The sequence below is a fragment of the Cyrtonyx montezumae genome, unplaced genomic scaffold (genome assembly GCF_038088225.1).
Source record: "Cyrtonyx montezumae isolate F1298 unplaced genomic scaffold, pur_monq_1.0 scaffold_10, whole genome shotgun sequence".
NCBI lineage: Eukaryota > Metazoa > Chordata > Aves > Galliformes > Odontophoridae > Cyrtonyx > Cyrtonyx montezumae.
Genome location: NW_027071826.1, coordinates 39,947,943 through 40,185,158, shown reverse-complemented (window position 1 = coordinate 40,185,158; position 237,216 = coordinate 39,947,943). Strand labels below are relative to the sequence as shown.

The window sequence follows — 237,216 nt, the reverse complement described above, 5'->3', positions numbered from 1 at the left end:
GATGGTTTCCTGCGATAGCTCTTCCTGGGCACCACTGCTTGCCGGGTACCAAAGCCATGCTTCTTTGTGCAGTGTGGTAGCCAGCAGTTTGGGCTGCTTGTTTCCACCATGCTTCCCCTTCATGCTCTGGTAACCCAGTTGCCTCTTTTCTTCCCCACTGTGAATGAAGGATAGTAGGATGTGCTGCTATTGCTGCAAGTCTTCACATTTTTTACCCTAAGAGTTTTGATCGTCCTCGTGTTCTTGTAGCTTTACAAGCCAAGTGAAATTTAGCATGAGACTACTTCTTGCTTGCTGCTGTAACGAAACATCATGGTCAGACAAAAGGCAATTCCCTCATTTAACATCAAAAAATGCTCTCTTCATAGCAACACAAGCCATTCCACACCAGTCTCTTCATACAAACCTGAGACTGACTGGAAGTGGGAGAGCTGTCTCTCTGCCACCAAGCATGATCATGATTAAAATATATCAAGGGGATGTTTGGACTCTGCAATAATATAAAATGCAACAGATTATAAAACTGCCTTTTATGATGTGCAACCCACACTTTGCCTTTCAAATGTCAGTGTCTGGGTTTCCTTGTCTGTTCTTCAGCCCTTTCTTCCACTTGCTTTTCCCAGGGCTCTAAGTTTGTGACAACTCTCCAACATGCTGGAATCAGGTCTGTAAGTACCGCTGCTGGGATTGAAGCAGAGCAATACCTGTGCTTTTGTTCCTTCAGATTCAGGAGTGGTACCTACTTCTTGCTGTGACTGAAGGAGGATCATCCAGTAGAAAGACACTGGTACAGTGTAGAAACTTTCCTGATACTTAACTACAAACATTTAGTGCTGCAAGTCTTGTGCTGACACTGAATTTCACATTAAATATTAGTCTTTCCTCCAAAGATTTTACACGTTGAAATAAAGTGTGAACATAGAATATACCTCCCCGTTTCTGCTTTGATAGTGCAAATCCAGTTGAGATTTTGATCTGTAGCCTGACTACATTTAAGACTCTCAGGTTGATTTTCAAGCCAGACCAGAGGGATGCAGAGGATTTTGCCAACAATGAGATCCTAAGAAGAATGATTCTGGTATGGATGACCTCCCTTAGGTGAAAACCAAACTATAGAAGCTCTGCAAAACCCTACACTAGTGAAACTCAATTGCAATTCTACTTGTATTCCAAACATCAGGCTCTGCCAACAGTAGGAGTAAATAAGATTACATCTACAAATAAATACTAGTAAATATAATGTCTTGTCTACTTTGTCAAGTATAATTCCTCTTCAGCTGAAAGTTATCCAGAAATTCTTAAATATTCTTTTGAATCATGAATATGCAACTGTGTTCCAAAGCCCCTCTTTATCACACTGCATTCTATAGTAGCAGTCATTACCTTCATTTTCTTCTTTCCTAGAAGGAAGCTTTGGAGCTGACTGTAGAAACACAGCCTGAGAGCTTCATCACTTTCAATTTCACTTCACTTGGATATGCAAGGCAAACCCAAGTCTATATTTCCCCTCAATGACTTTTAGCACTGAGGAATAAAATCTCCACCCCTATAACAAACTAAAGCTGCAAAGATGTGCAGGTGGATGGACTTATCAACTAACAAATACTATCTGGATGCTTTGCTGGTTCTGGAGTAGGTTTGTATCTTCCGATTCTTTCCTTTCTAAAAGAAATCACTGGCTAACATTTTCAAAATAACACAAAAATTGGAGAACAGAAAGAGAACATCTGACAGTTTTCTACCAAAATCAATATCGTCAGCCCATCTTGAGGAGATTGTGCTAGTATACGTGTTAAAATCTGCTATTTACTATGACTATTTCAGCTATAATAAGCTTTGAGGGGTTATCAAATTACTTTCCAGTCAGCTTAGGCAAAATTCACCCTTCACACCGTTCTAGTTTATACTCCTTAGCTTAGGAGTAACTGCTGCTATGCCTCTTGGGTAAGTAATAAAACCCATTGATCCACAGAAACACATTGTACATTCCTTACCCTACTGCTGTGCTTCTGCTATGACTTGAAGAGAAAACCTCACTTGGAAAGACTTCCAACACAGCTCTACTGCCAGTGGTCCCCCTGCTTAACAGGCCTGCAGACACCAGTAACAGAGCTTTGTCACCTGTCCAGAGGCTGATTCCACACTTTCAGAACTTCAAGCGTTTAATCATACTCTCAGTTGCACCGTAGCTAACTCAAATGTATAATCCCTTATATAAGTGCATATATATCATAAATTAAAGGAAAATTGTCGCTTTGTGCAAAAAAAACGTTTGGAAGTTTTATGTTTTTTTTTCCTCAGCTTGAACTGGAACACAAAGTCTAAATCTCAAGCAGCTTTTAAAAAAGTGTTAGGATGTTAGTAAGTAGTTTTTAGACATCTATTTTTAATCACAGCTTTTAAACTTTTTTTTTTTCCTATAAATATATTTCTGCTTAGAAAATAGGGAAATGAGATACTTCTTATGTTGTTTTTGAATAGGAAGTCCTGCTGGAGTAACTGTTACTAGCTGCTCCCAGAGGAGATACCAGTATCAATAGATACCATCAACATTTTTTATCTTAACTTTCTGTTGTTGGAGATGGCCCACGCCATAGCCTCGTGATCCACACTCCCCTTAAAACTCAAAGTTTTCACTCAAAGCTCATAGAAAACTGCATCCATGAGTTTTGTAAGAGCTCCTTGCTACTCTTTCTGCAAAGTAATTTACATTCACACACTAAGAAGAAGCCCCAGAAAACCTGAACTAATTAATCATTAAGGAGAGGTGTCTTCTTGTCATTCTCTGAAGACCTTCTCTAGTTCAATACACTTTATTAGACTTCTGTCTGGCCAATTTCTGTTTGCTACCATAACTAATTAAATTGCTGCTGAGCTGGGCAAAATTCATAATCCTGTAGCTATCCGACCAGTTCAATGTGCATTTTGCTTTTCTTGCCTGGATTTCTCGTTCCTATGGTATAAATATTACTGACAAACATAATCAGGTTTAATATTTCATCATCTTCTTTCTCTTAAGTCATTTTCACTTTTGTCTGTCTACCTCATGGCAAAAAAAAGCAACAAAAAAAATCTCAGTCCTGCTAGGCAGTATTCCAGCAAAGTAGATATCATTCTTCATGAAAATCTCATTTTTCTTACTTCTGAAGTTTTAATTTTGTTTGAGCTCAAATGATTGCACGGTTGATAGACAGATGGGTAGACATACACATGGCCAGAGGGAAGCTATTAGAGACAATCTCCTCTGAGCTATTTCTTCACTTGGTCAACATTTACCTGAGGCCTATCAGCTTTTGCCCATGTTGGCTTAGTGATGATATGGCTTGTATGTAAGCCAATTCATTACATGTTTGGGAGATTTTACATTTCTGGCAAGAATCATTAAGTTTGTACACACGCATTTCTAATATTTCTAAAGTATTTCATTCCCTTTCTCTGAAACTTTAGGTTTCTAACAAGCTGCTCATTTTGCTTTTAATTACATACCAAAATTTCCTTCCTTCAAAATCCATGCTGGACTCTTTTATCACCACGATATTTATTGCTAACTGACCCATGGAACCTATTCAGTATATAACGCTCCTTTTTTTTCCTTTGACCACAGTCCATTTCCCCCGTGTGCATGTGTTTCTCTCGCTCCCTCTATCTCATCCCATCCCATTAGCTCTCTGTGCTGAATAGCCTGTTCCAGGGCATCAAACTTTAATTTAAACAGAAGATGATCAATACGCTTAGCAAATTGCCCATGGCAACATCAGCAGTTTGAATCAAAGGGTTTTATAGGTAATTTAAAGGGCATTCTCATTTACTCCCACAATGTGGCATATACCTATTGCTTGCTTTGCCAATTACAGCTCAGCTGTCTGAACAAGAGCACTAAGAGCTTTTTCTCCACACCCAAACTGTGAAATGGTACACAGCAGCTACTCTAGGTAGATATGACAGTGTGCCCTGAAACCAAAACAGGCTGGGCATCTCAGGAAAAAAAAAATAATCAAGGACTTGCTTAACAAAAAAACCCAAACTCATCAGAGCTTAAAATCAATATCAAGACTAAAGAAACAGAGATATAAGAAGGAAATAAATACAATCCTCAGTCTAACCCCATTTTGCTGCTGCTGTTCCTTAGGATCATATAACCAAAGGGAAACTGTATTTTCTGCTGTTTCTGGAGCCTTGACAGTCTAACTTTTACTTACCTTAAGTAAATCTGCAGTTTATGTTAGAGTTCGCAGAAGAAAAAAACGTTTCTGTAAACCCAAATTTTAAGACAGTTTATTTGTTCCAAGTGTACACCAACCTGGATGGTCACCTTTTCTTTCAAGTTGCAAACACTTTTTTAATAAAATTCTCTGGACAATATGAAGAGCTGATCTGAACTTGAAGGCAATGAACTTTGGTGATGGCTGAAGAGAGCCAATGGCCATCTGACACACAGCTTTCTGTTCTGATGACTTTCTTCCCTCATCAGCTTTTGCACTAACAATAGATAAAGACTTAACCAGAGTATACTGCTTTTATAAATTTGAACTACCAGCTGTCATTGTTGGAAGAAGAAACCTGATACTGTGTACAGGAGAGAGTATAAGAGACGCTGTGAATACAAGTGTCAGCCAGAGGCCAGCCAGCCCAAAGAGGAATGCCAAAGGCTCCCAAGACGTCTTGCAGAATTCGTGAAATGTTTTGTTACAGAGCTGATAGTTTCAGTGACCTGAGTGGAAGCATAAAAACAGGATCCACAGAAAATGGCGGGCTTGGTGTATAAAAGTAGGAAGTTGTCAAGTGATGCAAGCAGTTTCATCAGCCATTTAATTGCCAAGAGGCTGTGCCTTCATTGCTGAAGCCCATGCCAAAGGAACCTGCTCTGGAGTAACTGCACTTTGACAGTCCAGAAAAAAAAAGATTGATTCCCTGTCAAATGTGGTGACAAACTTGAGCTCATTTCCCCACTTTTCCCACCACTTTGCCTCAATGAGACCTGTTGGGTGCCATAGCTGGCTGCGATGTCTGACAGGGTTTTGAGTGGAGGACAAAGCTGGGGAGATCTCCTGTGTACTGCTGCAAGGGTAGCCAACTAGAAAAGGGGTTCTTCAGGCAGAAGGCAGAAGACTTTCTACAGAAGTCTGTGACAAGGTGCAGGACTTGGATAATCCAGGTCTCCTGAGGGTTCCACAGAAACCGAGACAGCAGAAGCAGCCCGCTAAAACACTCACAGCAGAGGAAAATCCACATCAGACATACGCCAGGATGCATCTATCCCTAGTACTATTAAGGCAGGACTCTGGATCATGTTTCTGCTGCATAAACATAGTGTGTTATTATTTAGTAGCACATGGAGCCAGTAAGGTCCTTGTAAGAGGAGACACACATTTCTAAAGGCGCTTAGTGCCTAAGCTAGCTCTAGGTCGGAAATTACACAATGGATGTTGAAATATTGGCTTGTTGAAAAGTTGTCATTCAAGTAATGGATGTCTTATTTCCTGTTTTTGCTGAAAGCTAAAGAGAAACATAATTAGCAAGCGAGAAAGCAACCTTGGCAGCCGAACAAAAAAAGCACATTTTGGGCTCCTGAGCCAATTAAAATTGTTTATGTAGCCCATGAACAATATTTTTCTCCACATCATTATAACTGAATTCATCAAAACTTAGCCAGATTTGCTGGCAAACAACCTGATACCTTGTCACACCGTGGGCTATCAGCTCCCAGGGAAAAGCTGAGGACAACCTGTAAAGTCCAAGACGTGTGTAGGGAGCAAAAAGAAAAGCTGCCCTTCCTGAGATAGGAGGGACCAACTCTAGACTCTTAGTTCAAGATGGATCCCCAGCATTTAGGAATAACTCCTTCCCTCAGTCTGCTGCTATTTTTCTAGGGGGAAGTGTGGGAATTCAGAAAGCAATGGATGGAAGATTCCTGTCTTTTGAGGTGTCATTCTCAACATTTCAGTTGTTAATATTTATCCACCTTTCACCATTCATAATTGTGAACTGCATTCACAATTGAAATATACATTCATCTTAGATCACAGATCTCTTTTTTTGAGCCCCTCTTACATGCTACCGAAACTGAGTTCATTTCCTTTTTATTCTGGAAACTCACATTTGAATAAACCTCTATCACCTTCCTCAAACCCATATCCTGCCCAACTCTCGCATCGATGTTCAGAGACTGAGTTTCTCATCGTGTAAGGTCTGACTTCTTTTGTTTTTAACCATGTGAAGAAAGGATTTCTCAGAAAATCCAAATGGCTGGACAAATATTACTGCTTCTTATCACAGTGCTTATCTGCTCCTCTTGTAACAAGTTACTATACTTTTCATTTGTCTCTGAATTCTCATTTTTCATTCCTGGATGTGTAACCATTTTGTTTGTAATATTTTTAATGCATTCTTGTAAAGTGCCCTGTTTTAATATTTTGGTTGTTTCTGAAGCAAAGCTAAATCTAGTTGGGAAAATTATCACCACCTGATACATGCCCTGAAATGAGTAGAAGTGAATAGATCAATATAAAGGATAAACAGTTTTTCTATTATGTAGCCCATTGCCAGGCAATAAACATTAAGTGCATGGACGTGCAAAATGAATGCTGTCCGTGTTCTGACTTGCCCAAAGTTGTATTTGTCTGTAAATGCATTTTGCTTGTTGTTTCTCTCTGGCCATGTTCAGTGGTATGTTTGCCCATGTGTGTTTATGTTACCAAGCATAGCCTGTTTTGTTTAGAGACCTTCAGAAGGAAAAATGAATTGGGTGTGACTTGCTCTGGGAACATTCTCAAAACAAAAGTTTGGGTGGGCGTTCAGTCTGTTTCAACTTGCCCTGATACAGTCTAGAGAACAAATGGGGATAGGGAACTCATAGATGACAGCTATGAGAAGCAGAAATCCTGGATACAGGCACCAGTCTATGCCAGCAGAAAGAAAAGAAGACATACGAACATCTTGAAGGGAATTCCCCTGCTGAGTTTGTATTTTTCAGGTCCTTAATGTACATGCTTGATTCAATCACTTACATCAAAATTTCTGCACTGCCAAGGGATGGGTTGCGTATGACCATGGCAGATACAGGATGGAAGGCACAAAAAGCAGATAGGGAAAATGACACTGATCATAGTGCCAGGGAGACATGGGAAGAAGCTTCCACATTAGTGGTTCTTGTTATTGTCTTTTGGAGATAGGTACAGGTTTTGGCATTTGTTTAGCTTCAGCAGCTTCTATGTTAGTGTTGAAGCCACGCTCTGCTGGCACAATGGATCTTGCACCTGGTACACAGAAACTGAAAGCAACATGGCTGAATTTGCATAGGTCTGTAACTGTTCTCAGATAAGGAGAATTTTCTATCCTCATCCACGTTTACTTATAAAAATGAGAGAGACAGAAATGCAGGTAAGAGATTCCAATCCCCTTCATATAGCAATTCCCAAGCTTCTTTCTTTCATGATAAAGAAGCAAATATATAAATTACTACGCACATTAATAAGACCTGAAGGGCACAATGACAGGAGTGACACAGCCTATGCTTGACATAGTATGTAAAGCATAGATGATGTCTCCTTAGCATTCTTCTCCAGTTCTCTCATTTTTCACAGAAGTACACTCCTAGGTCCTGAAAAGAATATGCTTTTACTATGTTGGTGTATTGTATAGCAAAAAAAAAAAAAGCAGCTATTAGTACTTCTGTTAGCCAGTCTTAAAGAGCACGATATAGGTTCAATAGGTTCATAGGTTGGAAAGGACCTACAAGATCATCTAGTCCAACCATCCTCCTATCACTATCCCTACCCAACTACTAAATCAAATCCCTTAGCACCTCATCTAAACGCTTCTTGAACAGCGCTAGGGATGGTGCCTCAACCACCTCCCTAGGCAGGCCATTCCAGTGCCTGACCACTCTTTCAGAGAAAAAATGTTTCCTCAGGTCTAATCTAAATCTTCCCCGGCACAACTTGTGGCCATTCCCTCTCGTCCTGTCATTATTTATCAGGGAGAAGAGGCCCACCTCCTCCAGACAATAAGAAGTATTACTTGCTAATAGCATAGAGAGTATAAGATCAGTAATGAAGCACAATGCATAAATGCTTACCTGGCCAAACAAGGTACTTTTGTCTGTGAAATATATTGGCCCAGAGAGAGCTTAGGAGTTTTCTTTGATAAATGTATGCCACTGAAATAGTCTGCAATAGCACAGAGAAAGGAGCAGCCTGGAAAGACCATGGTAGCCTACAAAACATCTTGAATGAAACAATTGCTTGTCTAAAATCTAATGATTTGGTCAAACCATTGCTATTGTGAGGTTGTGGGTTTCCTATTACTGTCATTGTGGCATTAATTCACTGAGAAATTCAGATAGTTTATCAGTATCCATTAAGGAAGGGAAGGAAATAAGGACAAAAGCCTGTTGTTTATTCAAGGTTGTGTTTTATTTATCCTCTGGCTTTTAAAAGCCTCCTGTTTTATGTGCCTTCTGGGCACAGAGGTTTCAATTTAAGAACATCACCACTAAACCAAACAACCAAACTGACAAAAGTCATCTCAGGGAGAGCAGCTGAGATGTAAAAACAACTCTGCACACGCAATGCTTGTTGAAGTAAAAGCTAAGATCTGAAGGACGATGACCCCAAAATCAGACCAAATATGGAATATGTGACTCTGGTGAAGAGGATGTGCTTACTTTGACTCTGAGCTTTTATCTATGAACTCTCAGCAATCTAGGCTCCTAAGATGGAATCAAAGAGGGCATGGAAGGATGCAGGAAGGTGCGATGTGACTGCACCCCTTTGCTTACTGCCACCATGCAGTACTAGAGCACCATGAAGCACTAAGCATTTATATTTATAATATATTTGTAATACAAGTCAAGAATAAGCAGGAAAGGTAGAAATAAGATAACTCTATTTCTGTGGCCTGATAAATATAGAAATCTGTGAGCTTTCTCCCCAGTGCTATCTGAATTTCCAGGCTTTTCTCTTATTTCAAGGCTCAAACATTTTCCTTTTGTTAACTGAACTCAAATAAAAGCAAAACATTGTAACTTTCCAAAAAGGTCCATTCACCTACTATTATTATTATTTCCTTTTCTGATCTACCACTGTCAGAAGGTCTGCGCTGAGGACAGACTCACTTGAACAGAAACAGCTAACAAACCACTCCTCAGCAAGGCTCTGCTGCATTTGTGAGCACAGGCAGCTCATCCTTTACTTACCACCTCCCCCATACCTGGGCCCACCTGATCAGGTTGGGACCTAGAAAACCCCACCTCTGTTCTGGGGAGAGGGGAAATCCTTTTTGAATTGCTTGCCCTCAACCTCATTCTGTGCTCCCCTGTCCATAAGAACAGAAGCAGCTTACTTGTTATAAACAGTGGTAGAATTCTGCCTGTAGTGCTGAGAATTTGGGAGTCCTGCCAGTAGCATTTTGCAGGTCCAAGAGGCTCAGGCAGTACTGGGGTCCTATTCTAACAGGACAACAAACAAATAGAAGCTCACTCACTGACGTTAGTCCTGCCAAACTGTTAAGTCCTACCAAAAATGTTAAGGCATTAAGGAATCTCTCATTTGAGAAGATCTTGAATATTGCATCCAGCAGACACCAAGACTCTCAGTGGGGTTCCAATTGTTATTTGGTGTCTTCTATCAAACAGATATTTACAGGGTCCTGGTGCTGCAATAAGTTCTATTTGTTGCTTTGTCTACTTAAGTTAATATCCTGACATTTTCTCACACAAGTGGCCCTGAAGACCGATCTTTTTCTACCATTCTGTAAAGCTGTTTTTCCAGACCGCTGTGGGGTTGAGGCATCAGAGAGGTGTGAAAACCTCCCTTTTGTGGGTGACCTCTGTGTCACTTTGATGAGTGAGGAGTGACTATCCCTCTTCATCTGTGTCACAGTGGGAACACATGATGCATCTGCCATCAAATCAGACATTATCTATAGAGTCAGTGGTTTTTCAGGATTACTGGTATCTTCGACTCTCACAGGCTGGTTGGTATACATTACCAAAAGAACAAAATAATCAGATGAACTGAAGACATAGAAACTTGAATGAATGAACAGGAGACTGCATCTGCAAACCACTACAAATACCAAAATACACAGCCTGCAAATGCATAACAAATCAGAACTTCTGTAGAATTCAGCTTTAAAGAGAAGTTTTCCAGCCAGGTTCTGTACTATTAACAAAATCAGTGTTTCTGTATTTTTTTGTAGAACACACAGAGCGGGCTGGCTCTCACTACATAACACAAATGTAAGTATTTCACATGGTTCTATGGATGACTGTACATATGTAAGTGTGGGTGGCTCTATTTATATATGGATGAATGGGCATAATGTTCCTGGTCAGTTTACCAGTGTAAACTGGTGGAGCTCTTAGGGAAGAGATGGCACCAGTTTGCAAAATATCCTTCCTATGGAAGAGTCCTGCAAGCATGTCAAGTTACTTTTTAATGTTTTATTGAGGAAATACTGAAATGTTTGAAAAAGCCAAAGAGGAAAGCTAAGAGCAGATGGGACTCTTCTAAAATCCTTTTGCCACAAACAGAAGTCCTAAAACATTTTTCTGCACTTTGTCCTGTCCGTGAAAAGGGAGCAGCAGCCAATTGGATTTTAGCACTGCTGATTACTTATGATTTCCTTCCTGTGAGGACAGGCCCTGATGTGTTGTTTTTTGATAACACTGGCTCCTTTAAAGCAATAATGGTGGTAGAGCTTCCTGCCTAATCGTAGAGCAATTATTGTGCCTCAAAAGGGAAAACATTTAGAAAAACCCAGTTTTGGCTCAGAAGTGATAACAGTAACATTTTTGTGCAAATCTGTGGTTACGTTTGAGCTCATTCAAGCACCTTTCATGACAACACATGACAAAAATCAAAGAGAAGAGAGGCAAAAGGCTGTTCACATCTACCACAGTCCTTTATGATCAAGATTCCCTGTTGCTTGCACAGTTTGGGAGCTGAGATTTTGTTCATGCTCATCAGTTGTATGTGAATGTGGAATATTTCCCTTCCACATCTGTAATTAGAGGTGAACAGCACTTGCTCTTACTGATTTATTTTCAGTAATGTGTTATTGGAGCTAGTGACCTTGGCCACAGTGATCACTTCCAAAGGAGTAGGCTGTCCTTCAGTAGCTTGCAAAGATGTCGCTAGAGCTGCCCTTGCCTAGCTAGTAAATCCATGCCTAATTTCAAATGAATTAGATAAACTAGTGTCAGAACAAAATCAGAGCTTAAGGGTCTGGGAATATACAACCTTCTCAAATCAGTCTTACTAAGATAGGTCTGTACTGAGAAAGTAGAATGAGATTACACTGCGTTAGCCTGTCAAGTGCACCTTCCCGTGGGGCAGCAATTTCATTTACAAGTCCAGTGCAGATCACCAGTACTTTATAAATACACAACAGTGGTCTTGCAACTCTGGGTGAGAAAAAAAGTGCCAGTGTTTGAAGTTGGCCATCTCTTTCTGAAACTTGCACTTTGAATCGGTCTTACTTTAGCAGCACGCCATTTGGCCCAACATTTTCTCAATGACAGAACTACTTAATTTTACAGTGTCAATTTCCAATAGGCTCATTTCTTTAATCTTACCCTCACAAAAAGTTATTCCAGCAGAGTGATTTCACTAAAGACAGTACTAGTCTGTAGTTTTCAAAGTGTCCTGGCAACCAGAATATCCAGTGAAAAAGAAAAATAGATTCACTGTATTGCTAAATTCATATGGGATGCATTGAAATCTGTTGACTCCACTGTGGTCAGTATTTCCTCCCCAGTTCTGTTCTTAGCTTTGCTCCTTCTCCACAGTGTGAATCTGGGAAATACTATTATTTAAACCCTATTGACCTGGTTTGGTGCTTATTTGACTGCAGAAGGTGAAATCAGAACTGTGGCACAGCTTGCTTAGACTCATGGCACATTTCTGGCGCACCCAGGCATTTGCAGTCTCAGGTTGAAGCACGTGCTTCTGACCTCCTCACTGGAGAACTCTCTGGATACAAAGGGTGTGTGTCTGTGGTGAGAGAAGCCCTATCTCACTGAAGTAGAGCAGAGAAAGGAAATGACTCAGTCATCAAAAGGCCCTCCTTCCTCAGGGAACTATTCTTAATCAGTATTATCCCACTACAATAACAGTATTTCAGAAGGACTGTGAACCAGAGCACTGCGTAGCCATGTAAACTGCTTCCTGTATTTGCCAAACAAAACAGCTGCAATGCAAAAGCACCAGTGCTTCTGTATTAATGTTCACCAGCTTCATACAGAGGTACTTGCATTACTGGAGGCAGCCCATTGCTTGGCCTCCACCAAGTTCTCAGTAACAGTGTATCTGCTGGGATTACCCCCCAGCAGATACTTGGAGGAGCGGCCAGCTGGCAAGATATCCACCTACTCCTCTTACTACTGTGGTCATATATATCACAACAGGAGACAAAGCACCACGTATCAGAGTAAGCAAAGTCATTTACACAAAGTAAGGAGACTTGCTTACAGCTACAGAGCAGTTTCTCACAAGCAAGTTTCTTCTGCAGAAGTTACAGGCAACTTGTGTTCCTGAGATAACATGAACCCTTTCTCATGGGCTAACCACCCATTCATGATCTGTATTTTTCCCCACACAACAGCACTCGACAGCTAATAGAATTTACCTATTAGTCTTGCTATGATAAAACAACAAACATAGAGGTTAATCCCATCACCCATATTGATGCAATCCTTCCCTCAGCAAGAGTCCTTTTCAGTTTGGAGCTTCCTTACCCACTCTTCCATAGCCTTTCTTAACAGGAAAGAATAAACAAGTGCTTGCACTTTGCTTGGCTCAAAATGCCATAGATATGAAAATTGTCCTCGTTACCCTTGCAAGAGCTATTGCAAAGCTTCTTCCTGGGATGCCCTGATTAGTCATTGCTTTAGAATTAAGCTGGGGTACTTTATGTTGCTTGCCAGGAATCCTGTACTATCTCTACCTTTTGGTGCTTGATAATAGACGACTACAGAAATTGGCAGTGGAAGCTACAGAACAAAGCAATGGGTCCTTCAGAGCCTGGGGAGCAGGGAGCATTACAGAGACTCAGCTCTTCATAATTAACTCTGATTAGACACAGCCACAGATGTGCAGCATCTCAGCAACAAATGAACCATTTGTTCTTCTTTGATTTGATAGAGAAGAAGCTCATGATATGACAAGAAAATGCCACTTGTAGCTGCTTCTCCTCTCACCAATCTTTTTTACGGCTGTCAATCAGACATCTCTGAGGCTGAGCACAGAGGGTTTCCAGGCTGACTTCTAAATGCATCTGACAGTAAAAATCATACTCTGGATGGGGCAGAAAACTGTTCTTATAATCAGGTCTACTGTTTGCTGCATTTGAAGTTGTGGAAGGATCTAAAATCTCATGTAGGAACCAAGACTCTATTGTAGCTGGCCCTGTGTAACCACACGGCAAGAAGACTGACTTTGATTTGAAGAGTTTTCACAACAGTATCAGACAGGATGGAGCACATGAACACAAAACAAGACTGGATAAATGCTAAGTGACAGTGGTTACCTAGATTAAAGGTAACAAGCATGCTAAACACACACTGGATGAAAAGTATTCTTGTATATGTTAGCTTTGATGTATAAGCTTTCAAATATCCAAAGTAATCTCAAAATCTCAAACAAGATGTGAAAAAATTAGCTAGTAAAATTTGCAAGATTTTAAATCTTATATCCCAAAAATTGAATTTTGGATGTACAGGCAAATGATCTTTAAGTATATCAGTCAGATAATTATGTGTCCAAGAAAACATTCAGAATGCCCAACTACCCAGGATTATTCCATCAGTGGGCTTTGCTCCTGGGAATAAATTAGCTGATAACCAAACAGACTTAATATGGGCATTTTCAGTATGCTTTGTAAACACTGGCTTTGAAGTCTTTCTGAGCAGGCTTCATCAGCATACAGAAGTCTGACTGCCACAGAAGAGCTTTGACTGGGAGGTTTCAAAACAAAACCATAGCACCAATCTCAGGGTCTCAGTTTGGTTGTAGCATTTAGAGTTTTCTGCCAAATGTATTGGGCATTTCCAATGCAAGGACTAAAACAGAAATAGAACAGTGGAAAAGATCACGTGCCTCTACTTTTCTTGGAAATGCCTGTTACAAACTTCAGCTCCTATCTCAGCTGATTTCTGGTTACTGCCTCAGTGGGAATGATAAAAATGCAAAATCAATACGTTAGGATCTCCTCATCGCAAGAGGTGAAACTAATGGCCTAAATTTATGGCTGATATAATTTCATTGCAGTCACTGCAGATTCTCACCATATGCTCAGGCTATTTTACACATGATGAAGCTGAATGGTATTGATGGCTCTGTGACAGCTGTGATGTCTTATTTCAACTCCAAAAACCTGCCTGAAAACTTTCCACTTTGCAATAATCCTGAGGGGCTAAGTGTAGAAACAGTGTTGCATATCTGAAGCTCAAGGCTTTGTATTAGATTTGCAAGAATTGCATCAAAGAATTTGTCAAGAAAAAAAGACTTCCCTCCAAGTGCTATGTGTACAAATAAGATATCACCTGCGCAACAAAACCATGTCTCAAACCCACAGATTTTTAAAAGAGACGATGGCACCAATGAATTAAATGTGAGACATGGCTAATAAGGAGAAGTGGCAAAAATAAATCTCCTAATGCACTGATTGCCAGTGACCTGCTCCCAGTGACCTGCTTTGACTGAACTTCTAGGGGCCAGTTGACAAAAACAGAGGTCAGCATTCTTTTCTGTGCTGGACAAGGTCTTATCTTTCCTTTACCTGAGGAAATAAAACCAATAGGATTTTCTGCACTCGGTACTCTATAAAAAAAACACTAAAATTAAAGTGCTCCTTCCACTAGTTTTTGATTAGAAAATAATCTGATGAGATGAGGAAGGATGGTCTTTGAAGGACTCTGGTATTAATTCAGCTATTGGCTGCGCCAGAGTTTTCCAGGGTGATCTTGGGAAGACTGTCTCACCTACGTGTGGAAGTTTTCCATTTGCATAGGCAAATGATACACCTCTGCCTTTCTACCACCTTCCTCTAGTTTGCCCTTGGAAACTCTGGGTAGACTCCACCTCATATAGGAGTCTGTACAGTATCTGTCACACTAAAGTCCAAGCTGAGGTAAAATTATGAAGGTCACAAATGAAAGGAAAACATGGTTTGGTGGGAAGAACATCACTAAATATTATTTAAAAATACAACAAGCTGTTCAACTAGCAAAACATTAGAATATTTTATACAGCACTGCTACTCTTCATTTTAAATACCTGAGATGGATTGTTCTCACATTTTGCACTGGAGTTAAAAAGCAAGAAAATTTCTTTAAGGAACACTCTTAAAATACCATTGTTGAAATGTCCACCAGAATGCCAGCAATTTTGAATTTCTGGCTTCACAAAAATCAATTTTTCTTTTAGTATTTTTTAATAAAAGAAAAATTATTCACATTATGTTACAGTCTTGAAGGTGAAGAAGAAAACTGATTATATATTTTGGTTTGAATTTGAAATATGCAATACTTGTTTCATTTTCTAAAGGCAAAAGACAGGTTTTTTCCTGAAACCACTGCTGTAAACATGGAATGACACTTTCAAAACTTAAAAAAAGACTATGGCTGCAGCTCAAAGGAAAATCAGAGCCAAGATTTAATTCAAAAAGAAAATTAATTAGATGCTCAATGAAACAACAAAGAAACAAGAGTACCAAGAATATCAGAAGGGCTTTCCAGAACTTGTTTTGGCATTTAAATGGAAATTGTGCAAACAAAAAACCAAAGAAAAACCTAGATAATCTCATTCTTTTGCCATACTGCAACCATAGAAATTCAAACCATTAAAAAAAGTAGATAAAAAATGATAAATCCATCAGCTATCTCACTCAAACTCTCACTGACCTAGATTGTAGTCAGCATCTCTTGGAGGTTGCTCAGGGTTTTGGAAAGGTGAAAGGGGTGATTTTGAGTCTAACTAAACTCAAATATCCCACATATCATCCCTTTCTGATGAGTCTCCAAGTTGGAAAAAAATGCAAGTAATGCTCCACTGAGCTACTTCATATCACCATCACAGACAGAGAAGCCCAGACTGCACAACAAAACATGTCCTTATTTAGAATAAAAAAGCAGTAGCTGTAACTTCTTTCCACTGAGGTGCCCAAAGGATGGTTGTCTGGTACCTCTCTCCATCCTGCACATTAAATAGAGACAAGGTCACCTCCATCCCATCAGCAGCACTGTACTTGGCATCTGCAGGATCCAGAAATGCTTCCCACTTGCTATATTGCTGCCACATGTTACCCAAACAATCAAAATCTTTAACTTTCTCCAGACAGCTTTCTGTGAGATGAGCTAGTACTGAACAACAGCAGTACCACCAAGACTGAGAAGTTTTCCCTAACAAGCAGGCACATTTTAAATAAACAGTGAAACTTTCAGGGAACTATTTAAAGAGATTCTCCTTACTCATAAGAATATCAGAAATAACATTCGCATTTCAACATCTATCACCATTCCAATATACTCTGTTTCACCAACCTAATTTGTCTAGAACTTTTTTCCTCTAAATTTACTAGACATGCATCCCATAGACATCCTCATTCATAATAAATCATGAGCATTAGGATTTGAATGTGTTTAATGTCTATAATAAACCAAGGCAGATTTGCAAATGAAACCTTTGTTTATTATGGAAACTAATCAGGAAAATCTTCTTTCAGGATAATAACATTAACTCAGAAAAGGCAGAAGCACCACAAATCAAAGTCTTTGGTAATACAAAGGGGAAAAAAATTTGGCATACCTGTATAAAAGATACAAACCCAGGTGGGTAACCATTCAACTTAACGTAATACAAAGTCAGTCTTTTCCAGGCAAGAAAACAGAGTAAAAAGCCAATTTCAATAGGAAAAAAATAAACAGGGTCAGATCCATCTCGCCTTTGTTAAATCAAGTCCATAGAGACTTGTCTCGATACAACCAGATCTATCCAAAGCATAAGAAAATACAGTCAGTAATCAGTTGCAATGGATTCTTGTCAGGTTCTCCAAAATTACTTTGTAAATGTCTTTTCTTCAATGCTAGACTTGTCCCTGGCTATTAACCATCTGCCCAATTGTAGAACTACTTGGAAGACTGCTTAGTAATAAACCTCAAAACAAAATAAATGTTTTCTTAAACAGGCTAATAAGGGTATAAACATATGGTAAAATAGATCGCCTTCTGATGGTTATATAAAGACAGCAGGAAATACACCATGTGAATTTTTCAATGCCTAAATTGTGCACCAATGTTAAACTTAAGAGAGCTCCCTTAAGAATACAATATCTGTTGTAAGCAAAAGGGGAGAGATTTCTCTATGTCCAAGGTGATGTGAATGCTTCCTTACATGTTTCAGCTCCTTCCTTGTTCCCTGAACTTTTTAATCCATTATCATGTACCCCTATTACACCAGGCATGCCGCTTAGCAGTTGCTGGCCTGGAGTATTTGTAGATGAAAGCCTAGTCCTATAGAGATTCTTACAACATAGAAATATTCTGTCAGAACACCATAGGACCACACAAAAATTTCATAGTTAATTATGTGCTTAAGCGGTTCCAGACCAAGAGCACATGAGATACAGAACATCAGCTCTCTTCCCAGTATGCTTTAACCAGAACTAAAAAAAAGGGTGGGATGTATATAGAACCCTATGAGAAAGGTAGAATGTCCTCAACTGAAATAAGATCACCTATCTGATGAAAGTACAGTGACAACTGCAATGAGCGGGGAAGGCTCAGAAAGGATGGTTACAGAAAAGTGCTGTGTGTAGGGAAGGAGCTCCCAGTGATACCCAGACTTGCACAGAGGGCTAGGAGCCAGGTTACTGGGAATAGCAGGGTAACCACAACAGGCCTAGCTGCCTGCCAGCCCTCCTGAAGGCTGCAGGTACCCATGAGGGTGAGCTCCTGGGAGAGCAGCTTGTCATTCACATTGCGTAGGGAGCTGAGAGGAAAACAGCTCTAGGGATGGTATTCCTCCCTTCAGATTCTTCCTTTGAGGGTAAAAGGCTTAGAGGGAAGACTGGAGAATTCAAAGACAACAGATTGTTGGCACATCCTGACTGCTGAAAGACAGCTAGAAAGCAACCTGGTCTCCTGAAAGAGTAGTGACAGGTGCCATTCTGCTGGCACCTCACCTGACTAATCTTTCCCCAAAATTTTGGGCACATAGGACTGTAGGTTTGAGCTTTCCAAACACGCTCTAAGTGGACAGGCTCTGTTTTGCCAAAATGCAGCTGAAGGAGCTGATAAAGTTGCTTAACAATAGAGAAAGAAACGCAAGGTACAAACATGGGCAGAGAAGCTCAAGCACAAGTTACTGAGTGCTTTCTCTGCAAGGCGATGATAATGAGGACACAGCTATCCCTCCTCCCATACGTCCCAGCAACTCAGAAAGAGCGAGCTAAGACAGAGGAAAGGGAGAGGCTGTGTGGTCAGCGGGCGGGGTGAGCCCACCGCCCCGCACCATCCTTATCGGCGGTCACAGAGACCCAAACACGCCTTTCACAAGGGCGTGTAAAATAGTCTTCAAAGTGATAGCAACGGAACCAACTGAGAAAAGGACTCAGAAAAGGAATTAAAAACAAAAAACTTGTTTTTTTCTGCTCTTCCCCACCCCCCCTCACCCATCCTGAGCACAGTCTGCAGCCTTGCATACCAAAACATCCGCGTTCAGCAAGTCACCTCCAAGGACAGCTTTTTCTTATGGGAAATGCCCCCAACAGAACCTCTGTCAAATGCCACAGTGTGTGCCAGGGTACAGTAAGAAAAGGAAGCACATAAGATGTACTGAGCTCTGGAAAGCTCATGTGGGCAGATGGGGTGAGTAATAGGGAGTGAAAAGGTGCTTAATCATCTACCAGTTGGTTTTTAATCTTCAAGCCATTTCTTATTTACAAAGAGCTGTACATAAGTATGTTTTACACATCCCGAAAGATTCAATAGGCCAAATTCATCACTGGTTCTACACCATGGCTGCAGTGGAGCCACTAATCCAAAAACTATCTCAGGATTTGTTCTGCAAGTTGCCAAACCTCTTCACCTCTGCTGCAGTGGGAGCTGGAAGGACTCAAACTTCTAAGGTACAATGAATATCATAAACTGGGTCCAAAAGGGTACAAATAAACTGTATTCAGAGGAGGGAAATTATTTTTCATTACTCTTCTGGGCAGGGAAAGCAAGGAGAGAAAAATAAAAGGAGGTGAAGGGAGATAGCAAAGAAGGTAGAGAGGAAAGTAGAGGAATGAGATGCTGTACATGATTAAGGTCATGCTTGTAGCTGGATCACAGTGACAAGAAACCACAGGGTTTACTGTCATGGAAGCACTCAAGTGCATCCATTTATATAACAACCCACATTTATAGGAACTACACACAGAAGAGCTTTAAAATTCAAATGATAAATACTTAATGCTAATTTTTTTATTGCCTATAACAGAAATATGAATAACAATGAATAACAAAAAGTCACAGCAAAGTCAAAGTCACAGCCAACCTTACTGTCTCCTCAGAACAAAAAAGGGCACTTCATGATATTAAAGGCACTTTTTAAAAATAGCCAAAGATTTCATTTTCTACCCAACAAACAGTCAAACCATTGAAAGCACTGCTGTCATATTTAAAATCTACTCTACACAAGAACTCCAGGGCTGGATTTTCAGTTCTAGTACAAATAATGAAAGCATTCCCAAACAACTGGAAAAATAAAAACCAAGAGTCTTCTTAGCTCTTTGACTACTAACCAATAGAAACTAAAAGAGAAGTGTGTCCTGGTAGTGCTTTCTTTTTCCTCCCATCCCTCATTTCAGAGTTGGCCACTAAATTCCAACTTCACCTGTTGCCAAAGTCCTGTAATGGAAGAAAATGTTGATTTGACCTAAGAATCCCTCCATCACTTGTAGCAGGATGACACGTAAATTACTCTTTCCACTCAGATCTCTTCCTCCTTTGACTTCAGGAAATGAAGACATGGGGATGAAATCCAAACAGCTGACATAGCATGATCCATGCATTTAAAAAAAATTGTTCATAGCAACCAAAAAATTAAGAATTAAACCATACTCTCTGGTAGAGTGATCTTATCATATCTTGTATGTTAAGAAAAACAAGTAGCAACTTGAAAAATCCTGCTAATATTTGTTACTGTGAGTAACAGAAATTGGTTATACATGACACTAACAATAAAACACAGCACTGGCATCATGGACATGTTTCTGTATGAACAATTTAATGATGCTTTGCAAGAATAGGCATGTTAACTTGTAAGGTAGCACTGAATAAGTATTTAGCCAGGATCAGAAGAACAGACAGCACAGTGAATCAGTTAAAAATGAGAAAGGTTTTGGACTTTGTACAAAAATACAAACAGTTGTGGGGGTGAAAAAATACCAGGTGACTAGCTGAAGGCAATAGCTATACCAAACCCAGACAAAGGAGATCCTGCTGATCAAAATAATTATGGAGGTGTAAGCTTATTGTCAGTACTGAGAAAAATTCTGATGAAAGCAGTCAACAGATCAAAGCTAGCTCTAGAAGGAACACAGAAAAACTGCATGACTTCAGACCAGGGTGAAGTTGCACTAATCAGATATTCAGATTTTTACAGTTGATGGAAAAAAAAGAAAACGATGTTCAAAAGTGTTTTTCTATCTTCCTTGACACCACAAAGGCATTTCCCTTTAGTTCGGAAGGAGCTATTATAGAACACGAATGATGCAACACTCAGGTAAGCACATCAGTAGTATAAATACTGGGAACCCCTGCAGTGCTATAGGAAATTACAAAAAAGAAAAAAGCTATCGGTTCAAACCCAGCCTGGTATGAAACAAAAGGCCATGAATTCACCAATACTTTCAACATATACTTCTAATTGACATTAGGATAATAAATGAGTTCAAGTATGTGACAAAAGATCTAAATTTCACATTATGCAAATGATATTGCATAATTTTCAGATAAACGAGGCAAAGTTGATTACCTTTGCTAATTGACAAAATTGCTGTAGTCAACTTGGGTTTTTATAAAGTACTTCCCTTCTGAAAAAAGGAACAAAGACTTCTTAATATACTCTGAGTTAAACAACTACGAAGGAAAAGCAAGGAAAAAAATATGCTTAGGCAAACACTTAATAGTATTAAAGCACGTATGTAAGAAAGAGAGCATTAATAACCTATAGAACATCCATGGTGGCATTAAATAACAGCACATGTTATTCAGGTACCTGAATGCTGCTGATTTAGGAGCAACTCAAAAGAAAATGGGCATGATGCAAACTAGGAAACCAGAAGCAGAAAAGGATGTTAAGTCACAGTTTGGGTTCAGATACAGCAGAAAAACATGACAATGGGAAAGGATCCTAGAAAAGGGACACAAATGACAATGGCAAGGACATTCACAGATCCAGACCACCAAGGGCTGTGCAGAACATAAACGGGCCTTCGCCAAATGGCTGAACATTTCCTACAGGACAGCGATGGAATTGCATTTGACAGAGGCATAAGCTCTAGACAAGGATGTTATATTATCCCTGAGTCTGCACAAATGAGACAGAAAGGAAGACATATTGAAGTCCCTGTCTTGGCTAAATTCCAACTCAATTAATTACAATCTGCCTTTTAAAACTCCCTTGAAGTTTCAGCTAGATAATATGTTCTTCCCTGCATGTCCTGTGAGGTGAGAATTATCACAGCACACCGCTGAGCCATAGCAATTTCTGTGTGCAATTCTTATGTCAGGTCATGTTTCTGAAAGCCCTGGTACCCTTGAAAGTGGGAAGTGCTTGGTAGGCCAAAGATGATGAATCCATGGAAAAATAGCACTAGTCACCTTGCTATATATCTTTCCAGTGTGCAATTATTTCATGAACATGCTCATTAAACCTCTCTTCTGCCTTCTAGTGGATAAAATACTGAGGAGAATTGCAACAGAAAAGGAAGACAAGCTACTAAAAAAAAAAGTTTTGTATTCCACAAAATAATTACTAAGAAGACCTGAAGATCAGATTCAAGCAAAAATGTGTTGTTACTGATAGCAATAGCTCTTGCATTCAGCTCTCATTCTTACTTCCTTTGGCACTAAAGCTCATTATGACACTCCCATTGATGGCAACAGTGGGAAACTGAACTCTTCTCTTCTAAAATTGACTCAACCCTATGTGGAAGGTCAAGGATACTGAAACGCTCAGCACAAAACTGACTTTAATTACTACAGACAGGTTCTGCATCCATTCCTGGCCACATGATAAATAATTCTGACCCTTAGGTGGAAGACAAAAATTCTGCTCTGCCAAGAGGCTTTGCAAGAAGGCAGTTTTCAATCTAGCGTAAGTAGTAGCACATAGGAAATGCAGATTGCCACCTAATTTTTCTTCATGTAAGCAATCAATGCTCAGTTTGGTTTCTAAAGAAGTTCAGTACCTTCAGCTTACACCGATGTTCTGTAAATCTACAAATTAGTCTAACGATACATTAGCCTCAAAATCAATGAGTAGAAATGCAAAGACTCCTCTAAGCTTGACAAATGCATCCCCAGATCTATACATTTCTGCACACTAGAAATCACAAATAAACACAACTGTTTCTAGGTGAGAAAAGCATGTTACAACTTGCTAGAATAGTCTTCAAAAAGAAGGTTTCTGTTATCTTATATTCTGATACATATACTGGTTTTGTCATGTAGGAGAATAAAGAGTCAAACTAGCTGGGGAATAGCTCTGCTGAAAAAGACCTGAGTGGCTTAGTGAACATTGGCTCACAGTGCATCAGGCAGCAAAGAAGATCAGCAACATCCTGGGCTCTGTTAACAGGAACACAGATTGCCTAGAAAAGTTGTAGTGTCCAGCCTTGGAAGTTTGGGAGACTGGACTAGAGAACATCTAAGTTGCCTTCCAACCTGAGCTATTCTCTGATGCTCTGATTTGAGATATGAGAGCCTAAAAGTTATCTGGAGTCAAAGAGTTTGGGGGTGTTCTTCTGGAAGAGAAGTATTTCTGACTCTAATCTATCAACTCCTTAACTGATTCAAGCAGGCAAGATGAGTTTCAATGGCTTCAGGAAGAAGCATGTCTTCTTCACAACCAGAAACATTTTGACATCACTTAAAATGGGGCTGAAGCGAGGCCCTTACACTTGAATCCCCACCTAGGTTTGCCTTTTAAAGAGGATGTGATGGAATCCAAGTCTTGGCTTAGGGTTGGCCATTCCAACTCAGTGTTCTAACCTTGCCACTAATCCCTTTTAAAGCCCATAAAAACTCCAGTAATGCTGTAAAAAATAAAAAACAGCTTACAAATAATTCCAGTGGCCTATAATACTTAAGGGGCCAAATACATAAGAAGCACCTTAAAACAATGCATCTTAAAAAGACAGTCTACAGATTTGGTTCAGAAGTACATAATCTCTGGCACCATTAAGAAATGGGGTGGCAGAACTGTTTTCTAACACGCTTATCTGATTCCCTTCCACCTTACTTCTCTTATGCCTTCCCCTTCTCTGTAAGTTCTACAAGTTATATGGTAAATCACCTGCTGGGATCACTGTGAAAACACTGAAAAGCCAAGAACCACCTCCATTCCCTCTGCATATGCTGTACTGGCCTGCGCAGGTCAGACAAGCCGTTTCGTGCTCCCTTTTAGAATGAAGGGGTGACTATTGCGAACTCGAGCCCGTGACATTTCTCCCGGTCCACAGCGCAGAGCAGCCCCGCCACGATTACACAGCTGAAAATTATATTAAAGCAGTTCTTGAGCGCCCTCTAGTGGTTAAAACTCAGCTCTTTCAACGTCACCTATCACCTTTTCACCTCAATATAATTGACCCATCTCCTCTAATGACTCATGCATCTCCGAATAACAAAAAATTTTAAAACTGTATTTTTATAGTGAATAAAATGTTTTATTAAAATTAATGGGCACTCGTACAGGGCTTTTCACAAGTACAAGCACTGAACCAGGGTTGGACTAAACTAGGTAACCTTCAGAAGCACCTCCCAACACTATTGTTTAACTCTATGAAACTAATATATGGCAGTGTAACTAATATTTTTTATTTTTCTCTGGACAACTAGCAAACTGCCATTTTTATCCTATACTGTGTTCTCAAGGGTCGCTAATAGTGAAAATTCACATCCGCAGATGTGAATTCATTCCTTGAAACATATTTTACCACACATTTTAGATATCCTTACTAATATACTCCCTATATTACTAATACATTTCCTTTAACAGTCATTCAAGCTCCTCATAGAAAAATCTAAATATTCATCACAGAAAAGGCTAATTTTCATTTCACAGTAGAAAGCAAAGTTGAGAAAGAACTGGGTGACCCAGTTATGGAAATCTCAGCCCCAAGACCAAAGGACAGATAAAAGCAAGAAACATGCAGCAGACAGTAATGACAAAATGCTTGCATTGTTTTTGAATAACTAATAGCTTCCAAACCTGTGCCCAAATGAATGTTTGCATGAAACATTTACAAACCTTTTCAAATGTTAATTGCAACCAGTCTTGCAAAAACAAGCACACTGGTTCACAGACATGTTATTTGAATGTTTTGATTTCTTGCCTACACTCAGTTTATTTTAAAGCAGTGTCTCCTTGCTGGTCTGGCTTTCTAGTCACTGCTACTACCTTAAACATCATCCTTAAACTATCAGACTGCTTCTCCAGAAGTCTGAAGGAAACTGGAATGTTTCTCCAGCAATGATCCAACACAAAAATAGTGGGTCACAGTCCTGTGTGAGTTGCCTATCCCCAGTGCTTTTTCCAAACCACAAATTTTGCAGATTTATATTTTGATGCAGTATTTATTCAGTGCAATACAACTTCTCCATAATGTAAGAGCTGTAAGTCATAAGTGGCCAAATAATGGCACTTCTGCACACTTTGAGTTCTGGAGCTACTGAGCTGTGAAAGCAGACAACACATCCAGCATTTCACCAAATTACAACAGCCTCTTCTGACTCACTCACAGAAAACTGCACCATCCTTAATTTACTCAATGCTCATTTTTCTCCGGTCTCATCTTCCATCTTCTTTAAAGACTTTGTGCTTCCTTGGTAGCAAATTCTCCCATAGAGAGGATACTCCCCTGGCAACTACTCTGCCCCATAGCAGAAGATGTAGCTTGCTCTAGTTCCTCTGAGCCACAGTGCTGCATCTTGCTATGATTTTGGGTGTTCAGCACACTAGCAAATGGAGAAGGCAACCTAAATTGTTTTATTACTGAAAAGCTTTCTTTACCTTGCTGTTGGATTAAGGCTCTCCTGCTCTAGCAGCTGTCCTACTTACTACCAAACACAAGTCTCAGCTCCTCAGGTCTAGCTAGGCCTCCTGTCTCCACATGGCAGAAGTTATGCAGTGAACCTTGGTAGGCCTCTGAGACAAAATGCTGCAAGCACACCTCCAAACATCATGGTACTAAGAAAAACATCCTGTGTACCAAACTGCTCTCCCTGTTAATTCTTCATGACATTTCCCTGCTATTAATTAAAATGTGAAGTAATTATTTTTCTAATTAGATAATTGTTCTGCCTTTGCAGTTCTTAGAGAGCAATGTTATTATCACAATATGCTAGTTACTAATGTTAGTGAGTGAATCTTTTTCCAAACCTTAAGTCTTGTGTTGGTCCCCAGAGAATCTAGCATCGTGCTACAACTTCCTCATGAAAGCTATTCCTAAATTTATTATTTACTCAGTTCATCCAAAAAAAAAAAATCAAACCCTATGTCTAAGAGAGTTGTCCAGACACTTCTTGAACTCTGGCAGCCTGGAACCATGACAAACCTGTCCTGTGCCTGGCCACCCCTCTCAGAGAAGATCCTTCTGATACCCAACCTGAAGCCACATTCAGGAGGGCCTGCGCACAGGTCCAGGCTCAGCACCTTCCCCCAAAAAAACTGTTAAAGGGCAGGAAAAATGTAGCAATAGCCTGAATTTGTATAGGTGATCGCTTCACTTGCTTTAGCATGATTTTTTTAGTCTTTTTGTTTTGTTTGCTTGGTTAGTTTGGTTGATCAGTTGAGCAGAAGCATTTAGAATTCCTTAGTGGAAAAAACTGTTCATCAGCATACCTGGATCGCATATGGCTTTGAGGTACATACTTAAGTACACTTTCCATAACGTTGAGAAGTCAGATGGAAATGGCTTACAGTGCCAGTGGCACAGCTAGAGACAGTGCCTTCAAAAGGTAGCTGTAATACTGACATACTTGAAAATACTTGTTTAATGCAACTGTTATTTTTCCTCCAAGTACCTGTACTTTAACGGAAGGTTTGTAATGAGTCTTCCTCAAAGTAAAGGAACTGAGCCTCAAGAAATGACAACAGCTTGCTTAATTATCAATCTATTCTTGCTCCCTTCCGGACTGAAGCACTTTATACATATGTACTTTCTGCATTGTTGTCCTGGAAGCATTCATTGTAAGATTCAATTCTATCCAGTGTGAGGAAATTCGGTAATATCACTTCATAGACATTACAGCACCAGATAGAAAATATTAAATGACCAATATTCTGGGTACCATAAAACACAACTGAGTTCTGTGAGAACTGTAGTTCTCACAGGCTTTGAAAAAGTTTGGACATCTGTGCTTAAATATGATAGAAAAAGCATCATAAAGCATCCCTTTACTTCAGTTACATTCCTATGGTTTGTACAGTAACATAAAACCTGTATCTGTATTTGTTAACTGTAGTGACTTCAAATACTTTCTTACAGTAACTTCCAGTTATTTCAATCACACTAAGTACACTTGTCTTTTCCACATAAGCATATTTTGTGTAAGAGGTTTTAGTCAGAGAGAAACAGGAAATACCTATGTTGTTCTGAAACAGATACTACTAAAACAATCATAGCTATATGATGCAGCACGAGACAAGCAGGTCAGTATAACAAGTACACACAATAGAGGGGTATATTCTCACCTCAGTGAGAAGACTTACATGCCAGCTCTAATTACATGTATTTATTTAACTATGGGAGAATTTTGCCACTTGAAAGCCTGTAACATGTTTTTCAGCAGAAAATCAGAACTATAGAATCACTTGAGTTGGAAGAGGATCTTTACAAGTCATCTAGTCCAACTCCTGAAATAAAAGCAACAACTGGTCTAGCCACTTTCAGATAGAGCTGCATACTAGAACCTTCTAAATTAAGATAGAGATGTTATGCCGTTATTCATGAAACATCCAAAGTGACTAGAAATAAAGGAGACAAGAAACAGCCTACATAAGTTTGTCAAAACCAAGCTGTGTCAAGGTATTTAATTTCCCTCCATGAAGGAAACCACGAGGACAGATGAGAGGAGGCAACAACTTGAGTTCAGTAAGGCTTCTTCCTCACAGAGCTCATAAACAAGATAAAAATATGACAAATTAAGGTACTATAAAGTCAATGCAAAGCTGGTCTACTTAAAGAAAAATTGCTAGTAATTATCTGTCAAAATGAACAGAAGTATCAAACAAGGTATCTCTGGGATTTGTTCATGTTTTACTGCTATTAAATATATTCATTGTGACCTAGATAGTAGAACAGATATGAAAGCTGGAAAGAAGTATCAAAAACTTTGGAGACAAAACAAAGAAGTCACAAGAGATTTAACTCAATGTAGATAAGATGATTTAAGCAACAGTTAGTAACTTCATAAATTCACATTTGAGGTATTTCTGCAGATACGGAGACAATGGATTACAAGCCAAAGCTCAGCATACAGTTTGTTGCAAAAAAACAAACAGCATACATAGAGTCATGAACAATAACTTATCCTGTGAGGCACAAAATGTACCTGCACCGTGCCATCATCACTAATAAAGACTCCACTGAAGTAATGTATCTACTTCTAAACACTATGTTTGAAGGAATGTACAGACCCACAGGAGACAGGATTGAGAAAGGCATCAAGAATGACCAGATTAAAAAACATCACCAGTATGAAAAGATTGAGAGAACAGAGGTTGCTTGACCCAACAAAGAACACCACGAAGATAACTGTGTTATCATATTTTGTTAGAAGGATGGCTTCAAAGAAAGAGTTGGTATTATGCATGAGGAAAGTGGCTGGCAGGTGCAAGCAAATTGTGAATGGAAAATTGCTGTTTAGGAATGTATTTCAATTGGAGTTGCCACACCTGTCATAATCATCCCCAAAACATTCATTAACAGTAAGGAAATAAATATGAATTTACTCAAGATGTTTGGAAAAGTAGTAAATTAAAGGGAGGATAGGCATAAAATGACCAAGAAAACGGGTAAGCTTGGCCCATTCAAATGAGTTAATTGAGGCAAATAGAAAGCTCTAAGCAATTTTGATCTGCAGTTCAGTGCAGAGACTTTCTCTTTGGTATGTATGATCAACCTTCCTGGGTAGGCACTGCCTACTAAAAGGAATGCTTGAAGAATTTTGCCTGCAGTACACACAGCAAAGTACTGTCCCACCCTGGTTACTTACCTTTGGAAGCTGAAGGTTTCTCTAAACAATTTTTTTCATAAACAGGCCAAAGAACTGTGTGACATCAGCAGAAACAAGTATATTTTATAATTATATTTCATCACTCAGCTGCATATGGAATTGGATTGGAACTCTGCTAGTTTTGACTAAATTTACTATCAAACATTTAACTTCCTCTAAACTCTACTTCCTGAATTTTTCATTTATCTGGCTGCCACCACCAATGTTTGACATCCATTATACAAAATTTGTAATTTAATCTTATTCATATAAAAATATCTATTGAACTTTTAATCTTTATTCAAAGAGGTTTATTTTAACTGTATTTAATTTTTTTGGGGCAGCCTTTGGCATTAGATAGAACAGGAATTTCTTTGCATTGAGCAAATTCTTTTAGGAAAAGAAAGCCTAGATAAGAACAAAGCAATAACTTTCTAAAACTGCCTGATAAGTAGTAGGAATTGCAGTTTTTGAAATACACAGATTGGGCCCATCTTTAGACAGCAACACTCTGTGGTCTCACTCAGGAACTGATTGACAAATAGATCTATGATAGTATGCAAGAATAACTTCATTTTAGCCTTATGCATTCTATTTAGGGGGGAGAGAGGAAGTAGAATAAATAGACATTCAATACCTTGATTATTCAGAGCAATTCTGAGTTGTAACTAAGGCCTGCAAAATAAGATGCAGAGAACACAATGTGCTAGTTCAGAGCCCCTAATGCTGGGGAGGTAGCATACTTATGTACTGAGTGGAAATACTGGGAAGATAAAGTTTGGCTACTGTCTTAGAGAAGCAGTAAAAAGTTGGAAAGGCGCAGGTCTGAAGAGATGGCAATGCATCCCTACTTGGGTGCTTTTTTTGCCTGTGTAGAAACAAGAAAGAGCTGCAGGAATACACACAGCTCAGCTCTAGAGTTTGTAAGGAATTAATGCGAGAATTCTTGCTTGGCCCTCCAGGATGCTGAAGAAGAGATGACACAGTAAGCTTAGTTTTTATCTGGGGAAAGAACAGCAGGGCAGGGAACTGGTAGTACCTTCCCATAGAATTTTCCCAGGAGGGCAAGGCTCATCTCACTGGAAAGTTGCCAAGCCCTTTGGCCACATAAGGGAAACAGAACAGGATGGGCTGAGAAGGTGCGTCATAACTAAGAACTGATGTACTGAGAATGATGAGAGAAACACTGCCCAAGTCCTTGCTTCAGTGAGGAGGCTTAACATACCCACAGAATATTTACACAACTGAGCCTTGATTACAGGCACAGCAGCAACATTAAAGACACTATTTCTCCTCCAACTTTTTTTCTCCCCTCTGTAACAGGTTGGTTATGTTTAACCACACCTGTGTCTGTTTTTGCTTGTTTGCTCTTCTGAGGGCTGGAAACAAACAGAGAAGCTGTATTCAGACTTCCTAATAACAGCTGATGTAAAATAATGCTGAATAAAGCCTAGAGAGATCTAGCATGGGAGAAATCCCCCAACAATATGAAGAGCAAAGCTAAATATCTTCTGAGTCTGTCTCTGCACTAAAAGCCACCCCCTACCTTGAGCAATGCTGTGGTCTAAAGGTTCATGTCTATGGAAATGCTGCATGTGCTTTCACTCATTAAAGGGACTTTCAGTTTCCACAGTGACTAAACAGATGTGACTCCAGAAATCAGCAACTCCAGATCTGACTTTCATTGCCATAATAAAACAAACTCTGTGTCTTAGAATTAATTCTAAACCAAAATTATACAGAAGTGTAACTTTAACCAAATAACTAACCAGTGAAAAGATCTGAACCCTAATCCAGAAGAAATCATACTAAATGGTAAGCATAAAAGGGATTCATTATAACAGACTGGGTCACACTAGGTTTGCCAATTTATTCCAGATAACTCAGAGCTGGATCACTACTGCAGTGAATGACAACCAACTCATGCTTTGTGACCATTTATATAGCATTACCCTTCTGATTACGCAGGATTCAGAGTTTACAAAAGTTTCCATAGAGTTCAAGTTCTTAGACAGTTCTGTTCTCCAAAAAACACAGATTGCTCCATTTAAAGACTTCATAATAAGCAGCTTGTTAACTAAAAATTAGCTGTGTCTACTTCTTACACAAGCACACCTGTAAAAGCTAATTCTTCATCCTTTGTCAATCTGCCTTTCCGCTGATTAGCTTCACTGTGCTTTAAACCAGCCACGGAAGGGGCTACATAGAGGACAGAGCTGAGAACTTTTGCTTCAGCTCATTTAGCAGCAATACAAATCACAAAAGCATATGACTTAATTCAAAGAAGAAAATACTAATTCTCTTACAGTAAGCAAGGGGGGCACATATCTGTAACAAATGCAAAGGTTGAGACCTGTGTTCCAATGACATCTTTGTCATACTGAAAGTTACTAGGATAAGGCTTACTCCACAAGAATGCCTCTATAAAAGGATTGTTTCAACACTTCCCCTATCATGGTGGAGCAGAGCTCCTTGCCTCTCCTCCCATCCCTTTTCTACTAGGCCTCTTGCTGCAGTCCTTTTCCTTGGATTGAATACCAATCTTAGCATAAATTGGTGAAGACAGAGGACTAATGAGTGAAGATGTTTTAACATAAACTACAAGAAGCAATTCAGATCTGAGTGTTAATGCACCCCCTTATCACACTTGCCTCCTGCTTGTACTCCTGTTTCCTGGGAACAATAATCTCCAGACAGCCTCATACATCTGTACCTGGATCACAGTCCAAGGAGAACAGTTCAAAGATCGCAAACCCAGCAAGTTCTGGTGACTACAACTGATGACTAGAATGCTTTGCCACCCATAGGAGCTAGTCTGGATATCTGACAAAAGTCAGATATCTCATACCCTAGAAACAGTAATATAAACTGAGGCCCTTTACACTCTCTTGGATATCTGTGGGCTGTGACCAGCCTCTTCCCTGGGCTGAGCTATCTCTCAGGTTTACCAGATCCTCAAGGCTGTTTGCTGATGGCACCAGGACAAAGTCATCTTACTCAAGTCAGTTTCAATTATAGCCCACTAAAAAATGCTGATAAACAGCAAGTATTTGCTCTAAACTCAAGTAGTAGAAGATTCTTCGGTTAGTTTATCTATCTCCATCCACCTCCCTATCTACATATGCATTTTAACAATTTACGTTTGTTTCACTAGACTGAACATTCAGGTATGTTACAGGATTTACATAACTCTGTGTATTTATGCACATAATTGTGTCCCAAGCCCATGAACCATACACAGACAACACAGGGTTCACAAAGAACATCCTGCTTAACCAACCTGACCCCCTTCTATGATTGAATGACCCAACTGGTAGGTGAGGGAAAGGATGCTGCTGGAGATTACATAGAATTCAGAAAAGCCCTTAACACTATCTGCCATAGTATTTTCCTAAAAAAGCTGGCAGCCTGTAGTTTGTTGGTAGCCTATAGTCTGGCCACTCTTCAAAGGGTAAAGAATTGCCAGGCCCAGAAAGCAGTAGTTGTGACACAATAAAAAGTGCAGCAATGACAGCAGAGCAACAAGGTTCCAGACTGCAATAAGTGAGTGCTTGTTCAAATACAACAGCTACAGACACAAAGAAAATAATCTACTTACATTCCAAAGGCCTCAGGTAGACAGGGATCTCTAACAAAACACTATTACACCCACTGCCAACCCTTAAAAGAGTTTCGGGAAGGGATAGCTCCTGGCTCCGCCCCTTCCAGTCACTCAGGTGCATTACATGCACCTGAGCTTCCCAGGGTTGGCCCTGCCTTTCCACCAGGTGTTCAGGAACGTAGCATTTCTTCTACACTGATGAATGGAGTTACATTCGGCTGATGATGGGTCACAAGTTGTGTTCCCCAGGGGTTGGTATAGAGGCCTGTTCTCTTTAATGTCTTTGATAACCTTGATGAGGGGGTTGAGTGCACTCTCAGTAAGTTTGCAGGTGACACCAAAGTCAGACGAAGGGTTTATCCACCTGGTGCAGCTCCCCTCCTTCAGAGAGATCTGGACATGTTGAATTACTGGGCCAATAGGATGAAGCTCAATAAGACCAAGCGCTAGGTCCTGCACTTTGGCTACAATAACTCTAGGCAACGCTATAGCCTTAGTGCAGCGTAGCTGGAAGACTGTGTGGAAGAAAGACTTGGGGGTGCTGGTTGATGCTCTGGTAAACATGAGTCACCCATTTGCCCAAGTAACCAAGAAGGCCAATGGCATTCTAGCTTGTATCAGAAATAGCATTGCCAGGAGCAGGGAAGAGGTCGTTCCTCTGTACTCAGCTCTGTTAAGGCCACATCTTGAGTACTGTGTTCAGTTTTGGGGCCCTCATTACAAGAAAGACATTGAGGCCCTAGAGAGTGTCAAGAAGGGCAACGAAGCTGGTGAAAAGCAGTGTCTGGAGCACAAGTCTTACGAGGAGCAGCAGTGGAAACTGAGATTGTTCAGTCTGGAGAGCAGAAGGCTCAGGGGAGACCTTATCATTCTCTATAACTACCTGGAAAAAGGTTGTGGCGAGGTGGGGGTCTTTTCTCACACATAACTAGTGGACTAGGGGGAATGGCCTCGGGTTGCGCTAGGGGAGGTTCAGATTCGATATTAGGAAACATTTCTTCTCTGAAAGGCTGATCAGGCACTGGAACGGGCTGCCCAGGGAGGTGGTTGAGTCAGCATCCTTGGAGGTGTTCAAGAAATGTTTAGATGTTCTACTAAGGGACATGGTTTAATGGGGAAATATTGCTGGTAGGTGGATGGTTGAACGGGATGATCATGGAGGTCTTTTCCTTTGTGATTCTGTATGTATGTATTCTGCATCTACACATATGTATAAAATTTGATTCTGGATATCCCATTAGTTAGTTTGTGAATCTTGTCACCTCTGAATTTGTAATCAAGTTGCTATTTAATTATTGTATCTTTCCCTACACCACCTCATATATCTAAAAATTGGCTAATGATGATGTGCCATTAAAATTCATTTAACTTACCTCATATTACTAATATATCTTCAACTACTACTAAATATAACCGAGTTTAATTCATTTTCATTTCTGGTGATGACACCTAGGCTGAATTCACAAATGTCATTTTTTTAGTATGGCATTAATGTGCTTTGCAGTTCTGTATAAGATATGTACATAATGCTTTGTTTATGCTTTAGTATGTAAGCTCAGCAATAGAGCTCAATCTTTGGCTAACGAAAAGGCATCCACTGTGATTATGAAGGGCTTTGATGCAGTAACTGTCATATAATTATTGCTTGCGCAATTTATGTAATAACTGCTCTCAGGAGCAGTATTTTTAGCCTTTTTGTGAGACTAAAGACTTGCTATTTTCTTGTGACTTCCCACTAAGAATAACTATCTTTATTTATCTTTGTCTAAGGCAAAATCTTTATTTGAACTCAACATTTATTTTTTGTCACCAATCCTTCCATTAACTCTTTTTTTTTTATTTTTCTTGCAGATTTTTGTGTTCTTCAGAAATGCAGCCTTTGAGTATGAACTACATTAAGTTCTCTATGATTTGTCTGCTTTTCCTGAGCTGTTGAGTTGCCAGAGCTTATTCAGAATTGTGATGGCAATGTAATAACAAGAACTGAATAGCAATGAATGAAACAACTTCATATTTTCAGGTATTATATTTAATGGTCAAAATGCCTCAGTGTGCTTCAGTATTCGCGAAGAAAGTGAGTGGGGAAAAAAGTGATTTCAACTGCTGGGTATGGGCCTCGTAGAAATACATTACTGCATAAAAAGCAAACCTTATAGTGGTATGAACCAAAACTTCTCAGTGAGTTGTGAATATACATTGACTTTCAGGACTTGAAGACATTTATATTTAGTCAAGTGAAATACATGGCGTTGGTTGATTTATTGCAGTTGTCTTTAAAAACGGGAAAGCACTGAGCTGCCATTTAAGTCTTCGGAACAGTGTTTACAGATGCCACTAAGAAAAATCTGACTATTCAGGCACTGACTACTACAGCATGAAGTCAAAGAAAGCAGTTTCTTGCTGGAATTAGCTCACAGGCAGCAAGAACCTCTAACTGGGGCTGCGTGACTGTGCACGGGGGCCAGGTGGGGACAGAAAGGGGAAGGAGATCTCTCCTTTCTGATGTGGAGACCACAGCACAGTTGTTCAAGAAACAGCCCTCACTTGTGCTGATGCAAAAAAAAAAAACAACAAAAAAAAAAACAACCGGGGCATCCGTGATTAAACCAAATAAAGCTTAAAAAGTAGAAGCGAAGTCCTGAACTGGAATTACAACTGAAAATTTCACGTAAAGCGTGGAAATGGAGAAAATTGAGTACTCAGGCCTCATCTCCCAAGCCCTCCATCCACCAACTCCACAATGACCACAGGCTCACCCCGCCCCGCTATTGTGTCTGGAACTGAGGCGCCCGACGCGCGCCTGAAGGACCCTCGCGTGCAGAGAAATAGGGCAGCAGCGCGGCTGGAAGGCGCCTCCTCCGCCTGCGCGGCGGGCTCAGGCGTTCTCCGTGGGCACTCGCGGACGGCGAGGACCCCGCCCCGCTCGCTCCCGCGCCGCCCGCTTTACGCGCTCGCGTGCGCGCTCTCGCTCTCTCCCGTAGTAGCGCTGTGCGGAGGTGGAAGAAGCAGTGCGGGGCCGGAGTCGGCTGAGGCGGTCATTCCTCTAGCGAGAGCGCAGCGCACCGAATCCCCCCTCCCCCGGGCCACTCACGCACACGGTGAGGGGGGCGGCGAAGCCCTCCGGACACCGGCGGGGCGGGGAGGGACGGGACGGGGCGGGGGGGGGGTGGTAATGGCCGCGCACGGGGAATGACCGTTGGCTGGGTGAGCGCCGGCGCGGGTCTGCCCGTCACGTGACAGCTCTGCGCGTACCCGGGGCCGAGTCAGTGGGACGGGGGCGCGCGCGGTCGGCAGGTGCGGTTAGCGCGCGTCCGTCCTGGGCGTGGGGAAGCAGCCGAGTGCGCGCCCGCCCTCCCGCGTGTCCCCTCCGGCGGCCCGTTCCGCTCACGCGCGCTCTCTCCCGCGCAGAGATGCCCTCGGCTACCAACAGCACCATGGCGAGCAGCGGGAAGGCGGGCCCGGGCGGCAGCGAGCAGGCCCCGGCGGCGGCAGCGGCGACCCCGCAGACGTCGGGCGGCAGCATCACCTCGGTGCAGACTGAGGCGATGAAACAGATCTTGGGAGTGATCGACAAAAAGCTCCGCAACCTCGAGAAGAAAAAGGTGCTCCCTTCTCTCTTATCCCCACCCCGGCAACCTGGCTGCCCCCAGGGCAGGTCGCGGGCCCCTAGGGCTCTCCGCTGGGCCCCGGGCGGCTGCTGTGTACTGGCGGCCCCTGCCCCGCTGTCTCTGGGGTGCTGAAGCGGCCCGGTTCTGTCCCTTCCTTTAGCCGGGCCGCGTCCTCTCCCGTCCCCGCTCCGGGCCGGGGAGCCGCGGCCGCGCAGGTTGTTCCCGGCGTCGCCCCCAGGGGCCGCCCGCTGGAAGGTTCCAGAAGGGCGAGCCGCGCTCTCCCGGCCTTTCCCCTTCCTCTTAAGGGGGTCCCCTGAACCCCTCCGCAGGCCGTCCTCTCGCCAGGCCCCGCTCGGCCCCGAGGCGCGGGCACGGCGCTTCCCCGCAGGGCATTGGCCGAGGACGGGTGCCGAGGGGCGCCTCTCAGCTGCGGAGCGCGGCCCCCTCCCTGCAAGCCCCCCGCGGCGCGGCCCCCTCCCCCTTCCGCCTTTTGTTCGCTGCAGCGGGGCTCTGCCCGGCCGTGCTGCGGGCTGGACGCCGTTCCCGCGCCTCCCGCGGCCCCGTAGCCCTCCGGCAGCGTTCCCCCTGCCCGCCCCGCCGGGCAGAACCGCGGGGGGCCGGAGCGCCGCGTCCCCCCGAGCCGCGCACATGGAGGTGGGAGCTAACATGGCGGCGGCGAGGCCGCCTAAGCCTCCCCGGCGGAACTGCATTGTGCCAGCAGCGCGCACAAAGCCGGGCCGCCCCGCCCGCTGCTTTTCGCTTTGCTCCGCGCTCGCCCCTCGGGAGTCCCGGGTCAGCTGAGAGCGGCCTTTGGGTGGTTATTTATAGAAAGAGCCGCTGCTAAATCCGTGGTCCTGGGAGGGGTCGGGTTTGTGACAGAGAAGCAGATGCCATGGTTAGTGGGGATTAACCCGGCACGGTTCCTTGGTTAGTGTTGTGGGATGCAGGGAGACACAAAGGAGTTCCCAACCCGCAGAGCGTGAGAGGTCTGTCAGCAGGGCACCAACAGGTATGGAGCCTGCGGACGTACTTGGAAGCACAGCATCACCAAACTAAAATTTGGGAGCGCTCAGATAGAATTTCAGGTCTGTGCTGAGGCCCTAAATCTATTTTAGCTCTTAAGAGTTAATCAGCACAGTTATTTTTTTAACTAGCATTTTAGATTCTAGTAGTCTATATGAGTAGACTATAGAAAGCAAAAACATTAGCCCTTACAGGTGAGTGGTGAATGAAGCAAGCTGTGCTTTACTTTGCAACTGTAAATCTGTATGTGTAGTGGTTTCTCACTAAAAATAAATAAATAAGAAAAAAAACCATTGTATTTTCCTGCTGTTCAAAAAACAAAAAAGAAATGTGCTGGGAGCTTTCAGATAAGCTTTAGAGTTGAAGGATCACTTCTTGACCCATGTCTGAATGCTGTTGTGTATAGATGGGACAAAACGTCTTTCTTAAATGTGCTGATGCGTACAAATGTGTGCCTGCAGAAGAACACTGACCTTCATCTTGAGAAAGAATACGAGCCTTTCAGAACGTATCTTGAACGATTCTGATGAAATTCTTTGGAACGGTGGTGTCCAACATACACTGTGTAGTATGGTACTGAAAGATAGGAAGAAGATGGAAAAATAGTTTTGTATGATGTTGAAAGTGAGCATTTTTAAATCAGAAGGCCTTCTGATCTATTCTGTACGTTGAAGAAATGAAGAGGATGAGCATGCTCTTAACTGCTGTGCAAGTCAGCTTTCCTTTCCAGCAGCGTTTTTACTTACCTTTTAAAATAAATAATTCACACCTAATTTACACTTGTCTTGTCCATTCCTCTCTGTTTGAGTGGACCTTCTGGAGGGCTTCTATATTACCTTAAGTTAAAAGGATGTGTGAAAGGCTGTTATTTCATCAGAGTGGAGTGAAAATTAGTGTTATTGTTCTCATTAAAGCTGTAGGTTCTTATTTTTTGTGTCTGTAGCTGCTGTCGTCATGTTTTTATCATCTTGGTGTCATAGCAGCTGACTCCAGGGGAAGCACCTTTTTTTCTGGAAAGGTAATTCCATTAAAATTAGTTAGAGCAGCTCTTTGGGAGAATCAATGCTCTGCCTCCCCCTCCTTCCCTCCCGTATCGATCTTTATGTATTAAATTAGTAATACAGTTATTTAGTATTTAGATATTAATTAATTATTTAATTAATATTATTTTTATTTAATTGATATTATTTATTAATATTATTAATTAATTATTATGATTAGTTATTTAGAGTTAGTAATTTGTGGGCTTGAGCCTGCCCTTTAGTTGGGGAAATTAAGTTCTTTAGTAGATCAGCATTCTTTCAATGAAGAGAACATTAAATGTGTAACTTAACTGTCCACATGGGCTTCGGTATTTTTACTGAGTTACTCAGTAAGTTTACCAAATACAAAAATCAATTTTCCTTGAGATTTTTTTTTTAACCATGTAGTAAGTAAAATCACTGGATAGTCCAGTTGGGAATGAGTGGGAAAATGGTGTAGAGCACACAGAAAATTCCTGCTTAGCCAAACATGTAATTGTCTGCAGTCAACTACAAAGGCTGAGAGAGAGATTAGTTTGAGGGATCTATTCTTGACAACAGTTTACAAAATGATATTTGACTAAGACATACGTTTAGTGGATGAAGAGTAAGAAGTACTGTCTTAACTCTTAAATGGTATGTGCAGCTTTTAGTTAAATAAAGGTCATTCCTTATGGAAAAACTCAAAAGCTTGAAGTAAATTGTTGCCATGTTCCCTTTTAAGCTGTGAGCACAAAATCACAGGACCAGCAAAATACAGTATAGAATTTCAGATCATAATATTGCTGAGTTCTGCACTATTTTGAAGTTCTAAAATATTAGAAATAGTAAGGTGTTATTTACAATTTCATATTCTTCTCTTAAAAATGGTCTTTTTATTTAAAACATGTCTGGCTTGTGTTAAAGGGAATATAGAGAAATGGAGTTATTGTGCATAAATGTATGTCAAAACATGGCCTGAAAATGACTGTATTCTCTTCATCTCTTTGTATTTGGAAATTGTAGGAATACCACCCTGTTGTTTTTTTTTTCTTCTGTTTTTAGGTGAGTAGATCCTTTCCAAATTAAGCTGATTGAATGCAGATCAAACTTATGTCTTGTTACTGTGGGGAATGAAAAAACAGAGCCTTATGATTTCAGCTTATAAAGGCAATATTTAAAACCAAATATTCTCTGAAAGGGACAAAATGGCTCATTTGGTGACATGTTTTAAGATATGAGTTGATCACCAAGATGATTCTTGGGGAACGATGGATATGAAGTGTGTAAGCTTAAACAGCTTGATATGACCTGGCCTTGGTGTGTTTGATATGCAGTTGTAAAGATGGGGCATTTTAGCTGTAGTTGGTAACTTAAGATGCTGTTGCTTTATCAGCTTGTCTCTGAATTTCTGAATATGTGTAATGCCGACTGGGTTGAAAAATTAAGACTGCCTCTGTAACTATTATCCAGCTACTGTTGCCATGAAAATTCCTTGGTATTCAGGTTGTTCTGACCCAAGAGGCAGCTGTCTTCCCCATTCGGTCAAATGTTGGATTAACAGCTAACAACCTATAGCTGAGATCACTTTTCTATTCCTGTAGATGCAGCTAGTGATAGCAGGAGAGTGCCATGTTCCAGCGTGCCTGTCAGCATGCCTAAGTGCTTTCGAACCATTATGCGAGCATCTTGGATATTCGGGGACAACCCATGTCTCTGGAATTCCTCTCCTTGTGGAACTAGGTTCTGTCAATAGTTTACCCTGCAAGTGGGCTGTTTTGTTTTATGGCAACAAATCAGCCATAGGGCTCAGCTGGATTTGCAGCCTGTGTGGGTCCTGTCCTGTTAAGATGTACACAGTTGTGTCCCTGTTGCCAGCATGCTGCAAGTGTCTTCTCTCTGCAGTCTTCATAGCAGTGGAAAGATGCAGGATACATTGCTGATCACAGCACCTACTAGGGTCTGTCACCGTTGGACACTGTTCTCTAAAGAAGGAATTGTCACCTCCTCTTTCTCCTTTTCTTCACCCACACATGTAAGTTGATTCTTCTGGAATGCTGATCTAGAAGTTACTGAAAAACAAGTGCGGCTTCAGAAAGGTCCTGTTGCCATCTGTGCTGGATGAAGTATGGGGCTAGTTCAAATTTATCTTTGGAGATGGGACGTGATTCTGAAAGTGAGGGATTGTAGTACGGTTTGAAGCTGCATGTTGGGAGTCTGAAACTTACATTGAAACCTCTGAAGCAGCTTTTGGGAACTTCTGTTAGCTGTGTATATAAAATGTATGTTGTACCAAGACAGAGAACTATGGGTTGTTTTTTTTGAGAGAGATTTTGAATTTCCTTACTTGATTCCTTTTGGACCTTTTGCTTTTTCACCCTATTTTGTTGAGAAAATAGACTTTTTTAAAAAGAAGTTTTTGAACAGACTTTGCAGGGAAGTTAAAGGTGTATGACTGTAGAGATGATGGTGGAGGAGAAGTAAAGTATAATGTGCAAGTATAAAATGTTAATAAACTTGTATTTCAGAGCTTGGGCTATTTTAAACTGATTTAGATTGTCTTATTTCATTAATACATATTTAAAAAAACGTGTGGTGTTTGAGATTTCAGAAAACAGGTATGAAATAGTCCTCTCTATCTTTTCCTTGCTTGTAGTGAAGTGTGTGTTACAGAGTTTGCTTCTGTGGGTTGGAGTTTACCCTCTTCCCTTCTGCACTTCAGCTTTTCATATAGGGTTGTGCTGATATAACTAGCATGAGTGATATCGCTGAAAGTACCTGGTTAAATATAGTGCCTCCTTGCTCCTGGCCTCCACCCTTTTTAAGGGTTATTTTTAATCAGATCGTTCCAATGATCCAGTTGATAGCATAGCACTGGAAATGACTCTTCACAGCACAGCTGAGTGGTAGGGCATTTTTGAAACCAGTATTGATTTTGAAGCTAATGTCATGTAACTGTACATTTTTTCACTTCAGTCTGACATTCAGAGCAGGTAATGAGTGAATGAGTTTCCTCTCACCTGAATGTGAGTGGAAAGCATTTGTTGCCACAGTAAAGAAAATCGATTTTGGTTTCCTGTTAAAATAAGATGTAGGACATACTTAGGCAATCAAAACTACCATCTCCCTTTCCTCCCTCTGCCTGGACACGTGTCCTGTATGTAGTACTTTTCTCCTAGGGAAGTATAAAATGCTGCAGGAATCTCAGTGGAAAGAAGAACTGAAGAGTGGTGGCTTTCTGTCTGCAGAACAGGGGTCTTCTGACTCACGAGCTGTTTAATAGGCAATTTATATGCTCTCTTTGCCACTTAATGTTTTTTTCTGCTGGTTTAGCTTTTATACTTCAGAATGAGTGAAGGTGAAGTTGTGGAAGGGGAGTAAAGTTAAGTAAATCCTTGCTTCTTGCAGACACTGCAGTGGGTTGCTAAGTGGGAGTTTTACTGCAGTTATCTTACAGCCCTAATGCTGCTGTTAGATTGCTGTTAGTTCACAGTACAGATTGAAAGCATTGTGCTTCCTTAAGCCTCTGTAACGTAATGTTTTGATCACCCAGTTTCTTGGGAATGATGGAAAAATGCACATTATCACAAAGTTTTCAAGTGCCAAGTGGACAGATAAATACACACTTGCTTCTCCTCTGCATTGCAGCTGAAAGGACTTCTTTTGCTTTTACATTCTGATACAGATGCATTTAGGGTCGAAAAAGAGAAGTAAAACCCTTCAGTTCCTAGGAATAGATGTCTTACTCTTTGTTTTTTTATTTGATACAACCATGGAATGAAAACCATATAAACAGAGTACTTACATTAGCCTTAAAATATTTGACCATAGAGGAAAAACTTGCACAGTGTTTAATTAGGTTATTGCAGTGTTCTTAATCTGAAGGTAAGAGCCAGCTGATTAAAAAAATCTAACTTCCATATGACTTCTCTTTTAGGTTAAAGCTGTTCCCCTTGTCGTGTCACTACCAGACTGCATAAAAAGTCAGTCTCTCATGCTTACAAGCATGAGGAAGCATGGAAGCACTGGAAGGCTGCAGTGAGGTCTTACTAGAGCCTTCTCTTCTGCAATTTAGGGATAAGGATTTGCTGTGGAACTATATCAAAGGCTTTACAGAATTCTGGGTGGATTCTTCAAGATCCTGGTGCTCAAGCCTGTTGGTGTTACTGTTTTGATGGTTGATGGGTTTGTGTTGGAAACCAGATCACCAGTATTGTTTGGGGTTTTTTTAATGTGTTTTTGTAGACACTGCGTTAACCCTCTTACATTAGCAGTGCAGTTTACTGTGCAGCCTCACAAACAATTGCATCACTGTAACTGATGGAATGGTAAACAGAAATATGGGAGTAAGTGGCTTGAGTAAGTTGGAACTTTAAATTAGTCTGTAAAGGCAGCCTAGTGCAGGACTCACACTGCCTTAAGCAGGGAAAGATTTGGTTAACCTGGCTGTCTTTGTCCTGGCGCATTGAAATGTTTGAGCTTTTTACTCTGCCTTTTTAACTCTTCACAACTCAGCTGGGGTCTCTAAAATCATGAAAACTACTTCTCTGCTTAGGTTTTTGTGCAGCCACATTTTCATCTGTTTTAAAACAAGGCAGTATGTGTAAGAATTACATTTCCTTGTTTGCTGATGTGGTGAATTTCCAGTACACTGAGTGCTTTTCAGGGCAATTCTGTCAATGTATTTCCAACTGTGGCTGTTGCATTTGACAGCTTTTTTACAGTGCTAGTGTCTGTCTCCGGCATGAAATTCCTTGTAATATGTTGTTGGAACTCAGGAAGTTCTTAGGACTTGGACTTTGCTTACACCATTACTGTTTCTACTGCACTAAAAGACAAAGTAATGAAATGTAATGTGTAGAATTTTCAAATAAGTTTTTTTTGGGAGGGTCTCTAGGTGACACCAAAGGGACGAAGTAACGTAAATGTATTTGTGTTTGCCTAAGTGATGTTGGACCTTAAATAATACAAGGTTTATTGTTCAGCTCTTTTATAGTTCGTTCTAAAAGGTCTGGTATTGAGCAGAGGAGATTAAGTAGCTAGAAAAAATCCAGTAAAATATTTTGACTGAAATATTACTAAGTAAAATTATTAAAATCAAAACAAATAGCCACAAATAAGCCACACCACCAACAAAGCAAAGAACAACAACAAAAAAAAACCCGTCACTCAGTGACAAGTATATATTAAAACAATGGTTATATCAGGGTTTTCATTCTTCTGTGTTCATAAAGAAGTTTGCTTGCTCTCATTTTCATTTATTTTTATATTGGATCAGAAAGATAATGAATAAGGATCATTTTAAAGCTTCTAATAAGCACAAGTTTCATAAAATTATTATCAGGTATGATATGTAGAAATGATGGAAACTTAAAGATCAGTATGTAAGTTTTTCATACAGACTATGCTTCCTTCCTGTGGCCCTTAAAATTGAGCCTGTAAATCCATTTTATCCATATTGGGCCTGCATAAGTTTTACCTGCTTCTGGCTACTCCGTGTTTTGCAGTTTTCACTTCAAGCAGATTAGAGACTTGGTCCTGCTGAAAATTAAGCTAATGATTCTCTTTCAGTGTCTCCACTTGAAAGAGAAATCTTTGAGCCTTTGAATAAAAATATCATACTAACATGAGCTGTCTAGTGGGCATTCTTGCACTATCTTAACTTGTACAAGTATAAAGAATTAGAGTTTTGAATCTTACTAGCAGTGGCTTTTTCCTCTGCAGCCATGTTTTTGGTATTGTAGCAATTCAGTGGTATTACTGTGGCTCAGGGCTCTCTTCAGCTCTGTAATTAGGAATGAAGGAAGTGTGCAGTCACAACATTCTCCCCATTAAGAAAAACATGTCCTTGCTTGGAAGTGAAGACAGTTCATGAAGATACATCGTTCTAGCCCAAGTAAAAAAGTTGTAAATACTTTCCTAAGAGGCAAATATTTCATTTTGAATTCAGAAGGCTAGTGTTCTTGGGAACTGTTCCTACACAATAGTTATGTGTTCGTGTAATATGCTGCAGTCAGTATTTGCTGTAATACGGCAGAACCTGATTTTGTTAGCAGAAATGGAAAAAGCAGTAACTGATTTTGTCTGTTTGTAATAGCATTTTTTTTCCTTTCAGAGCAAACTTGACGATTACCAGGAACGAATGAACAAGGGAGAACGTCTAAATCAAGATCAACTGGTAAAAAAAAAAAAAAACAAAAAAAAAACAAGACATTTCTTAGTGTTTGGTGATGCTGGGGAGGGAAGGGATGAATTTCACTTCCTTCTCCTGCTTGTTAAAAGGCTAGATTTTTAAGAGCTTCGTCTTGAACTCTGTTTCTTATTGCCTGGAAGATATGTTCTTGCGTTTGTAAGAAACTGAAGGAATCTGTATATGTGTCATGATGCTTTGTTATGCTTGCTGAGGTCAGGTTGTGAACAGGCTGTGGTGAAAATTGGCCTGTTACAATCCAGTACTGCTGAAAGAGCTGAACAGTACCTTTGAGGTTCCCTGGACATTTTTTTTCTTTCCTAGAAAATGTGCCCAGGGAGAATTTAAAGAGCTTACTCACTTGATCACACTTAACTTACAAATAAGCAGTCTAGTTAGAGGTTTAGCTTAGATGGAGTTCTGCAGGGCTCTCAGGGAGCTGTGACCCTCTAGGTAAGCTGAGCCTTGCTGTCTGTATGTTTATAAATGTATGTGTGTATCTTTATATATCTATAAAAAAGGTTATCTCCTTGTTCAGGCTGTTAAAGTAGGAGGTTGTAGAGATCAACTTTACAGCTATTTGCCAGTTGTAATAGATAGGAGGAAAGTATCAAATTCGGTTGTATTACGCAAACGTGCGTATTGATATTAGAGATTGCCAAGTGTTTGGTGATGAGCAGTATTTTGTTGATGATGTTCAGCATGGAAAAGACAAAAAAAATACTCAAAAGCAGTTGTAGCTGTTCATGTTAGGGAAATCAATTACTTTCCCTGTTACATCTGATCTTTACATCTGTTTAGTCTTGACTAGTTACTTTGGTTCTTCTGTGCCCATTAATTGAATGTGGAGTATCATCAGTTGAGGTATTATTGTTTTTTAATGGCAATATTGTGAAGATAAGTAAGTCATGAAAAGTTTTCTGTTTGAGCGGGGAAGATAACTGAAATTTCATCTTGAGAAGAGAAACTCCTGAGTTAAATTTAATGAGGGGTGGAATGACTACCACACTTTGTAACTAAAATTGTGTTTGAGTGGAGAAATGCTGAAAGCTCACTACGTCTTTTGCTTCTGTAAATAACTGAGGATGATGAATTTTACAAATCAGCTAATACGTTTCTTGTATTGCTAGCAGAAATACCTGGAGGTTTTACAAAAAAAGAACAAAAACCAAACAACAAAACAGTTCATGTTCTTTGCTTTTCGAAGAAAGTAGCATCTTTTCTCTGGCTTGTTTGTTGCTACCAAGAACACCTCCATTATTAAATTAATCACAACAGAAGCATAATGTAATTGGAGTCTGTCATTTGTCATTACTATAAAGCAAGGGAATTAAGAAGTATGGATTGCTTTGGTGTTAGAAGATAAACTGCAAAACAGTATGAGATAAAAAGCCTGTGGACAAGCATATTATGCTGTGTGTACTGATTTGATTGCAATGCATTAATTCTCAGACCTTTATTTGACAACTCAAAGCTACTTGAAATTATTCTTCTGCCATCCTTAGGCCGTTCTGCCCGGTGTTTTTTTTTCCTCTGAAGCTGTCGAAAGCCAAACGTTAAATAGTGTCACACAATTCAGTGTATCAGCATGTTCATGCATACATTTCACTGTACTTCCTGAGAAACAGCAGGCCCTAAGGACATAACAGACATGCACAAATCTCTTCCATATTTTGGCCAGTGGAAGTTCAAAACGTAACATCGCTGCAGTTGTTCAGAGATGGTTACCTGTGCAGCTGTGTCTCACTCAGAAATTGAAAGTGCGGCAAGTGGTTTTTTGGAAGTGTATATTTTGTTCTGCTTCTGATTTCTTGCTTTTTTTGTTTTGTTTTTTAAGGATGCGGTGTCAAAATACCAGGAAGTGACAAACAATCTGGAATTTGCTAAAGAACTGCAGAGGAGCTTTATGGCACTGAGCCAAGACGTAAGTAAAGCGGTCCAGCGTGGGCTGGCAGCTGCAGTGTGCAGCACTTGGGCTTTGAATGGTCTTCACCAACACTAGGTGCCGCTGCCTCTACTACAGAAGACGGCATGTATTATATGTATGCTAGACTATTTTCCTCTGGTTGTGTACTAGCTTGTGACAGGTTTCCTCAGAACTGCTCCTAGAAGATGTTTTCTGAAGGACTGCCTGAAGATATAAGAGCAAAAATAATCTGCTAATTTCTTGACAAAAGAGAGATTTTTAAGACAGTGTGATCACTGAACAGGCCTGTCATACAACACTGTAGGCTGCTGCTTGTTGCCATATGGAATTTTTTTTTCCCCTAAAAGAAGAGAGGGATTTCACAGGCCTGCTTCTCTGGAAAGTGGCCAAATGTTTTTATTTTCTTACATTACTGTAGGTTATCAAGTTTGAGCAACTGAAAGTATTGCAGTTCCTTTTTCAAGATTTTTCCTATCTTAGCAATTGCAAATACAATCTGAAAGTGTGATGTAGAATAAGTTTCAAGACTAAAATGATTTTCATAATTGTAAGACAACCAAGTACTACTTAAAATAGGTAAGTCTTTGGAACTGCTGCTTTGTCAGGGTTGTAAAACAAGTGTGATCAAGAATAAGTTCTAAAATTCCAAAAAGACAATTCCAGTTATATGAGCAGCTTTTCTCTTTTCTTCCTGAAGAACTTCAAAAAGATACAATTCAGACCTATGCAATAACATTGCAAGGGTGAATTAATTCTGGTGCAAACAGAAATCATAATTCATCTCATATGAACAGAAGATTGTAAATGTAGTTAGAATTGATGACTCACAGAAAGAGCAGTGACGTAGTTCAAATTCATTTAGTCGTCAATGTTAAACCAGTCTGCTGTACTAGCAAGTGTATTTAATTTAGGAATAAGCTGTGTGTCAGCACCCTGGCATTATAGGCTGCTTCCTACATTTGTTTTGGTTGTAAACTTAGAGGCATGTAAGCCAAACAATTTGTTTTGTTTGTTTGTTTTTTGCTTTTCTTGCATCAGGTTTCCATGTATGTTTACAGAGCATTAGTAACAAAGAGCTTTCTTCTTCAGACGAGTATGTCTTGAAGTGCTTCCTGGTCAGCTGACTGACAAAAGCAACAAGTGATTCCAGGAATAAGAAGCTGATCTTTTGCTTTAAAGCTTGCTTGCAATTAGAGTTAGCTCTTAATGTAGTTGAATTTAAGATGAGTTCTTTGGCTTAAAAAATCCCAGCAAACACAAGTAAACAATATAGATGCTTCAGAGAGGGAGAGTTACTATCATGAGTTACATTTTTTTGAAAAGAAGGTTAAATTTTTGTATACTTGCAGTGGGAACAAGTTTAATTTTGGATGCTAGAACAAAGAGCAGAAATGAAAGAAATGTCCCATGGGCTCAGACTAGTAATGCATTTCAACCATTATTATGACAGCAATTTTACAAGATATGATATACAATTACAAAGATTACAAAACTAATTACTGTCTGTTCCCTGCTAGCATTCATCAACCCCAAGCTGAGGATGTTGGAGAATTGATTCCTCCCTGTTCTCTTTAGTATCTGTGAAGCTTTTGTCCAAGAATTTACTTTAATGCTTTTCTTAAACTTGCTGATAATAGTCTCTCAGCCCTTCATGGCAAAACATTCCGTGAGTTCCCTCCCAGGATGTGTAACTATAAGAGAGTACTTCTATTCATCTGTTTTAAGCTGACCTCTGAGTAGTTTTAGTGAATACCTTGTATTGACTGATGGGATATGGTGAATAACTACTCTGTTGGTGTTACCTGCTGCCCTTTGTGGCCTTTAAAAAAAAAAAAGTTCTGGATCACCTTTACACCTTCAAATTGTAAAGCCTGAATGTGGGCTGTAAATAGCCAGAACACTTGTTTAAAAGGAACTTCGCTTTGTACATTTGTTAACTTCCATCTGCATCAAAATTGTTTGGGCTTTACAGAGTAATTCATAAAGGAAGCAGATAATATTAATCTGAGCTTGTTTCATACAACTCCTGACAGCTCATGCAGAGAAATACAGACTAGAAGTAAGAATATGATCAAAATCCAATATATCTAAGGTTTGTGGCATTGATTCTAAAACTTGGCTTAATTTGCAGGCTTTTGACTTTGCTCGAAAGATAATTTTCATGCTTCACTGATATTCTGCTGTAATGTTTGATAAGTGGCAGCAGTTCAACATCCATCCATTACCTACCAATAAAATAATTTCTGATCTCTTTTTTTCCCGAGTTCACGTGGAAGTGAAGTTGAAACACACTGAATTCCTTTTTGATTCTGAACAGATTCAGAAAACAATAAAAAAGACAGCTCGCAGGGAGCAGCTGATGCGAGAAGAGGCTGAGCAGAAGCGTTTAAAGACTGTGCTAGAGCTGCAGTTCATTTTGGACAAGTTGGGTGACGATGAAGTGCGCAGTGACTTGAAACAAGGGACAAATGGAGTACCGGTACTGACAGAGGAGGAACTGACAATGCTGGATGAATTTTACAAGCTAGTTTACCCTGAAAGAGACATGAACATGAGGTAAGCTTGTAGTAAAGTACTTTCCTTTATAATTGCCGTTGTGTTAATGATATATCTTTATTTTGTGTTTAAACTACCACAAGCTTAGTAACCCTTAATTAATTTTTAAGGTTGAATGAACAGTATGAGCAGGCATCTGTTCACCTGTGGGACTTACTGGAAGGGAAGGAAAAACCTATTTGTGGAACAACCTGTAAGTATAGTCTTTGTTTAAGAGACATGGCACTGAATTTGTGCTTGACCTAAGTTACAGTGTCTGATGTAAAAGAATTCTGATAGTTAAATGTCTTTCCATCATTTTGTAGTGGCTACCTTTTTTTTCAAACATTGCCTAGGCTGTATTGGAATAACTCACTGAAGTACAAACTTAGCATGCAGTGTATTTTTTTTCACTGATGCAGCATTGCTCAGTATTTAAGCGTAGTCCATTCCTACTGTTTCAGCAGTATTTTACTGCTGTTGATGCTTGGTAGCAATTCTTTGTTTTCTGGAAACATGTGTTTGGACTGTGAGCTTAGACAATAACGTGACCTAATATATAAACCAGCACCACCTTTTTTAGTGCAATCTGTTACTCTCCCCTGTCCCTTCGTACAAAAACTAAAAATTAATTATTTGTAAGATGGTGTATGATCATTCACATGGAGTATTTTCTTGCAGAAATGTCAGTTTCCACAAATACGTAGCTTCAAACACTGTAAGGTTATATATTAAAAAAAAAAAAACAAAGGCTGTGTCAGACAGTCTTTTGAAGTCTCTTAAGTGGCAACAGATAGGAAGGTTGTAGGAAAAACTGTCCTTCTTAGGTACATGGCTAGCAGCTTTTCTCATTTGCTTTTTAAAATTCCAATGATTCTTACTGTGTTGCAGCAGTTTTCAGCTGTTGGAAGAGTTTTTGTTTGCAGTAGTCTAACTTCATTGAGGAATGATACACAGAAGGTTGTAGAATACTTGGGCTTTAGTGCATGTAAGACTTCGCTTGTTAGTGTCAGAACAGCAAACCTCAAACCATTTGCATAGTGGAAATGAGATTTTATGAGGAGATGCTGAGTTTGTTTCTTTTTCAGTTAATAACAAATCTTTGAGACATAAGGTTAACAAGTGTTGTTCGATCAGTGTAAGAGCCAGTAGAGTGTAGTATTTATTTCCATGGGAGAGAGAAAGAGGAAAGAAAAGGTATAGGAGCAGTTTTCACGAGAGGGATGATGTATGTGCCTTGGATGCCTAGTCATTTTCACTGGATGAAGTTAGTCTGGATATTATATCTGGATCTCAGGATGAAGCTTTACTGATGTGATGGACAATATTAATGCATTTCTGTGTTCTTCTGTGTATATTGATTCATACAGTGATATTCATCGCTTGCAAGGTATGCATTGTGAATCTTCTATTTTGAATCTGTTTTGTTTTCTAATTTATTTTTTGGGGCCTAGGCTGCCTTTCTGTGTCTCTCCAAAATTGTCCTAGGCTAAGATGCTGCTGCATTCACATGGGGCACAGAGTGCAATGAAGGCTTCTTTGTGTTTCACTTGCAAAGCCTGTTCTGAGTCACTTACCTCAAGGGAAAAATCTTTGTGATGATGGTACCTTTGTAGATTTGTACGGGGTTTTTTTTGTTTGTTTGTTTTAAGAAATTCACTTGTAGTAAGGTTTCTTAATTAGGAAATTAGAAAGAAATCAAGTTGAAACTTGATTGTGTTCCTAAAACTTTTCAGAGTCAAAGATAAGAACCAGAGATTTATGAAATAGTAGTGAAATTATACTTGAGTTTGTAAACCTTAAACTTTTTCTATGTATTTCACTAATCTTCTGAAGAGTGTTGCATATTCTTAAGATCCTCTTTGCCCTTCAGAATTCTGTCTAAATTAAAGCAGACAGTATGTTTATTTAGTATGATCTAATAATACAAACTGCAGTTCTGTAACAGTTTGGGGTGGCAGTATTTTCCTAGCGAAAGGGCAATAACATGTACTTGGGATCTTTGAGAAGAAAGGAAAATGATTAGGATAAGGATTAGAAGGAGAGTTGAGTGGCTGTTAATTTTTAACTTCTTTCCCCAGATAAAGCCCTAAAGGAAGTTGTTGAGCGTATTCTTCAAACTAGTTACTTTGATAGCACCCATAACCATCAGAATGGATTATGTGAGGAAGAAGAGGCGGCACCCACACCTGCAGTAGAAGACACTGTAGCAGAAGCTGGTAAGAATGAGGTCTATCAGCATGTTTTGCTGTACTGTCAGGTCTCTTTGGATTCGTCAGAGTAATTAAATTGCAGATGTAATTTTACGTACATAAGTGTTGTGAATAGAAATATAATTCCTGGATTACCAGATACATAAACAGCTGGGCAACATATATAGGGACGGTCAGCCCTTTGTTAGACCCAATTCTGAGACATGACAAAAGAAGAGCAGAGCAGTGTTTCGGAAGAGATCTGTAAGGGTTACTCTTGCAAGCTACTTTTCTGGAAGGACCATAATCCTTTCTAACAATCACACTGTAAAATGTCCTCAGTTACGTGCAGGGAAAGGCTGGCTCTTCTAGCTGTGGAGCGTCAGCTGAATGGAGGAAGAATCCTACCACTTGGTAGGATTTCTTTTTGAATGCATCTGTCAGCATTTGTCCAGTATGTCACTTGCTGAAATAAGAACCGAAGCCAGAATAGAATGATTTAGAAGTTAGCAGTTTTGTGCAGATGTGAATTATTTTCAGCATCTCTTTCCTATTTTTTTTGCTATTGAACTTCACTTTACCAACTGTTACAGGGAACGTTTTGTTTGTAATATTGAAACTATCAAAAGATCTGAGTTCTAGCTGCCAGAGCCTTTCCATTTTGCCGTTATTCCAACCACTTAGTCCAGACTATTTTTTAGAAGAGAGAAGTATTTGAAGTATGTTTACACACAACGAATTTGAGAATATTGTTGGAAGAAAACATTGCTGCCTTTTTTTTGTCCTTCTGAATATGCTGTGGATGAAATTAAATTTGGAGGTAGCAGAATGTAATTCCTCCTAAGAAGAGCTTAATGTAAGTAAGAGTAAGAAAGTAAGAGTTTAATGAGAGTTGTTGTTTTATTTTGTTTTATTAATTTATTTTCAGCAGTTCAAGAATCTTTGTTTGTGCTTAGTTCTGTTTTGACATTCTTAATTCTCAGGAAGATGTTTTATTTTATCTGTGTTTTATCATTAGATTTGTTTTTGAGCTCAGCAGATACTTAACTATAGAAGTTATATTGAGGCTGTAATTTCAGATGTAATCAGAATCCAATCTGCTTAAAGGTGTATGTCAAAACAGCTCCTTTCTTAATATATAGCATGCTTACAGTGTTAGATATTAACACAAGAGTAAATGTGCATCTGTTCATTCTGCACCTAGTTGCTCCTGTATACTAGCTATCTTCACATTTTCAGAGCATGTGTTTTTGATAATGTAAATGTAGTCTGTAATGTCTCATGGGTCATTTGTTTGTTTCCTTTACATAAATGGTCTGTTTTTCTGACAGAACCTGATGCAGCAGAAGAGTTTACTGAACCTACTGAAGTTGAATCGACCGAGGTATTACTCGCTAGAAAGATTGTCATTTTGTATAGCTTTAATGCCACTTACTTTTACTTTCATACCCTTTCTTATTTTTATTTTAGTATGTAAACAGACAATTCATGGCAGAGACTCAGTTCAGCAGTAGTGAGAAGGAACAGGTAGATGAGTGGACAGTTGAAACGGTTGAGGTAAGATCTTGTGTACTGCAGGTAAAGTTGTAATCCCTGTTTCCACTGACTCGCAGTTTGTGATGAGTTGTAGTATTTCACCCTCTCCCCCTTAACATGTATGAAAGTGTATATTTAAATAGGCTTGAAATGACCCCTCACTCTTGATCTGTATATGTAGCTCAGGAGTAATTAAAATAAAAAGATGCAGCCTGGCTAAGTCTGCGGAGAGCTTGCTTTGTTCAATGTGGCTTGTGTGGTAAAATGCAGGATAAAGATTTGGACTTCCAAAGACTTAAAAACATTTTTTGGAAGATTTTTTTTTTTTCTAAGATGACTTTTGTGCCAATGTAGAATGTACGTTTATCTGCATATCTGCTGATAATATGCAGTTGTGTGTTCCATTGTGCAGTTCCATAGAGATCAAGCAGGATAATACCTCAGTTAATACCTACTCCAGATTGCATATGCATATATTGTAGTGTTAAAATACACCTGTATGTACATTTCTGCTTTCAAGAAACACAGTTCTTAACATGTTTAACTCATTGCTATTTTGCAGTTGAGTGACATTTTTGTGATTTTTCTTGTATGTTGCTGTTGGGATCTTTTCCTAGTTTAGTGATTTAGAGTTAGCTGTGTATACAATTTATGTCCTTCATACACTGAAAAATCACATGGGGTAATGTTGGACCTTGGTTAGGACTGAGCAACGCCCTTCAGATGCTGGAGATCTAATTTTTGGGTCACCACAGTTTTCTGCAGCAGCAAATTCCAGAACGTCACTTAGACACTCTTGGTGCCTTTAGGTTCTTAATGTGTTGGAGTGAAATAAGTATTCATCATCTCTTCAAATGATGAAAAAAAGAGGTGTTATTTTGACATGGTTATCTATTCTGCCTGGTTTTACATTGTTATGTCTAATGCTTATGTCTAATGCTGTTGTACACCACTGAGAGATTTAATAATACTTAGGAAGGGTGTGAAACTTCTGTAACTAACTTTGCCACGTATGTGAAAGATTTTAGTAGTACCTTCTCACACTATTCCATTCTTCCACTTAACCATACTCTGAGAAACCATTGCTACTGAATATGGTTCAAGAAACCTCTTGAAAACTAGAGAAATGTTCCAAGAAGAACCGTTCGAGGGATGTCCAATCGCAGTGTTCATGGGAGATGCACTATCTCAATGTTGAAGCTTGGTTGGCTTCAGTCTGTCTTGAAGCATAATCGCATCTGTGTTTAAACCAAATATACAGTGTAGCTCAGAGGTTGAGTTCTCTGTACTCCTTGAGGTAAGTAGTATGGATGAAAAAATGAGAGTACACAAATTGTCATTACGATTGAAGCCTGATGTGCTTCCTTGTACTCTTCAAGTATTAAGACTGTTATTACAGGATTGAAAACTTGAGACGCTTACTCTTGGGAATAGTAATATGGAGTGCCCATAGAAGCATGAGAAAGTTATGATGTGTAGTTTTCTGTCAGACTATTCAGGAATTCCAGTTTTCCATACCTTTGCACTAGCCAGCAAAATCCATTATATCAACCATTTTTTCCTGAAATAATACAAAGCAGTAAGTGCTTCGTTCTCCTTTCTGTCCTAATTTCTAGAACAAATGAGCAATTTAGAATAATTTAGAGTTGAAGACCACTACTTAAGAACTTTTTTTTCCCTGAATTTAACACAAAAAAGGTTAATTGAGAATAACAGTCTTTGAAATGACTGTGCTCTTCTTGCTTGCACCAAAATCCCATTCCTTATGGGGAAGAAAAAGAACTATCCTTAAGAAAGATGATGGTACATCTTAGTTAGCTCTGCCTAATGAATAACTTGGCATACAGTGTGATGAGTCAAATACTGCTACGCTGTTCAGAAATTCAGCTCTCCTAAAAGAAGTTTCTACTTGATGCTCTCTCTCTACCCTAGGATGAAGGGAGATATGTGGTAGGGTAATAATTTGCTTTAAAAAAATAATGTGTGCTTTTTAATTAATGATCCTTATGTTTGAGTAGTTTTCATGCAGCAGACTGCATTTAAATTGACATTAAGTTTAGAGCTACAGCCTGTGCATTGGCAGATTAATAAGCAAAACTTGATTTTTTTTTTTAAGTTTAGTTTATTAGGTTTATCCAGCTAAGTAATAGGGCAAAGTACTTGGTAGTCTTACTAAGACTAAATGAACTAGTCCTTTTAATGTTATAAGATCTGAAAGAAGGTGGAAAATATTAAGCACCTTTGGAAGATATGGCTGCACTATTTTTGAAAAAGTAAAGCAAATAAAATTGTTCCTATTCTGTGTTTTTTATTATTCTGGCAGCTGTTTTTTTTTTTTTTTTCATGAAGGTAATAAATGCTTTTGAGCGATTTGGACTTCCTAAGTTGAGTGATAACATTTTCTAGTAGTAATTACATTGGTGATGAGTACTGCTGGTTTTCCCCTTGGGTTCTATCTGGTCATCTGGTTGCTTTTTCGTTTTCTTTTGTTCTAAAGCTTTGTAATAGGAAAAGACTGTATATGTACTCTAGCTGATGTTTTCAAAAGTACTTCTTTTTCCATTCATGGGGCTTTCTTACTTGGCAGTAGCCCCTAATTGGCAGTTGAGGAACTGGTAGTATAATAGACCGGAGCTGTCATGCTCGTTGTTGTACGGCTAATTATAAGAGAGGGTTCGGTATGAAGGGACTCTTGAAAGCAGAGTCATAGCTGGCTTTTACATTTGCTGAAAGATTTATCTTTGTCACAGGTTATTAGAGAATTGGTAAAGATCTGCTGCAATTTGCCAGATGCCTACATGTGCAAAATGTAACATGAGAACCGTGCACGGGCAAGGGATGGTCATGTTGGAGGATGTGTGATGTTTCTTTGAGAAGTTCTAAAGTAGTGAATTCTGGGCTATGAGGTTGGATTGAGGGAGCTACAGTTTAATGTTCAGACCTGTGATAATAAGACAGGTCTTGTTCCTCACTGTGACTGCTGTACAAAATGTCTTCTGAAAGCCTAGTGAGAATCCAGCTGTTTTATGTAAATCTAATTATTCTGAACTTTCAGATGTATGTATGCTAATTTAAATCCTGTTCTACTGTAAGTTTATCTTGCTTGTGTATTTAGATAAACTAATGTTAAGCTCATGGGAGTAAAGAAGCAGTAGAGAAGTTCTTGACAATATCTTTCAAAAGAATAGTTATTGATGTGACTGCAAATTGCAAATGGTGCTTATGTATTATGGGAGTTAGCTGAGAAGCAAAACTGGTCAGAAGGGCAGAACTGCTGCTACCTCCTGTGCACTTTAGTCATCCTTATAACAATGTTTTTAAACCAGTTGGTGATGGCTATGATTACATGCTCATATTTAGCTTTCCTGGTTGCTCTGGTATCTTCATTGTGGTGGTATTTGAATGCGTTTAACTGTTTATCTTCTCTTTCTTTACATTTGACTTGTAAATCTGTCTGCCATGTTGTTTGAGGAAGTTCTTACCATTTTTCTGTCTCTGAGCTTTCTTGACTGCTGTGTTTTACTGCTCCAGGGCTTGTCTTGCAGTCTTTCTGCCAGGTGATGCTGTCTGCTGTTCTCCGAGATGAGAAGTTAGTTAAGCTAGGGCAGTATTTTAGAAAGACATAGCCATGGACTCACAAGTTCAGACTCTATTTATACTTACTAAAAAAGTATAAGAAAATGTTTTCCATGTGTTGATCTTTCTGGAACTGGGTTATCCCTGACTTTGAACTTCCAAGATAAGTGGTTTTCTTAGACCTCGTGCTAAGAAATACATACCTATAATGTTCAGAACAGTGCTAAAAAATCTGTTCAATGAGGAATACGTGGTAAGCAAATAAAATGCAGTCTAAGCTTTCTAATCTTAAGAAGTGCACAGATTGCTTTTTTTGGAGGGTGTAGCATTTTTCTTTGAGAATGCTACAGTAATTATGTCCGTAATGAATAAATGGATTATTGCAATATATGGCTACTGTCTCAGTTGTTACCTTAAGCTGAAATTTCAGTTAGTTGTTTGTTTCTTACTAGGTTGTAAATTCACTGCAGCAACAGACACAGGCTACATCTCCTCCAGTTCCTGAACCTCATACACTCACTACTGTGGCTCAAGCAGATCCTCTTGTTAGAAGACAGAGAGTACAGGACCTTATGGCCCAGATGCAGGGTCCATATAACTTCATGCAGGTATGATGAACCTCCTGTGGTATTCACAAGCCAAAAACCAAAATTGCTCCTCCTGTCTGGCTTTTAGTTATTTGAAGAGCCTGTTGTGGATTATTTGAAAAATACAATGGTCTTATAAACATTCAAAGCCCACAGACTTGTATCACTGTCACAGTACAATGAAAATGCTGTTAAGCTTTCCAGTTTTTGTCCTCAGCAGAGAAGGTGGAAAGCTGTGGACAGGAGAATATATTGTATTGTGCTGAAGTGAGACAGCTATAAAATAGCCTTTCTTTAAGCCAGCTTAAAAATCTGTCGTATGAGAAAATTCTACAAAATCAGGATAGTTTTTGGAGACTTTCTAAACCAAAAAGGTTTCCTTAAGTTTCTTAGCATCTTATCACCTTTAAAACTGTAACCAACTAGAAATGCATTGGGAAGTAAGTGAATGTATCAGGAAAAGCTTATCTTCTTACTCCATAAAGAAAGAGTAATCAACTTGGTAACAACTGAGGCATGCACTTAAATTTGTTGGTTCGTTTCCTACAAAGTGAAAATGCCAATTTTGGGTAAATATGAATAAAGAGCCAGATCATCTCCTGTTCTCCCTGACTATTACTATTTTGTGAAATGAGCTCTGATTTATGTACACGAGCTTAATTTTCATTGTGATGAATATTTTTGGAATTCTTAGTATCTTAATTGAAAAAAAGTGGCAAAACTAGCTACTGCCTAACTGTGGGCCTAGGTTTCCTTTTTTGTGACCTGGTCATTTCTAGAGTCTAAACACTGAATGTTTTAGAAATCCAATACACTGGATTTGATTTTTGTGTTGTTATTTTTATTCTAAGGACTCTATGCTGGAGTTTGAGAACCAGACACTCGATCCTGCCATTGTATCTGCACAGCCCATGAATCCAGCACAGAATTTGGACATGCCACAAATGGTCTGCCCTCCAGGTTTGTCACAGGAAGTCCTAACTATAAATATTGGGGAAGCCTGCAGGTCATCTGTAACATTTCTAACAGTTACTGCTGTTTTGAATGGATCACCATGAGTAAAATAGCAGTGTGTTTTAGGTGTGTTCCAAATAAATTTGATTGTATTTTTGAGCCATACTGCTTATAAGACTTCGGGTCTTCACTTACTCCTAGTTGGAACATATATTTTTTAAATGGGAGAAATACACTTGTTTCATCGTTTGGAAACCAGTGGGTTATTTTGGATGCCTGGGGGGGTGGGGAAGGTACTTTGTATAGATAAGATAATCAGTATTTCAAATGTAGCTTTGCCAAGCTGGGGGAATAATTATCTACTGTGATGAGGTCTCAAATAACAGAATTAGATAATATAGTAATACGATTCTTTAAAAGGTTTGAGTGTACTATATAGTAAGTGAAATTATTTTATTGCAGTTCATACTGAGTCAAGACTTAGCCAGCCTAATCCAGTTCCTGTGCAACCAGAAGCTACGCAGGTAAAATGCTTAGTAAATTGTATTTCATAGTTAAAATTTAATTTAGTCTTGCTTAGTGTTATAACAGGATATACATAATTCCTAACTATTGCAGAATTGCAAAGCTGAAGTTCAAAGGTGGTCCTTTTTTTAAATGAGTATTTTATTTAGGGGAAATACTGTTATGAATACTGCTCTGTGTAGTCACACTAATACATGTAGTTTAAGGTTTCTCTGCATTCTGTTCAAGATGGATTAATAATTGGACGTGTCAATCTTTGCCTTGTAGTTTTCTTTCTGTGTTAAGCTATGTGGGGCAGTATTTTAATTTACATAGAAGCAAGTGACTTTTTATTTGCTTATTTGAAACAGAAATGGGAAAACAGAATCATGGTCTGTATCTGTTCAAGTCATGATCAGACTCAAAGAAGATTTTATAGCTTAACTAAATAGGCTTTGTTTTTGTTTTTGACTTGTTCTATTAGGAATTCATTCCAGTTGCTTGCTTGGATAATATTTGATACTGGAGTTGTAGAGCAGTCAGAATACATTTGAATGCTACTTTCAGTTGAGTTTATAGTGGTTGTAAAGTTTTGCTGAATACATATTTTTACAAGAGAGTACTGATGATGCATTTCAGAGTTCTTCAGTATTTGTTGCAGAAGTCTGTGCGAGCGTCAGTCAAGGTGGGGGACTTCTGGTTTTTATTTTGTCAGGTTCCCTTGGTTTCTTCTACAAGTGAGGGATATACTGCATCCCAACCCATGTATCAGCCTTCTCATACAACAGAGCAACGGCCACAGAAGGAATCAATTGACCAGATTCAGGTAAGTCAGATTTCACAGGGGTGGGAATGACTGTTTCCAGAGGGGGAAAAATGTTAATCTTTGTTTATTTGAAAATAAACTTAGTGATTTCATGTATTGATAGGGCTGGTTCCGTTTCATGGAAGTTCAACATTTTGAACCATTTGTAGTGAACGTTCTCTTTCTGAAATTACACCAGGGCCTTTGTACTTTAAGAAAAAAAGTTCTTGATAACTATTCAAAAGCTACTAAATGTTGCTTGTTTTAATTCCTAGGCTTCAATGTCACTGAATGCAGACCAGACCCCGTCATCATCATCACTTCCCACTGCATCCCAGCCACAGGTTTTCCAAGCTGGATCTAGCAAACCTTTGCATAGCAGTGGAATCAATGTTAATGCAGCTCCATTCCAATCCATGCAAACAGTAAGTTGGGAGTGAATTTTGAACAACTTAATTCTGGTAGTCATTCCTTTTGGGTTTTTTTTTAACAAGGTTGGAATCGGTTATGTAACTGTACAAAATAGTCTTTGAGTATTCTCATTTCACAGTCTTGCATTATTTCTTTAAATGATCTGATGAGAAGTTATAAAAAAAACGGATTGGAGCAGAGAGCTATTTTTCTAATGTTATAGGTATTCAACATGAATGCACCTGTTCCTCCTGTTAATGAGCCAGAAACCCTTAAGCAACAAAATCAGTACCAGGCCAGTTACAACCAGAGCTTCTCCAATCAGCCACACCAAGTAGAACAATCAGATCTTCAGCAAGAACAGCTCCAGACAGGTAAATTAATTTTAGAGAAAATTAAAATGGTGATAGCTTCAGTAGAGCAGACAATCAAGACTGTGAAGCCCTAAGATAGGTAGCAAAGCATGTCACACATTCTTGAATGTTCCTTGTTTTGCAGAGATGCTTGCCTCTGAACAGTGTCTGCTGGGTTTTTTTTTGCTTTTGTTTTTGTTTCTGGGTTTTTTTGATTGTTTTTTGCTTCATTTTGCACCCTAGTGTTGGTTTCAGTATCCAGCAGGGCATGGAATTCAGCATGTAACTCTACAACTGCCAAAGGAATTTTGCTACCTGCTTTTAGATATATATGTGTTTGAAAATCAGACAGGATTAAGGATTATTTTTAGATGAAAGCAGTAGAGTACTTCTTCTGCTGATATTAAAATTAGGTGATCCTTAAATAGGCCGTAAAAAAAGTTTGTTGTAGTGTTTCAGATAAACTCTAAAGAGGTAATAGTAAGCTAGAATTGAGGACAAATATGAAGTGGTCCTCACGGCTCAATAAAGGTCCAGAAAAATCTAGAACCTTCTAAAAGGGTGGACACAGCTTGAATACAGCAATCAAAATGCTTTCCAAGTTAGAAAGTTAAGAAAAACAAACAAGCTATAATATAGTGTCCGTGCATAAAGCTATTCTTCCAGCCTCCCTCTTACTTGACACTCAGATAAAAAGTGTAGATGGAGAGGGGGATTTCACGTGAAAGATGCAGGACAGAGATGACAGTGGTGAAGTACTGATAGCTACTGGAGGTGCAGAGTAAGGAAGTAAGCAGCTGATTATTGTCTTGAATTTGGTCTTCCCTGCAAGTTTGGGCAGGGGTTGGATGGACGAGAAGAAGGAGAACCGGGTTTTCACTGTTTATATGCCGCCTTGCAGTATAAAGTGCTTAATGTTTTATAACAGCTAAGTAAATACAACTGTTGATACTATGAAAATACAGTGGCTTTAGAACAAAACCTGCCCACTGTAAAAGCCCTAAAGGATGAGCATTTCTTCCTTTTCTTGTGGAATGCGTGAAGGCTGGGGAGACAGGGAGCTATACAGAACTTTACCATGTGGCTGAGCAAGGTTGAACTGAAGTCTTTTGGATAATGAAATCTAGCTTTCCTCTATATGAAATGTCCTGTGGAAGGAAAGAACCCCCAGCCTGTACAGTCAAAATGGCAGCTCTGTTAAAACATTCCTACAATCTCACCTTCAGTCAGCACAGCTGTGCCTAGCAGAGAGTGTAGAGTGACTGCAAATATTTTTAGTGGCTGTCTGCCAGTTCAGAGGGAAGGAGGCTCCAGAAATGGGTTAACTCATGTTATTTTTACAGTATGTATGTGTGTTGGTAATTTTTGAACAAATTGAAATGGCGCACAGAAAAAAAGTTACCTGCATTAGGAATAGGCAGAGGCTTCTTGACATTGACTTAATCTAAAAGCGGCACAGAGCTGATACACCTTTGTTGCCAGTTATCTCACAGTATGAAACTTGACACTGTTCTGCAGATTATTTTCATGGAATGGGTAAGCATTTATTGATGCGTTCAGTGGAACTTCAAAGCTTTGTACGTTGAGTTAGAAGAGAGCATTTGTGGGAATGTAAATGCAGAAGCTCAGAATTCTGTTTGGTACTTTCCCTCGCTCCAAACGCAGTGGTTGGTACTTACCATGGTTCTCCGGACCAGACCCATCAAGTGGCAGGCAACCACCAGCAACCTCCCCAGCAGAATACTGGATTTCCACGTAACAGTCAGCCTTATTACAACAGTCGGGGAGTGTCTCGTGGTGGATCACGTGGGACTCGTGGCTTGATGAATGGGTACAGGGGACCGGCAAATGGATTTAGAGGTAAACAGCTGAATTGAATGCTCTCATCTTTTACTTTCTGGAAACACTGTGTCAAGATGCTCTGTGTTAAACTGACCTACTGTGATGTTTATCTCTAGTGATATCTCTGTAACCTGTTAAAACTTGAAAATACTGTTTGCTTTAGCTTGCTTAAGCAGTTATATTTTTGGTCTTCGGTTAGACTTCTAGGATATAAATAAAGAAGTCTTATTCCTGTTCTACACTGAAGGCTGAGGGTTAGTTTGATGAGGCATTTGTTTGCTATTTCAAGTACAAACAAACATGGAAGTATCCAGCAGAATATTTCACAATCATCAGTTGGTGAATTAGTGTGCCAACTGATATTTCAGAAATGTTTTATTCCCAGTAGAAGTAGTCTACTTGAAAAAGTTTAATCTTTCATCATATTGAGAATGGTTTGATTGTACAGAAATAACAAGAACAAATGCAAAAGTCATTACTCTGAATGAATTAACAAGAGCAGAAGAATGATACAGTAGTTCTGGATGGATAAATAGAAAACATTCATGGAGATTATGTTACGTGGCTTTCAGTGTTGCAGAAATAGCCAGGGTGTGTATGGGGACTGCTAACTCACTAAATCACTGATTGTGCACCTGAAGGACAGGTGAAGGCAATTCACCTGTGTGACTGGAAGCGGTGGACCCAGGCCCCAGCCCTCTAAAACCTCATTTAAGGGCTGACTGACACTGAGGAAGGATCTCTTGTTGGGAGATCCCTCCTTCTGGAGTTCTGTCCTTGTGAGCCTAGGTCCTCAGAGATGGGTTAATCATTCATTTCCTTCCTTTTGTAACATCTCCTTGTTTTTGCTGATCCCTTTGCCTTTATGGTGTGTATGTTAGAACAGAAAAGATGCAGTTTCCTTGTGTGGTAAGGGGTTAGACTAGTGAATATAGCACTCAAGGGTGGATTTGGATCCTCTTGCCCTTTTCTCATTCTCTTAAGTAATTGAAAAAAATTGTATAATAAAAAATACAGTAGATTAAAGTTGGTAGTACTGTGTTCAACATTTGTCTGTTTAAAATCTACCTGGATTGCAAGTTTTAGACCTGGGACTGAGACCATTCTTGGGCTTGTTTCCCACCTCTCAGGAGAACCTTTACTCAGAAGCAGCTTGAGTTGGCTGTTGCAACCTTGCAGGTTGCAGCTGTTAGGTTTAGATCCCAGTATTACATTTAGCTTTGGATTTGTTAGGTAAATCTCAGAATACTGGAGAAATGCACGTAATGGTTTTTTCTTCCCAGTTAATAAATCTTCATTCGTGTTTCATGAAACAGTATTACCACTGATGTTGCAAACACTTGCTTAACTTGCAGAAACTTACTGTTTTTTTCCTTAGATTTAGGTTAGAAGCTCTTAAGGCTTTTCTTTACGTGGTAGCATAGTGTAGCAGGTTGTCATTTCCAAGTGAAAGACTTGTGTGTTTTTCCTCAGGAGGATATGACGGCTACCGTCCTTCATTTTCCAACACTCCGAACAGTGGTTATACGCAGCCCCAGTTTAATGCTCCTCGAGATTATTCAAACTACCAGAGGGTAAGCTGCCAGAAAAATGCATGCATCAGCAAAAGCACGAGTGCAAGACAATAAGTGAAAAGTTTTCCCATGATTTTTTTATCGCTAATGACGACAGAAAGTAGAGAGACTTAAAAACAGCAGAATTTGAGATGACTGGTTCTAATTGGGAAAGCTGTTTGACTCTGTGGTCTCTGAAGTAGCTGAAGCAAAGTTAGCTGGATTATTAAAAACTCTCAAGGTTTCAAAGCTCCATGAGAAAGGACATTCAAACTTAAATTATTGAAATCAACTTATCAAGCTTGTTGGGGCTGCCTGTCTTCGGCGTTTCTGATGTTACTTTGAAATTTGTATAGAATTCCATTATTCTGTAGGAAATATATGTTCTGCTCAAAGTTTTGACTGGAAAATGACTGCTTATCTTCAAATGTTATTCATAAACAGATGAGGTGGCTAATTTTGATGCTGTCATTAGACACTTTAGTTCATTTTGTTGACTGGTCTTATGGGAAACCCATCTGGTTTGACCTCTGTGTAGCTGAAAAAAATCGAACGCTAGTTCTGTTTGAATTTATTTATATTGAAGAAAATATCCTGTAATTTGACAAAGAATCTATTATTTTTACATTATCATAGCTGCTGGATGCCAGTAGGAATAAGAATTTATTTTCCTCGTATGAATTAGAACAAACAGAATGCAGTATGCTGAAGTCAGGGTATTTCATCAGTGCAGGTTGTTTTAAAAGCTCTTTATTTTACTGGTAACTACTAAAACAAGAAAATGTGCGTGTTCTGTATAGTAACTCCATTTTTATGCTTCAGGATGGGTATCAGCAGAACTTCAAACGTGGTTCTGGACAAAGTGGACCTCGGGGAGCTCCTCGAGGTAATTCCTTTGCAGTGTGTACTTGATCTGAGCTGAATGGAATCTTTTGATACTGTTCCTGGAGTTTTGTATTCAGAAAGCAACCTAAGTCCTTATTCGGTTGATCACAGTTGAATAATAAGCTTGAATTAGAAAAGCAGTTTTTTTCTAATACATTTTTGGTGATGAGGTTGTGTTGTGTGTCATGCAGACGTTTTAATGAGAATCTTAAGTTCTCATCAGAGAGCCTTATCGTTGAGGACAGCTCGAGGCTGCACTTTGGGTTCTGAAGGCACCATTCTGTGGAACTGTGGCTTGTAATTAAATACATTGTGAGACTGAGGTGAAGCTGAAAGTGTTGTATGGAAAGCTCAGCTGTAATGAATTAAAATCTTGACATTTGTTGTCAGTGATGTGTGGCTGACATTACAGAAATACACCAAGTGATCAACAGTTCTCATACTGTGAGCTGCAGACAGTCCTTTTCTTAACTGGGGAAGGAAAAATTGGAAGTGAAAATGTGTTTAGTTAGCATGCAGTATTTAAAACTGCAGCAGGCCAATAATGCCTTACATTACTTCAAAACTTCTATAGTTTAAGTCTTTGTATCTCTGTGACTTAATCTTTTTTCATTTTTACTTGAAGTGATTACAGCTTCATGGTTTGGGGGGGAAAGGTATTGAGATAAAGATGAAAACTGTGAAGGCAGACTTCACGCTGTTGAATTCTGATGTGAAGAAACATAAAAGCATCTTCAGCCCTAATACCTTGTTTAGACCAGAGCTTGTAGTTGTGTGTTGGGCTTTTTTGGTTTGTGTTCTGTTTTTTGTTGTTATTCTTCTGTTTCCATGCATAATTCTAGTGCCTCTCACATATTTTCTAGGTCGTGGAGGGCCCCCGAGACCAAACAGAGGGATGCCTCAAATGAACGCTCAGCAAGTGAATTAAACACATTCACAGGATTACGTTGAAACGCCAAAACACACTGGCCAGTGTACTATACATGTTACCAGAAGAGTTATCATCTATTTGTTCTCCCTTACAGGAAGTTTGTTGTAAAGGGACTACTTTCATTACCCATAATGACAGGACTACAGTTGCCAGCTTTATATTACCTGGATATGGAAAGAAACGAAACAACGTTTACTCTGCATGTTCTGTCCTAAGCATCATCTTGAGCCTTGCACATGAGATTCAGATTCCTCACCCTTGCTAAGAATAATGCAAAAAAGGCAATTTTCAGGGTGATCCAGTCTCTCCATGGTTAACTGAAGTGGCAGGAAAAAGCAAAGACTCACTTCTGACGTTGAAAGCGATGCAACAAATTTGGATATAATCTGCAAATTCATAAAGAATTACTGTGGTGGCAAAACCTCATGTGACAAAACTTAATGTTCCCATGAAAGGATTGAAAAAGTGAAGTGTGGCTTGGTAGAGCAACTGCATTTCAGCTTTTTCGTGTTAAACTGAAGCACTGAACAGTTAAAGATATGTAGCGATGCATATTTCCCTAAGTAGGCTTATAGCCAGTTTTTGACAAAGAAGTGCCCTTAGCTACAGCACTCCTCGTCACCAGGGTCCTGTTGGCTGTGCTAAGGATTTAAGATCGCTTGCGTAACTGCTAATGTTATCGTGTCATTTTGTTTTGGGTTTTTTTTTAAAGAAAAAAGCTTTGATTTGGCACTTCAACAAAATTTTGCAACAAATGCAAGTTATAATCTGGATGGCCACTGTATATTTGATGTGAAGTATTTAGGTATCTCTTTGAAACACATTTAAGTTTCTTTGATAGCAATGACTTTTGTAAGGATTGGTACTCTCTATCATTCCTTATGACTTGCACATTGTCTGTCACTAATACTTGACTTTGCTGTATTATCACCTGAATAACTGATGCCGGTACTGATGGAAATCTCTAATGGATAATCATAACACTTTTGGTCACATGTCCTTTTGTCTTTCCTGCAGCCTTGAAGGTTTTAAGAAATCTCAAATGCCCGCTGCTGCTGCCCTTTTAATTGCTATCTTTTGAAAAGCACCAGTATGTGTTTGAATCGATTTCCCCTTTTAAGGGAAATGACAGCCAGCAGTTACAGTTCTAATGGTATAAGCAAGACAAATAAAACATGTTTATAAAAATTGTATCCTGAACACTGGTTTTCAGCGACTGAAACAAATTTAATGTAATGGGTTTACATTGCGTAAGGTTTCTTTCTTTTTCTTTTTTTTAATGAAAAATTTTCCTGAATAGTTGTCAAACTCCCATTTTTCTGATTTTATTCTAATACCCGTGACGTTTAGGAAATCTTTCTTTGTGTGGAAACTTTCCTTTTCATCAAGGCAGCGGTGTCTAGAAGAAATGGCATAAGACTAGGAGCTGGAAATTACCAAGTTTTACTCAAGTTTTTACCGTGTACACGTGGTATTATCTTCAGAAAATCACCTGTGCCTAACTTTTGTGCACATGCACTCTCTCTGCCGTGGGGAGAATATATTGATAGCTGCCTCCATAGAGGTGTTGGTAGTTCTGTTGCATTTATAGCATGTGCAAGAAGAAAAGTGCTATGTTGCTCCTCGTATAATTCCTGCGTGTGGAAGGGTGACGTTAAGGAACAGCTACCTGTTGTTAACTGTTATGTACAAAACTGAAGGTTGTTTTTGCTCAGAGGGACATTTCTACTTTGTATCACAACTGAACTTTCAGAACTTCTTGTTGTATTTTTTGACTTCGTTGTTGAATAGTCTGGAACTCCCATACAAATAGGTGGTAATATCACTTTTCCATCTTACGTGTGAAGAGCACAAACAAGAGTTTTTACTGAGGATTGCTAAGCTTTTGAAGACAATGCTAGACAGCAAACAATCTGAAACAATGCTGATGGCTAGGAGTGCAGCAGTTTTAGTCAAGGCCTAGGAACATTCCAAACCAGTGTAAAGATACAACCTGCAGTCCGGTAAGAAGTTGCTGTTCTGTGTCTTTTTTAGGAAGCTATTACTGAGATAATAGTCCCAATTGTTTTTTTTAACTGGAAAAAAATAAAAGACCTTTTAATGCTGAACTGATGTAGGAAACAGTGATTTTTTTTTCTTTTTGTGTGCATCAGCTTACTTTGAACTGGTTGGTAGAGTATAAGCTATTCAGCCTTTTCTGTTGCACACCAAATGCGAACTCAATAGCTAATTGTAGTTGGATAGTAAACTTGCAGCATACTGAATTAAAGACCACTGAATTGATCACAACATTCCACTTAAGGTTTCTTTTGAAGCGAAATTTAAATTTATTAATAAAACATGGGTGTTGGAGAGGCCTCTTATTTGAGATGCAAACTTGTAAGCCTTTTCGTGTATGAAAATGGTCTTTAGAATAGCTGTTCTACTGTATGCTGATAGAGGGAGATGTGTTACGATAATAACTATAAAACAAGTACTTAATACGTGTTTAATCTGGGAATTTGCACTGACTCCTTTAATCTCAATACATGCAGCTAATAAACAGTGTACTGAAAAATTGCCTCGAGTCACAGTATGCCACGTAGATTCCTCAACTGCTTTTCTGGCCTGTTCAGGGGGTCTGTCACTCAACCTTACAGTTGATTGTAAGGGTCCAGCTTGTTTTCTTTGCTTGGTCCACTGCTTAGATTACTTCTAGATCCGAGTTGTATTCAGATAAAAGAAATTCTAGGTGACTTTCATTTGGAAAAAAAGAAGAAAAATCTTATCTTCTGAGCATTCAACAGTTACAGAAAGTGATGGTAAGGAGGTGAAACAGGTAGCAGTTCTGGCCTGGTTCTGTTGTAGAGCCCCTTCTGGACACCAGGGGTCAGGCGTCGTATTTCTGAGCCTGTATATAATTACATCCATGCTCTCATGGTGGTTTATTCGGTGGTTTATTTGATTCTTCTCTGAATTAGTCTCTTCAGAGCATAACAGACAAGTAACCTCTGCCTTCTGGCATGTGAAGCTGTTGTGAGATGCTTTCTGTTCCAAGCTGGGACTTTGTTATCTACCACAGTGAGGCTGTGATACAATGTGTTTGAGAACCAGCTTTTAGCATTGAGGTCTGTAATAAAAGGATTCTTGAGTAAATCATACAAGTGGCAACAGAGTTTCCCAGATGCTTCTACCTAACATTACGGTGTCTGGGACACTTGGAACCTTTCTGGACATGCTATGTAATTCAGAAATCGCGAGCTGCTTGTAATCCTAAGGCCAACCCTGTCCTGCTCAGTTCTCCTTGTACATTGGCTCTCTTCTAAAGAACAGTCCATGAATACAAATTTTGGATTTTGCTTTGAAATAAATTCTGGGTTTAACTGCCATTTTTCTTTCCAGGATACAGCAGTACTGTATTGAAGTGTTACGACTGAATGTCCAGAGTAGCTGCAACTGATAACTGGTTAATAGCTAATAATGTTTTCTGCTGGGACCTGAAAACTTTTCAGAGAATTTCATGACCTTAAAAGCCTTCTCAGAGTGTCCCAAATACCTTATGTTTTAGACAGGAAGATGATTTGATTGGATACAGGTTACCTTCATGCACACTGTCATTGTAGAATGGACCAGCCTTCATTCTCTCCCCAGATGGCATTGAGTAATTTACTTTGGAGAGGGAGGAGTAGGCAAATACTGAAGGTAAGATAAATAATACTGAGAGCAGTAACTTCCTGTGATCAATTGCAGATAGGGCAAAAATTTTGTAATCCAGCAAAAGAAGATGGATAAAGGATCAGAAGAGTCTTTACCCTCCTTCTTTTGAAGGTCTTCATTTGAAGGTCTGCTAGTAGCCATGCTAAGTAGTTACCTTTTTTATTATTACTTTTTTTTTTACCATTTCTTTGCAAGAATCATTCATTACAAATGCTCATCTGAGATGCAGATGTTGAGTGTCAGTGAACAAAACTGTGCTGTATTTAGATTTTTTCCTTAAGTCTGCTGTAGATACAAAGGGACATGAGGAAGCTGCTTGTTAGTAAATCCCTTTAATAAGACTTTCAGTCACATCTTGAAAAATAAAGCTCCTTCCTCTTGTCCATGCAAAACTCATCCTGAATGAACTTTATGCAGACTATCTAAACACACAGAAAGAGAGGAATTTGTAGATGGGGTTGAAGTTTGCAACTAAATGAACAGAACTGCCTCAGTCTTTCAGATCTGTGCGCCTATTTCCATCTGCATTCAACATGGAACAGTGGAAGCATTTAATCATCTGAGCTGGCACCGTCAGTTCTGCACGTGGGATGGGCAGTTATCTTTTACCACTGAGTGACACGAAAAATCAGTGCTTTGTCTGAGAAGCAAGCAGGAAATTGTCCTGAACAAGAACATTATCTGAGAAAGTTCAAAAGGAAAATGGTTTTCTTTTTAAAACCTGTTCTTAAATATCATTATGATTGCCTTCTGGAAAATCCATTGCAAACTGCATAGTATCCTTCTAATTCTTTTTGTAAGTTATAAAACTACTTCGACTGTTACATAACAATACAAGAAAGTGTTGGGAAAACTCCATTGTTTAACAGAGATCAGCATGCTCTATGCTCGTGAAGAAAGGTAATGACTTAATTTTGTTTGTTTGGCCATTATGTTTTTTTGGAAGGAGATGGGGAAAGTCCTTCAAACTTTATTTGCTTTCTCTTGTGTTCAAATGTTTTTCAACCCCAGTCAGTACATCTTCTAAGATGTAAAAATGGATGTTAGTGATTAGCACAACACCTGGCTGTTCAGGGATTGATACTGCATTCAAATCATCCAATGTTAAAAAAAGAAATGTAACCTGAGGGGAAAGCCATTGTGGACTTTTAAAAGAAACTAAATGCCTTTTTTTCCTGTATCTGAAAGCTCTGACCTTCATCTGCTTCTATGAAGATTTTGAAGCGGCATCCTGGATTTCTGTTTCTACTTCTGCACGATTTCACAAACTGGATACGTTGAATTTCTGATGTGGTATCACAGAGCCTCTGGAAACTCTCATAAGAAACTGATTTTCTTAATGGTTTATCTAAGAGAAGGAGTGCTATTCTATTCATTTTCTTAGGCTTTTTGAATATGATGTAGTTGATGTTATTTGTGGTTCTGTAGATCTAGCCTTAATGGAAGGAAGGAAAACTTGATTCCCAAATTCGCATCCTAAAGCCAACTTGAGCAGTGTTAAGAGAACTGTATTAGCAAAAGGTCGTTCTGACTTGACAGTTGTGACTGTTATTAGTGAAAATGATCAGTGTTAGCTCTTAATGGGATAACAGCTGCAGCAAAAGTTAAGTTTCTTCAGTCCCCATCACCCCTATCCCTTTGTGTTCATAAAATAATCGGGTGTAACTAGCTCAGTCCAACTACACCGTCCTGTTCCTGCTTTGTACAAAAAGTGCATGGATCAAGAGTACACCTGATTTTTTTTGTATCAATTACACTTGAATTAAATGAAAATATATTGATTTTTAAGGCTATTCAATTTCAGAATAAATTTTAGTAATGCATCTACCACACAAAATAAGCCTTCACAATTACCTTCCAGTGAACGTGCAGGATCCAGTTTTCCGATGTCCTTAGACATGTCCCCATGGTTCTTTGCCTCTCAAGTTTAAAACGAATCGGTCCATGGCTTATGTCCTCACCTGAAAAACAAATTATTCCCATGATTTATGTCCTTTTAAGCAAATATTTCATACCTATCCCATAGGAACTGCTGCACTTGTGTTGGTGATGTTGGGTTCACCCCGGGATTTGCTCTATGGCATTAGATATATCTATATATATAAACGATCAAACAATTGAATTAAAAATATATATTTTTTTTTGCTGTATTTTGAAGCTTAACCTATGTATACCCAGTGGTACCGAGCACACTTTCCTGCGATATTACCTGCTTTTTAGACGCTTCAAAACTATCTTTTGGCGGCATGGAAATTACGGTAAGGCTGCCCGTATCCACGTTCGCATCGTCGCTGTTTGGCTTGGCGACGCGTGCTGTGTATCTGAGGCGCTAACGTAAGCGCTAACGCGGCGCCGCCACGCTCGGCAGCGCCACACCCACCAGCGGTCCCGGCGCTCCCGCCCGCGCAGCCAGGCCCGCCCCGCGGCCTTCCCTTCCGCTGAGCGCCGGTCCCGCCCCTTGGGAGCCGCCGCGCGCAGGCGATCGCCGGGGCAGCCTCGCGCCGGGGTCCTTCCTGTGCGGCGGCGCGCGCGCCCTGCGCCTCGCGGTTCCCACGTGGGGCGTGCGGCGCGGCGCGGCGCGCAGCGGGGCTGTCGGCGGAGGAGTCGTTGGTGAGGGGCGGGAGGCGGGAAGGGCCCGGGAAGGGCCGAGCGCTCGAGCGGCGCCATGCAGCGCCGCAAGGTGGACAACCGCATCCGGGTGCTGATTGAGAACGGGGTGGCGGAGCGGCAGAGGGGCCTCTTCGTGGTGGTCGGCGACCGCGGCAAGGACCAGGTGAGCTGGACTTGGGGGTTGGACTCGATGGTCTCTAGAGGCCCCTTCCAACCTCTGTGGTTCTGTGAGCTCCTCGGGGCTGCGTGTGGCAAGCTTCTTGCTTCTGTCGGTCTTTCTTCTATTGCTCCTGCTGTTAGCCTGCGAGGACTGCTGCGCGTTGATGTTTCTGTGTCTTGGCAGGTGGTTATACTTCACCACATGTTGTCCAAGGCAGCTGTCAAGGCCAGGCCCTCTGTACTGTGGTGTTACAAAAAGGAGCTGGGCTTTAGCAGGTAAGGTGCCCTTTAGATCTCGTGTTGTGGTGAAAGTCTGAATGTTCCCGCGTGAAGGGAAAGCTCTGAGGCTGCACTGCTCAGCGTGGGCTGATTCAGTTGTCAGGAGAAACCAGATTTATTTTTGCAGGACATATAGGGTGCTCAGTTTTCCTGAGCTAAAAAATTCAGCTTCTATAGTGAAGTTGGCATCAGCACTACATATTTCTGGTTTTGTTCTGTAGCTCCAACACTAACCTGTTTTCCTGGGATGATTTCTCCCTTGCCTTTCTAATCTCAAAAGGCTAAAACTCCAGTGCCTCAGTAGTATGGGCAACTGGGCATTATGGTCACATTCATTTGAAACAAGAAATGAATGCAGTCTTCTCAAACCTTTTCCCAGAAAAACTTACACGAAGTTTTGTTCTCCAGCCACCGGAAGAAGAGAATGAGGCAACTACAGAAGAAGATTAAAAGTGGAACCTTGAACATAAAAGATGATGATCCTTTTGAATTATTTATAGCAGCCACAAACATTCGCTACTGCTATTACAATGAAACTCATAAGATTCTTGGTAACACTTTTGGCATGTGTGTGCTTCAGGTAAGGAATTCAACTTCTGACTTAAAGGACGTAGCACTATTATTGATTGCTTTGAGTTTAGAAGCTGTAGTTTCTCTGTTCTTTCTAGTAGTTGCTATTGCAATCACGAATTCTAGGGAACTTTGAAATTGTTTTTTTTCGTTTGATTTCCTAGGATTTTGAAGCCTTGACTCCAAACCTACTAGCTAGAACTGTAGAAACAGTGGAAGGGGGTGGAATTATAGTAATTCTCCTGAGAACAATGAACTCACTGAAGCAGCTCTATACAATGACCATGGTATGTTCAAAGTAACGTGTCTGCTTTCCATAGGCAGGTACGTTTGGTGATGTTAAGTGATTGTTTTGTGCTTTTGTTAGGGTTGTGGTTTTCCTTACGTTATTTTTGCTGCTCCTTCGTTCATGTATCATGGAATGAGTCTCATGTTTAGGCAGTGTCTCCAACCCTAGTTCTGCCAACGAACACAACTGTGTTTGTCCATTTCATAGTAGTTTTGGAAATGATTTATGGTGTTTGCACTTGTAACAAGGCAAAATGAACAACAGGTTGTTTGAGTGTTTTCTGACCCGGTGCTGAGATTAGTTTTGCCATTAAGGATGATTTTTTCACACAGAGTACACTTAACCATATAGCAGGAAGAGTTTCTATTAGTAATAATGCTAGTAGTGAATTAAAGCATTATATTATTTTTACTTAGCATCCCTGTGGTGCTTGAAATGTTCTGTATTTGGTAGAAGTGGCCTTTAAATCTGACAAGAATATGCAAGACCATACTGAAAAGTCCCTATGGGAGAAGTATGTTTTTAAAGCAGCATTTGGAAAATTTGATTGTTACAGTAGAAAAATCGGTCTGGGATGCAACGTTGATAGAGAGAGCAGATGTAGTCCACAAGGGTGGAAATAAACCGGATTGTCCCATGGGTAATAATCTTGTAAGTGTCACTGTTACTGCTGACTGCCTTTTTGTTTCAGGATGTACACTCTCGGTACAGAACAGAGGCACACCAGGACGTGGTGGGACGCTTTAACGAGAGGTGTGTTATCAGGTGTCCAAAGCACGGCTACGAAGGGCCTCTAGACTAACAGCATATATTCGTATTAGGAAGGTATCCTATAAGTTTGCATGAGGATAAGGCTTCTTTGCTGCTTCTGTGAAGTCTATATGCACTATCCTGGAAAGGAATGTAATAGCTTGGAGGAATCGTACACAAAACTTTAGCATTATATTACAGGGAATGTGGAAATGTGCCCAGATTTGTAAAATCTTCTGAGTTCTGTTCTTGAAATGCTCTGTAGAAACACATGCTCTAGATGAACAGAAATTCAGATACTTATTGCTTACTATACCTCCTATAAAATATGAAACTGCTCACAGTGGAGTCTTCTCTGTGGTTTTAGAACTTTCTTTTAAAGGTGTTTCCTCTCCTTTTGTTGTATAGATTAAGTTCTTGTTGGGTGGCTGAGCCCAAGCTCTAGCCATTGGAAAAAGTTGTTCTTTTGCATGCAGGTGATATTTACGTGGTGTCAGAAATTAGAAGGATGAATAAACCAGACACTGACTTTGCTGGTCAGGATTTGTCACAGTTGTTGTCTTATACTTCTATACAGCTGCCTTCTGCTTAAACGCTGGAAGTTACTTTCTAGTTCTCTTGGTAGACCATCATTTGTTAGTGGTTTTCTATGGAGGCATGTGCCCCTGTAAATGGATGTCTGTTCTGTGGGGACTGTCCTGATAAAAGGCACGTGACCAGTTAAGTGAACTTGTCTCAGCTCAGCTTTGAGCTGCTGTTGCTGTAAACACCATACTTGGGCTTAGAACAGAGGTTTAATTAATCACCAAGGTGCAGAAGTGTTGCTGGTGCTTTTACTGAGTTGCCTTTGCTTGACTGCTCAGGTTCATTCTGTCTCTGGCCTCATGCAAGAATTGCATCGTGATTGATGATCAGCTGAATATCTTGCCCATCTCCAGTCACGTTGCAAACATCACACCCGTTCCACCACAATCGCAGGTCAGTAAGAAATGACAGACACTCTTCATTGGGAGAAACTAGTCTCAGTTGAAAAGTGTAAAAGACTTGAAAAAGAGAAAGCTTTCCTTTCACCCTGGTTGATGTCAGATAACGGTCTTGTAGAGAGGAGAAAAATGTTCTGCAAAAAGTATACCTCATATGAGTGAAGAATGGGAAGCTGTCTTGTCTTCCCTCTTTTTTTTTTTTTCCACTTCACCTGAGTTGAAGTTTAATTGCTGTGGTCACTGTTTCAGAAGTGCATAGAGAGATTTTAAGCTGATGGACGATTAGGATAAGACAAAAAGACTTTCAGAGGCTGGAAGGTGGGAAAACACTTTGGAAAGAAGCATATTAAAAGGTTGGGGATACTTGATACCTCAAAGCTGTGGTACTTGTTTCAGTCTCTGAGTGACTTATGCATGCCAAATCTCAGAAGACGTTCACCGAGTACGAGCCAGACGTACAGCTTGCTCTATATACATTCCTTTATCACTTACACTTGTGGGTGAAAGTAAAATGGAAATAAATTTAAACAAAAGTCTTTTAAGTTTTTGAACTGGTGTATGTGGTCAAGGAAATACTATCATTAATTCTATCGAAGATGGTAAAAACATGAACAGAGCACTGATACTAAAAAAAAAAACCAACACGTCTTAACATTATAACAACATTGACTGGAAACAGAAGTGCTCATCTCTTGGATGGATAGACAGATGCCTTTGGAATTTTCAGTGACAATTATGAAATTTAGAATCCATTTCTACTTGAAATTGATTTATTTTGTGTCCAAGCTCATTGGCTTTGAAAATATTTGCGTTGGCTAGAAAACTGACCAATTGCTGCTGCTTCCTCCTAAATTATAGTACATACACCTCCTGTGATGGGTATAATGAGGATCAGAACACTTTGGCTTATTTTGAAGACTAAAAAATGGATTAAATTCTTCAGCAAAATTGTCCATGGTCTCTTCTTTCTCGCACTGCCCTTATCGTTACCGTGTACTGAAAATACTTTTTTCTTCCAAGCTTACAGAAGCCAGGATACTTGTTGTATGTTTTGAAAATGCATGGAAATGGAAGTGTTAAATATCTGTCTATACATTTGAACTTTTCTGTCTCTAGAGTGTGTACTCAACTTGTGGTAACGCTTTCTTTCAGATATCTTTCTTTACCTGATGAAAGATATCCCAAGACCTCACAAAGGTATAATTGTGCTGAGGTGTCCTGTACTAATCCTGTTATGGAAAATTCTGTGCCTATAGGAAGATAGCCTCCGGCCACAAGACTTGGAGCTGAAAGAGCTGAAGGAGAGTCTGCAGGATACACAACCTGTAGGAGTTCTGGTGGATGGGTGTAAAACCTTGGATCAGGTTGGTGTAGAACTTAAATGCAAGATCTTGTGTGCTTGACAAGTCACTGTAGTGGCAGGTATTTGTGTCTCATCTTTCAAGTAATCAAATCTGAGAGCACGAACATTGATGAGAGTTGTCTTAAAAAGATTTCTTGAAAAGTTGTTTGTACGGAGTATCTCAAAGACAGTATCAGTGACTTCCTTTATGGGTTGAGAATAAATGGGAGGGCTAGAATGGAGACAGGAAGCTGATCTGGAGAAATCAACATTTAAAAAGTTGATGAACTTGTAACTCAAGGGTTTGAAATAAGCTGGAAATGAATGTTAACAGACTGTAAAATGTTTTAATGTACCCTCATAACTACTTCTCCAGCACTTCTTACTCACATTTGACAGTCACTGACTAGGGCAAGGGAGGGCCCCATTGTAATTTCTCTCCTGTTTCAGAACATACACTGGTAAATTGCTTTTCAGCATAGAGGTTCCAAGACCTGCGCACTGCTTTAAAGCTTTTTCATTGTTGGCCTTCTCACTGTCCAGATATGTTCATCTTCCTCCTCTGAACTCCCTAGTGGTGTACCTGTGCCTGTCTTGCTGAATGTATTCTGTGTTCAGTGGCATTGGAGTAGTAGTTGAGCTGTACTGGTAGTTATTGTGCATTTTAGCCTGACCAAATTCAAGAACTCGGTGGGTCAAGAAGCTTCTTTCATATTACTTGTCGGTAATGTGACATGTTCTGCTGTCTCATTTTTTTTCTCCTCCTTCCCATACTAAGGAAAATCCATGTGGCATTAACAGCAGGTCTAACTAATTGCTGAAAACAATGTAGTCAAATCGAGTTTTTATTTCCTGTATTTTTCTTATCATCAGGCAAAAGCAGTTCTGAAATTTATTGAAGCCATTTCTGAGAAGACCCTGAGGAGCACTGTAGCATTAACGGCAGCCAGGGGACGTGGTAAATCTGCTGCTTTGGGACTGGCTATTGCTGGAGCAGTAGCTTTTGGGTGAGTAACGTCCCCCATCTCCCAAGTTTTGTTTGCATCCATGATTTTTTAAAGAAATTGTGATAAGATTTCCAATCCTACATCCTTCTCTTTTGTTGTTATTGTATCTTCTAGTTGCTATGTAAGCTGATATTCAAGTTTTCCTGTTTTATAGAGATCCGAAATCCTCAGTCTTTAAAAATCATTCACACATTAAAAATGTGAGATAAGTATATAAAGCAATCTGCTGTGTTTTGATTATTAAGTAAAATCAACCCCTCATATTAAAAAAAAAATTGTGTATCAATTTGGTAGAAAAGTTTTAAATTCTTGTTTTATTTTTCTCTGCAGTTACTCCAACATTTTTGTCACATCTCCAAGTCCTGATAACCTTCACACTCTCTTTGAGTTCATATTTAAAGGTTTTGATGCACTGCAGTATCAGGTGAGGAGGGCAGACCATTTCACAGTGCTGTCTCAGAAGTTCCTGTATAGGAATGACTGTGTTTCATCTCTTACTTCTGTTGTGTATATGAGCTATCAGCTTTTGTCCCTACCAGCCTGTTTAGTAATGCTCTGTAAAAGCAAATCATAGTACGATTCTGTTTAGTTCTGTATTTATAAGGTGGGAAATTCGGTTCCTTTCTGCATTAAAACAGTTTTCAATAAGTAAATCTTCTCTGTTCTTGGGCTTCTGAAGCTTCTGTTACAAGATTTTTCAACTGTAATATGAAGTATCAGGACAAATGTAGCAAATGAGTTTTGATGGTAATGACAAACAGCTCTTGGCCTGTTTGTACAATTTTATGATGGTTTTTTTTTTTCAGGAACACCTGGACTATGAGATTATTCAGTCTTTAAATCCTGAGTTTAACAAGGCTGTTGTCAGAGTGAATGTGTTCAAGGAGCACAGACAGACCATTCAGGTAACTGGCCTTTTTTGCACACTGGTCTTTCTATTGTTTGTTCATATCTGCTGATGTGTAACTACCTTTGAGGCCTCAGTCTGGTGTGTGACTTTCACAAAATATTCTATATCTTTCTGTGAATACCTTATAGATAACAGAGCCTCCCTGGTAATTGCTTCGGCATTCCTTCTTGAAACAAAAGTGAAGAAAGGTGAAACCAGCAGTGAAGGAAGAGCATATGTTTCTAGTGATTAGATTTCCTTTTTTTGTTGTGATCTATACAGATAAATGTATGTGGAAATGTTTAAACAATAAATGTGACGCTGCCCTTGTTAGGGTAACACGAACCCTTTCCCTTGGGTTCTCTTCACTCATGAAGAATAAGGATAACAGATGTATTGTCAGATCCCCAGTTTTGCCATCTCTGATATTTCCCCATGTCCCAGGGCTGCTGTTGATGGTGTCCTCTCATTCCCTGCAGTACATACACCCTGCTGATTCTGTGAAACTGGGTCAGGCTGAACTGGTAGTGATTGACGAAGCTGCTGCCATTCCTCTCCCCTTGGTGAAAAAACTGCTAGGCCCTTACCTTGTTTTCATGGCTTCTACCATCAATGGGTAAGGCTTGAGCATCACTGGTCTACCTGGAAAAGCAGTTCTGTGGCTATCGGACTATTTCTGGTCTACAGTGTTTCTTTTTGTATTGCACACTATCATAATCAGATCTTGTTGATCATGTGGAACTGCTCTTCAGAATGATAAAGAGTCCATACTAACACTTGCTGCTTTCCTTTTGGTTCTGCTCCAAATTCATTATCTGTCTTACACCTCTTCTGTTCTGCTAAAACATGCATATAAATGAGGTTCTGCAATCTGTTAGGAGTGCCATCTTCCTTCCTCTGGTGAGACTTAAAAAGTGGCCGGGTAGGTTGCTCTGTCCTGTATGTTCAAGACCAACAGAAGACACTAGTTCTCACAGATGGCTGAAGCCATTACAGGCCCTGGAAGGACACACAGTCCTGCATATCGATGTAGTTCTGCGTTGGAGCTTCCCCATGGCTTAGGATTGCCACTTGGTCGTTTGCTTCAGGCCTGTCTCCTGTTGTGCAGGTATGAGGGTACCGGTCGATCGCTGTCTTTGAAGCTTATTCAGCAGCTCCGGCAACAGAGTGCACAAACCCAAGTCACCATGACAGCAGAGAACAAATCTACAGCTACAGCCAAACTTGCCTCAGGTACAGCCCTCATGTCTGGTGTTGCTGCTCAACAAGCCCTGTGGGCGTCCCACGTGTCTGTGTCCTGTGTGGCTGTAGGAAGGTAGAGGTATGGGAAAATGAGGGAGCTCTTCTCATATCTTTTGTTTCCTCATGATTCTCAGATGTCAAGGCATTTACGGGATCAAAGCTATGCAAGTAATGATCATTGTACCTTCCTGATGTGATCTGAAAAAGCAGGCTGTGAAGGCTCCAGTTGGAGCAGTTACTTTTCAAGTGTTTTCTCTACTGTTTAGATTTAGTGTGTTTCTGATCTCTTGGGAGCCCTTCAGAGGACACTGATCCTATTGAATGCTTTGCTGGCTGTAACTTCCAGCACTGCAGGTTCTTCTCTGAAATTTCTTTGCAGCTCGTACATTGCATGAAGTCTCCCTCCATGAGTCGATCAGGTATGCACCTGGTGATCCAGTTGAAAAGTGGCTGAATGATCTGCTGTGTTTGGACTGTCTCAGCATTACCAGAATTATCTCTGGCTGCCCACTGCCTGAGGCTTGTGACCTGTATCCTTACTCTTGTGATGTGCTCTGCTAAAATGTATCGCTTTCAAGTGAAGCAGGCTTTTTCACTGATGAGTAGTGAATTCTCAAGCTGACATGATAACCTCAGAGCACAATCTTTTGGAAAAAAAAACAACCTTAAGATTACACTTCTGGAGTTGAGCTCTTATCACTGCCTGATGCAATGCCTGTGTTAGCAGGACATTGCTAAATTTCATCTTTATTGCACTGAGTAATGAAGGGATGAGCTGAAGGAAATCCTGGTTAGAGTTATACAGCATTAAGCTTTACAGATTAAAGAAGAGTAAGATGTGAACAATACCCAGTCATTAATTCACTCCTGCAGATAGAGCTGTAGACTCCTACTTGCTTAAGCCAGCACATAGCTTGAGGGTGAATGGAAAATATAATTCTTAAACCAATCAGAAGGTTTTCTTTTTCCTATTTTCCAGGGAGTTTATTTCCTTAACCCTATGTTTAGGTATTATGTAAATAGAGACACGCTGTTTTGTTATCACAGAGCATCAGAAGTTTTTCTGCAGAGGCTGATGGCCCTCTATGTGGCTTCACACTACAAGGTAAAGCTCATGCTACTTCTGATGCATATGAGAGCAAGAGGTTTCACTTTAGCAAAATAGGTGTCTGGTAGCATAACAGCCACGAACTGCCCTGTTAGGAGATTCACCCATCAGTATTGTACCAATTCCAATTTTCTTAATAGACACTCAGAAAAAGGAAGGTTGTTTAGAAGTCACCTACACCAGACTTTGAAGCTCTCCTCATGGAATAATATCCGATACATATTTACCTTCTAGAACTCTCCCAATGACCTCCAGATGCTGTCTGATGCACCTGCCCATCATCTTTTTTGCCTTTTACCTCCTGTTCCACCTACTCAGAATTCGTTACCAGAAGTGCTTGCTGTTGTTCAGGTGAGAGGGCATCCTGTGTCTATGAAGTGAACTGTGCAGTAATGAAGCAGGGATAATACTCTGAAACAGCATTGTACTGTCCAGGAGCAGAACATAGCTTCAGGCTGCCTTTTGAAGTACCACAACAGTGTATCAAGGCTGCTTTGGTTTGATTTATTTATTTTTTGCTTGCTTTTGTTAACACTAATTGCTGCATAAGCACGCTGATCCTTTTATTCCAGACTCTACAATGTTTTTGTGCTGAGAGGCCTTCTGAGAAACTCAGCTGCTGGTTCAGTAAATTATCGACCTCCTGTTTCAAATTCCTACCAAGGAGAGCTGATTCATGTTTGCTGCTGACAGACTACAGAAAATATGTAGAGCCCATTCTATGCTTTAATGTCTTCTGGCTTCTGTTGTGCCATGCTGTCATGCCTGCTCACTGGTGTGCTTTCTGGGACAGTGCTTTCAGGGACAGAGCCCGTTCATTGCCACATACCTGTTAGCTGTTGCAGGCTAGGCATCAGGTGACGTTTCAGTTCAGGCTGAGCAGCTCAGGATAGGTTTTGAATATGTTCTGGTGGTATGACTGGGAGAAAACCTTTTTTTTCCATTTGTGGCCTTTTCCTTTCCTGGCAGGTGTGCATGGAGGGAGAGATCTCTCGCCAGTCCATCATGAACAGCCTTTCTCGGGGAAAGAAAGCTTCTGGTGATCTTATTCCCTGGACCATTTCAGAGCAGGTAAATAATTTGGCTGTGTGTTCACGCCAAAGATGTCTTTCAGCACTATTGCTTGTTTCTGAAGTGTCCTGAGTAATTCAGGTTGACTTCTGTCTCTTATGCAGTTCCAAGATCCAGACTTTGGAGGCCTGTCTGGTGGGCGTGTTGTTCGTATTGCAGTTCATCCGGATTATCAGGGGGTAAAGTACTTTGAAACCCAGTTATTATCAGTAGTCAACAGAGGAACCACCAGTCAGGCAGACCAGAGCTGTGCCTGGCCCGCTGTGCAGTGTAGATCCAATTACACTCATTGTGAGAATACCAAATGTTTGCACCAAGTTTGATATTTTCAGAACACCAGAGATTGCAATGGCAATTATTATTCTGTCCTGAGCTCCTTACTGGGCTCTTGTGATTTTGGTCATCCAGCATGTTCTATAGTATTCCTCCCCATGGAGTTCTCAGGTAGCAGTCAAAATACATTTTTGCAGTGGCTGAGTAATTTTTTAACAGTAACAAGTTTATGGATTTCTAAGGGGAAAATGTTATCCTGCCTTAGAAAGCAGATCTGTGAATTTTATCCTACTTCACAGATGGGCTATGGCAGCCGAGCTCTGAATTTACTGCAGATGTACTATGAAGGCAAATTCCCATGTTTGGAAGAGAAACCGATTCAAAAGCCAAAAGAAATTGCAACTGTAAGCAGTGAGGTATGGAACTCAGTACATTTATCATATCTTCCATTGTGCTAAGCTCTCTGCTTTTCACCGTAAGTCTCAATTTTGATTTCTCTAAGTAAGTTCAAAATATCCCTGTTTATTCTTTGTGCAGAATAAAGGATTTATTCTGCAACAATTTAGTCTGCATTAATTTGCAGACTGCTCCAAGCAGTGCTGTTAACTCGTTTCCACTTTCTCTTTCAGACAATTAGTTTGTTAGATGAAGTTGTGACACCTCGGAAAGACTTGCCACCGTTACTTCTCAAACTGAGTGAGAGACAAGCTGAGAGTCTAGACTACCTTGGGGTATCATATGGCCTAACACCAAGATTACTTAAGTAAGATCTTGTTCTGTTTACTAGTTACACCTAGTGTAAAAGTATCGCTATAGAAATAATATCTATAATTTGAATAGTAGAAATCTAGCTGCAGATGTTTTTCCTCTCAGTGATTCTCTTCCTTTCTCCATGCTTCCAGTGATCTGGGCAGCTCCAAGCCCTGTTCTCCTGCAGGATTTGTTGTGCAGTGTAGCTGAACCTAATCACTTAGTGCATCCTCTGGAGTAGTTTTTTCCATAGTCTTTGATGGAAAACTGATGTTCTCGATCAGCTCTGTGACGCTTCTCAACAGTCTTTAACTGCTTGGTTTTTCTAGGCTAGAACAGTAAGAATTACCTGGGATAAGTTAAATACTCTTTTGTGTAACCTCTAGAAGCTTGAGCTGCTGGTGACTTCAAAGCTACTTGTTGGTTTGCATTTCCTAATGTAAATATGTGTCAACAGAAATTGCTGCTACGTCTCATTTTTCTCATCCAGGAGGAACTGAGTTACTGCAGCAATAAAAAGTCAGTAATTTTTCTGCTGTTTTCCCTCCATGTTACAGTTTTATATAAGAACTTAAACATTTTGAATAATTTGACTGTTAGGTGTGGTGGAAATAGAAAATCAGGGAGGAGTAGTGGCATAGAGGGTTGCTGGGGTGCACATGTAGGGCTTCCTACAGAAGTTTGCAACGTCCCGCACAGCGGATGAGTAATCCTTTGGCCTCTGGAGGTGGATTGCCAGTGACAGTTGTTGTGGGGCCTGACTTCTTTCTTTTGTCTGAGACACCATATGTTTCATCTCAGCAGGACTTCTACGTTAGTATTTCTTTTCCTGGGCAGAATGAATTTAGTATCAGTTCGCAGCTAAGAAGCAGGAGAAAAGAATGGAAAGGCAGCAGGCTTTCACAAGTCCGTCCTCTGCCTGGGATTCTCTCTGGTCCACAAGCAATTATTAAGGAAGAGTGGAGTTTCTGAAGTTAACTGTAAATCCTTCATGTTTTCCCCAGGATAGCACTAAAGAGTCTGTGTGGTGTTCTTGATCAAATCCAATTTGTTTGTTTTTAATAGAGATCCTGGAGGCATGCTGAGTACAAGAGTTCTTCTGTCTTACTCCATTAGTCTTTGAAAATTCATTCATTTTCTGATGCAGTGTAAATCGTTTTTAACTGCTGTGGTTAGAATTTCAATCAGATTGCTGTTGGTATTTTGTGTCAGTGTTCATTTTTATTATCTGGTAGTGTAGTGCCTACCTAACAACAGTCGTTCTTCTTTAGTAGATGAATTTTATTTAATCACGAGTACTATTGCAAAATCAGCTCCGTGTTGCTCAGTGCACTTTCTCTTTTCATTTTCTGTAGGTTTTGGAAACGTGCTGGATTTGTGCCAGTTTATCTAAGGCAGACACCAGTAAGTAGCATACTGTTTCTGAATGAAATCCAGCCCTATTGAAATCACTGGGCATATTTCCATTGGTTTCTGTGAGATTGCATTTGGGCAGAAAACGTTTTCTGAGACTACATTTGGAGTTCGTTTTATATTCATTCCTGTTCTTTGGGTCTAATAGGGTTGTGAATGTGGACTTCTAAGTGATTTACACTTAAAAAGTTAGAGCAAAGGTGTGCAGCTGGTCAGGATTATTATTATAGTTACGGGTGAAATATGTAAGTGGCCCTTGAAGGGACTGCCATCATTTTCTAGCTGTTTACCAGAAGTAGCAGTAGTGGTTATTGTACTTCTGACTTTTGGAGCAAATAATTTGTTTGTCTCGTATGTCATTGCGTTCTGCTTTAGTTTTTCTGGCTCTTGAGCTGTACGTTGGATTTGCAACATTAGTTGAATATCCCAGGAAGCCAAAACCCCTTAGCATGGGGATTTAACCAAATTGTAGAAGATCATCATTTCATGGTGGTCATCAGTAGCAATTGATGATGGGTTAGAAGGCCTTTGCCTTTGTCAGTTTAGCATAGATTGGAAACAGGTGGTGCTGATGGTGGGAAATGCATCTTCATTGTTAGAATGATCTGACTGGTGAGCATTCGTGCATCATGATGAAGATGCTGAATGAAGAGGACACCGAACAGGAACCTTGGCTTACTGCCTTCTGGAAAGGTAATTGAACTAATACTAGGAAAAATGTCTGCAGTATTTGTTCTGGAGTTTCACAGGAGTAATGTATTTTTTCATCTTTTTGTATAGATTTTAGGAGGCGGTTTCTTTCTCTCCTTTCCTACCAGTTCAGCACGTTCTCTCCCTCACTTGCATTGAATATCCTACAGAACAAAAATATCAAACAGCAGTCACAACCCCGTGAGTACCCAGGCTCGCTATATTCACTCAGATTGCAGTTTATAGTCTTTGTATAGATTTGTCTGAGTTCTCAAATGGTGATTTGCCTCTTGTGGGTTTTAAGTATCTTCCTTGCTGAAAGAGGTTTGGTTATTGCTACAAGAAAACAAAGTTTGTTATCGACAAAACCAATATAAAGCAGAGAAAGCCTGTGCAAACTATTTCTCAGCCAGCTCTTGCTGTTTTCAGTCTCTCTGGCATGTTTGACTTGATTAACTGGTCTATTTTGACAGTTGCAATGCTCCTTCAATAAGCGAGTCAGTTTGAATAGAAGCGTTATACCTAGTGTCTTACTTTCTGAAGTGTGTTGGGAAGTGAACCTATGGGGCAGCAGTTGGATTTCAATCAATGATGTGAAAAGGAATTTGTTAAATACTGGACAGCTCTGAAGGAACAGTCTTAATACTGATTTCTCTTTATTGCTCAGCCATCAGCCGTGCTGAATTAGAATCTGCTTTCATCCCATATGACTTGAAGAGATTGGAGATGTACTCACGCAACATGGTGGACTATCATCTCATCATGGACATGGTACCTACCATTGCCAGGATGTTCTTTCTCAACCAGTTGGGTGATATCTGTCTCTCTGCAGCACAGTCGGTATGTATCACTGTGAGATCAAGCCAAATTTCACCTCTCTTTGCACTTTCCTGCTGTCTCATGATTTTGGAGGGTTTCCCATTTCACAATATCTTAAAAAAGACAACTTTGCTTTAGGTGATTGCTTCTTCTGTGGTCTTCTTCATTATTTCTCCTGCTTATAGTGTTATTTTACTTTTAGTTTTTGCTTTGAATAAAATCTGTAGAGGATCATATTCTGTTGCACGTTCAGTGAAATGCTCCGTTCATTTGTAACATGATGTGAACTATGTCTGAAAAAGCCTCATTGCCTTTTATTTCTTGAACCTCAGGAACGATGTAGTCACATCTATACTAAGTACAGAATGGTGCCTGCAGACTGTGGAATAATTTAGAGGTGTTCCAGTGCATCTGAGCAAAGCTTCAGGGTGTACCAGAGAGGCCTCATATTATCTGAGTATAGTGAGGACTTGATAAAATGTAGGGGTTTAGAAGATAATGTTGATATGCTAATGTTTGCTCTAAAAGCTTCTGTAAGTGAAATATATTTCATTTCTTCAGGCCCTTCTTCTAGGGATTGGCCTACAGCATAAATCCCTAGACCAACTGGAAAAGGAGGTAGAACTGCCTAGCAGTCAGCTCATGGGTCTCTTCAACAGAATCATCCGCAAAGTAGTCCAGGTAATTGCATCGTGGCAATCAGACTGAAGGCTAATTCCAGTACTAAGCGTGGTGCCAGGAGATGCTGAATTACAATTGTGTATCATTAATATGACCACAAAAAATGATCGTACACTTACTTTGTGAGAAGTGAAAACCCCAGTGGAAGAAGCAGGTATTTATTGTCATTGATTTATACTACGTTTTCCCAAGTAAGAGCACGTGTTGTTTTTAAATATTGAGACACCCTGAACAAAATGTTGAGCATACAGCCTGTGATGCCAGCTGTGCTGGAGCCATTTCTTTATGATGGTTCACTGCACTGATGGTATCACAGCAAAAAAAAAACCCATCTTATTAATTTTAAAGCACCCATGTAGAGGAAACAGTGTCTTACACATGTGTGGGCTTACTTCATTTTCAGTTGTTCAACGCTGTCCAGGAAAAGGCTGTGGAAGAACAGATGGTGGCAACAAAGGATATTGTAATGGAGCCAACAATTAAATCTTTAAATGATGATTTGGTAATTATGAGTTTTCTTCTTTATAGATACATAAACACTCTTCATGGTGCTCTCTCAAGCATAGAAAACTTGTAATTTTCTTGGATTAGAAATATTTCATGTCACATGTGTCACTTTTTGGTAGAGAACCTGCCAGTTTTACATTATGTTGTTAGTCATGCTGTGCTAATCAGCCGTGCAGGTTTTCATCGAACCTACAGAGATATTCTTGGAGTTATGTATTACAACTGTATGTATACCCATTAAATAAAAATGATATCACGTAAAAGGTAGAAACCACAGGATCATGTGGTATTTGTTTTATGTTCTCTTTGTATGGGAAAGGAGTTCTGCTCGTACTGCATGGTAAGCGTTGCACTTAACACACAATGCATCTGTTGCTCTGTCCTGTTGTAGGAAGAAGCTGCAAAAGAATTCCAAGAAAAACACAAGCAAGAAGTGGGGAAGCTGAAGGAAATGGACCTTACGCAGTAAGAATTTATCTGTATGAGTCTCAACTCCAGCTTCTCCCTGCTAGTTATTTGAATGCTGGCTTACCAGCTCTGGCACGTCTTGCTGAGACTTGTGCACAAGTAGCTGCAATATGATTACAAACCATCTGTAAATGGAAAAAAGCAATGAGCATCTTTCAGCTATGACAAGGTTGGATAAGTATATGCCTCAACTCTGATGAAAGCTTTGGGTATTTTGTCCTGATACCAGTAATTGTTTTCATCAGCTCTCTTAGCAGTTTGGTTCACACTCAAAACATTCTTTCCAATAGGAGGTAAATTGGATGGCAGGGCTTATTTGTTCAGAGTCATTCACCTGTATTACTCAGTACATTAATTGTTTTCCTGAAAAACATGTCATGGGCATTGATTTTACTTTTTGCCAAGTGTGAAGATGCTGATTTCCTTTTTTTTCTATCGAAATTTTGAACAAAAAGCAAGAGGTGGTGAGTTTGCATACAACAGCTGATCAACAGTGAGATCTGTCTGCTGAACTGTAGAACTGAATTATTAAAGGTGGAGCTGGCTCACCATTATAGTGCTGCACAACAAAGATGTGGAAATGCCGGTTCAATTCCCAGTACCTCTGGCATGAGGTTGAGTGCTTCTGTTCTCCTTTGTCTCTTATTTAAATGGTGAATTTATGTTACTGCGACAAGAACTCTCGCTATGTATCCATATGGCAGCCTTGGTCCTGGCTGTGTAGAGAATGTGTATTATATGTATATAACCAACATAGTTCTAAAATAGGGAGTAATAAAACAAGCTTCCTGAGTGTGGACTCTATAATTTGATAGTTTTCTGTGCTTCTAGGTATGGTCATTAGCTTCCTCAAACCTGGATACTTGGGTCACCTGTTGTGTGATGGCCAGCTCTTCTGTGTGCAGCTGTCTTCAACTCCAGTAAAAATAGCAGCTGGCTACCTTTAGTATTCTAGTATTTTAAAAACAAACAAACAAAAGCCACAGCCACAGAAACGCCCCAAAGCCAACAGAAAGAGCAGCCAGCAAGAGCTTCCTTCACTAATAGTAGTGTGCATGGATGCTTGTAGCTGTTGTCGAGCTGAACAGGTTTTACGATACTGAGTTGCTCGCTGAACCTTCCTTGAAATGTCAGCAGATGTCTCTCTGAACCAACAGGAATCACACCTGCCATTTGGATTGTCTCCCTTCTCTCTCTTCTCTTCCTCCCACTTCTTGTGTTATAAATCCATTGTGCTCTGCTGGTATTCCAAAAGAAAAAAAAAGTCTATTTTGGCTGTAGATTAATCAAGGTTAGATATGAGGGGGAAAAAAACAAACAGACTTGAGTCTTTGAGATCAGGACAAAACTGGGTGTGATTTGCAGTGAGTTGTAAATCAGTCACAATAGAAAAACAGAATGAGTATTTTTTGCTTTGTCTATTTAAATTCGTACATTATTTCAGGGTATTTGAACACTGTAACAAGGAACATTTCTATTTCACATTTCTATTTCACTAGCAATTGTTGCCTGAATGTCTGTTTTGAAAAGAAACCTGCAGGTCCTTCAGCTTCTCCTGGATTCAGGCAGAAAAAACTACCATTCAAACTTAGTACTGGTCTAAGAGCAGCTGGTAACTTAGCTGACTTTCCATTACATGACATTGCTTTTTGCAGCCTCTTCCTTTACCACCAGTCATCCTTCTTAGTTAGGGGGGAAGAAAATAAAAATCAAGAAGGCTTCAATCCTTTAAAAATAAATCCATATAGTGATCATTATTGACTGTGGTTGTCAGTCTTAAGGGTTTGAAGGCCTGTGTTTTAAGAAATCTGCTGAGCAAAGGAGAAGTATATGCCATTGCTATGGAAACCATTCCTCTGTAGCCCTATTTTTTGGTGCATGTTTTGTTGTTGTTGGGTTTTTTTGCTTTCATAAATGATACACTGTTCATAATTCTACTTTTGTGATGAGAGACTTTCATAGCACAGTTTTGTGATGTTTACAGTACTGGCTTCTGAGAGAAAGGGCTTCGTCTGCCACTGGCAGCTTTGGATGAAGACTGTTATTGGTTGCTATTGACTGGTTTGTTTGCTGACAGAGTCATGGCAAGCTGTTGCATCCTTTTGCCAGTCTGGCTCTATATGTGTTTGATACTGATTTGGTCGGGTGCTGATGCCCTGCCTTTGTTTGAAGAGTACTGTATGTGTGTGTGACAACAGAACAGCCTTTTTGTCCTATTCTACTTAGACCTGAAAATTTTACTTGGACTTTCTTTTACCTTTTTCACTTAGATACATTATCCGGGGTGATGATGAAGAATGGAATGAGGTGCTGAGCAAAGCAGGACAGAACGCTTCCATCGTCAGCGTGAAAAGGTTAGGAAAGTTGAGATACCCTGGAGAGGTCTCTCTTGTCTTTCCTGCTGGCTTTAGTGCAATAAGCAGCACTCATTGTATATCAGTGTCCTCAACCTCTGATATTCCCATCAGAGACAATGGGAATTTGGTGGAGGATTCTTTCAAATTTGAGCTGAGGCCTGCAAGATGTTGAGTCTGCCTTCCTGCAGTTTCTTCCTTTGAGTTCATCTTTCTTTTAGCCTCTGCTGTGCAAGGTTTCATCACCTTGGGGGTTTATAGTTGAGTCTTGTCTATTCTCCTTGCTTGTTTTCTCTTTCCATAGTGACTGACAGCTTAGGTAATGATGTGATCTTTCCTGCATTTGATCTTTCTTGCATTTCTGTTTCAACTTTTGTGTATTCATATTCTTTTCATGAGTGCTGGAAGCTCTGAATTTCTAGAAGCCTTGCAGGAGTCAGGGCGTCTTGTCCATGCTTGTAGAGATGGGAGCGCTGTCATATTTGATCTAGTCAGAATCTAGTGCAGGAGTAAAACTGTGTACTTACAGCTGCAGCTGTCAGTGATGATCTTTTTTTTTCTAGCTACTCTAACTTCCAGATGTCCTATGTGAATAACCTTCAGGAAACATAACTTACAGTGTTGAAAAGTAATGAAAAAATGTAGCTAAAAATGAATATCTCTTCTGGGATTCATCAGGCTAAAGATTTTATAGTGTCTAGAGATTCTATGTTGAACTCTCATTCATGCTTTCTGTAGATTACTCTGAATAACCCATTAAATTGGAATTCTTTCCTTCCAACCACTTTCTTTGGGTTGGCCCAGAAGTCTTGAGGCAAACGTTTCTGTGTAGATTCCACCCCCTTCTCACAACAGGAATTTTGCATCTAGGTGGGCATCCGGTGTACTTTTAACAGATATTTTGTTCCTATTTCCCAGTGAGAAGAAAAGAAAGCTAGAAACAGTAAGAGGACCCAAGCAGCAGAAGAAATTTAAGAAGACTAAAGAGATAAAGCAGAAGCGGAAGAAATGACTCTAGAACAAATCAGTGAACTTGAAATAATGAGTGACGGGTCTGTACCATTCTCCTTTCAGTCCAAAAGACTTTCTCTTGAGGAGCAGGAGAGCAAGCACCAAAGGGAAGGAAAAGCCTAAGAGGCATTTTAAAAGTGTTTGTATTAAGGGAAGTGCAGTGACACTGCCAGGAGACGGTCTACGGAGATATTTTATGAAGTGTGACTGCAGAGCTTGCATGAGGCACTCTGCAAAACACTGGGATATTATGAGGGTGCCTTAGCAGCTACACAGTTTCCATTCAGACTGACAGATCAATCTCTAAACTTTCCTGCTTCTTAATGGTTGATGTCTATTAAAAAAAGTTTGGATAACAAAGCATAGAAATGCATTATCCTTTGGTACATGACTGTCTTGTAGCATTGCTGTACAGATGGATATATTCAGATACTGGTTCAGTAGTACAAACCATTCCTTTGTAGCTGTGGGGGGGTGCCAGAGTGGGGAACAGCTCACTTTTTATTTGGAGGTGGCTACTCAGCCCTCAGCATATTGCCGGGGAGGTGGTCCTTGCTCACAAAACGCTTCTATTTTGGATCACAGTGTTTAGTTTCTATGTACTGTGCTCCTCAAACAGCTGTAATAAAAGGCTCTTTTACATTCAGGTTTGCTTACAAGGTCTCAGCATTCCCATTGTGCAGTAATTTACGTGTCCTAGTTGGCATAAAGTTTAGAAAAGAAAGGCTTACCTACACACAACATATAGCTGCATGATCTCAGAGCATCTCTTTATGGGAAATCCTCAAAGAAGAAATTTCTTCCTAGTTAAACACAGTATTTGTTTTTTAGGAAGATGTTTTATAAAAGATGTAAACTAAACGTAAGCCCTGTGCAACACAGCCTATGCGTATCTTTGGTTAACAGAATACTTTGTGAGGATCAGCAGCAACAGCACCTCACCCACACTGGGGGGCAGCTGAGTCCTGAGATCTGCAGCTGCGGCTCTTAAAGGCTTAATGAGGAGCCCGATTATCAGCCAGCTGTGCCCAAGTGGCTGCAGCACCTGGCAGCAATTAGTGGTGGTTGCCTGCCTTGAAAGGGCTCTGAATAAGTTGGGAAAGGAGTGCGCAGGGAAGATGTGAAAGTGTGAGCCGTCTTTGGAAAGTCTTCAGGAGGAAAAGGTGAGTGTGAATTCTCTCTGATTTTTCTGTTTTAACAGTGGGATAACGTTGTTAATGTTCTGGATAGTGTTGGCTTGCTTATGCTCTATGCTCTGCTTTGAGAGATTCAGCAGCGGTCTAACTGGCTGGAAGAGAAAGCTTTTACTGTAGAGTCCCTTCAGAACACGTTGAAACGTAGTGCTGGCGTAACACTAGCAGTTTAATCAGATTCTGTGTGGATTGTTGGTTTGTTCATACAGGTGGTAGCGTTCTGCTTGCTCTGGGTATTGCTGCCTCATAGGTGATGGCATCGGAATGCTTTCTTTTTATTGCATGTTAGGCTTTTGTGGGAAGAAAACATTAAATTTTTAAAGCACAAAAGTGGTGTAAATTACAATGCATATCCTGTGAGTGCTGCTAAACTCTGGTTCTGCTTAGAGATTAAAAATGAAAGTTTAAGAGAGTTTTTATTATATAGTTATCCATGTGTTGTTAAGACTCGGAAATTGTTTGACTGTCCTTTGCTTCAGCTGTAACTGTGCCCGTGCCTGAGCTGTGACCCACACAGCTCTGGGAACCCTCCTTTTGTCTGTAGTTGTGATGCGAAGCTGTTCTGATGCCTGAAACCAGAGGGAGGCAATGGTTCTTTCAGGAAGCGTGGGCTCACACTGGTAGGCAGCAAGTGCCTGTAAAAACTTGGCTGTGTATTCTGCTGGCACCGTCTCAGTGAAAATGTGCTTGGTTGTGGATGCAGGAGCCAGAATGGCAGTGGGGCAAGGTGAGCAAAGTCCTGGGGTGCTCAGAGATGCTGGGAGGGAGGTGTGGGATGCTTTCTGAAATCGAAGTGAGGATGTAGGAAAGGTGGTGCTGTCATGTTTTCTTGTATGTCTTTTTCCCCTCCTTCATAATCCAAGCTCTGCCGACCTTTATTGCTAAGTACTGTGAAATAAAATAGGAAACTGACGTTTTTCCCAACTAGCTATCAACGAATGCATTAATGTAGGCTGGCAAGACTTCTAAACTCTAAGTCAAAATAGAAGGTAAATAAGCAAAATTAAATGCTTCAAGCCAATGAGTATTTTACTGTTCAGCAGATAACCATTTTCAGCTGCCTCTCCTGCTTGGTTGTGGGTTGCAGTGATGTTTGCTCTGTTACCCCTGAGTTTGTCCTTCAGTTGTAGTAAAAGACTTGAGGGATTTGAGCTTCGTGTTTGTACTTGCACTTCTCAGGTGTTATTAATGACTGCCCCACCATGCCAGAGTGGGAGTTATACTTGAGCAGAATGTTGCTGTTTCCAGAGAAGTGACTTTATTCAGAGCTGAACCGTTCTTTTTCAAGTTTTCCGTGTACGGTTATGATTCCTGGCAGCTTTTTGGATTCCTCTGCCTGTCAATTGCTCTTTGAATGGCAAAATGGAAAAAAGATCTCACATACTAAAATAAGCGAGAGAGGTGGTTTTATTTTCTTTTAAATTCTGTTTTACCAACTCTGCTCAAACCACATTTTCCTGTGTCTGTACTTTAGCTCGAACGAGCTGGGTTAAAATCCCAGCTGGAAGAAGGAGCAGGTGGATGTGCTCCAACAGTGGGGCAGGGCTGCCTGACTGTCCTTCAGTAGCCAGGGTACAGGAATGTGTCCCACAGCACAGAAGCTGAGAAGGGAGCGAGTTCTGTGTCTTTTGATGTTGGGGTCTGTTTCATTGTTCTGTGTTTGTTCTGTCATGTAAGTTTCCCTACGTATGCAGGGGGACAGTTTTTTGCACAACAGTAACTAGATGTGGTAGCATTTTCAGGTTGTTTTACACACACCAGGTGAGCTTACAGCTTTTAGCCTTACTCCTGGGCTGCGGACTGAGTGCCCAGCACATTGCTATGCATCAGCTGTCTCCTTGTGCCCACACCAGCTTGTTTGCCTGCAGTGACAGTGCTGGGGCTAATTGGAAGCGAGTGGGAAAACCCCTTTAGTGAGCAGCGCCCTGCAGGTGGTGGGTAGCTGTGACCTAGTTGTCAGTGGGATCATCCTGCTCGCTGGAGCCCGTGAGCTGTTTTGACAGCTGGAAGGAGCTGACCTCTGTGAGGTATCTGGGAGGAAGTGAAAGCAGTGAAGCTGAGGACCTTCCCTGCTGCTGGGAGCTGGCCCTGCGTTGTTGCTTGGGAGGGCTGAGCTCCTGAGCTCCCAAGGCTGTGGTACAGCTCCAGTCAGTGGTCTGGAAGGCAAACGCGAGTATACTGGATGTGCAAAGGCTGAAGGTGGAAGGAGAAATGGGTACCCTCATGGTAGAGCTGAGCTGTGTGATGTTCTGTGCCACCTGTCCTGGGTGGTTTGTGAAGCAATGGGCTTGGACCCGTCTGACTGAGGGTAGCTAATGGTTTTGAACTGTTTGGCTTGTTTTCTAGTTAGGAGTGGTAGGAGAACAGACAGTGCTGGGGCTGGAAATGACTCTGGTTCTGCAACCAGGCCAACCTGTGGTGCTGTAGTAAGGCCTTTTTCCCTGCTCTGCTGTGGCTTCATCATAAGCAAAACAGAAGTTACTGTTGTGTTTGTTTTTTGGCCCTCTTCTGCTTGGGGAAATAGTACTGAGAACAATATTCTGTTCTCTTTGCTGGGCACTTGTGGATCCCTTTTACTCAAAACCTCTTGGGGGAGCCAAATCCATCTTTTGCATCCTCTTTCTCTGTCACAAGCAGGGGAGGTAGCAGCTTGCAGCACCATTCCTCAAAGGAATTGCCACTCTCCTTCCGTGTCCTCCTGGCTGTGTCTGTTAGGGCAGGTGCAGGAAGCAATGTCTGGTTGCTTGTGCAGCGTTTGGGGAGGGCAGAGGGGCCAGTTGGTACATTAACTGGTGCTTGGCTGCTGTGCAAGGGCTTATCATAAAGCAGTAAGTTTTTCTTTGACCCTGAAAAGCAGAGTGTGTTCAGGCAGGTGTCTGAGTGCTGTTTCCTCTGTTCCCTGGAATTGTACAGCTGTGACCATTACAGTTTTGTGTCAACTTTGCTACCTATGTTCTAGGACTACAAGGGCAGTACTGCATGAAATAGAGCTGTGTGCAGCTAGTTAGATGAAAAATTCTACTTAATCTGCTTCCTAAAGCAAAAGTGCTCCAAAGGGAATCTCAGATCTTTGTTTGCATTCCATGATTCTTGAGAACAAGTTTGAATTTGCACTGGTCAGTTTCCAAGCATGCTGATGTAAGGGTACAGCAAGAGAAAGCATCCCTCATGCATCGTTCCCAGCAGACTTCTTTCAGATCACATCAATCACGTGCTTAGAAATGCTTGTGAAGCTCATTTGTTGGAGAACTGGATTTCAGGTCTTGCTACAGCAGAAAGGTGTGCTCTCAGTGCCATTTGTTGAAGTGTGTGCTGGGAAACTGAAGGAAAGAAGCAACCATTAATGGGTTCCTGGCAGCTGGGCACATGTGCTGGTTGTAAGAATGGCTTCCTCTGAAGTCCTCAGCAAAGCATGTGAGTCCTCCTGCAGAGTACCACTACCCAAAGCCCACAGGGGTCCGAAAGATGTATGGGGCAGACTTAGAGGGGGAAAGAAGTTATTTCTGGGTTAAATTCTTGCTGTCAGCAGAGAGAAACTTGTGTATGTCTGACTTCATAGACAAGTAAAAACCCTCTGCAGCCTGGTAATAGCAAGCCACTGTTTCTGATAAATACAATAAGGGGAAGAGACTGGGAATGAGTCTAGCGGCTTTCCGTTCAGGCCCTCCCATTTTTTGTCATTGCTTAAATCACTGGCTTTAGCTCTGATGGTCAGGGGTGAAACCCATACAGCTGTGGCTGCCTCTTTAACCTCTGTCTCTGGGGAAAGCTGTGTGTGAGTGATGCTCGTGGCCAGAGTTCAGGAAGGCTCCCTCGCTGTTGCTCACCTGAGTGCAGGTGGTTGCCAGCATAGTCTTAAACACTGTGCTCTGGAATGAGTCATGCTACTGCCAGAGCGGAGCAGCACCTGTCAGAACAGTCCCAGCCTTCTGGGTGCCAGGGTGTGACGGAGGAAGCATTACCTGCTCTGTCACTTCTGCATTAAGAGGAGTGGGTCAGATGTTCAGAGGACGGACTGAAATACGTAGGAGAAGAACCCCCCAGTTGGGGTTTTTCTTTCACGTTGCTCCTTTTCAATGAAGGGCACCTGGGTAGACTTCACTTGAGCTAGGCAAAATGCAAGTTTCATTTATTGTGCCAAAAAATGCATGAACCCAGGACGAGGAAATGAATGCCTTTTTATCCCTTGCTTCAAGTTAGGTATATTATACGCTGAAACGATGCGAGATGATAGAACTGCAGCTACCTTTTCCACAGAAGTTTTTAAATATGTTTTTTCTCATTCTTAGGGAAGCGGAATGAATAACAGCAGCTGTGTATTTTAAAATTATGTTGTTAATAAAATCCCAGTACATTTACATAAATGACACCATTAATGTACAATTAACAAAGCATTGTAATATTACAGCAACAAACGAGGACGCACATTTTTGTACAGATAGCTTGAAAATAGCTTCCAAGATAGAACTTCCTGTGGTGTTTTTCAGGCAGAACAGTGATAATTCTGAAGCATCTGTATGGCTTTCTGATAATAAATAGGGTTACTGAAGCTGGTGGTCTTTGGAAGTGGATGCGTACACTACTTGGTGTGTGCTCTGACCAACGTGTCTGTCAGATAACTGCTCCTAGGCTAATTGTTCCCCTTGCATGCAGTGTGCCTGTGATGCAGACCCTTCAGGAAAGCAGGGATGTCGGGTTTTGGTGAATTTGCTGATGGATGCTACAGTTCATTCTCCTTCCTTTCATCTACTTAAACCACGTCTATATCTTGCATTGGAGCTTATGCCCAGCTGAGCCTACTTCTACCACTGTGCCTGGTTACAATATTAATGGTTGGGATTTTTAAGAAGTGGCAGTTTCCCACCTGAACTATTGCTTTCTGTTCTTTCTTTGCCCACCAATGAGCACGTTTTAGCACATACTTGAGGAGTGTGCTTAAGGAGATAGGGGAATAGCTGGAGGTTGTTGAGAGCGAGGTGTGCAGCTGTATACAACTAACCAGCTGCTTAAGGCTGGGCTTATTTAAAAAGAGAAAAACAAGTAAGCAGACATAAAACTATATTGAACTGTTTCCTTCTACTTAAGTCAGCTAGGAGAATGTCTAGCATGAATTCTTTCTGAATGGAAACATCCATCTGCTGCAAGCAAGGAAAAATGTGAATCTTGAGTACGTGAGTTGAGGCATCTTGTGTAACGGCTGCGGCCCGAACATCAGAGTGCAGCCTACCTTGAGGCAGCAGTGAGCTGTGCACGGTCTCCCCTGAGGTAGTGGAATCATCACCCCACAGATGAGGATGAAGAGGCAGAGACTTTTCAGAACTCGTACCTCTAACTTAGCTCCAGAGAGAGAACAGAGCGTCAAGCTGTGTGTTTCTCATGGTCTTAGGGAGACTTTTATTGCTTATTTATGCTGTTGGACAGTTCTTCAGCTTAGCGATAGCTGCTTCTACACCTGAGTCTTTTAGAAAGTATCTCTTAGGATGTCAGGTCTCACAGATAATGTTTACAGACGTGTTTTTAAGGTAAAAGTGAATTGGGCTATCAAACCTTTGCAGAGAAAGGGGAGGCAGTACTTTTACCCTCGGCTTGGATCCAAACAATTAGCATAGTGAAACCATATTTGAAAAAAGAAGTCTTCTCCCTCCCTGCCCCATCTCAGTTCTTCGTATTAGGTGTGAAGAGTGAGTAATTCCAGAGTTAGCAGTTCCTACTCAGCCTCATACATCTACACAATCTCACCCTCAAGGTGCAAACAGTTCAGGGGAAAACTTATGCTGGAGTCTCTTGCCATGTGTGGAAACTGGTGTTGATTACTGTAGTGAAAGAGTCTGTGTACATCAGACGTTCTGTGTTCAGACTGTTGAGTTGCTGAATGGGCAGTGGTCTGTAGGATTGGAAAACTCCTTCTGTGCAGCCTTTTTACAAGTAAAACGTGTATGCGTATGAACTAGGTGGCTGTTACGGTGTGTAGACGGACACTTAAGACTAGGTATTAGGTGTTAGAGCTAGGTAAAGTGCCTCACTTCTCTACAGCCCTGCACTGTGCTTTGTTTGAACAGCAGCATTGATCTCTTCAGTCGGGGTCCTTTGCTTGCGTCTCCAGTTCTTGTTCGCACTGTTCACACAGCGTAGCTCTGACAGTAGTAGCACAGAGAAGCCGGCTCCCGTCCTTCAGTGGGACGTGGCACCCCCTCTTGCCGATGGGGTATCTGTTGTAGGGGACTTCCAGCAAGAACTGATGACTCCAGAAGGCAGACAGGAAAGCCTCAGCTCTGCCTGAGGCAGTGTCCCCGTGCAGTTTGAACCAGCGCTTCTGCCACCGCCTCGTTCCTGCTTCACACCCTGGAGGTGACGTACACAGAATGCAGGCGGCCTGCCAGGGCTGTCTGCAAGTCCCGCAGAGGGTCCAAGCCTTGCACTTTGCTGTTCCTGCTGTAGATCAGCTGTCTGAATGAGTCCTGCTCTAGAAGAGAGCTCATGTGTTTGAGGAAGAAGCCTTCACAAAAAGATGCTAGTTCAGGTGCATTGTGAATCTGCAGAAAAGCGTACAGTCAGTTAGCTTTTTCTGTATGTCACAGACCTGTGGTACGTGCCTGGGCCTGATTTCACTTCCAGTGTTTTCTGAGATGAAAAAAAGGACAGCAATGACTATGGAAAAGAACTCTGGTAGGACCAGTGATGACTGGTAAATTTCTTTTGATGCTTTTTGCAGGCACAGGTGCGAGTAGAGAGGCATTTAAGCTTGTTTTAATTTCTTCCCCTGGTGGCCTGCTGCTGGCAGAGCTGTGAGGCCTGCAGGCTGGCTGCTTCCTCTTAAAGGAAGAGAGCAGCTGGCTGATGAAGTGGGCAAGGTACCTGTTCTGCTGTGCAGGCCGGGAGTGTGTGTGCAACATAAAGTAATGTGCTGCCAGCTGGTGCACATAGCTTGTGGCAATAGGAAATGTGGTTCTGCTAGAGAAAGGAGGTGAGGGTAGGAAAACAGGGATGTTGCACTTCTGAAACGTGGTAGGGGGGCAGTGTGGCTCTGATCTGGTTCCCTTTGCTTCAGAGCTACTGGGGGCAGCTAGATGATAGAGGGCAAGTGTTCAGTACTTGGAAGCACTGTACACACACAGGTTCTGGGAGCTTTGCACAAATAGCAATGTAATGAAAAGTATTAAAGGCAAGGGAAGAATGTTCTTTTTTATCTCTCTACCAATGTACAAAGTTAAATTTTAGGCTGTAAAACAGTTCCACAGGGAAAAAAAAATATCAGTGCACCACTACAAGCAAAGTAAGTGCACATCACTACCCCCGATACTTCTGTTTGTCTTTTAAGGGATCTGACCTTGTGTCTGCCAAACTTTGCAGGATGGCAGGCTATTTCCTCAATGATTTTATTGAGAAGATAGGTTAGGTGGTCTGATATAAAGGTTTCTGCTAGTTCTGGAGCTACATGACTTCAGCAGGAGTGCTGGGAAAGGCTTTGCTACTTAATTGCTGTACTACGTGATCAAGTGCCCCTGCTGCTCTGAGGATGGGAATCTCTTAGGCTTTGCTGGATGATGTTGCTCTTTCAGCATGCCAGGTCATCTCCGCACAGCTCTGTAGGGATCTCTCATCGATTTCATACATGATTGCTTTGGATGGAAAGACATGCTAGTGCTGGATTAGGTTTCAGCCTGCGAAGCCCTACGCATCATCTCATTTGTGGTTGTGGCTGGGGCAGTAACCAGCATAGCAGGTACCTACTCTATGCCCATTGTATTTAGTCACTGAAATGAGACTGCTGCTTCATCGTGATTCTTAAATAAGACAGTTAGGCACGTACCTTTGCATATTTATAGATGCTAACAGAGTTTTCCATGCTGATCGTCTGGGCACAGAGGATTTCACAGTGTCTCTGGAGGCCGTCCAGTTGAAACAGGCTGGCAGCCGACAGCAGCTATTAGGACAAGAGATAAGCTCATTGAGATCGTGAGCCTTGAAAGAGGTAGGGAACGCAGACAGAACTGACCATTTCTTCTCTGAACAGTTTGTGACTGCCTTGTTTAATGGCTAAGTCCTAACCGAGGAGCCAATAGCACAGGCTTACTTCTCCTGCATCTGTGCTGCCTTTTTGCCACTGACAAACAAGACTTAGACTGCTGGAAACCCCCTTTCATCAAAACAAAGCAGAACAGCTGTGTGAAGCCTTCAGCAGCAAACTTCACTCTCACTGGACTGCTTGTGACTGAGCAGCATTATTGTAAGAGGATACGTTTGCAATGGGGAAGTGCTCTTAGTCCACTTTTTGCTGAACCATAAGTAGTGCTGTAGAATTTCAGCTTGTTTCAGTCGTTTCTTTATGGCCTTTAAACCTCTTGCTTGCTGTTTGGCCTGCTGTGGGCAGCGGAGCTGTGGAATTGTGCTGCACAGCCTTACTGCTGCCTGCTTCCTTCTGCCACAACAGAGAGGAGAACATGTAGAGGAAGCTTCCACCCAGCTCTGATCCTTAAAGCACTGCAGTCATGCATCTTTTCCCTTTGCATCTCGTGGACATAATATCAAATGCTTAGAAATAAGAATTAGCAATCAGCTGTGTTGAAACTTCAAACTTCTCTGCTCTTGGATTACAAGCTTGCTGTTAGCTCCTAGTTTTTGCTTTTTCAAACCCTGTTTATGCTCAGCACGCATAGCGAGATTTAGAAGGGAATGCTCTCACCTCTAAGATATCAGTGGTGGGAATTTCCATGGATTCTGTTCCTCCATAGTATAAGTACTGCATCAGCATCTGGAATGGGAAGAAGGCCAGCCATGAGGCTGTTATCACTGAAGTCACCGGGGGGCTGTGCATGCCTGTAGTCCCCTTCCTGAGCAGACACAGTATGCTGGCTCCCACCTCCACTTGGCTTTTCTCTAGCGTTTGCTGCTTTCTAATACTTATTTCTTCTTGGGCTTTGAAGAAGGCCCTGCTGAAGATTTTAAGCTGGGAGGGTGACAGCGTGTCTCCGATATGAACATCCTTGTAAAAACGTTCTTGTTTGGTAAAGCCTTGCAGGCTGGTCACACACACAGAGCTGGCAGCTAGCTGGAGCACTGAGTGCCATGCCATGAGCACGTGTGTAGCAGGGACCTCCCAGCCATTTGCCTCCCCTGCTGTGCTTCTAATCAGTTTCCAGCCTCCCCCACACCCCCATCAGGGCCAGAGGAAAAAACTTAATTGTTTGCAGCAATGGCAGTTGGGGCTCTTTGATCTCCATGCGCACACCCCAGCTAAACCAGGAGTGCCATATCGGGAACAGCTCCATGTGGAGCTGGAAGAGAAGTCGCTCCCAGTTTCTCATACTGTGGAAGCAGGTATGGATACATGCTGTGCTTATCAGTTCTAATGGCAGTGGTAACAAAATTCAGCTTGTACTTGTAAAGTGTTCTTATTTGAGCAGTGCAAACACAGGGAAGGCAAGCTGCTTCCAGCAGAGCCTTGAGCAGAACCTAGAGCTCCAGTGGTTCTGTTTGCTGCCCCATCCTTTGAGCACTGTAATTGAGATTACTGTAGAATGTCAGAACCTCCTCAACTAGCTTGATTTTATTTACCATCAAGTTGTCTAGCCCCAGGAAGCATTTCCACTGTTTTATTTCTTTTTAATTACTTGCACTTGCCAGTGAAGCAAAAGTTTATCTTCAGAAACCTTTTGATGTACAAATTTTGTTAGGGAGGTTTGTTTCATTCCATTTGATTCTATTTTTCTTTCTGTCACTGCCTGAGCTGCATAGTTTGGATGTCATCCATCTAACACCATACTTGTATGGCCCCTTTTTAGCAGGACAGAGATGTTCTAACAGGCAATATTCATTCTCTCAATGTGAAGTTATACTACTGATGACTAACAGAGCTCTCTATGCATCACAGAGACTCAACTCTGTAGTGAAGCAATTACACAACCCATCCTGCACTTTAGATTTCTCTGTTCTGTGCCTTTCTTCCAAATTTGAAATGCAGACCTGGAAAGCTGGAATAACTTAACTGGCATGCTTTACTACTTGTTTTTGTCCTCGGGTATATGCTAAGTAACCAACCTTATCTCCATCACAAATTTTAGGCCCATTAAATCCACAGAGGTCCTAAAAGTGAAGTGAAATTCTCAATTTTTGAGCCTTTCTTGAAAAGGATGTCATTAATTTCTGATAATATGGTTTGAATTAATAACAAAACCTGGTAGTAGGCCTGTAAGTAAGCTTACCTTTTGGTTAACAGGATGTAAAATTTGCCTGGAAACCTCTTAGTGTGTTAATATAAGACTACTCCTGTTTTATGGGAGAGCAAGTTGTCTAGTGAGAGTAAAAAAAAATATAGGCTGGAAGTTTTTGTTTGGATGTGGTTGCAGCTGAAGAGCTTTAGACTGAGAGCAGACTCAGGAAATACAGACAGGTTGAATTTAAACCCACCTCTAGTTGTAGATTGTCACCAATATTAAGTCGCTTCAAAGTATATGAGAAGATGATAAGGAAAGAAAAGGTGAGAGGGGCTACATACCTTGAAAATATTGTATTTCATATCACTAATTTCAACAGTCTTGCTTCCATGGCAGTCATGTTCTGTTTTGTTGGTCATCAGAGTCTTAAACCTGAGAATAATTTTAATACGTTCTGTATTACTTCACACACTCATTGCCTATTGACAAGCAGCTTGAGCAAGGTGAAAGACCTTCCTCCGTCAACTTAAAAATGATTTTCTTTTAATCTAATGATAACTACTTTGGAACTTCAGGGGCAAATTACCCTGTGAACTGTGCATTGTAACAGTTGAAAACACTGTTAATTGTCAGTGGGAGAAAGATGCATGTGTACCAGCCGCAGGTGAAACGTGGAACAATTGTGGCTCTAGCTAGCAAACAGAGGGAGAATGGAAGAGGCACTGAATGCCTGGGTCTGTATGCTCCAACTACTGCACAGGTTTTTTGAGGTTATTGCTGGTTAATTTATGTCAGTGCGGCTCAGGATCTCCTTAACACACATTAGGAATGACTAAGAAAAACTAGATGTATAGGAAAACTCATCCTTATGCTCTGTTCTTAACATTAGCAAAGATTATATGCATTGATCCCGCAACCCTGAATTACATCTGCAGTCTGTATCCTCAGCAGCTGCATTACTGCAGTGAGTGATTCAGCACTAGTCACAGAAATAAAGGACTAAAGGGACAAAGCTTCCTTTAATACTATATACAGGGCTGTAGGAAGTGACTTACCTGTTAGATGCAGTAACCAGCAGGACTTTGTGTGCATAAAACAGCTTTCCTTCTACTAAGAAAGTCACATCAGACATCTCTTTATTGTTTAGAAAGTGAGGATCTGTTAAGGTAGGAAAAGAAAATGAGGATGAGTGGGTTTTTTTTTTTTTTAAACTGTATATGCTTTAAAAAAATATTACAAAAGCTTCAGTTTTTGGGCGAGCATCTTACCAAGTCGAGCTGGCAGTGTCTTGTGGATTTCAGGAATACTGGGAATGGGACTGCTGCCATAGCAGTGGGTGAAGATGGATGCAAGCTGCTGATTGATAGAATCATTCTGTAAGGAAGGTAGAGCAGGTATCCGTCAGCACTTGGCTCTGAGCAAGCTTCAGACATTCCCTAACAGTTCTCTCAAGGCTTTACAGTGACTGCTCCCTAGAGGAACAACCTCAAGACAGAGGGACCAGCACACAATCTAACAGTGCGCTCTGAAAGAATGCTCTCAGCAACAGTTTACAGGCCAACTCTCTGTCAAGAAATAGACACAGGCAGTCTTTAAGTGAGAGAAAAGAAGGAAAATATTGCTGAACAGAAGCAGTGTTCAGAAAGCTCCTAGATTATACTTGGAATAGCCCAAATTGCCCAGTGCTGTAATGATAATGGTTCCTGTTACATTTGCACAGTTTCAAACATCAGTTGCTGAACTGGACTTTTAACAGAACAGCTATCACTAATACAGAAATAAACATCTGTACTGTGAGGGCTGCTTTTATGATTCCTGTCACTGGGCTGTAAATGAATTCAGGTAAATGCTGCTGGGGCCATCTTCATGCTGTAGCCATAGGGGCTCTGCATACGCGCTCGTTCTTTTGTTGATGTGTACAATAGCAGAAGAGCTGACTTGATTTTGATACTGTTACGAAACTAATGATTACTTTGCTGGTTTTGAGGATATCAAACATGAGCTGCAACCCTTCGTTAACCAGTTCCTCGTTGTAGTCTTCTTCCTTAATGGTGACAAATTCCCGTAAGAGGGTCTGTACAACCGAGTAGCGAGACTGGTAGAACGTTGTCCGCAGCGATTCAATCCACACGTGCAGCTTCCACGGGACTCCTGTAGCCATACCAAGAGGAAGCTGATGAGTGCCAAAATAACAGTGGGTGCATCCCTCCATTAGTTGTCGTAACGCTGAAGTAAATCGTTACCTATTGCCTTACAGCAGATACATTTTAGTCTTGTTATTAAAGGTGACTGAGCTGGGTCACTGACAGATTGACTTGCCTACAGCAGCAGAGGATTAGTTCCAGGACCATAAGCTGGTCCATGGCCTTCTGCTGATTGTTAAGGACCAAAGACCCCTTGTCGTGTACTTAGCTTCATTGTTGGTCAGAACCACAGAGTAAATTTGAACCAAGCTTGTATGAATACCTGACCCTACACAGAGCGTGAGGTCTTGTCTCATGGTTGACGGTAGACACACAAACTTCAAAGCTTCTCTTTTCTGCCTTTAGATCAAATATGTTTTTTTTACATCTAAATCAAATGCAGTTTAATCCCTGATGTTGCCATTGAGTTAAAGGGGCTAGCCTCAGAAACAGAGTACAGAAGGGAGAGAGATACCCCTTGCTTCTGATTATTGGGAACAGAAGTGATGGACATCCCAAAACAGTGGGAGTTTGGAAAACCTGGTGAGAAGCCTTAAACACGTTTTAGTTTAAATTACATACAGCTGTTTCCCAGAAGCTTAGGATAGATTTGCAGGCATTTGTCCAAATGAAATTGGAAAAAAGCTGTGCATTCCCTAAATGTGCACAAGACTTTAAAAAAATATATATATAAAGAAAGAAAACACCTCACCAAGTCCTCTGAGCTCCATGGTGATGTCTACATAGCCATGCTCAGCACTGTAATACATGGCTTCCTGCAGGGCCTTCGTTCTTGTTTTACATAGCTTGACCTGTCCCTCATTGGAGCTGCCCTGGCTGGAGGTGTCGCTCTCCACTCCCTCGGCCAAAATCTCCTCCAGTGAGAGGACATCTCCCTTCAGTTGCTGGGGCTGGGTCAGGAGCTTGCGCAGAACATTCCTGAGGAGGAACAGGAGATACTGTTTATTAATGAAATAGCAATAGTTCGGGCAGAACTGTGGTGATTTGGGGTTAGAGGTATGGCTTAGCAAATTATTTCCTTCCCAAAGATAGAGATGGACTCTGGCAGACATCTGGCACATGTGGAACATTTAAGACTTCTGTCCTTTCTCACACCATGAGACAGAAACTGATGCCCTGATAGCAGGGACAAAATAATGTGATATGTTCTTGTACCTTAGTGGTACGGGGCACAAGTTGGAGCAAACTGATTTTTGTTGCAGATTGTACTAGGGCACTCTCCTAGATGCACGCTTCCTCTGCCAGCTCTATCTGTGGTAACACCTTAAGCTCTGAAGTAACAATTACAAAGCATCTGTTAGAACCCTTGACCGTCTTTAGAGCTGTTGTTTTAGTCAGGTTTGCTTTTTGTACCAGTAAATAGAAAAAAAAAAGTGACAGTTCTGCATCACTAAATCCAGGGAGAATTTTCTGGTTTGGAATTTCATAGAGCAGTTGCAAGAAAGAGGTTTTCTTATGTCCAGACAGCCACTTTAGGCAGCTTGCATCGTTGGCCTCCCTGCCGCCAGCTGCAGCCAGCTGTAGCAGACATTCTCATCCCTGGGAGTCCACCCAGACACGTGGCTGCGACACTGCAGCACTGTTAGCTGGTGCTCTCCTTGCACCCACAGGACTCCATGTGACTGGAACTGGGGAACTGCAGACTTTCCATTGTCCTCCCCCACCTGTGTGGAGAAGAAGCCTTGAATTTCAGTTTGTGTGGTTGGATGTCACAGCAGGTTGTGGGAGGGGAACGGAGTTGGGATCAGAACGGCATTCTTGTAATTTTACACTGTAAATAACAGCATTAGGCTGTTCCAGCTCTGCTGAGTTTGGGCCTCATTTGAACTCGGGATGTTTTCCCTGGAGTAGCCAGATGTGTGATGTGCCTGGAGGTGCACTTTTGCCTCTGCTGTAAAGCACATCTGTGTGCCAGCAAGGTAGCTGCTGCTGAGCACGTTGCCATAAAGGCGTGTGGTGATGCTGCAAGAGACCCCCAGACATCACTCAGCCCATCTCCATGGGTGGCGTGGGCCTGCTGTAATTGGCTCGTGATGCTGACATAATTCTGGGAATAAAAATTTCTGGATGAGTTTGTATATAACGTCTTCTTTCTAAATAACCACCCTGCAAGCAGGGTTAGAAAGCCTAGTCTAGCTTTTCAGTGTATTAATGACTGATCTCTTGGTCAGTCATCCAGAAGCCAAAGTCAACTGAATTCTGTACCAATATCTTTTTGCTGCTTCTTGATGTGACTGGAGTCTGTCTCAGTACGTGAGCCACTATCTTGGTTGGCAACAAAGGTGGAACTTACTCTGCTAATGCATGGCCCAGAACCAGCTCCTCTTTACCCTCCCTCAGTGCCACAGAGCTAGACCAGCAAATGAGAGAAAAAGCAAGTGACTTTTCTGTTGCATTTTGCGCTTTTGACCACAATATAATCCCTTTCCTTTTTCAAAATTGCTGTTAATGAATAATGAAAATGCTGTACGATTTTTGTTTTTCCTCAAGGGGATGCAACAGAAAGGTTTAGATTGTCAGTTCCCCCTGGCACTACCTACATCATAACTGGAATAATCAGAGATAATAATCAGCACTAAAAAACGGCTGCTATCAGCACAGCCATAACAACATCTTCTGAACTGCACATGCAGGGATTTGGGGGTAAGACATGCAGTGCACCTACAGTGTGTTAGCCTCAGGCAGAAAACTCTCCTGAACATAAATGGAGCTTTACCTGTGTCCATGTGCAGCTGAGTGACTGAAACAGTTCATGTCTTCATGAAGTGAAGATGACATGCCATTGACCTCCAGCATGCTCAGGAGGGGGTCAGCTCCCCTGCTGAGCAGTAGGCTGACCAACTCGTAGTTCCCTGGGGAGCAATTAACAGAAACATCATGTCTCTTCCCTTTTTGAAACGTAACTCAGGACTGTTATCAGGCAAGGTGTACCAGCACAACGTGCATCTTTCACTGGGCTGTGGAAGCTGGGTTTTTTTATCCCCTCAGTAAAGCTTGGAGCAGATAAGGCAGAGACTTGTGTTCACAAAGGCACAAAAATAAATCAGAAGGAAATGAAAGGGGAAAAAAAAGGCTAGAACTGACATGCTGGAAAAACAACAGGCGCTTTTAGATGAGCACAGACTTGTTCATGGAATGCTTCTTCACAGAGAAATCTTCACAGAGCTAAGTAGAAGAAATGCAGAATTTTACTTTTATTTAATAAATTAATAAAACAAATGTCTTTATATGGCAGTTATTCTTTCCTCAGGCTGAATTTAAACTTGTTAATTTTTGCATCTGGAAGTTATTTAGATCCAAGACATGCCTAGGCAAGACAGTAGCTGTTTTATGTTTCTTAACAGAGCCTTGTGCAAAGGAGGAGCTGTTTCAGCTTAAGTATGGAGGCTGCTGGCAGGAGGTTATGATTGGTATTACTGGCAGAAATAGGCACTCATTTAGTGCCCATCAGTTGTTGCAGATGGTGATTGTTGTCACTCCCTGCCAACTCAGGCTTAGAAATGAAAAAACATGCTGACTGTCTTGCTCCTGGTGCTGCCTACTTGGTATCTTTGTGCTATCCACAGCACCTTCAGACCACAGTGCAGAACGAATCCTAACGCATTTTGCAGAACCCTGACCAGTTGTGGTTGTTTTGTGATAGCAAGAGACAGCGTGCTGTGGTTGTGTGTCACTTACCTGCTGCTGAAGCCAGCTGAAGTGGGGTCTCAGCATAGTTGTCTTCTCCGCTGTTAACAGCAGAACCCTCAACGTGTGCACCAGCATCCAGGAGTAGCTGCAAATAAAGACAAGAGGCTGAGAAAAGAGCAGTTGGGCAATGCATCCCAGAGGAGGCTGTGTGCTAGGAAGGAAGAGTGAAGAGTGCATACACACAAAGGGAACATCTCAAAGGCTAAAGCAAATTACCTTTTGCAGGGCAAGTTTCTGATGCGTGTCTCTGATCAGCCTAGGGCTAAAGCCTCTACACAAATGTCAGATTAGAGATGTAGTAAAGCAAAAGAAACTGCACTCAGTAGTGAGTTTATGCAGAAAAGAATTCTCAGCTGGCAGATTGGAGAATATCTACTTCTTTTAATTTTCTCTCTTATTATAAACTCGGTTTTGCTACTTGTAATTTGCCAGCTCCAAGGAGCCCCTTTTGAGCACAGGGAGTTGATCTTACTCAGTTTCATGCCGTGTGCAGGAACCAGGGTACACCTTCAGGGGATTAGCCCTGGAGGCTAAACAGCCCTCCATCTCTCCCAGGCCCTGCAGTGCCTGCATAAGGAGGCCCTAGCAGCCTTAATGATTTGCCGTGCACAGAAGTGGCTTTCTTTGTGAGTAGCTTGGTGCGTTCAAAGGCAATTTCGTGTCTCCTAGACAAAGGGGAGGTTACGCATCTCTTTCAGCCAAGCAGTGCACTCAGAGCAGCGTCACTGCAACAGCAGTGATGAGGACCGTGCTCTGGCCAGCAGCAGAGGTTCTTCCTCTGTGTGAGAGTCCAGACGGCTGTAATGGGTAATGCTGTCACAACTGAATAGTCTCAGCCACCCCCAGTTAATGGTACTGGCCTGGGCACAGCACATAAGTTCATGTTTGTATCATGAATCTAGAACTGTTTGTAGAGCATGACACCTGGTTCAGCAGGTTTGCTTCTCTTGAGATGCCAACTGTTCCAGGTAATTATCCTATGTTAGGTCTTACCTAGAACAGTGATTTCATACACGGAATCCAGAGTAAGCTCACATCTACCCTGTAAAGGATGGTTACCTAAGGAAAGATTTTTATATAGCCTTTAGAAGCGTTCAAGCTAACAAACACAGTGGGTATGCAGTCCAGTCTTTTTTTCCCTTTGAGCCAAGGTAAACTTAATTCGGCAGTTACTGTCTGTTGTGATTGGTTTTTGAGTTCCTTGAGCTATTCTGCTGCCCCTTGCATTCATTCCATGGAGGAGGGAGCAGAGTGGATGCTTAAGCACTTCATTCCCTCAGTATCTTCTGTGAAGATTCCTGACCAAAGAGTTTGCTCTGCTTACCTGAACAACAGAGATGTGCCCGTGCAGCACAGCAAAGGTGAGGGCAGTCCAGTGCCGGCTGTCAGGATGGACTGAAGGGTATCGTGGAGATGTACTGGGAACCTGGGCAAAGAAATCAGATAGTTATTAACCACTGCAGCCATAATCTTTAGACTTCCACACAGCTGGCTTTTCCCTTTGTAAGGGGTGGCCCCAGGGAATGGTAACAAATGCCATTTAGCAAACACTGCCAGCACTAAGCACACTGTGCTGTCCTCTGGGCCTTTTTAATGGGCTTATTGGTTTCTCCTAGCTGCAGCTCTTTCAGTAAGGAGGCTCCATTACCCCCACCATGCCTATTAGACTTGCCAGTGAGTGCTCCATGAGGTCCTGAAGGTATTTCTCCCTCTTCCCAACCCTCTGAAGTAGTGACTTCTGAAAGAAGTATCTTGCCCTTAGGCTGGGGCAGAATCTTCCAGAAATTAAGGATTCAGTTGTTAGAAGTTTGACAGTGATTTAGTAACTGCTCTCGTTAATGTACAGACCAAGGATGAACGATGGTGCAGAGGAGGCCCTCCATTACTTACTGGTATATCTAAATTTGCTCCAGCATCTATAAGCATTTGGACCATTGCTTCATCTCCAGCTGCGCAGGCATACATCAGTGGGGTCATGCCCTTTAGGAAGAAAAAAATAAGTTACCTTTCTGTATCAGGACATCTGTTCTGGACACAGAGTATGAATCTTAGGTACAGAGCATGAGTGTATATGTGTGTGCAGATGTGTATGTTGAAAATGTTTTGGTTTCAGTGTATGGCTGGCTCAGTGTGCTAATATGGAAAGGCACTGTGGTCAAAAAATCAGAGGTGAACACTGCAGGAATACAAAAGGGATCACTGAAAATTTCAGCCATATATTGTCCACAATTACTGAGCTTCATAGGCTGCAAAAAAGAAATATATTTTTATTATTATTATTGTTTGTAGTCAGATGAAGTGAAAACAGTAGACAGGAATTTATTTGGCAACATACCCCTATTGCTAAAACGCTACTTGCCACAGTGGGTCAATATTTCAGTCCCTTAAGTCTGTCTCTGTTGTGATGGCTCAGAGATGAAGTGAGAGAAATGAGTGTTACTTAAGAGTTAATTCCAGAAGTCACCAAGGACAGAAAAGAAATGTGCCAAATCCATTCCTGCTCACATCCTGTAGCGTTTTGTCTCCTTTATTACTTTGGATGTTCTAGTTTTTCACAGGTACCATTCTCTGCTGTTGTAATAGTACAGTAATGCTTGTGTAATAATACAGATTCATCTTTAGACAGCCGTATCAAAATAGAAGTAAATCTCAAATGGAGGAGTTCTGGTTTTGAATCTGCAAATGCATCTTTTTCAAAACAGACACCATTCCTGGCTATAGAGAAATGAGTGCCATGTTACTACAGTACTTGTTCACAGGGCAAAATATCAGAGAATAGCAGTTCTGCTTTGGAAGAACAGAAGTCCTTAGAGCTACATGAGCAGAACATATAAAAACTTAAGGAAAAAAAAAAATCAAGGAAGTAAATGGCAGACTTTCATAATATAAATGTTCCACCAGTGTTGCTTTAAGAAAGTCAACGTCAGGGGCACCTGTGAAATGATACCCTATGTCTGTGATCACAGAACTTACATGGGATATGTAAATAAGGTGACTACATGGTTAAATGCAGGCTTGTGCAGGAGCAGTTCTGCCCGTGTAAGAATGCATTTTCATATACCCTTTAGATTGCAGGATGCTAGGAAGTACCGTGGAGCATGTATCTGTTTCACAGTTGGGTCTAAAAACCTTTCTACTTGAATTTAAATCCTTCTTACTGATAAATATCCTATAGTTTCTGAGACGTGTCAGGTCCTTCTCATTGCTGTGACATTTGTAATGAGTGTTTATTTGGGGGAGCTGTGTGGCTGTTCTGTTGTGTTGGTTTTTTTTTAATTAGAAGGTAAATCAGCACACTGAATGATGCTCCAGAGAACAGACTCTGTTGCTACTTGATGGGACTGACAGCACAAACAGAAGCAGCTAAAGACTTTGCAGAGTAATGAGCCCCTGTGCTGAAATGCATTAGAATATTAAAACATCATCTAGAGTTAGAGAAGATTTGGAGAGGCAACTAACGCTTAAGACCTACATGGAAAGGAACACCATTTGTTGATGCAGAAATGTTTTTTGTGTTTATATGGCATACCTGATCATCCATGGTGTTAACTCCATCGGCTCCCAGTGCATCTATTGCTTGATTGATCAGATCTGTCCTTCCACAGTTCAACATTCGGAAACCCAGATCCTGCTGGAATTTTTCAGTAGCAGCTTTAGCATCCAGTCTCCGGAAGGAACTGAAGCAGCATTCAGGTCTGTGGAGAACAAAATAATTTATGGATTTTTTTTGTCTTTCTTTTAAATTTTTTTTTAACATCTCCTCTTCCTATGAAAACCAGGTTTATGAAACGCCACGGTTTTACCTTCTCCACCACGTAATCCTTTCTGAAAAAGCCTGGCTAAACTTCAGTTGTACTGGAGATACAGGTCTTAGTTCTTAGGGACAGGCAGTAAGTTCACATGAGTATTACAGGAACAAATGGTGCCTGAGTAGAGAAATGTCATCGGTGCCTTCCATGGGAAGGGCAAAAAGAAATCCTTATTCCTTGTCACTCAGCCTCTCACTTCAAGGGCACCTCTGGGCCAGGCTACTGCAGCAATGATGTTAACAGTGGTGGAAGAGTGCTCGCAGGGCGCAAACCTGGAGCAGCTGTTATCATCCATCTTGCTGCTTACTGGAAAAACAAATGCTTTAAATAATTAGCTCTGTATCTTTTGTGAGATGGTATCACGTGATGTGATGCAGCTGTCATGTGCTAGCGCATCACATGTAGACAAAAACATATTCCAAGGAGGAGAAAGAGAGGTAGAGGTTACACATGCACAAAACAGCAGTCAAGTAATAGTACTAGGATGAGACCATCAGGCCATCTCATTGCCAGGCAATTGTCCTGAAAGAAGACCCTTCTTTTTGAGATTATTTTATTTTTTTTCAGAAAACAATCAAATCATAATTTCAAAAAAAGTCTCCAAAAAAAATCAACTCTTCTCCAGTGCCTCAAAAGAAGCGAAGTAATGTTTCTGCAAGGCTCTGGTAAATCCTTGTCCTCCAGATGACGATCACATAGTCTTTATCTCATTTGGAAGTGGTCCAGAAATGACTGTAAATCCCCTTGGTTATGCTGAAAGCCTCTTGAGTTCCAGAGCTGGAGGCCTATCTATCTCCCTCACTGAGCAAACATTCCTGAACAGGAGGTGAGCACTGATAGCTCAGCCCTTTGATGCTATTTTGGGAGGAGTGCCTTCTCCACTAGCTGTGCAGTGCTGTCAGAGGGACAGAGCAAAGAGGTGGGCTGCAGTTGTTGGCCTGGAGCTGCCAGGAGCACATCTGGGGGCAGCAATGTGAAGTTACCTTTTGTGAGCTTTGCTCCCGGGGGGACGTGCAAGCTCAGCCCATGCAAAACTTCCTGGCAGAAAAGTAACGATATCCACGCTGGTCTGAGTAACTGCTTGACAGCATGCCATTCTATGATAGAGGCAAGGCAGCTTTTTCTACTAGAGTGTGATAAAGGCTAAAGCATCTTCCATGAGGCAGGCAAAAGAGCCCACACGTACAACTGCTGTGCAGCAGCTGTACCCACAGCAGGTTTTCTATGCGTGAGTTGTTACCCTGTCAGAAAGAGGCAGACCCTCGCATACTTCCTAGGATAAAGCTTGCACCCATGCAGTGCCCAGATGGCAGCTCCTGTGTATGCTTGGCTCCCCTGGCCTGGAGTTGGAGAGGCCTGAGAGCACAGAGGCTGTCTCCAAGAGTTTTATTTTCCCTCATATCACAAGCAAAAACAAGCACTCAAATCCCTGCCTTATTATTTAAGATATATGATCTAGAAATCAAGAGACCACCTGCATTTTGTATGCCAATGTGTGCAAAAATCTAGAGCAGAGATAGATGGAGTGGGATGCCTTTGAATTGCAAAGTTTGCATTCAGTTTTGAAAGAAAAAGCCTTTCCTGAGTTTCATTTCGATTTCTCCCTTAGAAACTAACTGAAAGCACTCACGCTGAGTCTTCCATGGCACTGCTCAGCAGAGAATTTCAAAGGTTTGGGCAAGCACTAGGCATATGGGTAAAATGAGCTTAGCCCATTCTGACTACCCTGTGCTAATAGCACCTACTGTCCACACGCAAGACTAAGAAACATATGCTTCAGTGGACATGGAGCACATGTACACTGGCAGAGTATGGGCAGAAGTGCTGCATGAGAGCATGCCCAGACTAAGTGCTCACATGGGCAGATGCAGATAAAGCTTAAAAAGGTGCCACCTCTGAGCTTCCATGGCTGTGTCCCCTTAAGGCACAGCTATGTGGAATGCTCTTAGCCTGTGTTATCATATCAGGCAGAGTTAGGAAATAGCAGACATGCCACAAGTGAGCTTGGTGCAGAGTTCAGTCATCAAATTGCACTAGCACACTCGCTAACTAATTTAGCTTTGCATTAAGTTTTATGGATAGCAAGGAGTACCCTTCATTGCACAAATGGGGAGACTGAGGTATAGCAAAAAGCAAGAGCCTTCTTGGCTGCCAGAAGGAAAAAATAAAGAGCAACAAAGCAGATCAAGGATTCTGATTTAAAGCCTCCTATTACTTTTCCCATTCATGAAAAAGAATTGTAAGAGTAACGATTATCAGGAAGGATAAATATAGAGCACTTCAGCACTTGCAGAACACACAATACAAGCGATATTCATTGTTATTTACGTGCCCAGCCCACTCATTCAAGAAAACTTGCAGTACTGTTCAAGATATAACTCTGGTATCAAATGTAGTGCTAATGACAGCAACTTTGAAAGGCAACAAACACTGAGTAAAATACCTATGATGTGCTAATGATCCAAGCTAATTATAAATCCCTATTGAATATACATGTGAGAGGAGGACATTAATAGGTACTTATACTTTTCGTCAGGGTATCTGAGAAAGCAGAGGATTATCTTGTAATTAAGACTGAGGTAAAAGTGACTGAATAATTTATACTGCAGTCTTTCTGTCTCATTCTTCCTGCACAACTTTTGGCAGCACAAGATCTTTCTAGCCCCAACTGTGACGTTCGGCCAAAGCTTCTTTTTCTCCTCTTAAAAGCTTGAGCACACGTTGCCCATACAATATTTTGAGATCCCCCTCCCATGAGACATGGAAAGTAGAGCACTCAGTCCACCTACTTGAGCTGCCTGGGCTCACAGTCCAGCCCAGGTAAGAGCAGCCTGGCTGTCTGCCTGATGTCATCGCTGTCCACCGTTAAACTGCGCCGGTGCTCAGCATAGGTGATAGCCACTCGCATCCACTCCATCAGTGGCGGCAGAAGCATGAAGGGCCTGTGCACACAAGGAAAAAATGCATCATGGTTAACACAGCTCTGCTGTCTTCTGCTAGGACTCGGCATCAGTTGAGTCAGCTCAGCAATTCATTGCTTCCTCTGCCTGCGTCTGACAGATAAAGCCCACACTGCAAGGGTAGCTCTGTCCCTCCGCTCTACTGAGGTGGCAGATCAGCAGGTGAGAGACCATTTGTGCACAGCTGACCCTTTGAGACTACTGCAGAACTGCTGCAGCTTTGCTCTTATGTCATTTTCCCCAGCAAAACTGTTGCCATACTTTGGAATTGGGGACAAATAAGTACAGTGAAAGAGATAACTAACACGGAGACAGCTCTGAGGAGGAAAACATCTGTAACATACAATAAATTTAAAGCAATTTGCAAATAAACAATTTACCTGATCCTGATTTGTACAGCACCCACACAATGAGGTTTTCATCTAAATAAGGAATTGAAAGGCAGTAAAAAATGATGTAAATAGAGCAGTAACAACAGTGTCAACAGCTACTCTGGACTCCCCTTACTCCTATGAATGAACAGAACACTGAAATTACACAATAATATATAGGTATCATAATACTCGTGCGCAACGTATCTCATCTCTCCTCCCAGTACACAGCCAGAGCGATCTGTTATTTGCTTGATTTTCCCCCAGAGATACCTGCCACCATGATGTGAGGCTCAGAAGTGCCAGCTGTAATTGGAAACACCTCTCCCATTCCTGGTAATGAATTTAGTCATGCTGAAAAAAAATGCCCTTTCCATTTAAGCATTCAAAAGCAAATAACCAAGGGGATAAGGTATCAGTTCCTGCATAAAGTTGAAGGAAAAAGATGCATACCAGAAAATATAAAATGATTTTGATATTAATGGAAGCAGCTGAACCCATGAAAGGCATTTTCAAAGCAGCACACATATGTGTGCACACATCTGCGATCGCAGTAAGAGAGAGCAGCACCGATCCCATTAGAAATCATTTTATCAATAATGAGATTTGTAAGCAGAACTGCCTTTGGATGGCTTTGAACGTCCTTCAGGCTGGAATAATTCTATCCCATCAAATAAGTGCCAGCTCTTTCAATTTTGCCAGTTGCAAAGCACACTCTAATAAGTTGCCATTTTCTCCTCGCAAACAAGGCTGCTTATTTTCCCTCTGCTCCTTTCCTTCTCCTGAGTGGGAAAGAAATATCTACAAAATCACAGGGCTGTCTAAATATCTAATCAGTCCTGGACTGCCAGTGCAAGAGTGTTCTTAATGTGACTTGCAGCTTTTAGCAGTATGCTTCTACATCAATCAACGACAATGTTAGGGCTTCTACATCCCTCACTTTGAAAATCACACAGTACCTCAGCAGCTGAGACCTTTTTGAAGCTCAGCTTTAATTCCCTGGCCCATTTAAGCTTACTAACTCGCCCCAGATCCCTGGGATGATCACTTGCAGCCAATCTGCAGCACAGCCAGCTCAGAGTTGAATGACTGCCCTGAAGGAAGAGCAGCAATCCAGACAACTCGTGTTTGGGAGATATATTCAGCAGTTGGCTTCAGATAACTTCTTTCTGGCCTGCAGCAGAGCCAGCACTTACACCTTTTAGCTTCAGGCACCGAAGGGAGGAGCCTAAATTCAGTATGCAAACTCACTCTGTGTTTAGTAGAGCCCCTAGCCTCCTCCCAAACAGGTGAGGACAGAAAGACATGCTTAAAAGCACTAGGATGAAATACTCAAGAGTAATTAATTAGAAATCCATCTTACAAGTAACCATACCTAGCACCTTTTGTGGTTGTGCACAAGTTTGGTATTTAGCCCGCATCACAACATCCCTGAAGCTCTCACACTGGGATCAGCGCTGGATGGAGAACCATGCTGATCCAGCAACAACCAGATCATCATCTTCCCAGGTAGCGAGCCAAACCTGGGTGCTGCGATGCTGCTGCAATAGGCTGTGCTCAGCCAGCAGAGAATAATATCGAGTCTGCTCCAGAAATAACAGGTACTGTGAAAAAATTTCCATTCTCTAAAACTGGCATGTGCCAGGATCCTAAATGGATTGCATGCACAAGCAGATCTTGAACAATAAAAGCCTGGCTGGGGAGAAAAGGGAAGGAAGAGGTGTTTGCTTGTTAAAATCACAACAGATTTTTTCCAAAGGCTTAAAAACTCACATCTCAATACGCTACTTAGTTACCTCGTGTCCAAAGGAGAGCAGGCTTTGGACTGCAGCCATCAGGAAGGCTTTCTCTTGGTGCTGTCCTAATCTGTCCCAATCCCACCACTCGCATTACTGTGCAAGCAATAAATCATTATTCTATCAGCAGTGACTGTGATGACCTCAATCTCTATTTTGCCATAAAGGCTTTATTTCTCCAGAAAATTTCAAGCTTGAGGATGGGATTTCTGTTCTTCCTCCTCTTCCCCCTTGTACCCAGCTCTTTCTGTTCTTCACAGTATGCTTGTGGGCATGCTAGCAGCAGCATTTCACTCTTTTTCTTGCTGACACTGCATCACATGAGCAGCACTACTGCATGGTCTAAGCAGAGAGAGATGCAGTTCAGCTGAAGTAAATGCCAATGCTAGGTTGCACTGCACTAAGAAAATAAATGCAATTATTCTTTTTCTAGAAAATAAATGCAATTGTCATCCCAGTGGCTCTTAACCTGGGCTTCTGTCTGCCTCTAGGGAAACACCGAGATCATGTCACAGTCTGAAAAACACTGGAGGAGGATGAAGGGGTGAAACCTTCATGGAAAATTAACTGGGAGATGCCACAAGCTAAAAAAACAGATCTCTATCTACGTATTTCTGTCTGTGCCATGCTTCGGACAGTGCATTTTCCTCATGATTTTCTGACATTTAGAAGCATTTGGCAGCTCATTAAATTCTGCACATGAAGCAATCTGGCCCTGGGAAACTGTCATATTCCCAGCAGTAGTTCAGTGGGGGTACACACGCTCTGTTTTCTATGAAGAATGCCACCATTGCTTTGTTCAGTTTCTCATCATCTTGCCTCTTAAGAGAGCAATTTCACATGTAAACTGGGATAGCATACAACAGTAAAAAGAAAAATGAACATTGCTCACTTACTCTATATCCTATGAAGAAACACAGTAATGTCTGACATCACCACGAGCTATCAATATTTTATCCATCAGTTGTCGAAAATTTTCTCCACTTAGAACCAGGCAGCCCCGCCATTCCCAAGGGGATCAGGTTGGACATGGGCGAGATGTGCTCTGAGAAAGAATGGAATCTATTGTAGTCGTTTTCCCCTCACTTGGACAAAAATGCATTCTTTTACGTAGCCATAATCAAGAAGGGTGGTGGCAGCCACACTTGGCAGAGATCTTACAGCAAGTTCATTTGTTGAAAGGGGTTGTAGCTTTTCCCTGGAAATGTGCTGTGCTTAATTGATTACAACTGCCTAGGACGTGGCTGGCATGTGGAGATCATGTGTGGCAATCTTTGAGGATGTGCTGTGGGATCACAGACTTTCAGTGTTAGGTCATTCATCACAAAGAAACTAGTCCCTTCTAGCTCTTCTGAGGATTTTTAAGAACCCTAGGGCCGAGACATTTTTGGCACAGGGAAGTTAATTGTGTGCAGAAGAGGCAAGACCTCCACAGGAGTCAGACGATGATGCCATTGGTATGCCATTCACCACTGAATGCTAAGAAAATGTTCGTGGAGCTTCAATTTCAGAGGTGAGGAACACCTGCCATTTCAGATGAAAACGAGTAAGTCTTCCCGCAGGGAACTTCCATGGTGCCAAATTCCTCCGTCCTGCCTGGAGGGTCCAGTGACAAGACCGATGAAGAAAGGGGGAGTGGAGAACAAGGAGACATTTTGCATGCTTAGCTACAGCATGGCAAAGAAGGGGCCAGCAGGGAAAGAAAAAGCAACATAGAAAAAACTTTCAGTCTCACCTGTTCTTTTTCCCCTTTCCATGTAATTATTTATTTCTTTTAAGTAACGAGCTTAAAAGTCACTTTGCAAACATGCAAGGAAGATAAAGGAGCGGTATGCTGAGGAGGAATACTGGTGACAGCCTGTCCTGTGGCTGAGTTAAGGGAAGGCCAAGCAAGCTCCTAATTAAGGGTCCTGGGAGACAAACACAGTGAGCAGAACTACGAAAGGGGAAAGAGGAGGGAATAAGACTGATCTGCAACTAAATGGTGAATTGTGTAGGAAGATAGCTAGAAAATGCACTGTTTGAACTTTACACCAAGACAAAAAACTCAGATTTCTGAAATGAAAAATGTACATACTCAGAATTACAGCAACAGAGTCAAAAAGAAAGCAGAACAATGTCTAATGAGTTGGAGAAGGAAAAGATTCTGAGGCAAGATGGAGTATCCAAAACCAAACCATGTAATGTCAAAGTAGAAAACAGAGGCATACTTAAAGCTCGGATTCTCAAATGCTAAATCATTCTGCAAGTTGCAGCAAAGAAAGTTCACTGGGTATGTAATTATGTGTGAATAAAGTAACAAGAGAAACACAAAATCTTCACTTCAAAACACAACCAGCCTAAGCCCGGAGCCATTCCTTTCAGATTCAAAATATTTTACTGAATTTGCAGAAACCCACCACATTTACCAAGAAAATATAGGAACTGCCATCCTGGTTCTGATCCGAAGATCATCTCAACTAATGCCACATCTTTCAAAGCAAACAGTCCCAACTCTTCACAGAAATGGAAAAATAAATCTAATCATAGCCAACTGGCCTAAAGGGAAAGTTTTCTTCTGAATTCCCTTGAAACTGATTGGCTCATGTCTTAGAAGATAAGAGTTCTCAGATTTTAGTGGATCATTGTCAAGCTTGGTCTTGGCTTGGTTCTGCCACGACACTAACTTCCAGAGTTTTGGGAGTTATCCTTGAGTGGGACACTAAAAGAATGAAAAACATCTGGATAATATTACATTTATTGGGATCCTTTCTGCACTGAATTCGCCTTCACAATTTCCTCTGCTGATAGAGCATAAAAAAGTACAAGAGTAGTTTTAATCCAGAAATGGCAGCTCTGATCTTTACTAGCAACCACAGATTTTTTTTTCTGTTCTTGTCTGCAAACTTCACTGAGAAATGAGACAGGTTTTATTCTACATTAGCTACAAATCAAAATAAAACTTCACTAAAAAAAGCTCACTTCAACAACAACAAAAAAAAATCATGAAGAAATCACTGGGAACTCAATAAGAATCTTATAAAGTTACTCTAGTCTATAGTTTCCTTATTATTTATTGTTTTAACAGCAGGAAAATCAATTTTCAGGCTGAAAGCAAATACTTCTGTTGCTCTAGAATGTATCATGTATACTCTAGAAACACATTTGTAACATCTGTGTGCTGTGGCAGAAGGAACTCTTGGTTTATAGGCAGATGTAAATTAATTAAAACCAACTTAAACCGTATGTAGGTGATGATAAGAGTCTGATAAATACACACAATAGCTTTAAGTATAGCAACATGGTCATAGTGATGTGGTCAAGGATGTGATTTGCTTCCATCTGCCTCAAGAACACACAGAGCCATTTGATCCCTGTCACTGTGAGTAACCGCCTCAACAGAGGGGACTTTGGGGAATGGAATACCATTGGTTTTGCTCTTCTGCTCCACCCCACTCTTTGACATCCTAAAGTTCTCCATATGCTAAAAGGCACTACTGCAAACAATCAGGCAGGTGAACTAAGGGGCAAATTCTTGTACGACTTTGGACCTAATTGCAGACTCAACTTCAAATCAATAGTCAGCTCTATGCTTAAATCAATTGCACGAAGATTAGATGCAATCTGAAGACAGATTTGCCGAATCTCATGCTACACACTGAAAACAGCATTGCCAATGACATGTGCTTGTAAGCTTGTACCACCAGACATGCGAAAGCCAATTCTGTACATCTCTGGGTCTCAAACACAGCTGTGAGCTTCCTCAGCTCTTCACACAACAGAGCAGTAGCTCTGGTTAGGTCTGGACTTTATAATGAACTGCTCATCTGCATCACATCTGTTGAGTCTTCCCTGTATAAAAAGGTGACCGTTGTGGCTTCCATGCCCCCCGTTTTGCCAGGACAAGGCCTTTCACTGTAGCTGCTCTTACAGCCCTTTGCTGCCCCTTGGGTCTGCTGTGGCTAGCAGCAAGGACACCTCACTTCTGCGTGCCTCTCACACATTACTCTCTGCCATTTGTGGTGTCACTGTTCACATTTCTAAAGACCCACATGGTTTGTCCTCAGTTACACAATTGGTCACAAACTGCCCCAAACTTCCCACTGTCATTAAATATCCATTCATGTGGAAAATCTTAATTCCCTTCGTGCTGTTGTACTTGGGCTTTTAAGTCAACAGCACTGACTTAACAAAAAATAAGAAAGGAGAAAGGCAATTCCTGTGGATTTGCTGGGTAATTCAGACAAAAGGGCTCCTGGGAGTTTGCAGAACGACCAGAAGAAGCCAGCATGGTTTGTTCCAACCTGAACCAGTTTGCCATTAAGGGCCTCATAACCAGGAGCCACCCCAAATGGATTGACTGAGATGTTGCCATGTGCCACAAGCACAATTCCAGCTGCAAAAGAAGACACTGATACAGTCTGGAGCAAAACATGAATACAAACTACAAGCATTAACTGAAAGAGCCTGTAACAACATGCTATGTGATAGGCAGAAATAAACACAGGCAGAAAGCCAGACTGGGTTGTCTGTTATTCTTGGATTAACCTTGATCTTGTGGCCAGAAAAGCCACGAGGTAACTCTTACGGCTCATTCCAGGTGCTAGGCTGGCAAAATGAAAGCAAACCACAGTGCACTACCTGCAACAAGAATTATCTGTCTCAGTGTGATTCTTCACTACCCAGCGGTGCAGCTCCTCCTTCATCATCTTTTTTTTTTTTTTCTTTGCCCATTATAGTTAATTCCTGCAAACACTAGTAGGAATGAGATAACAGGCCAGTTAGTTATTACTTCAATCATGCCAATGTGCATATGTTAAAAACATATGCTGATTCTCAAGCCAAAACCAATCTGCCAGATTCAATCACAGAACTAATTTTCAGGGCCCAGTTATAAAATCTTGAATGCAGAGCGTTGCCATGCTTATGAAAATTGCCTGAAGCTCCCGAGTTGCAACTGTGAGAACAAAGAGCCAGTAAGAGAAATATTTTCGTGCTGTTCTGGAATACTCAAAACTGTTTAATTATAACTGCCAAAGTTTGCTCTGCTGAACAAAGACAATCCTGAACAAAGCAGGGCTTTAACAATAAGTAGGGAAACTTTAGCGTTTACCTTACAGCATGAGCCAAAATCTAGTTAATATTTCTTAAGACAATTTTTCAATCATAAAGTAATAGTAGATAGAAACTAAACACTTAAGACTAAACTACAACTCTTTCATATTTCAGAACAACAAAAAGATGCGTTTGATTTCTATTTTCATTGCTTGATGCATGTTACACTTCCGTGCCATGTCATGCTACTGTGAGCATGGCCTCCTTGTAAATTAATCTCACCTGACACTGATGTGTCAGTGTATTCCTAATGAAAATCTAAGTAATCTTTTGGCTTTTTATATTCTTGCAATCTGAGAAGTTCCAGAAACAACTTTAGCATGAAGGCACAAGAAAGGTACTAATACGTGCACATGAAGAGAACTGATTTTGGAGCTCTCTTAGGTACAAACTAAAATCAGGCAGTCACTCGAGCCAGTAGTGTAATTATGTAACTGGGGTTCTGGCTGCTGTACTAAAATCACAGAAGAGCTCACAAAATAACCAAAATTTTATAATCAATTTTCTTGAATAAAAGGCAATCAAGCCCACAGGGTGTAGCATTTGTGAATGAATAGGCAGCACTCATCTCTGTAAGCCAGTGCCAGGTAAGACACACGACACATGTCATTAATGAAAGATTATGACAGGGAGTCACTGTTAGTTGAAATAGAAGCAATTGTGGCATTTAAAAAATTATTTTGCCAGAAAACACAAATTGAGCCTTACTAGCAAGCTGTTCAATCAACATACTCCTCTCATGCCTTCAAAGACCTTACATTCTGTTCCTTGGATCTTGTTTAAAATATGTGAAAGAGCTGCTGCTGTGCAGAAATAAAGTATACACACACTCTCAATAAATGTCAGTTACTAATTCTGTGTTTCAGTACCTCAATGTATACCTGCCCACTCCAATCAGGAACAACGTAGACAGGATATGTGTAAAGTTAAAACAAAAATCTCTTGCCATCCTGGTTATCAGCAGCCTCCCACCATCTACTGAACTGTAAAAAGTGTTCCCTCCTCTTCGGAGAAGTTCCATAGGTCCGAAGTCTGATGTTCCCATCAGAAATAAACTTATGCACTGCACACAATGGCCTTAGTTGACAAAATGTCATGAACTCCAACAAGGCTAATCTCTACTCTCAAACAGTCAGCCCATAAACATAACTCACTCAGCTGCTTTCCCTGTTTCTCCAAGAGTACAACGTTGTCCACATGCACGCTGCAGATTCTAGCAGCTAGCCTGGATCCAGTTCACAGAACACATGCATTTCTACATCACAAACTGGGGGAATCTTCACAAATGACAATCTTGCAAACCAGAAAGGTGTAAGGCACATACCTTCAAAATCTTGATCTGATCATACATGTAGTTGCTAGGACTACTAGCAAAAGTATGCAGCCAGAAGCACGCACTGTGGCATAGGCGTCAAGGCTATTTTTTATCCCATCTCTTCCTAAGAAGGGACACTTCAATAATCTTGTACAAATAGATTAGATTTACGTTCTAATGGAGGGTAGGAGAGTGGAGTTTTCTTATACACAGCTAAAACTAGCAATAGGTTTAACCTGCTTCACTTTGACTACTGCCTAGCACACAGCTCTGTGGCTACTACAGCTAATGTCTGACATTACAAAATAAGAATATTTTGTTTCTAGTACTAAATTAGAAGGATATTTTTTCCCTTCAGGACTGTTAAAATTCTGCTGTCAGAAAGCAGATCTAAAAACACAGAAGCATCTATCAATGTCATGCATCAATTCTAATGCCAACTGCAACATGAACAATTATTTTTCTTCCATTTGTTGAAAAATAAACTATAATTCAAAATCTCTGTCTGCTCTCCATTTCATTACCTGTTGCTTGAATAAGCTTTCCTTATCAACACCCAGTACTCCACATTTCAAACACAAAGGAGGAATCACAGAATTATAGGGGTTTGGAAGGGACCTCTAGAGCCCCCCTGCCGGTGCATCACTATACCTGGGTGAATGCCTTTTCTGTAGGTAGTCTAACTAACTTAGTTTGGTCACCTACCCTTGAGCAAAGATTAAGCATAATAAGCACCTCAACACAGAGATTTTAGTAGACAAAAAGAGGTTCCAAAGTGAGTTAATTAAACTATTGCAACATTTCTTGTATAAGGAAGAATGGGACGCCCAGATGGAAAGTCATTTAAGGAACATATGTTTCTGTGGTGTTCCAATGCATCAAAATTCTTCAGAGAGAACCTTCCCAAAGAGTTTGGCACCACATCAGGGAACTTAGCACGGCTACCTGGCACAGTGCAGTGCTGCACAGAGGTAACTCTTCATCACACAGTCTGGATACTGGAAGCAATATAATTGCAACAAGATGTATTCTGAGCAGGTTTATAATAGTCCTATTATGATTTCATGCTGAAGTACTTATGCTCCTCTCAAATAGCTTGTCTATCTTCTCCTAATGCTACCTTGTGTATATCCTTTCATGCTGAAAGATCTTAGCAGTTCTAAAGCACTTGCATCATAAGACTCTATACTGCTTTGGAAGTAAGTCTTGTCACTGAAGAGGTGGAGAATGGCTAAGTGAATTGCTTACAGTAGCAGAGTTTTCCAGAAAGCTTAGGAATAAATACATACAGCTTCCCTTTCTCTGTCCTATTCTCTAGCCTTTAAGATGTATTTTCAAACCCATGCAAGAATGAACTTTAGGTATATAGTCTTCAATGGAATTGAAGATCCCAGCAGTTTGACTTCATGTACCCCTTTCAGCAGCATCCCTTCAGATTTACACTGATAAGCTGAGAGAGTAAAATATGATTTGTTCATCACCTTTCATCTCTGAGCAAACACATCAGACCAGCATGAATTGTATCAGCACATGGTTGTTTAGCACCAGAAGAATCCACAAACCAGAACTGAATCTGCTTAGACATGTAACTCATTTGAATAGGATTTGTATTGCAGAGCAGACATGTTTTTAAAAACAGTCAGCTCAGCATTTACTGTAAGAACACTTGATGAAAACAGCACAATTTAGCATCCTAAGTGACAATCAGGTCATGGCTGGACATGCACTTGTAGGTATGGGACCAGGAAACGCAAACTGAGTCTCCTTTAAAAGGAGACAAAGCAGAGACATTCAATCTAGGATTACCCCAGGGAAAGCTTAGTTTCTAATCCCTACAAGGTCAAAGAGAAAGAATGATTGTTGCTATTATCATAATTTATACCCAGAAACGTTTACTCTTCAGAAAAGCTTAGCTCTCAGGTCTCTGTAACAAAGATGTCAGGAGCAATAAGAGAGAAAACCCCAACAATTTGTCAACTGTGGCTGCTGCACTGCAAAAACTCCAAGCTGTGCCTTTATTTAGCTGATGCTTTAGCACGGGCCATGCTAACTCCTTCCTCAGGAAACAGGCAAGTTCTGCACGTCTGTAATTTAGTCCAACAGGAAATAATATTAACTTCAATTGGAAACAGCAATTACTGAAAAAGAAGAAACTTGCTGGCTTTTTAACCACCATTCTTTGCAATATATTCAGAATGTTTCACCCAGAGTTGCTACCTTTTTATTTATATTACCTACAGGAGTACCACAGTTATCTTTGAAGAACTACCACTAGGAAAAATGGAAACAGACTGATATTAAATGACAGCAAACAGCAAGTAGACAAATAGACAGTTGGTTCTTTCCTACTTTAACAGTTAGCTGCTGAAAACATGAAGCCGGGGGACCTTGCTTTATTCCCCTCTGTATTTGTAAAATACCCTTTTCATAACACTTGCTATAAAAGTTCGATTTTAACTTTTCCTGCATTACTCTTCCTTCCTTTTTTTATGCTACCTTTGCTGCTTAATCTTCTGATCGTGAAATAGCAAACAATGGACAATATATAACATAGAGGGTCTGCAGGCACTGAACATTTCTGTTTGTGCTAGCCAGGAGAGTACAGGCAACTAATTCAACAAGCTCTCATTTTATCCTACCTTCTTTTTGATCTAAACAGATGGAAACTTAACTGCAGAAGCCAAGAACTTAACATTGAAATCTTCGCAGTAGTTACAGTAATTACTGTAGCCCTAGTTACAGTAATTGCAGAGTAGTAGCGCGAACATACACACAATGGCTATCATCTCTTTGTTACTAAAGAAACGAAGCAACAGTTGCCTCCCTAGTATTCAAACATTTTTACAAGTAGGGGACATTAGCCAGAAACTGCTTGGGGCGAAGACACAGTCGTTCCAGTGACTTCTTGCAAGCATTGACATCTCTTGTAACAGTGTTGTTCAGAAGAAACTTTTGTAACTGCCAGGACAAAGACTGTCAAAAAGTGGCATTGCTCCTCTAGGTAGGTGCTAAGGAATAGTTACTGCCTGCCAAGAGAACAGCCAGCTCTCCAAAACCATGTCTCGATGCTTACCAATGACTGGGAAGTTACCAGCTGACACACAAAAAGCAACTTTAAGGGACAAAAACTGCCATTAGAACCACAGAACAGCTGAGGTTGCATGGCACCCCTGAACATGGTTTTGTTCAAAGCAGGGTCGGCTACAGCAGATTGCCCAGGACCACAACCAGTGGGATTTTGATTACTTCCAAGGAAGGAGACTACACAACCAACAGTGGCAACCTGTTACAGGGTTTTTATTATGGTAAGCATAACTTTATCACATTTCAGTAGAATTTTCTGTATTCCAGTTTGTGCGTTTGTTCTTTAACTGTGCACCAATTAGAAGGGTCTGGTTTCATCTTTGTTTCCCTCTCTGCTGGGAGAGAAATATTTATAGATGCTGATAAGATCTCCCTGAGCCTTCTCTTAGCCAGACAAAGAAACCTCAGCTCTCTCAGTCACACCTCAAATGACAGAAACTGCATTCCAGTCATCATCCTTGTGGCCCTTTGCTGGATTTCTCCTGTATGTCTGCTTCTCTTCTATACTGGGGAGCCCAAAACTGGGCCCAGCACTCCAGATGTGTTTCATTAGGGTTGAGCAGAGTGGAAGGATCTCCCTCTCCACCCGCTGTAAATTCTCTGTCTAATTCAGCCCAGGATGACATCGGCCACCTTAGCAGCAAGAGAGTATTGCTGGCTTACATTTAATATGTTGTCTGATAGAACCTCCAGCTCCTTTTCCACAAAGCTGCTTTCCAGCTTGTCAGCCTCCAGTGTATACTGGTGCCTGGGGTTATTCCTTCACAGGACTGTGCATTTCCATTTGCTTATTTTACCTGAGATTCCTGTCTGACCAGTTCTTCAACCTACTGAGGTCCCTCTGAACAGTAGCACAGCCACCAGGTGTATCAACGCTTCTCCCATTTTGATATCACCTGCAAGCCTGCTAGGGATGCACTCTGTCTCATTATCCAAGTCATTAATTAAGTTGTTAAACAGTATTGATCCCACCACTGACCCCTGGGGCATATCACTAGTGACTGACATCCAGCTAGACTTTGTGATGCTGATCACAAATCTGAGCTCAGCCAGCTCTCAAGTGTACTTCCCTTTCCACTTATCTGGACCATACCTCATCAAATTTGTCTATAAGAATGTTAAAGGATACAGGGCCTCAATGTCCTTCTTGTAGTGAGGGGCCCAAAACTGAACACAGTACTCGAGGTGTGGCCGTACCAGAGCTGAGTACAGGGGGATGATCACCTCCCTGCTCCTGCTGGCTACACTATTTCTAATACAGGCCAGGATGCCGTTGGCCTTCTTGGCCACCTGGGCACACTGCCGGCTCATGTTAAGCCGAGCATCAACCAACACCCCCAGGTCCTTTTCCTCTCTACATTCTTCAAGCCATTCTGCCCCAAGCCTATAGCATTGCATGGGGTTATTGTGGCCAAAGTGCAGGACCCGGCACTTGGTCTTATTGAACCTCATCCCATTGAGCTCAGCCCAGCTGTTCAGCCTATCCAAATCCCTCTGAAGGGCCTCCCTACCCTCAGGCAGTTTGACACATCCTCCCAACTTGGTGTCATCTGCAAACTTACTGAGGGTACACTCAATTCCCTCGTCTAGGTCATCAATAAAGATATTAAACAAGATGGGCCCCAAAACTGACCCTTGGGAGACACCACTCGTAACAGGACTCTTATCGGTATTTTACCTATCCAAGCACTATGGTCTCCTAGCAAAATGAAATGACCTGAAGATCCCTCCATTTTATTTTCCTTTTGTTTGCCCAGTATCTTGTGGATATGAAACATTTATTTTTTCCTCTACTGCTCTATCCAACTTGTTCATTATTACAGGTTTGCATTTCAGCATAAGTTACATTGGTGAAGAAAATTAACTCCAGGAAGAGCTCCCAGGGATGCCAGATCTTTATGCAAGAAACCACTGTTTCCTTTCCAATCAGTCACCACTGATAGTTCTACAGCAATTAAGTAGGCATAGGTGTTTACTATTAAAGCTTCACTGTGTTCTAAAAGGGGAGCCATTTAATCTGAAAGGGACCTCTGGAAATCATCCAGTCCAACCCTGGATATTCACAGCTCTGACACTCATTCAGTTCATATACTAATATAATATTTTAAAACCACTTGCAGCTGCACCAAACAGATCAGATATTTTTATTTATATTTTAATATAGAGTAGGCATCTTGATAATTTACCAACAGTTTTAAGATATGATCAGCAAATGCAGTTCACATGACTCTCAGAGTCTGTCAGTAATCCCTGCTGGAGTGCTCCTCATTTACCTCCTGCATCCCTATTGTGTCAGAGGAGCTGAACCCCTCCAGGATCAAAGGAAGATAATTGTGAATTGCTGCAAACAAGCTCAGAGATGAGGTGGATTATCAGCGATAAGAAATATGAACGCTTGGCTGGCATGAAACCAGCACCAGCTGTTGCTGCAGTAGCTATACTTCCAATCCTCTGGCCCAGACTGTCCACACATTTAGGCCTCAGTGACACAGTAGCCCCTCCAGAGGACCAAGCAAGTGCATCTATTCTAGATTGTACTGTCAGTTTATCTGTTTACAGGTGTTTAAATATCAAGTCACCTATTCACACCTTCTAATTATTTAGGTGACCTGCCCCCCTGCACATTCATATCTGACATCTGAGACTTCACATATTGATCCTTAACTACTGTTCACAGAAACCAATGCATACTCTGTAGTGAGGACTCAAGAGTCTGACTTTTGGGCGCACAGCTGCAGGTAAAGTTATTTGAGCCAAACGTTTGATTCACTCTGAAAGTTCTTGTTCATCTGTAATGCTTCCCTGTGTGCCAAGGCTGGCATAGGGAGGCAGTCCCTTCGCTCTCAATGAAGTCAGTTCTGCGCTGTTTGATTTGGTATTCCAGGGAGATTCTTGTCCCTGCAATTCTGCAGAGAATTTAAATAACCTATGTTTGCATCACACCCCTATTCCAATACAGAAGATCAGAAGATACAGGCTACTTTGGAAACACTCTAGTTAATGTTACAAACTGCTTACAGCCAGCAATATGGGAGAAAGGCTAGTCTGCTCCAGGTGCGAGGCAGAGTTACAAAAAAACTGAGCAGTGTTTGTTTATACAGACAACATAAAAGACAGAAGAAGAATCTAATTCAGAGTAGACCGTGTTGCCAGTTCCAGCAGTTACACTTGGATTAATTTGATCCTCAGGGTTTGCAAGTAATTCCCCTCACTACTGGCAAGGTCGCCCCTCACTTTTCAATATTACAGCCTTTGAACATGAAGAAATGAACTATTCAAAAAGGGAAGGAAAGGAAGATGGAAAGGAAGACAGATGGACAGACATGATGACCCAGGACTTAATCCCGAATCTCTCTTCAGTCTTTCTGTTAGGATATCAGGAGCTTGTATGTAGAATCTGCATGAGATCTGACTCTCTTAAGTCAGTAGTTACATTTTCAACTCCCAAAACTGTGGAAAATGTCAAAATATATCGTGCAACTATTTAGTGTGGGTTTAATACAATACATAATCCTGTCTAATGTCAGAAACAGCACTACTGATATACAGTTAAGTTTAGTCAATAGATGCACATTGACTGTAGATTATTAGCCTCCAAAATATGGCCATTCACTCTATCTTCCTTGTGAACAAATATCTCACAATCACAACTGAATCCAACACTAGCTGGCCTGTGCTTCATACAGGCTAGAGTACATGCTAACAGAGTCTTTCCTCAGTAATGGTGAAGGAAACTGACCTTACACATTTATAAACTTCTTATTCTTCTACCAAACCTACTAAACTAAGTCTTTCATCAATAACAAGTTTCTGTTTGTTTGTTTTTGTTTTAAAGAGAAAAAACAGAACAAAACAAAATCCAACAGCTTTCTGGGCCCGGGGAAAAAAAAAAGAAAAAAAAAAAGAAAAATAGTTGACCTCTGTTTCTGAAAAATCGCTATGACAAAGTAAACTACAGACAGTAACGCTGACAAGGCATATCCACGCAGTTCTGCACAGCTAACAGTTTGTAGCCATGACTGACCCTGAGATGAGGACCCAATGTAGTACAATGGAAAGCAGGATGCTGCCCCCAGCCTAAATGGATGATACTGGACTTGAAAACAAAACGAAGCATCATTTATCAGATGCCACACATAAGAATTGCAGAAGTCTGTCATGCATTTAGTGAGGCAGCTGTAGAAAGAGCAGAAAGATTCTGAGGTCTCTCAGACAATAGAACTCCAAACTTAATTTACTGCAGGCTTTTTAAAAAACACAGCTCATTGAAATAGGTATATCAAGTTCTCTTCCTCAATCATGGTAACAATAGGATATGGCTGTAAAAGAAAAGAATTCAGACATAAATATATAAAATTTAAATCAGGACAGGCTAGGTCACAGATAAATCTAAAAGACAGACAATGATGTAGCTATTCCACTTAATAAAATTCCATAAACCTGCACTTTAAAGGAGTAGAGGGGAAAAAAGCCTCATGACAGATCACTGAGAGTCTGGAAACATCCATCTGGAGAAAAGATTTGTTCTTAACTAGTTCTGAAAGCAGTGATACTTCGCAGTGATGTCTATGATGCATTTTAAGCAACCACAGGTCACCCCAGCAGGCTCTGCAGTTTATTCCTGATTTTCCTTCTTTTTCTGCTACTTGGATGGCCATGCAATAACAAGCAAGACTTTCTGGATACAATTTGCATTTACAATTGGGTCGCTAGTATGCTCTATAATGTGAACTGATGATCACATGGATCAAATTTTACAGTGATTAAATCACTCCTGTCTCAAGCCACTGCAAAATTAATATTCAGTGTTTTTCTAGCAGAGGGGAAGAAAACAGCTAATTGTGAGAGAGACAACTAATGGCTCTAATTATTTCTAATGGTGCACCATCAAGAATAAAGATACTAAGATCAAAATGATGTTGTTTTCAAATTGAGAATTTCGTACAAAATGACAAGAGGAGGTCATCTTCATCAGGTAGTCACAGAGGATTTACCAATAGCCATAGCACAAGATTAATAATAATAATAATCATCATCATCATCATCAAACACTGCAAGACTCCTGATAAGGAAACTAAACAAGAATATATTTGAAAGGAATGCTCTAGAAAAGCACAGACACAAGCTACTCAAAGGTTTTTTTTCTCAGTAAAAGTCAGTGGCACGTCTCTGATGTATCTGAAGACAGACTGAATTTTACAAAGTAAGAAAAATGAAATAGGATAAATAAGGCCACTGCTCCACACTATTCAGTTTGGGTATGAGTACTGTAATCTGAAAACACAGCAGGCTGAGGCACAAACTCGATTAATTTCAAGGATGCTTGGACAGGATTGTGACACGTTATCAGGAACTCTTAATGTAGACCTATCTCTGGTCTCCATGCTAGCCAGGGTAAATTTGGACTGTATGCCACAAGACAAATATCAAATGTTTTTATTTAAATCAGTAGGTCAAATATTGGAAGAATATAGCCTTTGAGCAAATAGTACTCAAAAATAGCATGAAAGAACTACAGTCATTCTCCTGGCAGCATCAGATCCCCTCCCAATAAATAATGTTTTAGAGAAGGCATTTCTGGAAATACTCCACAGAACACAAATAGATTGCTCAGCTCCTTCTTACTCCCTGCTAACAGAACACAGGAGAGTAGGCATTAGCCCATTTCTCCTGCTTGATCTTTCCTAAAAGATACAGTATGCAGACTGTCCGTGATTGCAGCTGGCTTCCTGCAATGTCCACAATGAATCCATCTGAATTTCCACGAAATCAGTAAGCCTTTGATTTTACTGCTGGCAGTTGATGAATTCTACGTTGGCCCTGGAATTTTACTAGCGTTTTGCTAGATTTTCACTGACAGTCAGATGGGTACCTTGTGTATGCTTCTGCTGATGTAGATGGTTTAATATTCACTGACTTTTAGATTAAAATAATGCACCAACAAATTCAGACATAAAATTTGGCATGTCAACAATTCAGAGACCTCAGAAAGATCTGGCCATAGAATCATGGAATGGTTTTGGGTTGGAAGTGATTTTTAACATCATCTAGATTAGTCCTAACTTCCCCTTCCGTTGCCCCCCCCCCAGCTATAGGCAGGGACACCTCCCTCTGACCAGGCTGCTCAGCCCCATCTAGCCAGGTCTTGAATGCTTCCAAGGGAAGGAGCATCCACAATCTCATTGATAAAGTATATCTATAAAAATTCCTTCCTAATATCTAGTCTAAATCCATCCTCTTCCAGATTAAAATAATTTCCCCTCAACCTGCACTTATAAAAAGTCCCTCCCCAGCTTTCCTGTAGGCCCCCTTCAGGTACTGGATGGCCACTATAAGGTCCCCCCAGAGCCTTCTTCTCCAGGCTGAAGAGCTCCAGCTCTCTCAGCCTGTCCTCATAAAGGAGGTGCTCCAGCCTTCTGATGACCTTTGTGGCTCTCCTATGGACCTCCTCCAGCTGATGTGTCTGGATGCACGAGTACTGATGGACAAGCCTACTGTTACTTTTAGAACCTTCTACAGCTATATATATCAGCTATAGAAAAATGACTTATAAGACAGACTATCAGCTACACAAATAGGAAGCAGGATCCAAATTTTTTTTTATTTTTTATCCTTTTCTTTGTTTTGAGTTATACTAACTTTCCTACAATAAATGCTATACACACACAGTAATCTGTACTTCTGGGATCCTGCATCCAAACAGATAAGATGAAGGCAGTCAATGGCTTCTATTTCAGGCTTTAAGTCTGCTCCACTGCCCTAGCTGTCAATTAATCTTAGGTAGACTAGTCCATCCAGCTGTAAAATGAGACCAGAATACTGACCTCAATTTGTGCTCTACAGGGAGCAAATACTCCATGAGATAAGTATCAATCAGAGACTAATCTTGTCTGGGCACACTGTTAAAAGTAAGACAAAAGCTTTATATTCCACTTGGGGAAAAAATGAAGAAGAGGGGGAAAAAAAATCTTAAGTTTACCTTTGGATGGCCCTTCTCAAGTCATAGTATCCTAAAAAGAACGCCAGCAAACATGCTCTGCTGCTCTGGGACATGATCTCACACTACAGAGCACTCCCAAGCTCAGCAAGCTTGACATAAGCAGCGGGGGAAAAGCAGAGCAGAAACAGAGCAGAGAGAGAGAGGGAATGCCACACAGCTGCTACCTCTCCATGGCCTAGAAGCACAATACCTGATCTCTTACACAATATACACTAACATTCTTGAGAAACTAAAAATAAATAAATAAAGTACTGCTCAGCAGAGAGACTTTTTGCAACAGGAAAGACAGATGTACTCTAATGGCACAGACAAGTTCTTAGCCTTCAGGCAGTTGGGTTAGTGAATAAAGCATCTTGATCTCAACCTTAGGGTCTAATTCATTTGCCAACATATTGTACAAGTGGTGCTCTACTTGCAAAATGCTTCCTTGGGTAGCTTATTTGACACCAAACAGCAGATAGTTCACTGCCCATGCAGCAAACACAGTCAGTTTGGGGGTTTCAATGTGGTCATAGAGCAAGCAGCTGTATTAACTGAGAAATGTTTCAAACCTTTTGCTAAGGATATCCTGGTGCTTCTTGTCTAATTTTGCTTATTCTTCTCCTTCAACTTTAGTGCCTTCACCTGGAGGTAAGGTATCAGGACCAGATAGTTTACTGTTCTCAGTACTTCAGCTGACAAAGTATTTAGCACAGATAAGGAACACATCGGTTTAAGTTGCATCTATTCACTGGGGTGCCTCACAAACCTGACTGCAAGTATGTTTTCATACCTTGTACAATTTGCTGCAGGATACATTCAGAAGTTTGGCCTGGCTTTTAAAAGCTCTGTATGGCAGCCCAGGCATGACAGCCTCCACTGTGCACAGTTTCAGAACTTGTAATCTACGTTTGCTTTCATGTCACAGGGAAGCACAGTAAAAACCTTCCCGACCTCACTGCGTTATAATTTTTATAGCACTTTGAATCACATTGTCACAGTGTGACACACAGAAAGCTCACAGACAACAATAAAGCAAAATGGATGGTAGGCTGTCACAACCATAGATGTACCACAAAACTGCAGGTCCTACTGAATCTATATGGCTCACAGATCTTTCCAAGATAAAGATGAGGTTTTACCAAGTCTGTAGCTCTAAGAGCTGTCCCACTCTTTGCTAAAAATCAGATTACTAATCAACAATGATATTTATACAGCAAGCTGTGAACTGAAGCACAAGCAAATACAGAGTAGGTCAGCATTATTGGCCCTTGTTTGTGACCGAGATGTTTTTCAGTAGAAAACAAACTAGGATTGCAACGTACGTCACAAGAATATTCCAGAGAGGGAACATAAACGCACAAAAGAGTTTGCAGAGTCTGCAGCTGATGTAGCACAGCTTAATAAAGAATAAAAGAACTGGGCTGCACAGCTTTGCCAACCCACATTAGGTGAATCGGTGCTCTCATCTATTAAGCCATAAGTCAGGCATCTTACATGCAGCCTCAACTATCTTTCCTCTTAAGCTAGGAATGAGTACACTAACTCCTGTATAAAGTGCTGCCAGCAAAATTTGTACCACTGGCTATACTAGATACCCACAGAAGTCAATACATTCAGACACATACAAATACACCCTGGAGCACGTGAAAGTTAAGACTGGAAGTTCTTTTCTGACATACTGGGCGGTATTAATTTCATTCTCAGGTTTAACAAACTTCTTGCAGCCAATTGTTTAACCCGATAGGCCTCCAATTCTGTTTTTCTTCCCTAATGCCAGTTTTTGCTCCATTTTAATATATTCCCTTTAATTTCCTTTACAGCTAAGTACTGGTCAGAAAAAAAGTTGCAGAAATTTCCCTGACAGCAGCTGTTACAGGATCTAGTGAAGATTTAAAAATAGAATAAGAGTTGCAGCCTCAATTTCAAAAAATACTCCAGTAAACCATGCAAAGAGAAACATTTGGGAGCTGTTGGAGAAAATATTTAACTGATTTAACTGGTTTATTACCAGCATACAAAATAAACAGCTGCAGTACCATCATTATGAGAGTATTGAAAAGAACATAACACAAAATAGAAAGCTTAATCTACATTTCTGCTATGAGGTGCTTGTCAGATTCAGCTGTAAAACTGTGAAAACTACTGCTACAACCTGGCGGAATGTGGCCCCATGAAAGCTCATTTTCTGCACAGTGTGCTAACATGAAATACAAAATAAACCATTTAGAACTAGGGAGAGCATTTGACTAAGATCAGTAAACCCCCCAAAAAACAGAGCTACCAAGGGGCTCTGCATTGTGCAGCCAGACATCTTCCTGTATCTATTTTATTTAAATTTATTTAACTCTTCTTGGTTTTCACACATGAAATCAGTTCCCTCTCTCATGCTACAGTTATGCCCACAGATCCTTTTGAGAGTGCATTCTCTTCTGGAGAACGATCACACAGAAAGAGAAACCTTTTTTAGTTTGAAAAACAGCTGAGCTCCCAGATGAGACCTCAAAGAAGTTGGTCCAGTACAAGCTGTGATAAAGTACAGAAAGATAGTTTAGCAACCAAAGGAAAATCAAAGCAAGTAAACAGTGGAGGTAGCTGCACAGACCAGTAACACGTAAATCACTTTGTCAGAATAGGCAACTAAGCAAGGACAGATTTGTACTTTTCTCTTTATCTCTTTTTAAGTCTTCCTTAACTTAAGTAACTTACTGAGACTGCAGTTATAGAAGCTGCCTTTTGTCCAACAGGTTTTTCTGCACCCAGTCTGTAAATTCAGAGCCTTAAAAAAAGACAGTTCAGTCTACTGCTATTCTCAGGAAATCATCTCACTCCTAAGCAACCAAGCTCTGACCCTGAAGCCACCAACCACAGCTCCACTGATGAGGAATGCAGCTATATAGGAGGAAGGCTTGGTACAGGCCTAACTAGGAGCCAGGACTGACCTGCAGCATCAGAAACATACTGACTGAAGACAGTGCAGTAATGAAATGGTTCAATAAAAATTAAAAATAATAATTAAAAACCAGACAAATTACCATGATTTCAAATCAACTTTAGAAGCAGGGGCTGTCAGTTAAGCCTAAAGTACAAAGAAACATTATTCACAAATCTGCAGAGATGTTCTCCTCTACCAGCTCACCCATCCAACAAACACCCTGCTTTCCCCAACGTCCAGCAGGCTAAAAGAAATCCAAATGGTAAAGCAGCTAAGTATTGGCTACTGTTCATTGGAAACCAAAAAATTCCATTTAAGTAACATTTCTGAAATAAATACGTAGTCCAATATGCATTTCAAACTGGGGAAACTTATGCCTTGAAATATCTAGGTGTCTGTGCAGGAAACAACTGCAAGTTAACCAGCTACCTGTCTGCCTTTGAGCTGACGAGCACAAGAACAGGATCTGCCTGACCTGACAAAGAACTTGTGGTGAGGGCTCTGAGGACTCCTAGGCTCTGAGCTGCCACTTGCCTGTCAGGCAGTCTGCCAAGGAGCCATGCAGGAAGGAAACTGGGGAGGTTTCTACCAGAAAAAAACATCCCACTGGAAAATTTTGGACCCACTCTAATAATAAGCCTACTTTCAGAGTCAGGTATGATGCTGGCAGAAGGCATGGCAACCTACTGCATTTTCTGTTCAGTTGCTGGCTTACTATATATGCTTCTTCCTATACTGGACACACAGCATCAACTGAAGTAATCTCTAAGTAAGGTCAGTCATAAATCCTTTTGAAATTCAGCTCAGCAAATGACATTCCTTTTCCTGAGAACGATGACAATTGTTAATTGGTGCTATTCAGAAGGTAAAATTTTCTTTGGTAAGGTCTTTACTGCTTTAGGCAACCACATGTACTTTTGGCAGTGTGTCCAGACGAGCCTTGTTGGCAGCATTCAGCATATGCCTCGCTTGGAAAGACTGCATGAAAAAACAGCTCACTTTCCAGTTCCAATTCCAAGGCTTAGTAAACTTGGCAAGGCTGACAGCATAATCTGGCCTGACTGCAGGAATAACTGATGCCTGATAGGTAGCATCCTGCAAAACTGCCAGGGTTGCTCAGGCACACACAGTTACTCAACAAAAGGAGACCTCCTTAGCCTAACTCCCCGACTACTAACAGTTCACCAGCTCACATACCGTTCATTGTTCAGGGTCATTCTTGGAGGATCGAGGTTGGGATTCTCCATAGACTCCATTTGAGGACAGCGTAGGAAGTAATAGAGGGTGTGGAGAGCATCAGGGGACCAGGAGATGGGTTGCTGCTGCCGGGTTTGCCGAACAGGGCTCATGCCTGGGCGAATGGTGTTCAAGCACTGCATGTGGTGCATTGCCCGTGATACCAAGTCACCTGCAAAAACAGAAAGAATGCAGAAGTATCTATTATTCATCCACAGTCCTCTTTTAGTACAATCTTTCAGCTGAATTGAATCTCTCACTGCTAAGAGAAATGCCCTTTGCGTACAAATATTTATTTCACTAAGCTAAAAACTGCCCCCAAGGCACCACTTCTTCCAGTTTGTTCTAAGAGGAATTTAGCTTTCTTTCAAACAGAGTTATGAGTTAGAAAATAGAAAATGAAATTCCTCTCAGACACCATACATTCAGAACAATAGCCTTACAGTGATTTTTCCATCCTGTTTTTATGTTTTTCTCCTTTTCCCCACCATGTAAAAAAGTTTCTTGCCTGCCTACAAAAACCATTTATATCTTTGTAAAATGATTATTGCCTGAGTTGGGAGCATAGCTTACACATGGCAAAAACAGTATTACCAATACAAATACATTTTTCCTAATCTCCACAATCACTATTTTATGTTAGGAGATTATTCCCATTTCCTTCAACTGAGCTCTGAGGTTCAGGCACTTGTGACAAATATGATCAATAGAGAAATCCATTCTTTTAGGAGTCTGATTCTCTCTTCCTCTCTCCACCTGCAGCTCTCTCCTGAACAATAAGACCTGACTCCCCTATTAAGAAAACAAACTTCATCATGTTGACTGTTATAAGCTGTACCATGAATTTCCCCTGAGCCTTGTAAGAAGTGCAATCCAGAAGCTTTCAGAGTGGCTGGAAGAAGACAATCTTCAAGCTCTGCTCAAAGAAGACAACCTGCATTACACAGTTTCTAGGAAAAGACTTAAAGGCTGCAGATTTATAAAAAAGTTCACAGAGCAGAGACACCAGGACAGCAGCTATGCAGAAACTCTTTAGTCACATAAAGCTGACATTTGTGTAACGTGCTTGCTTTGGGCACACCCTGTTTACTCTCTTTTTATTGTGGCATGTTACAAACTACATGAGCTTTGCAATAAAGGCCTCAAACACTACATCTTTGAGTAGTGTGACTACCATTACACTGGTCTGAATGATTACTATACATAGCTAGAATCTATTTTTTTCCTTGGGAGAATCCTCTGTTGCTTTACAGTCCCCTACAACTCTCACAGGAAACACAACTCCATTGTGCCCTACAGTTACAATACTGGGAAAGGATGGAACTGAAATAGTCTCTCCATCTCAAAGCCAGATCCTGAGAAAATGCCTTCAACTGTAAAATATGAAATATTTTCAGCATGTAAAATATGAAATATCCTCACCACTCTCCAAAATTCTTAGGAAGTTGTCTGTTCTTTTATATCACAGCAAGTCCCTGAATTTGCCAAACAACCTCCAGCTGAACCCATAAAGTTCTGGCATTGCACAGGTGAGGGGGAAACCCCCACAACGGTTCTATATGTCTATACAGTGTTGGTAGATCAATGCAATACCAAAAGATCTCCACTCTCAGCGTAGCGTTATGTCACTTGTTTGTTGCACAGTACATTCAAGCTTAAGGACCCATTTCAGAATGCCAAAACCTTCTAACATCTCTGCCTTTCCACATCAGTAGCTCCTGACTCTTTGCACTCTGACCATTTTACAAGAACATCGTGAGTCCTCTAGCATTGGTACTAACACAGAAACTTGTGCATTATAGAAGAAATGCATTCGGAATTCAAATTTTCAGCACAGAATAAAGTTCCTTCTCCTTTGCACACTCACCCTCTTTATTTTTTTGGCAATGTTCAGCAACATTAAAAAATAATAATAATAAAAGGGCAGGCAACTGTGTCAGGAGATCCATTCACTAGGTGTAACGACCAAGTTGGCCAAAGCAGGGCTAGGGGAAGAGAGAGAGGAAGCTGTATTCAATCATAGACCCATGCTACAAATGTTCTCTTGTATTTCAGGATAAATAGAGGTGTGTTAAAGGAATTTGAAAACCTCAAATTAAGGCAGGTTGCAAAATAAACGGTGAAACCCACAAACTCCTCACTGGCCCCTGACATTCATTAGCATTCACATGGTAGAAACTAAGAAAACGATGCCAGCAGAAACGTTTCAAGAGAGAGGTAGACTAGGAAAACACAAATCATTTTTGTTTACTTTAAAAGGGCTTTATGAGTAGTCTAGAAATGGAACATTTCATTTGGTTAGCATTAAAAAAAAAGTTTTGAAAAAGTTTTTGTCACTAAAGTGCTCTCAGCTTTTTTTTTTATTGTTTTTGTTTTTTAATTAACCAAAAAGTTTCTCCTTGAATAACCTGCACTCTTGACATTTCCACCATACAAACAATAAAAAAAGAAAAAAAAGAAAAAAAAGAAAAAAAAAAGAAAACCTTTCTAACCATCTGGGGGAGGTGCCACTATGTTCCAAAGAAGTACAAGAAAGCCTCTAGAGGTATCCAGGCAAAAGCATCCATCTTCTAATGGCATTAGCTCCACTAACTATCAAAAAGCTGAAAAAAAATCACATCTTATGCATCTCCGAGGTGAACTAAATATAAAGAAGTCTAATGAAACAACCTGATTTTAATAAACCACACCACAAAACAATTAAACCTTACACAACGTTGGCCAAATACTCCTCACACTGTCAACAGTGGCAGCACTCCCACTGACCTCAAAAGCAGAGGGACCAGCTCTCCTGCTTCATGGAAAGGAACACACACACAGTTACAACTGAAACTTACTCAATTCAGAGATGCTTCCAACACAAGTTGCCAGCAGAGACTGCTCTAAAGTTCGGAGTTCCAGCTGGGCGTAAGCATCAGCCCGTCCATCGCTGCACACAGAGCCGTCGTTGTATGGGCTAAAGTAAGCAGGCAGAGACAGCACACCTAGGGAAGAGAGCAAGAAACAGAGCTGTTACAAGTGAACTTCTGGGAGCAGGAAAGCAAGTCTCCGTACTGACATTAGTGATGCAGAGCTCAAAAATGTTTTCACCTTTTTCAGTCAGAGGACTTGAGGTCTTTAGAACAGTTTAAATAAAATCCAATAGTGCTATAAAGACCACTGAAGTGGATGACACAGCAAAACTGCGATCTAGGGAGCAAGGCTGAATGTTTCCATTGCTTGTAAAAACTAGAAACTGCAGCTGAGATAAAGCTACATGAAAAGCTTCAGTGAAGTCCCTCATATTGTTTATACAAAAACTCAGCTGTGCACATATAGGTTGCCTTTGAACAGTTGCATGCAGACTACTAAGATTTAAGGGCCTAATTTTAAAAGGTGTAGAAGATAACCTCAAGTCCATCTGGGGTAAATGGTAGCTGTAATCTCTGTAACTCTAAAAATAAAGCCATGGGCTATGCCAGCTCTTTGAACCTGCATGCAGTTTCAAATATGTAGATTGTGGTTTCTGTAAGTGTGAACCTTTGGCTTTGCCAAACTACACCCACAAGTTTTGAGGTTGACTATATTCTCTATAAATGACCCCCATATTAGAGAGAGAGAGAGAGATTAGGAAAGTAGTTAAATTGCACACATGCCTTCAGTGCACACACACTCCTTCCATTATCTTCTTGCATACATGACAGTTGATGCAAAGCAACTGAATGGAACTAAAGCTTTACAAACAATTTTGCAAAGTTGTCACTGGAACCTCATCCTACCTGGACCACATCTGCCCTTACAACTCATTTGAATTGTTGATAAATCAGGGATTATTTAGATGAACAGGCTGGGAAAGGTAGCAATGACAGGATAATTAACAACTATGAGACAGTTTCACGTTAATTAGCAAGTTGTCCCTAATTGGGGCAGTCATTTTCCTTCCCTCAGTCACTCTTTTTCTCCTATATCTTCAATCAAGCATGGCAAATCTGCAGCCACATTGCAGATCAGTGCCCACACGGATCCCCAGAATATCCTGCCTCCTCTGCTTTCCTCCCAAAAGCCCATTAGTTGATTGGCTTTTCTTCAAATTAGTGAGTTGAATTGTTTTGCCCTGTGGCCACACGACTGCTCTGTGTGGCACAGAGAAAGGGGGACTGTGACCTCTACATCTGATGGGAGAAAGGGAGCAGGAATATATGACCATGGCAGCATGGCAGAGGGGACCCACTTCCTCTGGAGGCACCCTGCAGTGCAATCCAATGACACCCAGTGTGACTCTGCATCCACAGCACAGCAAAAGCTTTTTGCAGTCAACTCAGCTAGTGTTCTTGTAATGAAGCATGTTCAGTTGCAGCCATATTGCTAATTATGAATCCATCCACAATTCCAGTAGTAGTATATCGGCCTAATTTTTCTGTGATTTTAGGCAAGGGGGCTTATAGCCAACTTCCACCAGTACTCTTACCCTGCTGCATCCCATATTTTCACTTTTTCAACTTTGATCCACGCACAGCCATACCAATATATTTCAGTTTCAGTCCACGTTTCCTTCCCATCTCACCTTCTGACCCCAGTTGAGCCTTAGACGTGGAGACAGTTTGCTCATATTGCAGTGACCTCCTGTCACGTAGGTGCTGTGCTTGTCAAACAAAGCCCTTGCCAGCTGAACTGCAGTATACTGGGCAAGACCTTTGTTTCTTTGTCTTGAAGTTTTCTTTTGAAACTGTATGCTGAATTGATCTCTCCTACTCTTTTCACATCCTCTTCACATCCTGCTTGGTGGTAAAGCCAAGGTCTGCATCAAAAACTTCCTGGACAATCTGAGGATAAGGGAATGATTTATCCCGTTGTGTTTCTTCACTGTGCATCACTGTTAGTTAATGGGGAAAACTCTGCCAATGCCCTTGTAACCTGAATAATTAGGAAGTCAAGGCTTTAAGAGCAAGCAGAAGTGATGCATTCAGACCAGAAGAGCTTACTAACTACACTGTAGCCTCCTATACAGAGCCTAAGCCACTTCCTTTTCCACGTTAGAGCTATGAAAGGATGTTTTAAGACATATGGATTGGATTTATGTCAGAAGGAGAACAAAAATAGACTGATTTGTCAAAAGTTTTAAATAGAGGCATATAATTCTACAGGGGTGAAAACAGAAACTGGCAGTTACTTTATTAAACCACTCAGGGCATAAAAAACAAATATATATTAATAACAAAACTGTGCTTATTTCCTTTGCCAGCCAGTTTCAGTTGGTTCTGTTTTCTAAAATAAATGTAAAGATTTGCAGAATGATTTAGATTGGCCCAAATGTGAAACTACACCTTCTCAGTTGTTTGGTTATTTGTTCACCAGGTGCTGTGGGTAAGAGGAAACAGAAATGATTTATTTACTTTTGGAAAAATTGCTCATACAAGACAGTTGTGGGCAAGATTTATGTTCTCACCTGCTGTGTTACAGCTGAGAAATATCCTCAGTGTACCAAGGAGAAGTAAGGAAGTTACTAAGCCTCTGGCCCTGTGATGTCACCTGGGATTTTCATAGGATGATGGTAGAGGATGAATCAGGCCCTCCTAACAGAAGGCTTCCCAAAGGCTCACCCAGTCTGGCAGGTTTTGTTAGGTCCTGAGCAAGCCCAGGAAATGGAAATTACATCTCAGTGCTGCATTTGAGAGGGACTGAGAGCAGACACTGGGCAGGCAGCAAAGCAGAAACTTAATCCACAATTACTACTGAAGAGCTTTCTGGCCCTCAACTTGCACTGTGCTGATGAGGATTTCTCTTTCCATATATTTCCACTAACTGCAGAGTTGGAAAAGCATCACAGCCATTCTGTAGATCACGAATTCAGGCACAAGAACATCTGCAGACAAGCTTGGACTACTGGTATGATAATTAGGAACACATCTTCTTTTGTTTTTTTTTATTAAAGACTATTTGATAATAGAAACAAGTGCATTGCAATGTCTTCTTGTACCCCAAATGGTAGGATCAGCTCTCCTCTCACTCAAACAAAAAGTTTGTAGATAAAGCATATGAAGGAGGTAGAGGCAGTTTCTATTTACACCTAACATTCACATTCCTGTATTTTATTCTTTTTTTTTTTCTAATATTTGTGGCAACACTGATTTCAATCATGGCTAATTAAATAAGTAAAACTATAACTGAAATACATCAATTAATATCTAAACACTCTTTATGTTTGAAATCATGGCAAAACTGCTGATTTACATCCTGAAGTTCAAGAATGTTTTTTCCCACAAAGCAACAGTGTGGAACAGCACCTCATTACCGTGCAGGAATGAGCCACTCAGGCACGTACACCTCCCTTCTTAGATTATCTGATGTGGGCTGTGTTGTGCTTTGTTCATATCTCTGGCTGTATCTTGGCATTCTGGTCACAATTTTTAATTACTCAAGATTTTAAATAAGGATCTAAGCCCAAACAAAGTTAGTGAGAGGTATTAATTTCAGCATGGGTTAAATCAAGCCTAAAGAGTACAATGAGTTAAGAAGTCACCTCTCCAGGATGGTGTGAGGCAACACCCTGTAGCAGCCCAATTGAAAGCACGTTTGTAGCGCTGTGATTAAGGCACAGCTGGCTAACAATTTGCTTCTGATATTTCCATAGCCTTTGAAATAGCAGCTGGAAATAAAGGCATATTTATCCTAACTCAGTTAATATATGAAACCTGGGCATTTGCTGCCAGTGATCTTAAAAGGCTTCACAACTGGGTGAAATTCCAGTTAAACAGTTCTTTAAACTGAAATTATTCTGCTTGCCCACAAATTTTGAAATTGTTGTCTGTAATCTGATGCATTTTAAACAGCAACTGAAAATGTTTCCAAAGTCTGAACAAGGTCCAGGGAAAAAGTCTGTTCACACCCTTGGACATCTTTCTACTTTAAGAGGTGCAGCAGCTCTGCTGAGAGCTTTGGCTGTAATGTGACAGCTCATGCAGTGTTGCTTAGTTTCCTTGACTTGGGCAATTGGTCCAACCCTCAAGCAAGGAATCTTTGGTAAGATGCCCTGAGTCAAGCCCAGTGCTGTTAACTGAGAGGCTGGCACCAAATTCTGCTCTTTTGATATCAAAATACAAGGAAATGCAAAGACTTTTGCCTTTAAAATCTGAATGTTTAAAAACCTTATTTCAATTAACTTTTAAAGTACCCATGTTATCTTCACACTTTAGGCTGCTTGCACATTACCTTCATGAAAAAGGACTACCCACCATTTTTACCTTGTTGTAATCATTTCCTCTGTGCTTTCTCTACTTTAATCTAAATCTTTTGTGCTGGGACATAACTTCCTAAAGATTAACACATCAGCTGTTTGAGGACTTACAAGATGTCTGGAGGTTAAGATGGGGCCGCTCACAAGTGGCAAAGGGCCAATGGGGCTTGTCTGGAAAGCACTCCAATTCTGCTGTCTGGGATTCCTCATGGAAACTGCCCAGGGTACTAACTCCATTATTTCAGAAATGCACAACTTAAGATCTCAGGAGCTGGCTGTATTCATGACAGTTTAGGCAAAGAATCAGAAATATAATTAGGACGGGGCTTACGCTGCAAACCACCAAGCCAGAAAAGTACACATTTTTTCCCCCTATGACAAACATAATAGGGTCTATGAGACAATACAATGTGCATTGATTTTTCCCTTTGTCCAGAACAGAAGTGAGTTCTATGGGAAAGCATTCTCTTTGTGAATTGTATGTGCATTGCATCTAACAGTGGGGATCTTTACTGGACGCTGCCACAATACAAACTAGAACAGGAGAGACATTTCTATTTGACAAAAACAATTAGAAATGAAAGCCATTGGAACATTTGGGTTTCTCTTTAAACCTTACAGATTGTTTCTATATGCTCCTGATGCAAAAAGTCACATACATGAAGTCAGAACTGCCGTGAATATGAGTAGAACTGCTGTGCCACAGAAGTGTCTTAGGAACTTAAACATAAGGAAAAAATATGGCCTTGGTTTTCAGCATTAACATATTTCTGCAGCATTTGGCTTGTGATGAATTCTCTAAGAAATGTTCCCAGAGGTGAGAATGATAGCTGCCCCCCAATGAGCTGAGCTGTGATTTGGAATTTTGAAGACAGACAGTAATGACCTGACTACACTGAAGTGAACAGCCAAATCCCACTCATTTCAATGCACCCGGTAAAAATCTCACCCAATTGCAATTGCAGTTCCCACATTGGAATTTGGCTGTGACATCAGGATGGCTGTCACCTTGCACAAAGTCCTATCATTCTTCATGGCAAGGAGCATTCAAGGCTTTCTTCGTTTTTTTGTTTCTCATTCTACCGAGCAACACAATGCCATGCAGTTTCCTCTTGCCAATCAACTCAGTACAGACCTAGAGCACACAGTACCACCTAGAATTAATGCCAACTCCTACTACTCTGTTTTCTCCTTGCCAAACTACTATCACACACTGCTACAAATCAACCCTCTTACTTTATGAAATAAGACAGGCTTATTCTGACAGAAACTAAAGAAACAAACAAAAAACTTGAAATAACAGGCAATCAAAGTGTTCCTGATATATCATTCTGAAATCTAAATACATCAGGCTATATAATCAAGCACAGTCATGCTACAGATTGTGAGAATGACTTGTGATCAGGAAACAATACATATAATACATATAATTGCTAACATATAGGAAAATAGTACGCTGCTATGAAGCAGGCAGGAAACCCTTTCAGTTTGTCTCTGTCAGCAGTACAAAAAAATCAAACACAGTTGCTTGTATCTGCGTACACATTAAATGGCAATACTGAATTGAAAACAGGAGAAAAAGCAAAAGACAAGAAAGCTTCAGAACATAGAAAGATCTTTAAATATTCTGCAACTGAAGAGCAGAATCACCCCACTGAAGAGCTGCTGTCCTAATTACATGGTTCTGGATGGATCCAAGTGATTCACTCACACAGCCCTTAACATAAGCTCCCTGGTCTTGGTCTAACTGCCTGTAAGGACAACGTCAAATCAATTTTTCCACATCCTTATTCACAAACATGACTAGACTTTATTATCAGTTTACTGTTGTGACGCCATCTGCGAGGACCAGGACTTTCAGGTGCACCATGGCATGCCAAGTCATGGAACAAGACTGACCCAGCTGCCTCATATGCTCAGATACACAGCAAGAGCCCAGCTGGCAGCAAGCAGTAAGAGGTGAAAACAAAAGCTTAGGTACTGGGCAGGAACACACGCAGAAACTTGTACCACACCCTCACACAGCCGTTGGGCTTGAAACACGAGTATGCCCACTGTTTGGCTGGACTTCAGGACTGTTACCAGAGATGCACTGTCTCAAAGTATATGCTCTGATCCTTGCTGTTCCTCAGTGCCAGCAGGCACTACTTGACTGAAGTATCAAAACAGCCCAAAACAATTTTAAAGTACCCTCACAAACCACTACTCCTTTACTGGAGTCTAGGTCACTGTAGTACGTCACGTTTCAAAAGCAGGTCAGAGCAGTGGAGTTCCCAGTACTACAAAGAGCTAGGGAATAACTGCTCAGTAGGCACCACCAGGGAAACAGTAGAAGACTATTATTAGTTACTACAAATCTTTAAATGTTTCCTTTCTCCTACATAACTATGTATTTATAACCACACCTTTGAACATGATGCATCCTTGCCTCATTTTTGCTAGGAAAATGATGGAATTGGGAAGGACTTTGGAGTGAAGAAGGTAGGAAGTATCTGGAAGAGCAACTACATTTGTATTCATCTGTGACAGACAGGACTGCAAATGAATATAAATGTAGGAGAAAGGCCTGGATTTAGTACTGAGTCGGTACTTATTGAATCATTAATCCCACTTCCATATCCCTGTGGTCTTCCGGACAACCGCTAGCCTGGCTTGGACTCAAGTGCTTAATTGAACATGAGCTCAAGGGAGTATGTCCTGGGTTTATATTTAAATGACTGCCAAAAAACATTACAATTTTTTATCGTTAGCAGCAGCAGCATACTTTGCAAGATAAAAGGTATCAGTGGTTTTATGAGCTGGTGATTATCCTCATTTCCATTTCTTCAGTGGGGAAACAGGGACAAAAGGAGGAGAAGCAACTTTTGAAGCCCATGTATCAGAACCAGGTCTTTGCAAAAAGTCCAAATCACCCAGTTCAGAAACTGTTTGGCATTAGAACTTTCCTGCATGAAACTGGCCAACACTGAGCAGAAGAGGAAATACAAAACCAGAATTCTTTGTCAAAAAATTAGCACAGTCCAACAGGCAGGGAAGACTTACCATTAACTGGTAAGTCCAACCAATGAATTTACTCAGTGTCCTAGTTCACCTTTCTGTAAAATAGGGATATCACTTTATTCCTGTTAAGGGTACTCTGACAGAACAACTTCATTGTTTCAGTTCTTTCTGATTTTATTCCTTTATGCTACTTAACAGCAGTGTCCCCATTTCCTGTATGTGTCAATAGGACCTTTTTTTTTTTGTCCCCTAGCAACAGTACGTCTTTCATTTACGTAACCCTTTTTACCTTCAACAATCCCACAGCGCTCTGAGACACAACAGCTACTGAGACGAAAGACCACAGTATTATGGCAAATGTGTAATACCACATCAGTGGGGCTTCTGATACAAGAAAAGCTTTATCCAGATGATAGGGTTAAGAAAGGCAAAATGGATTTTAACCTAACAGAGATTCTGGTGAATACAGTGGTGGGACAGTTATTCTGACAAACATGGCAAAAAATGATGTATGAATATGAAAGGTAAAAAAGATAAAAAACATATAAATATTTATATGCACAGTGGTACCTCCTCAAACACTGAATCCTTCAGCGTCATTACCATGGGGATCATTAAGAAGAGTTTACTATCACTTCCTCAATTGCCTTGAAATTCCTTAGATGTCTCAAATTTACTCAAATTTAGTTCCTTCTGTCATAAAAACAGTTTCACTTGGATTAACCAGGAGTGTAGCTTATGCCTAATAAGACTGCAGGCACTAGCTCGTGCCCCAATATCCTCTTACAATACTCCCTTCTAAACCATTCCTTATTGTTCACTGTCCTTCCTGAAATATGGTCTTTGAATCATGCCCAGTTCTCCAGATGTGGTCTGACTAAGCTCTTTGTACATGCCATAATGACCCCTCTTTATTTGCCTTCAATTCTTCTATTTATACATCCCATGATCTGTATGCTTGCCAAATACAAGGAAGATAGTAAAATTATATCCTCTGTCACTCTCAGTTCCTTTTCTCAGGGAATATCTAGATAGAGAATCTGACCAGGACAGTCCTCCAGAATAACCCCTCCAGTCTACTACTAGCACCAAACACTCCCTCTGGAGTAGGAGGATGTTTTCTCCAGAGCAGAGTGTAAGTGTCACTGCCCTAGGAAAGGAATGAAGCCCTGTGCTGTGTAAGCAGGGCACATTGCATGGACTCAGGCAGGCCTCCTGAGGCAGGGTGGTGACAGGGGAGCCCTGTGCTCCACCAACCCATATGGCATCACACAGCTATTTCAGGGTCATCTTCTGAAAGTATGACTCTACATGGCCCCTGCCCATAAACTTCCCTGTACAAATAAGACAACGTCCTGATAAAAATCTACCTCCATTAGATCCTCCTAGCTGTAGCAAACATGTCACTAAAATAAAAGTCTAGGTACTGTGGTTACTTACTAATAAACATCCAGACTGCAATTATATGACTCAATGACTTAAAATATCAGAGCCACTTATTCAACATGCATTTTAAAGAAGCTGTGAGGAAATAAAAACCCAACAGTAAGCAAACTACTGCTCTAAAGGACAGGACTTCTTACATGAGTCAAGGGTTGCCTCCATCAGCTGTCAGCAACAGAGGCCCTCTAATGCACATCTAAGCAGTTTTGATTTTTGCCAGGTTGAAACAGGCTCCTGTCACTCAGTTCTACATTGACATTTTATCTAAGCGGAATACAGCCCAGTCCTAAGACCATAACATCTGGTCTCCAGAGGACACAGGCCTGGAGTCCTGCTAAGATGCTCATATACACGCTATGTTTGTAGTTGATAACGATTCAGGGTTTGACTCACTGAGCAGACAACACTAAATTTAGGGTGGGCATCCTAGATAGTTTGCAACAAAGTAGGCAGGAAAGCACACATTTCATACCTCACCTCCAATGCTGTCATCAGCACAGCTACAACAAATTAGTGGTCATGCCAGCACTAGCTTGCATGAGACATTTTGTCATTTTTATCCCAATTTTTTAACCATTTTTGCCCAACGTTAGCTTTGGTCAGAATAAGTTTTTAGGACAAGTGTAAACACAGATCTCCACCACAAATATAACAATTTTTGCATTTGATATGTGCCATTTGACAGGGCTTATTTACTAAGATTGCTTTTTTCTGTTTGATCAGAAATTTAACACTAAAGAGCAACAGCAGAAGTGCAGTTGAGGAAGTCCAATTATTTACTGGCTGCTGAATTTTGTTCCCTATCTGCAAGACTGTTTCACACGTTGTCTGTAGTACTAAAGAACCAGCTCCTACCATCTACATTCATGCCTGGCTTTCTTCAATGCTGTATCCCACTTGCTCCCGCTTCTAGTACCTGTTTTACTCTCTATTTTGATGCTTGTATCCTTCTTTATTGCCCATCCATTATCACCATATTTGCAGTTTTCCATGGCTCAACACCAACTACAAACAAGGGTAGATACAAAACCTATTTTTGAAAGTATCCCTTGGGGTAACAACAGGGTAAGAATTTGGCAACATTTTTAAAGCCCACAGGAAAAAAAAGGGGGGGAAACATTTCCACGACAAGGCTCTGTCCTGTATCTTACATTGTATAAATGCCAAATGCATTTCAAAGTCTCTTGGTTGCAGCCATTTATAGTTTGTATAAAAAGCATAACTTGTACACTTCCATTAGAGCCCTAAATATAACTGCCCCAAGCAAGTATTCACTTTTCAAACAGTACCTCTTTGAATTTTGTTTTCAAAAGAATGCAGTTGCCATTATATTATTTATAGAAATTTACATTAAGATCTTGGTTAGGAAACCACTCAGATTAATGGATCCCCAGCATTGTTTTAAAGCTCTAAATAGCTCTGAAGAAAAGCAGGTTGCCTGTGTTTTTATTACAGAACAGCATCTTTTTTGCATAAGCATAAATAGCAGCACTGTACAGTCCTCAGACAGGGTGGGCGTGGCTCTCTAAAGAATCTCAGAACACTGCCACATGTCCCTTTTATTTTGTTCTTTTTAAAAATACAGCATCTGTGTAGAGGATGAAAATTAGAAATCTCGATGTTTTTAAACAAGGAGAATACGTTTTTATATATTTATTACACACGTGCACCATATCTTTAACAGATTCAGTCATGTAAAAACTTTTTTCTTCCTACAACTTCTTGCACACCATAATTCCAACTATGCCATTTTACATCACGCAGCACCCAAAAAAGTCAATCTCAGTAGCAGAGAGAAGAATCAGGCCATTGCCAGCAATTATTTTCTTGACACTTGGAACAAAATGATTTGTGGAGGTGACCAACCTCCTTCAGATAAGATGATAACAAACAGGAAAAACTGCCTTACTGCAGAAGTAAAAGGGAAAGTATTTTATTTTTAGAAGGAGACAGGTTCTCATTACTTAACAAAACTGCATTCATAGAGGGATGCTGACAGTGACCCCAGAAGCAGCAACACCAAACAACTCTAAGAATGAGCACACATGTGCCTGAACAGCTCTGGCAAGAGTGCAGCCAGCACTCCCAATACAGAAGTGGTCGTTCTCACAGACAGTAAGACAAAATAAAGAAAATTATTTTGGTTCTCTCTCCTGTTGAAATCACTGAATTAAGTGCTGTGGAATCCCTGCTGCTAGTTGCAAAATAAAGTGGCATTTCCTGTGCTTTCTGCACAGGAGCAGCTCAGCTCCATGCCCATCACTGCTGGCAAATTCTGAGGGATCCACAGGGGGAGGCAACCTCTGGGGTGACTATAAGCCTATCTGAGACTGTGAGGCACTTTCCTCTATATACTTTGCAAAATTAGGACAACCCGATTAATCTTCCAAGTATTCTTGAATTATACTTTAAGATAAAATAGCTTGCTCGCAGTCAAACAGCAGAATCACAAGAACCTGCTTAACAGAGACAACCCAAGGAAAGACACAAACTGGCCACAACCAAAAACAGGCAGATATGCGTTATTCTGCAAAGCTCTCTCCTTTTTCAGCTGTCATAGGTGCTCCAACAATGAACAGGGATGAATTCCTGTGAAGGCATTTTATGGCAGTGGCTGCCATAAAAATTGTGAGAACCTTCCTGCAATTCTTAAAAAAGTAATAGAAAACTAGATATCAGAAGAAGATACTCGGATAATTTCCCTGACAAAAAAAAAATTAATAAATGATCATAACTTTGTCAATAAAACTTCTATACTCATTGGACTGTAAGATAAAATTGATATTTTTTATTTTGTTGGCTCTCTGCTGAAGCTAGGCCATGCTGCTCTGTGATGCAATTCTCTCCCAGACAGCAGCATGCAGCATCTCTACTGCTGTGTAGCAGAGGTGAATGGCACAAAAATATTTGAAAAGCAAAGGTCCATATCACATAAATAATCCCATACTACATAAGCAAGCACTTTTTGGATCCAGCTGTTTATATGCAAGCACTATACTCTACTAACATTAATTGCTTTGACTATTGACAAGAAGTGTCTGAACATGGGAGATGCATATGTGAGGAGGCTCAGTTGCCTAATAATACGTTTTTCTCAAATGGCACTCTGCTTTTTTCACCAAGTTGGTAAAGCAACAATTTGAATGAGAGACTGTCCTTTTAAAACAAGAGAAGCTAGAAAAAGCTGGAACTATACTCCACTGTCATTCCAGTTAGGGAATGCAAAAGTGCAGATGTGAAATGAGTAAAAGGCAGAATAGAACAAAGAACACATCACTAGGCCCTAAAACCTCGGTGCTATGGAGTTTGTGGAGCCGAGATTCTGTTTTAGACTCATCTCTTCTAAAGAAGAAATTTAACAGTAGTGGGTAAAGGAAATGAATGCAAAGCAAACTCAAAGAGGCTGAGAATAGATGCAAGGAAGAAGAGGGAAAGGAACTAAGAAAAAGCAAACAAACCATTACTTGATGAAAGAAAAAAAATCAGTGAAAGAATGGGAGAGCACTGGAAACAGTTCAATAAGGAAGAGCCACTGCATTCTTAACATATACCTGAAAAATATTTTTTTTTTCTAAAATTTTCAGGATCTTGCACTACTTATAATGCTCTCTAACTCGGTATCATTTGACTCCCTTCCCCTCACATAGCTCTTTGAAAAGTGACATAATAAATAAAGGGTGATACAGCAGAATTCAGACCTGCTGCCTCTAAATACTGATGGAATCTGATAACCACAGAAGCTGTCTGGGCAAATTTATTCAGTTTCCAGATGCACCTCTCATGGCTAATTTCAAGATCAGCTTAAGATGACACAAAGATTAAAAAAAAAAATATATCAGGTTTTGATATTCTACTTTGAACTCTGAAAACACCTGATTTTTTTCCACAATTTTTTAAATTTTATTTATTTATTTACTGTTTTACAGATTAGGGCAAAATAATAAGCCAAACACTAACAGAAAAATGCTACAATTTCCTTACTACCCATTTTTTTTTTTGTCATTCTTGTCACCTTTCTGCCCATTTCTTGCTAATAAATAAATCACCCATCTACTGTTACGGCCCTCCAGGCCTGACCACTGCTGCTTCATCTCAGCAGGAGCCAAATGATGATTGAGATGCCAATATATTAGGCTGTCCAGATTCAAAGAAGGATAAGGAACAAAGCATTTGTGCAGAGCAAAAGATAAATTAATATAAATCAAGCGCTGAGCTATTTTCTGTGATGGATTAGCACCTTTCTTTGACCTAATAAAGTCAAGAGGTCTGTGTGCTGACAGCAACTAATGTGCAAATATCTGTGCTCAGTTAAGCCAGGAGGAATGCTGATCTCCTGCTCACTGTTACTCTATGTGTACATTGCTGGGTGTCTCATTCAGGTGTAAGCATTCAGTCTCCTACAAAAAACTGGTAAACAGAGAAAAAAAAGATCAGTGGGAGTCAAGTCCAAACCTCTATTTCTTTTGAAATACACAGTATCTAGAACTGCATTATGTAGTGATTAAAAACCATTACTGAACTGGCAGGTGAGAAAAGCTGCAGCTTTTGGAAACAGAAAATATATCAAAGACTTGCTGCTATCATATGTTCTACTATTCTCACTTCCAAGATACAAAAGTTGTCCAGAATTGTCAAAAGCAGAAAAGAGCCATGCTTCCCTTATGTTTGTGTTTGCAATATGAGCCTCTGTGTTATGTCTTGAATGAGGTGCCTGGACATTGGATTAAGTAAAAACAAGCTTTTTTACCCCTCAGCTGTTCTCACAGCCAGGTCAGGATCTGCAGTACAAACAAACAGCACGGGAGACTCACATCACAGCTCTCACATCAACCTACCCCAGAGGTAACTGGCACTCATATAACCTGCTGTCTTTGTCTGGAGACTGGATCACCTTTCGCCCTCTCTGAAGAGCTGACCTGACGAAAGATCGTTCTTATAACATCCTTCAGGCCATATTTCATCCATATGCCTCTGCATTACTCATTCCATGCAGACTGCCACAAATAAAAGGTAGCATCTCAAAGACAACCACGGCATTAAAAATGAGCCAAAGGCTTGGTACTTTCATTACCACCTACACTGTTTTAAACTTCCATTGAACTACTTCCAGTAATGGAACTGCTGTGCTCTCTCCCCTGACCCTGAGCTTTGTGCTCTTGCCATCCACTTTTGTCAGAATTGGCATTTGTGCAGCTGTTTCACAAGATGCTTCAGGAATCACAGAGACGACTCTCCTGTTATCTCCCTTCTCTCAGGAGGGATTCAGTTGCATCAATTCCCTGAATCAGTATGAACACTGTATAAACACACAAACGCCAGCACAGGCATAACAGAAGCAGTGGGAAAACTTGTTTAGGGCAAAAAGGAATAGGTGAGACTGCAGCAACCCAAATTTAGTTTGTCTTAAGCTGCCATGAAGGCACACCCTTATATTGCCACCACATCTTGCAGAAGTAATATAAACTGCCAAAATACAGAAAAACAATCAGGATCCTTTAAGTATCTCTTTTTGATTTTGGAAAAAAAAAAAACATAAGAAAAGATTTACGTTTAGAAATTAGTAGAAAACTTATCCACAGTTCTGGCAGTCTGAGGCAAATTGAATTTGCCAAGTACAAGAAGTTGTTTATAACAAAAGAAACAGAACTAGAAATAGTTCCAGAACATTTATTATGATCCACCTGACTGCAGCCAAAATATTACATCAGCCTAGATAGCCTGAGAACTGGAACAGTATTACTCTCAAATTAGCAAGTTGCTTGGTGCACCAAGCAGGGAGAAATGGTTTTGCAGGAGATCTGGGTTCCCTCCCTAGCTTTGCTACAGACCATGGGCAAGCATGCCTCAACTTACTATCTGTAGCCAGCAAAAAAGACATTCCTCTCTTTACTCCTTAGTTATTTAGTTATTTATTTTAAGAGGTCTTAAAGAGGACCAATAGTATATCTTGCTACCACTTTCAGAATTTGCAGTGTTTATCCTGGTCAGGGTCCCCAGTTGAACTTGTAGTCACTAGTTACTACTCCACTACTTGAGGGATGCATATAAACATGAAATTGGAGGTGAACCTTCTTGTTTCCTACTAGAAGATGGATGAATGCAAGGTGCTTCCAATCCAAAAGTTACATTGGCCATTTTAGCTGGCACTGATGACAAGTTAGACTCATTAGTGTCAGTGTGCAAAGGAATTATGTGTGCAGTGCTGCACTTAAAAGGAAAACACAACATAACACACGTAAAAAGGGAAGCTAATTCTTGAATATTTTAAGGATGATAATTAGAGCACACTTTTTCAACATTCAGACAATGTCACATCAAAACAAAACACTGCGCTGAACTAGTTACAATATAACACCAGCTCATGCAATCATGTTCTTCCCCTGCCAGTGCAATTAAAGCATGCATGTTCCTGATTTAACCTACAGGGTGACTTCTCTCATCAAGCACAATTGATAAATTACCTATTTTATGAGAGCCTAAGTTGCCAAGAATCATAAACTCTCTGAAGGAGCTGGTATGAGATCATTAATTCTACAGTGCTTTCACTGTTCCTTCTAGTAACGAGACAGGCTCGGCTGCCACATGTAGTGCAACATCACCAAAGCGCGTTGATGATGCTAAGGATCTGATGGTTGGCCTAGATGCTTGGGAGACAGCAGTTATTTCAGAATCTTCAGTTAGGCAGACATTCCTACAGTGCTTAAATAACAGTCTGAAGCATATTCTCATACCATCATTTTCAAATGAAGTCAAAACTTCCATGTAATTGTACAGACAAAATCCTCAATTAAGGAAAAGCAGGTAGGAAATCCTCTGGTCACACAACATGTTTTTGTTCCCTAGTGCAATGCAAATGCCAGGATAAAGTAATATCCACTTCCATGAAATTTATTAGCACCCACTATGCATGCTTTCTTCCCAAAGATTTATATTTATACATAAGCATAAATATTTGGTAATATGTCATTCTTCAGAAAGAGGATCTTCAGGAAAAAGCGAAATGGATTTTCTGATAATTTTTTTTCTACTTTCTCTCTCACATTCCATGCACACTGGAGCATTCTGATGAAAGAAGAGTTCAGCTTATGAAGGTTCACATGTTACAATGGTGAATCCTCTTAAAAAGTTCCAGTAATCACCCAATAATCTCCCATGAGAGCTGACGTTTTGCAAAAAAAAAAAAAAATATATATATATATATAATCACCTCTTAATCCTTTTGGGCTGGAGGAAGCTCCAGCATATAATGATGAAACAAAAGCATTTAACATCTGAGTTTTCATTAAATCAGCAGAAATCTGCCAAGGATTAAGAGGATCCCTTCAAGCTATCAGCAAGTTTTCTCTTCATCAGATATTTCCACAAATACCAACAGATATACCTCCAGATGAAAAAATACAACTCGTAAGTATGCACAGCAGAGATTTCCAACCAGACTTATAGATGTTGTGCCTTCACCAACTTCAGTTAAATGATCTCGTGTTCTGACATGAGTAAGAACTGTTTCATCAACCCACAACAAGTTTGTCACTTACAAGCTTGATCTCACCATACCTATGGTCCATGTCAAGTCTAAATCAAACCATCTATCTCAAAGACGCTATATATATCTAATTTAGACTTTTGATTTGTGCTACCAACTGTCTTTTCAAGAAATAAAAGTTCATCTCTTATATCAGGTGTTACTCCCAAATCTGCCTATTGTATTTTATAATGAAAGGAAGTGTGCTTAGATATATTTGTATTTCCCTTTTCCCCAATAAGTACTGAGAAAGAAAATACATTTTTGCCTATACATGCACACTGCCTCAAATCTGAGAATGGGATCTTTGTTTTGCAGTTGCAGGCAAAGGCATCAAAGACCTTGTCCAGCATTGCTTCTCAGGATTGAGGCAGAGCAGGAAATCCAGTGCTCAGCAAGTCAGGCATGCTCCACAAAAGAAAGTGGGAAAAAATAATGGGTTATCTACAGCTCTTTTCCTATTTTGGAGTATTAACTGCCATAGTGGTTAATATAAGATGCAGTATCCAGAAGAAATGCATCTTAACAGAGCAGCGTTATGCAGCATACTACATTGTGCCTGATTTACAGCCTAAAAGATCAAGACAATTTTATGTGGATGTAGTTTATTTAGTATCTACAGCTAGGAGCCATAAGAAAATACATAAAAATAAACAATAATTAAAAGTCATTCAAATCTCAAGTCTACCTCACTATTAATTTGGTTACCTCCTGGATAACTTTCTTTATGTTCACTTTCTCTTAAGAGATAGAGCCATCACAAACTGCATCACTATAAAAAGAGAATGAAAGAGTTTAGAAACAACTGAATCATGAAGTATGCCATTTCTCCTATTCTGTCTTTGTTTAAAGGAGCATCACTGCTTTGCCTCATTGCTTCTGTGCACCAGACTAACAGCTTCTAAGATTTTTCCACAACATTATCCAAACCCAGCACAGTCCTCTGGATGATTTTTCCAGTGTACACATATTCCCCCAGCTGACTTCTTTCACTTCCAAGTTATTGTACCATCAGAATGACAACATGAGATTTATTATACTGTAGATGTATCTTAAATAACCCAGAGAGGCGCTGACATTCCCTGCTCTCAATGGGGCCTATGCAAACCCCTCTCTCCTGCTGGAAAGACAAGCTGAGATCACAATGATGTCGATTTTTTCAGCAGGGGACGATTAAAAACAAAACCTGGGGGGAAGGTAGATATTTTTAAGGAAAACTTCACTATTCTCAATCAAAAAGGAAAACTATTTTGAAGTAGCATAATAAACCATCCATCTGTGCTGAAACAGAGGTTATAGTGGGAAAAGACTTAGTAGGCTGGAAAGGCAACAGTAGGCTTAGTACATAGCTCATGGGACACAGCAGCAGAAATACTGAATTTATTCCAGTCTGCCGTTCAATCATGTGACTAAGGCATTTCCCTCAGCTTTCTCATCTGTTAAACAGTTAACAATGCTGCTTCCCACTTATGAGGCCTCAGAGATGCCTGCAATATGCTCTGAGAGGCAGAGGAAGGAAGCAGTATGGCAGACAAAAAGCTCTCAGAGCAGTCTTCACAGAGGTGAGATCCTATTGTTATAAACACTGAATTCACAGTCCAATGAGATGAAAAGCCAAATGTCAGTTCACTGCTTTATATAAAACATAGCATAGTGTATCAGCCTCAAAGCAAAGCTACTTCATAACTCCATTCTTTCTCCAGAAAGTATTCTTAGAACAAACAACCCAAACAACAAGACCATGTCAGAAAGTTCACAGCTTTTTTAATGGAAATGTTAGACTGCAATGCAAGCAGTTCACTGCAAGGCACACATTACTGCAATTGCAGGTTTTTGTAGTCACAACTGGAACACTAATTCCCAACCTGCACAGGGACAAGTAAAAGAAGGACCCAGAAGCCCTCTATCCAGATCCACAATGTGGACACTGTGGCTGACCACTGACTCTGCACTCACAGTAACGTTGATGGCCTGATGAAAGCACAACATTTTCATATTGATTGAAAACATTTCTAAAACCACTTATTCAACAAATAAGTAGTTTTACCATGAGTTAGAGATAAGGCTGAAACCCCTCTGTGCTCTCCTGGCCTTTAGAAGGCTGACAGAAGGCAAGCCTGGACAAGCAATGGGAGCAGGCAATACATCAGTAATGTCATCAGTTACACACAGGGGAAATTCTCAATGCCAGCATGTGACTTGAGAAAAAATCCATTGTGGTTAGACTAGAAGACCAAAAGCTTCAGCAACCATCATCACACCACATTTTACACAAAGCCTCACTTTGTTTGAAACGCCCAGTCCTGCAGCAGCAGGAGCACGAGGCTGGGTGTGCCATGAGGTGAGCTACAGAGGGATGTTGTTCCAGGCACAGCAGTGCAGCACTGGACTTCTCAGATCATATACTGGGGGGTGAGGGGGTGTCTTTGGTTCAGAGGGACTTTCAAGGAGATGTCTGACTCCATGCCTCCTTTTCCCCACCTTTGAAATCAGGAATAACATGAATGCTTTTACTAAATATTCACATTTTCAAAGGCACCTAACATGGAAGGATACACTCTGCGTATTTCTGCAGCAGTGTCTGACCAAAGACTTTTTCTGTTTCATATTTGTACTGCTTTGGTAACAGATGAGTCAGGTTAAATAGAAAAAGGAAAATGAGTACACTGGAAGGAGGGCCATAGGTGGATTAAGTGAGAGTCCCAGTGTGTCCCACAGGAGAGTAGGTTCCTGCAGGTACTCAGACAGCAGAGGCTCCAGAGAGGATCATTTACTGTAACTCTGCAGTGAATAATGAATCCACAGGGCTTCCAGCCAGGAGCATGTGATCCATAGAACTTCTTAGCAGATGAAAAGGCCTTTTTCCAGCACTGCTTCACTAGATGGCATCGACAGATACTTCGACGGCTGAGCTATGCTCAGGTGTTCCACTGTCACCTTTTTCATGGAGCCAATCCCCACTGAAACTGCCCAGCACCACTCACTTATTATCTTATACATTACATTATTTGTTACCTAGGTTGTCATCTTTAAACGAAAGTTATTTCTTCCCTTGCAGTTTTCCACCACATAATCTACCTGTCTCTGAGCAGATTCAACTGATGGCAGCGACATGAGGCCAGCTGGGGCCCATAGGCCTGTCCCCTTGGGGCTCCCTGGCACTGCAAGTCTGAATTGCATCCCAGTGTACTTTCTCAAATAATAGCCAAAATAAAATGGATTGTTTAAACATGTAAGAGAGACTGACTTTTATTTTTTATTCTGAGCCCATTCCTTCCAAGACTAAAAGGCAAGCAAGTGGTCACTTCAGCCTCTCTGCTGCCTTTCACAAGACCATGACTAAGGGCTGGCAGGCTCACAGCCAGACTCTGAAATGGATGAATTTTCCCTCCTCGCTCTTATAAAAAGCACAACATCTTGGCTCGCCTTAATGCCTCTAATCTCTTTTCAACATTCATATATTCTCCCATCCAACTAGAAAGCAATTGCTGCTGTTGCAGTCTTTTTTTTTTTTTTTAAATAAACATCCCTTATTCGTTTTGTTATTCAGCATCATCTGTGTGATCCCACATGATGGAATCAGAGTGACTTTGGAACACCCATAAATCACACCACATAAAATAGTCAGAAATAACTTTTTCTTATTGTTAATTTGTTTTACAGCCTCTCATTGCAACCAGCTTAGCCTGCCACGTATAACATCTGGATTGCTATCTGTAATAGAAGAAAAAAAAAACAAATAGAACAAGCACTAGCTGCAGCTCATACTGCTGGAAGCCAAGGGTGAGGGAATGGCAAGGAGACAGTGCTTGCAGCTATTTTCACATTTGCAATGTTCCAAAATAACAGAAACATTTTAAACATCATATTTACTACAACAAAGAGATTAATTATCTGTCAAGTTATGCCTTCCCCCCCCGCAGAAAATAATAATCACAACTATTTATGAGATTGTAACACTGACCTCCTGCATGTTCACACAATTACTGATCTCTGTGCCATAGCAAATATTTAGGAGAACAGAATAGATGTCAATCCTCCTCTGTTCAGCACAAGGAATGTCAGTCTCTTTTTTCTCATACTTTACTTTGGAGGCTTTGCGTTTAACCTGTCACTTCCCAAGATGTCACACACAAGCAGGGTAAATGTCCCAAAAATATATTCCACTCGATACCACTCTCAACTCAAAGAAATTTTACATCAGCTTCACTGAAATGTCTCAGCTACACACTACCTGAGGAAAAGCCAAATCATGTTCTTACACAATCTTTCACCAACTAGGCCATAATGGGTTGGGGTTGTGTGGTTCAAGACTATACAGAAACCAGGAGTGAAACTGCTGCTTGCAGATCTCATTGTATCTTCTGAAAAACAAACACCGATATGAGTGGTTCCCTTCAAATTCCTTAAGACAGCAAAAGACCACCCGAGTGTCTGTCAGTAACACCACATCAGATGGCTAAAATAAAGTAATTCAGCTTCAAAAGAATTGAGGAAAAAACACTCCTGTTGAAAAAGTGCTTGCCATATTTTGCTCAATAGATTGTATCAAACTGAAGCCTCATGGAAAGTAGAGAAAAGTGTTATTTCACACTCCAAATTCTTTTCCAGTTTTTTTGTGGCTTGCCAGTCACATTTTTCTGCTTAACACTTAGCTTCTCTGCACTTATGCTCGGATACAGATCCTTGCAAACAATAAAATGGTCTAAATTGGTACACGGAGTTTAACCGTAAACAAGAAAACCATAAAATTCCAATGAGGGTTCACATTAGGCTAATGGTAGGGCCAGTATATCTGTACTTGAGACATGTCTTAAAGTCCATAACCAGAGCTCTAAGCCTGGATCTCTTTATGGGTGGTCTTTGGCTGATGAAGCAGACAATAACTCATCATAGGCACGCTGCTCATTCCTGATGAGGCATCCTGCTATTTACACCAATATGCTTTACATTTGACACCAAGTCCAGAATTCGACATGGAGTTGGCCAGCAGCTTAGACTCTTGGAGCTGTGACAGCTGACACTGACTGTACCCAGAGCCCCTCCAGTAGCAGGCTTACGGTCCATGGCCACATGACTTGTGCCGATTGTACCAATACCATTCCCAGGGCTATAACTTCAGATTAAAGTTACCCTAAATGACAGCCAGCTGGCTCACTAAAGATAAGAAGCAGGCGATACATACAAGCTCAAGCTCCAAGATAACAGGGTTTGGCAGGCAATATTTGATTCTGTGAAACACCGCACTTCCCTGCTGCATAGGAACGACTGAGGATAAAGCTGTTAAACTTGGACACAAGAGTAGCATGGCCTGTTTAAACAAATAGACTATGTCACCAATTTGACATCTGCCTGCTTAGCACTGCAGTGCGAGCTAAATGGCTGTGTGTTTGCTTTTGACGCACTGGCAGGAACGAAAGCATCTTTTGCACAAGTTTCGTAGATGAGATCGCATCAAGAATACTCTCAAAGCTCATATTAATAACTAGGTTTGAATTAGCAGCAGAGAGAAAGAGGGAACAGAGAGAGGATACAGCATAATGAGATCCCAACACAGGAAGGGAAGACAAGGCTGTGTTCTCAAAGTATACGCATATGAAAGGAAGAGAGGAAGGAAAGCCAGAAAACCTTGCCATAGCTGACCACACTTGTTTTCCACAACTGTGGTTTACAGCCACTCTTTTCACTACAAAAGAAGCAAAGTAAATATAAGCAGAGGACTTGTGTGAGCTCTGTGGGCGTGGGAGCAGGACACATGACATCAGCCAGTATCGCAGCATGCCTGTGAATCATATGGAAATCAAATGAGAAGTTCCTGCCCAAACAATACACACAGTGTTAGGCTACAGGTCTTGTAGGCAGCAGCTCTGAGCTCATAGATTGAGAACTAGAAAAAGCCAACATTATTGGCATTATGGAAGCCCCTAGCTGACACATCTAACAACAAAACATGAAGGACATCCTGGGCTCTGTAGTAGTTATAGCTGTCTCTGAGAACCAGAAGAACCTAAAATCTACAGAGAAACCTTGCTTCCTTTCCACCCCACAATCTCTCTGCTGAAAGCCAGGCCAGGCTTTTTTCAGTCACATCCAGTGGCAGGACAAGGGGCAGCAGGCACAAACTGGAATACAGGAAGTTTCATACAAATATGAGGAAAAACTTTCTTACTTTGAGGGTGACAGAGCACTGGCACAGGCTGCCCAGAGAAGTGGTGAAGTCTCCTTCTCCGGAGATATTCAAAAACCCACCTGGACCCTTTCCTGCACATCCCACTCTAGGGAACCTGCTTTAGCAGGGGGCTCAACTACATGATAGCCACAGGTCCCTTCAAACTCCTTTCATTCTGTGATGTTGGCCCAGAACTTATGCATAATAAAGTAAATAAAAAAAGCTATAAAGATCTTGGATGCTTTTGGGTGCCACCAAATAGTAATTTATTAGGATACGTAAAAGCCCAAACACCTACTTAGGATCCTTGGAATCCAGCTCTGACTAGGATCTGCCCAAGCAGGTCCATACCAAGGAAAGACAAAGGCCTGGATGTCACCTCAAAATCATCCCACAACTCAGGGAATAGAAAAGCAGTAACACTAAACAAAACATAAGGAATATACACACTCAGACTGCAAATGCCAGAGAACAAGAATAAAATAAATCACAGCTGAAGCAAATCTAGTGAAAACCGCAAGTATAATAAAAAACAGGCAGAAAAAACGCGACGTAGCTGGGTCACCAGCTATGAGATCTCCATGGTGTTTATTTTTCTCTGATAATGTTTCCAGTAAGCCCCCGAAAATAAATCTCACCGTGGAACCTATAAGAACAGCCCTAGGTTACAAAGCATATACATGCACAGATGCATGAGACACAGAAAAAGGTTTTAGTAAACAGTACAGCCTGATTTCTACAAACCAGCGTAGCCACACAGTTTTCTCTAAAATAACATCTGTATGCACTGAGGGAAGGCAGAGAGGAAATATGCTCCTTAAAAACATGCTCCACTTCTTTTTACAAGCAAAACCACATACATACTCTACCACTGTTAGCCTGTACTATAAGGCTAGTGTGATCAGCAGCCCCTGAGGCCTCAGGCTTTCTTATTTGAGCATTCAAGAGTCACGGGGGGTCCTAGAGGAAAGGCCATATCCAGAATCTACAAAAGCAAATAAATCCCAAATTGTTACACTTTTTATGACAGTCCTGTGAGAAGCTAAAGCACAAGCTAGAGGTTGATTAAAGTTACTGACCACACTTCTACAGTATGAGCACTGATAAAATCATGGGGACAGCTAGGGACATACCTGGGAAAGAAAAAACAAGACTAACTTCTATTGACAGCAATCAGTTCAGTTGTTCTGCCCAAACAAGCACCTTGAATTCTGCTTTTCCATATGTGCAGCCCCACTTTCCCTCTCTTTACACTACCTCCAACCTCCTTCTTTACTCATTTCCTCTTCTGTGGTTGTCAGAGCTCAGCTGACACCAAGAGCTCTTTGGGAGACAAAACACTGCTTTGTACTGTGGGTCTTGTTATATAGCAACAGTGCCCTGAAGCAAGCTCTGGAGTTGGTGGAAAGCTTGTGATGGTGCTGATTACAGTGTAGAACAGTTGATTTTTGAAGAAGGTGCTGCCATGCTTAGCTAAACCAACATGGCCCTGCTTCTCCACTGCAACAACGTAGCACACTGCACCAATAAGCATTTTGCCTAACCTATCCAAAATGGAACCAAGGATGTATTTAAGCAGCCTGCTAACTGCACTGGGTTACTATATTTAAGACAGACCACCATAACAAGACTACTCCGACATCAGAGTTGAGAAATGAAAACTCATGTTTAATGCAGGAATAAAAGACCTGCTTTTCCTCTTGTGCACAGCAGGATTCTGTGATGCCATTAATTCACACAGCTTACATACCAGCCTCAGTATGAAGAAAATGAGACTACTGCTCACATGCTATTCTGGTAGATGAAAGACTTTGCAAAAAAGCACAGGTGGTAGTTGTCCTTTGCAGTACATTCCACTATCTGCAAGCACGTTTGTTAAAGCTTCAGCAACTTCTAGATACTTTACCTTAAAGAGCCAGAATAAGGGTAAGTTAAATATGCACTTTTCTTGCTTCTCAAAACTGGTGAATCTCCCTAAATGTACTGTAATGTGGCAGTGAGGAGAAGGTGTAAAGATACACGTGTCTACCTCTCACGCATTGGGCATTCAGCCAGCACCATGCTTCCAGACCAGCTAGGGGTGAATTAATACATCAGACTTCCTTTTAATGGTTTGTGTTTCTTTCTCCCTTACTTGCATGACACAACACAGGAAAACCCTGGTGAAACTAAGTGAATTTCCCAGTAAACCATTCACTCCTCTTGAAGAGACTGAGAGTCTGGGTTGTATTGGCAGGAGGAAATGGTGAGAGGCTGGCAAAGTAAGCCTTGCATAACCTCAGTGACATCAAAGGCTTACCAGGGTTTTAAATCAGATCAAAATTTGACTATGCAGCACTTGCTAGAAACAATGAAAACTAAGATATCCTTAGAAGTAATTTATGAGTCATACTCAAATTTTCAACAAGAATTTCTCCTTACAATTCTTATGCCTTTATTCTTGATAAAGTAGAACAGTTTAAGGTAAATTTTTTTCCTATACAGTATATCAATTTATAGGTCTTTCAAAGCAACCACTTAAAATGTCAGAGCCCATGCAGAGAACACCTGAATATTAAAAATCTGTCTGATGTTCAGTGAAGCACTTCTGCTGAGAATTAGGAATAGATAAGAAGGGTGTAAGAAAAAAAGGATAAAGTGTAATCAGCAGAGGGGAAAAAACCCAACCTATTACTTGTTACTTTATTGAGACAAATAATCTAACTGAATGAAAACAGAAATACCATTTACCATATTACACTTCACACCATGAATAATACATACACCTCCCTCTGTACTGAAAATAAAACTCCCATTTGAGCTTTCACAGCCACTGTGCACCTGGACAGACTAAAGATTAAGTAACATCCTTAGGTTACAACTGGGAAACACATGGTTTCGTAGCTCCTAAGTGAAAACTTAATATTTTATCTGTCTCCCAGTCTTAGAAAAGCTTGGTTTGTATCTAAAAGACATTCACTGTCTGATGAGGGACAGGTTAAAGCAAGGATATATCATGCTCTTGAGAGAACCTAATCCAAACATCATGATAACCCCCCCTTCCCCCCTTCCAAACTCGAAGGGCCACAGTTTAGGGTCAAAGCTCCCATATATATATACTTCGTCACTTGCTACTCTCATGCAAGAATCACACTGCATCAGCAGACTGCATCTCAGCACCAGCTCCATGCATAGGGATCTGGCATAAACTTGTGGCTGACAAGAACAGCCAGTGTCAGAAGGAGCAAGAGTGCTGTCCCCTGGTTTTCCAGTCTACACTGGAATCCAGTCCTGCTGGTGATACCCCTAAACTCCCTGCTGTCACTCCAGCCAAAGGGCAGATGGCATGCCACATCCACAACATTCACTTCTCTCTGACACCTCAGCCAGGCTGTGCAAAGTATGCACTGAAAAATGTGCAGTATATATGTAAAGATAAAGACATATTGTGGAAACATTAGTATACATACTTCACAGTAGCAGAAATGACTGACACCCATAAGATCAAAAGTATGAGCTTCTACATAGACAAGAGCTCAGAAATACCTTGGTTCCTTACTCAGCTTGGTAAGACTGATTTTCTCAGGCAGAACAGATATTTGAATAGCAACAAGGATTAACTATCATCTAACTAATTAATGGGAAAGAAACAGATGAAACAATAAGCCAACGGAAAGATTAAAACCATTTGAACTAGATCCCTAGTAAACAGATCCATTCATTATCATTGATACAATACTCAGACAGCATTGTTCTCTCTGCCATATTAAGTTATAATTAATTATGCAGTACAGCCATTGACACCTGAGATCTATTGAATATCAGCTCTACTCTTACAAGACCAGGCTCTCTGAGAAAGGAGAACTTTGAGGATATCTGATACCATCACGACATCTGTTACCTTGGCACAGTATTTGCCTAATATAGCCAAAACCTCACATGGCAAGTTACAGATGCAGGAAAAAAAAAAAAAAAAGAGGGGGGTGGAGGAGTGTATTTAATCTCAAAGTCACGCACTTCGTATTTTATCACATTCATTTTATAATTAAAAACAATGAGGCACAAGAAGCTCTCTGACTTTTGGGAAACCACTTCCAGTGCCCTATTCTTCACAAAAGCTTTCTCTTGAGACTGCAAAGCCCTGGAGTTCGTTAGAGAAACGTGAGCAGACTATGCAGCGTGTCACTGACATGAGATACTTTCTCTCTTCAGCAGAAGATACAACTTTCACCTCAGAGAGTCCCAGAAAGGAAAAATCAAAGACCACGAGCTTAAATCGACCCAAATTTATAACAAACTCCAGGTTTGTTTTGAACTGAGCTCACTCTTCAATTGTGTTCTTTGCACTGAATGACTCAGGAGACTGTTCTGGAATCAGGAATGGTTTGAATTGGTACACTCTGGATTTCATTACTCCCCTCTGGACAAGTGGATGCATTTTGAAACTTCATTTGTACAAATCCTGCTATAGCTGGAAAAGCAGGAATTAAAGCAACCAGGACAGAATACATGGTGTTGCCTGTGAGTCAGCATTCAAATTCCTGTTTCGTTTCAGCATTCACCAAGTCTGGAATGGATGGAGGGAGGGGCAAGGGGAAAGAGGCTTGTCTCACTGTACCAGTAGACACAACCAAGTGCGTGGTATGGAAAGCTCACTGTGTAACCCTTACAAATCTATTTCTGGATTTCTTTATTTCTCACCTTCCTGCCAGCTGGTGGCTGTAGCAGCTGGTATCTCATCTGGAACTAGGGAGAAGTTAGTGTTCTCCCTTTTGACGGGAGACTTCTTGTTGCAAATCTGGTACATTTAACATTCTAACTGGTTTATTTATAGCACACAATAATTAACTTCCAGAAACAATTAAGCATAGCTCTAAGGACTTGCTCACTGAGATTTGTAACCAAAGTGTTAGGGTTTTGTTGTTGGGTTGTTTTTTTTTTAGGAGGTGGAGGGCTAACCAAACAATGGGGGGGGGGGGGGGGGGGGAGGGGGAAATTGAAGAACAGAGCATATTCTCAAAATGATCCTTGAACTAAAGCTTCTGTCAGTTCTCATGCGTTGCTGAAATTACACATAATGAAGGAATGCACAGAAGCAGTAAGTTAAATATTGCAGTAGAAGTAGACTTCAGACTTGATTGCAGTTATCTGGAAGTTTTTATTTCTATTCCTTATAGACACTGTTTCTCACATTTTGCTCTCAACAATAGTTATAGAGCTGTTATAGGCAACTCAGAGAAGATAACACCAAAAACTAATGGAGATACTGACTGTACATATGCCATACATTAAAGTAATTTGATTTTAAAGACAGCTATTGATATTCTTATTTCTACAGCAATCTGTCTTCCCCTGACGTAGCCAGGGGACAACAGTTAAATCTGAATTTTATGCCTCTCAAGAGATTAATACAAATAGCTATGAGCCTGTCACATATACAGCAGGAAAAAGAAAAAAAACAAACCTGTCTTGGGTGGGGGGGGTAGGAATGGGCAGAACATTCTAAAGTATTCAAACACAGAGGTAAGGTGGCCCACAGGTAGTGCTTTGCACAGTAAGAGACAGAAGCACTAAAACAAAAACTCTGACAGCTGGTTGAGATCACCATCAAGGCATATTCAATGAAGACATTTCAAAAAGTTCAAGTGAGAACAACTTCTGCCTGGTTACAACAAACCGTGCTGATTGTTGACAGACAGCAGTTTGTCTCTGAATACAAAACTGAATGTGATACAGGAGTTCAAAGAATAAATTAAGGAGAAAATATCTTGGTTGTGGTTTTAGATCTACGATAAGCCATCCTCATCAACTCTGGCACAGTCTCAGCTCCCACTCCTTTGCAGAATCACTACTACATCACTACTACAAATCACTGAAGTACTTTGAGACCTTCCTTCATAATGAAAATACTAGGAAAATACAGTCACTATAATCTACTATAAAGTCACTATACGGGTGGGACAATTGTTCTGTCTCAGATTTGCAGCTCCTTTAACGATAATTTGTTTTGTTCTTTTTCTTTTACAACTGAAGCAGTTGATCACTAGCTGATCACACAGAGAAAGCAGAAATACTGCTGTACTCCTTGGAATATTCCCTCATGCATCTCTTTCCCCATCTCAGACATATGCTAGTATTTACAAGCAGCTGGCTGAAGCTCCACGTTTGGCCAAAAGGAGTGGGGAAGGGGGGGAGAAACCACGTTCAAACACGATAGATTACCTTAAAAGACACTTCCACCACTCCTTCCCCCTGCCTACTCATTGTTTTGAGGTCAAGTAAAATGTAATCAACTGAAGAAGTCAATAATTGAAACATCTCACAGTATATATACACCCATGCTTAAGTAAAAATAATAGTTAAATAATGAAAGAACACAGATTTTGCTAAAAGAAAGACAGTGCATTTTTCAGACTAGGGAGCTCTTTGAGCTTTAATAGCAACATCAACAATTAAGTTAGTGTATTCTTTACTGATAGAACAGTGGGAGGGAAAGGCTGAGCCCTGCACTCAAAGTGGCGCAGAACTCTCTTATAAACATTCAGAGAAGGAGCAGGGGACCACGCTCTGGACAAATAAATGGAAAGGAAGATTGGTAGCACCTGCTGTCAGGAAAGCCTGAAAGAATACAAAAAAGATTTTCTGCCTTATTATTTCTCTTATGTCAGAGCCCTGAAGCGAGCAGAAAGTAAAGACAGAGGTAGAGGTAAGAGCTGCTGATCTCTCCAGGCCAAGGCCAGGAGCACACAGCAATCAGGACCAAATAAAAAGAGTTTGGCTGATGGTGAATACACCAACACGAAAGGGAACATCATCTGCTAATTCCGATCATCATCACTGTGACAAAAAACAGTACTGGCGAGCACTGAACAGGCAACCATATAATTTTTATGTATCACTTCAGAGCTATAAGATGATGAGAACCACAGGAACAGACACTAAACGGGTGCCTACTGTAAGATGGACTCATTCACTTCCTCAGTAGCACGTCTGCTACACAAGCTCACAGAAACACTGGCATAGTGCCCAAACAGCACTTATTCAGCCAATTCAATTAGCATTATCATTAAGTCACAATATATCTAATGAATGAAACAGACACGTTACTACTTATTATCACATCATTTCTTTTTGGAGCATTGTTACTGACGGGATGCAGAGAGTACATTCTGACGCACAAGTGGCAGTGTGTAGATAAGGAAAGCTGAAAAAGTCCAGACAAATCAGCTCCTCTCCCTGACTTCCAGAGCTGCTCCTGCAAATAGAGTTTTCGTGTTGTCTTTAATTTGCACAAGGTCTACACCACACTTCCTCCTTCTAAGAAGCAAGTCTGAAATAGAGAATTCAATAAAGGCAAAATATTATAGCTTTCAAATTTTGATCAATCTATATTGACAACAGTATTCTAGGAGCCTTCATATGGCATAGATATTTTTTGAAAGGGGAGAACAAATGAACTCAAACTCAGATCATATCTTCTTTCATACTTGGTAAAGTGTGTTAGCTTGGTTAATTGTGTGTTAGCACATGTCCTAATAAAAATGCTGCCCATGTGAGGGAGGCAAATGTTCAAATAATGGAGTTACCCAGCACAAGAATAGCAGGGATTCTTTGATTTTCAGTAACACTAACCATTTCACTGTTTTAATTTCATTGGGGTTGTTTCCTAAAACTTGGTTATCTCTCCTTTACTGCCCCAAAACAGAAGCACCCTAAAAAAAGATGACATGAAAATGCCAAAAATTTCACAGAAGTAGATTCTTCTTCTGATATATCCCAAAGCTGCATGGCATGGGCTTCGCATATTGTCATAAATAAAGTACGCTGCTAAAAAGACATTATTAACCAAGATGTTAAGAGTTGTTCTACTGTGGCTCCAGCTTGTTATGGTATATACACTATAGGCAAGCAATTAAAATGGCAGTAGTGGAAAGGAATGGAACAGGAGTTTCTTGGATTACATATGGGAGTTTCAGGAGTTTCTGTATTACATATGGGGAATAAAACCCTGCAGGGTTCACCAGTGAAGCTTGGCAAAAGCATCACTTACATGACATCACATATGCCTATAATCACAGTTGTGAAAAGAATAGTCTTACAAGTTCAGGGATCTCCTATGTATGATAACTACTGAAGGAGAGTGCTGCACTTCACTGAGAATGAGTGTTAAAGCACCAACAAGCTACAGAACACATGCTTAACGAAATTTTCACTTCAAGTCCTAGCTTCAGTCTTTTTTTTTTTTTTTTTTTCAGAAAAATAAGTGGTCCTAGTTAAGGGAATAATGTAGGCATTTCCCAATCAATAGAATTAGGAACTCCTAACTATAATTTCTCATGTGAGGTTTCTGAATGCACTGTTTTGTTTACAAAAGACAGTCGATCCAGTTCTCTTATCAAACCCAGTACCTGGCAAGTTAAAAGTCATGATTAACATGACTTACATTTATAGACCAGAATTCAGAATTTGCCAGATCTAAGATATTTTGGTTCTAGGACTCAGTCTCAAATAACTGACAAATATCTATTATTTCTGCTATCCTAGCTGATTCTGTTTTCTAGGCAAAATGCTGGTGACTGCTGGACATTGTAGACATGCTTGTGTTAAGTATAATGAGTCTGATCACTGAAAGCACAGTAACTACAATAGCACAATACTAAATATGGGTTAACACATGCTGCTAGGTCTACCAAGATAAATTTGCCTGCAAGGAACTCCTGGGTACAACAGCTAGTCTGCCTCAAATATTCAGGTCAGCTCTTGTATGTGTTGCAGCACAAAAACACCTGCAATCTAAGAGAAGCAATAAAGATATAAGAAAGGAAGGCGTTTGTAATTAAAACATAAGTTAAACTGTTTTTTTCATTTAAGAACTTTCAAAAGTTATTCTTACAACAGTGGATCAGGAGGACCTTAAAAGCCTCAGGCAGCGTTTTCATGTTTGTGAACTCAAAAGGTATACACTACTGCAGTGCTGTGCAAGGAGTGTGGCCCAGTAGAAGCTTCTCACTGCTGCTTTCCTGGGTATTCCAAGGGTACTGCTGCAAAGGATGAGCAGGGGGCTGCCTTTGTGTCTCTTCTGGGTGAGGAACAAAGAAGAATATCTACAACCATCTTGGCTGTAGCCCCTCAGTACTCAGTTAGGAATTGCTTTAGACCTTCCTGACTGCTCTACAGATTTTGTAAAAGATATGGAAAGCATGTTTGCATGTTCCTACAGCACTCCTCTCAGATTTGAGTTTCTGGACATTACTGATGTATCAATAATGGTATCTGAATTGCTCTAATTTCAAGAATTGAAATAGGCAAGACTTGGTGGGTTACATCTTTATCTCAGTTCAGCACTTCTTCCTCTTGTAGCAGATTTTTGTGTTCCAAGCAGTGGGTTTTTCAGCACCCTCTGCAAATCTGCTTGACAGAGCAAGAGATTTCCTGACAGTATATCCTTTTCCCTTGGTATTCAACTTGAAATTCCTTTTTGCTTCCTCTATTCTCTGTCAATTACCTCTCTGGAGCACACTAACCAAATCCATCAACATTTACATCTTTCAAATAACATGGCATAATTAGCTCCAGGGAAACAGCTTTCACCAAGCTACACATATTTATCTTTTTTAATCTTACGTTGTTAATGTAATGCCTCCAGCCAGATCCTGAGTCATTTGCTACTCTCCTTGGAGCTCACACCAATTTGTTAGCTTTTTTTTTCTGGCAATTCAAATTAATAAAGCTGAGAGCACAACAGGAGGTGAGGTCTTTTCTGAGCCATGGTAAAGCCGTATGGCTGAAGTCCTTTCTGAACCATAAAGGAATACAGCACATGAAAAATTTCATAAATGAAAACTAATTCCCACACCACCTCTCTGATGAAGGATGGTAAGCACATAACCTGTCTGAGTGCAAAACATTCTACTTATGGCCACAAGGTGAGACAGCCAGTGTGAGAACTGTGTTGAAATTCAGCATTTACCTTAGTCTTAACTTCACACCATTTTTGTTGCTTAAAAGAAACTTCAGAGCAACTTTATTGCTTACAAAGAATTTTAGAGATTTTTTATTTTTATTTTTTGTAATGAAGTAGTGACTTAATTCCGATTGTCCTGTAATTCTGCACTCATATTATCATATCAGCTCTGCTACTGAGTACCATTTTGCTTCCCAGGGCTCAGATGCTGTTATGACACTTGACTTCTTTCCCTCAACCCCATCCATCTGAAAATGTACTCTGAATCTACAACCCTCTGGAGCCCAATCCACTTAAGCTTTGAAGCAACTGTCAAAATACAGTACATCAAAGCACATACCAAGAACATGCAATGTCTCTGAAAAGCCATAGTACAAATAAATACGTATTTCGAAATGTGGAAATCAGAGGAGCAGATCTGTAAAAAGAACTGAACCTAAAGGTGAGATCTTTTCTATTTTGGTAACAACTCTAACATTATAAAGCATTGGCACTATTCAAGTAGTGGTTCATGCTTTCAGCAGTGATGTGTTGTTGTTGATCTTGACTGCCTAAGCAATACCAAGTCTTCAGGGAGCGTTGCAGTGGAACTGTTGCATGCCTGGTTGGAGAAGTAGCAGCTGTAGCATGAAACTGTGCACTAAAGGGAACAAGTCTCAGCTTGCCTTTATTTTATTTTTTTAAAGCCATTTCTACACCTTCTACATAGTTTGTTTTGTTTGTGCTCTCACTCAAAAAACAAATGCTTTTCATGATTGTTTCACATATGACTACTTCTGTAACACGTCTTTTTGCCAAAAGTTAACAAAACTTTATAGTAATGAGAAATATCACAGTTCTATATTACCATATTAGTGACAACTGCATGCTTACTAAGTAGATGATCATACAGATATGTTTGATAATTAAACAGAATTTGAATACCCAGACGCACTCCGTAAGCAGCAAGCGTGGCATGACTTCCAGAAGAACTACGACAACAAACACCAGTGCTGAAGTGGTCACAGTAAAAATAAGTATCTGATGTGCCCTTGTTTGCTTAACCCGTACTTCATTACTGCAAATACTGTTCACAGTCAGAAGTTGAAAAATCATGATGGAAAAACTAATAACAACTCTTGAGGTATTATTCTAAATAAGATTCAGATTCCTGCAGGTTTCTGCATTTTAGGCTATGCTCTGTGTACCTCAAACTTTTTATCACTATCACAAGAACTAAAACCCAACACAGTTTTGCAATGAAAACTGAAATTGTCCTGTAATTAGCTATGGCAGCAATCACTCAAAAGTGAACACAACTCTCAAAGAAGCAGAGCTTAACACAATGTGACAAGAACAGTGCTGTAACACCCTTCAATCTCTTAGGGAGTGGGGATTCCCACAGGTAATCTTTCTGATGCTTACAATGAGAAACCTGAAGAAGGCAGCAAAATAAATAAATAAATAAAATATAGACCTTTAAGTCCTCTTCGGTTGCTATCTGGTTCCCCTAGAAGACAGTGGGGTACCAAGCTATGGAGACTTGCATTTTGCAGTGACTTTGGATAAAGCCTGCATCTTCCAAATAATATTAAGTATAGGAAGTTGAAATTGAAATATTAATAATAGACACACTTGAGAAATCCTAGAAGAAAATATATTCCAGAATGACAGAATTTCCTGGTAGTATACCCCTTCAAATAACACCTTCGAAAACAAGTAAATTAAAATAGAAATGATAAATACTCTGAATTGTTTCTTCACAAGTTACCAACATGCCTATATCTGGATAGGGTAGAATGCTATTTGAAGGGAGATTTCATTTATCCTGGAACCTAACCTATCCCTGGGGAATCTATTTCACTAAGTTGAATACAATACCTCTATTCATTCACCACTTTTTCCATTAGTTGCTTTCCTTTAGGGGGTCCATTCTCCGTTCAACCTTTTCCTCCACAGCCCCCTCCTCTGCCTTGCACTATCACACAGCCACTTTGTGGGCCACACTACTTTCTTGCATTCCGTTATCCTTGTAATATATATTTGATGTGCTCGGCGTACAGAGATGATGTCTGTTTAGATAAAAACCATGTTGTAATTCGGAGTAAAAACACACATAGCCATGGCCGAGCATGATAGTAGAAAGCTATCCCCAGTCTTGGAAGCAGCAGTATGTTCCCACTGGGAATAGTCTACTACCACGTTTAATACGTTAACTAGAAAGTGGGGAAATGGCTGAGGTTTAGCCAGTCTTTCAGCTCCATACTGGGGAGAGGCCAGCATTCATTCCCCTCAGCTATGCAGGGCAAGCATTTTACACATACTCTCATTTCTACTTAATGGCTCTTCCACTCTTTCAAATATTTCTCTCCACTCTGGCAAGCACGTGATTTATGGAACCTAAGCAGAAACAAATGGCTTACACAGCTAATGAATGAATCAAACAAACCCAAGAGGCTAGATCATATGATGCTGAACAGGATTGAGTTTGTTAAATGGAACTTCTATTACTTATGTCTTCTCACTTGGTTATACTAAGGTTTCAAAGAGCTACAATCCAAACAGATACTGCATTGTTTAAAAAAACATGAGATTTTCAGCACGGATCTGTCTTCCCTGACATCTTTCAGCAGAGTTGTCTCCATCTGAATTAGCTGTGATTGATGCAGAAACCTCTCTTTGATGGCATGCACAAAACATAGGAGAGAATAACTTAAGGAGAATTTTATCTCTGAAACATAGCGATTGCATCTTGGACTTCCAACAGAATACTTCTCTTGGAAAATATCCAGAGCTGTAAAATGTTATCTGTTCAAATTTTGTGCTTTTAATAATAATAGCACCCTGAACTTATAAGTTGGCTGCATACAAAACAAACCTAAAAGCACAGCCTGGAAATGTTGAGTTACCGGGATATTCCAGCAGAACTTGCAGAATTGGCCCAAACTGGCATTCCAACATTTGCATGTTGGAAAGAAGATTCTGATGCATGCATTTGCTTGTATCATATACTTTTTAAAAGAATCCCAGTATAACTTTTGAGGGTTTTTTTCCCCACAACTTCTGCCTTAAGGAAATCAGAGGTGTACAGAGCCAGTGGTTGGGTTTGCTTCATAAAATCTTACTATACCATAAATGTTTTGATTTTGTGTAATCAAAGCCAGAGATGGTCTGGATTCATTTTAGCTTTAGTTAAATAAGAATACTTTTCATTCTCAGAATGGAATTCAGGGAGACATTTAAATACAGTTCAATTTCTAACCTGCTTCTGGACGCTTAATTCAGATGGGGCAGAACGGAAATAAATCAATGAACAGTCCTATTCCATTTTATCACATCATGACAATATCGTGCTGACAAATGAAGTTAGCCAACACTGGTGTTGAGATCACTTATGGTCTGAGTTACATGTATGATTCTTTTGGCTTACTATCTGAATAATTATCAAAAGTGAAAAATTGTGGTTTTGATCGCAAGTTTCTTCAGCTACTATATTAAGTGCAGTAAAATACAGAAATAAAAGTGTATTTCAAATGTCAGACTGGAGTATTTTAAATTTTCTAAGTTTCTGTCCTACTTATTAGGCCAATGCTCTGAATTTGCTGAATACTCATTCTAATGAATATGATGCCCATTTTTGAGCTGACATGGAATTTCACCATTGGGGAATAAATTATTTGAAACATATTGCCACTATTTCTTCTCCTCTGCCAAAGAATGGCCACGAGAGAGAACAAAGAGATTCAGCCAAAAATTATTTTAACTATTATCTTTCAATCTCTTCCAATACAGAAGAGAAGAAACACAGTAGGAACAGGGGCTGTTTTATACACATAATTTGTCTTTTTTTTTTGTTTTACATACATAGCTTGTGAACATATTTTTGTAGAAGTGAAATTCTTAAATAAGATGCTGCAGCTTACTCATTCTGAACACTTGGAACAGATGTTTATAAGCTTTCTTTAATCCACTCCTCAGGAGTTCTCTGCTTAACTTCACCTGGGTAACTCCAGCATATCTAAAATCATTACATCCAATGCCTTTTTATTAAGACTACTAAGACAAAAAAAAAATTGAGAACAACAACATCCAATACCAAACAATTTCACACATGATACTACAGGATCTGCACAGTTAGACTTTACAAGTTTGAGCTGAAGATCATCTCAGGAATTGAGAAGTACTTAACAAGTCTGCCCAAACATAACTTGTTTTTACTTAACCAACCTTATAAATATGATTGATTTAAGAACTCTGAAACTCACTAATACCTACCAGAACTGCAATGACAAAAACAACTTCTATTATTGGAGGCTAATAATATCATGGACTGACTGCTCATTACTTATTACCATTTGGAAAAACAAACAGTAAATAGTATTTCTCCCTTCCTCTCCCAACAAAGCCTGACATTTTATTTCATCACACTGTTTTATTGGTTCTCACATCTGGATTATATAAATTTAAAGCACAATTTTCAATATCTGCATTGCTTAAGGTTACAGTATTTGGCAAATCCTATTCACCAGGCTGTCAAATTAAATTAACACGGGCAATAGAGGAGGAACAAAAGAATAAAGAGGCTAAGGTTTACTCCCTTGTGCTCAGAAAGTGAGACAAAATTAACCCCTCTGAGGGAGCAGCACGAGCCCCGACAGACAGGAATGCTAGAAAGGTAACTGGCAATAAGATATAAATACAAAAATTATGCTGGCTAGCACCCCACTATATAAAGCTGAACTGGCTTGATTTACCAGGCCATCAGATTCCTGCAAACAGAAGCCAAACATCAGCTACTGTCAGCTACTCACATGAAGCACTAGTATTTCTTGCTGTTTTAACCAGAAATCAACAGTAAACACACTAGGTAGTCCACATCTAAGACATCTTTCAAGGATCCCTACTTGCACTCAGACAAACTTCAGAAAGACACTGTCAACTCCAACCAGAAAAACTGGCTGATCCCATGCGTGCTTGGCTGATCAGGGGAGTGAGGTCTCAAAGGATGCTCTTCACAGCATTCCTTTGAAGGCGCTTCCTGCCTACACAGGATTTTTTTTATTTTTTTTAAATCTTATCCTTGAGGGTGGTTTTTGCGCTGACACCACATTTCAGAGGTGCATACTGTGGAGGGCACTTACCATCAACAAACAGAAGTGCATACATAGCTAGGAGAAATAACAAAAAAAGTAGAAGTCAGAAGGCTGGCCTACATGAAGCAGCTTAATTCACAACAGATGTTAAGCTCTAGTATACTGCTGATTAGCCTTACAGGTGGGACAAACTCCTAACAGCAATCCTTCATGCAACCAGCACTTACTATATCTATTAAGAACAAATCTTAACTCAGTCTGCAACAAGACAGCATTTGAAGAGTTTTGCAGGGATGGATAATTCGTTCTTCAGGACTACCTTGCTCTGCAATCACCACTGCATTTCTGAGAAGCAGAACTTGGAAAACCCCAAATCTTTACCTGTGAGGTAGCCAGGCCCCAGAGGTAAAAACTGGTCTTCGTCTTTTATCCATTCTTCTTTGTACTTGTATTTTTACTCGCAATAGCTTCCTGAATCCCTCCCAGGTCTAAATGGATGGACTCTACATATTTCTCTCTTCTTGGGAGAAATTCTGCAATTTTCATATAAAAACAGAGACCACAACTCAAATACACTCAACAACATTCATCTGAAAACAATCAAACATTCTCAGCACCTGAGTCCACGACTGCTACTGAATAAAGATACAGGAGAACATTAAACCTTAGCAGAAAACTATTTTGAAGAGGACTGAGTATGCACACCAAAGGCAACGTCAATTTGTTCAGGAAGTTCAGCACAGCAAAGTTGTAAGCCCAGCTAAGCTTCAGTGACTTATCATGAGACGGAGATAACAACTTAGAATGTATTTGACTGTCTGACTTCCAGCATTAACTTCCATGTTACCTATTTAGAAGGCAACAGACAGAGTGTTTATAGCTATATAGGTGTGTCTTCCTGTCTATCTATAAATAAGTCACTCCCCCAGATTAATCTAACTAATTCTTACACAGTTCTAAGTCAGTACTGAAGTTGAGTAACATCTTGTATCTTAAGCGTTTTCATGATCAAGATATATTCACATTGTATACAAATACTATTGAGTGGCCTCATCAAATGGGGATTTACATTACTGGAAACTATATGACTTGTCCCACCCTGTTCCCTGGTTTGTTTCACCCACTGAGAAGACAATGACTACAGCACACTTCACTGACAGAGATCAGGTGCAGCAACAAAAATTATTAAATGTATTCTGAGCAAGTTGTTGAGTATATAATCCAAGATCACATGTACTCTGAGCAAACAAGGAATTAGCCTATGATTAATGAGTATTCCAGGGAGGGGGGAAATAAATTAGGGTAAAGGTAAATTAGGTTGGGTAAGGTTATACCATATATATAGATAGATAGATAGATAGATATATAGATAGATAGATATAGATAGATAGATATAGATAGATAGATATAGATAGATAGATATAGATAGATAGATATAGATAGATAGATATAGATAGATAGATATAGATAGATAGATATAGATAGATAGATATAGATAGATAGATATAGATAGATAGATATAGATAGATAGATATAGATAGATAGATATAGATAGATAGATATAGATAGATAGATATAGATAGATAGATATAGATAGATAGATATAGATAGATAGATATAGATAGATAGATATAGATAGATAGATATAGATAGATAGATATAGATAGATAGATATAGATAGATAGATATAGATAGATAGATATAGATAGATAGATATAGATAGATAGATATAGATAGATAGATATAGATAGATAGATATAGATAGATAGATATAGATAGATAGATATAGATAGATAGATATAGATAGATAGATATAGATAGATAGATATAGATAGATAGATATAGATAGATAGATATAGATAGATAGATATAGATAGATAGATATAGATAGATAGATATAGATAGATAGATATAGATAGATAGATATAGATAGATAGATATAGATAGATAGATATAGATAGATAGATATAGATAGATAGATATAGATAGATAGATATAGATAGATAGATATAGATAGATAGATATAGATAGATAGATATAGATAGATAGATATAGATAGATAGATATAGATAGATAGATATAGATAGATAGATATAGATATAGATATAGATATAGATATAGATATAGATATAGATATAGATATAGATATAGATATAGATATAGATATAGATATAGATATAGATATAGATATAGATATAGATATAGATATAGATATAGATAGATAGATAGATATTATAGATATATATAATTTACTATAATTTATTATTATATAGATATAATTTACTATTATTATATGACTGTTATCAGTTACATACATACACTCCCAAGGAGGGAGGGTGTCAAACTGTTACAAGGTATGCAAACTAAGATTTAAGCGGGGGTATGAAAAACATGACTTTACAGTAAGCAGAGAAACCTCTGTTGGTTCCTTAAGACCTCATTTTCAGTTCCCAAAAATATGAGGGGTTGTTCCTAGGTTAATCATCACACAGTTTTATAGCCTCCAAGTTTTTGCCAAAGGCAGCACTTTCTCTTTTCCTTGACAACTTCCAGTCATAGCTCAGACCCTTGACACAAGTACTAGACCATATGTTGTTAGGCACAGATAAGGCTAGAAGAGAGACAGATCACAGCTACAGACTTATCCAACCTGCATGGCTAGGGACAGTTCTCATTATAGACCAGAGGACGGCAACCAGACCTATGCCCCATCCTGTTCTCCAGTCTTAAATCTCCTCCCTCTTGATCAGTTCAGAAGAACTTTGGTAAGGTCTCTGAGATCAGCTCAGACTAAGGGTACAGATTGAAACTTCCCCAAAATGCAATGGGTTTGTAACTGTGCTGAGTGGGAAGCCACTACAGACTGCTAGGTATGGAAAAGTGAGACTGGTAAGGGAGGTGAAGGCAGGGGAACATCAGCATTTGCAGGAGGGGAACCTCAACAAGAATGACAAAAAGGATTAATGGCTATCTTCTGTGACAAAAAGAGGCTTTTGAACACTGTTTAGCATCAGCTTCGCTCCTCAGATTCCGAGCCAGAATAAATGCTGGTAGCATTTTGGGGCCAATGTATCAGATTAGATGTTTCTTTCACAAAGGAAGTATAAAAGTAAAAGCTGACTTCATAAACAGGCAATATCCTGCTCATTTCCTTATCAATAGCTCCTTGTCTTCGCAAGAGAGAGTAGTTCTCAGTTGTTGGTACATTGTGAACTCAGCAGCAAACCTTTACAAACACCTTTACAAACTGTTCAAAGTCTGAGAGACCTAGTAGACAAGGTTACAACAAAGCAGAGGCAAATTGTTCAACATTTACCTTGATAAAGGACTACTACTATCCAAGAATAGGAACAATAAAGTTAGGAGTAAAAGACAGACTGTCAAGCACACACATACAAAGAAAAACAGCTGATTAATCAGTATCTGAAATTGTTGAGGATGTAAAATTTCAGAGAAAAAGAGGCAGATCAGTCAAGTAAGATAGAATCAAAAGTAATGCTCTGGCATGATAGATAATGTTACACTAGAGCTCTTCAGAACATTAATAAAGCTCAACATTATGATCATTTATCTGTTAGGATCAGCAATTCTCTGGGAGCAGCACATTCACTTGGCAAAAGGGAATCTCCATCATACCTAGAGGAACATAAAATAAGGAGAACACCACATGGCAACACTCATACTTAGAAGGAAAGATTTCAAAATGAGATCAGTTAATAGACTATTCTAGAACAATTTATTTTTGCATTAAAATCAGTTTTCAGAAAAAAAATAAATCAGTTTTGCACAAAGCATCTAAAAATAGCAGGAGCATAGAAAGCATCAAAGTAACTACAGAACTAAAAGGTTTGTAACTTTGAATCAACAGCAGTCTGAACAGTCGGTCTTCAGATCTAAAAATTTAAATGAGGAAAACAAAAGGAGGGTGGGAGAAAAAACAAACAAAACAACACCATAACCTGCACTTATACCCCCAAACCCTGAGCTGCAGTACAAAGCGGGGCTGCATGACATAGCAGCTACTCCTGCCTGTTCTCATCCACACTATTATCAGCCATATTGCCATAAGATCAAAGAGAGAAGGCAAGATTTGCTCGTGTAGCCACCAACACCAAACGCTGCACATCTGACAAAGTACAATTAACCTGATCTGATCTCATCTCATCACAATCTGTATGGAACGAGTGTTGTTTCCAAATCTGCTTTTTGTGATTTAGTCCAAACTTAAGTGAAATCCAGAAAAACACACACTCTGCAGGAAAGAAAATATATATGTATTTGGGAGAGACTGAACCAGGAGAGCAGGAAAGGTCAAAAATGCAACAAAAGATGGAAACTATTCCTGGTTTTGAAATGAGCCATGTACCAGCTCTTTATACTACAATGCACACGTCATAAAACCTAAGTGCAACACCATTAGGCATTTCATGTTTCTCTTAGACATTTATTATTTAGACATCACTTCTCTTTTATGTCTTCCCTGAAAGGTCAAGATAAATTTTATCCCATCATCTCCAAGGTCCAGGTTGGTAATGAAACACCTACCCCCCAAAATAATTGCTGCGTTACATGCCACAGTGCTCCATTTGAAAAGGGGAACGTGAAATAGCTTTATTCTTCAGGGAGCAGGGCTTCCACATAGAACATCAATAGCTTTCACATTTCTCTCATTTATTTTCTTTTAATTCCTGTTTTGCAACATCACACATTTTTGAGGTTATACTAAAAGAAATCAAAACAACTTCTACACATTCTACTCTTTTCATTGACCAGAATGGAAAAATGAAAAGAAATCTTTAATTTAAAGGAAAAAAGACTCATTAAATAGAACAACAGGGAAAAACACAGTTTTATGCAATGGTTGTATTTTCTGAATGGTATAGTAAAATTTGGTAGTCCCAATATTCTGGTGAACAGAAAATTAAAAATAATAATAATAATAAAATTATCCATTTGAATTTACTATTCTCTTTCAAGAGTCAAAGCACACATGCTGCTTCTCTTTACATTGTCATGTCTGATTCCTCTGTGTTTAAAACTTTCATTAAAATGCCTGGAGTTTGGCTTTCATATTTATATTTGTTCCTCATGTAGCAATAATGAATTACACTACACCACTGCATTAAAATGTAGCCTGAAAAATGTGCCTATGTACATTAATAGCAGAAGAAGCAGTTTGTTATTGTGATCCCTTGATTCTAACAACTGAAGTAAGCTGTTAAATACAAGGCTGTGGTGTGGTGTTTTGCTGTTGTTTTGTTTTAAACCATCAATGTAATATACTTTTGCAAAGATGCACTTACACTTAACTAGTGACTGCATATTCTGATTTCCAATGCACAGTCATCTCCTATTTGATATCATGATTTTACAAGTCTTTTGTACAGAGATTTATGTGTCCAGGCTGGCTGAAATGGATGCTTTGGCACAGCAAATTCACAATCTCATTTGAAAAGTGGAGTAGAGAATTTACTGAAGAGCTCTCACTGTACTGCTCAATGCAAACTTCAGTGTGCATGACGCATCTATACTTCTGTTGCTACACAGCTGCCCTCAGAGCCACATGACTGGTTTGCCCTTGGAGTAAATGGGGAAACACTTAACAGAGATGGATGTAAGAACCAGCCACAAAGCAAGGTAACCTGATAAAGCTCTTTTTATTAGCTACCGTAATAAAGAACATTGATCTACAGAGCTCCAGCTCTTGAATGCACAAAACAGAGTGAATTTCTCTAATAGTCCTCCTGAAAAAAAAACAAAATATGGCAAGCGTGGCTTTGCTCCTCACAGTGATAAGAATTTCCCTAGAGAGCCATACCAGCCTGGCTCTGGGAACAGGTCAGCGATGGAAGTAGGGCCATTCCTCTCCTGAACAGTGAAAATGAATTTCACTATTCTATTTTCTTCTGTTAACGATGCAGAGAGTATTTACAAGAGGCAACCATTTTAAGTACCGTAACAGGCTTGTAGCCGCACACTATTTTTGTGGTATTTCTGTTGGACACAAACACATCTCAGTCCAACAAACCTTAGCTTTCACTGACTCAATGTTTGATTCTGCAGTGCATATCCCATCACGCAACCTGGAGGGAGTAATTCCATGAATAAAGCTAAAGGATAATAAACCATGTAAAATCCACACAAAGCACAGTGCCCACTGCCAACCCCCACTTCCCAAGGCAGCACCAAGCTTACATTCCCTGCCTGCAGAGACCAGTAGAAATAGATAAGGGAAGCTATGTGACAATTTCGAAGATACAGCACTCCAGGCCGATGGAGTGCAGATGTCTAACACCAAGCCACAACTGATCCTCACCACACTGGACACTGATGACCCACCTTTGTTTTTTTTTTTTTCCAATGCACAACTGATGCTTGTGGAATAAAATCAGAGATTAAAGCAGGCCAATAGTTTTAAAAGAACTGCAATACAGAACACTAAAATCCCATCACGTAGAAAATCACATTTTATCAGCTGTCAGTACTACAGTAAATGCAACTGACTGTAAGAAAGAGAATGACTAAGAGGAAAAACAGAGAAGACAGAAGCAGGAGCTAGGCTGGGAAAGACAGGAAGTTATTAAACTCAGATTGGACACTGAAGCTTTGTTGCTGGGCGGCCTGACAACATAAAATAACAAAGGTCACTACTACCATTATTGTACAAGAATCAACCATATCTGTATCTAGAGAACACTAACTGGAAAAAAGGCATAAAACTCTCCTATTGAAATCCTTGCTAGGTAAAAAAGACCAAAGACAACTTCTAAAGTATCTGGATAGGAAAATGCTATTTACAATCTGCGTGATCCTTGGAAACGGACACTGAAGACAATATACAACCCATTCCTTCTGACAATATTTCAGTACTTCCTATATTCAGAAGGAGTCCTGATTATAACTTGTATATTTGCAAATCAGGTCAACTTCATACAACCCAGTAGAAGCAGTTCTGATACATACAACATCTAGATAACGCCAAATTTTAAGATGACACAGACTTCTGTATAAGCTGAAGAGACTATTTGATGTTCTTACCAACACTGACTAGGCTCTTTGCGCTGTTGACTGACCTTAAACGTTAGACTGATTAAATTAATAAACACACCATATACATTAGTTACTGCAGTGGGCAGGAGAGGCAAATCTGTATCTAAGGTAAGAAATGAAACACCCTTTTTTTTTAATTAGTTTGATAAACCTGTAATGTATCCTTCAGCTACACTGTCACATCACCAACACACCATGCAAAGACACTGCCTCCAGTTCATTCCTGCTCAATAAGTCAGTCAACTTGAAAAGAGAAGCATTCACCCAGAACATTAACCCAGGCTGTGACAGGCCCGTCTGAGTCAAATGAAAGTGTTTGAAGATTAGTTCCACACCCTCTGATAAGAGGTTAAGGGAAGTTTTGTGTTTATCTCCTTTTCTTTGGGAAATACCCATGCTGTGACAGACACTCAGTACTGCAAGTAACGCATCACCAATGTGTGTTAGTCAGTGATACCAGGGATGTTACATCTGTCTCTTTCCATTCTGCTCACTTGAGTGTTTTCACAAGCAATGCTGTAAATATACAGAATAGTTCATATCAAATAATACAAGATCAGGATGATACCCTGTAGGTGCCAACTGATGTTTTAAAAAGATCTTAAGTATTCTGTATATTTAAGCTAGATCTAAGCAGATGCTATAGCACCATACTGGCTGCTATTTGAAGGTCCTATTTTCGTTTTCCCTAAAGAACATATTCTTACTCTTGGTCTTGCACATGATTATGCAGCCTTACGCCTCAGGCAGGTCAGCAATCCACCCAATGGAAAGCTATCTTTTATGACTGAAAGCAAGTTTTCCATTAAGTCAGCAAACTGATCCAACTAGCCCACAATCACAGCAATTGCCAGAGCAAACACAAACAGTGAAAGCACATGGCCTGAGGAGAGCAGGATCTCATTTCATTGGCAGTACAGACTTTGGCTGAATTCAGCATAACATGAACCTGCATGTTGAACTTTTAATGATGCCATTTCTTAGCTGTGTTCTGTGACTCGCAGAATACTAAATTATATCTCAAGACTGCTATAAAGAAGTAGCTGTTTGTATGCTGCCGATTTCTTTTCCTCTAAATTTGAGCAAAGATCTAGACGTACGCGAAATAATTTGCTAGAACAGTTTTGGTATGTAAGCAGTTACACATACTGTAAAAATAGCATCTCTCTCGTATAGTCTAACAATTGGGAAAATAAATAAATAAAGTATGTGTTATTATCACTGGGGCATGTTAACATCCTCCAAAGTCAAGATTCATTACAGTAGTTTTCTCAATTCTTGTCATTCTATTGTACATCAGGAAGTCGGTGATTTTCTCAAAATAACTACAGATTATTATACAGTGTAAGTTAAAAATACAAGAAAGCAAATCTAGCTAATAATTTTTTGCTTTTTTTATTATTTTACTTTAACTAACTAACAACACTTATTTACATTAAATCCCTTGTACTAGCCCCCTTTTCTTCTGACTCATTAAAATTATTTTATCCTATCATCTGTTAATTATTTTATAGTTTTGGTTTCTGCATCTTACGTCAGTTCTGAGGAGAAAACTGGTAATTCAGGAATTCACTTTGTAGTTCCCTTTGGCCAGGCAGATTTTCACTTAACACTTCTCAACAAATTAACGTACCAGACTTCTGGTCAAGCAAACACTCTCTAGAGTTTGAGTTAAGCGATGTGAAAGACTTGGGTCGATCTCTTCAAAACTGAGCAATAGGTAAACTGCTAGAGAACAGAGTAAAGACATCAGTTTTGCAATGCTTTTGAAAGCTAGGTTGGAATTTGGTAGGGATGCCACAGCAAACTTTACAAACAACATGAATCACTAGTCTGCTAGCTACAGTCTGAGGAGAATATTGTCAAGCAGGCCAAATTCAGCACTCTCTTTATGGTAAAGTGGGAATTTTAAACTGTAGCAGATGTGCATTGTTTAGAAGCACCATTCTGTTGCATACATGAAAGTCCTTTTCTAAACTCAGTTTCTAAAGCTGAAAATTACTCTCAAGAGTAGAAATAAATCAGCCAAACCAACAAGAAAGCCTGACCTAGCACCTAATGCACAACATCCTGTACCAAACCTGTCAGTTCTACACAACCTTTTTCAATGGCTTTAAAATTAATTTTTCCCTACCCATCACTAACAGTACAAAACTGTTTGCATATAAAATATGCATTTAATTACTCCTACAATAGACTTATCTTCCTAGTAGATGTTGCTTGGAGTATCTAGAGACCATAAAATGTACTCATCAAAAATGAAAAGTAGATGTGTACCACAACACCCTTCCTTTTTTTCTTCTTTATGACATTGGTTTTTCACAAATCTAGTTCCAATCGTAACACACATTAAATGCACGGAGTCATTGTGTGGGACAGCCTTAAAGTTTAAACAGCACTAGGAGTAAGTGACAATGCTATTATATATCCTAAAGTCATCCCAATTACTGAACAGATCTTCTGATCTCTAGCCCAAGATTTCTCAGCAGATCAGGTTTCAATATTTGAAGAAACAGCTTATTTAGAAAACTATCACAATATATTCCTTCTGGAAAACAATGAAAGCTGTTTGAAAAGCAGAAACTGACCCAGGCAACCTAAGCATCAGAACAAGAATTACAGCTGCCCAATGTATTTTTTAGTAAGAACTACAGAGTAAACGCAAAGCTTTAGGAATAATGATTGCGCACTCTACTAAGTTGCTGTCTGCTTGGTCTTTGAAAACTTCTGTTTCAGAACTGGAATGCTTTGAAGCTTCATGTACATATTAATGTAGTCTATCCCGTACTAACACAATGTCTTATTCTCACTGACTGTTCCAATAATTTTGGACCATCCATGGTCCGGGAACAACAGAAATCCTAAAGACAGAAAGCATCATTGTGTGCTATGCAAAAGATCTCACCTGTAAGCATGCCTGCATACAACAATCCAGAGACTGCCTTCGTATTTGTTATTTCAGTCTTGATATTTTCCTCCAAACTCTCCCACCCACCTTTTTAAACAGTAAACGGTTATTTGACTTCTCACGTGTGCATGCCTGCAGCTCTTTTTCTGATCTCTACTGTTATAATTGTACAGAAAATTTCATATCTATTCTTCCTGAAAATACATACTGAATTTAAGAAGAGCTAAAAGACTTAATAGTTTGCTTTTTCTTGATCACTGAGGGGGTTTTTTTGTTTTGTTTTTCTGAAGGCTTTTAATTGCTTTGGCTAGCAGCTACTTGATGCCCTTGTGATAATTTCTTTGTTCAGAATTAGCTTAGCAATCCCCCTTCTTCAGATTGCAAATGCTAAAAAAGGGGAAACAAATCACGTTCTTCTTGAAGTTCAAAGCTACCTAAAAAAAAAATCAGACTGAAATCAACTAAAGCCATGATCAAAATTAAATTCAAGAACTTAACATCTGGATTTCAATTAAGCTGGGAGTTAATTGTTAACTGTCTTAACTCATAAGACATCAAGGAGTTAGAAGAGGAAGAAAAAAAGTGTTTGATGTCAGTCTGAAAGTTGCTGAGCTATTAATCAGTAGTTATCAGTTTGCCTTAGATGACTAAAACTCATTAATATAAACGAGAAACCTGAAAGGATCACATTAGTGTGCTATCAGTTTCATAATTTACAACACTGAAGTAGCTAAAATAGTTAAGCTATCACACAATGCATAGACAGATAATTTGGCATCATTAATTTTATTCTGCAATTTGCCAAACATAATTGGTAACGAGAGGAGCTCATACATCTGAGTTGCAGCTTTCACTCACATTCCCATTTATTTTTACCCTACAGCCCTGGCATTTCATGAATGAAATAGCACCAGAAGCATCCAAATATTTTAATACCTTTGAGCTTTGGCAACCCACCAGTGCCACCCATCTCTGTTCCCCTTCTGCTCATTTCCAGAGGCTTTTTTTATGCTTAAGCCTCTCACCCACTAAACCAAGCCTGCTTTTTGCTAAGGCGATTAGAAGATAAAGAAGCTGAAGAGCAGTCAGCAAAGATTCAGACTCTCATCAGAGATGACAGAAGCCATTTAGCCCAAGGAAAGTTTTACATTCCTTTTGATTTCAGTGGATACACACTTCATAAAAGCACAGCGTTTGGCAGTTATTTCCAAAGCTTTTTGGTTTTGTTTCTATTGCCTTCCTTTGTGAAGGAAGCGTAAAAATTTTCCTCCCATCATCGTCATTATATAAAACATGCAGCTTCTCAGATAAAGCCCTGTTTTACTGCTGGCCAGTTATCAGCCAGCACAAAACTTAGCCATTCACCAGATCTATTTAATACTGCTCACACTGGCCAAATTGTTCATTCTTAAAAGAACTTCTGTTGCCTAAATGATATTATGAAAAGGAAACAGATCCTCCCAAACAAAACAAAACAAAAATACTCATATTTAATCCCAGAAAAAAAAAAACATATGCCCATAGTCTTCAAATGGTTAATGCACTAGATCTTAAAAGCAATAATTTCTCATTTTCAGATAGATATGCATTCAATTTGTGCATACAGTTGATAGTGAGCAAAACAGTATTCTCTTCTCAGCCTAAGTTACTCAGAGATCACTGGAATCTCTGCCTCTGACTAAGCTTATTTCTTAGCTAATTCATGAACATTAAAGGACGACTGTGGCTTATTTAAATTTTCAAGTTCACAAATATTGAGTTAGTTTAGGGAGAGCAATCGTTAAGTAAATTCATGCATGGATATGCTTATTCTCATCCAGTCTGGTTCCTGGTCACTTTAAATCATCTAAAAGTACTGACAGAATGTAAAGAAAGAGGTTCTAACCCAGAGGCAGATTTACTGAATCATCACCTTATGTTTGATATCCTGAACTGTACATGTATCCCTCAGATCTGAAAAGCTCCTCTATTTTCAATGAATCATACCTGATTTGAGCTATTGCTGGCATGAAAACTTCCACCTGTGCTTTCTAAAGAAATGTCATTCTCTACACAGCAGGAAAGCATCCATCTTTGATGCTTTCTTACTTCACCAACAATCCCTTTAGCCTTTAGGTTGACATACTTTACAGAAATTCAAAATAACCATTGACTTGACTTATTTCATGCTACAGTCCTTTATAAAGCTCTTCAAAGAAGATTCTTACATCAGAGAGATAAGAGAGTTCTTCTGTCACACTGACATCTAGACTTTATTATCCTTTAATGGAAACTTCTTCATTAGTGGCAGTTTAGAACCTAAGGAAGTCATGCTATTACACAGAACAGATATGCTCCTTTTAACTGTAAAAAGTTACAATTCCAGCTGCAGTTTTCACTGTTCCGGGTATATTGTAGTTGCTTTTTTCCTGCACATTCCTCTCACTGCAAGAGCAATCACAGCCCTCACACAGAAACCTTCTAGGGAAAAATACCATTTTTAAAGAGAAAGGGAAGACGAGGAGTTTTCAGCAATTAGTCTTGAAACTTAGTACTGCTAGCTCAGCCTCACACACAGAAGTAATACCTGTGAGCCAATAAGAAACTAAATCTGAAATTTCAGCTTCTCTGGAGAATGGTTCATAGCATGAACCTGACAAAAAAAATCTCTCTTCATGTTCAAATTAACCTCTTTGAATATTGCTTTTAAGTCTCTTAATAGATAGACAACATTGTCCTGAAATGCTGCATAATAATAAATTACTTTTCACTTCTGAATCATCTAAAAACTTTTATGTATTAATAAATTCAATTTCATAGTTTTATAGGTGAGCACCATGAGGAAAAAGTCATTCTCTCTCCTCTTTCCCCAAGGACTCAGATAGGTTTTTAGTCATAAATCACTTGGGCATAAAGATTAATAAAACCCCTAACCTTGATAACCAGAACTACTTGTGCTAAAATTACTAACTTGTCTTTCGGGTGTTTGATATATATCCTTAATTTAACTAATTCAGAATCACAGAATTGCAGACTGGTTATTGTGAGAAGGGACCTCTGGAGACATCAAGTCCAGCTCCCTGCTCAGAGAGCCCCTTTCCTAGGACTACGTCCAGAAGGCTCTAGAGTATCTCCAAGGAGGAGATTCCAGAACCTCTCTGAGAAACCTACACCAGTGCTCCAGCACCCACACAGCACCAAAGTGCTACCTGATTTTCACAGGAAACCTGTGCACCAGTTTGTGCTCATGGCCTCTTGTCCTGGCACTGGGTACCACTGAGCAGGGACTGACTCCATGCATTTTGTACCCTCTGTTTAGGTATTTATGGACATTGTTCAGATCACTCTTGCATCTCCTCCAGGCTGAGCAGCTCCAGCTCACTCAATCTTTGCTCACAAGAGAGATGATTCAGACCTTTCATCATTTTTGCAGCCCTTTGTTGGGTTATCCCCAGTAGCTCCACATCTCTCCCGTCCCTTCAAGCATGTCTCACCACAGCTGAGTAGAGAGAGACAGGATCATTTCCATCTGTTCATAACATTCCTCTCCTACACTGAAAATGCACACTGAAAACCTTTAAGATAAGGTTCTTTTCTTTAAAAATATGTACTCAACAGCAATATAAAATTTGCTAGACTTTTTCCTTCAATCCATCAAGTCACAACTCCCTCCTTCAGCTAGAAGGATTAATCACTACATTTCTCTCTGTGATGCTAGGAACCAGGCTGTCCTGTGAAACCTCTGCATGCAGTTTACACAGAGGATACCACTGCAACGAAGACAAAATTCCACTTCATTTCCCACCTGCGAAGAATCTATCCAGAGCCTGAATGCAGCAGAGATTAGGGTTAAGCTTCCAAAGATAAAGAACAAACCTTACCAAACCTGATTACAGTGCCCAGTCAAGTTCTACAACAACCCAAGCACTTTACGCCACAGTGCTAACCCTGACAAAGGCATAGGAGAAGTCTCAGGTCAACGAAGATCTTGGTTAAGTGCCAATTAGCGTGGTCAGAACAGTATCCACACACATCACTATTTGGCAAAGCACTGACAGCCAGTTTTAGCAGTAGACATTAGCTAGTTTCTTCAAGAAAAGTTTTCAGACACTTTTTTAATACCCCTTTTGTATTTATTTTTATTTCCTCCCCCCCCTGCACCTGCACAGTACTTAAGTATTTTCTAGACTCCTCAACCCAAAGTTAGATTTCCTATCACTAGCTCAGGTAAAGCCATTTAGGTTTGGGCAATTCAAGTTATAACCAAAGTCAAGCTTACTACTTGGATATACAACTAAAATCTTTGTCAGAAGATTAAACCAAGATTGTGATATGTGACATACTGGAGTAAGGATCATTACAAATGCCAATAACTGTTCTTTCTTGCAGGGAAAAAAAAAAAAGTATAGATGTGAAATGGCATTAAGATCATTCCATTTTCCACAAATGAAAGATTCACAATGAAAATTTTGCTACTGTACTCCTTTGTGGTGTCACAACATGATGGCTCCCGCACTGCTACAGTGGGCCTGCCAAACACATCAACTCAGCACACCTCCTCAAGTCAAGAGATGGCATTTTGAAATTGCTCACACAATATACCTCTAACTCTTCTTCTCTGGTATTGGTAATGTATGTCTCACTATAAATCCATTCTGGAAACATATCTGACTACAAACGATGACAGCATCTACTTTGAATGCAATTATTATTTGAAAGGTACTCATTACAGCTAAGTGATTCCTCACTGATAGAGCTAGTACCTGCAACTCACACTGCTATTCAGTGCTTCCAGTAGTGAACAGTTCTTTACATCGCTAATTAATGTGATTACAAAACTCTCTCAGATACACTGTAATTACATTAGGGTTTATGAAGAACAACCTTTACCATCTGCATATGTGGAGGGAAGTATTTTATTTGGATAGCGATGGGGTTTTTTTCCTCTTTAGCCAAAGGGGGAACAGTCTATCAGGGGACTGCTTTCTGAGAACTTGAACCCAGTGTGTTTATGCTGATGGTGTGTTATTCCCTGTCATGCTTAATGGGAAGTCTGTCAAGCTTTGTTTGCAATACTAGCAGTGGTAGGTTTTCTGCTATACCATTTTTCCCCCCAGCAGTTCTGAATAATTGATGCGTTTTACAAATTTTGTAATTAAAAGACTACTGGAGTTACTATAGTAACAGGGGCCTTTAGAAATCAATTGAATAAAACAAAAAATAGAGTTGATTGGTTGGCTTTGATCTTTTCTCTTTGTTCACTGTTATTAAGAGTATTCTGAAAGACAATTTTTTCTTTCCACAACCACAGAGTTCAGTTACATTTCAGGGCTTACACTGTATAAACAGTAGTATTCATCATCAAGCCACTGCATAAATATAGGTAACCTATATATTATTTTCTTCCTGGGGACAGCCCTAACAAATGCTGAGCAGCTTCACTTAGACTGCTTTAAGACAGACTGATGTGATTCAGTGTCTTAGGGCTGCTTACCTAAGCAGTGAAATCTCCACATGGAAAAAACTCTGAACAAAGAGGCACACTGATAAATATTTCTCCCATGCTCACACTCAACTTGAGTTAGAAGGACAAAAACTAGTATTTATTAATTTCAACTTGCAGTGCAGTTAACTTGCTTTTTTTTTTTTTTGAAAGTATTTTATTTAGTTTTGCTTCCACTAGCAATTGACTTTTGAAGCATCAGTTGGAAGAGCGTTTTACTTTGAAAAATCACTACAAAGAAATAAGCTCTTGCTCAACAGTTCTGTTCATTCTCACATTATGTGCAGAGCCAGATCATGAGTTAAGACAGATCAAGCATTTCTTGCTTTTCTGTTCTGTTAGCAGTTCAAAGAACAACTCAACTGAGAACGTGCTCACGCTAATCGGACTTTATATGGCTCCTGTGTTCTCTGTATCTGTTGTAGTTTCCACAGAAATAAATATGACGCATTACTTCCAAAGCAACATACATATGCCATCAACTTTATTGACAGACAACATAAGCCCTTCTAAACAAACATAATGTTACGTTGCTTTAGAATAAGTCCTCCAATACAGTAGTGGAGTAGTAGTACCTGTTATGCCATTACTTCAACTTTACCTGGGTTTTTAATTGCCCAGTACATATCCACCAAAAGAAATCGCACTGGAAATTTTCACTAGGAAAAGCACTCCCCAGATACAGACTATGAGTCACAAAAAGAAAGTAATGCTGTGGATTACGGATGTGCAAGAACTATGAGACTGTTCTTACCAAATTCTAACCTATTCCACTTAAACACAGGTGTTGCTTGCTTTGGGACTGCAAACACATCAGCAACAGCATAAACACAACACGATACAGTTACAGCACACATTAGTCAGGCTTAATTCCCACTCAAGCATTTTTCCTAGGAAAGAACGAATCCAGTTCAGTCTTTAGAGCCAAGATGCAGAACCAAGTCTGGATTGCAAGCAGCCGCCTACACTGCACTTTTACTTTACAGTGATGAAGCCGAAGTGTATTCCCCCACACAGCAGTTACCTTTCATTAAGCTCTTCATATCATTATTAGGATCTTCAGAAATTCCTCCTTTATAAACAAAGGTCTCAGTTCCTTGCAGAAACTAAAAATGAAACTTTGAATGTCTAATACTGCATCTACCCAAAGATACAGGAAGTTTTTCAGCTGTTTGGTGTAACCACTTTTCCACATTGGTATGGCCCAATTTGCTCTTTAAAAATAATGCCCAGTCTTCAAAACAGGTCCACTCCACAGACTACTGGAGTATAATTTCCCAAATTACAAGTACACAAAGCAACTCAAAACTCCTGTTTTCCTTAGCAGAATACTGAAGTACCCACCCAACCATGCAGAGTAGAAAGGAAGAGAGATGTGTGCTCAAGTCTCATCCTGCCTTGCAGTAGGAACACAAGTATGGTGTTAGACAAGATCTGCAAGGCACACTGAGGAGTAAATCCACCACAGGACCTATGCATAAGCAGTAAGACCAACAGTTTCAAATGACACAATCGTTTTTCTCAAAAAAGGACAAATCTAGTACCAAATCGACTCTGACACTTGTAAAACAAATTTCCAGAGGTTGAGAATATCTTATTTAAAATCTTTAAAATATCTCGTACGTAGCTTTTGAAAGAAATTTACTAAACCAGGAAAATTTACAGTCACATACATTGGAGTCAGCCTAAATTTCCCTATTTCTTAATAGTGCTCAGTCCACATTCTCCATAAGGATGGTCGCTTCTCTTTGCCCTCTTCAGTTACCATTTCAAATAAACACTTAAAATGATCATAAACTTCATAAACTGTGGTAGTTAAAATAATTTTCTACTCCACTGCCATTTCTGTTTCTGTGAAGCAAAACTTGTCCTTTACCTTAAAAACCAACTTTACTAAGTAACCTATTTTCTATTGGTCTCAAGAACCATTGCTTAAGACAAGTTTCATTGTAGAAAAGAGATGTGAGTAGAGATCTTAGGTACACTGCTGTGACTAAGATGAACATCAGAACCTCCTTCTGAAGTTCACAACTGTGAAGTGATAAATTGCAGTTGTTAGTTTTGTATTTACTAGTGATTATGCTAGTGAACTCCTCAGGCCTTTGGATTTTTTTCTTTTTTTGTACTTGTAGTTAAAAGTACATTTTTGATTTGTAACTGTTTGATTACAGAACCTGTTTTTTTTACCAAAGTTAAATGGTTCTCATTTAACATAACACTAAACTGCATTCTGGTCCTAGAAGCAGCTGTAAACACAACAAAAAATCGTTTTCATGCAATGTTTGCTTCTTTCAGAAGGAAACTGAATGGGAACAAATTTCCATTTTCAACATGGAAAGAAGTAACCAATTTATATGTGATACACTAGGAATTTGCTTAATTTGAGAAGATGAACCTCATTCTTAGCTCACCTGCAGCAGCATGTTTGTCTCTTCAGCAGACATGAATTAAGTGCAAGACCTTTAATCATAATAATTCCTTAGAACAGGTTATGTACATTCTAAGGACTAGGCACAGCACAACCTTTTACAATACATCTCAGGGAGACTAACCTCTAAGAACTACTCAATATCATAGGTAATTCCAGGAAGATATCATCCCATTTCTTGCTTGGAATTGTAACAAAACACTGAAGATGCTTTGCTACCACCCTCAACCCTCATTCACTGGGTTGCAAATTCAAAGCAGCCCAGGAGATGACCTTCCTCTTTGCTATAGTCTCACATTGGCTGCTGCGCTGGTCAGGGACACAGAATATGACACAATCAAGTTGCATCTACTTCTACTCACAATGAGCTCGTGGTAACACCAGGCAAATGCCCCAAACTGACACTCATCTATTAGGTATCATCAGTTGACACAAGTTTTAAGTTTGTTTTTGTTTGTTTGTGTTCATGTGACTTGAAACAAATCGCTTCTCCTGCATACGTTTAAAGTTTTTTTTTTTATTTTAACTGCATTATATTTTTCCATCTTTGTAAGGTGCTACAAGGCATACCTGTATTTGTAAGATACTACCAAAAGGTATTTTAATAAATAATTAGAGATTTTTATAAATTGACAATAAGCTTCCCAGCTCCTGGCTTGAGTTTTCACACTATTTTGTAAGTAGGGTGTGAAGTAGAAGCAGTATACCGAAACTCAAGTGTCATCTTCACAAGAACTTGTCTACCTCTTGTTACACTACCTACAGTGCTTGGTGACCTGTATAAACACACAGTGAACTACTACTGTTTCTCAGTAGAGCTGAAAGGGAAAAGAAAGAAGGCTTAATCATGTGTATGGTATGCCCTAATTCTACTCGGCTGCAGAATATTTAAAAAAAGAATGATGACAAGCCTTCTGACGTACCCAGCAAGAGTCATCATTACTGTGACACAAACCAAATCCAAAAATAGACATCTATGTGCTTCAGAAAGAAAAAGAAAGAGACCTTCCCATAATGTGAAATGAGGAAGCCAGCTTAGTTTATCATAAAACAGAAGTCAGAATGCTGCAGGGCTGAGCAATCATTTGTCACCAGACGGGTATGTGTAGGTTATTGCCGGATACGATCTATGGTGAGCTGCACAAACAAGTTTCTGTAATGAGTACACACAGTGGTTTGCCTTCCTGCAACATGGGAATATTACTCAAATGTGGGTGACAACACAGTGAGAACTATTCCTCAAAACATTTCATCACAATACACAGAATTCATTTCTGACAAAATTCCACTGCTCGGTAGAATGTAAATTCCTTGAGCTTACTGGCTGCTACCATCAAGCTATTTTCATTGCTCCCTGTGGCAGCTGTCCCAACTCACAAGTCTAGAGAAAAAGCAGTCAGATAAACAAGCAGTTACAAGAACTTGTGGAAGGTATTCCAGATATCAAGGTTTTAAACTTTAGTGAAGTCTTGTAGTATCTTTGAAGGCTCAAAGCTCACTCCATTGCTGAAGAAACTCACTGCCAACTGGAGCTGTGCCAAGTGCATCTTTTGCTCTGTAATTGCAAAATTACAGCTGGGCAGTGAAGAACTGGGAGAGCACAAAAGCTCAACACTTTTAAAAACAGGCAGGATATCTAGAATTCGATGCCAGCTCTAACAAACACTGACTTGAAAGGTAGCCTTGGAAATTTTCAGTGCCACATCAATAAAATAGGCACAATGATGTACTATTCATTGCAATACTCAAATTAAATGAAGTCAAGCCTCTCCAGAAAATAATGTTAACTCCAACCAGAGCTAACCCATTAAATGGTCTTATTTTCACTTCTCTTTCTCTATCAGTGAGCTTCTATCAGTCTCGCAAAGGGATTTACTTTCCATTTCTCCAACAGCACAGCCCTATCAGGGAGTACAGGGCCCATATTTTCAAGCCTTGACTGTAACTTGTCACATATTACCACACACATGTAGCATAGAAACAATGTGGCCAAGCCTGGAGAGATCAGCAAATATTTTGGTTGAATCCAAAGGCAAGCTGGCTGCTTTGGCAAAAGCAAAGTGGGAGTAATACCTGATCCTTTATGTTGTAAAACAAGAAACTACCCATGTCCTCTCCCTCAGTTCTGTGCTCTTCATGGAATGCTACTACAGAAATTCCTACAGAGAACACAGTACAGTCCTACACAGCAAATCCTCTCCGTGACTGGTTGCTTACACTTTGCTTGTAATAATTCCCATCCTCACTCCTTTGTGCCTTTTTTCAGTGAGGAGCACAAAGGCAGGGAAGATTTCTGAGCATCCCCTTACACCCAAAATCTCTAGCTCATTATGGGTTTCCAAATTACAGTCTGTATTCACACGTCAGCTCTTCAGGAATAAAACACATTTTTAAAAGAACATCTATATCCATATTTTATTCACCAAATAAAATTGAATTTGTAATATGTGTACGTGTCTACAGTAAGCACAGGTTTAAAGTTAAGCTGCTGTTAGTAGACTATTATTGGCACCAGTTAAGCAGGTTTCTTACAATACATTGTAATGAGCTTTCCCATTTATTTGTATATATATATATATATTAAAGTACATTTTTTAACCACAGAATTCTTAATTTTGCTATTTATGTTAAAAATGTCAAGATGAAACCCCTCATTTTCAATGTCAGAGCTAACATGGGTATCAAAGTTTGCAAGTACTTATGCTTAAGAACTGTTGCAAATAAAAAAATAAATAGATAAATTATAAAAAAAAAAAAAAAAACAGAACAAAAAAGTGACAAGCCAGATAAAAAAACTGGGGGAAAAAACCTGGAAAGAGACTCATTTAAATAGCAATCTAAATAGTTTCTCAGACAAATAATAAAGTGATCCCACTACAATCCAGACATAACGTTTGTCCCAACACTGCACTTCTGCAATGATGGCATTTGTACATTTACCAATATTCCTAAAGAACAGCAAAAACAAATTCTAACCACCATGAGATGGCTGCCTTCAGACACTTCTAAAGCCATTTGAGTCCAAAGTCACATTTAGGAAGAAGTCTTCATATGCCAGTTACACAGGCCAGCCACCTTCTGTCCCAATCTAAGTTCACTCTAGGTGCTGACTTGAGTTTGTTGGCAACCAAAATGTTTACATCTCTTAGATTAATTTATTCTGACAAGAGCACAGGGCACAATCAAATAATTTTTCATATAACCCAAAAGTTCAAATTGTTCCACTCAAGTACTCCACAATTTTAGCTTCATCGCTTCAATGGTCACGTTTTGGGGAAGGTAGTCTGGTATTTCTGCTCAGTGGAAAGGAAAGAGGCACCAGATCCCCACAATGAGGCACACTTCTGACACCACAGAAGTTTAAAGCACACAACACACTGTGTAAACTCTGATAAGTTCCCTCTAAGTCTTTATGCTAGTGAAGGGACAGGAATTAGCACCAAGTCCCAGTTCTGCAATAATAAATGTTTAATTAGTAGGTTTCAGCATAATACAAAGGTGGTTTCTCTGCAATCCCTTCGCTAAAGTCTGGAAAGACTAGGAAAAGCTTACTCCATCTGGTTTTATGAGTAATATACCTGTATAAACCAGCAACTGAGACTCAAATCACAAACATTCCACTAGCTCAATCCCAGGACACAGATGACTAGTCATACAGGGAGACTGCATGATGTTGTATTGCTTTATAAACCTTTTACAAGCACACACTTCAGACAACTTGAAAACTCAGTAGTGGCTTCCCAAGTAATGTGGCAAGCTTGAACCCATACCAATAAAACTTTTATATCAGACCAAACTACCACCTAGAATTTTTATGTTACATACTATGCAAGGAAACAGTTTTAGCAAGCCTGAAACCGTATGTATTTGTTCTACCTCCTCAGGTCTCCTCAGTGACTCCATCACTGTCATGAACAAACAGCACCAGCTGTAGCCACATGTGAATGTTTCTCAGGGCACTTTTAAAGAATTATCTACTAATTAGATACTACATAAAGATGAGAACTCTGCCACAACATCTTTTCCACTGATGCTCAGGTAGTCAGAGGAAGCGGTGGACCATTTCTTGACCTGTACTGCATATGGGTTTCTCCATAGCAAATCTACAGTCTAAATCTGATTTCAGGGATGTACTTTTAAAATAGCAAAGCTGCAACCAGTGGCACACCAAAGAGCCAAGCCTGGCTCTCAGCCCTCTCCAGCTTCTGAATCCTTGTGAGCAAGGAATGAAAGAGCTGGTCACATCCACTGAGTGGAATGAATTAGTTGCTCACAAAAGACAGCATTTTACTGAAGAACATTATTCTCTGAATACGAAAGTCTGTGTTTCTGTAATGTGAGTGTGTGTTTAAGAGTCCCCTCTGGATAATCTGTATGTAAATGAGACAATATTAGTTGCAAGCATCTCTGGGAACTTAAACTGGCTACACATTCTGAGAGTTAAGTAAAAACAGAACCATGGGAGAGAACCTCTAATTACCACATAGCAAGGGAACTGATTAAAACCATCAGGGCAGGGATCCTGTGTTCCGTTATATAAATACACCAAGTTCAGCTTCATTGTTATTTTAGCTGATGAAGGAAAAATAAATTCTACCTCTGAATTCATGAAATTACCTAAATTCAAAGACTCACTGGCAGCAGACTTAGAATAGTGAAGGATTTTTTTTTCCTAATGTCTGTATTTAAGTAGTCCACTACGGTTACTTGGTTAATATGAAATACTGAAGCACAGTTAACCTCATAGTAGTTTAATATTCTACACAGAGCCCCTTCTTTAGCCTTCAGTTGGTAGGGTGCAACTAGTAAACACAACATTAAAATACCATTTTCATCATTTCTTGAATCAAAGGCAGAGAAAAATTAGGGAATATTTTGGAATGATGGACAACACCACCTCATTTATTCTTTAGCTTATAGGGTTTTTGTGCTGCACTCTGCCTACCGCATTCAGTATTCAAAACCAACAGCCAAGAGCTTGAGCAAACAACCTCAGTGAGGTCACTTCTGAGTAGCAATTTCACAGAGAGTTTATTTCATTTAGAGAAAAATGGGCATGAGTTTATAAGTAGGGAGCAAGATTCCTCTTGCTACCTGGAAACTTGACTTAGTTGCACTCCTCAAGAGAAAAACATTTCTTCGCTTATACCAACATTTTCTGTCCGTAACTCACTGGTAAACAAAATGTGCTACTCAGAATCACCTCTGCTGACACTTCCAAGTTTTTAAGTGTGTTGAAATGATGTCTTGACTTCCTTCCCACCGGTACTACCAGCCTCAGAAGAGACCCCCACATCCAGAACCAGTACTGTCACAGCTAATGGGATTTTGTGTTTTAGTCTCCACCCCACTCTCTCTCCAGAAGTTTATAATTGAGAAACAAAACAATGGAAAGATGAAAAAAGAGAGGCATGAGTACACTGCAACTTGCACAATCACAGCACTGCTGTTTAAATTGACCTAAAATTCTCTATACATTAACAATTTCATTTTTGTGAGCGATACTTGTTAGAATTGCATAAGGTTAAGATAAAAACCAGTACCTGCTTTTGTTGGCAACTGGTGTATGGAGAAGACAGAAGATATTGGGGCCACATTTTCTAAAGAACTAATGAGCAAGTCTTTAGTTCATGAATTCGTCATAAACCATAGTGAAACTAAATTATTTGCTTCTTAGTACTTCAGTTGCACAGAAAACACTTCGCCTATCTCTCAAGTTGAAAATTATGTTTACATGAAATCAGATTGTGCCTTCAACACTGTTTATGATGGACAGGAAGGTAAGGGAAGAGACATCATCACCTGAAACTAGATCTCAGCCACAAGGAGACCACATGACCAAATTTCAGAGCTATTGATTTTGCAGGTATCTGGACAGTGAAAATACTGATACTCTGATACACTGCAATAAACTGACAATATAGTTCCATTCAGCTGAGAGAGGTAAAGGAGTCTGCAAGAAGTCTGTAGTAGTATTTGATTGGCACTGAGAAAACTTCAGATTTTAAATATCAAAAATAGCCTTAATTATATGAATGGCTACAAGAAAACTCAGGAAACACTACTCATGGCAAGTGTATTCTCACTTCAGTGATGATTTCATTTCTCTTAGGAGACTCCTTAGAGTGCTGTCTCGGTTTTATGCTCGGGCAGACAGAGAATTCTGCCTGTTTTTTGCCATACTGTACAAAAAGCGACAATCAGGCCCAATGCAGCCCATCAAGGCTAGGAACTTAGCAGCACCATACATGTGCACCTAGGCTCTGGAGGAGGCTGTCAGTGGCAGGCCTGGACCGAACCAGCCCAGACTGTCTCACCTTGCCACAGGCCTGTCATGCAATACTTCATCCTCCCACACTTGTTTCTGTCTGACTGCACTGGAAATTCTTGGGCCCTACAATGATGCCTAATGAAAGGCTGGCATCCAAGTCAAGGCAAGCATGCTCTGCAGCCAGGCTTACTGGGTGTTCCTCCAGTACAAACAACAGCATAGTAAATTAACTAAGATGACATGACACTAACACATTATGTGACACATTCAGTAAATGACTGGTGTAAGCTGCCAAAATCAAGAGGGATGCAGATAAAATGCAGAGAGACAAGCAGAAGGTTCTTCCTGAAGATGGCCAGGGACCTAGAAAGAAAAGCCCTCAAGGGGAGGATGAGGGAGCTGAACTTGTATGGGCTGGGTATGACGACACTAAGAGGTGATTTAAAAGCAGCCTATAGCTACCAGAAGGGTAGCTATAAAAATTAGGTAGTCAAATCCTTCTCAGGAGTACCAAGTGGAGCATTGAGGGGAATCAGCCACCTTCTGTGGCTTGGGAGGGCCAGGCTGGACCTGGATGCTCTAAAAAGTGAGTAGGCTGCTCAGGAATTGTGACATCTTCCATGTGGATATTTTCAAGGTTTAGCAAAGCTCAGTCATTGCTTGCATGATCTGCTTCAGGTAACAGTGCAGCTCTGAGTAGGAAGTTCGACTAGATGACCTGCAGGAGATCCTCCAAATCAGCAATCTAGTGATTCTATTGTGACCAAGTAGTTAAGCAGCACAGACACAATTTCCATCTCCCAATATAATAATTTATATTCCTCCTTCTACTCTTGGGTCTAACTCAGAAGCTCACAGTAGTTTCACAATGAATGAATCAAAGCTACTCAGAAGAATTTCTTGCTCGTCCATGCAACTTCTCCAATATCTGTGGAGATGCAGGATGTAACAGCATGCATCAATGACAATAAAGGAAAAAAAAACCTCACAAAAACATAAATATGAAACATTTCATTCCTTCCCCAAGTGCAACTTTTGTCTTAATATATCATAAACTGAGAAAGATATAGGGGCAAAGAAAGGGTGGAAGTGTAGTATTCAGCATCCATAAAAATAAATCTAAAATTCATTAAAAGCCTGAACATTTGGAGCAGAAAGACATACTTAAGCAACACTTAATGCCTTCAACACCACAACCCACTCCATCTGAATGTTGTTATCAAAGACTGGCTGATTACTTGCATTAGGATGTTGAGGCCAAAAAATAATGTCTCCCAAAGCAGCCAGTTGGAAAAAATGCACCAACAGCTGTGTTATTGCAGCACAACAGTTGTGGGAAAGCAGCGCTATAAGGTCAGATTCTGATCTACTATATTACTGTAGGCACAGACAACCTCTACTTCAGACAGAAGTCATCCTAGATGTAAAATAAATTCACAAGTCCAGTCCACAACAAGTAGCATAGACAGCAAATTACAGCTCGTTAGCATTGCTGCACCAATGTCATTATTCAAACAAAATTATTACCACGTCAGTCTTAACCTCAGTTACTAACTGCAACAAGCCATAAGCATTTTAAGAGAAGAGGCAATTCAGATCCCAAGAGATCTCATTCTGGTTCACCCCATATGCTTCTACTAACTGTTACATCCAATTAAGGCTGTCAGTTTTACGAACTACTATACATTAAACAACACCACAAACCTGACTGTACCTCCCCAATAAAATGAAAACACTGATTGAGTACCTTCCTTAAGAGGTGAATGAAGCTTGATCCTGTGGTTATGATTACAGTTTGATTTCCAGAATAGTAGATTGTACCATGCTCCTATGCAATCATAGCACAAGTTTCTGAACAAATCATTCAGTCTTTTTGAATCATTGCCTACTGACTCCTTCCCCCACCTCAAAACTAATATGTTTTAACAGTTGATCACCAAGCATTTACCCGCAGTATCCAAAAAATCTCTGCAGCAAGTTAACTTAATTACAAAGTAGTAAACTCTTGTGATGTTTACTCCCTGTGTAGATCTAGTGATAAGAAAGACACTGCCCCACAAAACTTTGAGTCTAAATACAGAATAAGTTCTTTTGTAAATAGAGAGCAGGGGTTTTGCAGAGAGGAGATGGAAAATAGAGTTTACTTCTCATTTTCCCCCCTGAAAGACTTGCCAGAAAGAGAGGGCTTTTTTCTTGGCAAGGATCAAACAAAGAGAAGCTGCTACCCCAGGACAAAAATGTATAGGTGACAACTCCAGATCAAGATGAGAACTCACAGCAGCTCTATTTGTGCAGGTATTTATACAGTCATCTTCTACTCCTAAAAATGAGTAAAAGGAGAACCAATACCTCAAAAGTTCTTGAAGATACAGTTGGGAGCAAACCTGAATTTGGTGCTCTTAACCTGCAGATCTGAATACACAACATATTTCTTAGCTTCCCCGGCATTCTGGTCTGAACAATAGATGCAAAGAGTATTTTAAATAATGAATGAAGGTCAAACTCAGTGATTAATGGGTTCCTTAATGTGTTATGCTGATTTTCATCCAAAGAAAGCAGCTGCTTTATATAAACTGCTTCATTTCTCTTCAACAGCAAATCACAAGAAGTGAAAGAAATCACTCCCACACGAGTCCTTTAAAGCTCACGCTGTTCATCACTTAACAGGCACAAAAAGTAACCTGTTGCCCCTGAACAACAGAAAAGTGTCCTCAGATGAACCAGTTATATATGATGAATGTTATACATTCTTACAGATGTTGAATAAGCAATCTTCTCACAAACACCTAGGAAAGTATCCAGGCTAGGAAAGGAACTGATTATTAATTCATATACACACTCAGACACAAAACTCAAATCAAAATTTGTCTTGCAGTTCCTAACTAGGGCAAATATCAAGTACCACTTTTACTGTCTTCTTGTGGAAATCGCTATGGGTGACAAAGTCAGACAAAGCTAGGCCAGCTTCATGAATACTTCTAAGCAATAAGTATTGTGTGCTCCCCTCAAGCTGGCTCAAGGGACTTGAGAACAAAAGATCTTGCCCCCCTAAGCAAAACACAGATTGAAAATACAAGTGACAGTAGCTTCTCGCAATTGTGGAATATCAGAGGGAGCTATAATACACAACAGATTGTTCAAATCAGCCTTACTCAATCACTTGAGCACTTCTTTGTTATGTACTCTCATCAGAGAAATACTTGGCAGCATTCACATATAAATCAGCAGCAGCTTTTTGGATCACTTCTTTTAATGTAGAATCAGCTCAAACTTTTCAGTATTACGATGCTTTGCTAGAACACTTTTCAGCAATACAATACGCTGCTGCAGACTCAGACAGATGGCTTGGCTGAGATAGTTTACAATTTGAAAAGAAAAAAGGAAAAAGTCAGCGAGTCTTTTCCAGATTATATCACATACACAAAAAAAAAAGCAAAAAATAAAAATAAAAAAAAAATCAATGCACTCGAAAACATCAGCTAGAAAGAACAGGGTCATGAAGCAGACTTCTTCACTGATCCTAGCCCCAGGGTTATACCCTGACTAGGTTAATTTTTATTCCTAATAGGGATTAATTTGTTGATTCAGTCTCTTTCTTGATAAATACATCACTAGTGCATCCAGCAACGTTTGGCACTGTAACATGCAAAACTCACCATACTCCTGCTCTGAAGCTGAAAAGGGACTATACATACAACTAAAGCAAGCAGGAAGCAGCTCTTACAGCCAGATGAAAGCTACTGCTGCAAAGAGCCTGGAGAATGAAACAGCCTCTTGTGCTTCAGTCAGAATTAAGAAATGTGTATGAGCCTGTGAGAAGTTTTAGTTCAGGTTTTTAGCACAAGTTTGCAGAGCTTCTATTCTGCCAATCCAAAACATGCCACTAGCACATCACTCTGTGTTATTATTATTTTTCAGTTAAGACAAATCATCCTTTCAATGATTAATTTAAAAACTGATGAAGAAATTATTCTCTCCCATCATCTGTTAAGGGAATACAAGTTGAAGAGTTGTGTTCTGATCTTCAGGCACACCAGCAGCTTTGCTATCAGAGCAGTAAATTACTTCTAGGTTATTCTGCTTACTGTCTTGATGACAGATAAGAAAACCATGCTCTCCAAAGCAATTAATCCCAGAATTCAACCTGCAGCTCAAAGAAAACACACTGCTATCCCCAACCCTGTGATCTATCCAGATGTCTTCTTTGGGATTCCATTCAGCCAAATTCAGCTATTACCATTAAACTATGGCTGAAACTATCTGAAACAGCAGACCATCCGGGCTAGGTATCAGAACTCTCATTTTCTTCCACATTAAATGGCAATGAAGCGGTCACAGAATTTTTATTAACTATGCCACCGTCTGTTCAGGGTTATAAGGAAGTAAAACTGGCATTAGTCAAGATTCATGACACTCAGATGTCAGAGACATATGGCCTGCTGAAGACAAATGTCATATCAATTGTGCATTATATTAACTCAGTCAAATTTAGAAGGACGCTTAGAAGAAATAATTCAAACTTTGTTTTGTGAGGTCCAGAATCCCCTTTCATGATCTATTCAGACTCTAGTAACTCTTGTTTACCAATCTTTCCCAGAAGAAAATGATAACAAAACACAGTTTTTTCTGCAGAAAGCTGCACACCACACAAAACAGCCTTGCTGAAGCAAATCAGCAGCTCTGAAATTCAAATGATCAAAAGTAGATTAAATGCCAGTTTTCTCTTAAGTATTTACTTTTTTTCTCATCTGGTAATTACTTCATAGCTCTACCGATAATCAAGTTTCACATGAAAGCACCAACATTCTTGTTTTATTGGCAGACATTACACACTATTCTCCTGCTAGTTCATTTTGCCCTAGGTTTTCTCTCTTTCAAAAATGTGAAATTGACATTAATTGAAAATGGTTTCAGATGAAAAGCTCTTGTCTTTTCTTCTAGTGACTTACACCATAAAAGAAATATTTCAGTGATATTAACTAATCTTCCAGACCCAAAGCTTCTCAAAATTATATCAGAAACTTTAAACAAAGTGTTCACATTATGTATTATTACAAAGTCCTTCACTTCCCATCCAAATAGTACTCCTCTACACCAGACCTGAGACATAGGAGAACTTGAGTTAAAATTCTGATCTAGCGTTTTTTTGTAGAAATATACTTAAGTGTGTGACCTATACTCCATCAAGAAATACTCTTTAAGTTTCCATCTGAAGTTATGAATGCTTTTAATCAACCTCAAACAAATTAGTTAAGAATTAAAGAGTTAGTCCTCAAATTGACATTAAACAGCTCCTCAAGCTCAACTGTCACAAAAAGTGAAAAATACGGTATCTTACAGCATCGCTTCAGGATCAGAAGATGAACTGGCCCTAGAAAGGTTTAGTTGAAATGCAGTCTCTAAAGACAGACAAGAATACTAAAAAAAGCAGAAAACAAAATTAATACAATCACGTTAGTATCATGTATTAGAAACTACTCACATGGGAGTCTCTGACTACTTATTAGCTATGTCTGTTGAACATAAGAATTGCCTAATATCTCCTGTGCCTCCACTTTTCTGTAGCAAGATTAAAAAAAAAGTATGTTTATCACTGGGAAAATTTTGAAACCTGGCAATTTGTTTCCAAACATATTTACCTCGATAACTGCTGTGCATGTAGGAAGTTAAGAAGCTATTCCTTCCCCCCCACACACACACTGTACACAGAAGAACCATCTAATAGAATAAAGAAAGCTAACGCTTCCCACTGAATCTTCCTTATGCAGTTATGGATGTTAAGCATGCAGAGTGACAAACTGATTGGGAGATATGAGACTTGCTATACATTTGAAATTGGCCACTACATGGCCAAAAAGCTAAAGAACAAGATTCACATCAGAACAGTACTTTGGTAAGACTGCGATGTCTCAGTGCTACTCCTCATCTTTGCTGTCACACAATTCCTGATCAAGACAGCAATCAGAAGGTCCTGAGCTCACTCCATCAGGTGTGGCCCTTGATAACTCCAAATACTTAACTGCTACTCTATGTGAGCAGGACCTCTAGCAGAATTCAGATACAAAAATTTGCTGCACACCATGCAGCAGCTCCCAGCATTAACACTGAGGACAAACATTCATGCAAACACCAGATGAGGAAACAAGCCTTTCTGACCTTCCTAGGGAGTCCATAGTAAGACGGACAGCATCAGAGATTCAGTTCTGCTAAGCTAATACCCTGAGTCTCTTCACAGACCATGTACAGAAAGGAAGCAGTGGCAGGGGACTGTTCTTCTGTTTGATGCGCAAAGGCAAACCTCCGTGGTTACTTCATATACTTTGGTGGCCTGATTCTCTGCTGCTTTACTCTTCTGTCAGGTCAATGTGGCCAATTAAGTGCTGGTTGAATCAGGCCCCTCACATATAAACGGATCATTTGAAATTATACACATTACTTTACATGGAAAAAATTCAAGCTTTCAAAAAATAAGCATATAAAATATAAAAAGACATTTAAAGTACACATGCGCATGCACACACAAGCCAGTTTTACTTTACCCTGCCTGTTCAGTAGAACAGATAGCCTGTTCTCTGACTCTCTTTTAACTGCAAACCTTATACTAGCTCTGTATATTTTGGACCCTTTCCCATCCTACCATGATTTCCTGTCTGAGTCTGCAGCCCATGGCAACAGCAGAAAATTGGAGGACAGGCTCTGCAGATGGTGGTAGGCCCAATGCCCTGTGCCAATTTAGTATCTTCTTCCATAACATATGTGTTATCTAAGTCTTGGCTACAGGAAAGGGTTACCTTCCGGCTAATAAATTATATTAATTTTGATTTATAAACTGTGCTTGCCTTAGGGAAGCTCTGGCCTTTTGCAGTGTACACAAGAAAAAAAAAAATCAAAACTCACAAGCACACAGCCCTACATATACATCATCATACTACAAAAGGAAAACAATATTCTGAACTGCTGTCAAGGAATAAGAAAACTCATAGTTTTATCACTTCATTCCGGCAAGTGACAGCTCACTGGGACTATTTAAAGACAAAGCATAATAGCCCTCTCCCCAGATTTATTGACATGCAGCACATAAATCATCCCACAAAATAACCTGTGACGAAAACTGCAATTTCACATCAGCAACAAAACTTTGAGAGCCAAGATTATATACACAGGGAAAAGGTGCCAGAAACAACTCCGGAGCTGCTTTCCAACAGGAAATATAGCGTTAGCATGAATCTTCCTTGAGTGGCTTTTGTAAAATACTCTGTACTGCCCTGCCCCGACAGAACTTGGGGGGCGTATGGAAAATCACACACCGTTTTCAACAGATAACATGAAAAAAGCATGTAAAAATGAAAAAATTGGAGTCATTCGATCACTGGTGAATCTACAGAACTATGTCAGCATATGGATGCTTTATGTCCTGCTGGTCCTTGGCACAGAAGGAAGGAAGTATTACTCATGACGACCATCAAAGCTTCTCCCACTTTGAGCTGTAAAGCCCAGCAGCTTTCAGTGCAATGTACTGAACCAAAACTACCTCAGGCACACAAGTGGCCTCAGTCCAAGTGATTTCAGTGGAAGATCCCAGGCAACTCCTTTGGAAACAACCTACTCCTCTCTGATGAGTAAAATCATACCTTTGCCATTATAATGAATCACAGACTAAAACTGATGAGCCACTGCCATATTTCATAATGAAAAGCTCTGGTCCCACAGCACTTGTAAACAAACAGAGTACTGTGATCCAGCTTTTACGCTGCATGAGTCCATCAAGCCTAGTTAGCAACTCTTATCCATTTTCTTCTTGCCTTTGCCACCTTCTGTTTACACCTCTAAAGACATAATCATTTTAAAGTATAAAAAATAAAAAAATAAAGACATAATTGTTTGGAACTTAGAGATTCACAAAACTATGTTCTGGGAGAAAATGCAAGGTCCACAGCATCTTCACAGGTCACAGTCTGTTCTTCCTTCCTCAGCAGAAGTTATTTTTTCAAAGCGACAGAAAATTTACAGCATGAAGCATGGTGCTCACCACTGCCTCTACCCTTAATGGCTGCCATACAGTCTCCCAGCCAACACTGTGGAAGCTCCAAGGAATAGTACCCTCAGTCTGTCAATATCCCCTGCAGTAACTGCACGAAGCAATCACAAAACAGCAACCAAATCAACCATCCTTCTTTCTACTCATGCACATGTAGTGCAGGAAACAAACATTTCAGTGTGTCATAATGTAGTTACAGCCATAAGTGCAATTACGCACACTGACAAGAGATTTATGAGCATATGTTTGAAGACCTGTATTTGTCCAGGGAGCCGGGTTAACTATATCCATGCCAAATGCTTAAACTGAAAACTCCCTGCATTTACTACAGAGCATACTGAGTCACAGCAAGATCAAATAGCCTCACAAATTAAGATTCGATTGTTAATTTAGAATTTAGTTAAACTTTCTTAAGAAAAAATCAGGGTTTTTTTCCTTCATATCTCAATTCGTTTTCACAAATAACAAGAATTTGATGTAATCATGTCCTGAATACTCACCTCGAAGTCAAAAGAAGCATAAAGCTTCTTGATGAATAGAACATTTTCAAAGGGCTGTTTTCTTCCTCAAAAGATGAAAAACTCTAGTAATAATCAGGGGAAAAGAGGCAGTATTTGCTGCACTGGATACTGATCAGAGGCCCATTAAACCTAAGGGAAGCAATTCCTTTCTCACTGGCAAGATTAAACTTTAAAGTAAGCAGTACTTTTCATAGACACCCTGAACTTGCTTTCAGTAGCAGTTCCTTGTGAACAATTCTGTCAGTTTTCCTGCTTGCTGGTCTTACTGTCATCACCCTCGAGCATCACAACGGTTCAGACAAAACTGATAAGGTAATATCTACTGAAGCCAAAACTTCTACATGTACTGTCAAAACATAAGAGAACTTTGCATGACACTTCCTGGAAGAAAATCCATAAACCAATAGACAAGCTTTAGATGTCTTCGTGTATTGACAATATAAGGAAATGGTTTATCTTTATTAGTTGTTTTTAATATGTCTTGGTTGCTTACTATTATAGCTATCCATCTTCTTCCACCCACTCAAAATTAAACAATCACTTCAGTGTAAGTATCCAAAGACACTTTATAAATTTGAAATAACAACTTAAAAGTACTAGAATCCATACTAAGACCATAACAGTATGAGTTCAAATCTGGAGAGATTTTTATGATCCTTATCCTGGCAGTTTTGTTTAGTCTAAGCTCAGGACAAGAACAGGGCACGTATGTTGAGAGGAAAGATAACACTCAGAATTAAAGAGCAGAAATTAAGTATGCAATTAACCAGACATTATATCCACCCCCCAAAAAGGAAATAAATTTAGTTATATAGCACCTCTTGTGCTATTATACATCCTCAACATTTTGCTTAGACCTGTGATATTAACTAAGAAAATTGAAAAAAAATAAAGAAAGAAAGAAAAAGAAAGAAAGGAAACCTCTCAACCATTTGTGGTGCATAAACAGATGAGTATTTCTGAGGACAAATTTATGGTGTGCAATAGTAACATTTCTCATGGTTCACATTAACAACTCTTCCTAAACTCAACATACAATAAAACACTCCAAAATACTATCTGTGACAAAAACGCAATATAATCCAAGGCATTTGGTATGCTCTCACTGATCTCCTCCTAAAGTTTCTTTGACAAATACTGAAGAATTAAAAGGGATGAGAAGCCAATGGAGCTTGAAAACATTTCCCCATCTTTACAACCAAATTATCCTTTCAGAAACCTGAAGAGACCAAGCACTTCTTTCCGGCTTTTCAAATAAGCTTGACAGGGAGAAACAACAAACAAAAAACTCTCCTAATATTCAAGATATTTTCCCTGCTCCTACTACAGCAGTGTACTCTGTACAGGCAAGGTTCTCTCTTAGCATAAGAAAAGGATACCCAGGCTGTGATAACATTTTCAGAAGGCAGTAAGGGGTTCCACATCAATTTCAGCAAGAGTCAGACTCAAAAGTGACAAAAAGACACCCTCAAAGACAGCACTCCGATGTAACAGCATACAGACGGGTGCTCTCTGCCTTCCTGCACTTACACATATCCACAGCAGAAACACGTCCTCATGCCCTCATTCCTCACAAGCTACAGAACCACACTGCTTCCCCAGCCAAAATGGGTGGCTAAGTTGTGGACTATTTCAAGTGGAAGAGAGAGGTTAAAAGAAAAACAACTCTCCCAAACAGAATCAAAGTTAAAGATGAGTGAACTGTCCAAAAGCAGCTAGACAACTGTTGTCTTGGGGGAATTTTCTGCTTCTTTCTACTAGCTTTGACATCAGTTTGTATTGTAGTGTGTATTAGATAGTAATTTAATTAAAGCAAAAACAAAAAAAACACAAATAAGAAAACAAAAAAAACCAACTGTATTTATAATAAATCCATAAATTACATTAAAACAAAAAGCAAAAAAACTCTGAAGAAAGAATAAGAGGCTAAATTGGCCCATTTCCCTGCTTTAGCAATTTGCCAATACTCAACTCTTGACCTTCAGCTGAAAGAGTAATGTGCTTTCTCAACAGCAGTAAAATGTAAATACTAGAGAAAAATCAATTCACTGCCATTTTGGAATTAAGAAATAAAATAAATCCACAGCCATACAGGGCCAAGAAAATAATAATTAAGTCTCTGAATGTTTAGCTTTTTAATGCATAAGAAGTTCCAGCATAAACATACAATCATGTTTTCTTTTTTATTCTTCAGGTCCCAGTCAGAAGTCTGTAGACTGGGCTAGAAACAAAAGTGATAAAAGGATCCAACATGAACTGCAAGATTATAAGCACCAAAGAAAACGACAAGTGGATTATGTCTTTCATAGTGTTTCTTCCCTCTCATCCCTGAAATATCATAAACAACATTCACTTTGATCTTACATAACCCCCTAGCAAATTCACCAGTTGTTCTAAGTCTACATGCATTAACTGAAAAGCTCATCTGAAATGTTTATTTGGCTCTAGTCCTTAGCCCACGATTATACCATAGATGCCCTTAATCATCTCAAACATTTTGGTGTCACTACAGCAGAACTACAGCAATTACTTTACTCAACTTTAGAACTTTTTTTTTCTTGCTTACATCAGGACTTCTTCATTTTTGCAGTGGAAGAAAGAAATGCAGTCTCCTGATTGATACCTTTTTTGTAATGTTGCAGTCTGTTTTAGCTTAGTTTTTTCAGCTCTCCCCTAAAAACAAATAAACCAAAAAAAAAAAAACCCTCCACAAAATCAATTTCACTTTCACACACACAGCAGATCATGTGTCAATAGCCAAGATGGATCTTCTAAGCGTAAGACAGCATAGTGTGAATAGAGGGAAAGCTTCATATGAAATATGAGCGATGTACACCAACCTAAGATGATTAAGATGTTTTCCCATTTACTGATCTTATTGTTCCACAGACTGAAAGCTCTTAGCACAACTGAATGACTGAAACCTTATGGTATGCTTCAGAAGGTACTGATGTGAACTGAGACATGAAGCAGGTCAAGTAGCCTGGTGAACATCAAACAATTTTTAAAAAAGAAATGGTTCAGGTGCAATAACAGGACAACCAGTACAAGACATATGAGTGCTCTGGCTTACAACTAACCAGGGTTATCCAAATTAGGTGCATACACAACACCAGACAGTTTTGTTTATTCAACAGAAAGTTAAACACGTTCACAACAACTGACATGACCCAATTTAAATATATTATTGGATTACAGCCCACAACCTGGGCTTTGCTGAGCATCTATTTCAGAGATAAGACCATAATAAAGATCAATTCCAAGCAACTTCCTCCTAGAGGACCACCACAAAAATTATCAGTCAGATTGTAGCTCTGGAAATCACATAATTAATAGGTTTTGAGCAAATGAGTAGGAAGTTTACAATTCTAAATTACTTTCATCTGCAAATTGCAAGTAGGTTTTAATAGAGAAGGACTTACTAGTTTGCAATTCCATTTAACTCATATTTAAAAGACTAAGCTTTAGTTTACAGCCATAAAGATGACAGCAGTTACAGCGTATCCTTTCCTCAGAAGGTATTTTCAAACTACTAATTCTAGTCCACATACTCCATGCCCACAAAAGCTGCAACAACCCTAGGAAGCTGCAGGCAGGTATAACAGAGGCAGACACTTTAATTAGAGTCTGACAGCACTCAGCCACGCCCTGCCTGTAGCTGGCCAGTCCCAGTGCTGAGCTCTCCTCACTCAACATGCCAACCATACCAGATCATACCTACTGAAGCCAAAGACTTCCTGAGTACTAGGATGAGATCACAACCCCAGCTTTATTTGTGACCTAGTCCAAAGGCAAGTCTGGATGCGTTTGGGTGGAAGGAACAAACATTAACTTTACCTATCAGTTTTGTGCATCTTCTCCTCTATTGTTGCTTTCCCCTGATTAAGGCCTGAACTGTTAACAAGACTTCATTTAAAAGGTGTTCCTAACACAAATGCACAGCTCAGTCCTTAAATTGGCACTGATGCTCCAAACTATGTCTAACAGTATTTCTTTAAACTCATGTTCTCTGAGGGAAGCAGAGTTACAACTAAATTAAGAAACCATAAAGTCACCATAGTCCTGGTTTCACTACTATCACAAACTTGCTTAGATTTAAGTGAATGTCAAGTCTCATGCACTTATATGTTCAAAACAACATGGAAATTAATACCATTAAAACAAGAGCATAAAAAATAATTGTTTATCAGGATGCATACCAAGAGTTCAACATAAATAGATATTTTCTCATGTTGCAGTAGAACTTATAACACAAGGTAGTTTTCCATTCACTGCCCAGAGCATAAGAGTGCAAAGCAGAGCTGCTCAGCCTGTAAGGGTGTGAAGACTTCTGTAAACATTGACCACATGTATTAACTTGAAAAGCTTAACATTTACAAAATAAGAGATTGTTTCTAAAAATTCAGGGAATACAGATTGCTGAGAGATTTGCTGGACACTTATGAGTAGCTAGAAGGTTGTTTTTTTGTTGTTGTTGTTCTGTTTTGTTTTTATTTAGAACCTACTTCTAAATTTCACTGGCTCAAGATAATTGCTCACGATAAATACCTAATGACTTTATATTTTACATTAAGGACACCACAGCAAAACAGTAATTCCTTAGGCTTTATTTTTCCATTTTCTTACACTGCCATAAGTACCTTTAAAAATGAATTTACTTTGAATTCAACCTTAAGATCTTTGGTTTGAATTTTCCAATTGTAAGTGAGCAGGTTTTGAGCCTGCTTTCTTTCAGAAGTAACCTAGATACTTCAGTCCAAAGCACACATCCCTCTGCAACTTGGTAATTGCATAAGTTAATTTGAGTCAGTGTACTGGAGGTAGGTATTTTCAGTACTTCACTCCTTACATTTCATATAACACAAGGTTTAATGAACTTAAACTGCCTCACAGTGTTGTAAACCCATGCACTGCAACACCAGGCTAGTGAGCATGACAGAAGAATGAAACAGAAGAGGCAGGAAGCTCTAGATATACCAAATAGGCATAGGTGCAGAAATCAATTATTAAAGCAGGAAAGTGTTACAACATTAATACTGAAGTCTACCCATTAACATAATTTATTCAATATGCACTACTTCCTATGTTACTACTGAAGCTGGTTTAGGAAAAAACCCAAACCAAGTAGAATTAAGATTTCTGAACAATCCTAATATACATAACAGCCACGCAATGGGCGAGTGCTCAAGAGGAAATTTGTAGTGACAGAAATCAGTTAGGGAAGTTCACTGACAATCATCAACTCGCCCTGGATTAGATGAGTCTAGGCTTCAAATTGCATGAGAAATTATGTGGTATACATTAAAAAATGATTTAAAAACCCACAACACTGGAACAACAAAAAAGCACAAAAAATACTGCAAAACAAACAAAACACTCTTGTGGCTCAGTCTAGACAGAACAGCAGACTGTACAGCATGAGTTCCCCTAGATTGGAGATAAGAGGATTTCAATTAAATTATTTCAATATCAGAAAATACACATAACAACCAAACAATATTTTACGATTAAGAATACAAGCACTCAAAGCTCAGTCCCCATTTTCTGCATGCAAAAAAAGGCAAGAGGTCTCCAATTATTACATACACATTCACTGCTATACAACACAATCCAAATTCCATCTTGGTCTCAAAAGCAGGTACTTAGTTCACGCTCCTAGCTTTAGCAGCAATCCTAACAGCAATAGATGTCAGCCTGCATACCATAGGACACAGACTTTTTTTTATTCCAGAAGTTCCTTCTGCACAGTTCTAGCTCATCAGTTACACAAGAATCAGTTGTCATCAACACTGATTCCACCTGAAATCCAAATATCAGCATTTGTAGATAGTTACAAACCGAGGGAGTTTCAACACTTGATCTGCAACCAAATGAATTGAAAGAATCCATATTTGATTGTCATTGTGCAATATCAACAATATGAAAGAATAATTTAAGCCAGCATTACTAGGTTATTTGTTTTACTACCTGAAAAATAAATATATACATATAAACCCACTATAAAGAAGTGACAGGCATTTTAGCTTTACTTGATCTCCCTTTTAACATAAGCAAGATTCATACCTGTTTATATTTTTAATTGTGCATCTAGTGGTTTGCATTTATAGCAGACGTGAGCATGTATACACAAGCACTAACATTAGGCTCAGAGAATTCGTCCCTGTGTATTTGTGGAAATAAATCCAGATTCTTGAACATGTAGGAGTGGAAGTACACAAGATACGCCAAAGCATGTTTGTACAGAGGTGAACAAAGCTGAAATTCAAACAAGATCATAGTTACAACCATCTCACTTGCCATGGAAATGTGCATGAAGGTCTAACGCCTTCCTGTCTAGGAAACCTAGTAAGGAATATATGTGAGCAAAGCACAACTCACTCAACCTAACCCAGTGAACAGAAGTCACATAGTGAGACCAGAGCCTCAGCTGTGCTACATACAAGCTGGAGAATCAGCAGCCATTTTAAAAATCACAGCATCAGCTAAGTTGGATAAGTTGTAAAAGACCTTCAGAGTCACCAAGTCCAACCATCATCCTGACCAACCAAGTCCCATTACTAAAGCATGTCCCTTAGCGCCATGTCCATGTCTCAAATATCTCCAGTGGCCAAGAATCCCACACTTCCCTGAGCAGCCTGCTCCAGTGCTTAACCACCCTCTTGTGAACAAAATATTCCTGGTAACCATCTGAACCTCCTCGGGTGCATCTTGAGACCATTTCCTCTCATCCTACCACTTATGACCGTTCTCTGGGCTTCTAGATTTTCAGCCAATGCACTGATGAGGCCACCAGATGCCCAGAAACTCAAAGGACATCTTCCTACCTATTTTAGTGGAGGAAAAGAGGACCTTTTATCTACTCTTCTGTCAGTGTACCTCAGCCTGCCCCCACACAATAAGAGGCATGATACAAAAGCATATCAGCCCAAAGACATTTATGCATAGCAGCAAGGGCAGGAGAGGCTCCCCAGCCCATAGGAAGTTATCACCCAATCAGAAGATGGCTTAGCTTGTCAGCAGGTGCAAATGAAATCCTGTCCCACATCTACTAGGCAAGCTGAGCAAGTATTAGGGGAGGCCAGAGCAGAGATTAGACACAGCTGTGTGCTTCACAGCTATAACCAAGGAGCTTCAAACCACTGCTTAAGATGTATGCATTACTGTTAGACCCTGATATGACACAGAAGACAGATGTGGAGGTTTATTTATTTTAAACGATTCGTATGCAAGCTGAGGTACAGCTGTATTTCTTCTCAGCCTTGCTTACTGATGGCAGTTGCAGCTCTATTCCCCAAAATAAACCCCTCCCAGCATGCAGCTTTGCTCAGTACTTGTGAAGCTGATAGCTTATTAAAATTGATGAGGCTCTTTATGAGCACACCGGTTTGTTCAGTTCAGATAACAAAAGGACATTTACTGAGAAGTCACAAATTTATTATTTCAGCACTAGATCTCAGTACAGCACCAAGACTATACTGAAGTAAAACTTATTTTACACCAGTTAAATAACTATAAAAGTAATTTTTAAGAATGGCGTTGTTCCAAAGAAAAAAGAATGTCTGATGTTAAAATCAGCTATGAATTTTAACCTATATTAATGCAGTGAGAAATAATATAATTATAATAATAATAATAAGGTTAATAAGTGATTCTAAACCCAACATCCAAGCTTGGCTTGGTATTTGGTAGACAGTTCTGTGGTTTTTGGTATCACACAGTAAAAAAAACTCATCTGTGGAATAACTCCATCGAGTCAGTTTTTGCTTCTGTGAGGCAGGGTAATATATTTCCCCCTTTCCCTTACCATTTTCTAAGAAAAATGCCTTTTCAAAGAAAAATATCTCAAGACACAGATAGAGTTCATTTCAGACTCCAGTTTTACTGCTCATTGGCTAAACAACACACTATTTGTTCAGCTAAGAGGTATGTGAAGAAACAGCATTATTGAGTTAAATTCTTCTTTTTCCTTTTTATTTTTTTTCAGCAACATCTGTCAATACTTACATCTACAGAACATCAGGATGTGCTGATGCATAAAATAGCACAGCAGGTGTATTGGCTGTCGCAGGAGTGTTCAGCAATAACCAGAGACTTAAATACAACCTAAGTACTGTTGTTAATAACACAGTAATATCAAAACAGAATCTGAACTGTCAAAGCTTCAGATATAACAAATTACACATCAGTCAAATACAAGAACATCAAGTAGAAGAACCACATTTCGAAGGTCGGTTTGTATTTCCCCTCATCTCAAATATTTTAAATGAGTTGACTCTAATATTCCAAGTTAGAATGTGTAAAATTCCCCGTGAAACTACTGGATGCATTCTCTGCTTTTCCTTTATCAACTCAAGCAAATATTTTAAATGAGTTGACTCTAATATTCCAAGTTAGAATGTGTAAAATTCCCCGTGAAACTACTGGATGCATTCTCTGCTTTTCCTTTATCAACTCAAGGGATATCACACATCTCCACTTAATTTAAAATGGAAAATGAAGCATATATGCCAAGTAATGTGACTTGGAAAAAAAAAACAAAACAAAAACAAGAAACATTCCTGTTGCTACATTGTTCAGCAGCTGCTTATAAAGATGTTTCATTTTCCTTCCAACTTCCACCACATTATTTTGCAACACCCCTCCCAGACTCCAAAAGTACTTAGCCCTGGGGGGTGGTAATGTACCCAAGGAGCTCCTCAGAGCTCTACAAAGTCAGGTGGCATTCCTCCTTCCAAGACAGAACTCACGTATGCAGCAGAAACTAGCTCAGAGACGCTACAGATTGTTGATTAAAGAACAGATTCATAGGTAAAACAAATAAATAAACAAACCATAGATTATTGTTTATTTAAAAATAAAACTAAAATCCCCCTTAAGCATCTACAGAGCTTTAAGCTTTACTCTTCGCACACCAGGTGTTAATTAAAACACGTTTGTTGTAATAAACACTAGGCTTTCAGCCTCCAAAGCCGTAAGAATATCTACTGGACTACTTCATTTGATGGAAGATTAGTTGCAGAAGAAGAACAGGCCTAAATACTAGCCTCTCAGGAACTTAGAAAGATTTATGTACTTACTTACTCTTTCTTAGACTCCAAGGAGGCATGGTATCCTGATCTAATAATTAAAACTATACTCAATAGATCTTAAAGCCATAAAGGTCCATTAATCCAGTGCAATCTTCTGCACAGTACACTGCCAAGGATTTCATACAGATTGCAGTGCCTGACTGGAGATGGAACTCAACTGCTAAGAGCTTTTTATCTCTAGCATCAAACTCAGTACTATAAGACAAAACCCAACAAACACGTGCCAAGTTCAGAATTTACAAGTACTTCATTGAAATGTTCTTACTGTAAAAAGAAACCAAGATGACAGTAAAGCAGTGAAGACTGTTCCTTATTCTGGAATAAATTGAGTTATTCTAACACTAGATATACCTCAGATTTAAATTAAAGACAAAATCATTTGAAAGAGCTGAGGAGAGTGATGTGAATATGAGTAATTTACAATTCCTGTGGGGAGAAAGGATAAGCAAGTTATTTCAAGCTTTTTGCATCCGTATTGTGATCTTACAATTGCAAGGAAAGCCATTTAGAAGCTTCACTGACTTGTGTCAGGTAAGATACTTGTGACAGTCTGTCACAGGAAATCACAGTGTACCTTCACATGCGCTTGATTCAATTCTCAGACTTAAAAAAAAAAAAAAAGCATTCAACTATTGACAGAATTGATCTGAAAGACAAGAACAACAAAAGAGACAACAGAAGCCAACCCCCCCATGGCCAAAGACTGCTTGCTATTGCACTACACAAGCGTTATCAGAACTGACCATTTGCTGTTTTGAATATTTATAAGCATTCCCTGCACAGTCACTCATACTCTCGACAAGCATCAGCTTCCATTCATTCACTGCAATTTCTCCAAGAAAGATCTCTCTTAAGAAGGAGAAAAAAAAATATGTAAGAAAAAACAAATCTCTGCAATGGACTGACTTCCTTTTACACATAGAAACTGGCAGGAGCACTGAACACATAACAGCTTGAGTTCATCTGTAGAACCTCAGTATTTTACTCCACCTTGCAATGAACAAGAGAAGGAACTAAGTCCTGTTTTTGAACCTGGTGACAAATACTCCCACAATACACAAAGGATTATGACAAACATCTTGGCAGAAGGCAAGACATCCCCATACCTTTACAGACTTGCATCAAATTTGTAGTTCAAGAAGTAGATGTCTACCTGTCTGTCCTGTATGGTTACACCCTGCACTAAAGCCAGGAGCGCACCCCAGGCTCTTGGCATTTATTTCGCATACATATAGTAATATAATCACCAGAGTGCAGACAGAGCGCACGAGAGACAGTTTGTGAGCAGCCATCCTCTTACATAGTAAGAACGAAGTAGGCTGACCTGCTGCAGCACTGAGGAATCACTGCACCCTCTGCACTAGGGACCTGAACCACTGCATTACTGTTCAGACAAGGGGTAACAGTGGGTGGTCAATGCACCCATGGAGCAGAAGACAAGGGAGTCAACCTCTTCCATTACAAAGCATTCCATTAGCAACATTCACCCAATGTATCATTGTTCCTTGGAAATTCTGCTCCTTTGCTTGTCTCTTGCTATGAGATTACCTTTTGAAGAGGATTTAGACACTTGGTTTTATATGCAGTCAAACCAGAATGGTACTTTGCGCAGGATGTCTGATCATAACAGGGCCAGCAAAGGTCATGAACATGTGTGTGGTACACACACTACTGATTACTACTAAATGTTCCTCTACATTTCCCATAAAAAAAGGTGCTCCTCAGTACAACAATGCAAAACAAATGGTACAGTTTCTCAACAGAACTGTCAGGACTTCAGCCTTTCAAATTGCTCCCCGTTCTTAATCAGTCATCATTCCTCTCTGGTTATTTGCTTAACTTTTTGTGCTTTCTGAACAAGTTACAGACATACACTAACACTATGTTATTCTCATTACTGAGGCACCATCCCACATACTCATTTTGGCAAGCCAAGGACAAGCTCGTTTATGACATGAATGTAATTATAACACAGACTTCTGGTGAGCTAGAAGTAAGTCTAAGTAAGATGCAGTTAGACATTTTTGTTCAGAAACTGAAATTCACTACCGCAAAGGAAAAAAAAGACCTCAATGTTGTTTTCCCTCTCCAGGCCGTATGTGGGAACAGCATCTTTAAGACGAAACTGTGAAACTGTCAGTGTGACTTATTACACATTGGCGGGAAACCAAAGTAAATTTTGTTCAAAACAGTAACTGTATTTTTCAGAAGAGCATCTTGCAACGTACATTTCGCCTTCTGAGCGCCAAGAAGCATGTTCACATGCCAGTTTGAGCAAGAACACTCCCAGCAGCAGCTGGTAGAAAGTCAGGAGACATCTGTTAAGTCAGCAGGGCTTGGCTTCCCACCACCTCTGTGCCTCATATAAACTGGTACGCCCTAAGAAAGCGGTGTCATTCCCGTCTGGTAAAGACATCCAGTTTATGCATGTACAGAATGCTACTTGGACACAATTCAGATGAAAAGCAAAACAAAACAAAACAAAACCCAATGAAAAAGAACCAAGTGCGTGGCAAGTGTCTACTTTAATGTAACGTTTGCTGAGATGAAAAAGGGCAGACATAAGGGCTGGACCTTACCATTAGCGTTTTTCCCACAGATGAGGTGCTCGTACGGCTGCAGCACTCCCCAGAGTTCAGCATCGTTGTTGATAACCATCTCCAGGATTTCAGCCGAGATCTCCCCTCCGCCTCCGTCAGGGCTCTGACTCGCCAGAACCCTACCCTTGATCTCTTCCACCAGGTTCTCCATGCAGGCGGTCAAAGAGATGGCCGCGTACTCGTGGATCCTGACCGAGATCCTGGTGTCCACCATCCACCTGAAGAACCTCCCCACCGAAAAGGTGAGCCCGCATCTCGCCGATTTACCCTTCCTCAGCCCGTCCCCGGCGCTCATGCTGTACAGGGAGAGCGCCTTGACGGTGGCCAGCACGCAGCTCTCGGCCAGCGACCAGCTCTGGATGAGCTTGATGGCACTCTGCACCTCGAAGCGGGTGCACTTGGAGTGCATGACGCTGAGACGCTGGGCCTCCCTGGAGACGCGGATCAGAGCGCGTCTCAGCAGCTGGGAGAGCCGCCTGACGGCGTCCAGAGAGAAAGGACGGCCGCTTCCGTCCCCCTTCGCCTTTCGGAGTATTTTTCCGATGTCTTCATCGGTCCAAGGGTACTCCTCCAGGTCCGGCAGCCTCGGGCACTTGGAAAAGATATCTGCGACCTCGGGGTCCTCCGGCAGCACCGTGTTCACCGTATCCCAGCTGTTATTCCGACTGTTCATGGAGCCCGAGTAGTACCACCAGTTGCCCCTGTGCTGAGAAGAGGTGAAGGCTTGCGAGTTGGACTTGGACGAGGAGAGGCTGAGGGACCTGCAGGAATCCCCTGCCCCATAACCAGAGTCCAGAGTCAGATCCTCCAGGGTCTTCAGAGTAGAGCTGTATATCCCAGCCATAGGAAAGACGGGGCGGGACAAACGCGAGGCGCACAAAAGGTGAGGCCGGAGCAGATCCGCTCCCTCGCTCAGCGAGCCGGAGCCGCCGGTCCCGGCGCCAGCCGAGCAGCAGCACAGCGGGCGGGAGCTCGCCGAGGGCCGGCCACCTCCATGCCGCGAGCCGGCTGCGCTCGGCTATCTTCCGCCCCGGAGCGGCGCGCGGCGGGGCCGTCACCCGGGCTGCTCGCGGGGGCCCGGGGCGGGCGCGAGGCGGGCTGCTCGCGAGCCGCTCGGCGGGACGCTTTGCGGCCGCTCCGACTCAACTTCGCCGGGCGCCCCGCACGGCCGCATGCAAACGAGCTGCGCGGAGCGGCACCAATCGGCGGAACCGACGGAGATCGTCTCCGCCAGTGAAATCCGAGCTGGGCGGCTGCGGCTTGCAAAGTGGGCGGGGACGCGAGGACGGCGGGGCGCGCGGCTGCGGGAGCGCGAGCGCTGCGTGCGTCCCTGGGGCAGCCTGCACGGAGCAGCCTCGCTGCAGCGGCACGGACCGAGATGCGAGAGAAAGCCGCCTTTGTGGCGGTCGCCATCCTTTCTTCAAAAGCCCCTCCTTCTTTGAGAGCCCTCCGAAGCGGCTCCCGGCGTTTCCCCGCTTTCCTTTCGGTCCCGCCGCTCGGCTCCCCCGGGGCACGAGTCGTGCCGGCGGCTGAATGGGGGATTGTGCGGGCGGCGGCGGAGCGGCGTACCGGGCGCTGAAAAGAGCCTTTGTGCGGCCGTTAACACTGCTCCGACCTTGAACCGCGCCGTGCGAGCGGCGCCCGGGTGCGCTCCCCCATCCCACCCCGCTCGGAGGCGGCAGCGCGGGACGAGAGCGCCGCCTGGCGGCAGCACGGCGCCACGTACGCGGCAGCACCACCTCGAGCCTCCGGCCCCCCCCACCCAGCCCGGGTACCATGGGCTGCTGCGGAGTTCATCTCCTTAAATTTGCTTTGTTCCCACGCGGTGCCTGGACCGCTGCTGCTGAAGTTCACTTGCTTACTTCCTGACCTCCTTAATGCCCCCTACCTCCTGAAAACAACAGTACCACACGTGAACTCCCTGCCTAGCGCATTGGGTCATACGTGTCCTCCTTTCCCATCCACACCCATCTTCGTATATAACTCCATGAGAATAGAAATCAGACAAGGAGAACAATCCATCATCTCTGACACGAAAGGGCCTATGTGCTTTGCCCTGTAATGCCCACTTGCAAAACCTGCCCTAAAATTCTAAGGTTCTCTGCTACTGTCACAAAATTAAACATGAATTGCTGAGGATCACTACACAGTTGGCCAGTAGAAGCTTCGTGATTTGAAGAAAACGTGGCTGTGCATTTGTGTGCAGCTTTACATTTCTACATGTCCTGTCTACTGTTCTTATTATCACACTTCCCCACTACTCCCACACAGTTTGTTGTTCCTACAGTGCCAAGTAACGTAACGCCACAAAAATCACCCAACTTCACAGCAGTATCTGCTTTCTTAACTCCCTCACGTGGTATTTTCTCACCGACAGAAGTTAAACTCCTTGCCCTTTTCAGTATTTCACAGGCAGTATTTTCTTACACAACAATACTCCACCTGGTAAAACTTTCTCTCTTCACTGAGGTGAGATCACCAACCTTCTCCCAAAGCTGACAAACCACAGAGCAGAAGACCCTCAAAGGTAGAAGAGATATTCCTTCCTAAAGATCTAAATGTGAAGACATTCCACATGATAAAAGCAAAAATTTCTGGTACGTGGGAAAAGGGGAAGAAAAAGAATAGAAGATGAGACAAATAAGGTGTCTCTACTACCATTTCCTAATTTCCCACAGATTACTTATCCACAATGGAACAAGTTCATCACGTTGTCCATGTTCTCTAGAGTTAATTCACTGTCTTTGCCATAGAACAGCCAAATGAAGAACAGGGCATGGCAGAAGGCAATCAATTTCCTTTACACGAAAAGAAAAGGAAATTGTTTGCTTTCAGACCAGACACGTGTATTTATAACTGAAATACAGACTACATTATGAAATACAAGGTATATTTCTAGAAAGCAATTACTATTCCAGCTGACACAGAATTGCCAAGCCTAAAAACCAAAGCAACATACTTCAAAGCACTGATAAGAACAAGTTGACGCTTCTTGATTTATAAAAACAAAAATAAGCATTATGCTCTCTTTATGTCTGTTTTTGATTGGAGCCATTAGGGATCACACTTTTTTAGACACTATGAGTCGACTTGCTGTAGACAGGTTTTCTTATAATCAAATCTCCCTAGAACTGAAGTGTTAAGAATAGAGAAGCTATCAAAATACTTTCAGGAACGTAGGCTCCAAGTATAAAACAGCAGAAATTCCATAATAAACAAAATCCTTACGCTCTAGGATTCCCATTTTACTTCATTTAAAAGCCTCAGATACAAGTGCTAATCTAAGCCCACTATAGATTGTAACAAAGACTTAAGCCTAATTCAAAAGCACAAGAAAATTAATTAGAATTCAAAGGCATCATCATTCTCTGATTCACAAATAGCAACCATGCAAATAACATCAGACCCATTTTTAAGTATTTTTTTTCCTCTTTTTTTTTTTTTGAGTAAGCAGAATACTTAAAGCAAATGTAAAGCCCCCATAGATTTAACTTGTACAAAAGACTCCAAATCAATATGTGATCAATAACCACATTAATCTGTTATCTTTTGCAGCCACAAAGCCTAACATATCCCTCAAATTCAACCCTCACACTTGTACTAATAAACACAAAACTGGGCCTTACCTGTAATTCCCACATTAATTAACTTCAATCACTCTGAGGCAATGACAACTCAGTTAGTGCCACTGAGAAAAATGTAAAAATAATAACATAACCATCCTCAGCACAGCCATCAAGAAAACTGTTCTAAAGGTACAACCAAACCCCTAAATTAGTACATCTAGATCACCTGGCAGGGGAGCTATTTCCAAGCCTTATTTATTGCAGCTGTGATCATTACCACTAGAACTTTCTTTGTATTTGAGCAAGTCTTAGTTTTGTTTTCACCACTGTAAAAAGATGGTATTTCCCTTACGTAGCTGTTTATTTATTTACCTGCAACATGCAAAACAATATTTTTAAGTAAGCTGTAGCTCTGATAGCATTTGCTTCTCAGTACCTGAAAATGAGTCTGAGCCCATATAGAGAAAGATGCAAAGCATGACAAGATATAGTGAATCACCTATCAGGTCTAAATCAAATCTCAAAAAAAGTCTGCGGTTAGGGGAATATATACTGCATGTTTCCAAAGCAACTTTGATGAAGATATAATGTATATCTAGTGTGTTGCAAAATCTTTGTACAACAAAGGTCCTTATTTTCCTGCCTAACACAAGTTGAGAGTCTGTTTCAACTAATTACCAAATGCTGGCTGCTGATCTCACCAGCTAGTAAGTAATAATGGAGGTACCAACAGCCCCTTCCCAAGTGGAGACTTTTTCCTAATAAGTAAAAAGGTCAGTTTCTTCTTCGTTCATTTTGATGCCAAATTTATTTTCAAAGCTTACATCGTTAAAATTTTAGGATGCAGTAGTTGGTAGTTCATAGGTATATTTTCCACATAGTAGAAATTACATTTTTAAGAGAGAACATAGATTCTCATGCCCTTCAAAATCCTCAGAAAATCATACTATCTCTTCTGTAAATTCTTCAGAAACTTAGAACTCACTGGAATTTTCTGAAGAGAATATACTGAAGAAACATGCAGGCTTTTTGGTAACAAATGATGATTTTATCTTCACCCTGTCTCAGTTTTATTTGTGATTTAACAGAGTCTAAAACTACATTTTTCTATTAATAATTCCACAGGAAGTTTTCTGCCTACTTTTCTCTCCAGATAGCCTAATAATATACATTTGCTATCCTCACAGCTCTTGCCTTGCAGATATCCATAAGATTGTTGATCAAAGCAGAACTTCCCCTTTTTATTCCCCTTCATTTTTTTTTTTATGTAAGATCCTTTTGCTTAGAATAGCACTGATTAGCTTCCCTATCATTTGAAATGATGAGGTTAGGGAACATTTAACAGATTGGATGTGTAATGGTCCTTGGGATCTGATTGTATGCTGAGGGAGCTAGCTGACGTCACTACAAAACCACTATCCAACATCTTTGAAAAGTCATGGAGGTTGGGGGAAGGCTCTTGAGGGCTGAAAGAAAATAAATATAATTCCTATATCTTAAAAGGGCAGGAAGGATTGGAAAAAATACAGGCTAGTCATTCCCAACTTTATCCTTGGAAAATTGATGCAACTAATAGTCCTGGAAACAATTTGCAAATGTGCTAGGAGAAGAAAGTGATATAGAGGGAAAGAAAAACCTGCGTTAGAAGAACTGAGTCCCACTTGACGGCACATTCAGTATGAGCCAGCAGCGCGTCCTTGTGGCAATGAAGGCCAACAGCATCCTGAAACTGCAGAAGAGAACTGCCAGCAGGTGGAGAGTGGGAACACTGTACATCTACCCAGCACTGATGAGACACACCAGGAGTGCTGGGTCCGTTTCGGTGCTCTCCATTACAGCAAAGACATCGACATACTGGAGAGAGTCCAACGACAGAACACAGAGATGATTAAGGGAGTGGAGTTTCTGTCATAGGAGTAGGTGAGAGAGCTGAGACAGATTAGCCTTAGGAAGGTAGGGAAGGGTCTGATGGAATAAATACCTGATAGGAAACAGAGTAGATGATGCAGAGCTAGGTAACCTCTTCTCAGATGCGCCCAGTAACAGGCACGAACCAAAATATAAATAACTCAATTTAAATACATAAAGCTCTTATTCTGTGAAGGCAGTCAAACACTGGAACAGGTTGCCTGGAGGCCTCCCATCCTTGATGTGTTCTAAACCTAATGGAAAGAAAGGAAATGAATGAAAGGAGTATTGAAGATGCCTCTTCCACTTGTAACGAAAAGTAAATTAATCTTGGAAATAGCCAATAAGATCTCATCTAGTTTAAAATGTAGCCCCTAACAGACAGAAAAAAATTGTCCAGAAATTGAATGTTCTGCGCATTCGTACTGAGTGAATATAGTATCTGACATAAAAAGTTTTTCACTTCTAAGTGCATCACACAACAGAACAAATGTTACAGTGAGATCACTACAGATTATTCTAGGAGATGTAAAATATGAAAATTATGGATTTGTTTCATTCATTTTTTTTTTCCATGAGTTTCACAATAAAATGATCATGATGACAAGGGTGGAAAAAACTCTTAGAATAAGAGAGTAGCATTTGAACAATGCATTAAATTCCTGGATCATTATATGGTGCAGTATCAGGCTTTCTCATTTACTAGCAGCGAGGTCTCTCAACAGCAAAGGTTGGTGGCAGACAATAGTACTATGCAATTTGAAGCCAGATGAAGTGGAGGGGACAGAAGACTATTTGCTCCACCAAAATAGCTGCAATTAATGCTGTTTTTCCATCTCTTTAACAGCTATTAATGTATAACATCCAGCTATAAACTTGTATCAGGATAAACTTTCATAGCTAGCTAGTTACCTAGCTCTGTTATAACACCATATCTCACAAGTCTGTATGTGATTAGTTGCCAGTGGAAATAATTCTTTGGAGGTACTTGCAATAATAATGGGGTCATGCATCATGTTTCCTCTACCATACCCTGTACTTGCAGAAACCTACCACAATTGTGCCAGGTACTCCCTGTGCCAGAGTACTCACATTTTTGGAAGAACTCTGGGTGTCAAAATTACAGTAATTACTGTAGCTGCTCACTGGCTGTAATTTTTGTGTCTCACTAGACACATGATAGAACAGATCACATATATAGATTGCAACGGATGCGTGTCATGCTTCCTGGCACATGTTTACTGAAATAATGTTTATACCCTGACGTCTCTCTTACTAGTCAGTAATACAGTGTTGAAAATAACATCAAGGGCATATTACTATGATCACTGAGTTAATGTAGAGAACAGCCATATAGTCATATAGGCAGCTAAATATTGTATTTATCATTATCCCCTAGCAAGATATTCATGCTATTTCATCCTCTAACTCTGCTATAAAATGGATGCCCTAGACTGTATCAGTCCATGCTGAGAATACTGTTTAGATATAATAGCAAAATGAAAAAAAAAAAAAAGAATTAAAGACAAATGAAGGAGAAGTAAGTGCAAGGGCAAAACCTAAGCATTAAGAGTGATGATTTATATCCTTAGCACAACAGCTACAGAATATATTAAGGCACTCGTATATATAAATCTAACAACAGCTTTTCAACTGATAAAAGGATCTCATTTTACATGGTTCCTTCCAAGGTTACCCATCACAGTCCATACTGGCCATCTGCACAAATCCTTCTCTCTTTTTTTTTTTTTTTTGGATAGTCTTAGAGCTTTATTTTTCTAGGGAATAACAAACTTAGTAGGGACAGAAGGGTTCACTGTGCCACAGTAACCCACTTAACTCATCTTCACACTGGTTGTATGGAAATACCACAACACAGTACTTAAACTGCTCCAGGATGTTCATCAGACACCTATATATTCACTGTAAAATGAGGAATGCTTATGAGAAAGATACATACTGGGTTTCCCACTGATGTGTGAACAACTGCTGTTTGACACATCCTACGTAATGGGGCTGCCCACAAACACTGATGAGACACTGCTCGTGGCACAGTTTCAAACAGATCACATTCTGTGATATGGCACTATAAAACACAGCGTGCCTTGCCTCACAGAGCAGTCAACAAGTGTACAATACCTTGCGTATCTAACTGCTTAGCACAGTTGCAGGATTGCCTGGAATAACATTTGAACTGCATGGTAATGAAGACTGCCTTTCTATTTATAAAATTTGAGATAGAGATCTAATTTCTTTGCCTATTCCCTATTTCTGGATGAGGTAGCACCTCTTTCTGTTCACAATATATTAGTGAAAAAACAACATGGTGCACTGTTGCTCGTCTTTCTGCGGACATCTGCTTCACAAAGACAAAGCCTGTGATTTTGTATAAGAAAAGAGGGAGGCTTAAATTTTTTTTACATATTATGTTCCCAGAGGAGAGCCAGATAAGATGGCTCATAATTATAATATATGATGTCTACAGACCTTGTCATCTCTGCAGCAGCATGTTCCAGGGAAAGAAAAAACACCTGCAAGATAAAAATGTAAACTAAGAGAGACAGCTACAGAAAAATGGAGTAAGGGTAAGGAAAAGCAAGCTGATGCTTATTAGGAGATGTGCAATGTAGTAGTGGAACTTCACTGCTTTATTTTTTAACCTATCAGTGAGGAGCGAATCAAAACCTTTGTGATACTTTCAGGTGTATTGCTTTGAATTGGAGCATGCCTTTGAGGTGATGAGCAGCATACATTCTTGTCTATTGTGCAGCTGGTGGTCACTACACTGTCCACTAGCAATGAATTGTGTCTAATGCAGGGTCCCATGAGCCTTCCTATGCTCGCTGTTGATTAATTCATGTATGCAGGTACTTTGAATGTCTACTGTAAAAGAAGTAAACCAGCATCTTCTATGCTGTGTGAGCATATCTGTAACCTTGTAAATAGTATTCCAGTCAGAAACTGAAATCCTGGGCTGAGGGTTAATGAGTGAAGACACATTTGTGCTAACTTGCCCCATTTTTTCCTGTGATCTGAGACTGCCTTACACTAAAACGTCAATAGCACCTACCCTGTATTATACTATCCATTTTCTAATGCCTAGATTTTTTTCTCTCCCATGCCATGTGTGACTCAGGGCGTCTGCCAGAGTGACAGGACCAATGAGAATATATCTTCTGAAATTAGGAACCTTGGAAAGTGAGAGGTGGAGTTTTTATAGGAAACGTACAGAAAAACATCAATGGGAAAAGAGAGGAGGAGCAATGACTGACATTTCACCACAGTGATGTTGTCACATAGTTTATATAAACTGCATTCCAGTATGTTGCTGGTGTTGGTTCCATAGGATGTATGGGTGAAATGAGGGTTGGTTGTACCCAGGCAGCACTATATTTTCTGATCTGTACAGAAAAGTTTCCAATGAAGCACATGCATGCAAGGAAATGTATGGACGCTTGCCAAAGCAATTTCTTTCCATAATGTGCATCCTACTGTGTCTAGTGCAGTCACATTCTCTCCTTTTGGTTTATCAAAATTGTGATGTCACTGAAGAGAACCCAGGAGGCTGCAAAGTTTAGGTCTCTCTTTCCTTTCTGTGGTGCTCACCTCCAATATGATAGTAATAGCTGCTTTACTCTTATACATCATAGATCCCAAGACAAACTAACCTGTGCCTTAAAGAGTTGCTAGCTATCAAGTTTCCTGTAAAAGGTTTCCTCCTACAGGTTATCCATTTCTTGAGTCCAAATCATCCGGAAAAGGAAGAGTTTCCCAGATCTCCAGTGTCAATTCATGAGGTGCTGTACAGTTACCTTGTAACTGACAATCTTGACAGAAGGGCATACAATACTCATATATATTAAATCATACAAGTTTTTTAACTTGTGCTACAGAAATTCACATATATGCTCCTTTTATTTTCTTGAATTTAAAATGTCACTTTTCACCACTGCTTACGGAGTAAGGGGTAAAATCTGTATGTTCTTCTCTAAAAGATTCTGTAACAGTTTCAAAAATCTTGTTACTCTATACAACTTCATAATAGCATAGGACCATTTTTCCAACAAGGAGATCATTGACATAGGCCAATTTGTTATTGCCATTCAGGTTGAAACATACACTGTAGGCAATAAGTAGATAATTACTAACCCCCTTTCTATCCACCTGCGTCACTGGGAGGATATACCTGTGACACATCATCTGTAATGGAAGTCTCATGGTGCTGTATGTCCTATATGCACAGCACATCTCAGTAACCAGTCCTGAAAAAAAAAAAAAGTAACAAACAGGAGACTAGTCTCTATGATTCAGTAAGAGTGGGACTGGTGCCAGGATTATGAATTATGGAACTCATAAGAAATCAACAAAAGGATGAACAAGAGATGTATCAGAGGTTGGCAAAATGATGAAACTGAACAATGATGGGTGGATATAATAGGGTAAGTCATTAGATCTGGATTACAACAAAAACCTCTTTGTTCAAACGTATTAAAATACAGGGTTCTCCTATCCATAAGAACATGCTCTTGAGTTAGCTTCTAAGTATTTTATAGTATTTTTGTGAATAGGATATATTGGTTACAATCCCTATGAGGGTAAGCAGAAAAAAATTAAAAAAAAAACAATACAGAAGAGGATGGTGAAAAGCCTCTAGAATCTGCCATGCAGGCAGAAAATTATGATTCTGTATCTTGAAGACTACATCCAACAATAATATCAACTAAAGAAAAAAAGGTTAATCTCCTCAGCCAGATAATAAAGTGACTACTGAAAAACAGCATTTTCGTTCTTAGTGAATTGAAAGTAGTTGGTAGATAAAGCCTGGGTGAATTTGCACAGCTGTTATCCTGTAGTCATCTTTCTTTCAACTATGAAGTTTAATCAATTAAATCAATTAATCAATTTATTTATTTATAATCAATAATTTAATCAATTAATCAAGCCTGAGCCAATGATCAAGGACCTGGTAGGAAGGTAGGGCCAACCCAGGGGAGCTCAGGTGAATGCAATGCACCTGTGTGACCAGAAGGGGTGTAACCAGGATGCATCCCTTCCCAGACCTCAAAACAAGAAACACAGCCCCTCTAATTTATTATAATCATAAGGTATTTTTCCACTGCTTCTTGAATGTCATGAAATAATCAAGTTCTGTGCTTATATGGTAAGGTAATTATTTTACTTTCCAACAACTTTTATAAAACAGAAACGTGCTTTAAAAGCATAACTCTCCATACATTTCAAAACCTGAACAATTTTTGGATGTCTAAAATTGATCCTAATGCCTACATTAATATGGTTAAGTCTACTATAGTTATGGAAGCACTTGATTTTTTTCATTTATTATTTGCCTCTGTAATTCAACATATGTATTTGAGGTGATTAATTTCCTTTGTAGAAAACTACACATAACTGTAGATAACTCAGGTCAGTTTTACTGAAGAGAACTAAACTTAAAGGAAAACAAACAACCACCTCTCTTTATTCTGTATGCACTCATCCATAGTCTAAATAGTCAAGGGCTTTTATTCTACTTTAGCAAATACTACAAGTAGCCCCTGGCAATTTTCCTAAACAACAAAAAAAATAGTTATCTTTGCAACTCATAATGATATGTGACTAGTCAATATGAAAAGCTGTTTTTATGAGTGTGACTCAAATGCTGCTATTACACAAGACAGCTGGAGAAAAAGGGTATTAGCTGGTGGCCATATGGCAGACACTGGTGAACTAATTATTCCCGACTAGAAGAGCTATTTTATTTTCTCTAATATGCTACTAACATTGCTGTGTTTCGCTCTGACTGTGTGTCTTGCTTCTTTGAATCTCCTAAGAGCCCTTTGATTTTTTGTATTCTATTTTATTGTCAAAAATTAAGATATGTAAGCAGATGGTATGCAGACTTTTCCCCAGTATTCTGTCCTTAGCTTGCGCCTATTATGATGCAAAATATGCAGAGAATGACAGTTACTTAAGATAGGGGGAAGAAAGACTAAAAAGTTCATATCAAAATAAAAACAGATTTTCAAAAGAATTGAGAACCTAAAATTCCTATTAATTCAAAGGACACTAATTAGTGTGATAGTATCCTAGGATTAATTATTCCCTTGGTTCTTATTTGCAACTATCTTAAGGGGAAAACCTCACAATCTTACATCTATTGCCCATTTAAATAGGGCAACTAAAGATACAGCCACAATTCTTCCTTTTTTAAAACAGATCTTAAAAACTGCATTTCTTCCACAATTCACTGAAATTACCTTAAATGAGTTACGCCCATCAACTACTGAGGAGTTACTTGAAAGGTAATTAAAATGAATCAATGATTGACCAGCTAGTTCCATGAAATATCTTAAAGTGTATGTGTACTTTTAAGACAAGAAGTTGAAAGAGAAAAATACAAATGGATTATATGCATGTTAAAACTATCTGTAATGGAATCATGACAGGTAATTTCTGCACTAGATATCTGTGACAATTACCTCCAGGTGATTTCATGAGAAAAGGAACCATCAAGTCAGCACATTAGATTATTATATAAGCAAAATGCTTGTGGATCACATATAGCTATTGTGTTTGTCATGTACAGTGGAGATCTTTTGGTGTATCTCAGAGACTCACAATAATCATGGCTTACTTAAAGAAAAAATAAATGAATCTAGACTTCATTTAGACAACCAAATATTCTTTAGATTTGATGTAGATCTCTGAGGTTTAGCAATTTTGACTTGGTGACTAGATCATATATAATTTCTAGCTACTTGCCTATTAGTTTTAAAGATAGTCACATTGTCTCATTTCATACCTTATAAATTCTATGTATCTTCCTCTCAGTCCCCTCTTGTTTTTCAGAGTTGATTCTGTTGCAGTGAACATAACCAAATAAGTCCAAAGATTCAGCATCTGCCTCCATGTTACTTGCTTAATCTTACACATAAGAATGTACAAATATGATTTGCTATTTTGTTTTTTGCAGTCATTTTACAAACACTTTAAATGTTCTTTGGATCATCATCAGTCTCCAGATTCGGAAGATAACATTGAACTAACCAGCAAAAGTATATACAGAAAGCTGAAAATCCTCACTGTTAAACCAGCCACTTAGACTCTCTCAGACTGTTTCTCTCCATTCCTTTGATTTATTTCTCTTCAGTATCTTAGTTTAATTTCAGAAAATTTCATAAAGCAACATTAGCCTTAAACTTTGAAAACCTAAAAAGTAATAGGTAGGATTGACAAAAGACACAGTGTTAGCTGCACAATAGCAAGAGTATGTCTTATGTGCCAACTGCTAATACTAGGATGGAGACTTTAATGATAGCATTTCGATTTTGTCTCCTGAAGCCGAGATTTGGGTAGCGTCACTTCATAGTCTGTGTTACTATTTTGTAAAATTAAATGATATACTACTAGCTCACCTGGAACTTATCTGTTGATAACTTCTCATTACAGTCACCTGGAGAGTATAATATGATTATGGACTCAGAAGAGCTCAGTAGTTAAATAACACACATGATGGATTTGGTTAAGTAATGGTATACATGTAAATACATTTTGTACAGCAGTGCTGTGTTTTATAATAAAGATATGTAACTAAAGCTTTTAGAATATTATGACCATTTTGTAGTAAATAACTATACCTGCATAACATTTCAATTTTAGTATCTTAACCAGAATTATTCAGTTTTATAAGGACTATTGGTAAATATATACAATTACTTGAGTCATACTTTATTTATTTTATTCCTGATGTAAAATGACTTTAATTGTGGCCTACTTTTATTTTTGTTTGCTAGCAGTATTATTCCTGGTATGAAAAATCCTATTCTTGCTAGAGAATTAGACCGTCCTATAAAATTACTATTGTACTGAGGTATCTCTTACATCAAGTACCTGTATTAATACATACAAACATCCAGCAAACCAATTAAACACTTGACTAATTCAAAGCACAAGTCATTCTAGATGGGTGACCCATTTAGAAGCTTAAGAGCTTCTATTTTAACAATAGTAAAAATCATTACTGTATCTAGCCTTAAATCTTTTCTTATGCAGAATGAACTATCAGTGGACAAAAGCAGATTTCAAAATACGTTTCATTGCTATTAATGAAATGCTTCATACAACGCTGCTAACAATACAGAGAACAAATGCAGGCAAATATTCTTAAGCATACTCTTTGGTGTTCTGACTCCAAAGAAAATAAAACAACAGACAATGCATTAATACAATAGAATTGTATTTATATGATGTAAAATAATTTTAGCAGTCTTGAAAAACATAATTTTAATAACATAATTAAGTTTCTAAGAATAAAAATATAAAACTGAGGTATCCAACTAAATATGTTTGAGAGTCTCACCATGTGAAAAAGGATGAATTTCTTATTCTACAATTGATTTCATTGTAGTTATCTGAATAATTATTTTGCAGCTCTCTTTTCAGCACTAAATATGAAAACTTCTTGACAATGATGATCAAAAATACTGCTTAGGCAAATTAAGAAACTGAAGAACACAAAGATGCATCAAATAAGTTCAGGTGGAAAACAAAACAAAGCCTTAACTCTAGATGGTGGTATGGATTCCCTAGAAAATGTTAAGTTTGAATAGCATTAGCAGAAGAAGGAAGAAATTAAGTATGTGCTAGATTATAATCAGTTTTGTTAAAAATAAGCATTACAAAAGAGAAATCCTTCCTGCTCTTAGCTCTGAGTCTCTAGAATACAAATCCATGCTCTGTGTTGGAGTTAGATGCTTTGCCCATGTAGCAGAGGTGCTCTGAGTATACATACTCATGTGTGAAGCATGGGAACTGTGAATCTGATAAAATTAAAGTAGGAGGTAGGCAGCAAGTCATTCAAGGTGGATGATTTTTGTGAAACAAAAACTTCAGGAGCTAACATAACTTAATTAGGAAATCAATTGATACTACGGACCTTTTATTCTTCCAAATGCAACCATTCTATGACTCTGTGGAACTAACCCTAGATAATTCTCTTCAGCATAAAGGACTGCATTATAAATTATTTATATACTATATGACTGCACGTGTGCATCTGCACATGCATGAAGTTGACCTTGTAGTTCATGCTTAAACTCACTTTAAATATAGAAAAAAATACAAATGTTAACTATTATTACTTTTAATCTCAGAAAATCTTAATTAAGGATGAAATGTGGTTTGGATTATGTCTCAGACACACAACAACAGAGAACCAGTCTACCCAGGTAAATTAAGATGATTAATTTGGAATTGTTTGAAGTTTGTTTACATAATGTGCATATAACAGGACTCTTTCCCAGGCAAATGAATTGCCTCAGGGATCATATATCATAATAGAAGGGGGGAGGAAATAACATACCCACAGCAAGATACTTGTGGAATTTAAACCTGTATTCACTGCTTTCTTTACTAAAAATACACATTGTTCTTTCATAATGTGAGATGAGGTAGAAGTATTTGCTTTACATTTAGCTTAGTCTTGGGTATAACCTTTCTTATCAAATGCATTTACTTGGTTTTAATAAAACTAAAGAACAAACATTTTTGAAAATATGTGCCATTGATATTAGTACCTTTCTCCTTTTTTTGGTATATTTTACTGGCCAATAATTTATCTCCTTTTGTTCTTTTTGTACACATACATGTCACACATGTATGCATATGTTCTCCTCTAGAAGTACAGTTATAACAAGAAGTGTTCATTGGAAAGAGGAGAATTTTTTTATTCTTCGTTTGATAGCTTATATACACACATTTGTTGACAGGGAATGTTAAACTTTAAAAGAAAAGCAAACAAAAGCTTTTAATGAAATCTACATTTCCCTCATTTTGCTGGTTAAGTGAAATCATATTTAAGTTGCTTGATTTTAATGAATGTGTAGATGCACTGTCTATGAAAAGACTTTTTTAAAAATATGAAGTAATCTTAAAAATTTAAGTACTATTCTCCTTGATCAGATTTTAAGTCTGAATGAGTATCTGAAGTGATATCTTAGTGATAATCTCTAGTTAATATCCAGACCCGTAACTTGGGGCCTTCAACATCCAGATACCTGGTAGTTTTCAGATTGAAATAATGAGCTAGATTTTTATATCTGTTAAGAAGGAAAAAAAGTAAATCAAACCTTGCGGATAAGCAGTTTTCCCAATTTCATAGAATCATTAGGGTCGGAAGGGGCGTTAAGATCACCTAGCCAACCCATGACTGCTTTCAACCATGTCCTACAGAACCACATCTGCCCTCTCCTTGACCGCCTCCAGGGATGCTGGCTCTACTGTGTTGGGGGGCCTCAGGACAGCACGTAACACAGCCGTGGCTACACACGGCCAATTACACGCACTCAAGCTCTAACTAACGAGGCAGCACTCCGCAGCCCGCGGGGAGGAGGCACGTGACCCTCTCCCCCCCCCCCCCCCAGGCAGAGTCGCAGGGCGCCCCCGGCGTCCGCACACAGCGCCGAAGGCCGCTCCCAGCGCTCCAGCCGGGGGGGCGGAGGGTCCCTCTCCCCCCGACTGACGTTTCTCTCAGCCACTCAGAGCTCGCGTTGCCCGCTGGGCGCGAGGCTATTGGTCGAGGCGGTGAGGGGGGTGGGCGCAGCGCAGGGGTAGGTGGCGTGGGTGCGGTCGCTCCCGCTACTTGCTGGCGCGGCGGAGCTCGGTGGGGCAGCTCGAGGCTGCCGGCAGGGACTTAAGCCTCAATAGCCCGC

The 237,216-nt window shown here is 40.1% G+C and overlaps 3 protein-coding genes across 6 annotated transcripts; 2 read left to right on the top strand and 1 right to left on the bottom strand.

Annotated features, from left to right (window-relative positions):
• Positions 1 to 35,010: 35,010 nt before the first annotated feature.
• CAPRIN1 (cell cycle associated protein 1) lies at positions 35,011 to 65,691 on the top strand. 3 transcript variants are annotated; one of them, XM_065754982.1, is made up of 19 exons: positions 35,057 to 35,188; positions 35,499 to 35,692; positions 43,838 to 43,900; positions 45,750 to 45,836; positions 48,157 to 48,395; positions 48,506 to 48,588; positions 50,456 to 50,593; positions 51,898 to 51,950; positions 52,037 to 52,123; positions 56,131 to 56,286; positions 57,117 to 57,225; positions 57,682 to 57,743; positions 58,439 to 58,549; positions 58,804 to 58,953; positions 59,163 to 59,313; positions 60,958 to 61,152; positions 62,608 to 62,708; positions 63,510 to 63,573; positions 64,436 to 65,691. In XM_065754982.1, exons 2-19 carry the CDS (start codon positions 35,501 to 35,503, stop codon positions 64,498 to 64,500), a joined length of 2,106 nt encoding a protein of 701 aa, XP_065611054.1. In that variant the 5' UTR covers positions 35,057 to 35,188; positions 35,499 to 35,500; the 3' UTR covers positions 64,501 to 65,691. The 3 variants fall into 3 exon arrangements, with proteins under 3 accessions (XP_065611058.1, XP_065611054.1, XP_065611057.1); XM_065754986.1 differs by lacking the exon at positions 58,439 to 58,549 and having other exon boundaries at positions 35,011 to 35,188; XM_065754985.1 differs by lacking the exon at positions 52,037 to 52,123.
• Positions 65,692 to 70,820: 5,129 nt separating this feature from the next.
• Positions 70,821 to 91,175, top strand: NAT10 (N-acetyltransferase 10). The gene is made up of 28 exons (XM_065754977.1): positions 70,821 to 70,972; positions 71,153 to 71,244; positions 71,656 to 71,827; positions 71,982 to 72,104; positions 72,798 to 72,859; positions 73,720 to 73,834; positions 75,096 to 75,203; positions 76,055 to 76,188; positions 76,519 to 76,612; positions 76,995 to 77,093; positions 77,557 to 77,693; positions 78,186 to 78,310; positions 78,699 to 78,849; positions 79,328 to 79,424; positions 79,662 to 79,778; positions 80,397 to 80,498; positions 80,603 to 80,677; positions 81,071 to 81,187; positions 81,401 to 81,534; positions 82,877 to 82,925; positions 83,534 to 83,627; positions 83,715 to 83,825; positions 84,292 to 84,464; positions 85,005 to 85,124; positions 85,528 to 85,626; positions 86,023 to 86,096; positions 88,370 to 88,453; positions 89,372 to 91,175. Exons 1-28 carry the CDS (start codon positions 70,865 to 70,867, stop codon positions 89,463 to 89,465), a joined length of 3,060 nt encoding a protein of 1,019 aa, XP_065611049.1. The 5' UTR covers positions 70,821 to 70,864; the 3' UTR covers positions 89,466 to 91,175.
• Positions 91,176 to 96,243: 5,068 nt separating this feature from the next.
• On the bottom strand, positions 96,244 to 222,019 carry ABTB2 (ankyrin repeat and BTB domain containing 2). 2 transcript variants are annotated; one of them, XM_065754979.1, is made up of 17 exons: positions 221,013 to 222,019; positions 139,122 to 139,268; positions 136,246 to 136,456; positions 113,304 to 113,456; positions 110,235 to 110,400; positions 108,596 to 108,685; positions 108,030 to 108,131; positions 106,694 to 106,790; positions 105,732 to 105,867; positions 103,707 to 103,933; positions 102,784 to 102,962; positions 102,080 to 102,185; positions 101,867 to 101,969; positions 101,153 to 101,243; positions 99,341 to 99,409; positions 98,468 to 98,581; positions 96,244 to 97,115 (listed from the first exon to the last, which is right to left on the bottom strand). In XM_065754979.1, exons 1-17 carry the CDS (start codon positions 221,875 to 221,877, stop codon positions 96,993 to 96,995), a joined length of 2,979 nt encoding a protein of 992 aa, XP_065611051.1. In that variant the 5' UTR covers positions 221,878 to 222,019; the 3' UTR covers positions 96,244 to 96,992. The 2 variants fall into 2 exon arrangements, with proteins under 2 accessions (XP_065611051.1, XP_065611050.1); XM_065754978.1 differs by having other exon boundaries at positions 96,244 to 97,190; positions 221,013 to 222,017.
• Positions 222,020 to 237,216: the final 15,197 nt, after the last annotated feature.

What these genes read in the sequence shown, in the direction of transcription:
- NAT10 (XM_065754977.1), top strand. Translation starts at nt 70,865, where the DNA reads ATGCAGCGCCGCAAGGTGGACAACCGCATCCGGGTGCTGATTGAGAAC. An exon ending in CCGTTCCACCACAATCGCAG is followed by an intron (nt 73,835 to 75,095) that starts GTCAGTAAGAAA and finishes CTGTGCCTATAG; the next exon opens with GAAGATAGCCTCCGGCCACA. An exon ending in GCTTACTGCCTTCTGGAAAG is followed by an intron (nt 83,628 to 83,714) that starts GTAATTGAACTA and finishes CTTTTTGTATAG; the next exon opens with ATTTTAGGAGGCGGTTTCTT.
- ABTB2 (XM_065754978.1), bottom strand. Translation starts at nt 221,877, where the DNA reads ATGGCTGGGATATACAGCTCTACTCTGAAGACCCTGGAGGATCTGACT. An exon ending in TGGAAGCATCTCTGAATTGA is followed by an intron (nt 136,457 to 139,121) that starts GTAAGTTTCAGT and finishes CTGTTTTTGCAG; the next exon opens with GTGACTTGGTATCACGGGCA. An exon ending in ATGACCCTGAACAATGAACG is followed by an intron (nt 113,457 to 136,245) that starts GTATGTGAGCTG and finishes TTGTGTGCACAG; the next exon opens with GCCCTTCATGCTTCTGCCGC.
- CAPRIN1 (XM_065754982.1), top strand. Translation starts at nt 35,501, where the DNA reads ATGCCCTCGGCTACCAACAGCACCATGGCGAGCAGCGGGAAGGCGGGC. An exon ending in GCAACCTCGAGAAGAAAAAG is followed by an intron (nt 35,693 to 43,837) that starts GTGCTCCCTTCT and finishes TTTTCCTTTCAG; the next exon opens with AGCAAACTTGACGATTACCA. An exon ending in GGACAGTTGAAACGGTTGAG is followed by an intron (nt 52,124 to 56,130) that starts GTAAGATCTTGT and finishes GTTTCTTACTAG; the next exon opens with GTTGTAAATTCACTGCAGCA.